This window comes from Scyliorhinus torazame, chromosome 11 (assembly GCF_047496885.1).
Source record: "Scyliorhinus torazame isolate Kashiwa2021f chromosome 11, sScyTor2.1, whole genome shotgun sequence".
In the NCBI taxonomy this organism is placed as follows: Eukaryota; Metazoa; Chordata; class Chondrichthyes; order Carcharhiniformes; family Scyliorhinidae; genus Scyliorhinus; species Scyliorhinus torazame.
In genome coordinates, this window is record NC_092717.1 from 175188393 (window position 1) to 175399395 (window position 211003).

At 45.6% G+C, this 211003-nt stretch overlaps 2 protein-coding genes across 7 annotated transcripts in view; one reads left to right on the plus strand and one right to left on the minus strand.

Moving 5' to 3' along the window:
• Window positions 1–1584: 1584 nt before the first annotated feature.
• virma (vir like m6A methyltransferase associated) lies at window positions 1585–144310 on the minus strand. Of its 4 annotated transcripts, none has more exons than XM_072468045.1 (26): window positions 144227–144310; window positions 118607–118719; window positions 117394–117480; window positions 109943–109991; window positions 108202–108421; window positions 101465–101590; window positions 96583–96834; window positions 94721–95870; window positions 78623–79114; window positions 77202–77356; window positions 72688–72770; window positions 68511–68613; window positions 64431–64975; window positions 59803–60038; window positions 59292–59544; window positions 55398–55615; window positions 46232–46364; window positions 29673–29825; window positions 27305–27465; window positions 24115–24211; window positions 15736–15902; window positions 13966–14288; window positions 10519–10578; window positions 5569–5631; window positions 4993–5127; window positions 1585–1967 (listed from the first exon to the last, which is right to left on the minus strand). In XM_072468045.1, exons 1-26 carry the CDS (start codon window positions 144284–144286, stop codon window positions 1831–1833), a joined length of 5571 nt encoding a protein of 1856 aa, XP_072324146.1. In that variant the 5' UTR covers window positions 144287–144310; the 3' UTR covers window positions 1585–1830. The 4 variants fall into 4 exon arrangements, with proteins under 4 accessions (XP_072324146.1, XP_072324147.1, XP_072324145.1 ...); XM_072468046.1 differs by having other exon boundaries at window positions 101471–101590; window positions 118607–118722; window positions 144227–144305; XM_072468044.1 differs by having other exon boundaries at window positions 118607–118722; window positions 144227–144305.
• A 39412-nt stretch (window positions 144311–183722) lies between these two features.
• The window catches only part of LOC140385664 (epithelial splicing regulatory protein 1-like), a 169756-nt gene continuing 142475 nt past the window's right edge, over window positions 183723–211003 (plus strand). Inside the window, exons 1-7 of one of the 3 annotated variants that reach the window (XM_072468049.1) lie at window positions 183723–184019; window positions 184186–184314; window positions 185764–185877; window positions 186173–186287; window positions 195727–195825; window positions 195906–195960; window positions 203421–203531. In XM_072468049.1, the coding sequence (XP_072324150.1) occupies window positions 183888–184019; window positions 184186–184314; window positions 185764–185877; window positions 186173–186287; window positions 195727–195825; window positions 195906–195960; window positions 203421–203531 (755 nt within the window). In that variant the 5' untranslated portion in view covers window positions 183723–183887. The remainder of the gene's footprint in view (window positions 184020–184185; window positions 184315–185763; window positions 185878–186172; window positions 186288–195726; window positions 195826–195905; window positions 195961–203420; window positions 203532–211003) is intronic. The other 2 variants (XM_072468048.1, XM_072468050.1) reach the window with 2 other exon arrangements.

Sequence of the window (211003 nt, forward strand, 5' to 3'; positions counted from 1 at the left end):
GCAGTGGGTTAGCACTGCGGCCTCACGGCGCCGAGGTCCCAGGTTCGATCCCTGCCCCTCCGCCATCTCCACGCACGTGGCAGGCGCCACACCAGCTCCAACCGACTGATTCTCTCTTTTTCGACCGGTTCTGGCCCTCAGCTCCATACATGAGGGGGTCAATCTCTTCCCCTCACTCCCCTGCACCTATATTCCATCTCACATCCACCAGTGAACTGGGGGAATGGTAAAAAAAAAAACGCCACGCGCGGGAGCCACCAAACGTGCGATCACTCACTCCATGGTCGCCCCCGGAAGTGACATTTGTGTGACTGACGTTGCGTTCCATTCCCTTCACGCAGTCAGGTTCAACCACCTGAAAACCCAAACAGCAAATTTGGCTTTGTTATCCAGGCATATTATTAAAAAAAAAAAAAATTTAGAGTGCCCAATTATTTTTTCCCCAATTAAGGGGCAATTTAGTGTGGCCAATTCACCTAACTGGCACATCTTTGGGTTGTGGGGTGAAACCCATGCAGACATGGGGAGAATATGCAAACTCCACACGGACAGTGACCCAGGCCGGGATTCAAACCCGGGTCCTCGTCGCTGCAGTCCCAGTGCTATCTACGGCACCACATGCCGCCCCATCCAGGCATATTATGGGGGAACTGGATTACTGCCCATTTTGTATGAGCCAATCATCAATTATTCAGGTGCTATACTTGGGAAAATTACCATTTGTTTTCATTGCCCTGAAAATAATAAATAATAGCATAATACTTTCTGGACTGATACTGATGTTAATGCCTTAGCATCCTGAAAAACCTAAAATGTAGAACACAAAGATCCAGACTAGCTGTGCAAGCTGTCAAAATGTTTGATGGTCTAATGCAAGATAATGGTTTCTGTAGAGGAGCTGGAGAATGGTATAAAATGGAGGGGGCGGGTGGCATGAGTAACAAAGAACTCTAACTGTGGCACATTAAACTGGCATAATGAAGTAGGTCTTGGAAGTGTTAAACAAAGCAAGTGTAGGCCACCAGGCAAAACACTACCTATCTGCAGTATATCATTGGCATACGGTTAGTCTTTAGAGAATGGGGAATAAAGAGTGCAAAATGAGTGTATTGGTTAGACCTGTAATTTTATATTCAGCTGATCTAATACTTATTTTAGAATGTTATCAGCACATTCTCAGGTTACTGGGATTAAAATATCAAAAAGAATTGCATGTATTTGACTTTATTCTATTTGGTTTAAAAATTATATTTCTGCACTGATATCTACTTTAGAAAAGTGCTTGAATGGAATAGTTTAAATAGGAGTTCTAGACCTGTTCAGTCATCGATAACCTTGAGCACTTTTCTTGATATAAATGATCTTCATTTATAAATCTGAACCGCTCTGCAATTTAGTCTCTCATAAAATTTAGCAAACCAGTATAAATTAGTTATGAGAAAGCAGGATTGAGAGTTAGTCCATAACTATATGGCACAACGTATTGAATGGAAGATGGCATGCTGTCACAATCTTGACAAAATGTTGTGTGGCACCTATCATTCAGTTAGTGATCGCAATTATGAAAATGAAATCAAAAAGCACTTGCCTTTTTTAATGATCCATTTTATTAAAATTTCAATACTGCTATAAAAGGACAACATCTTCCAAATTTCTTCAACGAAAATATCCACTTTTCTTGAAACTGAATCTCACAACCAGAAATTACTGGAGTCAAATATTGGTCCTTCAGTGCCACAAACTCCACTAGAATCTTTCACACAACTTCATCCTCTTGAGGGCAATTTTATTTTACTTGTTCACAGAAAGAAAACGTGCAAAAATCTCCCTTTAGCGTGTAAAGGATCGCACGTGTCTACCCCTTCCACCACTTCCTCCACTGAACTTTCCCCTTGAGCCACCTCCTCCCCATGATGGTCCAGCTCCTCGACCTCTTGACGTACGGTCACGGGGACTCTGGCGGTATCCTGAAATACGAGACACAAAACAGCAAAATATTTGTCAAGTTTTGATAGAAAAGCCAATCTCATGTACTAAAAATTGTAATATTCCCCAGATATTAAAATGTATGCGAAAATGCTTTTCAAACACACTAATGCGTAATCCAGCTGTAGTTTCAATAAATTATAACAATATCCTTAAGGAGTCCACTTTCCAATGAATAAAAAACAAAATACTGCACATGCTAGAGATCTGAAATAAAAGCAGAAAATGCTGGAAATGCTCAGCATATCTGGCAGCATCTGTGGAGAGAGAAACTGAGCGAATGATTCAGATCAATGATTTTTACTAGAAATGTTTTCATCTAGAGACAGTGGGAGACAGAATGTTTCCTGGTCCGATGCGTCCACCTCAGGAGAGAATGCCTACAAAAGGTAGCCATGATGTGGAGATGCCGGCGGTGGACTGGGGTGAGCACAGTAAGAAGTCTTACAACACCAGGTTAAAGTCCAACAGGTTTGTTTCAAATCACTAACTCATGTGATTCACCCGAGGAAGGAGCAGTGCTCCGAAAGCGAGTGATTTGAAACAAACCTTGGACTTGAATCTGATGTTGTAAAACTTCTTACTGTTGAAAAGGTAGGGTTTTGATTCTGGGGAGTAGGTGCTAATTGGAGTAGGGCTTGTCACCCCCAGAAACAGCTCAAAGTCATCCACAGAAGTTGCAAAGTGCCGAAATCCCAGACCAGTAAAGTGGGCTATGTGCCAATGATAAAAACAGAAAGGTCCTCTAGCCCTCACACACCACCTGCCCCCCCCACCCCCTGCCCCCCCCCCCACACATAGCCAATCCATGTTAACCCAAGTCCCTCTACCCATCTCTTTCCCCTCATACTCTCCATGCCAACCTGTCCTTCCACCCACCTCCAATAGCCCCTCATAGCCTCCATGCCAACCATTGCACTCCATGCCCATTCAGTGCTATACAGAACCAGTGAACCCTACAGTAAAAATGGCATGTGTGGAAAAGCTTTAACTAACACTATTCATTCATAACTTTAATAAAAACTGTTTCTATTGCAGTCCTATAAGCATATCAATTATCCAGACCTTCAAAGTATCAACAGCTGAAATTACAAGCATTGGCACCTTAACCTTGTGTAAATGAACATTGTGAATTTGACAAAATAGATCTCAGTGAAAGGACTGTCAATCAAGCAGTGTGTTCCCTTGGGTGCAGCTGTTTCAGCAATCTAATGAATGTCTGGGCTCCAAGCCTCGTAATGCTTTTTTGGCATGTGGGCACAGGTTGGCATGGATGGCATGAAGACCATGGGGGGGTGGGTAGAAGGACATAGGTCAGCATCAAAAGGTTCCCTCATCCAGACGATGGTGCATGACACGTCTGAGGAGCCTTGAACCACGAGTTAGAAATTACAGGGAGCCAAGCGAGGCCTACCCTTGTAATGGAGTCAACCAGGTTGAAGTGCAGGATGTGGGCTCACATCCTTATCCCATGCTGATGAAAACTGGGGGGCTGGGAATCCTGGAATTGGGTCTTGCCCATCATTTTGTAGGCCCACAGAGTCTCCCCAACTCTGCCAAAATCCAGCCCATTAACTGTTTTTCTCTCCCCATGGATGCTGCTGGACCAGAGTGTTTTCAGTCGTTTTTGTTTTTGTTCCATTGCCCAGTGAGAAAGATTCCCGTATCAGCTTCCCCTAACAGGCGCCTGAATGTGGCGACTAGGGACTTTTCACAGTAACTTCATTTGAAGCCTACTTGTGACAATAAGCAATTTTCATTTCATTGAGGATCATATCGCCCTTTATCCTAATGTAACTGCAGTCTTATATTATGCACTGCTGGTTGTCTCCTCCAGTCAACCTTAAAAAATATCCATCTGGGCTAGAAGTATGAATATTCCAATCAAAGCAGGTTATGGATATTGCTCTTTAACACATGATAAATAGTATAAGGGACTTTCCTGTCACTTTTCCTCTTTTAGAGAATATAAGATAGATTCAAAGAAGAATCAAGTTAAATAAAACACAAAAGGCACCAAGTGTAACTATTAGACTCACACTTTTCGACTTCTAATTAGGAAGTCTGATGCTAGGGCAGCACAGTGGAGCGATGGTTAGCACTGCTGCGCCAAGGACCTGGGTTGGATCCTGGCCCAGGTTCACTGTCTGTGGGGAGTTTGCACATTTGCTCGTGTCTGCATGGGTCTCACCCCCACAACCCAAAAAGACGAGGAGGATTGGCTATTCTAAATTGCCCCTTAATTGGAAAAAAATAATTGGTAACTCGAAAAAGGAAGTCTGATGCTGTGGTGTAGTATCACTAACTAGCACTGCAACAGTTATCTGATGGTGGGGTGGCAGAAACCTTCAGAACCAAACAGGCAACTTTAATCCTATAATACTAAAAGGTTGTATTTGCAGATACTGCATTGGCACATCCTTACATTTTAAAAAACGTTTCCCTGGACCAAATTATGGGCATCCAAAACAGCATTATCCTGTTAGGCGAGGTAAACAGATCATTGGTTCTAACTATTTTTTAAATTGCTGTTTTCCCAGTTTTCACTCCCATTGACATGATTCACAAGGTGTTTTCCTGTGAAATCTCTCTGATCATCAAGCAGAAATACACAGACATTATTGATTAAACACCTTTACAATTGCTAAATAAGATAATAACTATTCTTCTGAGCTTTTACCTCATGTTAAAATATTTTATTACTTGATACTGTCCACTCAATATTTTAGTGGTGTCTGTCATCACACATTAGCCACTCTTCTAAACCGATCGCTATCTCCTTTATATCTTTATAAGATCTTTTAATAAGAAATATACCAGATTACATTTACTGTTTAAAAAAAAGGACATCAACCCTCTACTGAGCAAAAGGTATCCAACTTAAAATCTGTGTTATTTGCCTACCCCATCTACCTCTGTCCATTCGATTCTTATATATTATATATATCCATCTTAAAACTATAAAGTAAGCAATAAGAACTGCAGATAGATTTTGAGTAGCCTTACCTGTTGAAGGCTGTCTTGATGGCAGCCCTTTGTTAAAGTTGCTTTGACCACCTCGGTTTTCACTGTATGTTCCACGGGGACTATTCTGGACACTCCAGCTTGAGCCACGTCCTCCTTCACGACGGCTGTAATTTCCTACAGTAAAAATACATTTCTTCAAAAAACACTCCAGAAATAACTAATAAACACATAATGCATTAGAAGAATAAACACAAATTACAGCTGAAAAGAGTTGCCTCAATCTCTAATATATTTAAATATTTTGTAAGGAATATACCTTCACCATGCAATCATTAAACACAGACATAGCGAGCTTCCCAAGGAGTGGGGAAATGGCACATGTTTAGAAGGTCAAGAAAGCCACACGAAGACAAACAGCTATGCACAGAGGAGTGGGAGAATGATTTACAAGCCAAACCATAGCATGCTTCCCACTACTATCCTGGGTAAGTAGAGTTGCAGTGGGCATCCTTCCCAACAAGAGGATGCCATCTTTTCTGTTGCATATCCTTGAGTTTTGTTAACCGTTAAATACTGTGCAAACAGATATAAATATGAAATGTAGTATTGTAGTACCCCATTCATCCAGACTGTTTGCTGCATAAAAAGGGCTTGAAATACCACCGCACAAATGAAATTCTGTAGAAATGAAAGGGACTTTAAAAAAATTGTTTATTCATCAAAAAGCACAATTGTGACACTGTTAAAATTAAATTCACAAAATAATCTGCAGATGAAACATTTAGCTGCAGTGAAACTTATTCTTATAGCAAGATGGCCAGTTTTGGTTCTGACATTTTACAGCCAAATGCATGAGATTTAAAATGTATCTGTAGCTGACTGGGAATTGATTCATTTATGGGACACATGCAAGTTCACATATTTGTACTTATGTAATTTTGTCACTAAAATAACTGGAAGTAAGTGACTTTGAATGTTATATTTTCATGTAGTCATATGCATTGTTTTTGCTTTTTGATAAAACAAAATTAAAGCTGCTCACTTAATTTGTTAATCATTTCAACATCTTGAATGTACATCTATATTAATCATTTTATAAAAAGGTGAAATTTAAACTCAAAATGAGAATTGAGAAACAGAGTAAATCATCATTAAGAAATACACAGTCAACAAAAGGTACTGTGTAGACTTAAAAGTTTGACAACTTGGCAGTATTATTTAAATACATCCACTAGCCTAAATAACAGCAAAAATATTTAAGTGCTCTAACATTTACAACATCATCCCAATTTTCTCCCTTCCTCTCATGAAGGCACCAACTCATCAAAGTGGCCACCTTCAAGTCTGAGCATTGACTGCAAGTTTTAAAGGCCTATTTAACAGCAAGTAGCTACATAGCCAGCCCGATCTTGTTCTCAACTGATGTTTACACATATTTATGCTCTTGCAGAGATCACTGAAAGCAATGAGGAACAAAAAAAAAAGTGATTTTAACTCCCTCCTCTTTAGCTCAGAGGCATTCAAGTCACTTGTTGTAACCAGTATGATTACCTCAATCTACATATAACGTAAATCAAACACAGGATTTTGTGGTCTTAATGTCTTCACTCACAACACCATCAGCAGAGCTACAGGTACTTAATATTTTCCATAGCATTTAAATTTTTAAGTACATTTGTTTGTCTCAGTTGACAATGCTGTTAATAATAAATTCTTTCTAATGTTTAGGGTTGAGATACTACAGCCTTTGTTAGACTATTTTGGAGTGAGAGAGAGAAAAGTTATAGAAAATAAGCTAAAGGTAAAGAATGGGTAATAATCGCAAGTGTTAGCAATTCTGACAAAGTCAAAGAAATCAATTTTCAAGAAGTTAGTTAACTGAGCTGGTTAAAGGCAGTTAATAATATGTGCATCAAATGAATAGGGTAAATGCTTTTGTAGGCCAGTGTTCGGAAGCAAATGAAAGCTGGCTGAAAAACTAAGGATGGGATAATGTGTTTAGATAATTCTATGGAACAGGTAAAGGTTCAACATTTAAATTATACCCTGGATCATTTCCATAGTCAGGTGAGGATGATGAATGAAAAATTGTGTTAGAAAGAAATGCAGCATCACAATGCACATTATGGAAAATATAATTTCAAGATGGTTTTAATTGCTATTCATAAAAACAGCATTTCAGTCATTTTGAGGGATATGAGAGAGACAGGAAACCAATCATATACAGAAGAAAACTGAATGATTCACTGAAAGAAATTATTAGTTTAGGCATAATATTCCTCATTATTAAAGAGGAAAACATTATCTTATTCTTTAGCCATCCCCCAGTAGTATATATTAGGAGGGTTTGGTCTCTGGCTCCTTAAATGTTGAGGGTTCCCGTCTCTACCACCCTTTCAGGCAGTGAGTTCTAGATACCCACTACCCTCTGGGTGAAAACATTTTCCCTCAAATTCCCTACAAATATATGCCCCTTCATTATTGACCCTTCTACTAAGGGAAAAGGTTCTTCACACCTACCCTATCTATGTTCCTCATAATTTTGTACACCTCATTGAGTTCCCTCCAGCCCAGGCAACATCATGGTAAACCTCCTCTGCACCTTTCTAGTGCAATCACCCAGAACTCTAGCTGTTGCCTAACAAGCTGTTTATACAGCTCCATCATAACCTCCCTGCTTTTATATTCTATGCCTTGGCTAATAAAGACAAGTAATCCATATGCCTTGTTAACCATCTTATCTACCTGTCGTGCTGCCTTCAGGGATCTTTGGACACGCACCCCAAGGTCCCTCTGAACTTCCAATCGTTCTACCATTCATTGTGTATTCCCTTGCCTCGTTAGTTCTCCCAAAATGCATCACCCCACACTTTTCAGGGTTAAATTCTTTTTCCACTGTTCTGTCCATCTGATTAAACTGTCTATATCATAGTGTAATCTCAGGCTTTTCTCCTCGCTATTTACTACCACATCACCAAAGTTCGTGTCATCTGTGAGCGTATTGCTCATACCTCCCCACATCCAGATCTGGATTATTATTTTTTTTTTAATTTTTAGAGTACCCAATTAATTTTTTCCAATTAAGGGGCAATTTAGTGTGGCCAATCCACCTACCCGGCACATCTTTTTCGGTTGTGGGGGCGAAACCCACGCAAACACGGGGAGAATGTGCAAACTCCAAACGGACAGTGACCCAGAGCCAGGATCGAACCTGGGATCTTGGCGCCATGAGGCACAGGTCTGGATTATTAATGTACACTACAAACAGCAAGGGACCCAGCATCAATCCCTGCAGTACACCAATGGACATAGGCTTCCAGTCACAGAAAAAAACACTTTCAACCAACACCCGACCCTCTGCCTCCTACCAGTAAAACAATTTTGGATCCAATTTGCCAAATTGCCCTGGATCCTATGGGTTCTTACCTTCTAGAGCGGTCTCCCATTAGTGACCTTGTTAAAATCCTTACTGAAAACCATATAGACTTCATCAACTGCACTGCCCTCATCTAGAGTCATCTCCTCGAAAAATTCAATCAAATTTGTTATGAAGAGGACTGTAGCTTTAAAATGACCGAGTAGGTAAATGTACCAATGATTGAATACAAAAAGCAACAAGTTCCAAATTTGCTTCCTTGCCTGCACAGAATTAGCTAGAGACTGTGAATGACCTCAATCCTCTGATTGGTATATTAGAGCGGTCTCCCATTAGTGACCTTGTTAAAATCCTTACTGAAAACCATATAGACTTCATCAACTGCACTGCCCTCATCTACAGAGTCATCTCCTCGAAAAATTCAATCAAATTTGTTATGAAGAGGACTGTAGCTTTAAAATGACCGAGTAGGTAAATGTACCAATGATTGAATACAAAAAGCAACAAGTTCCAAATTTGCTTCCTTGCCTGCACAGAATTAGCTAGAGACTGTGAATGACCTCAATCCTCTGATTGGTATATTAGATATATTAGGAAAGTGCCTGTGTGGTTATTATTTAACGACAGACTGGGCTTGTCGACCACACACCCAGGGAAGAGAGGTCATATAGGATGAACGACCACTTGGGCAAGGTGGTGGATGGCTGCTGGCATAAATGAATCAAGGACAAAATGGGAAGGAAGTTGAAAATATTTTTTTTTTTTTTTTTTCAAACAAAAGGCCAGACTGCAGTTGGTGAGGAAACATTATGGAAGCATGCCAGGAAATACTGATAGTTCAAAGAACATAGAAAAACAAATACAATTTAAATTTTCAAGAAAGAACAGAGAGAAGATCTCAGAAACTCCAAGTCAAGCAAGCTGAAAATTAGTTTAAAGAAAGTGTTAACGAAAATTATATAGGATGTATTATAGTATTATTTTGTAAAATTGAGGGGATTGGCAGAAATAGCACATTTGGGAGTATTCTGCACTGTTAATTAGATTCAATGCACTGGTTAACCTTAAGTCAAAAATAAACTAAGGGATCTAATTTGGTTCTCCCTAGTCACAATATTTTGGATAATAATGAATTTAGGCCCGGAATAGTGAAGCAAACAGTTAACTGAACTGAATAACTTTACTCATTATATATTGCTAACCAATCCGATGAATACTTGGAAGATCAAAAATAACTTTAAAATTGAACATCAGTAAAAATCTTTTCAATTTAAGAAGAATGCATTTGTATTGCATTTGGATCATGTCAGGAGGATCATCGGAAGCATGGATTCTCAACGCAAGAAGTAAAATTTGAGGGCAATTTCATAAGACTTGCACCTTTCTCACTACACCAGATTTAGTTCTTCATTGTTTAATATGTAAAATCCACAACAGCTGATACTACATTTGTACAGGTGAACAAGCCAACATACCCGTCTACCTTTTAATTCAGAACTAAAGGCTTTAGAGCAGATTTAGAGTTAAATTGCATTTTAGGATTAAAGTCATTGGTTTCCAGAATAACCAGCTATTGGGATAGTAGGCTGAAATGTATTTATAAATTTTAGCTTTAAAATAAAATTGTTTTTTAAAAAAATGCCAATTTATCACAGTGTCAACTTGCAGTATCCTGTTCTATTCAGATTGTGTAACTTTAACAATGAAATCAGAGGAAAGATGCTTCTACTGGAACTGTAATGTATAGTCAGCTGATGCCCATTAATTACTTTACGTGTGGTAAAGTTCTGTGCTTGATTAAATGGTGTACAGAACATTATCATAGCCTTATTCTTAGAAGAATATACCTAACTGTACCACAGTAAGTTTCATTTCCCACACTGGTCATCCTTGGAGCCTCTCTGATTAAGATTGCCAGTTTATAGTCAAATTTAATCCCATTAATATGGGATGGATTCAAGCCCCTTTGTGCCAATAACTATCATGGATGGAATATGGTGTATGAGTAATCACATCCAAAATCCATTACAAGAAGGGATACTTACTGCCCAAATATTATTTCAGATCAATTCAACTGTGATCAAGTTCACAATGATTATAACAGATTATACTTTGTAAATTCTTTCTACTTTTTATGTAGATTAATATACAATTGTTTTACACAAAAACAGAGACACTAAATTACTTACGATTTCTGGTGCTAGGATGCAGGAGTCCTACAGCATGACCTGGAAGAAAAGTTAGATCTTCTACAAAGAGAAAAAGAAAAAGGTTGATAAAAAGAACCACCAACTATCTGGTTGCTATTTCTGACTTATTCCTCCCTTGTATTACACGCAATCACTATATCACATTTTTTTGAAACACAATATTTAAAATTCCCAGAGCACAGAGTACAATGAATATTTATTCTTTTTTTTTAAATTTAAATTCCAAATAAGGGGCAATTTAGCATGGCCAATCCACCTACTCTGCACATCTTTGGCTTGAGACCCACACAGACACGGGGAGAATGTGCAAACTCCACACGGACAGTGACCTGGGGCCGGGGTGGAACCTGGGACCTCGACGTCATGTGTCAGCAGTGCTGACCAGTGCACCACCGTGCCACCCAAATATTTATTCTTCATGGGTTGAGTTCTCTTTCCCAGGTCCAATTCCACCGTCAAGAGGGAATCTTGGGTTTGGAACTAAAAAACACCAGTGCTGGGATCCAGATGATAATTTCTGAGGAGACAGCGGAGCCCTGTCAAAATAAGAACGAAAAACACACTCTCGAGATTGGAGGGTCAATAGGAGGCTGCAAGCACTGAAAGATCTGCAACAGCATTGTCAGATTTAGGAGCTGCCAATGCAGGTAGGGGACCATGAGTTATAATCTCTGGATTATTAGTTAAACCAGATACAAATTGACAAATCGATTATTGGATTCGGGAGGTGAACCCCTGGTTGAAGGAATGTGGGAAGGCGGCATTCCATTTCATGGGGAACTGGCAACAGTACTAGGACAGGAAGGAACTGTACCATTGGGACGGGCTCTCCACCAGAATCGGGCTGAGACTAGATTCCAAGAAGTGTTAAACAGGGCAGTCACAAGCACTTCACCCAGTAAATGGGAGGGGATGTGTAGAAGAGTCAGGAGGAAAAGGTTAAAATCAGGTCAGCCATGGCCTTACTGAATGACAGGGCAGGCTCAAAGGGCGGAGTGGTCTACTCCTACTCCCAATTCATGTATTTGTTTACCAATGGTTTGTCTCAGCCTCAAGAAGTGGACAGGAAAGTGGCATGGAATGGAATTTGTGCCAGAGGCTACAAGTAATGCTTCAATCTTCCCAATGTCACCCAAGGCTGGAGGTCATGCAAGCAGTCTGACAACACAAAGGTCATAAAGGATCTAAAGTGACAATTGCGAGGAAGACCACAGTATTACCAGCTTATATATGGAGCCTGGGGTCATGACTTTCGATGATGTTTCTAAGAGGTAGAATGCAGATGAGAAATGGGAATGGGAAGTGAAATCAGCGCAGGCAATTCTTTGGCTATAATTAGATAGGTGAGAGGGGAATAAGGTGACGGCAGTCCTACCCAGCTGGACTAGAGTCATTGGATGAGAATGGCATGGTCAATCATATTAAAGCTTTCAGACAGGTTGAGAATTAGGCGGAATAGTGCACCGTGGTCAAAGAGGATATAACTTATGATTTGGTTAGTGCCATTACAGTGTCGTGGAAAGAGTGGAATCCTAATTGGAAAGGTTCAAACGTTGAGCTCTGGAAAAGATGGACATAGATTTGGGAGGCGACAACACGTTTGGAGAGGAAAGAAGAATTGGAGATGGAGCAGTAGATTGCAAGGATGGAGGAATTAAGAATGTTTTTTGAGGAAAAGAGTGATGGCAGATTGGAAAGGAAGGGGAACAATGTACAAAGACAGAGGACTATTTATTTTGGTTCAGAGTTGGAAGAAAAATATTACCATGATTTTTGCATATTGGTAAAGCTGTCTACAATAGATACTTTTTTAGTGCACATTTGCAACCAATGAAAAAACTGCTTTGTTCAACAAGTGAATACAAGTATGATGAATGCATGCTAACTAGGACCAATGAGGAAACCCAAATTCTGGAACATTTCTCTCCAACTCCCTCAGGCAATGGAAACAGATCCAGGTGATCACGTTGGTCATGTGTTCATCAGCTGTTAAGTTACTTACCTTCATCATGCAATTTTGCCTCAACCAAGGGCCTGACCCAGCTCCCTCTCTAAGGCTTACAGAGAGTCAGCGTACTCCACAAAGCATTCCAGAGTCTTACAACACTTCGGGAAACAAAATGTTTCCCGAACATTTAGCCTCTCCCTACTTTTTCATAGTTTAAATACAGGTCCCTGGCTCTCCACAATCTGTCAAACTGAAATAATCTATCAATAAGCACAAACAAGCAGTTTCATTATTTCATATACCTATATCAGGTCGCCTCCAAGTCTTTGCTTCTCTAAATTAAATTGATGGCGCTTTTTAAGCCTGAGTAAATATGGTTCTTTGAGCTAGAAATCATTCTTCTAACTCTCCTCTCAACCTTTTTGCAAGACATAAATATCACCCACCATGAGGAGTCCAAAACTGGGCTCAGTATGTCAGATGTGGTTTGACCAACGATCTGTAGAATGACAGAATTGTGTCCTTTAATTTATCCTGATGGATTCTAATAATATAACCCAGTTTACTTTGCCTACAGCATCTCTGTAATGCTTGCAACGCCTCCGTGATCTATGGGCAATAGCACCTCGGTATTTCTCTCTTAACGCCTTTCAGTTTCATTCCTTGTAAATGGTAAATATGTTATATATTAGTCCTACTACATGCATGACACCACAATTATCCAATTTAAATGTAATTTGCCATAGTTTGGTCCATTCCTTGAGCCCATCTAAATCTCTGCATTAGATTGTACCCTTTGATTCCTTTAACCATTGAATACATTTTAGTATTATTTGAAAACTACATAACATTGTCCAGATCATTAACAAAAACAGTAAACAGAAACTGGTCTAACACCACTAGTACCTGCCTCCAGAGTGATCCACAACTGTTGACGACAAATTTTTAGCTGTAGAATTGGAGCCAATTCCTAATTCAGATTCCCACTTTTACCACAAGATTCTATCTCATAAAGCATCTTACTGAAGTTACTTCATCAAAGGCTTTCTGGAAATCCGGGTAGGTACTGGAAACCAGAAAGCCCTCAATCACTAAGCTGGTGAGTTCCTCAAAATTCTTAAATCAAGTTTATAAGAAACAACATTCTTTTCTCAAAGCCATGTTGCGCATTTCAAATGGCCTCCTCTTTCCCTGTGGTCATAAAGGACATCTCTTTGGATCCCTTCCAGCATCTTATCAATGATGGATGCAAGGGCCTATAGTTTCCTGGATCAGATTTATCCTCTTTTATTTCTAGAATTGGAATTTTAGAAGTCATGCTGCAATCTAAGGCAACTATCCCTTACTTTATTGAGCTCTTGAAAATAGTTCTTGCTGTAAATTAATTAAATTTAAAAACGTAAACAACCAGATTACTTGAGTTTGCTCAGTATCATATTAAATGACATGGGAATTGTGATTAGCAAACGTTAACAAACCTTTGGGAGCAGGTGGAGAAAAGAAACGATTCTGACTGTGAAAGACACCTCGTCCTCGATTTCCAGAAAATCCACCACGAGGAGCTTTCTGAGGTCCTTTATTTGTCCTTTTTGCTGGGGGTGGGCCAGAGGAAGGAACGTCTTTGCATTCTGCTGCTACAAAATCATCTACGTGCATTGAAGGCGGTCTGCTGGTATTTTGCTTCCGTTGCCGAAATATATCATGAGGTCTACAATTTGACCCAAATCCCCCTCTGCCTCGACCTCGGGGAGGCGGCACTATGTGGGCTCGTTTAGCAGGCTCAATATATTCAGATTTTCCACTAAAATAAAGTTCAGAAATAAATCATAGAAAATTGTAAAATGATTATGAATGCTGTTACACATACCATCACTTAAAATTGCAAATATAACTTAGTATGCCATAGCTATATTTTCAGCAAATGATTATATTCAATGTTAAAGTTAAGATGATTAACATAAATTTCTATCAAAGTTTAATTTCCATAACAACTTCATCTTTCAGAATTATCCTCCAGTGGCCTTCCATCCACTGGATACATTTTAATTTTAGATCAAATTAGAACCTACAAAAAATGTTTTATATATTTTTAACCTCCTGAAAACAGATGATAATAGCACTGGGGAATGGAATGTCTTCTGATTTTAATCACCTAGTGACCACATCAGATAACTGTGAAAATAATCTGTCCAGACTCTTCCTCTTACTATTTCATGATGCGGAGATGCCGGCGTTGGACTGGGGTGAGCACAGGAAGAAGTTTTACAACACCAGGTTAAAGTCCAACAGGTTTGTTTCGATGTCACTAGCTTTCGGAGCACTGCTCCTTCCTCAGGTGAATGAAGAGGTATGTTCCAGAAACATATATATAGACAGATTCAAAGATGCCAGACTTACTATTTCAGTCAGACATTTGCATTTAATAGGCCAAAAAATCTGCAGCTTCTCTGAATTATATTGTGATTAGTACCAAGTTTGAGCCAATTGCATGTTATGGCCCACACTCGCGAGAAACTCAATTGCGACTGCTCAAATCCATTTTATATAGGACCTTTACACTTCCAGTCAACAAATCTACAAGACAATCACCACATCACTATTGACTGCATTTAAACTCGAGCTCTGCAAATGAAAGAGCACTTTTAAAAAATATAAATATGCTATGGGTGCAGTAGGTTGATTTTAATCCAACCAATTTACCCCTAAAGTGCAACTTTGCTTCACCCTTTCCTTCTACCCAATTCTTGCAACCATTCAACAAATACAATAGATTCTTCCAATGCTGTTTGCACTGACTCTGGAGTTTGTGCAATTATGGCCACGGGATATATCTCATTTAATTTGTTTCACTTCATAATTTTAAAGCAACGAGGGGCTTTTCACAGTAACTTCATCCTTGTGACAAGAGTCAACCAATAGGACAGATTGTGATGCATTCTAAGTTCTGCATTTTTGATACAATGAATTTGATTTTTAAAATGGAGATTTCTGCCCAAAATAGCCAGTGGAATAAAAAAACATTTAAAGATTTTAAAAGGTGTATGTGAAAAGAGAGATGTGTAATGTAACTGGTACAACGGTAAGCAGAAGTAGAGAGCAAGTTAGAATCAACTATCATTGCACTTCAAAATATGTTTTATATTCATAAGTTATATGCGGAATTCTCTAGATCTAGAAAATAATAAAACTATTTTTTAGTTTCTTTACCTTGTGGTTTAAAGAAATAGTTTCAGCTTTTGACATCTCACCTTGAAGTAATGAAGGTTTCATGCTTGTGTTTTCCTAGTTTAAAGCCTTTTGCTACCTTGGCGACACCAGGAGATGACGGCTCTGACAGGAATGACCTTTCCAGTTCTGCCTTCAGGTCCATCTCACAACAGTACTTCTCAGCTAGGTCAATCAAGTCAACCTTGACCTGAAAAAAACATTCCAGCAAACCGATTAATGCATGGCACCTAATCATGACTTATAGAAGAGTACACAAGAATTTAAGTTTCAGTATCACTGTCATTGCATCACAGGAGGAGGCCATTCAGCCCACAGAGTCCATGCAGTATTTAGCTTTCTTCTCTTCCTTTCCTCAAAGACATGGAATTGACGTCCCCTGGGCATACTTTCCCCACTTCACTCAAGTCATGTCTGTGAGTCTAGTCAGTGAAAACATTGGGTGACTTGGACCACAAAACTTGTCACAGCCAATCATCCAGTTCACCATCACGAACACATACACACTTTTGAGGATAAGCACTTATGGCTGATGTTTTTTAAATTTCCCATCTCTTCAACCAGAAACACAAAGTTAACTGCATTTAGTATTGGAGAACCCTTCCTCCAACTATCCAATACCAAATACTAAAAGATTTCAACACATTTATAAAATAATGAATGTCAGCACGGAATGAAGAGAAAAAAAATTATTTCTTAGGTTGGAAAAAACTAAATGAACAAATGGAAAATGTCTGGAAGGTGTTAGTGAGCATTTTCTACTAACAGGCTGGGTGAAACTTGAAGCATTTAGAAGGACTGGCCACAGTCTCGGAGGGAAGAACTGCCTTTAGTTTCAGAGAACAACGACATCTTTGCTTCGTCATACACTAAATACTTCTGCTATGAGATTGTGCGTGATGGTTGCGAGCGTACCAATACTGAAACAGTACATTTCTTTACATAGCATGTTACCACTAATGTATCAACTAGGCCCGGTGGTCAACATAGAACAGATGACAGATTGAAAAAATGAAAAGCTGAATTTAAAAACAAAATGTTAGCTTGAAACAAAATGCAATTTATATTCTAGGTAAGAAATCAAAAGAATTCAAGATCTATCACTACTTCTGGCGGAACTAGTCAGTACCACGAATTTGAACCTACACCTGGAGAGTGTGAATTTCAATCCAGCACAGACATTTTAAGAGATAGGGGGCGGGATTCTCCGAGTCAAAATCGCACTCGGCGCGGGGAATGGGAGTCAAACCCGGGATTGGTCCGACGCCGCTGCCGCGATTCTCCAGTCCCCGGAGAATCGCCGCCAATCGGGCGTGCGCAGTCGACGGGCGCCGGTCGGAGGCCATTGAAAGAGGCCCCCGAGGCTATTCTCCAAGTTCCCGCCAGCGTGATTCTCTCATGGTTCCATCCGCCAACACTCAATGTGGTGCTGCAGACTCAGTCCGCAGCCGCCCCGGTGGGGGTGGATCATCACCGGAGGGGGAGCGGGGGGGGGGGGGGTTTGGAGCCCTCCAGGACAGCCAGGCTATCGATCAGGGGCCACCGATCCTAGGGCGCACGCAATTTGGGGTGGGGGGGCCTATCTTCTTGGTGCCGACCCATACCATGTCGCGCGGGGCGGCCGAAACAGGCCGCCGCCGTGCGCATGCGCGGACCCCCAACCGGAGGTGCAAGGCCCCGTATCAGCAGCCGGAGCTGCAAGGAGCAGTCTGGGGCCCTGCTAGACCCCTCCAGGTAGGAGAATCACACTGGACGTTCTGCAGGTAAGTCCAGAGTGCTTCATTTTTTCATGGGTGTGGGGACATAGCCCCATTATTGGAGTATCCTGCCCAGGAGATTTCCAAGAGCAAGTTAAATTAAATAAAATTGGTTTGGCAGTTTGGTTAATACCAGGCATAAATATAAAATGTAATAGTTCCCATAAACTAGCAGTGCCTTTCGAATCATTGAGAGAGAGCATAACTGGTATATTAATAGAAATTGAACACTGCTGGGATGTTGTTATGCAGCACATTATAGGGGAGAGAAATTTTAATTCTACAATGAATATATACTTTACTTACTGGACATGCCAAGAGTGAAAAATGTTCAATTTCTCAGCATTGCCAAGTATGTATATGCATGTCCATGTGCACTCTTTTTGTCTCCAGTTGTCAAGTATTTTACATAGTTTTTTTATTCTTTTTGGAATATGAGAGTTGGTTATGCCCTTGAGAAGATTGTGATGACCCATCTCCATGAACCACTGCAGTCTATCGGATATAGGTACAATCAGAGTGCCGATGGGGCAGGACATACTGACAGATAATGATGGAGGAGTCTAGGATACTGTCAAACCTGGCACTCATGGACTTCCGGTGGTGGCCATGGAGGAGTAGGCCGCACATTCGATAGCTCCCGCCTGAATCGGACTTTCGGACTTTTTTTCCTGGATTTTTGTGGACTTTATGAAGTAAATCGGCGGAGTTAGCCTCAGTAAGGAGGATTTCCCCCCGGTGTATGGATAGCTGGACCAGAAGTGGCCGTGTGAAACGAATTAGTCCCGATAGACGGAAGCGAGGGGAGCTGGCAGTTCGGCGAAGCATGGCAGACGGCTAGGACCAGGGAGCGGCGGCTCACTGGCCGAAGGAGCAACAGATGGAGTTTTTCAAGAGTTGCTGTGCCGAGCTAAAAAGGGATACGCTTGACCCGATGAAAGCATCGATCGACAAAATGGTCGCGACTCAGGCAGGCCAGGGGAAAGCGATCCAGGAGATCGAATTAAAACGCTCCAACCAAGAGGACGAGATAACTGTACTGGAACACAAGGTGGAGGTGCTAGAGGACCGCCACAAGCAGATGCAGGAGAAGCTGGAGAGCAGAACCAGAAGGCAGAATTTAAGAATCGTTGGCCTTCCTGAAGGTATCGATGGATCAGATGCGGGAGCGTATGTGGCAAGTATGCTGGAGTCGTTGATGGGAGCGTGGGCTTTCCCTCGATCCCTGGGAGCTGGATGGAGCCCACAGAGCCCTCGCAAGGAAACCCAAGGCGAACGACCCGCCAAGGGCCACGGTGGTCCGTTTCCACCGATTTTCAGACAAGGAGTGCGTCCTGCGATGGGCCAAGAAGGAACGGAACAGCAAGTGGGAGAATAGTGAGGTGCGCATCTATCAGGACCCGGGTGCGGAGCTGGCCAAGAGACTTGCAGGGGTCAACCGGGTAAAGACAACCCTCTTTAAGAAGGGGGTCAAGTTTGGGGTGTTATACCCAGCGAGACTGTGGGTAACACACGAGGACCGACACTATTATTTTGAGTCGCCAGATGATGTTTGGACATTTATTAAAGAGAAGACGTTGGACTCAAGTTAAGAGACACTTAATGCTTCGAAGATGGGAGGAGGCGGCGGTCTGTACTTGTGTTCTGTTTTAAATAAGATTGTGGTTAGTCATGTGCGAGAGCGCGGATTGGGGGACAGTTGAAGGGCGCTTTGTTTAGAAGGTGGTTGATACGGGGGGGATCCTGAACCCTTCAGGGGACTGGGTTCTGTTTTAAGTGAGTGTATATGTTTGGCTTTATGGTTATGCTAATGGATTTTGGAGAGCTGATGTTTACTTACTGGGAAATGTGATCTTGTAAATAGGTTTTTTCTATGTGGGGAGAGGGGCCCGAACAATAGGGCGAAAGTCTGACCGGCACGAGGGGCGGGGGATATCGGGATCAGCACAGATCAGCTGACTCTCGGGAGCGTGGTGGGGGGTGACCCCCGTCCAGGCTGATTACTTGGAACGTGAGAGGTCTGAATGGGCCAGTGAAGAGAGCACGTGTGTTCGTGCATTTAAAGGGACTAAAGGCAGACGTGGCAATGCTCCAGGAGACACATCTGAAGGTCACAGACCAGATGAGATTAAGGAAGGGCTGGATGGGTCAGGTGTTCCACTCAGGGCTGGACTCGAAGACCAGGGGGGTAGCAATTCTGATCAGCAAGCGAGTGGCATTTGAGGCTGGGAAAATAGTGGCTGATGAAGGGGGTATGTATATCATGGTGAGTGGGAAGCTGGAGGGGGTCCGAGTGGTGCTCATGAACGTCTACGCCCCAAACTGGGACGATGTGGATTTTATGAGGCATGTGTTAGGCAGAATCCCGGACCTGGAGTCACATAACTTGGTCCTGGGAGGGGACTTCAATACGGTCATTGAACCCGAATTGGATCGCTCAAAATCCAGGACAGGGAAGAGGCCGGCGGCGGCAAGGGAGCTGAAGGGCTTTATGGAACAGATGGGGGGCGTAGACCCCTGGAGGTTTACACGGCCGAGGATAAAGGAGTTTTCCATCTTCTCCCACGTCCACACAGTTTATTCCCGTATTGATTTTTTTGTTCTGGGCAGGGCGTTGATCCCAAAGGTGACGGGGACGGAATACTCGGCGATTACAGTTTCAGATCATGCCCCGCACTGGGTAGATTTGCGGCTTGGGGAGGAGAGATGGCAGTGTCCGCTGTGGAGACTGGACGTGGGGTTGTTAGCGGACGAGGTGGTTTGCGGGCGGGTGAATAAGAGTATCCAGAACTATTTGGAAACAAAGGACACGGGAGAGGTATCGGCAGCGACGATCTGGGAAGCCCGAAGGCAGTTATTAGAGGGGAACTTATACTGATCCTGTCCCATAGAGAAAAGAGGGAAAGGCCGGAGAGGGAGAGATTGGTGGAGGAGATACTCCAGGTGGATAGGAAATATGCGGAGGCCCCGGACACGGGACTCCTGAGGGAGCAGCGCAAGCTTCAGGCGGAGTTTGAATTGTTGAACACAGGGAAAGCGGTAGAACAGTTGAGGAAGGCTAGGGGTGCGGTGTATGAATATGGGGAGAAGGCGAGCAGGATGCTGGCACACCAGCTTAGGAAGAGAGAGGTGGCCAGGGAGATTGTGGGAGTAAACAATAAGGAGGGCAACTTGGTCTCAGACCCGGAGGGGGTGAATGAAGTTTTTAAGGAATTCTACAGCAAACTATAGGAGTCGGAACCCCCGGCAGGTGCGGAAGGGATGAGGCAATTTCCGGACCAGTTGAGGTTCCAGAGGGTGGAGGAGGGTCTGGTGGAGGGGCTGGGAGCACCGATCGAGATAGAAGAATTTGTTAAGGGGCTGGAGGGCATGCAGTCAGGCAAAGCTCCAGGGCCGGATGGCTTCCTGGTGGAATTTTTAAAAAGATTTCAGAGGTGTTGAGCCCACTATTGATGAGGACCTTTAATGAGGCGAGAGAGAAGAGAATCCTCCACTCTACAATGTCACAGGCCTCGATCTCACTCATTGTGAAACGGGATAATGACCATGAACAATGTGGGTCTTACAGGTCAATCTCGTTGCTAAGTGTGGATGCCAGGCTAAGATCTTGGCCACGAGGATAGAGGATTGTGTCCCGGGGGTGATAGGGGAAGACCAGACTGGATTTGTTAAGGGCAGGCAACTTAATGCTAATGTGCGGAGGCTTTTAAATATTGTTATGATGCCCTCGGAAGGGGAGGAAACAGAGGTTGCGGCAGAGATGGATGCAGAGATCGGGTGTAGTGGGAGTACCTGTGGGAGGCACTAGTTAGGTTTGGTGAGGGCTTTATCCAGTGGGTACAATTGCTGTACCAGGCGCCTGTGGCAAGCGTGCCCACGAACCGGCTTAGATCGGAGTATTTTTAATTGCACCGGGATACGAGGCAACTTTCCCCGTTATTATTTGCTCTAGCCATTGAGCCCCTGGTCATCGCGCTGAGAGCTTCAAGGAACAGGCAGGGGCTGGTCCGGTGGGGGAGGAAGAGAGAGAGCATCGGGTCTCGCTCTACATGGGTGATCTCCTCCTGTATATTTCGGACCCACTGGAGGGGATGGGGGAGGTCATTCAGATCTTAAGGGAATTTGGCAGTTTTCTCGGGGTATAAATTGAACGTGGGGAAGAGCGAGCTGTTTGTGATCCAGGCGAAAGGACAGGAGAAGAGACTGAGGGAGCTGCCGCTGAGGAGGGTAGAGAAGAGCTTTCGTTACCTGGGTATACAGGTGGCCCGGAAGTGGGATTTGTTGCATAAGCTTAATCTGACCCGGCAGGTGGAACAAATGGAAGGGGACTTTAAAAGATGGGACATGCTCCCGCTGTCACTGGCGGGGAGGGTACAGACCGTGAAAATGACAGTCCTCCCCAGGTTCTTATTTGTATTTCAGTGCCTTCCCATCTTCATCCCCAAGGCCTTTTTCAAGCGGGTTCATAAGATCATCTCGGGATTTGTGTGGGCGAACAAGACCCCGCGAGTGAAGAGAGAGCTGCTGGAACGCAGTCAGGGGGAGGGTGGGTTGGCACTGCCGAACCTTTGTAACTACTACAGGGTGACCAACATTGCCATGATCAGGAGGTGGGTATTGAGGGGGAGGAGGGGTCATGCAAAGGCACCAGTTTGGGAGCGCTGGTAGCGGCGCCTCTGCTGTTCTCGCCGGCCCGTTACTCCACAAGACCGGTGGTGGTGGCGACACTGAAGATCTGGGGGCAGTGGAGGAGACACAAGAGGGTGGAGGGAGCGTCGGTCTGGACCCCGGTATGTAATAACCACAGGTTCCAGCCGGGTAGGATGGACGGCAGGTTCCAGAGCTGGCAGAGGGCTGGTATTAGAAGGATGGGTGACCTGTTTATAGATGGGGGCTTTCCCAGCCTGCAGGCGCTGGAGGACAAGTTTAAATTACTGCCAGGGAACGGCTTTAGGTATTTACAAGTGCGAACCTGCCTGAGGAAGCAGGTGGTGGCCTTCCTGCTGCTGCCACCAAGGGGGATACAAGACAGAGTAGTGTCCAGTACCTGGGTAGGGGAGGGGAAGGTGTTGGATATCTACCAGGAGCTGTTGGAGGCGGAGGAAACCCCAGTGGAGGAGCTTAAAGGCAAGTGGGAGTAGGAGTTAGAAGGGAAGTTAGAGCCGGGACTATGGGCGGAAGCCCTAAGTAGGGTCAATTCCTCCTCATCATGTGCCAGGCTCAGTCTAATACAGTTTAAAGTGGTTCACTGGGCACACATGACGGTGGGGAGGATGAGCAAGTTTTTCGTGGTGGAAGACAGATGTTGAGGTGTGCGGGGAGCCCAGCAAACCACGTCCATATGTTTTGCGCATGCCCGAAGCTTGAGGAGTTCTGGCAGGGGATTGCCAGGGCAATGTCCAAGGTGCTTGGAACACGGGTGGTGCCGAGTCCAGAGGTGGCGATCTTTGGAGTGTCGGAAGACCCGGGAGTTCAGGGAGTGAAAGGAGCCGACGTCCTGGCCTTTGCCTCCCTGGTTGCCCGGAGACGGATCCTGTTGTTGTGGAGGGACTTGAAGCCCCCGAGGGTAGAGACCTGGGTCAGTGACATGGCTGGGTTTCTCAGCCTTGAGAAAATAAAGTTTGCCTTAAGAGGATCAACGTTAGGGTTCACCCAGAGGTGGTAGTCGTTCGGCGACTTTCTTGGGGAAATTTAATTTAAAATGTCGGCAGTAGCAGCTTTCCGAGGGGGGGGGGGGGTGATTAATGTTGTGTTTGTTTGTTTTTTGTTATTTTCGGTGGTCAGTGAAGACAGAGCCGTTCGGGGAAATATCTATTTTTGCACTATGTTGATGTTTAACGCCTATTGTTCTTTTTCTGTTTTTGTTATAAAATTTTACAAATATTTCAATAAAAATATATTTTTTTTAAAAACCTGGCACATCATAACTTGCAGCCAATGGCACAAATTTGGCACAAGCTGTTAGTAGGGAGGGCTTTCTAGAGTTGATTGGACTGTACCATTGCTGTTTCCGGTGCCTAGGTCAATGCGGGTGGTCTATCTGGCAATATTCCTTTCTTACTCCTCTGTCATGGTTTGCTACGACTGAGTAGCTTGGAAGGCCATTTCTGAGGGCAGTTAAGAGTCAACCACATTATTTGGGTCTCAAATGGTAGGTCGGCTAGACCAGGCAAAGTGAGCAGGTTTACTTCCCGAAAGGAAGTAGTGAACCAAAAAGGTTTTCACGACAATCCAATAAATTCACAGTAACCATTACAGTGACTAGCTTTTAACTCAAAGATTTATTAACAACTGAATTAAAATTCCACCAATTGCTGTTTATATTTTATATAGGACAAGAGCAGCAGGTACCTGGGAACCCCACCACCTGGAGGTTCCCCTCCAAGTCACTCACCACCCTGACTTGGAAATATATCGCCGTTCCTTCACTGTCGCTGGGGCAACATCCTGGAACTCTCTCCCTAACAGCACAGTGGGTGTACCAGCACTTCAAGGACTGCAGCGGTTCAAGAAGGCAACTCACCACCACCTTCTGAAGGGCAACTAGGGATGGGCAATAAATGCTGCCTAACCAGCGATACCCACATCCCACAAATGAATAAAAAATATATACATATATATATACTTTTCAATTTTTGTACTTACCATATCCAGGTCTGTGTCAAGCTCCTCGGTTTGGAAGGGAGAAAGCCATAATGTCTTTAGTTGGTCATCCAGAACATCTGCCAACACATATGCAGTCCTAGGATAAGAAAACAAATTTTTTTTTTGTCTGTCCAGTCTGGAAATTCAAACTCTGGCTAATGAACAAATCTTTTACCGTTTTAAAGTACAAAGAATATTCCTTTCTCAGAATATGAAAATGCTCAAGGGTTATTTTAAATACCACTCGCAAGATCAGTTATACTGCACCGTTTGATATTATAATGGTTCCACTACATATTCCATTTGTTTCATATAATTCAGGTGTGAAGTCACCTGAACCTGAATGAAGCAAGCAGCGAGAGGCACAAAGCAAAGTTTAAAATGTTTATGGATCATTTGGGAATGTCTTAATAGAAACTAGGAGCAGGAGTAGATCATACGGCCTTGCTCTGCCATTCAATATAATCATTTCACAGACTTCATTGAGTTGGCACGAGTCTGCACTGGCATTTAGAAAGAGCACCCCACTTGAGCACACGCCTCCACCACATCCCAGTAACCCCACCTAACCTTTTGGACACTAAGGGACAATTTAGCACAGCCAATCCACCTAATCTGCACATCTTTGACTGGAGGAGGAAACCGGAGCACCCTGGCGAAACCCACGCAGACATGGGGAGAACGTGCAATCTCCACACAGACACCAGAGACTGGAGTTGAATCTGGAACCCTGGAGCTGTGAGGCAGCAGTGCTAACCACTGTGTATCATGGTTGATCTTTAGTCTCACTGCCTGCTTCCTGCTTTCTCCCATACCCCTTGATGCCATTAATATCCTTTTTTTAAATCTCTCTCTTTCTTGAATACAGTGACTTGGCCTCCACAGTCTTTTGTGGTAGAGAATTCCACAGATTCACTACCCTTTAAGTGAAGTAAGGTTTCCTCATCTGAGTCCTAAATGGTCTACCCTGTAACCTGAGGCTCTGTCTCCTGGTACTCGATTCCACAACCTGGGAAAACGCTTCCCTGCATCTAGTCTGTCCAGAGTCCATCTAGTTTTAAACTCTAGTGAATACCGGCCCATACGAAGCAATCTCTCCCCATAGGACAGTCCCGCCGACCCCAATATCAGCCGAGTGAACCTCCGCTGCCCTCCCTCTAAGGCAAGTATATCCTTTCTTAGGTAGGGAAATCAAAACTGCACGCAAGACTCCAGGTGTGGTCTCACCAAGGCCCTGTATAACTCCTCTTGCAGTGAAGGCCAATATACCATTTGCCTTCCTAATTGCTTGCTGCGTCTGCCTTTCCACTTTCATTGACTGGTGTACAAGGCCACCCAGACCCGGCTGCACATCCACATGTCCCAATATATCACCATTTAAATAATATTCTTCCTTTTTGTTTTTCACTCCAAAGTGTATAAGTTCACATTGAGCCACTGCATCTGCCGTGTGTTTATGCACTCACTCAACTTGTGTAAATCACCTTGAAGCCTCCTTGCAATCTCCTCCTAACTCTCAATGCCGCCCAGTTTTGTGTCGCCAACAAGCTTGCAAATGTTACAGGGCACCACTGCTGCCTCACAGCACCTAAGACCCGCGTTCAATTCCGGCCTCGGATGACTGTCTGTGTGGAGTTTGCACTTTCTCCTCGTGTCTGTAAAGGTTTCCTCCGGGAGATCTAGTTTCCTCCCACAGTCCAAAGATGTACATGTTAGGTGAATTGGTTATGCTAAATAGCCCCTTAAGTGTCCAAAAGGTTAGGTAGGGTTACGCGGACGTGGTGGAGGCGTGGGTGCTCTTTCCAAGGGCCAATGCAAACTCGATGGGCCGAATGACCTCCTTCTGCACTGTAAATTCTATGATTCTATAAGTTACATTTGCTTCCCTTATCTAGGGCATTTATATATATTGTGAACACCTGGGGCCTATCATTGATCCCTGTGGAACCCACTACCATCGGGGAAGACCCATTTACACCTACTCTGTTTCTTGTCTGTCAACTAATTCTCGATCCATGCTAATACCCCTGTCGTATGTGGTTTAATTCTGCCAACTCAGTACGGTGGCGTAGTGGGTAGCACTGCAGTCTCACGGTGCCGAGGTCCCAGGTTCGATTCCGGCTTGGGTCACTGTCTGTGCAGAGTCTGCACATCCTCCCCGTGTGTGCGTGGGTTTCCTCCGGGTGCTCCGGTTTCCTCCCACAGTCCAAAGATGTGCAGGTTAGGCGGATTGGCCCGGATAAATTCCCCCTAGTGTCCAAAAAGGTTAGCTGGGGCTACTGGGTTACAGGGACGGGGTGGAAGTGTGGGCTTAAGTAGGATGCTCTTTCCAAGGGCTGGTGCAGACTTGATGGGCCGAATGGCCTCCTTCTGCACTATAAATTCTATGATTCTTGAGGACATGGCCTGAGAATATACTTGTAATGTTTATTTTGTATCTCATGTCATGTGACAGTGCCTTTAAGAAATGGATGTTTAAGCAATGTACCTTGAAGAAATGCAGTGATGTCAGAGTGTGGGTGGAGCTGGGCTTTAGATCAGTCATTTTGAAGTTTCAGTTTGAGAGAGCAGCTGCAAAGTGCCTGGCTGGTTTGCTGAGAGCTGCAGGAAGGAAAAGAACTGAATCTGCCGTGATCTCTGCCATGAAAGGCAATCTGTGGATCATTTGGGTGATTTAAACTCATAATAGTAAAGCCTTTAACCTGATGTGTTTCTGTTTAAAGGTGTTAAGTCTCTTGGATGTTGAAAGGAATAACTGAAGGATTATTTAGTGTTGTATTATTTTCGGGGTTATCTTTGAAGTAAGGGGTGTTAAGAGATCCAAAGTTTATTTTAAAGGTTAAGTTGAGTTCATGAAATAAACATTGTTTTGTTTTAAAAACCCACGTGTCCATAATTGTAATCCGACACCTGGAGAACAAGCCTTGTGCTCGGAAAAGCAACAATACATTAAAGGGGGAGGTTGGTTGAACTCCATGATACATTTTGGGGTTCTGAAAACACCTCATAATTAGGTTTCAAAATAGCTTCAGCTTTAAGAATTGGACCCAATTGCTTATCTTTAAGTCACCACTGTCCTAGCAAAAAGTAATTGTTTCTTTAAACAATGCAAAAAAATTTGGTGGCCCTCTTAATAAAAGATCAATTGAATCTGCAAATATAGATAGGTTCAACGGTATAGGTTCAGTACCTGTTGTTAAACTGGATTGGAAGAGACTCTGAGACAGGAAGGACAGGCTCCACATCCTGCGCAGTGACCGGCAATACATCTGGAGATGTTTCCAACATCTGTCTCAATCCAACAACATTTTCTAATAGAGAGTCAAAACTATCATCCTCTTTACACAGTTCCTATGCCAAAAAGGAAGTTTTTAAAAAAAACAAAAACAAATCTGCCATGTTGCCACATACACTTATAAGAAGACAGCTTTAAAATGTTTTAAATTCAAGACTAATTTTAGGATATAGATTAAACATTTTTGTTGCACATTCACAATAAACAATTAAAATATAGCCATTTCTAGACTGTAATGCTATGCTAATTTTTCAACTGTCCTCAAGTCTACTATTTAAAAAATATCAGCTGAAACGTTTTAATTCCTAAACACACATTCAATTTCTGACTCAATGCTATTCAAACCTGACAGGAGAACATGGAAGTGCAAAGTAGAAGATGCCTAGTAAATACCTAGTAGAAGAATATAACAATATTTTCAGCCAGCACTGAAGTCAGGATAACATCCGACTTGATGCATTTCACATCACCAAATGTCAACCTCAACCTAGAAGTTTTGAGTAACACAGGAATCGGAAATTTGTGTGCGACGGCTATAAATTTATAATGGATACATATCTGGTGATAGCAAGGTAAAAGTTACGAAAGATTTACCTATGGCAAGTCTCACTCAAACAACACCGGTCTGTCTTTCCTTTTGCAGTGTTTCTTCCAAAATAAATTCCGAAGTCAGAAGGTTAATGCAGAGGTAGGCCATTTGGGAGAGAACTCCAAACAGCAGCAGCAAAATACTTATTTTTCTAAATAAGCATGTGCCCAAATTGACAAATGAATTTGTAATTAATAAAATTTAAGAATCATCATAGGTTAGTAACCTTAAAAGATTATTAGAAGAGCTTTAGTGTTCTAGGCCACAAACGCATCTGCCAGAATGTTCTGTTAATTGGGATATTCTATACAAGTGAAGAAGTGAACTCACCAGGTGACTGGTATATTCTGGGCACTGAATTAAGTGGGAACAAATTATAAATATATATTTTCTCTTGATCGGGAACTAGCGCATTTTGCAAAATTTGTGATTTGTTGCAACTATAAACAGGATATTTTAATTACCCCCTCCCAGTCACTTAACAATTCCTACATTCTTATAATGATGTCAGAGTGGAATGTCATAATCCAAGACAAGTGATGTTAAATTCTCACAATAAATGTTTATACAGCAGTTTATAACGTGGTACACAGCATATTGAAAAATGTTAATATATAGACCATAAGACGTTGGAGCAGAATTAGGTCATTCGGCCCATCGAGTCTGCTCCATAATTCAATCATGGCTGATAATCCCGAAAGACATACTTGTCCTGCCTTCACCCCATTACTCCTGATTGATCCAGGACCTATCTGTCTCTGTCCACCCCCTGCCCGCACTTTGTCTTTTGGCCCCACCTCCATTCTCCTTCCCCCACCGCATCTTATTTTAGGTGTTTCTTTGGGGGCTCCTTTTCTTCTGGCCTTGCTCTTGGCCCCCTGATATCGATGTTCTACAGCCTCCCCTGCCCCTCTCTCTCTGGCCTCCTTTCTCCACCCCCCCGCCACCCTCCTCCCCCAACCCCTGCCCTCCCCTCCCATCCCTGTCTGTTCACTGTAGTCTCTCCACGTTCACTTTTTCTAGGCCTCAACCACTCCTCATATGACAAGTCTTTCATTCTGGGGATCATTTTTGTGAACCTCCTCTGGACCCTCACTAATACCAGCACATTCATCCTTCGATACGGGACCTGATGCCGCTCACAATATTCCAAATGGGGTCTGACCAGAACCGTATACAGCCTCAACAGTACATCCCTGCTCTTGTAGTCTAGCCCTCGCGACATGAATGCTAACGTTGCATTTGCCTTCCTAACTGCCAACAGAACCTGCATGTCAATCTTAGAGAATCCTGAACTTGGACTCCTATGTCCCTTTGTGCTTCTGATTTCCGAAGCCTTTTCCCATTTAGAAAATAGTCTATGCCTCTATTCTTCCTAGCAAAGTGCATAACCTCACACTTTTCTACATTGTATTCCATCTGCCTCTCCTAGCCTGTCCAGGTCTTCCTGCAGCCTCTCTGCTTCCTCAACACGACCTGTCCCTCTGTGTATCTTTGTATCATCTACAAACTTAGCAAAATGCCCTCCGTTCTTTCTTTCAGATCATTAATGCAAATCGCAAATAGCTGCTGTACGACTGTAAAAAGAATTTGCATTTTGTGAAAAGTGTAAACGAAAACAGCTAAATCACTGTGAACCACCCTACGGTATCTTTTTGTTGTAAAAGCTCATACCGTTACAACTTTATCCAGTTCAAACAGCAAATGATCATCAGTAGATTCCTTCCACTTTAATAGCTGCTTCACTTCTGCAGCACTGAGTGCTAAAGAGCGGGGAGTCTGAAGCCCATCTACCTCCATAGGAGCACCTTCATCTCCACAACTGGCCTGCGGAACAATAAATTACACACTACAACCGTTAAATCTCATGTCATCAAAAATGGATTTAATAAGCTAGTATACTAAATATAATGAAGATGATATGTAAAAATGATCAAGGGCAATGATAAAATTCAGCTTTTTAAAAACAATTTGTTCCAATCATTCAAGTCTTTCTTCCAGATTACATGACTTTTATTTTATTTAAATATAAATTTAGAGTACCCAATTCTTTTTTTCCCCAAATTAAAGAGAAATTTAGCGTGGCCAATTAATAATAATAATAATTGCTTATTGTCACAAGTAGGCTTCAATGAAGTTACTGTGAAAAGCCCCTAGTCACCACATTCCGGCACCTGTTCGGGGAGGCCGATACGGGAATTGAACCTGCGCTGCTGCCTTGTTCTGCATTACAAGGCAGCTGTTTAGCCCACTGTGCTAAACCAGCCCCTGTACATTCACCTACCCTGCACATATTTTTGGGTTGTGGGGGTGAGACCCACACAGACACGCGGAGAATGTGCAAACTCCACATGGACAGTGACCTGGGGCCAGGACCGATCCTGGGTCCTCGGCGCCATGTGCCAGCAGTGCTGACCACTGCGCCACTGTGCCACCCTCTGAAATGTTGATGTTATATTAATTTTATTCTTTTTTGACGTGGCTGTGGAGCTGAGAGAAAAAAAATGAGCTAAAGTGCCATCACGGGTAGGAGAGTATTTAACAGTATAACATGTTTACATGACTTTTATTTCGAACAATATGCATTTCTAAAACACAAACAACATTTAACATGGATACTGCAAAAACAGATAGTATTTGTTGGACAGATCAGACGTTTTCCTTCCCCTAAAACAATTAACCAAAGTTGGCTTTGATTCTGGTATAGAATACCGATGGTAGTATTCAAGGGAATGACAAAACGTCTGAAATTCCGAAAGCACTGATATTGTCCCTGGTCAATCTGTTGCAACACTTAGTTAATAAACTAATTTGTCTCGAAACATGTGATAATTGTGGGAGCTGTGCAGACAGGAATTTGTCTTCTTCTGTATACGATGCAAGTCTAAATGTGTTCCACATGTGCTTGAACATTTTTAATGAAATCATTTTCTTTGTTGCATTGTTATATTTTATCAGAATTATATTTAATTCACTAAGTAGAACACAGCAAGTGAAGGGGCCATTGCCAAGACAAGTGATCTGACTTTGCAAAAATACAAATTTCTGAATTGCAAGAAACAACATTATCTTATAGAAACTTGTGAATCAATTGAAAGGGATTTGTTCTATAGGAATTGAAGACTATTACACCCTGTTAAATGATGCAGAATCTGTATAATCATATCGATTTAACATGAATAAATTATGCAATGCTGCCAAGAGAACTTTTGAAGCACATAACCAAATGGTTAAACTGAGGAAACTAAGGAAATTCGGCATGTCCACATTGACTCTTACCAATTTTTACAGATGCACCGTAGAAAGCATCCTATCGGGCTGCATCACAGCCTGGTATGGCAACTGCTCGGCCCAAGACCAGAACAAACTTCAGAGAGTCATGAACATAGCCCAGTCTATCTTGCAAACCCACCTCCCATCCATTGACTCGGTCTACACCTCCCGCTGCCTTGGGAAAGCGGGCAGCATAATCAAAGACCTCTCCCACCGGGTTATTCTCTCTTCCAACCTCTTCCCTCGGGCAGAAGATACAAAAGTCTGAGAACATGCACCAACAGATTCAAAAACAGCTTCTTCCCCTCTGCTACCAGACTTCTGAATGGACCTCCTATGGACTGAACTGATCTCTCCATGCATCTTCTCTACTGTTGTAGCACTATACTCCATATGCTTCACCCGATGTCTGTCTATATGTTAACATAGTGTATTTATCGTATGTCCCATGTTTTTCATGAATGGAACGATTTGCCTGGACTGTACGCAGAATAATACCTTTCACTGTACCACGGTACACGTGACAATAAATCTAAATCTAGTCGAGAAAAGCCTTCCTAATAATTGGACCAGTACAAAAGTACTTTGTTTGGAATTTTTAGGAGAACTAGCCTTAGACTGGTTGTGCAGATTAGTAATAAAAAACAATCTTTTGTTCAAGTTATATGTAACATTATAGTCAAAACCAAAAGAAGTTACGTTTAGATTGCACTTTGCAATTAAAGGCTTAAATTTGTTGTACAATGTGAAAGCACAGGCATTGCATTCAAGGTCTGACAGTCCATTTGAAGAAGAGTAGTGGCTTGAGAATGGACAATGTGAGCCATAGAGACATCATGGTTTTGGAGTAACATTAGTATAAAAAATGGAAGCCAACTGATATGACATGGTTTTGGAAAAAGCTACAAAATAGCCTGCGCATTTTTAAAAAGAATATAATTGAATATGAAACAACTGAACGGTCTTTCTAGGAGTAAATTCATTATTATAGGTAGTTGCAACACTACGGGTGTCAATGCACAGCACCTGACACAAAACCATTGCTGGATACAAACAAAATGGTTGTTGTTTCCAAAATGTAAAAACAAGCTGCAGGTTAATAAAAAGCTCCACTTTGATGTAGACTTTACTTTGTGTAAATATAGAGGTGTAAATTATATGGTGAAACTGATAAAGGTTTTATTAAAACTACAATCATAAAACAGACAAGTGGTTAATTCACTGGCAACATCCATTAATTCCAAGGGCACACTGCAATGTCGCTGTTGCAGCACAAGGAAATCATTTCAACCCACCATTACTAATCCTGCGCTTTATATGAAACAAATATTCCTATTCTCATTCTGTTTTCAAAGTGCTGGTGAGAAATGGCACTCTTGAACTTTACAGCAACCTGCCCATCTAAACAAGTGAAGCGTGCACAAACATTCACACACGTATACATCGCTTGATCAGTAGTTAAATATTACTTTCAAAAAGTTTTAATTTGTATCTTTGGAAAAATTGTGTTCATTATGGTGAGGCATGTTAGTCTAGAGAATGGAATACATTTTTACTTTTGGCATTACACATGATCAATAAACAATTCACAAGTTAGATGACTAGCAATGCTCCAGTGTCGTTTATTTACCACAAGCCAGTCCCAACTCCAAATTGTAAATAACAATGTTCAATTTATATTCGTAAACCCTAAATCATGTGGAACAGTAATAATTATAATTTCATAATTATAATCGAGTTACATCTCCCAGTTATTTCAATTAATTATTTTGGCCTGACACCAGATTGAAATAAGAGTAATACTCCTGAGAGAGTCTCACTGTGTTTCACTTTGGAGACAATTCAGGCCTTCATATCGGATTTACACTAGACAACTTTAGCATCAGAACATTGCAGAAACAGTTCTGTGTCGATGCTAATGTCATAATGTTAATGCAAATCAAAATGACAAGGAAAAACAAAATAGAGAACAAGACAAGACGCAACCCTTTAACCAACTCTAATATTCAAAAGACACACTGGACTCAGATTGCTGCCACAATTATAGTTTGCCCCATTTTTTTGTCCTAAAAGTTTAGGAACAGAACCCCGAACAGTGCTTATGAAATACAGTTATTGGGTCACTGAGGAATGAGGACTACCCATCTTGATCTCTGTTCGCATTACAGTGCAAAATACTTGATAAAGTATCAGGTATTTTAAAATCAAAATAAATTTTAAACAACAACTTCTTTGACAAAATGAAATATCCGTAGGTACTTCATTGGAGAATTTCCCCCCAAAATTTGATACCAAGCAATGTCAGCAGATATTAAGGCAGACAACAAGGGTTGGTTAAAGAGGAACCACATAATTCCTGCAGTGCAATAGGTCGTCATTAGGCCCTTCGAGTCTGCACGGACCCTCTGAAAGAGCACCCTACCTAGGCCCACTCCCCCACTCTATCCCCATAACCCCACCTAAACTGCACATCTCTGGACACTAAAGGGGTAATTCTGCATGGTCAATCCACCTAACCTGCACATCTTTGGACTGTAGGAAGAAACCCATGCAGACACAGGGAAAAGTACAAACTCCACATAGACAGTCACCCAAGACTGGAATTCAACCCAGGTCCCTGATGCCGTAATGAATCAGTGCTATCCCACAGTTTTAAGGAGCCCCAACAGAAGTTTTAAGTAGCGCTTTAAAGGAAAAGAAAGTGGTGGAGAGGTTTGGCTTGGAACAATTCTTAAGTGTAGGACCCAAGTAGCTGAAGGCAGGGCTGCCAATGCAAGACTTGGAGGAGCTAAAGTATTTGAGGATTGTAGGGTTGGAAGAAATTACAGGGTTAAGGAGGTACAAGGCTACAGAAGGATTTGTAAACAAGGATGATAATTTGAAAATTAAGGCATTGGTTTAACATAAGCCAGTCTAAGTCAGCAAGCACAGGCGTACCAAGTGAATGTGACGGTGCAAGTTAGGATACAGGTAGCAGAGTTTTAAGTTCATGGAGTGTGGAAGATGGGAGGTCAACAGGGTGTGCCAGAAGAGTCTAACAGTAGCAATGGCACGAGATGACCATTTCAGAAGCAGAGCAGTTGAGGCAAGGAAGGAAACTGGCTATGGACTTGATGAAACTAAATACTTGCAGGGCTATGGGAATAGAGTTAGGACTGGGACTGGGTGAAATGTTCCAGAGAGCGAGCATGAACTAATAGGCCAAATGGTTTCTCCTGTTGTATAATGACTTCTGATGTGGAAATTGGCATCTCCAGGGGAGAAGTGTGCAGTCAATGTCTAAGAAACAGTCCATGACGGGGACCAAAGAAATGGCTGCAATATTCCCAATATTTAATTGGATGACATTTCTGTTCATCCAGGACTGGATGTCAGGGGAACAGTCCGTCAATTTTGAGACAGTGGCGAGGACAAGAGAAATGACAATGAGATAGAGCTGGGAGTCATCAGTGTGCACTGAAGAGAATGTTGTTAAGGTGCAGCATATAAAGGAGAAATAGGAGAGGGCAGAAAAATCCATGGGGGACTCTAGAGGTAAGAGTGCAGGAGTGAGAAGAGGTGTAGTTGCGAATGATTATCTAGACTAGACAACTAGATCAATAAGAATGGAACCAGGTGAGTACAGAGCTGGACAATAGAGGAAAGGCAGTGGAAGAGGATATGTGGTGAACCATTATCCAAGGCTGTAATGACTTAGACCAGGCCTTTGAGATTGGCCAATTGGAATACGAGTTCCCGGATTAGTGGGCCAATCAGGGAACCTCTTCGTTGTATATAACAGGGAATGCCAGATCCTCTGCACTTCCAGTGTAGATAGCAAGCTGAGTACACATGGTCGTACTGCTGTTGGTTTTGTTAATAAAAGGGATTCTGGTGAAGGGACGTCTGCCTCCGTGGACTTATTACAAAGGCCAAGAAGAATGGGGAAAGACAGCTTAACTTTGTCACAGCAACACAGTGACTTTGATAAAATACGTTTTGGCACCGTGTCAGGCAGAAACCCAATTGGAGGGATTCAAATTTGCAGTTCAGGGAAAGATGCACTAATTTGGAAAGTGACAGCTTATTTAAGGACTTGGGAGGAAAGTAAAGTTAAAGATGGAAGAAAGAGGGATTTTTTTTTGAAGAGAGGGGTTATGACCAATATTCCCTCTATACTAAGTGCCTGTGGAGCCATTAAGCAATGCAGAAGTTATGATGCAGACCGTCCACAAATCGCCCCCTTTTTATACGTGTGCAGGGCTGCGCAAAAAGTTAAATGTAATCTGCTCTGCAATCAACATGCTGCTCACAATGAAAGAAAAATAGAGGAGATGCTGATGATGACAGCAGGTTAGGAGAGGGGCAGAGTACCTCAGGAGAGAGAATGGTTAACAAAATCAGCTAACATGATGCCAAAAGGGAATTGGGCCGTCTGCAGTTTCGGGGAAATATTGCCACGGGAGGTAGTAACATAATGGTATTGTCACAGTAGCACAAGTGATATTGTCAGGGCAGCACAAGTGGATAGCTCCACAGCGCCAGGGTCCCAGGTTCGATTCCCCGCTGGGTAACTGTGCGGAGTCTGCACGCTCTCCCCGTGTCTGCGTGGGTTTCTTCCGGGTGCTCCGGTTTCCTCCCACAGTCCAAAGACGTGCAGGTTAGGTGGATTGGCCATGATAAATTGCCCTTGGTGTCCAAAAAGGTTAAGAGGGGTTATTCGGTTACAGGGATAGGGTGGAAGTGAGAGCTTAAGTCGGTTGGCTCGATAGGCCGAATGGCCTCCTTCTGCACTGTATGTTCTATGTTCTATGTCACTGGTCTAGTAATCAAGAGACCAAGGTTTGAATCCCACCATGGTAGATAGTAGAATTTGAATTCAATAAAAATCTGGAAATAAAAGTCGACTGATGGCCATTAAACTATTGTAGATGTTGTTAAAACTAATGTCCTTTAGAGAAGTAAATCTGCTGACCTCACCTGATCTGGCCTGCAAGTGACTCCAGACCCACAGCAATGTGGTTGACACTTAAATTTGCTCTGAAATTATCTAGCAAACCACTCAGTTGTATCAAACTGCTACAAAGTCAATAAAAAGGAAAGAAACCGATCTACCACCGACCATCAGCCTAGGCACTGGAAATGACAATGGCAGTGTGGACACTGCAAAGTTCTCCTGGGGGATTGTGCCAAAATTGGGAGAGCTGTCTCACAGAGGAGTCCAGCAACAAACTGACATAGCCATACTCAAGAGTCATACCTTACAGATACACAACCACAATCTGTAACCTCAAGGCCTGGCATATTCCCCACTGTACCATTACCACCAAGCCATGGAATCATCCTTGTTGCAATGAATATAGAAGGGCATGCCAGAAGCAGCACTCGGCATACTAAAAATGAGGTGCCAACCTGGTGAAGCTACAGTACAGGACTACTTGTGTGCCAAACAGCATAAGCAGCAAGTAATAGAAAGAGCTAAGTGCTCCCACAACCAACAGATCAGATCTTAGCTCTGCAATCCTGCCACTTCCAGTCGTGAATGATTTGATTTGATTTATTGTCACGTGTACTGAAATACAGTGAAAAGTATTTTTCCGCGGCCGAGGAACGTACACAGTACGTACATAGTAAACACAAGAATAATCAACAGGGAACATTGACAAATGGTACATCGACAAAACAGTGATTGGTTACACTGCGGAACAAGGGGCCAATCAAAGCAAATACATGAGCAAGAGCAGCATAGGGCGTGTGAGTAGTGTTCTTACAGGGAATAGGTCAGTCCTAGGGGAAGTCGTTGAGGAGTCTTGTAGCTGTGGGGAAGAAGCTGTTCCTATGTCTGGATGTGCGAGTCTTCAGACTTCTGTACCTTCTGCCTGATAGAAGGGTCAGGAAGGCAATGCCTGGGTGGGAGGGGCCTCTGATAATGCTGTCTGCCTTCCTGAGGCAGCGAGAGGTGTATACAGAATCAATGTGGAGGTGGCAAGTTTGTGTGATGCGTTGGGCCGAGTTCACCACAGTCAGCAGTTCCTTGCGATCTTGGACTGAGCAGTTGCCATACCAGGCTGTGATGCAGGTAGATAGGATGCTCTCTATCGCACATCTGTAGAAGGTGGAACTCATTGGAGGAGGCTCCACAAATATCCCCATCCTCAATGATGGAAGAGCCCAGCATATCAGTGCAAAGGATAAGGTTGAAGCATTTGCAACAATCTTCAGTCAGAAGTGTCGATTGAATTATCCATCTCAGCCTCTTCCAGAGATCCCCAGCAAAGATTTGATTCACGACATGTGATATCAAGAAATGGTTGAAGGCACTGAATAGAGTCACAGAGGTCCACAGCACAGAAAAGACCCTTCAGCCCATCGTGTCTGTGCCAGTCAAAAACAACCACCTGAGTATTCTAATCCCATTTTCCACACTTGGCCTACAGCCTTGAATGCCTTGGCATTGCAAATAAACATCGAAATACTTCTAAAATGATATGAGGGTCTCTCCCTCCACCACCCTTCCAGGCAGAGAGTTCCAGGCTCCCAACACCATCTGGGTGAAAAGGCTTTTCCTCGTGTCCCCTTACTTTACCTTCTGCCCCTTACTTTAAATATGCTGCCTGGTCATTAATCCCTCCACCAAGGGGAAAAGTTTCTTCCCGTCTATCTATGCCCCTCATAATTCTATCCATCTCAATCATGTCCGTCCCCCCACTCAGTCTCATCTGCTCCAAGAAAAGCAGCCCCAGTCAATCGCATCTCTCTTTATAACTGGGCGGCATGGTAGCACAGTGGTTAGCACTGCTGCTTCACAGCACCAGGGACCCGGATTCAATTTCCAGCTTGGGTCACTGTCTGTGCGGAGTCTGCACGTTCTCCGTGACCATGTGGGTTTCCTCCGGGCGCTCCGATTTCCTCCAACAAGTCCCGAAAGACGTGCTGTTAGGTCATTTGGACATTATGAATTCTCGACCAGTGTAGCCGAATAGGCCCCGGAATGTGGCGACTGGGGGCTTTTCACAGTAACTTAATTGCAGTGTTAACGTAAGCCTACTTGTGACACCAATAAAGATTATTATTATTATTCCCCCTTTTCACCCCTTCTCCCCCCCATAACAAGCAACTGCTCAAACATGGACACGAATAGTCCCCACCTTGTCTCAAAACCATCCACTGAACCCCTCAGTTCAAACTTAATTGTCTTCAACTGGAGGAAGCCGTATAGATCCCCTAGCCAGGCCATCACCCCCGGCGGCATTGTCGACCGCCGTTCCAGTAAAATTCTTCGTCGGGCAATCAGACAGGCAAAGGCCACAACGTCAGCCTTCCTCCCAATATCCCAGAAATCGCCACTACCGGTTCCGGCTGGACCTCCACCCCCACAATCCTTGCTAGCGTCCCGAACATGCCTTCCCAGTATCTCTCTAGCTTCTCACAGCCCCAGAACATATGCACGTGGTTCGTTGGTCCTTGCCCACACTTCTCGCACTCATCTGCCACTCCCTAAAAGAACCCATTCATTCTCGCCCGATTAATATGCATCCTGTGTACCACCTTAAATTGTATCAAATGCATCCTCGCACACGAGGAGAGCGAATTCACCCTACGCAGTGCCTAACTCCACACTTCCCAACCGTATCCGTTCCAAAAAAGCATATGTTGGTAGCCTGGGAAACCCATTCCACATCTTCCGTGCAAAGTCCCTTACTTGTAAATACCTAGATTCACCTCCCTTTGGAGGCTCTACCCTCTCCCTCAGCTCCTCTTTGCTTGCGAACCTCTCTTCCAAATACAAATCCCTCGCCCTTACCAGCCCCACCTCTCTCCACTTTCTGTAGATACCGTTCGTCTCCCCCGGTTTAAACCCGTGGTTCTCACACAACGGCGTTAACACCAACATCCCCTTTATCCTAAAATGTCTCCTCAGCTGGTTCCACAGCTTTTTGTTGACTGTACCACCGTGCTCTCAGTATACCTCCTCAGTGCCAGTGGTAGCGCCGCCGTCACCTTGGCCCTCAGGCTGGACCCCCGACAGGACTCTTCCTCCATCCTAACCGCTCTACTTCCCACCACTGCCTCACTATCTCCACATTCGCTGCCCAATAGTAATGCAGCAAGTTCGGTAACGCCAACCCCGCCTTTCTGCCTCTGCAGCAGGGCCCTCTTCACCCTTGGCACCTGCCCGCCCATACAAACTCTGAAATAACTGTATCCAATTTCTGAAAAAAGGACTTTGGAATAAGAATCAGGAGCATCTGAAATATAAATAAGAACCTTGGAAGGACATTCATTTTCACCATTTGACCCCCTCCCTGCCAGCGTCAGGTGCAGTGTATCCAACCTCCTAAAGTCCTCACCTATCTCCTCCACCAATCTTGTTAACTTCCACTTATGTAGCGTTGCCCACTCTCCCATCACCTGGATCCCCAAATACCTAAACTACCCTGAATGGCAAATCCCCTAAATTGGCTCTCCGACCCGACACATTCACCGGGAACACCTCAGTTTTCCCCATGTTCAACTTATAACACGATAAAGCCCCAGACCTCTCTAATAGGTTCATAATCCTCCCCATACTCTCCAGTGGGTTAACAAGTCGTCTGCAGACTTCCGGTTGCGGCGATGCGGAGCTAAGCCGCACGAGTCTGCTATTATGGACTTTCGGGCTCTCTAGAGGAGCCCGAACGGGAAATTTTTGAAGACGCTCCGTGTGGGAAGAGAAGAGGGAGGTCCCCCTTCATTGTTTATGGACCGGACCAGAAGCGAAACAGCCAAAAAAACGGCATTGGAGCAGCGGGAGAAGCGAGGGAAGAAAGACAAAATGGCGGCGGCCGGGGATAAAGTGGAATGCGGGCCGGAGCTGCAAGAGTTCATCAAGCGCTGCTTCGAGGAGCTGTGGAAGGAGATGCTGGCGCCTATGCTGTCGGCGATTGAAGGACTAGGGATGACCCAGAAGGCCCACGAGGTAAAGATCCAGGAGGTGCAGAAAAAAGTCAATGAGAACGAGGACGAGATCTTGGGCCTGGCGGAGAGAGTGGAGGAGCACGAGGCGCTGCACAAAAGGTGGGCGGGAAGATTCGAAGACCTGGAGAACAGGTCGAGGAGAAAGAATCTTCGGATCCTGGGTCTCCCTGAAGGAGTGGAGGGGGCCGATGCCGGGGCATATGCGAGCACGATGCTCGAGTCGATGATGGGAGCGGAGGCCCCTTTGAGGCCTTTGGAGCTGGATGGGGCACACCGGGTGCTGGCGAGGAGGCCCAAGGCTAACGAGCTGCCAAGGCCGATTGTGGTGAGGTTTCACCGTTTCACGGACAGAGAGAGGGTCTTGAAATGGGCCCAGAAAGAGCGGAGCAGCAGGTGGGACAATGCGGAGATCCAAATATACCCCGACTGGAGCACGGAGGTTGCAAAGAGGAGAGCGGGTTTCAACCGGGCCAAGGCGGTGCTGCACCGGAAAGGAGCGAGATTCGGAATGCTGCAGCCAGCGCGATTGTGGGTCACATACAAGGATCAACACCATTATTTCAAAACGCCTGAAGAGGCGTGGACCTTTATTCAAACCGAAAAGTTAGACTCAAACTGAGGGTTTGTGAGGGTTGGGGGGGGTGGTGTTTGATGTTTGTTGTATATAGGGTGTTAATCACGCGCAGGAAATGTTACATGGGCTGGGGGAGAGAGGGGGATGGCGGTGGGGGAAAAGAGACAAGGCCGCGACAGGAGCCGCGCCAGAGGGGGCGGGGTAGGCTTAGGAAAGCGCGGGTTTTTTTTTCCCACGCCAGGGAAGAAAGGCGGGAGGGGGAATGGAGGAACGCACACTGATTGGGAAATTCCCACACGGGGGGGGGTCAATGGGACGGCGGGGGAAGCCGGGGTCAGCTGACTTACGGGAGTGTTATGGGGGGAGCAAAAAAGCTAGACATGGGTCTAGCGGGGGGGGTTGCTGCTGCACTGGCCGAAGGGGAATGGGACACAGAAGAGGTGGTCGGGGCGGGGGTCTCCCGTCTGGGGGACTGGAGGGTGAGGGCGGCGCGGGCAAGGGACTGGCCTAGAAAAGGAGATGGCTAATCGGCGGATGGACAACGGAGGGCGATATGTGATGGTGAGCGGTAAGTTGCAGGGGACGGGGGTGGTATTGGTAAATGTATACGCACCGAACTGGGATGATGCCAGATTCATGAAGCGCATGTTGGGGCGCATTCCGGACCTGGAGGTAGGAAGCTTGATAATGGGTGGGGATTTTAATATGGTGTTGGACCCAGCACTGGGTCGCTCCAGATCTAGGACTGGAAAGAGGCCGGCGGCGGCCAAGGTGCTTAGGGGGTTTATGGATCAGATGGGGGGAGTGGACCCGTGGAGGTTTGCCAGGCCGCAGGCCAGGGAATTTACTTTTTTCTCCCACGTGCACAAAGCCTATTCCCGGATAGATTTTTTTGTTCTGGGCAGGGCGCTGATCCCGAAAGTGGAGGGAACGGAGTATTCGGCCACAGCCATTTCAGATCACGCCCCGCATTGGATGGAACTGGAGTTGCGAGAGGAGAGGGACCAATGCCCGCTGTGGCGGTTGGATGTGGGACTGCTGGCAGATGAGGTGGTGTGTGGAAGGGTGAGAGGGTGTATCAAAAGGTACTTGGAGGTCAACGACAACGGGGAGGTGCGGGTGGGGGTGGTATGGGAGGGGCTGAAGGCGGTGATCAGGGGAGAGCTAATCTTCATCAGGGCTCACAGGGAGAAGATAGAAGGCATGGAAAGGGAGAGGCTAGTGGGGGAGATTTTAAGAGTGGACAGGAGATATGCAGAGGGATTACTTAGGGAAAGGCAACGTCTCCAGACGGAGTTTGACCTGTTGACCACAGGGAAGGCAGATGCTCAGTGGAGGAAAGCGCAGGGGGCGACCTACGTGTATGGGAAGAAGGCGAGTCGGATGCTGGCACACCAGCTCCGTAAGAGGATGGCAGCGAGGGAAATAGGTGGAGTTAAGGATGGAAGGGGAGCTACGGTGCGGAGTGCGACGAAAATAAATGAGGCATTCAAGGCCTTCTATGAGGAGCTGTACAGATCCCAGCCCCCAGCGGGGGAAAGAGGGGAGGAGACGATTCCTAGACCGACTGAGATTCCCGAGGGTGGAGGAGCAAGAGGTGGCTGGGTTGGGGGCACCAATTGGGTTGGAGGAGCTGAGCAAAGGTCTGGGGAATATGCAGGCAGGGAAGGCCCCGGGGCCGGACGGGTTCCCGGTGGAGTTCTACAGGAAGTACATAGACCTGTTGGCCCCGCTGCTAGTGAGGACTTTTAATGAGGCAAGGGAGGGAGGGACCCTGCCCCCGACAATGTCTGAGGCGACGATTTCTTTGATCCTAAAGCGGGACAAGGACCCACTGCAATGTGGATCGTACAGGCCGATCTCGCTCCTCAACGTGGATGCTAAGTTGCTGGCAAGTGCTGGCTACGAGGATCGAGGACTGTGTCCCGGGGGTGATTCACGAGGACCAGACGGGATTTGTAAAGGGCAGGCAACTAAACACCAATGTGCGGCGGCTCTTAAATGTGATAATGATGCCATTGGTGGAGGGAGAGGCGGAGATAGTGGCAGCTATGGACGCGGAGAAGGCCTTTGACCAAGTAGAGTGGGAGTACCTCTGGGAAGTGCTGCGTAGGTTTGGGTTCGGGGGAGGGTTTATTAGCTGGGTTAAGCTCCTTTACAGAGCCCCGGTGGCGAGTGTGGTTACGAATCGGCGGAGGTCGGAGTATTTTCGTCTGTACCGTGGGACGAGACAGGGGTGCCCCCTGTCCCCCCTGTTGTTTGCATTAGCAATTGAACCCTTGGCCATATCATTAAGGGAGCCTAGGAAATGGAGGGGGGTGGTCCGCGGGGGAGAGGAGCACGAGTGTCGCTTTATGCAGATGACCTGTTGCTGTATGTGGCGGATCCAGTGGAGGGGATGGTGGAGGTCATGCAGACTCTAAGGGAGTTTGGGGATTTTTCGGGCTATAAGCTTAATGTAGGGAAGAGTAAGCTTTTTGTAGTACAGGCAGGGGACCAAGAAAGGGGGATAGGCGATCTACCGCTGAGGAGGGCGGAGGGGAGTTTTCGGTACCTGGGGATCCAGATAGCCAGGAGTTGGGGGCCCGACAAAAACTGAATCTGACGAGACTGGTGGAGCAGATGGAGGAGGTCTTCAAAAGATGGGACATGTTACCGCTCTCGCTAGCGGGTAGAGTGCAGTCGGTCAAAATGGTGGTCCTTCCAAGGTTTTTCTTTGTGTTTCAGTGCCTTCCCATCGTGATCACCAAGGCCTTTTTTAAGAGGGTAGGCAGGAGCATTATGGGGTTTGTGTGGGCGAATAAGACCCCGAGGGTAAGGAGGGGGTTTTTGGAGCGCAGTAGGGACCGAGGAGGGTTGGCGCTACCAAATATGGGGAGCTACTACTGGGCAGCAAATGTGGCGATGATCCGTAAGTGGGTGATGGAGGGAGAGGGGGCGGCATTGAAGAGGTTGGAGATGGCATCCTGCAAAGGAACGAGTCTGGGGGCGCTGGTGACGGCACCGCTGCCGCTCTCGCTGTCAAGGTACACCAAGAGCCCGGTGGTGGCGGCAACGCTAAAGATCTGGGGCCAGTGGAGATGACACAGGGGTGAGATGGGAGCCTCGGTGTGGTCCCCAATCAGGGGTAACCACCGGTTTGTCCCGGGGAGGATGGACGGGGGGTTTCAGAGCTGGCATCGGGCGGAGGTTAGAAGAATGGGGGACCTGTTCATTGAAGGGACGTTTGCGAGCCTAGGGGCACTGGAGGAGAAGTTTGGGATACCCCCGGGAAATGCTTTCAGATACATGCAGGTGAGGGCGTTTGTGAGGCGGCAGGTGAGGGAATTCCCGTTGCTCCCAGCACAGGAAATTCAAGACAGGGTGATCTCGGGCGTATGGGTGGGAGAGGGCAAGGTTTCGGCAATATACCAGGAGATGAAAGAAGAGGGGGAGGCGTTGGTAGAGGAGCTGAAGGGTAAATGGGAGGAGGAGCTGGGGGAGGAGATTGAGGAGGGGCTATGGGCTGATGCCCTAGGGAGGGTTAATTCCTCCTCCTCGTGTGCCAGGCTTAGCCTGATACAATTTAAGGTGGTTCACAGAGCGCACATGACGGGGGCGAGGCTGAGTAGGTAGAGGACAGATGTGAGAGGTGCTCAGGAAGTCCGGCGAACCATGTCCATATGTTTTGGTCATGCCCGGCACTGGAGGGGTTCTGGAGGGGAGTAGCGGGAACAATATCTAAGGTGGTGAAAGCCCGGGTCTAGCCAAGCTGGGGGCTAGCAATATTTGGAGCAGTGGATGAGCCGGGAGTGCAGGAGACGAAATAGGCCGGTATTCTGGCCTTTGCGTCCCCAGTAGCCCGGCGAAGGATCTTGCTAATGTGGAAGGAGGCGAAGCTCCCCAGCGTGGAGGCCTGGATAAATGACATGGCTGGGTTCATTAAGCTGGAGAGGATAAAGTTTGCCTTGAGAGGGTCTGCGCAGGGGTTCTACAGGCGGTGGCAACCGTTCCTAGACTATCTCGCGGAGCGTTAGATGAAGGTCGGTCAGCAGCAGCAGCAACCCGGGGGGGGGTGAAAAATTGTGTTAAAAAACTTCAATAAATATATATTTTTAAAAAACAAGTCGTCTGCATACAGCGACACCCGGTGCTCCAAATTCCCTCCCACTCTACTGACCCGCTAAGGACCATCGCCAAGGGCTCTGTCGCCACTGCAAACACTTTAATTTTAAATATATAATTTATTTGTAGTGCCTCATTCACCGATGCAACCCGAAGCTCCTGGAGTTCATTACATTCGTCTGTACGCTCGCCACTTACAACAGACGCACCCATGCCACAAACCGCAACTCGAACCCAAACCTTCCCAGGTCCTCAAACAGGTATTGCCACTCCACCCGATTAAATGCCTTCTCCACGTCCATAGACACCATTATCTCGGGTACCTGTTCACTCCTCCACGTCCATAGATACCATTACCTTGGGTACCCGTCCACTCGACGGGGTCATGATCACATTCAGTAATCGCCTTATATTGCTCGAGAGTTGCTTGCCCTATACGAAGCCCCTTTGGTCCTCTGCAACCACCCCTGGAACGCATCCTTCCATCCTCCCCGCCTCTAGCTTAGCCAGCACTTTTACGTCTGTATTTACAGTGATATGGGCCTGTACGATCCACATTCGAACGAGTCCTTCCCTTTCTTTGGGATAAGCGTAATTGTTGCCTGTGTCATCATCTCCGACAGCCTCCCCTTCTCCAGTGCCTCGCTAAATGCCCCCAATAAGTGTGGTGCCAATTCCGCCGCAAACTCGTTATAAAATTCGGCTGGGTACTCGTCTGGCCCCGGGGCCTTCACCGACTTCATTCCTCTTATACTCTCCATTACCTTCTCAAGGGCAATGTGGAATGGGCAATAAATGCTGGCCTAGCCAGCAAAGCCCAAACCCTGTATGTGAAGAACAAGGACTGGAGGTAGCTTTTATGGACAAGCTCAGCTCGGAGGTCAGGAGACAAGGTAGGAGAGAAACCGGAGAAAGATTCAAAAGTCGGACATTCTGCATAATGTAATATGAATCAACGCACACTAGTTTCTGCTTCTGAAATATAATCTTACAGTAATTCTGACACAACACAAGATCACATAGGTTAGGAGGAGGAGGCCATGTGGCCTCTCGAGCGGCTCTGCCATTCAATGAGATGATGGATGATTTTATTGTGGCCGAAATTCCACTTTCATATTTGCCCCGCAAACCCTAAGGCACTTTAACATGTAAAAGGCTTAAAGAATGTCAAAAATCCAGTTACTGAGGTTTCAAGACAACCTAATTTTCATAGTTTATTTTACCAACCACTGTCCAAAAATGGTGAGAATCATAACAATTTGTAAAGACATTTGACATTAAATGCTGCAAATAAAGATGTCTTTAAAACTGATGAATTAGTCAAACAAAATACATCATCACTTACCAAATTATCTGTGTTTATGATCTGACGCAAAAAATCTAACAACGAGGAAGCCAGCTCAGCCATTTCTTTGTTGAAATTATGAACGACACGTTTCAGCAGACTATGGAGAGCGTTATTGTTTTGTCTCAGAGCGCTAGTCAGAGAAAAAATAAAGACTAACTTTAGAAACAAAATCAAATATTCTCATAATTCATCATTGCAAATTGACTTATAGGCGCAACCAAAATCATTACTTTTGGGTAACAATTTAAAGTATAACCTTTTATTGCATTCAGCCACGAAAGATCCACTTTATTTATGGTAGGTGTGTGACTAAACTACAAATCATTGCCTATTTTTGTGGAGGGGAGGCAGTGTAAGAGAACAGGAAATGCTCCGAATGTTGCTTATTTGGATATTCAAATAGCATTTGGTAAAACCACCTAAAAGCCACTGGCTGTTGGGATAAAGAGACAGTTGGGGGAGTAAAAGAAAAAAAAAAGCTTCTCAGAATGGAACATTTGTTGTGAGATGCCATGGAGGTTGTGTTGAAGCCGTTGTTACGTGAAACTCTTGGGGACATCCCCATAAATAATATTGACTTTAAGAGCTCAGGGAACAATAACAAAATTTGTATAGGGCAACAAATGTAAGGGGTGAGGTGTGGCAAAACCTAACAAGAGTATGGAAAGACTGCAAAAGGACCCAAGTAGGAGAGTAGGATGACAGACAGTCGGGAATTTAATATGAAACCACACCTGAAGCAATGAGATTTTTGTGGGAATAGAGAAGCAAAGGACTTGCTTCTATGCGTGCAGATGTACAGGTCATTAAAGGTTGGAGCACATAAGAAAGGCTATTGTAAAAAGACAAACTTGGTTTTGTACCAAGAGACACAGAATATTAAAGCAGGAAGATAATATTGAACTTGAACTAAGCTTTAAGTTTTCTGTACAATTTTGGGACAGTTGGCATAGGAATTATAGAAAGGAATGAATTTGCATGTACATGATGCTTTTTTGGGATGTCCCCAAGAGCTTCCAGGCCAATTAACTATGTCACCAATTTTATGATCAATTTTCACACAGCAAGATTTGGCAAACAAAAATGAGATAAAATGACATGGGAATCTGTTTTTGGTGGTACTGATAGAGGGAAGAACACAGAACAGGTGAAGCTCGTTTCCAGCCTTCTCTGTCACTCAGTGAGATCACAGCTGATCTGTAATTTAACTCGATTCATCCAAGTTTTCTCCATATCGCTTGCGTCCCTTAACTAGGTTGAAAGTCTGAATGGAATGTTGAGCTATAGCACTCACAAACTAAAACTAAATGCAAGTAGGATGCTCACAACCTTCATTCAAGCTTAAATGCATTAAACTAAACTGCAGCAAACAAAAAAGGACTTGGCCATGGAAATGCAGTCACAGTGTGCAAGGAGGGATCCAGACTGAGAATTCTTTGACAGTTTGCTGACGGCAGTTTCGAAAAGGAAAGGAGAGTAACAGAGGAGGAGCTATTTCCAATCTGAGCCAGTATGAGGATCAGTAAGGAAAAGTTGAGTAATCAGCAGTTCAACAGGATCACGGTCAAGGGAGCAAAAGTCAGGAATTGTGGAAAGGTTATGGCAAACCTCGAGAAATATACAGTTCCTTGCAAAGGTAAAGAAAAGCTTTAAAAGAGATTTGCTTGGAGATTCAGAGGAAAGAAAAGAATGCAGCAAAGGCATCTGACTGGATGGTGTCAAAAAGTACTTGTTGCCAACTTTGCGTCTGCTGCGCAGGAGAGAGATGGCGTTTAACCAGCTGGGAGGTAGTGAAGAAAATAAAGAGCAAAACCAACAGCCACTGCTATGGAGCAAAAATACAAGCAGTAATCAGCAATCAGAAGAGCAGAGATGCCACCAATTGAGGAAAAGGGGAGCAGCGAGGGAAATAGGGGGAGTGAGGGATGAGGAGGGAGAGATGGAGCGGGGAGCGGAGAGAGTGAATGGAGTGTTCAAGGCATTCTATGAAAGATTATATGAAGCTCAGCCCCCAGATGGGAAGGAGAGAATGATGTGTTTTCTGGACCAGCTGGAATTTCCTAAGGTGGAGGAGCAGGAGAGGGTGGGACTGGGAGCACAGATCGAAATGGAGGAAGTAGTGAAAGGAATTAGGAGCATGCAGGCGGGGAAGGCCCCGGGACCGGATGGATTCCCAGTTGAATTTTACAGGAAATATGTGGACTTGCTCACCCCGCTACTGATGAGAACCTTTAATGAGGCGAGGGAAAGTGGACAGCTGCCCCCGACTATGTCAGAGGCAACAATATCGCTTCTCCTAAAGAAGGAAAAAGACCCGCTGCAATGCAGGTCCTATAGGCCTATTTCCCTCCTGAACGTGGACGCTAAGATTCTGGCCAAGGTAATGGCAATGAGGATAGAGGATTGTGTCCCGGGGGTGGTCCATGACGACCAAACTGGGTTTGTGAAGGGGAGACAGCTGAATACGAATATACGGAGGCTGCTAGGGGTAATGGTGATGCCCCCACCAGAGGGGGAAGCGGAGATAGTGGTGGCGATGGATGCCGAGAAAGCATTTGATAGAGTGGAGTGGGATTATTTGTGGGAAGTGTTGAGGAGATTTGGCTTTGGAGATGAGTATATTAGATGGGTACAGCTGCTGTATAGGGCCCCGATGGCGAGCGTGGTCACGAATGGACGGGGGTCTGCGTATTTTTGGCTCCATAGAGGGACGAGGCAGGGATGTCCTCTGTCCCCATTATTGTTTGCACTGGCGATTGAGCCCCTGGCAATAGCATTGAGGGGTTCCAGGAAGTGGAGGGGAGTACTCAGGGGAGGAGAAGAACACCGGGTATCTCTGTATGCGGACGATTTGTTGTTGTATGTGGCGGACCCGGCGGAGGGGATGCCAGAGATAATGCGGATACTTGGGGAGTTTGGAGAATTTTCAGGATATAAACTGAACATGGGGAGAAGTGAGTTGTTTGTGGTGCATCCAGGGGAGCAGAGCAGAGAAATAGAGGACCTACCGCTGAGGAAGGTAACAAGGGACTTTCGCTACTTGGGGATCCAGATAGCCAAGAATTGGGGTACATTGCATAGGTTAAATTTAACGCGGTTGGTGGAACAGATGGAGGAGGACTTCAAGAGATGGGACATGGTATCCCTGTCACTGGCAGGGAGGGTGCAGGCGGTTAAAATGGTGGTCCTCCCGAGATTCCTCTTTGTGTTTCAGTGCCTCCCGGTGGTGATCATGAAGGCTTTTTTCAAAAGGATTGAGAAGAGTATCATGAGTTTTGTGTGGGCCGGGAAGACCCCGAGAGTGAGGAAGGGATTTCTGCAGCGTAGTAGGGATAGGGGGGGCTGGCACTACCGAGCCTAAGTGAGTACGACTGGGCCGCCAATATCTCAATGGTATGTAAGTGGATGGGAGAAGAGGAGGGAGCAGCGTGGAAGAGATTGGAGAGGGCGTCCTGCAGGGGGACTAGCCTACAAGCTATGGTGACGGCGCCGTTGCCGTTCTCACCGAAGAAATACACCACAAGCCCGGTGGTGGTGGCTACTCTGAAAATTTGGGGGCAGTGGAGACGGCATAGGGGAAAGACGGGAGCCTCGGTGTGGTCCCCGATAAGAAATAACCATAGGTTTGCTCCGGGGAGAATGGATGGGGGATTTGGAACATGGCAAAGAGCAGGAGTAACACAATTGAGAGATCTGTTTGTAGATGGGACGTTTGCAAGTCTGGGAGCGCTGATCGAAAAATATGGGTTGCCCCAAGGGAATGCATTCCGGTATATGCAACTGAGGGCTTTTGCGAGGCAACAGGTGAGGGAATTCCCGCAGCTCCCGACGCAGGAGGTGCAGGACAGAGTGATCTCAAAGACATGGGTGGGGGACGGTAAGATATCAGACATATATAGGGAAATGAGGGACGAGGGGGAGATTATGGTAGATGAGCTGAAAGGGAAATGGGAAGAAGAGCTGGGGGAGGAGATTGAGGAGGGGCTGTGGGCTGATGCCCTAAGTAGGGTAAACTCATCGTCCTCGTGTGCCAGGCTAAGCCTGATACAATTTAAGGCCTATTTCCGCATATGACTGGAGCATGGCTCAGTAAATTTTTTTGGAGTAGAGGATAGGTGTGCGAGATGCTCGAGAAGCCCAGCGAATCACACCCACATGTTCTGGTCATGTCCGGCACTACAGGGGTTTTGGGTGGGGGTGACAAAGGTGCTTTTGAAGGTGGTGGGGGTCCAGGTCGAACCAAGCTGGGGGTTGGCTATATTCGAGGTTGCAGAAGAGCCGGGAGTGCAGGAGGCGAAAGAGGCTGATGTTTTGGCCTTTGCGTCCCTAGTAGCCCGGCGCAGGATACTGTTGATGTGGAAGGAAGCCAAGCCCCCGGGTGTGGAGACATGGATAAATGACATGGCAGGGTTTATAAAGCTGGAACGGATTAAGTTTGTCCTAAGGGGATCGGCTCAAGGGTTCACCAGGCGGTGGCAACCGTTCGTCGAATGCCTCACAGAAAGATAGAGGGAATGGAAAAGAAGAAGACAGCAGCAACAATCCCGGGGGGGGGGGGGGGGGGGGGGGGGGGGGGTGGGTGTGAGAAACCAGAAGGACTCTCAGGGATGTTAGTATATAAGTATAATATGTATAGGTTGTTGTTATAGGTAATTGTATACTGGACTGCTGAATTGTATTTTTGGAGAGTATTTATTTGGGACAAGGCAGTTGCCATTTAGTTTTGTTTTTTAATTTTGATGTTGTTTATATATTATTTATTTTTTGTTTAAAAAACTGGCCATTGCTATCTATATTGTTTTATTACTGTGTAAAAGATACACAATGTACTGTTATGGTTGGCCAAAAATTTTGAATAAAATATATTTTTTAAAAAAAGAAGAGCAGAGATGATTGTAGGTGCACAAGGTTAAGTGGCAATCAAATCAGAAGTGATGTAAATTCAGAGAAGCCGTGGTCACAATAGTACCAGTAAAATTGAAAATGTCAATCAAGGCTTCAACTGTTGGAGAGAGATTGTAAATTAGAATTTAGGTCAGCAGATGACAGCTTCATCTTATATCCTGTTCAGGAGACAGAAAAAGATCATTTAAAACCTCAAAAATCATGGAGACTTCAGAAAATTAAATGTTTTTGAACAGAAAAGGAATGCCTCAGAAAAGAAAGAAAACATTGTTTCTTGGAAGCAGATTTATGATGGCGGTGATGTGTGATGAGGTTAAAGAAGGTAACAATGCCAAGAATGTTGACAAAAAGATTTAAGGTACTTCTACTGAAGTAAAAGGTATCAGCTATCTGTTAGCGTTAGGATAATAAAGGCAGTTTTAAGGGATTTATATTTGATTTTGCAAACATTAGAAATAAGGTATAATTTTAAGTGAGATTAATTTAATGTTTCTGTGCCTCAGAAGGTAAAGCCTATAGTTAGATTCATGCTGGGCAAAGGTGTTTTTATGTGTGGCAGTTAGTTTCAATTCCAACTGTGATTCTGTTCTTCTTAAAGAAAGCTACGACATGAACAGTAAATAAATCAGCAGTGGTTGCATAGCAACTGGAGCCTTGTAAGGTAGCAAGTTTAAAAATTTTAGTTTAGCGAATTAGCTAGAGATACGTAGTGAGAGATAAGGTAGCTCTCATATACCACTGGAAGCAGAAGGCTAAAGAAGGAACATCTCTCTGTCATGCTAGAAGAAAAAACATACTATGGGATAATGGTTAAGAAAATAGATGCCAGAAACATGGCCGGGATTCTCCGACCCCCCGCCAGGTGGGAGAATCGGCGGGTGGCGGAGTGAATCCCGCCCCGCCGCCAGAGAATTTTCAGGCGGGGATCGCGCTGCGCCAGTCAGGGGTCGCTGGCAGCACCCCAGCCAATTCTCCAGGCCCCGATGGGCCGAGCGCCCCCCCCCCCCCCCCGTTTTCGGCCAGTCCTGCCGCCGTGAAATAGACACGGTCCATACCGGCGGGACCTTTCTTGGAGGGCGGCTTGCAAAATCCTCGGGGGACGCGCAGGGGGATCCGGCCCTGAGGTGGGGGGGCACGGTGGCCTGGCCCGCGATCGGGGCCCACCGATCTGCGGGCGGGCCTGTGCTGTGGAGGCACTCTTTCCCTCCGCACCGGCTTGTGTATGGCTCCGCGATGGCCGGCGCGGAGAGGAAACCCCCTCCGCATGCGCAGGAAACATGCCAGCGGTTCTGCGTATGTGCCAGACCACGCAGGCGCTCCTGCGCATGCACCAACTCGCGCCAGCCGGCGGAGGCCCTTCGGCGCTGGTTGGCGCGGCACCAACCCCTCGGGATTCCACAACCTCCGGGCGGCCCAATGCCGGAGTGGTTCACGCCGCTCCTTGGCGCCGGTATTGGCCGCCCGGCCGATTCCGGGAGAATCCCGGACCATATGTGCAGACAAAATAAATCGTAAAGGGAGTGATGTATATCTTGGGACTGGATTCGTTGTTAAAAGTGGAGCGGAAGCTTTGTTTAAAAGAGTCATTTGTAAAACCTGGATTGGATTTCAAATGCAAACTGCCAAGGGAAAGCATTATTATGAGAAGATTTTAAAGCATGTTTTGGGAGCAGATGTTGGAAACTCTCACGTGACAATCATCTGGGGGGGATTCGGAGGAGAAATCCACAGACACTAACTTGGGTTCAGTTGAGTGACTTTTTGACCACAGCCAATCTGTGTGCTTAAATGGACTTTGTGTTACTGGGATCATTGTATCTGAAGATATACTTCGTAATCCGTGTTACTATTTAAATGTGTGTATTTGTTAAGCTAAGGGGGGATTTTTTTCTTTCTTATAAATTTAGAGTACCCAATTATGTTTTTCCAATTAAGGGGCAATTTAGCGTGGCCAATCCACCTACCCTGCACATCTTTCGGTTGTGGGGGTGAAACCCAAACAGACACGGGGAGAATGTGTAAACTCCACACGGACAGAGACGCAGGGCCGAGTTTCGAACCCGGGTCCTCAGCGCCGTAGGCAGCAGTGCTAACAACTGTGCCACCATGCTGCCCGAGCTAAGGGGGGATTAAATGAGTATTGTATAATATTGCAACTTTTCATGTTTAATATATTTTTTTCTTGTTGTCAAAATTAATTAGTGGTTCCGTGTCTCGGTTCCTCCATGTTTAATTTTTTTAAAACAAGTTATGGTGCGGTATTCTCAGTTTCCCGATGACTATTTCATAATCAGCGATTGGGCGGAGAATCCATTTTTACGATCGAATCGGGGGTGGCGCCTGTTTTACACAGGTTGCACATGTTCCGCCCCCTCCAAAACGGCGGCATTGTGGCGTGCGCTGCATGTTATCGGGACGGTCTCAAGACGTCACTGGAGGCCCTCCCCGATGGGCCAAGTTCCCGATCGCGCGGGACAAGTGTGGTCTCAGCAGTCAGGAACCCAGCATGGCGGCTGCAGACCGTGTCCAGCACCACCACAGTCAGGCGGGAGTGGTGCTGCTGGCCGGGGGGGGGGGGGGGGGCTTCGGCGATGGCTGGGAGACTGGTGGAGGAAAGCCAGCGGGTGTGCAGAGGGGCACTATCTGGCAGGTCGGGTCCACGCATGTCCTGCACCATTTGTACGGCACAAAAGCTGCGGGTCGATGCCATGCGCAAGCGCAGCCACAGACCGGGCAATTCTCCAGCAGTTTATTTCGTGGCAGCCAGGCGTTTTACGTGGCGCGGCTGCTAGCTCCTCACTGGTCAGAGGATTGGTGCTGGAGCGGCCCCGATGTTTACCATGTAAAATGCCATGGATCCTCCGGACATAGCTTCAAAATCGGAGAATCCAGCCCATGGTCTTTTTTGTCATTCTGGAATCTTCCCTTACAGTTTTAACGTCAACTGAGATCATAACAGTTAGATTTTCAAAAATATAAGAAACTGTGCCATGTAAGAATTGAAAGGCACAAAGATTTTCACTGCTGCTTCGAATGGTGGGGATGAGCTGAAGTTGTAGTGCCTTCAGTCACTATGCAATGAAAGAACTGGGAATCATGAGTTCGTAAAACAGGAATCTGAATAAAGAGTGGCATTGTTAGCACAAAAAAAAACTTTGATGATGAGTGCAGAAGTTGATTAACATGAAACAAGAACTGATTGGGTGAGGAAGCAGCTATTAAAAGATCTTCTAAATTAATGGAACAAAGAACAAAGAAGAGTAAGATTTGCCATCAACTTTGGCAGAAATGGTGTTTTCAAAAGAAACATCCATCCATGTACATAATTTGGTAGGTCATACAAGGGCAGCATGTTTGGAAGTACATTACCAGACCCTGGAGAAATCTTTGGCACCACCAACAGATGATTCAGCAAACTGTTGAAGTGCAGAGTCCAGAAGTGTGGAACAACCAACATTTCAACAATGGAACAACCATACCAAATCTATATTGGTGATCAGAAGTTAAGCCATGATTTTCAAGGTAACAAACAATTTGAAAGCAGTTGATGTAATCTTAGAAAATACACATTTGATTAAGGAATATGTTAATATTTTTCTATTTGACCAATCGCTCCAAAAGATTATTATAGTCTTTTAAACTGCACCACGCATGTTTTGGCTTCAAGCAACACATTTCACTGCTATAGCAAAGCCTTGACCTGATTCATGACTAATTTAACATTTAGATGCTCCCTATAATCTGCCTAGTTGTGGTCTAGGACTGTGCAAACCTGACAGATTTCAGATTGCCCAAAAAGCATTCTACAAGATACCAGGTATGCGACCGGTAACCTGAAATTTAAATATGTAAATCATTGAAAAAGTGTCCCATGACCCAACATGGAATTCAGCGGGGCTTTTTTGTAACTGTTTGGATGGCACAGTGAAAAATGAAATGAAAATCGCTTATTGTCACAAGTAGGCTTCAAATGAAGTTACTGTGAAAAGCCTCTAGTCGCCACATTCAGACACCTGTTCGGGGAGGCTGATACGGGAATATGAGATGAGATAACGTCCACACTCTTCATTATGCCCCACAAGATCAGCAGATGATAATTTTAATGGTGAGTTATGCACATCCCCAATTTTTCAATCTGAACAAAATTACTAATTTCCGTGGTAGTTTACGTGGATCAGATCCCCAGTATATCATTCTTCTGCTTAACAGTCTAAAAAGGTTTCAAGTAAAAGCTTTGAAACTGTTTTAGTACCATTACCTCTTCAAATAGTAAAACCCATATTCATGTTCTGTTAAAAACATCATGGTCCTGAGACATGTAAGCACTGTGGTATAAGTGGTCTCTTTGTTAGCTAGTGCTTGCAAGAAACTGTCACATATTTGTGACAGAAGTTCTCCATTTGGCAGGGAATTAGATAGCTGCTCCAAGTCAGAACCAGGTCCCTCACTTGAGTTAGTCAAGATCAACGAAATGTCCTGCAAGGGTGAAAAGGAAACAATATTGAAAATGCCATATACTAATCTTTGTTTCAAGTTGCATTGTGGAACATAATTTATCATGTCTCATTGAGTGAAAAGCAATTACTAATCATTCTCATTGGTGAGTAAACTAATAACTACAACTTACAAAATAATTAAATTTATGTTAGAAAATCCTATTTTTGTCTCAAAAGTAGAACTAGACTTCAATGTTTTTTTGTTATGTAGGAACCAGCATTCAAAAACAGGGAGGACTGGATCTCGCTCAAAAGATTAGCAGCTGGTCAAAGATAAAACTGGATTCATCAATCAAGTGAGTCTTCTCCAAGCAGAACATCTTCTTGTTTGATTTGCACAACTAATAATTTATGAACAATTTTATATTTTGCGAAACAGTCTCATGGGGAAATGGAGATGGTTTTTTCTTTCACCTTCCCTCCTGGATTAACATTCTGCTTCAATGCAGATCTATAAATTTGACAAGGAGGCAGAGTTGTCTAAAAGCTTGCTGTCTGATCAGTGAAATAATTTCATGTAATCCATTTGAAAACCAATAGAAAGAACTCTTTAATTTATTTACAAAGGTCTTTCAGTAGTTTATGAATTTGTATTTATACAAATAAGTGTACATTCTCAACGCTATTCTTATACAAGTTCTTGCTCACACTACAAATTCTTCTAAAATACTGCATATATTCAAAAAGATGACAATTTACAAGCTACATGCAGTAAAATTACTTCAACGGAATGGGAAGAGCTAGATAACCAGGATATCTTTTAGTCTTTGCATGAATTTTGTGTTCATAAAGATGAGCGATGATTCTGCTGGGATAGTATTTTTTTCAGGTACTCAATGCTAGGATCAAGGAATCGCAGGCCAGTTGTAGTGTAAAATTTCCTCTACTCTGACCCCAAATTGTGCTTCTATCCGACATTAGAAAAGAATCTCAGTGCAATATTTTTATATTTTCCTTACAAAGCATCTTGTGGTTTCTTAATGATTGCTAGTTGGTGATAAATTAGGAGCAGCTTTATGCTTGGGGCCCAAATCACTACAATTCAGGACTCTTACAGCAAGATGACAGCAGAGACATGGATACCACCAGTCTGGGCAGGGCTGGAGTAAAGTCAGGTACAAAAGAAAAAAAGGGCAGTGGTTAACCAAAAATGCCTAGTTTCTTTATATTGGAGTCTGACTATATTGAAAACAGCCCACTGATCCTGCTGCAGGGTTACAGGGCCATATCAGTTATAAGATCGTAAGACCATAAAACATAGGAGCAGAATTAGGCCACTCGGCCATAAGACGTAGGAGCAGAATTAGGCCACTCGGTCCATCGAGTCTGCTCCACCATTCAATCATGGCTGATATGTTTCAGATATATTTCAGATAACTGTTCAGTCTTACTTTAGGCTGAGAACAGAAACTCAGCTGGCTTCATGTATAAACATTCTATTTTCACAGCACAACAATAAATACTGTTCTAACAAAAGCTCTATGGAAAATATATTAATTGAAACTTGGCATTATGTGTTCCCCTGTACCAGAATAGAGTGCATATTGCTATATATTGTTGGAAATAACAATTAATTAACATTTTTATTGGAAAATATTACCATTTTGTCCTGCAGCTATTCTAGAGATGTCGCTATGCTTGGAGAACTATCGTGAGAAGATTAATTCACACTTGTTTTCACTAGATTAAAACTGATACAGATCAATAAACCTAAGTTGGCATTTGAAATTCACTTCTAAAATAATATTCTTGATTTGTAGACTTTCTGCTTTATCAGAATAGTTGTGTCAATTTACAGAACTGCGGTTTCAAACCAATGTGTTCGCAAACTACACCGTATACGTCGAGATGGCCTTGACATCTATCATTATGAAGCGCTTTGCGAGCTTGGTCATGAGACACATCAACTCCATACTCCCAGACTGCCTTGATCCACTGCAATTCGCATACCGCCACAACCGGTCCACAGCAGAAGCCATCTCCATGGCCCTACACTCAACCCTGGAGCATCTCGACAACAAAGATTCCTACGTCAGAATCCTATTCATTGGCTACAGTTCTGCCTTCAACACCATAATCCCAGCCAAGCTCATATCATAACTCTGAAACCTAGGATTTGGCTCCTCCCTCTGCAACTGGATCCTCGACTTCCTGGGCTTTGGACCAGTGAGGAGAAACAACACCTCCTCCACGATAGTTCTCAATACCGGGGCCCCGCAAGGCTGCGTACTTAGCCCCTTACTATACTCTCTATGCACACAAGATTGGATGGCTTCAACTCTACCTTCAATTTTGCTGATGACACCACCATAGTGGATCGTATCTCGAACAACGATGAGTCAGCGTATAGGAGGGAGGTAGAGAACCTAGTGACGTGGTGTAAAGACAACAATCTCCCCCTCAATGTCAGCAAAACTAAGGAGTTGGTCATTGACTTCAGGAAGCGAAGTATTGTACACAGGCCCTGTCTGCATCAATGGTTCTGAGGTGGAGATGGTTGACAGCTTCAAATTTCTAGATGTGCACATCACCAACAATCTGTCCTGGTCCACTCACGTTGATGCTACAACCAAGAAAGCACAACAGCATCTACACTTCTTCAGGAAACTAAGGAAATTTGGCATGTCACATTGACTCTTACCAATTTTTACAGATGCACCATAGAAAGTATTCTATCTGGTTGCATCACAGCCTGGTATGGCAACTGCTTGGCCCAAGACCGTAAGAAACAACAGAGAGTTGTGAACACCGCCCAGTCCATCACACAAAACCGCCTCCCATCCACTGACTCCATCTACACCTCCTGCTGCCTTGGGAAAGTGAGCAGCATAATCAAAGACCTCTCCCACCTGCGTTATTCTCTCTTCCAACCTCTTCCATTAGGCAGGAGATACAAAAGTGTGAGAACACGCACTAAAAGGTTCAAAAACAGCTTCTTTCCCACTGTTACCAGACTCCTGAATGACCCTCTTATGGACTGAACTGATCTCGCCACACAGTGCTACACTTTGTATGCTTCACCCAATGTCTGTGTCAATGTATTTACGTTGTGTATGATCTATGTCCGATGTATTTTCATGCATGGAACGATCTCTCTGGAATGTACGCAGAACAATACTTTTCACTGTGCCTCAGTACACGTGACAATAAATCAAATCAAATCTAGTGTTTACATTTAGGGATTTTTATCTTGCAAAACTCCAGGCCAGAAATATTTTGCCCACTTCACCAGACTTAGTTTGCCCATTTCAATAAAGCTGCTCTTAAGAATAACACCCCCAGATTATTTGAAATATGAAATTATATTTGAAATAAAGAGTACCAAGCATAATTAACAGAAGAAGTGTGCCCATTATTCAGATTTCACTTTTTAAACTCTCTCTCCTTTATGCTACTCAAGGGATTCAATGAGGAATGCAGAATATAAAAGTATTTTTACAAGAATGTGTGTCTGGTATTTGATTCTGTCAGCAGTTGGGAATACTGCCTTGTCACTGTTACAGGCTCAGCAATGTGAAGGCAAAGATCTGTATTAGTTTCAAGGCAATTGGGTTACTTTGTTAACATTGAGAGGAGAGTTTTGTTTCTGTAAATGTATAAGATTAATCAAAAAATGAGATGAGGCAAAGGTTAGCTTTTTAAATAAAAAGCATTACCTGGTCACAGAGGGACTGCACAAAAGAAGCAACATATTCAGCACAATGTTGGTGATGTACATTGTCGACCACTGTTTGTAGCAATTCCAGCATCACCTGAAATACCTCCGCAAATCTTTCATCACCTTTGCTGGTTCCACTTAAAAGATGCAAAAGGGCAGCCTTGCAAGCTCCATGTGAAGCTAAAGAATCCAACAGTGCAAGCAGACGTGAAGTCTGGGCAGTGAAGAGCCTCTCTTTCCCTTCTAAAGGACTGTGAGATAGAAATTATTTGAATGATGCAACAATGAATTTCTTACTTGAATAAAAAGAGGCTTCCTGTTCACACAAATAGAATCATTTAAAATTAAATTTCTTACAAGTTATATTTCATCTTCCAAATCAAACTTGACTGTTGTAAAAAAAAAGCTAATACAATAAAAATGTTTTTAGCAACTCTCATAAAACAGAGCCTGAAACCTGGCAGCACTATAAACAGGTAAAACGGCCCAGAGCACAAAATTATTATTACCTGCTCAATTCTTCTACAATCAGATCCAATTCTGTTCTGAGGATAAGGAGAGCTGTGGGAGAAGCCAGATCACACAGTTGTACGCACACACGCCTGAGTATCTGTTGCAGGGGTTGGCAGGTGGATCCAAAGCTGGAACGCACTATTTCTTGCAGAAACCTTGCTTGTATTTGAAGGTGAATGCTCCACAGTTTTCGGGTGTTCAGTGCAATAGCTATACCTTCTGCTGAAATCGGCTGTCAAACAATGCAACATTTATGTGGTCATACACAGCATATAATAATATTAGTTACACTTGCAATGATACACCTATAAGGGATAGTATATCCTAAAGGTGTAGACACCTTCGTAACAGCTTTAGAAATTAACAAACCTTTGTTTACGGGCATTTATCACACATCTGATCACTTTTATGATTGAGTGCAAAATATGCCTCATCAATGAAACATTGTAGATAATGTTACCCTTGCAATTACAGTTTTTAAAGAGTAGTTGAAATCTCATTTTACTCAGTCTCATGAGCCAAACGTTCTTGGGCGAGAGTTATAATACTGTTTTCTGCTAAAGTTATTCTTGGAAAATAAGGTTCCTCCTGTGGCCTAGTGGTATAGGCCACTGAACTGGTAAACCACAAACCTAGAACAATGCTCTGGGGTTCTCAGCTCGAATCCCACCAAAGTAAATGGTACAGATCATCCTGTGTCAGGCCTGGGTGAGCTGAAAAATTTAGAGCATTGTTAGACTGGAGGAGGTTCCAAAGTAAAAGCTTGGCAAGGTTATAGAGGCATTTGAAAATAAGATTGGAAATGTTAAACTTGAGACTTTGCAGGACCCACAGCCAATGTAGGTCAGTGAGAACAATGTTAATTGCGTATCAATTGTGGTTAACTATATGCAGATGGAGGGCACTGATTTAGCTGTGAACTGAGCACATATAAAGAGACACTTATTGACACTGTGGTGTGGTCGGGTTTGGAGGAATATATTTGGAAGATTTCACTTTGGAAATGAAACTAAACTAAGTATAGATTGACTCTGGTTTCATCTCTCACCGATTGTATCGCTCAAAGTGGTGACGGAGGATTTGGATTTGGCACAAGTTAGAATACGAGCATTAAGTGTTTCTTTATGTGTTTATGTTTATGAGGGTGGAGGATGGGCAGCTATCCAGGTATTTGTTTAAAACATCAAAATAACACAAACACAGTCCCCACCATTTATAGTGGGCATATTGGTGTCAACGTGATTTTTTTTTGACAACCAAATATGGTGGATATCGTAAACCAAGGACCATTTGATTCAATACTCATCTCCTTCCAAAGCCTGAGCAAGAAAGGTCTTCAAACTCCTGGAGTAATGCATCTTCCCCTGCAAAGATGTAGGCAAAAAGAGATGCAGCCAATCTAGAAATCCTGGGGTTTCATAAATTTGATAGAATTTACTGTGCAGAGGGAGGCCATTCGGCCCATCGGGTCTGCACTGGCTCTTGGAAAGAGCACCCTACCCAAGGTCCATATCTCCACCCTATCCCCATAACCCAGTAACCCCACCCAACACGAAGTGCAATTTTGGACACTTATGGGCAATTTAGCATGGCCAATCCACCTAACCTGCACATCTTTGGACTGTGGGAGGAAACCGGAGCACCCGGAGGAAACCCACACACGGGGAGAATGTGCAGACTCCGCACAGACAGTGACCCAAGCCGGGAATTGAACCTGGGACCCTGGAGCTGTGAAGCAATTGTGCTATCCACAATGCGTGCTGCCCAATTGTGGGGGAGGGGGTGCAAACTGCGTGTCTGAGTACAAGCAGTTCCAATTATGCAGTCATCTTGATTGAGCAGTCATTTTCCTTTCTTGTCCTCAAATAATGAATTTGTGAAAGGTTTACCAAGAACTCTGGAAGGACTTAAAATGTACTTACATTAATATCAGAAATTAATCATTAAGGTTCATGAATTACCAGGAATGAATGGTTATAGTTATGACAAAAAGCTTGAATGTGCAGGGATTTTTCAACTTCAATGGAGCCAATTAAAGGCAGGACAATCTAAAAAAGATTTTAACAATTTAAAAAAACACAAAAAGTTTCCATGAGCAATAATTGAGGAACACACTGATGAAATGGTTTTTGAAACTGTGTCTGGCTAGACAGAAACCAGGACAAATTTTCTGGAGAAGGAGTTTCTTAATTGGTTTTTTTTCGGTGACATTGGACTTCTGACAAATGAGCCTGTGCCTTTGTTTACTAAGGAAATAGAAGCTAATTGGGTTTCAGCCTGTGGTCAGAACCAAGTACTATCAGAAGTTCTGTTTCTGTTTAGCAGAAAGAATAGACACAGGGATGCTTCGTAAAGCAGTGTGTGAGCTAGTTGAAACGAGTGAGACATAAAAGACTCTGCGAGTCGTCCAAGCATGCTAAAAAGTTGGGTGTTTTTTTTAAACATAAATTTAGAGTACCCAATTTTTCCTTTTACAATTAAGGGGCAATTTATTGAGCCAATCCACCTACACTGCACATCTTTGGGTTGTGGCAGCGAGTAACGCCCACATCGCATGAATAAATAGGAAGAAAAAACATTTCACTAGGAGAACGAGGAGTGCAGTTAGAAAACTGTTTTCTAACTGGTTATTAGAACATCTAACACTTCATCAAAGTGGCTATGGAGCCAGACTATGCTGGATGAAGAAGCAGAGAGCAAGCTGAAGCAGAAGGTTTAGACAGATGCTATCCCTTGGTAAGACACCCTGGAAACTTTGTTACAACTATTAACATTTGATTTGAACTTTCAAGTATCACCTTAGAATACTAAATTTTTTAAGACTTATAAAAACACTACTGCAACTAATTTTAAAATATCCAATTTAACAAGATAGTGCTTCAACTTGCCTTTCAATCAAGATATCATTGCTTTCAACATTTTGGTTCAGGTAAGAGAAAAATCCCTGAACTCGGTTGAATACACTGTTATTCATCAGCAGTGATAGAGGTGCTGTGGACCAAAGTCCAGAAACAGGTCATCATGTTTCTACATCAGTAAAATAATGTATCCAATCCGAAAACCAGCCATAGTATGGTCAACTTTAAAAATGTAATTTAGTGATAATGTGTATTTATTGGACGAATGGTCAATGTGAAGGTTATTATAAAATACAGACTTAGGCTGGCCAGGGATCGAATCATGGACTTGCCCAACAATTTGGGGCAGGTATTCATTGAATAAAGTTACTGATAAAACAGTTTTCTGATGATTCATATCTTCTTATTTTTTGTCCCTGCAGAACATTTGTCGATACACATGCCCTCCAGCAATGATTTCATCACTAGATATCAACAAAGTCGGGCTGCACCGTGGTGCAGTGGTTAGCACTGCTGCCTATGGCGCTCAGGACCTGGGTTCGATCCTGGCCCCAGGTCGCTGTGTGTGTGTGTGGAGTTTGCACATTCTCCTAGTGTCTTTGTGGGTATCACCCCGAGAAACCAGAAAATATGCAGGTTAGGTGGATTGGCCACGTTAAATTGCCCCTTAATTGGAAAAGATAATTGGGTACTCTAATGGGCGGCAGGGTAGCACTGTTGCTTCACAGCTCCAGGGTCCCAGGTTCGATTCCGGCTTGGGTCACTGTCTGTGTGGAGTCTGCATGTTCTCCCTGTGCCTGCGTGGGTTTCCTCCCAAAGTCCCGAAATACGTGCTGTTAGGTGAATTGGACATTCTGAATTCTCCCTCGGAGTACCCGAACAGGCGTTGAAATGTGGCAACTAGGGGTTTTTCACAGTAACTTCATTGCAGTGTTAATGTAAGTCTACTTGTGACAATAAAGATTTTTTAAAAAAAATGTTTTTTTAAGTAGATATCAACAAAGTAATCTATTAAGAATGCATCATTCATTTACTCACGACAAGTTCCTTTAAGAGACCTTCCACTATATGATCCACTAAATTAAGATTCAAAGCTAAATATGTATTCACTCTCCAATAAATTAACAAGTATTAGATTTACAGAAGAATAAATATGTATTTGCCTTCGAGTATTGGTAATACAGTAGCACACTTAAAATTTCAGACATGGTCTCAATATTAAATTCTATAAAATTAATAAAAGGATCACCAAGAGACTGCAATTACTTTCATTTCTCTCCCTAACCACTGTGATCTTTCTTCAGTCAGAAGACAGTAACTGTCTGTCCTGCAGCTTCTGCATGGCCGTCACCATTTGATTCTACTTCAGCTTGTTAAGAATGGCTCAGTCTTCTCCTTCTTGCCAGACATCAACTATTTGCAAGACAACCAATCACCACTCACTGAGGGCCACAAAGGTTAATGACAGAGTAACAGGATACCAAGGTAGTGTTCTACTTATTTGGAAATTGCAATGACTTAAAATTTATTTTAATTATTAGATTTGAGGCTGTACTCGTCAACATGTCTCAATGTTTCAGATATTGACTCTATTTTACATTAGTCTTTGATGGTTTTTTAGTGAACTCGGCTTTGGAATATTTTCTATCCAGGCAGATTGTTTCTCATGTAAAATTGTAACCTACAGACACAATGCTCCGTGTGCCACTGGCAGGGCTTCAATAATCACAGTCTATTTGAGGGCAAGTTTAGAGACAGAATCTCACCTGTGTGGTTTGCATGGGCAGTGGAAAAGGCAAGAGTTCTGAAAGCAGCAACATTCCAGAGAAAAATCCTTCTGGTGTTTTCAGGACAAAGGAAAGGACTTCCTTTAACATTAATGACCACGTGTTGTTTGCCAAAGATTCCTCAGAATAAGTAACTTGCTCGTTGACTCCTTGAGTAAAAGTAAGTAGAATATCAACTATATCATTTTGAATCTTTTGTTCTTCATCATCCAGTCGCCCGGACAGAGGTATAGAGCAAAGGACCATGTGGAGAGTAACCAGCACTGTAGGAACTCGCACATCCTTAAATTCAAAAGACCCTCCTCTCAGAAGTTCTGTCAGCATAGACTTTAAAAGGGAAAGAGTGCATCTTGTGATGGAAAGGATCATAATCCTCTGCAATGTAGTTCCCATATTTGCATGCAATCTCCAGGGTAATATTAAGACACTGTTTAATTTTTGCAGAATTCGAATAAATATGTCCATTCCTTCTGCAGAAAACAATTGAATAACTGCAAGATTCCACTTCAGATCTTTCTGCTGACCTAGTGAAAGAAATACAACAATATTTAAGGAAAAATCTAAATCAGATTCACATCTTTTTAGAAATAAAAAATATGGCCACGGTCCATTACCTCAAAACATTGAAATTCCAATCTATTTTAGGAACGATAGGTTAAAATGCCAAATTTTTTATGACAGGTAGTTTACCAAACTGTAAAGCTGTAGTAATACCAGACATGTTTAATTACTGACAAGGATAAATCCCCCACTACAAAATTTCTGTTAGTTTGCCAGTTCCAGATCTGAAAATGTTGAAAACCAACTTTCTTTGAAGTTAGCAGTGAGGTTTGATAATTGGATGAGTATCATTTGTATTGACAATGGCAAACTAGAACTGTGAAATTTATTTTTCACAATGAGGAACAAAGCAGAGGACGTTCAAGCTAGAAAATTAAGATGTGGAGATGCCGGCGTTGGACTGGGGCGAGCACAGTAAGACGTCTTACAACACCAGGTTAAAGTCCAACAGGTTTGTTTCAAATCACTAGCTTTCGGAGCGCTGCTCCTTCCTCAGGTGAATGAAGAGGTATGTTCCAGAAACATATATATATATATATATATATATATATAGACAAAGTCAAAGATGCAAGACAATGCTTTAAATGCGAGCATTTTCAGGTAATTAAGATTTTACAGATCCAGAGATAGGGGTAACCCCAGGTTAAAGAGGTATGAATTGTCTCAAGCCAGGACAGTTGGTAGGATTTTGCAAGCGCAGGCCAGATGATGGGGGATGAATATAATGCAACATGAATCCAAGGTCTGGGTTGAGGCCATGAGGCCATACTCATGTGTGCGGAACTTGGCTATAAGTTTCAACTCGGCGATTTTGCGTTGTCAGCTTGAGACAATTAACACCTCTTTAACCTGGGGTTACCCCTATCTCTGGATCTGTAAAGTCATAATTACCTGCAAATGCTCGCATTCAAAGCATTGTCTTGCATCTTTGACTTTGTCTATAAATATGTTTCTGGAACATACCTCTTCATTCACCTGAGGAAGGAGCAGTGCTCCAAAAGCTAGTGATTTGAAACCAACCTGTTGAACTTTAACCTGATGTTGTAAGACTTCTTACGAGAAAATTAAGGATTGAGAATTTACTGTCAAAATAACAACGAGCCTAATGATGTTCTCTGCTACTTATGTACAAATGCTACTGCAAATTCAGACAAATTCATGCACAGTTAAATTCAAAAATTGATGTCAGAGATAGACTAAAAGAAACTCATTGAATAACATGAGGCTCCTGTATTTACATTGTAAATATAAAATAAACCCTCCACACAAAATCTTGTCTACTTCAGTCAAAGTCCCTGGGGGGATTTTCTGGCAAATCTCACCAGCTGGATCTTCCAGTCCCACCGATGGCGAACCCCCAATGCGGGTTTCCTGGCAGCACGGGGTGGATTCAATGGGAAATACCATCGACAGCGGCATGATCAGTGCTGGGACCGCAATTGTTTACGATATACATGAATAACCGAGGAAGAAAGTGAATGTTCTATAACCAAATTTGCAGGCGACACAAAAATAGGTGGAACGGCAAGTTGTGAGGGGGATACAAACAGTTTGCAGAGAGATATTGGTAGGTTAAGTAAGTGGGCAAAATGTTGGTAAATGGGGTGGGAAATGGAGTATAATGTTGGAAACGTTCATTTTGGAAGGGAGAATAAAAGAACAAAATATTATTTTAATGGAGAAAAACCGCAGAAAGCTCCAACACAAAGGGACATGGGGGTACTTGTGCATGAAACACAGAAAGCTTGCACACAGGTGCAGCAGGTAATTAGGAAGGCTAATGGAATGTTGGCTCTTATTTCAAGGGGGTTAGCATACAAGAGTAGGGAAGCCTTGCTGCAACTGTACAAGGTATTAGTGAGGCCGCATCTGGAATACTATGAGCAGTTTTGGTCCCTTTATTTAAGGCAAGATATTATTTCATTGAAGATTGTTCAAAGAAGGTTCACCAGGATGATCCCCTGTATGGAGGGATTGTCTTGGGAGCAAAGTTTAAACAGGTTGGGACTCTACCCATTGGAATCTCATTGAAACATATAGGATTCTTAAGGGCCTTGACAGGGTAACTGCTGAGAGGATTTTCCTCTCATGGCACAGTCTAGGATTAGAGGGCATAGTCTAAGAATAAAGGGTTCCCATTTAAGACTGAGATGAGGACAAATTTCTTCTCTCTGTAGGTTGAGTGTCTTTCAAACTCCTTGCCACAGAGAGTTGTAGGGGCATGGTCCTACAGTGCAGGAGGTCATATGGCCTATCGAGTCTGCATCGACCCTCTGAAAGAGCACCTTACCTAAGCCCACTCCCCGCCCTAACCCCATAAACCCACCTAATCTGTATATCCCTGGACACTAAGAGGCAATTTAGCATGTCCAATCCAGCTAATCTGCACACCTTTGGACTGAGGGAGGAAACCGAAGAACCGAGAGGAAACCCACACCGATACAGGGAAAATGTGCAAACTCCATACAGTCATCCAAGGCTGGAATCGAACCCTGGCGCTGTGAGGCAGGAGTGCTAACCATTGCACTACCGTGCCACCTCCTTGTGTCCTTTTGTATATTTAAGGCCAAAATAGATAGATTCTTGATCAGTAAGGAATCAAAGGTTATGGGGAAAGGGCAGGAAGGTAACGTGAGGAATGTCAAATCTTCCATGAATCTATTGAATAGTGGAACAGGTTCAAAGGGCTGAACGCCCTATTCCTGTTCCTATTTCTATTTCTTATGGTTTTATCCTGCCACTGACCGACAGCGGGCCGCTTCCCAGTGCCAAGAAACACGCCGTGGGGTACATAAAATTCTACCCCCACCCTTTTTAAACATGATCATTGTTGGTCAACTACCTGACATTGAAAATTAACTCACTCCTGGTTTTAATTATTGTTGGGAGATTTTAACAATGCAACACGTTTAATTATTGCATTATTTTCTTTCTCTTTTCACGCTCAATCTTTCTTTTCTACTTTTCTTTCTAAATCGGATTTGACATTGAATTCACTCATTCAAATTTGTACTTCCTTCTCAGTACTTGTGCTGCTAATTCACAATTCCTCAACCTGTTTGGTTAAGGAAATACAGTTGCTCAGTCTGTTAACACATCCCATTTCCCTCACTGCAACTTTCTTAGCTCACATATGCAGCAACTTATCTCACAAAAAATGGAAAAACCCAAATTTAAACAGACAAGTCTAACTAAAGCGGATGCCATTAGATGCCCTCCGACAACAAATTATGTTGCATTATCCTTTGAATCACTTTACCATCACTTCCGGCATAATAGTAAATGCTTGGTTTACGAACATACGAATTGGGAGCAGGAATAGGCCACTATGGTTTATTTTGGTTTTAATTCTCATCTTTGATCCACATTACATTTTTAAATAAAAGAAATTTAAAAAGATTTCCAAAAGACAACTGTAAGGTTATCTGTTGGAACAAAGGAGTAGTTACCCAAAAATAATTACTATTCTATCAATACTATCACATTTATATATCGTACCTTCAAGAGGAGGAGCTGGGCATGCAATATGGCAAAGGACACGCAATGCAGTAGTCAGTCCAGCACCTTCCTGAGTCATCTGAATGGTTAAATTATCCAGATTCTAAAAGCACAAAATAAAACCATATTGTCATTGAAATGTTCAAATCCAAATAATCGTAGTCTGAACTGGTAGGCTACTGAAACAGTCTTTTGCAAACCTCATCTTTATGCCAACAACTTTTTTTAAAGTACCAATACATGCAATATGATATATGTGTTAACTATCTTGCATATCTCTGAATTTGTGGATTTTTAAAGAAACACTTCGGTCAGGCAATTTGGAGTTTAAAAACCAATAATATTTAAGCCCACTGCTTTATTTAAATGATTTTGAACTTAAAACTATTAGGCCGAAGTAAAAACACCAGTATCCACTTTCTCTTATCAAGGAAAATACTTCATAAAAAATAAATCTACAGTACTCCTTTCTAGTTCATCAGACTAGCAGTATTTCCAAGGAAGATTTCACCTTCCTGGGCCTACTGATTGTGTTTGTTCTTTTGTTCATTCGTATTGATGCTGCAAAAAAAAGTGATATTGCAGCAATAAAACTGCTTAATCTATAGAACAGTTACTACTGTAATGTTAAACACAACATAAATTTAGAATACCCAATTCTTTTTCTCCAATTAAGGGCAATTTATTGTGGCCAACCCAGCTACTCTACACATCTCTGGGTTGTGGGGGCGAGACTCATGCAGACACGGGGAGAATGTGCAAACTCCACACAGACAGTGACCCGGGTCGAACCGTGAGGCTGCAGTGCTAACCACTGCACCACCCCCCAACTAACAGATACTTAAAACACAATTATGTTGAAATGAAAAATTGTAACATTGCCTTTAGCTCATCATTTCCTCCATTTTATTCCATGTTTGTACTTCAACTTGCTTTGTAATCTTAAAGTATAATAAGCTTTCACTTACCTTTGTTTTCCTGCCTTCCTACACATACACCTATTTTACATGTCTAACTGGCTGAAGGTTGGTTTGGTTTTAACTATGTGAAAGCCCACTATCTATCGATGAGAAAATCATATCCCAATGCAGGAGTGTAAGCATTTGCTAAAAGCCTTTTACCAGACAGATCATTCACAATTTTACATTAACATGATATTTTATTTTTCCTCGCAGGTTGCTTCCTTCAACCAAGAGTAGGAAGAAACTCATTAACCTGACAGTTCAAAAACAGACCTGAATATAGGCTGTAGCCACGTAAAATGGCTGCGTCCCGATTAATTTGGCCAAAACCCGACTTAAAATGGCTAACCGGAAAGGCTGCTGGGAAAAGCAGGTAACAAGACAGAAACGGACAGCTGCAGACAGAATAGCATATTCGGCTCTGGGGAAGTTGGCCCAGATCGATACTCAGGGCTACTAACAGCCCATCCACCCAGACATCTGCAGTCTAATCAGCTATCCCCGGGAACAATTGCAACATATTAGCAATTGAATACCGGGCCAGACCTGTCGGCGCCTGCAGTGGCCGAAACAAAGGCAGGTGAAGACCACCCCCCAATCGGGGAATCGCCTCGCAATTGGACGTATCGACCCCAGTGATTGGGAACAGGTCCAATCACTTGGGACTCAGGGTCAAGGGCCGCCCCGGGAGGCGGGAAGCCCCTGGGCCCTATAAAGTGAGGGGCCAAGTTCAGATCGCTCTCTCGCCCTTCTTCGCCTGCTCGAGACCTCTGCAAGAACAGCAACCGGCAACCGTAAGTTTGAGTCCAGCAATCGCTATCTGATAAAGACTCCTAGCCATCGACCTGTAGCAGCCTTTTGAATCCTGCGGGCCAGATCCGATTGGATAAGCCATTCGTTTCCCTGACCTAGTGGGCTCTTCCTAAAGTTAAGTATTGGCCAGTAGTGATAGGTTTATTATATAGATAGTAGGATTATTGTGTAAACATTACTTGTTGTATATAATAAATGACCGTTGATTTCAATCTGACTAAACGGTGTGCTGACTTATTAATCATAACTTGAACTTGAACCACGTGGCGGTATCAGAAAGATACCTGGCGACTCGTGAGCAAACGTGACGTAAGCAGAGCTAATAAACTAAGGCTAAAAAGAGCAATAAGGCCTCATGGCACAGCATGGCAAGGAGGCAGACAGGTGACACACAATATTCCTGCCATCCTTTCAGCCACACTAGTGCTGAAACCACCGCACAGGCCTTGTTTTGTGATAAATAATACACATGCACGGTCATTCCACTCAAAAGAAAATTGTAATTTCTTGCATTTTAAAACCAACTATAAATGTACATTTCAAACCAAACATCATAGCTCCTCAAAAGGTATTTTTAAAAATTGAAATAAAACTAACTGTTGGAGAGTCAAAGCTATTTTATAGTCTAGTGTCACTCATTAGGAACATTATGTACTTAAATTCTTTACAACACATATCTACAATAATCTGAACAAGCAATCCATTGTGCATTGTAATGCATACCTAGATCATGGTTCATATTAATATTTTAGAGGTAATGTTTAATTCTGGGAAGATTGTTGCTGTGAAAACAAGGTAACTAAAGTGCAGGGCTTCATAAATTTTGAGTACACCAAAATGAATTTAGTTCAGAAGATTGCCCATGGTTGTTTAAGAGTCAAAATAGAAGAGGTGGAGCCAGAAAACAGCAGGTGGGCTTACTTGATTGAAGAATTGGAGATGTGATGTCTACGCTGCTTGCAAAGAAGTGCAGTCCAGAGAGATGTTTTGTTTTGGGAGTAAAGATTAATTAATTTCAAAGAATTCAGTGAACTCTGAAAGGCTATGTTGTCACAGAAATGGGTGGAGCTTAAGACAATTGTCTGGTTTCAATTTATCTGACTGTTAGGGGCTGGATTAGCACACTGGGCTAAATCGCTGGCTTTTAAAGCAGACCAAGGCAGGTCAGCAGCACGGTTCAATTCCCGTACCAGCCTCCCTGAACAGGTGCCGGAATGTGTCGACTAGGGGCTTTTCACGGTAACTTCATTTGAAGCCTACTTGTGACAATAAGCGATTTTCATTTCATTTCTACAGCCGGGCAGGAGGATACCAAAAGTGTTCTGTTGTTGCCAGGCTCCAGATAACTAAGAGGCCCTTGGGGCCTTTCGATGAAAAGGTGGCAGAATGTTTCTGGTTCTATGCCAGAGAAGATTAGGGGCTCAGAAGCAGCCCGAGGAGCCATTTATAGCTTAGTATTGTTGAGAAACTGAATTTTGCAGAAATCCGTGCAGTGTCAGCTGAGGGAGTATAGAGGTCTGCGAAAGAGTTAAAACTGCGCTCGTAATTAGAGGCAGGAGTGCAGTTTGTGAATCCCGTAGAACATCATCTCAGGAGAAGAGATTGAACCATGAGGAAGTGAGCAGTCATGGAGACAATCCCAGTCGAGGCAGCTTTTGATGAGATTCAAAGGCTAGATCTTTGAAAGTGAAAAGTTCAAATCCCTCATGAAGGAGACCGAATTTTCAAGATACTGTGACTCAGAGTGAGCATTGAGATCTGGATGGGTTGCTGAGAAATATGTATGATATGCCTTGGCCGCATCCGCCATTTAATGTCCAGTGTGAAATCAGTTTGCCTATTAATTTATATTTACCTCATGTTGATTCTAAATTTTATAGAGTACAGGATATATTGTAGATTGATTTACTTGTTAAGACTTTGGATAATAAAGTTTGTTTTCCTGGTTTAAAGCAGTGGAATTTTGTAGCTTTATTCTCCTAGAGGGTAACTTGGGATTTCAAATGTTGTCTACTTTAAACAGTAATAAAGCTGCCCTTGTTCTTTGAGTAGGATGATTATTCTTTCAGTGCCTTTCACTATACAATGCTCAAGTTGTAAAGTAAATTGGTTCACCTGAAAAAAAAGTATCCCTAAACCTGTAAGCAAATCAAATGTAATACACCTGACTCAAAACCAAAAATCAGACCATAACCCTACAAATCCGCAAGAGCATCTGTCCTCAGACAATTGATCTAATCAGCTCTTGTTCCCATGACAATACATTTTGTTTATTTGAATCAAGAGAAAAATGGAAATTTCACAGAAATACCACAATCTTAAAAGCAGAATCTGAAATTTTAATACTTTACCCTATTTTTAAAGAACACAAAATATCAACAGACACCTAATATTTCACTCACCTGTTTAATATATTCAAGAAGGCTTGGAATACAATTAATTTCAAACTTTAGATTCTTCAACGGCTCCAGCCATTTACCTAATTCTAAAAATTAATGAAGAAAAATGAAATTAATGGGTACCATAATTCATCACGTTCACTCTATAATCAGATACCTGAACAGGACATTTATAAAAGAAGTACATTTTGAAAGCTGCCATTTGGTGTTAATGTTTTTCAAATCTGAAATGGAAAAGGATATTTAAAGAAGGATGTTTGACAGAATTGGTGTGGCTGTGGCGTAAAGACCTGAAGACCAGCTCTTTTGTGCTGGGAAGCTGGAAAAGCTGTGAATTGCAGGCAGCCATCCTTTTTGTTTTGGAATTTCAAATCAGAGCGGAAGCACTTGAGAGGTCGTGCAGTATATCTTTATTGAAGTGACAACAATTCCTTGATTTTGGTAAAACCTAAAAGGGGCCTGATACCAAGAAGGTAGTTTGTGTACTTTTCATCAAACAGGTTTTTTAGGGGGGTTTGTTCTCCAAAACTGTTTTAACCATGTAATTGTAATATTGTGTACATAGGTTTTTTTTCATTTTAAAAAATCTTTTAATTTTTACAATTCCAAAGATGTTACTGGAGGTCTATGCTTTTTAGGTCAGTAGCTCTTCCTCCTCACTTTCTCAATTTAAAAAAGACTCATTCATGATCAGTAAGACAAACTTCACTCTGGGAGTCCAGCCTGCTTAGCAATAACATCTGCTGTGATCGTAACACAAAACATCAAAATATTTCAAATTTTTATGTTTAGTTCTGGTGCATTTAACTGTTTTGAAAAGATACAAACCAATGATTAAGCCCAATACAATTGTTAAGATATCACAGTTTCACAAGAACTGTTACAGTACAGGAGGCTATTCATTCCATCCTGTCTACATTAGCTCTTCGAAATACAGCCAATATCATTCCCCTGTTATCTCCCCATATCCCTGCACCTTCTTTCTTTTCAGGTTATAATTTGATGACTGAATATTCCCCAGTAATGAAAGAAATGCAGTCTTTCTGTCTTATATACATATATGCACAAGGCTAGGATTTGGTTAATAAGAACATAAGAACTAGGAGCAGGAGTGCCCTTCGAGCCTGCTCCGCCATTCAATGAGATCATGGCTGATCTTTTGTGGACTCAGCTTCACTTTCCCGCCCGAACACCATAATCCTTTATTCTTCAAAAAACTATCTATCTTTATCTTCAAAATATTTAATGAAGAAGCCTTAACTGCTTCATTGGGCAGGGAATTCCATAGATTCACAACCCTTTGGGGGAAGAAGTTCCTCCTAAGCTCAGTACTAAATCTACTTCCTCTTATTTTGAGGCTATGTCACCGAGTTCTGCTTTCACCCGTCAATGGAAACAACCTGCCCGCATATATCCTATCTATTCCCTTCATAATTTTATATGTTTTGACATTACGGTTTTCATTTTACTTGTAAATAGTTTGTGGATTTATACTATAACAAGAAACAATGAACGAGTTAAAGTTTCTTATTCCCAAGATGCATTCGGGTTTAATGTGTCAGGGTACAATTTAGCTGACCATGCTGTTTAGCTTCTGCTAAAAAGTGCAACATGCATCATTTTGCACCTGCTGACTATCATCGGTCATCACGAGGGGCGCACGGTAGCACAGTGGTTAGCAGTTGCTTCACAGCTCCAGGGACCCAGGTTCGATTCCCGGCTTGGGTCACTGTGCAATCTGCACTTTCTCCCTGTGTCTGCGTGGGTTTCCTCTGGGTGCTCCGGTTTCTTCCCACAGTCCAAAGATGTGCAGGTTAGGTGGATTGGCCATGCTAAATTGCCTTTAGTAACCAAAAAGGTTAGGTGGGGTTACTGGGTTACGGGAATAGGGTGGAGGCGTGGGCTTGAGTAGGGTGCTCTTGCCAAGGGCTGGTACAGCCTCGATGGGCTGAGTGGCCTCCTTCTGCACTGTAAATTCTATGATTCTATCACATTGTGAAACAAAATAGCCAGGACAGTTTTGAGATAGAAAGAGACATAAGCTAGGATGGAAAACACGATGGCAGCAGGTGTTTTTAGAAAATATCTCATTTTTGGGTTCACAATAATCTTGTCAGGTCATAATGCTTTCCACGCACCCTGCCACGTGCTTTATGGCGGTGGTCTACCATTGGCCAGAGGTGGGATCTTCTGGCCCCGCCGTCATCTAGAAGATTTCCCATTGAATAACCTTCTATCACCACCCTGCCACCAGTAACCCCGTGATGGGGGTGTGCTGTCGATACCACTGGCACAAATGGCTGGAAAATTCCAGCCAGTGTGTGTATGCCTGTGTGCGTTCTATAAAGATATTAAGATTTCCTTGATCTCAAGAGAGAGTCTGAGTTGAAAGGATCAGGTTGTGTTTCTACTCAGGGGAAAATGAGGTAATTGCATTTACTTCTCCAAATGTCTACAATTTAAAGACACTGTTTATGTCTAAGGTTGGTTGGTTTGTCAGGCTCCAATTTTCTTACAATACTGACATCCTGTTATATTTCAAGAAGTAACCAAAAGAGCCTGGCTGAAATGTATCTGACTGTGAGGCGCAGTCTGCCTTAAAATTAACAACTCACACTTGCAGAAAAGATCATTAACTGTCATGTGTAGTGCAACTGCTGACCAAGGGCACAAGTAAACTTAATTGCCCATATTTTGCATCAGCTAACTCAGCAGACAACATCTATTGAAACTGGGAACTTCATTCATTCGGATGTTTTTGAGAACTCGCTTTAACCTTGGACATGCACCATAATCTTCTTCTATCCAGATTGGTTTCCTACTCCTTTTTCATTGATTTACTGATTTGCTTCTTCCATTTTGTTTTGTTTTGTTCTCCCCCTGTTCTTGTTGGAGATTGTCCGCCACCCAACAACACATTTGAGACGAACCATCTTCAGTGCGATTTCATCCTTTTCCTACATCCTCCCCGTGTGTGCGTGGGTTTCCTCCGGGTGCTCCGGTTTCCTCCCAGTCCAAAGATGTGCAGGTTAGGTGGATTGGCCATGATAAATTGCCTAGTGTTAGGTGGGGTTGCTGGGTTGTGGGGAATGGGTGGAGGTGTTGGCCTTGGGTGGGGTGCTCTTTCCGGGAGCCGGTGCAGACTCGATGGGCCGAGTGGCCTCCTTCTGCACTGTAAATTCTATGATAATCTATGATAAATGTAGGAGACCTGTGAGGGGAATACTAAGTGGGAAGCGACTTGGGGATTCCGGGATATGTGAGGACAGGAGGTAGAATAAGGGAAATGCAGGAAATAGATTACTGAGAATAGATGGGAACAGTGGCAGTGTTTGGCAGAAATGGTTGGGAGTTTGGAGTGTGGCAGCACTGGTGTGTTGGTGATAGGGTGTGTAAGCATTTGAGAAAGAGGTTTTTGCAAGTCTAAGGACTGAGAAAAGGCTCAAGGAGCACCAATGGTACTGTGTAAGGGATGTCAACGCAATGGAAATTGGATCATGTGTTTTAAGAGCAACAGACAAGGTTTCAGGTCATTGGGGGAGAGAGTACCTACAATATTGAGACCAATTACAGCTGACAAAAAAGATGAACCAATCAATTAATTGATCAGAAATCTCCTACATAAGGCTTTAGACAGACATCAAGGTTTGGGAGATGTGTTAACATCTTTGCTTACTGTGATCAGATGCATTTTTTCAGGGCATGAACATTCAGCTCCTCAAACATACATGCAGCATTTTTCAATTGCGGTTTCTTTTTTAAAAAGACTTTGAGATATCCTTCGATCTCAAACACAACTATGAATCAATATCTTTTCCCCCCTAAATGCTCAAACACTGGCTGAAATATATTTAATCGAAATCACAGTGTAGGAGGAGGCCATTCGGCCATCGAGTCTGCACCAGCCCTTAGGAAAGAGCACCCTACCCAAGCCCACACCCCTACCCCCACCCCCATCCAATCCCCGTAACCCCACCCAATCTTTTTGAACACTAAGGGCAATTTAGCATGGCCAATCCACCTAACCTGCACATCTTTGGACTATGGGAGGAAACCGGAGCACCCGGAGGAAACCTACGCAGGCACGGGGAGAATGTGCCAACTCCACACAGACGATGACCAAAGCCGGGAATCGAACCTGGGACCCTGGAGCTGTGAAGCAAGTGTGCTAACCACTATGCTACCGTGCTGCCCCTTTCAAAAGCATAGAATGAATATATATTTAATCTAATCGTTCATAAGAAATCCAGGGAGGGTACATAAATAACAGGTTCTTAAAAATGACTCAGTTCATTTTCCGAATCCCTTGATTTTCAGTACCAAGCAAAGTCATAGAACCTTCTCCAAGCTCCTATGAATGTTAACCACAAGAACATTTTGGAATAAGTTGATTTTTATTCATTGTCATCTTAGTGACAGCATGGCCAAGACATGCCAATTAAGTTGTAAGCACAAATCTACATCTGACCACCCTGTGATACATGCAGACATATTAAAAATAACTAAAGTTACTCCACCTTGTAGTTTGGGATTGGTGTCATCAGCCTTGCAGAGTCTCTGTAATCCAGCAGAATGCTGTTCCATCATTTGTCCATCATGAGTAGACTGTATTGTTAGCAAAATAAGCATGCAGGCATAATTGCATGCAACAGATTTTCTGGACTTTGTGTCCCTGGAATTTAAAAATTAAGTGCATCATATTACATAACAAACAAAACATGCATAATTTGTAATCAATGTCATTAACGTTCACAAATTTTACATCCATTCCGCCAAGGAACGCTGCACTTTGATGTGTGGAGGCAGCAATATTCTGCCACCACCGAGTTAGAGACAGTGAATGAGGATGCCGTCCATCAATGGTTGCAGAGAGTCGATGAAGAATAATTAGAGGCAGAAAGTCATGGTAAAGTCACATGAATGTTATTTTTGACTCTAACTATGCTACAGGTATATGCAGTGTCTCAAGCAAGGAGTAATAAGAGAGATGGGAGTATTCTCGGACCAGAACCAAAGAAAATGTTGAAGACTGGATAGTGGTTAGAGTGAACGAAGTGATTGAGTGAGGACTTTTTGAAGGAAGGATAAAAGCAATCTTGAGACAGATAGGCATAGTGCTGGGGAAAGGGACAAAGTTACCAAGCAGAGTAATACACAACATATCTGATAATCTTAGACCAGAAAATGGAATGAGTAGAAGCACAGCTGCAGTATGTTCAAGCCTTTACTGTAAAATGGAACACAAAAGTCTATAGCCCACACTCTCCTGATCTGTTTTATATGTGGGATAGTGCAAATTAGCATGCATCCCATTTCCCAATAAAATAGTACCAGATAAAACACATGATGCAATTGCAAAACTTTAACAGTATTTTATGCATTTATAGGCATATCAGATTTTAAACATGGGTTTGAAGAAACTACAATGTTTCCAAAGATAGTTTTTAAATGGTTTCAATTTCACCACTGACAAAATCTAACATTTTTGTCTGCAAAATATGCAAACATTTTGATTTCTATGAGATCAATATTAGTGTTCTGCATAAATATTTAAAAAACAAGGCTTATATTACTTAATAAACATTTTCATCTCTCTCTCACACTCCAACCTGACAATATAAATTTGTAACTACATCATCATGATGTTTGTCCTCATTTGCAATGAGAAATGTTTAGAGTTTTCTCTGTAAAAATAGAGTTTTTCCTCTTTAGAAACAGCAACATATACCAACGAAAACAAAATGACAGGAAAACTATTCAGTGTATGTATTATAATGAACACAACTTTTTTACCTCAAAAATAAATTCAAACAGATCAACAACAAAGAAGAACACTTCCAAACAAACATGCAAGGCAATCCCAGTCACAGAGCAATTCACTGCATTCATTTGTGCTATATAAGCTAACATAATGATCCATTAAAATAAGATACGTTACCCCAAGAGCTCTTTGGAATAGTATTCCACAAGGGTAATGAGACTAGAAAGATTTTTGTCCAGCTGAAGCACATGAGACACAGCATTTCGTCCGATTGGGTTGAATGTAATCAGATAGAGGCTATGAAGAGTTCCTAATACGTCTGCACGGTCTGTTTCCTCAACTGTTAAACCTCGATTTAAGTAATCAAAAAGTTCAGAAACATATTGCAATGCCTGTAATGAATACAACAGCCATATAGACAATGCATCATCATTGCTACTATCAGACTGGATACCCTCCTCTTGGTCTTGATCAGAAGTTTGAGACAAAGCTCTTATCAACAGATTTGTCGCTTCATGTTCTGCACTGAGGAATAAAAGACCAGTTTGTATCTGAATGAGGAACTTAATCAGGTCTTTAATAGACTGTAACAGGTTAGGATGTGCGTTGGTTGCAGGAATAGACAGAAGCAGGGTGAGTGATTCCAGAAAATGGCAGCTGTTAAGATACCTGCAGGGGAAAAAGAATCAAATAGACGTTATTCCAATTTTATGCATTTTGAAATAAATTTTGGCTTCCCGGCATCTAAACTCTATGGTAAATCAATTATATATGATGAGCACATTGAGCTGAACAATAAGTTCACCAATTGACCTCAAGCAATAATTTTAACATATTGATCATATTTATACAGTTGAAAATGTGATAAATTTAGGCTGGAGGACCTTCAATCGAGTTTGAACGAACAGAATTATTTGGTTTCATGCTTTCAAACACTGAAATTGAATTATTTTATATTTTACCAACACTTCATTCAATGCATGCAGTTAACTGGATTAAAATGCATTTGAAGGGCAGCACGGTAGCCTTGTGGATAGCACAATTGCTTCACAGCTCCAGGGTCCCAGGTCCGATTCCGGCTTGGGTCACTGTCTGTGCGGAGTCTGCACATCCTCCCCGTGTGTGCGTGGGTTTCCTCCGGGTGCTCCGGTTTCCTCCCACAGTCCAAAGATGTGCGGGTTAGGTGGATTGGCCATGATAAATTGCCCTTAGTGTCCAAAATTGTCCTTAGTGTTGGGTGGGGTTACTGGGTTGTGGGGATGGGGCGGAGGTGTTGACCTTGGGTAGGGTGCTCTTTCCAAGAGCCGGTGCAGACTCGATGGGCCGAATGGCCTCCTTCTGCACTGTAAATTCTGTGAAATCTATGAATTTTGTAGCTCTGTCTGGTGCTGGGAATGTGCATTGTGGTGTAAACTAAGTAAAGTCGCCATAGTTCCAGATGACCATAGGTTGCTTTCCCCTTTGAGGGGGAGAGCTGACTGGTGGTGGTTTAACCTGAGGGTCACCACACCTCAGGTGACGGCAAGGTTGAGAAGGCAGGGCCTTCTTGAATAACCTCAGTAGACATGGAATTGAACCTGCATCGCAAACCAGCTGTCCAGGCAACTGAACTAAACCGGCCTCCAAGTCAAAGTGGAGAATGTGGCCATCTATCGCACCACCTCTCACATGCTAAGCGAGTGCTCTAGCATTTGAGTTCATTCCCCCAAGCTGCATTGTGCTGTATTAAGTGTGTGGTTAGATTTTGTTTAAACAATAATTATAAAGCAATATGGCAGCAGTCACTCCCCTGTCGCCAAGGTTATCTATACAGTTGATAGAGTGGATGTGTTAGTAGAGAGGAGCTGGTGTTGAGACACCTAAAAGTAAAAGGTTAAAAATTAAATACAGTAATATAGGAAACAAGAATAATAAGGAGGCCAAGTTATATTTCATAGCTCACTAAATATCTCTGGCATGATGTGGTAGTAGAATTACTGGAGTAAAATGAGTGGTTTTGAGTCATGTTAAATGGTGCTGGTTTTATAAGTGAAATGTAACATTATTTGGGGTAAAACTTGTTGGTACGAGAGAATTAGGTTGTATTGCTAAGTGAAGAACAGAAAAACTAACCAATAGAGATTGAAATTAAGACTTGTTTAAACTAGAAATAAAGGCGGAAGGGAAACAAACTAAGGACCGTAAATTGGGTAGTGATTTTAAAAACCCAGATGAAACAGAAAATAAATTTAAGCATAGTAAACAAAGAGGAATTTTATTAAAAACAAGGATAAAAGTGATAAACGTGCCATCAGTTGAATGTTAGAAGCCATTCGAATATAAACTGGATTTGTAGGCATTTGTAGTGGAAGAAAATTATGGCATAGTTATTGCGAAATCGTGGCTCACTCTAGAATTCAATACATATTTGTTCATGAAAATAGAGATGATAGCAGATAAGCAGAGATTGCCTAATGAATTAATTAGGAAATTATGAACATTTTAATTATATCTCTTGTGCAGGGTTGGTGGATTGACCTAAATTGCCCCTTAATTGGAAAATCTAAAAAAAAATTGTATCTCAAGGAGAAGTTTTTTAAAAAACCATCCAGATGCATAAAATGAGTAAAACGCGGGAATGTCAAAGAAATCGGCTACAAACCTTCAGGGCAAGTGAAGAGAAATAGTATTTACATAAGGAGTGAGAAGGGTGTATTCAGCCAACAGGTTTCAGTACAACCAGAGATCATTTTAAAAATTGTTTCTTAATACAAATTTAGAGTACTCAGTTTTTTCCCCCAATTAAGGGACAACTTAGTGTGGCCAATCCACCTACCCTGCATATCTTTGGGTTGTGGGGGTGAGACACACGCGGACATGGGGAGAATGTGCAAATTCCACATGGATAGTGACCAAGGGCTGGGTGTTAAGTGGGAAAGTATTGCTGAAAGTAATTTATTATGGCAAATTATATTTTCATATACAAGTTAGCAACATAGAGCAGAAAACTAAGTATCAACCGAAAATAAATCACAAAATGTATTAACAAAAGCAATCCAAAATGGAAATGGGAAGGAAAATCTCATAAAACCTCTACATCATGACAGGAAGAATGGCAAAGCTAAAAACACTGGATACTCGGAATTAAAAAAGCAGCACCACTGATAACCAAAATTGCTTCTGTACACTAACAGGACTTCTTTATTAACCATTTGGATTATGTTATCATAAAGATGAAACTGATGTAGCAATACTGCAAATAGTAGAACTAATGATTAACCTTAAACAGAATCACCAGGATGGGAAAAGAGTTTATTGAGGCTTTAAACTGCACTGGTCAGAACTCATTTGGATTATTCGGTACAGTTTTGATCATCAGGCTTCAACATAGATGATCATGCACTGCAGAGGATGCAGAAATGGCAACAAGAATGATTTGGTGCAAAAGAAATAAGCCATGAGCGAAGATTACAAAAACTTCAAATCCATAGTTCAAAAACATTACTAAGGAAAGGCCCCAACAGGACACCAAGTATATAGAGTAACAACTGTTTTAAATAAAATGAACCCAGAGTGTATTTAATTATGGGACAAGAGGAAGAGTAGGCCATTCAGCCCATCAAGCCTGAATGGCTGATCATTCATTGCAATGTTTTTTTTCCCCCACACAATTCCCGCATCTCTTTGTATCTTCCAGGGTTCTAAAAGAGATAGCTAAGGAGATTGTGGAGGCATTTGTGGTGATCTTTCAGGAATCACTGGAGGCAGGAAGGGTCCCGGAGGACTGGAAAGTGGCTAATGTAACACCCCTGTATAAGAAGGGAGGGAGGCGGAAGACGGGAAATTATAGGCCGGGTAGGCTGACTTCGGTCATTGGTAAGATTATAGAGTCCATTATTAAAGATGAGATCGCGGAATACTTGGAAGTGGATGATAAAATAGGATTGAGTCAGCACGGCTTTGTCAAAGGGAGGTCGTGTCTGACAAATCTGTTAGAGTTCTTTGAGGAGGTAACAAGGAAGTTAGACAAAGGAGAACCAGTGGACGTGATTTATTTAGATTTGCAGAAGGCCTTTGACAAGGTGCCGCATAGGACACTGTTAAATAAGTTAAGAGTCCATGATGTTACGGATAAGATCCTGGCATGGATAGAGAATTGGCTGACTGGCAGAAGGCAGAGAGTGAGGATAAAGGGGTATTTTTCAGGATGGCAGCCGGTGACTAGTGGTGTGCCTCATGGGTCGGTGCTGGGACCACAACTTTTCACAATGTACATTAATGATCTGGAAGAAGGAACTGAAGGCACTGAATTAAAAGCTAGTCTCAGTAATAGTGATGAAACCAATGTTAATTGTCGTTAAAAACCCATCTGCTTCACTAAGTAAGGTTTTCACGCAGAGAATGGTGGGTGACTGAACCTCTGCCAGAGGATGTGGTGGAAGCGGGCACATTAGCAACATTTAAGAGGCATCTGGATGGATACATGAATAGGAAGGAAATAGAAGGATATGGACCGAGTAAGGGCAGAAGGTGCTTATGCCAAAATTGGGAAAGCTGCCCCAGAGACTACTCAAGCAACAGCCTGATATTGCCATGCTCACAGAATCATATCTTACAGACAGTGTCCCAGATACCACCATCATTCCTGATATGTCCTGTCCCACTGGCGGGCCAGACCCACCAGAGGTGGAGGCACAGTGGTATACAGTCAGGAGGGAGTTAACCTGGGCAAATTTCAACATTCACTCTGGACCCCATGAAATCTCGTGGCATCAGGTCAAACACAGGAAAGAAAACCTCCTGCTGGTTACCACTGACTACTCCTCCTCCAGTACTCCTCCATTTGGAACACCACTTGGAGGAAGCACTGCGGGTTACTAGGACACAATGTATTCTGAAAGTACTCTGGGTGGGGGATTTCAAACACCAAGATTGTCTGGCTAGCATCACTTCTGACCGAGCTAGCCATGCCCTAAAGGACATTGCTGCTCAACTCGATCTGCAGCAGATGACGAGAGTAATAAGAGTAAAAAGCTTACTTGACCTTGTCCTCATCAATCTATCTGTCTCAGATGCATCTGTCCATGACTGTATTGGTAGGAATGACCAATGGACAGTCCTTGTGGAGATGAAGTCCGAATTTCACATTAAGGATACCCTTCATCATGCCGTGTGGTACTACCAAAAAGCTAAATTTCAACACATCTATCAATCCAAATCTGGGCATCAATGAGGTGCTACGGACCATCAGCAGCAAAATAATTATATACAACCACAATCTGTAACCTCATAGCCCAGCATATCCTCCACTCTACCATGACCAGCAAGCAGCGAGATGAAACCTGGTTCAATGAAGAATGCAGGAGGACATGCCAGGAGCTGCACCAGGCCCACTTAACAATGAAGTGTCCACCTGCTGAAGCTACAACACAACAGAAGCAGCATGTGATAGACAGAGCAAAGTGAACCCACACCTCGTGAACAGATCTAAGCTCTGCTGTCCTGCCATATCAATCATGAATGGTGGTGGGCAGTGAAACAAACTAATTGGAGAAGGTGGCTTTACAAATATTCCCATCCTCAACCATTGGGGAGCCCAGCACATCAGTGCAAAAGACAAGGTTGAAATAGTTGGCACAATCTTCAGCCAGAAGTATGAAGTGGATGATCTATCTTGGCCTCCTCCTGAAGTCCATAACATCACAGATGCAAGCCTTCAGCCAATTCAATTCACTCCACGTGATACCAAGGAACGGCTGATGATATTGAATACTGCAAAGACTGTGGGTCCTGACAATAATTTGCTAATTGTACTAAAGCCTTGTGCTCCAGAACTAACTAAGACTCAAATCAACCTGTTCCAATACAGCTATATCTTTGGAATCTAGCAATGTGGAAAATTATCCAGATATATTTCTGCAAAGTGCAGAATAAATCCAACCCGGCCAATTGCCACCCCATCAGTCTACATTTGACCTTCAGCAAAATGGTTGAAGGGGTTGTGGACAGAGCTATCAAGCAGCACTTACACAGAAATAATCTGCTCACTTACTCTCAGCTTCTGACCTCATTACAGCCTTTGTTCAAACATGGAAAGAGCTGAACTTAAGAGATGAGTTGACAGTGCCAGCCCTTGACATCAAGATGCCATTTGACCAAGTATGACATGCCACTTATCAGCCTAAGCCTCAACATTGTTCAGTTCGTGCTGCATATGGGTATACTCCGTATCAGTATCTGAGGAGTTGCACTGCGGCAACTTACCCAAGGTTCCTTTGACAGCACATCCAAACCTTCAGCCTCTATCACCTGGTAGAACAAGGGCAGCAGATACATGGGAATACCACCATCTGTATCAAGGAGCCCACACCATAAAGTCAGAAGTGGGATATTTGCTGACGATTGTACAACTTTTAGAACTATTTGCAGCTCAAATTCTGAAACAGAGCATGGCCTTATGCAGCACAACCGTGACAACACTGAGGCTTAGATTGATAGGTTGCATGTAACATTGGCGCCACACAAGTGCCAGGCAATGGCCATCTCCAACAAGAGAGAATCTAACCAACTTCTGCTTGACATTCAATGGCACTACCATCACTGAAACGCCCACTATCAACATCCTGGGGGCTACCATTAACCAGAAATCAAACTGGACCAGCCAGACAGATACTCTGGCTACAAGAGCAGGTCAGAGGCTGGGAGTTCTGCGGAGAGTAACTCACTTCCCGACTCCCCAAAGCCTGTCCACCACAAGTCAGGAGTGTGATAGAATATTCTACTGGCCTGGGTGAGTGCAGCTCCAACAAATCAAAAAGCCCAGCACCATCTAGGGCAAAGTACCCCTTTGTGTGGCACCCTATTCATCACCTTCAACATGCACTCCCTTTACTACCTCATTTAAAAGATGCACTGCAGCAACTTACCAAAGCTCCTTCCAAATCTTCAGTCTCTGTCACCTCGAAGAACAAGGATAGCAAACACATGGGAACACCACCTCCTTCGAGCCACACACCATCCTGAGTTGGAACTGGATCACTGTTCCTTCACTGTCCCTGGGTTAAAGTCCTGCAACTGCTTCCCTAAAATAACCTTGGAGGTGCCTACACTACATGAGTGCAGCAGTTGAAGCGGTAGAGGAGTGTGTGCCACACAATGGGAGGAGTCGAAGGGGAGGTGGGAGTGGCCGGGGTCAGCTGGAGTCAGCTGACTTGCGGAAGTGCAATGGGGGGAGTAAACCAGCTAGGATGGGTCCTAGCCTGGGGGGGGGGGGGAGAGAGAGAGAGAGAGAGACGGGGGGGGGGGGGGGGGGAGAGACGGGGGTATGCCGCTGTGGGGAACGGGCCGGGTGTGGGGTGCGGGCGCGTGGCTGGCCGAGGAGGGGTCATGGCTAGTTGGCGGGGGAGGGGGGCGGGTAGCCCCCTGTTCCGGCTGATAACCTGGAATGTAAGGGGACTGAATGGGCCGGTTAAGCGGGCCCGCGTGTTCGCGCACCTGAAGGGGCTCAAGGCAGATGTGGTTATGCTCCAGGAGACACACCTGAAGGTGGCAGACCAGGTAAGACTGAGGAAAGGGTGGGTAGGTCAGGTGTTTCACTCGGGGCTAGATGCCAAAAATCGAGGGGTTGCGATCTTGGTGGGAAAGAAGGTGTCATTCGAGGCGTCGAGCATTGTGGCAGATAATGGCGGTAGGTACATAATAGTAAGTGGTAAGTTGCAGGGAGAGAGGGTGGTACTGGTCAATGTGTATGCTCCGAACTGGAACGATGCGGGTTTTATGCGGCGTATGTTGGGTCGGATCTCAGACTCGGAAGTGGGGGGCCTGATAATGGGGGGAGACTTTAACAGGATGTTGGATCCGGCACTGGATCGCTCCAGGTCTAGGACGGGTAGGAAGCCGGTGGTGGCTAGAGTGCTGAGGGGATTTATCGACCAAATGGGAGGGGTGGACCCTTGGAGATTTGCAAGGCCGGGGGCTAGGGAATTTTCATTCTTCTCACATGTCCATAAGGCTTATTCTCGAATCGACTTTTACATTTTGAGTAGGGCACTGATAGCGAGAGTAGAGGATACCGAGTATTCGGCAATAGCGATTTTGGACCACGCCCCGCATTGGGTGGGCTTGGAGATGGGGGAGGAGAGGGACCAGCGCCCACTGTGGCGCTTGGAGGTGGGGCTGTTGGCGGACGAGGTGAGCGAGCGGGTCCGAGGAAGTATAGAGAGGTACTTGGAGACCAACGACAATGAGGAGGTCCGAGTGGGGATGGTATGGGAGGCACTGAAGGCGGTGGTGAGAGGAGAGCTGATCTCCATTAGGGCCCACAAGGAGCGGTGGGAGAGGGAGAGGCTGGTGAGGGAGATGGTGACCACCAGGAAGGCGGAGATGCAGTGGAGGAAGGCCCAGGGGGTGGTCTACGAGTATGGGGAAAAGGCAAGCCGGATGCTGGCGCATCAGCTTCGGAAGCGGGACGCAGCTAGGGAGATCGGGGGAGTTAAGGACAGGGGAGGGAGCGTGGTGCGGAGTGTGGTTGGCATCAATGGGGTCTTCAGGGACCTTTACGAGGAACTGTACCGATCCGTGCCCCCACGGGAGGGAGGGAGGGATGGGCCATTTCCTGGACCAATTGAGGTTTCCAAAGGTGGAAGAGGGACTGGTGGTGGTACTGGGGGCCCCAATTGGGCTGGAGGAGCTGATCAAAGGGATAGGAAGCATGCAGGCGGGGAAGGCACCGGGGCCGGATGGTTTCCCGGTCGAGTTCTATAAAAAATATATGGACCTGTTGGGCCCGCTGTTAGTTGGGACCTTTAATGAGGCAAGGGAGGGGAGGGGCTTTACCCCCGACGTGTCCCGGGCACTGATCTCCTTGATCCTGAAGCGGGACAAGGATCCCCTGCAATGTGGGTCTTACAGACCGATTTCCTTGCTAAATGTAGATGCCAAGCTGCTGGCGAAGGTCTTAGCCACGAGGATTGAGGATTGTGTGCCGCAGATCATCCATGAAGACCAGATGGGGTTTGTGAAGGGGAGACAGTTGAACGCGAATGTGCGGAGGCTTTTGAACGTTATCATGATGCCGGCGAGGGAGAGGGAGGCGGAGATAGTGGTGGCGATGGACGCTGAGAAAGCCTTCGATAGGGTAGAGTGGTGGTACCTGTGGGAGGTGCTGAAGAGGTTCGGGTTTGGGGAGGGGTTTGTCAGGTGGGTTAGGCTGTTGTATGAGGTCCCGATGGCGAGTGTGGCCACAAATAGGAGGAGGTCAGAGTACTTTCGGTTGCACCGAGGGACGAGTCAGGGGCGTCCCCTGTCCCCCCTGCTCTTCGCACTGGCGATTGAACCCCTGGCTATGGCACTGAGAGAGTCGAGGAACTGGAGGGGGTTGGTGCGGGGTGGGGAGGAGCATAGGGTGTTGCTTTATGCGGACAACCTGCTGCAGTATGTGGCGGACGCGGTGGGAGGAATGCCAGAGGTAATGAGGATCCTTAGGGAATTCGGGGGCTTTTCGGGGTACAAGTTCAATATGGGGAAGAGCGAGCTGTTCGTAGTTCAGCTAGGGGACCAGGAGAGGGGGATTGGCGAGCTCCCACTAAAAAGGGCGGAGAGGAGCTTCAGATATTTGGGGGTCCAGGTGGACAGGAGCTGGGGGGCCCTGCATAGGCTTAACTTTACAAGGCTGGTGGAGCAAATGGAGGAGGAGTTCAAGAGGTGGGACGCGCTGCTGCTGTCCTTGGCGGGTAGGGTGCAGTCAATCAAAACGACGGTGCTCCCAAGGTTTTTGTTCCTGTTCCAGTGCCTCCCCGTGTTTATCCCGAAGGCTTTTTTCAGGCGGGTTAGCAGGAGTATAATGGGGTTTGTGTGTGCGTGGGGGACTCCGAGGGTGAGAAGGGTGTTCCTGGAGCGGAGTAGAGATAGGGGAGGCTGGCGCTGCCCAAACTCTGTGGGTACTACTGGACCGCCAATGCGACGATGGTGCGCAAGTGGGTGATGGAGGGGGAGGGGGCTGCATGGAAGAGGCTGGAGACGGCGTCCTGTGTGGGTACGAGTCTGGGGATGCTGGCAACGGCGCCGCTGCCGCTCCCTCCAAGGAGGTATACCACGAGCCCGGTGATGGTGGCGGCCCTCAAAATTTGGGGGCAGTGGAGGCGGCATAGGGGGTAAGTTGGGGCCTCGACGTGGACCCCATTAAGGGGGAACCACCGGTTCGCCCCAGGAAGAACAGGTGGAGGATATTCGGGGTGGCACAGGGCAGGGATACGAAAGTTGGGGGACCGGTTTGTGGACGGGAAGTTCGCGAACTTGGGTGAGCTGGAGAAGTACGGGCTCCCCCCGGGGAACACCTTCAGGTACTTACAGGTAAGGGCGTTTGCCAGACGGCAGGTGGTGGAATTCCCACGGCTACTGCCACACACAGTACAGGACAGGGTGCTCTCGGGGGGGTGGGGGGGCGCTCTCGGGGGGGGGGGGGGGGGGGGGGGGGGGGAGATCTCGGAAACTTACCAGGTGATGCAGGAGACATACATTGGTCAATGGCAGCAGCAGCTCGGGGGGGGGGGGGGGGTTACTTTATTTTTGTTTATGTTATTTACACTGGAGGGTCTGAGGCGGTGTATACACCTGTTGTGTTGAGTCGGAGTGTTAATGTTAATTTGTTATTTATGTACAAAGGGGGGGGGGGGGTTTGGGGGGGTTGCTTCTTTTTAGATTGTGTTTTGTCCTTAACCCTGTTGGTTTCTTTTTTCTTTCTCATTTTGTTATTGATATTTTATGAAAACCTTTCATAAAAATTTTTTTTTTTTTTTTAAAATGACTGCAGCAGTTCAAGAAGGTGGCTCACCACCACCTCCTCAAGGGCAATTAGGGATGGGCAATAAATGCTGACCTAGCCAGTGAAGCCCACATCCTGTGAAAGAATAAGAAAAAGAACTTACAGAGAAAGAACCGTTAACAATATCAGATATCTTGGGGATGAGGAAGGAATGTTGGGTGGTCAGCAGTTTAGATGGAATTGGGTTCAGAAAGCAGTGGTGGGTGGTGTAGTTGAGAAAGAGCATGAGAAGAGAGAGGAGAGAAACGAGAAGAAGATACAAGTGCAGGGTTGGGAAAGGGGAACTTTGGCCATTTCCTTGATCCTATCTGTGCCAGTTCTTTGAAAGAGCTACCTAATTAGTCCCACTTCCCTGCTTTTTCCCCATTAACTATACAATTTTAAAAAACTTTCAAGCATATAGCCAATTCCTTTTAAAAGCTACCATTGAATCTGCTTCCACTAACTTTTCAGGGTGTGCATTCCAAATCATAAAAACTCACTATGTAAGAGAAACTTTGATTTTCCCCCAGATTCTTTTTAATATATACTAGAAAAGTGTTTTCATTCGGAAGCTGATAAACATTGAAAACAACTTCCCAGTTGTATAATGGAATAGCAGATAACTAGAGTCTTCAAAATTCGATTGGATTCCCAGGTATACAAGAAAAAAAGGCTGAATTGGTTTCTCTCAGCATTATATTTGTTTTTTATGCTCTTAAATTTTTAAAACTATCAAACCAATTTTGCATCCAAATAATGACAGCAGCTTATTAACCAGAACACCACTGACTGAGTCTGGAGGCTTCCTTTCTGGCCATTTCTGTGCACCAAACTCTAATTATCCACAATGCTGAGGAAGTCGTGGATAGCACGTTTAGCGAGTTGGTTACACCGCAGATAAAGAATACTGAGGGAAATAGAAAATGGGTGACCATCAGACAGAGGAAGAGTAGGAAGGCGATGCAGGTGTCCCCTGCGGTCATCTCCCTGCAAAACAGGTATACCGTTTTGGATACTGTTGAGGGAGATGGCTCACCAGGGGAAGCCAGCAGTAGCCAGGTTCATGGCACCATGGCTGGCTCTGCTGCGCAGGAGGGCAAGAAAAAGGCAGGCGTTTCTGTGGACACAAACGAGACTTCAGGAAGGTATGTTGCCTCCCGGCTGCAAGGGTTCTGGGTGTCTCAGAGCGGCTGCAGGACATTGTAAAGGGGGGAGGTAACCAGCCAACTGTTGTGGTGCATCTAGACACCAACGATATAGGTAAAAAACGGGATGAGGTCCTACGTGCTGAATTTAGGAGATAAACTAAAAAGTAGGACCTCAAAGCTGGTAATCTCGGGATTGCTACCAGTGCCATGTGCTAGTCAGAGTAGGAATGACAGGATAGATAGGATGAATGCGTGGCTTGAGAGATGGTACAGGAGGGAGGGATTTAGATTTTTGGGACATTGGAACCGGTTCTGGGGGCGGTGGGAATATTACAAATCGGACGGTCTACACCTGGGCAGGACTGGAACCAATGTCCTAGAGGGGTTGTTTGCCAGCGCTGTTGGGGAGGGTTTAAACTAATGTGGCAGGGGAATGGGAACCAATGCAGGAAGTCAGAGAGTAGTAAAGAGAGGATAGAAACAAAAGTCAGTCAGAAGAAAAGTGGACGGCAGAGAAACGGATTACTTCAATGCAAGCAGCCTAACGGGCAAGGCAGATGAACTCAGGGCATGGATAGGTACATGGGACTGGGATACTATTGCTATTACTGAAACCTGGCTAAAGGAGGGGCAGGATTGGCAGCTCAATGTTCCAGGGTACAGATGCTATGGGAAAGATAGAACAGGAGGTAAGAGAGGAGGGGTGAGTTGTGTTCTCGATTAGGGACAGTATCACAGCAGTACAGACAGAGGATAGAGCTGGTTTAGCTCAGTGGGCTAGACGGCTAGTTTGTGATGCGGGACAAGGCCAGCAGTACGGGTTCAATTCCCGTACCAACTGAGAATTCTGAATTCTCCCTCGTTGTACCAGAACAGGCGCCGGAATGTGGCGACTAGGGGCTTTTCACAGTAACTTCTTTACAGTGTTAATGTAAGCCTACTTGTGACAATAAAAGGTTATTTATTATTATTTATAAACAAGTGTTCGCCCACTGAGTTTATATGGGCAGAACTGAAAAATAAGAACGGTGAGATTACTTTGGTAGCACTGTACTATAGGCCCCCAAATAGGCAGCGGGATATTGAGGAGCAAATATGTAAAGAGATTACAGATGGCTGCCAGAAAAATAGGGTGGCAATAGTTGTGGACTTTTAACTTTCCCAACAATAACTGGAACAGCCATAGCACTAGTGGTTTGGATGGAGAGAAATTTGTCGAGTGTATTCAAGAAGAATTCCTCATTCAATATGTAGATGGCCCGACCAGGGAGGGGGTGAAACTTGACCTCCTCTTGGGGAATAAGGAAGGGTAGGTGACGGAGGTGTTAGTGAGGGATCACTTTGGGACCAGTGACCATAATTCCATTAGTTTTAAGGTAGCTATGGAGAATGATAGTTCTGGCCCAAAAGTTAAAATTTTAAATTGGGGCAAGGCCAATTTCAAGGGTATTAGGCGGGAGCTTTCAAATGTTAATTAAGAGTGCATATTTGCAGGTAAGGGGACAGCTGGTAAGTGGGAATCTTTCAAAAAGGTGTTAACTAGGGTTCAAGGTGAGCACATTCCTCTTCGAGTGAAGGAGCTTGTTGAAGGAGGGAACCCTGGAAGACTCGGGATATTGAGGCCATGGTCAAAAGGAAGAAGGAGGCATATGACATGGATAGGCAGCTGGGATCAAGTGGATCCCTTGAATAGTATAGGGCTTGTCGGGAGTAGAGTTAAGAGAGAAATCAGGATGGCAAAAAAGGGACATGAGATTGTCTTGGCAGATAAGGCAAAGGAAAATCCAAAGAGCTTTTACAGATACATCAAGGGTAAAAGGGTGACTAGGGAGAGGGTAGGGCCTCTTAAGGATAAACAAGGTCATCTATCAAGGTCACGTGCAGATCCACAATAGAAAGGAGAGGTCCTAAATAAATATTTCTCCTGAGTATTTACTGTTGAGAAAGGCACGAATGTTAAGAGAAATTGGGGAAATAAAAAGTGATGTCTTGAGGAGTGTACATATTACAGAGAAGGAGGTGCTGCAGGTATTAAAGCACATCAAGATAGATAAATCCCCGGGACCTGATGAAAAGTATCCCACGACATTGTGGGAGGCTAGGGAGGAAATTGCCGGCCTCCTTGCTGAGATATATGAATCACCAGTAGCGACAGGAGAGGTGCCTGAAGATTGGAAGGTAGCTAATGTTGTGCCCTTGTTTAGGAAGGGGTGTAGGGATAAGCCTGGGAACTACAGACCGGTTAGCCTCACTTCTATAGTGGGTAAACTGTTAGAAGGTATTCTGAGGGACAGGATCTACAGGCATTTAGACAGGCAAGGGCTAATTAGGGGAAGTCAGCATGGCTTTGTAAGGGGAAAGTCATATCTCACCAATTTGATTGAGTGTTTTGAAGGAGTAACCAAGAGGTAGATGAGGGCAGTGCAGTCAATGTTGTCGACATGGACTTTAGCAAGGCCTTTGACAAGGTACCACATGGCAGGTTGTTGCAAAAGGTTAAATCTCATGGAAACCAGGGTGTGATAGCCAATTGGATACAAAATTGGCTTGCCGACCGAAGCCAAAAAGTGGTTGTGGAGGGTTGTTTTTCAAACTGGAGGCCTGTGACCAGCGGTGTGCCTCAGGGATCGGTGCTGGGTCCACAGTTATGTTATATATATTAATGATTTGGATGAGAATATAGGAGGCATGGTTAGTAAGTTTGCAGATAACACCAAGATTGGTGGCATAGTGGATAGTGAAGAAGGTTATATAAGATTGCAAAAGGAACTTGATCAATTGGGCCAGTGGGCCGATGAATGGCAGATGGAGTTTAATTTGGATAAATGTGAGTTGATGCATTTTGGTAGATCAAATCAAGGCAGGACCTACTCAGTTAATTGTAGGGAGTTGGGGAGAGTTACAGAACAAAGAGATCTAGGGGTACAGGTTCATAGCTCCTTGAAGGTGGAGTCACAGGTGGACAGGATGGTGAAGAAGGCATTCCGCATGCTAGGTTTTATTGGTCAGAATATTGAATACAGGAGTTGGGACATCTTGTTGAAGTTGTACAAGACATTAGCAGACGACACATGGAATACTGTGTTCAGTTCTGGTCACCCTATTATTGGAAGGATATTGTTAAACTGGAAAGAGTGAAGAGATTTACGAGGATGCTACCAGGACTTAATGGTCTGAGCTACAAGGAGAGGCTGGATAGGCTGGGACTTTTTTCCCCCGAGAGCATAGGAGGCTTAGGGGTGATCTTATAGAGGTTTATCAAATAATGAGGGGCATAGATAAGGTAGATAGTCAACATATTTTCCCAAGGAAGATGAGTCTAGAACTAGAAGGGGTAGGTTTAAGGCGAGAGGGAGAGATACAAAATAGACCAGAGGGGAAATTTCTTCACACAAAGGGTGGTGAGCATCTGGAATGAGCTGCCAGAGGCAGTGGTAGAGGTGGGTACAATTTCTTCCTCTAGAAAAGTTAGACAGTTACATGGGCAGGGTGGGTATAGTGGGATATGGGCCAAATGCAGGCAAGTGGGACTAGCTTAGTGATAGAAACTGGGTGGCATGGTCAAGCTGGGCCAAAGGACCTGTTTCCATGCTGTAAACATCTATGACTTTATTAGTTAGAAGAACCCAGCCGAGAGCAAGTAAAGCCTATGCCATGGTGTTTATAAAAGCTATACTTATGTAACATTGATGTAAAATCAAATAGAAATCTTATTTACCATTTGTTGGTCAATCACAAAAGAATAAAATAATATTGTACCACACTAACAAGCAGACTATTCTGATGTTGTAGAATTAGAAACAATGCAATCATGTAATTGATCACTTTACCATAATTAAACATTACTCCATACAGATTATTTCCCATAAATCTGTAAAGCGGCAAAAGAGCAATCAAATATTTGGACAGTATATACAAGATGCCTCAAAGTGCTTCACACAAAGCAACTATAAAGCAGCTTCTTCAATAGCACCTGACAAACCACAACCTCCACCACTGAGGGCAAGGACAGCAGGTACGTCAGAACATCATCAGCTGCAAGTTCTTCTTTAAGTCACCCACCAACCTGACTTGAAAACATAGCATTGTTCTTTCATTCTCACTGGATCAAAATCCTAAAATTCCCAACTGAACAGCACTGTGAGAGTCCCTGCATCACATGGACTGCAAAGTTCAACGTGGCAGCGCACTTCTCAAGCGTATTTAGGGATGGTCAATAAATACTGGCCTTGCCAGCATCACTGATATCCCATTGATGAATAAATAGAATCATACATTTGTATCCAGGGCCAGGAAGCATTGTTTTTAATAAAGATATATAATTTATAGAGAGAAAATACTTACCTTAACAAAGCAGGTGCAGGATCATCCCTTTCTGGAGGGCCTGTGATGCGAGCTGCTGTTGGAAATGACTTAACAGGTGGCTGGATCATTGAATAGGGTGCAGCCTCCAACAAATGCAGAAGTTCATCGAGAATGCTTACAAGCTTTTCCACTTCCACTTCACTTATATTAGAAGCTTCTAACAAATGGTCCAAATCTGAAGGAGTCGCAAGATCTACTTCTTCATTATCTTTACTGCCTTTCTCCCGTCCAGGATGAACATCCTGGTCTGCCTCATTGATATGTGAGGGGACAGGAGTACTCTCTGCAAGGTGGGCAGCCAACCTTTCCAAATCTGATAAGATCTCATAAAAATGGCATTTTTGTACGATAGCACTGCCTGCCGTCACAACTCTTACAGTTTGGTCAGTCAGTATAAGTTCCACTAATCTTTGATATCCACTTTTTTCTTGCTCCTCTGTCTTATTGTTCAAGAATTTTTCCATTCCCTCTGTGACACTAACAACACTATCTAAAGCTTTGAGTGTGTTTAGTTTTAATGAAGATGACATATGTTCTGCAAACAACAGAACAAAGAGTTTATCGATAATACCTGCATCTGAAAGGGCTGAAACTCCTTCAGACCCACATTCAGCCAAAGATGAGACAAGTTTTGTCCCAGCTTTTAGCTGTCTGACATTCAGTGCTATTGGTTGTGTTATAGCTGTGTAAAGGCTTAAAGCATCCATGGTCCAGTCGACCAGTTGTTTCAGATGGTCCTGATTACTTTCAAATAGCTGAACATAACTCAGACCCTTAACCAGTAAACTTGGTACCTCTTCCAAAGCCATTACCCATTTGGCACCTCTGTCATCTTTGTATAGTTCAAGTAGTTCCTTTAACTTAACCGCAGCATCTATGTTTGCTACACCTACTTTTTCTTGGTCAAGTTCCTTTAATCTAGCTACTTCATTCTCATATTTAGTCCTATAGGGAGGATTAAAGTATAAAAGAGGTCCTATCTCTCTGTCATAAGGGTCATATGCCATGGTAGGCACGGATGCTAAATCTTCAGCGGTATACTCAATGTCGAAGCCTAGTTTATAATTTTCACGTTCCATGTCTGCAATTCCATCTTCATCGCTGGATATTTGCTCATAGCCATCATCTTCTACAAAATAAAAACAAAAACAGTTATACAGGAGTTCAAATCTCACTATGGCAGCTTGAGAACTTCAAACTCAGTTAAAAATAAACAAATCTGCAAAACTGATATCATTAAAAGTGGCCATTAAGCTCTCAGATAAAAAAAACAAAATTTAGTCACGGAGGTCCTTTTGGAAGGACCTGCATTCCTTACCCAGTCTGATTATATATGTACTAAAGAAAAAACACTCCTTTTCATATAATTTGAGGTATTTGTAAGGAAAATACATCCGTCAAAGATAACCACATTTTTCGAACTACCCAAAGGCATATTTGACACGTCCGGGAATCATCATAACCCATTGTGATTTACTAGAGATGAATGCAGGCAGATTCATTCAGAGGAAGCTGCCTGGTACAAACTGTAGTGCAACATCCTGTTCCCTTTTATATTTTATCTACCCTGGACTGTAATTGCCAACTCCCCTCTTTGTCTTTTCTTCTCCCAAATTTGCCTGGATATATATGTTAACTTTAGTTCTTAAAGTTGTGTCTAGATTTTTCTTTCGTATTAGTGTTATAAAACTCATTCTACAATTTACTTACATAATCTTCCATTAAATTTGGAACAATTATGCTTAATTAATGATTTATTTGGTCATTTTCTAATCCTTCTCAGTCTTACAAAACATTGACTTGTACAATTTTGTAGTTTTTACAAACAAGACTGCACATACCATCAACTTCTTCTCCTGGCTCCTCTTCTATTTCATCTTCTTCTTCTTCGATGCTTTCCACAGTGTGACCATCTTCATCTTCTTCTTCTACTTCTGCATCTTCCTCCTCATCTTCCTCTTCCTCCTCTGGAGGCTCTTCCTCGTCCTCACCATCAGTAAACTGTGCCTCCTGGTGATTGGAAGAACGATCTGGAGAAATGGGCTCAAAATAATCCTCTCTGCGTTCGCTTTCATCCACTTTATCCACACCCACTGAAATAAGAAATCATTGAATTTAGCCATTATTGGTACCTTAAATCTTGGTCTTGTTCAAAACTTACTATTTCACCAATACTAAAATGTTTGTTACATACCTTCCTAGAATTAGTTTAACATTATTTGCATGGTAAAGAAGAAATCCGGTTGTAAACATTTATTTAGCTATTGCTACAGATGCACATGAACATTACCTACTGACATCAATTTAAAGTGCATTTTTTCTTTGGCAGCTAAACAGGTACAGCAAGTAATTAGGAAAGCTAATAGAATGTTATCATTACGGAGAGGGTAATTTAATGCTAAAGTAGGGAGGTTATGCTTCAGTTGTTAGGGCACTAGCGAGATCACATCTGGAGTATTATGTTGGTCACCTTATTGAAGGAAGGATGTAAGTGCGTTGGAGACAGTTCAGAGAAGGTTTACCAGACTAATACCTGGAATGGGTGGGTTGTCTTATGGGGAAAGATTGGACAAGCTAGGCTTGCATCTGCTGGTGTTTAGAAGAGTAAGAGGTAACTTGATTAAAACATACAAGATGCTGAGAGGTCTTGACAGGGTGGATGTGGAGATGTTTTCGTTTGTGGGAGAGTCTAGCACAAATTAAAAATAGGGGTCGCCCATTTAAAACAGAAATGAGGCAAAATTCTTTCATTCAAAAGGCTCAAAACTATTTGGAACTCTTTTTCTGAAAAGGTGGTGGAAGCAGAGTCTTTGAACACCTTTTAATGTAGAGGTGGAGAGTTTCTTGGACATCGGGGGTCGGCATTGCAGATTTGAAGTTACTATCAGATCAGCCACAATCTTATTCAATGGCGAAGTAGGTTTGAGGGGCTGAATGGCCTTATTCATATGTTTGTGCATTTAGGATGGCTGCATATTCAACAAATCCACTACTTAAATTAGAAGCCCAATATAGATTCAGTGAACAAAAAGAAAATTCAGAACACGGTAAGATACTCCCCAGATTCCGATGAGAGGAGGACGACCTGATCTCTATAGGCTCAGTCTGGCATTTCACTTGTTCAGTTACAAAAAGCTCTCCCAGCACAAATGGAAGAATGTTTGGACAATTATCATCTTAAACAGGATCATGTCTAAAATAATGACTGTAACACAAGCTTTACATTCAACACCTACCTACACAACATTTGGAGCAGATGGTCGGACTGCAGTAAATATTTGCAGTCAAAAGCAAAGGAAGGAAAGTTCACTTTTAGATGTTTTAAGGTTTCCTAAGGCTGTAACCAGGTTTGAAATCACTCAAGGCAGGAGAATCCAATCTGAAAACCGAGGCTTGGAAATCCAGCTGTCACAACTCACGCAACTCCATTCCACTTATGCTTTTATGCTTCTTCAACACCAGTTTATCCTTTTTTAACTCTGTGGATCTGGAAGCTCACAAGGGGTCATTGTACTGCTGCTGCTTAATTTGAAGTTAAATCCAAACCAGAGAAACCGATTTGATCAAGATCCCAGCCACAAAATTACTTATTTCCCTTACTCTTGGGGGTCTGAAGAGGGTGACAACCTGGAATATTGTCCAAATGTAGAACTGAATTGTAAAGCACTGAATCCATTTGGTCTATTGCATCGATGACAGCTCTCTTCAAGAGCTACCCTCTCTTTCCGAATACCCTTAAAACAAAACAAATATTTTCCCACTTTGCTTTTAAAAATTGCCCTCAATTCTTCATCCACCATTTCTGGGAGAGCATCCCATGTCCTATAAATCCTCTGTTCGAAAGAAAAAGTTCAGAGCCAAATTCCCCCATTGTTTAATTTTAGTTATGATCTTAAATCCATGTCCTCTATTAACATTGTGGAAATACCCTCTCACTATTTGCACTGAAAAACTCAGCTTTCCTTTATCTGATCAAAGTGCTTATTTTTCATGTAAGATTCTGGATAATGAGTATTAACAATGTCCTGCTACATGATGCCAGGCAGCTGAATCTGATCCTATTCTCTTCTACGTCTTTACTTTGTATCTTCACATGGGTAAAAGTAAATTACTGCAGATGCTGGAATCTGAAACCAAAGAGAAAATGCTGGAGAATCTCAGCAGATCTGGCAGCATCTGTAGGGAGAGAAAATGTTTCGAGTCCAGGTGACCCTTTGTCATAAGAACATAAGAACTAGGAACAGGAGTAGGCCATCTGGCCCCTCGAGCCTGCTCCGCCATTTACTGAGATCATGGCTGATCTTTGTGGACTCAGCTCCACTCTCCGGCCCGTACACCATATCCCCGAATCCCTTTATTCTTTAGAAAGGCATCTATCTTTTTCTTAAAAGCGTTTAAAGAAGGAGCCTCAACTGCTTCACTGGGCAAGGAATTCCAGAGATTCACAACCCTTTGGGTGAAGAAGTTCCTCCTACACTCCGTCCTTAATCTACCTCCCCACCTTATTTTGAGGCTATGCCCCCTAGTTCTGCTTTCCCCGACCAGTGGAAACAACCTGCCCGCATCTATCCTATCTATTCCCTTCATAATTTTATATGTCTCAATAAGATCCCTTCCTTCTAAACTCCAATGAGTACAGTCCCAGTCTACTCAACCTCTCGTCATAATCTAATCCCCTCAACTCTGGGATCAACCTAGTGAATCTCCTCTGCAATCCCTCCAATGCCAATATGTCCTTTCTCAGGTAAGGAGACCAAAACTGAACACAATACTCCAGATGCGGCCTCACCAACACCTTATACAATTGCAGCATAACCTCACTAGTCTTGAACTCCATCCCTCTAGCAATGAAAGACAAAACTCGATTAGCCTTCTTAATCACCTGTTGCACCTGCACACCAACTTTTTGCGACTTGTGCACCAACACACCCAGGTCCCTCTGCACAGCAGCATGTTTTAACATCTTACCGTTTAAATAATAATCCATTCTGCTGTTATTCCTCCCAAAATGGATAGCCTCACACTTGGCAACATTGAATTCCATCTGCCACACCCTAGCCCATTCACGTAACCTATCCAAATCCTTCTGCAGACTTCCGGTATCCTCTGCCCTTTTTGCTTTACCACTCATCTTAGTGTCGTCTGCAAACTTTGACACATTGCACTTGGTCCCCAACTCTAAATCGTCTATGTAAATTGTGAACAACTGCGGGCCCAACACTGATCCCTGAAACCCAAGGGGAAAGAGTGCTAGTGGCAGTCCCCAAAAAAATGGCAATCCGGGGTCTGCCATTAGCACTCTTGGCACTCCCCTTGGTTTCTGTGGCTATGAGCACTCTGTTCCCTTGGTTTCTGTGGCTATGAGTCATCTTCCATTCTCTCCCCGCAGTATAAATATTTTAGCTTTGATAAAGGGTCATCTGGACTCAAAATCTGGACTCTTTTCTCTCCATACAGATGCTGCCAGACTGCTGAGATCTTACAGCATTTTCTCTTAAATCCAAGACTGGGACTTGAACCAAAGCTTCTGCTCAGGTAGGTGCGCTACCTACTGAGCCACAAGACCTCCTGCCCTTTTACTACTAATCACATGCCACATATAAAGCATATTTCTGGTGGGGTGACTAATACCACCTCGCAGTCAAGAACACCACTTTAAATCATGTTATAACATTTCCACAACCATCTCACCCACTCCAACACTTGTTCACAGTGCAAACCAGCAGTCAGTAATGAGAACATCTTGGTTTGTACAACCAAGTTTCACAATGGGTACTGAATTATGCAGGAAGAAACTGAAATCCACAATAAACCATGATACAATTCGCTAGGTCCATAATACAGCTAAGTTGAAAAACTATATTCCTATCAGTTGCAGAAAAGCTTTGAACTCCAAAATTTGATTCATTTCAGCTTCAGGGTCTGGAAATCTAGAGCAGATTTTTTTTCTTCTAGCCCCCAACACGAGGGTCAAATGTGGGGAACAGTCACCCAGGTTTGACAATTAATGGCCAGAGGCCAGGCTTACTGTCCAATTAAAAGACAGCTGGCCAGCCCTTGAAACTGAAAGGGCAATAGGACACACAACAGCACTAAAGAAGGAGACTGTCTTTTGAGGTAGAACAAAGAGAGCACCTCAAGATGGATGCACCCTCGCTTGAATTTTAAACTTTAAAATAATAAAATGCCCTCAGTAGCCAATCCACATTGCAGAAGATGAACAGGGAGGTTTTAGTAACCAAAGGCGAGTAAGAGAAGAGTGGACATGAGAAACTAGCTTTGTTACGAAGTTATAGTATGTACAATACTCTCCAGATCCCAACCAGATCGGAGGTGTCGGTTCCAAAACTGGCCGACCTTTATATTACAGGTTACTGGAGTGTCCATGGGCTCCCTTCCTCTCAGCAAGGAGCTCGTTCGCAACGAGGTTCAGGGGAGGCTAATTGCTGCTACCGCAGAGGTCTCGTACAGGTTATAACAGCGGTCTATGGCTACCGCTGAAATAAGGCAGGTGGGGAGCCAGCCTGGGGAGTTGGGCACCAGCTGTAGCCCTGGGATGGTGTTGGGAAACCAGCATGCCAACTGGCAGCATAAATCTTTGCACCTACCCACTCCTGTGCTTACCCCCCAAATGGGCACTAAAAATCCTTCCCCTAATTCCCAACACATCTTCGATTAGAATTTGAACTTGTACGGCAAGAACAAAGGCAGAACAAAACTTGCGTTTACAGGTCTGAGGCAGTGTCTCTTCTTCATCATCATCAGGTGGAGGAGGACCTGGAGGCGTTCGAGGTCCCCTTGGCTGTGGTCTTGGAGGGTTTTCATTGTATTGCTCCTCTTTGTCCCAATCTAAAAAGACAAACGTTTTGGAAAAGCACATTTTAAAAATAGAAATATTTAGACACTTAAACACTCAATGGCTTCAAATAACCAGTTTCTAAAACAATTATTCGTGAACAATTGTAAAGCTGAAAACAGCCGAGGCTGCAAATAAAACATGTGCCATTGTAACTGAATGCAGTAAACATATCGTAAAGTCTACACTTCTTTTAAATAAATATTAATGAGAATCGTCTATCTTTTTTCATGAGTGGTGAAACAGGGAAAACGGAAACTGCAGCTAGCATATGTGCAAGTTATGAGAGGAAAAATTGAACTTCAAGCGGACAGTTTAAGTCTGCCAAATTGAATATTATTCATTAATGTACATACAAACATATGAGTTAGGAGCAGAAGTCATCCACTGGACCCCGTGAGCCCGCTCCGCCATTCAATAAGATTATGGCTGATCTGTTTGTAATCTCAACTCCCCATTCCTACCTACCCTGATAACCTTGCTTATTAAGATTCTAGCAAGCTCCGCCTTAAAAGTATTCAAAGGCTCTGCTTCCACCACCTTTTGAGGAAGAGAGTTCCAAAGACTCATGACCCTCTGGCAGAAAAATAAATTCTCATCCCCATCTTAAATGGGTGACCCCTACATAGAACATAGAACATTACAGCGCAGTACAGGCCCTTCGGCCCTCGATGTTGTGCCGACCGCGAAACCACTCTAAAGCCCATCTACACTATTCCCTTATCATCCATATGTTTATCCAATGACCATTTAAATGCCCCTAATGTTAGCGAGTCCACTACTGTTGCAGGCAGGGCATTCCACACCTTTACTACTCTCTGAGTAAAGAACCTACCTCTGACATCTGTCCTATATCTATCTCCCCTCAATTTAAAGCTATGTCCCATCGTGCTAGACATCACCATCCGAGGAAAAAGGCTCTCACTGTCCACCCTATCTAATCCTCTGATCATCTTGTATGCCTCAATTAAGTCACCTCTTAACCTTCTAGTCTTAGATTCTCACAAAAGAGCAACACTCTCTCCATATCGGCTCTGTCAGGACACCTCAGGATCTTGTATGTTTCAATCAAGTCGCTTCTTCATAAGTTCATAAAATATCGGAGCAGAATTAGGCCATTCGGCCCATCGAGTCTGCTCCGCCATTCTATCATGGCTGATATGTTCCTCACCTGCTACCTGCAATGTTACAGGCCAAGAGCTGGATTACAAAATCAGTCAGAACCTAGGAGCGGGAGCAGGAGTAGGCAATTTAGCCTACCGAGCCTAAACACCATCAATGTGATTATGGCGGATCCCATCCTGGCCTCAACTTCACCATCCTGCCCATTCTCCGTAACCCTTCAACCCATTACCAACTAAAAATCTGTCTAATTCCTCCTTATATTTGCTCACTGTCCTTGCATCCACTGCACTCTGGGGAACGAATTTCACAACCCTTTAGAAGAAATAGTTTTTCCTCAAATCTGTTTTAAATTTGCTACCTCTTATTCTTACTCTTCTAAACTCCAGCAGGTGCAAGCCTAGCCTGCCCTGCCTTTCCTCACAAGATAACCCTTCCATTCCAGGTATTAGCCTGGTAAATCTCCTCTGAACTGCCTCCAACGCATAATAAACAATAATATTTGATTAGCCTTCATAATTACTTTGAACATTCTCCCCATGTGTGGAAGCGTCTCACCCACACAACCCAAAGATGTGCAGGGTAGGTGGATTGGCCACGCTAGTTTGCCCCTTAATTGGAAACATTATTTTTTTTAAAAGCTTTCCTAATTACTTGCTGTAAGTGCATACCAACTTTTTGCAATTCATGCACGAGGTCATTCGGATTCTTGTGCATCTCAGAGCTCTGCAATTTTGCACCATTTAGATAATATGCTTCTTTTTATATTCTTTCACATTTCCCCACAATATAGTCCATTTGCCAGACCTTTGCCCTCTCAGCTATCCAAATCTGTTTTTTGTAGCCTCCTTATTTCCTCTTCACAACTTGCTTTCCTATCTATTTTTGTATAATCAGCAAATTTAGCATCCTTACCGTCGGTCCTTCTGTCCAAGTCATTTATATAAATTGTAAAAATTGAGGCCCGGCACTGATCCATGTGGCACACTACTCATCACATCTGGCCAACCAGAAAATGACCCATTTATAACTACTCTGTTTCTTGTTAGTTAGCCAGTCATCCATGCCAATATTTTACACCCTGCACCATGAGCTTTTATTTTTCACAACAACCTTTGGTGTGGCACCTTACCAAATGCCTACTGGAAATTGAATTTTAGTGCCCCTTTATCCACAGCATGTTACTTCTTCAAAGAACTACAATAAATTAGTTAAACAGGATTTCCCTCTCAGAAACCAGGCTTACTGCCTGATTATCTTGAATTTACCTACATGCCCTGTTACAATGTGCTTGATTATAACTTCTCACATTTTCGCTATGACAAATGTTATGCTAAGTGGCCTGTAGTTTCCTGCTTTCTGTCCCCCTTCTTTTTTGAATAAAGGAGTTACATTCGCTATTTCCCAATCTAATTGAACCTTCCCTGAATCCAGGGATTTTGAAAAATTAAAACCAATGCACTAGCCACTTCTTTTAAGACCCAAGGATGCAATCCATCAGGACCCAGGGACTTGTCAGCCGTCAGCAGTAATCATTTCCTGAATGAAACTCCACTCCACATATCATGTCCATTCCTTTCAACCAACAAGTCACAAAGCCAAACTCTCTTTAACCCATGTACTTTTTGCAAAACACATTTGTATAAAAAGAAAGGAAACACCATGTACCCTGCATTGGCTCTTTTTAGCCAGAATAATTCTGTTGCATTCAGATCACACGATGAGAAGCAATATCTAATATCAGATCCAGAAGAATGGTTAAAATCTTGCTTTATTCATCCTTTGATTTGAAAGGATAAATAAATTCCTAATAAAGCCTTATATTTGCTAAATCTTCTCCTCGAATTCGGAGGGGGTTCTTTCAGAGAAAAAGGCAGGTGGGGGATTGGCGCGGCCAAATCTATTGTTTTATTATTGAGTGGCCAATGCGGAGAAGGTGTTGGGGTGGTGTGGCAAGCAGAAGGCTACCTGAGTGCAGATGGATGCGGGGGCGTGCAGAGGGTTCAGCTTTGAGGCGTGGCGACAGAGTGTCGGCCATTCGCGTCGCAAAATATTCCTCAAACCCGGTGGTTGTTTCCACTTTGAAGATATGGAGACAACATTTTAAGCTGAGGGCAGTGTCAAGATGGGCCTCTATCTGCAGGAATCATTTGTTTGAGCTGGCGAGATTAGATGCCACATTTGGGGGGTGGAAAGGGAAGGGGTTGGAGAGGGTAAGAGATTTGTTTCTGGAGGAGCAGTTTGCCACCTTGGAGGTGTTGAAGGAGGAAGCAGGACTGGTGGGAGGCAGACATGTTTAGGTACTTCCAGGTACGGGATCCTGTTTGTAGGACATTCCCAGTGGTGCCACCGTTCACTTCATTGGAGAGGATTCTTTCCTGCGCAGGGTCAGATAAGGGCAGTACATCTGGAAAATATGGATGGGTCTTGGGGGCAGGTCCTGATAGAAGAGGTGACAGCCAGGTGGGAGGAGGAGTTTGCACCCATTTTTGAGGAGGTATGGGGCTGGATTCTCTGGCCCGCCGTGCCACATTTCTATTTCACACCGCCGGCAGGATGCTCCGTTGCGGCGGCTGGTCAATGGGTTTCCCATTGTGGGGCAGCCCGTCAGGAAACCCCCGGGCTGCTGGCAAAACGGAGCATCCCACCGTCGGAGAATCCAGCCCATGAAGTGAGTTTCTCCAAAGGATGAATGCTACGTCATCCTGCACGAGGTTGAGTTGGTGCTCTGGGCGCACCTCACCAAGGTGCAGGGGTTGAAGGTGGGTGCAAGTGGTGTTTGAGAGGGCCTGCAAACCACACGGCAATGTTCTGGTCCTGACTTTCTTTAGCACCACATCGGCAATCCTAAATATGGATTTAGAGCCCTGTCCACTAGTGGCTATATTTGGGGTCTCAGATCGGCCGGAGCAGAGGACGGGTGCAGGGGCAGATGTCCTAACATTTGCCTTGTTGATTGCTCGGAGGCGAATTCTGTTGAGCTGAAGACTGACGGCGTCACCTAGTGTCTCTGCGTGGCTAGGTGACTTGATGGAGTTTCTGTACCTCGCGAAGGTCAAATTTACAGTGAGTGAGGGCGGCACGTGCACAGTGGTTAGCACTGCAGCGTACAGCGCTGAGGACCCAGGTTCAAATCCCGGCCCTGGGGCACTGTCTGTGTGGAGTTTGCACATTCTCCCCGTGTCTGTGTGGGCTTCACCCCACAACCCAAAGATGTGTAGGTTAGGTAGATTGGCCACGCTAAATTGCCCCTTAATTGGAAAAAAAATTGGGTACTCTAAATTAATATTTAATTATTATTTTTTTTTTTTACAGTGAGTGGGTCGATTGTAGGGTTCTATCGTAGTTGGTGGCCATTCATTTTTAACTTTAAGGAATTGGTCACTGTTAGCTGTTAATGGGTTGGTTGTTGTATATTTCTGTTTTGGGGAGTTACCGTTACTGCTGTTGTCTGTAATTTTTGATATTGGTGTTGGGTTTGCTTTGGTTATATATTTTTGATATTAAAAAAACGAAAAATTCAATAAAAAATATTTTCAAAAAAAATGTTAAATCTTTATTTGAACCCATAACAGTTGTAGAAAAAAATAACAAATAGTATAAATTAAAATAGACACAACTTTCTTCCCTAAAACTTTACATTGACACAAACACAGCCTATAAGATCTCTGTCCCAGTGTCAAATCTCTTTCACTTATATTTTTTTCTTCTTTCTTTCATGGGGCGTCCATATTGCTGGCATGGTCAGCATTTACTGCCCACCCTTAATTGCCTGTGAACTGAGTGGCTTAGACCATTTTAGAGGGCAGTTAAAAGTCAACCACATTGCTATGGGTCCAGTTCAATAAGGATAGCAGACTTCCTTCCCTAAAGGGTATGAGAAAATTTGATGTTTTTTTTACAACAAGCGATGCTAGTTTTATGGTCAACATTACAGAGACTAAGTGTCGATTCCAGATTTATTAATTGAATTTAAATTTCACCAGCTGCCATGTCCCCAAAATATAGCCGGGGTCTCTGGGGCATTACCACTATGCTATCATCTCCCGACCGTCTCCTCGCCTGCAACATTAACATGGACTCGTGAATAAGCCCTTCAACTGGGTGCACCTTTAAAACGGAAGATTTGATTTTCACATATGCCACCTTGGGACATAGAAGTAAAGTTTTACTCCTTTATGGGGAGATCGTGCAATGGGTCAAATCACAGTTATTTCAGTTCTGGGATTTGAATCAACACTGATGTAATGAAGTTTTCCTCTCCATATAGGTGAAGTGTGGAATTAAATCTGGTAGCTTAGATCAGCTGTTCATCCGTGAGAACCACTATACAAATCAAAGCACTAATAAGCAGTCCTATTTGAGAGAAAAGGATACCTAATATAACAAATGAAAATGTCACAATGGTTGGGGGGGGGGGGGGGATCTTCTGAGTTGGGATTAAAGCACTTTGTTGATACCTTTTCCTTTTTTATTTAATTTACAGTATCCAGTTATTTTCTTTCCCCAATTAAGGGGCAATTTAGCGTGGCCAATCCACCTACCCTGCACATCTTTGGGTTGTGGGACAGAGACCCACGCAGACACGGGGAGAATGTGCAAACTGCACACAGCCAGTGACCCGGGGCCGGGATCGAACCCGTGTCCTCAGCACCATAGGCAGCCATGCTAACCACTGCGCTACCCTGTTGGTACCTTTCCTACACATCTGCAAATGTGTATCTTCAGCAGTAATCATTGAAACGTTATCAGAAATATAAATCCTGGGCAGCACGGTGGCGCAATGGTGAGCACTGCAGCCTCACGGCGCCAATGTCCCAGGTTCGATCCCAGCTCTGGGTCACTGTCCGTGTGGAGTTTGCACATTCTCCCCGTGTTTGTGCAGGTAGGTGGATTGGTCATGCTAAATTGCCCCGAAATTGGAAAAAAAAAGAATTGAGTACTCTTACATTTATAAAAGAAAAAAAAAAACAAAAAGAAAAAAATAAGATAAATCCTGGGCAGCAGGGTGGAGCAGTGGTTAGTACTGCTGCCTATGGCGCTGAGGACCTGGGTTCGATCCAGGCCCCGGGTCACTGTCTGTGTGCAGTTTGCACATTCTCCCTGTGTCTGCGTGGCTTCGCCCCCACAACCCAAAGATGTACAGGGTAGGTGGATTGGCCACACTAAAAAACTGCCGCTTAATTGGAAAAACATAATTGGGTACCTTTTATTTATTTTTTTACAAAAAGAATTATAAATCCTGGCAGATTTTTCTTTCTTCTGCACAGCTCAGAGACACTAAAACCATTGACTGCATCCCTTCTCATTGCCACTACAGCCGAGATTAGTTAACTCACTGTGAACCACAAATCAAAATTGAGCTATGCATGAAATTGCCTCCCACACTCACACCATGCATCCACCTACTAAGCCATCAGCAGACTTGTTAGTATCAATGTTAAAATGCCGCATCCTTCTGTGCTTCAATATCATCTCTTACCATGTTTTATGTTCCTTTTAAGAGATGATTGTTGCTGCTGTAGTTGATGTTGCTGCTGTTGAAGTTGTTGTTGCTGCTGCTGTTGTTGTGGTGGAGGGGGAGGAGGTGGAGGTGGAGGTGGAGAATCTCGGTCATGGCTTATCACTCTGTCTACAGTTCCATAAATTGCCACGGTCAGACAGTTGTACCAACCTCTCAGGACAATTCCATCTGTATTGACCTGTTGAAAGTAATTAAGGAAACAATGTTGAAAATTGAATTGAGATGAACAGCTATAAACTTCAGAATCACCCAAGCCTGAGCCAAGGTGCAGCACACCTCTTATTCTAAACCTAAATCGAAAAACACAATACTGTGCATGCTGGAAATCTGAAATTAAAACAGAAAAAGATGGATGTACCCAGCAGGAGGATGAAACAAAGTTAATGTTTCAGGTCAATAACTTGAAAGGTTAAGAACATAATAGATTTTGAGTAAGGGATGGGTGTGTCAAGGTCAAAAAGATCTGTGATAGATTGAAAAGTGACAGAAGTGTGCAAACCAGGACCAAGGAAAGAAACAAAGAAACAAAAAGAGGCACCTCGAGCAGATGTGCTGTTGACTGGAATTTAAAATGGAGCAGAGATTATAGTCTGAAATTGTTGAACTCCATGTTCAACCTGGAAAGCTGTAAAAAGTACGTAATTGAATGAAGAGGTGCTGTTCCTCAAGCATACATTGAGCTTCACTGGAACAGTGCAGTCGGCAGAGGATGTAAATGTCAGTGGAAAGTAAGGTGGCAAATTGAAATGACAGGCCACTAGAAGCTCAAGGTCACACTTGTGGACTGAATGGAAATGCCGCCCCCAATGTAGAGACGACCACATAATCTGTTCAAAATGTTTCTTTTCTCGCCCCCATCACCATTCTCTTTGGCACTATCATTCACTCTCTCCTGACTTTCATGCTATCACAGGCCTTTCTTTTGTCCTTGTTCCATCTGTAGATCCATAGAATCTCTACAGTGCAGGAGGCAGTCAGTCGGCCCTTCGAGTCTGCACTGACACTTTAAAATAGAACCCTACCAGACTACCCTGCCCTATTCCCTTAACACCATTGGTGCTCTCCATCTGTTGATCAAAACCTATTACATCTTTAACTTTTCCACGTTCTAATGAAAGGATATCAACATAAAATATTCCTCTCCACAGAAGCTGCCATAACCTACAAAGTATTTGTAGCATTTTCTGCTTTTAGTTTTCTTCTAAACAGGTTTTAAACACAATTATGGCTCCAGCTACAAAATTTGATGACTGATTTGAAGCTTAACATGCTTTGCCAACTTTTTGTTATCCACACGACAAGCATTTTGGAACAACTAAATGAACACCACATTTAAACTTTGATGATATACAGGTAAAATGGCAAGCAATGTAATTATTAGTGGTTCCGAATTAAAATTGATGCATTGGAAGGGGAAATTTGACTGGTTCTGTACAAATATATCTCCTTCAGTTAACTGAAAGAAATCTGAATTGTCTAAAAATAAAAGTGAGAACAAATCATGGAGCAATCAGGTAACCAATTTAGGAGTCATGGCAGATCACTGCTGCATCCGTTCACTGACAATGCACATAATTTAAAGTAGAAGAAAGACAAATTACTAACTAAAGGGAAGATCAACAAGACAAACTGCATGCAGATTATAAAAGCACTTGGACACCATAAAACACAGTGAGCAATGCAAAAAAAAAAAACTTACCTTATTGTTTGGTCTAAAAATAATCGATGCATTTTCATCATAATCAAAGCTAAGGAAAAATAAAAATCAAAGAACATTTCTTTAAAATATTGCTTCATTTAACTGCATACCCAAGACGCATCAACAAAACAATCCCATTGATGAAATTTCTTTAATACACAATCAATTGAACAAAACAGCTTGACATTTTGCTTATTTTTGAATTATCAATGGTCAGTTTGAAAGTTCAAACATTTGTCTCCACAATGTTTATTGGTCCTTTTATTAATCACTCACAAAATGCAAGTCATTTGTTTTGTAAAAATCCGAAATAATTACTTCTGACACTTGAGATGGCAAATAAGCCGTTTGTAGCGACCTAGTAAGGCACAGATTCACTCGCTAGTCTGTAGTTAGTATATCTCAGCTAGGCAACAGAAAGGATTTGAATTTATTTCACATCTACCGAGGTACAGCAGAGCTGCCAACCTTTCCCAATAGAAATCAATATTCCAGATACCAAAAATCAGTAGTTTGGCAGTAAGGTTTTCTTCCAAAGGAAAAATGCCCATCAATCTGAAGTATAGTTTTACACCTTTATTGCACAAATCTAAAACACAAACGAAAATGCAAATCCAATGCTTCGTACCTGTACATCATCATAAGTGGGTGTTTTCAAATTAAGTTTCAAACATTCAGTAAATCTAATGAAAAATGTGAACAAACATTTGCCTTTTTACATGAAGTTCAAAATTGTCCTGAACGTTTGATTATCTTAATTGAATTGTTACAAGAAACTGTATCTAGACAAAGGAACCAAGTGCATTTCTTTCTTTCAAAAAATTTTTTCATGAAGTAGCACTATCAGATTTGTTGTTCAAATTCGGGTTTATGATAGTAAAGGTAAAAGAGCACAAAGAAAAGAATGGTCACAAAAAGTAGAAAGCAGAAGGTGGTTAAATAGATGCATAATCAATTTAAGGCAGTTCACCGGGCACACATGACGGTGGCCCGGATTAGCAAGTTTTTGGGGGTAGAGGATGTGGTGATATGAATCACTGTAAATACACAAGGGGTTAATGTAGATACACTAGGACTGAGTAAACACTAGAGGGAGCACCAGAGACATCATGAAATGCAGACATACAGTTAATGAACACATAGAATAGGACACGACCAATGGGCAGTCAAGACACCCAGAGGTGACACTACCACAAGGGGGCAACCCATATAAAAGGGCAGGGCACACATGCTCTTTCTCTTTCCACAGGAGACACGGGGGCAGATCGGAAGCATCACACCCACCGCATGGCTGAGAGCAGTTTGATTAGTTAGACTGAGTTACTATAGCAAGATTAGCAGGAGAGTCGAACTAAAGTAGGAGAATTGTTAACTGTTCAATAAATGTGTCAAACCTATCTCCAAGTCTGAACCTTCCTTTGTCAGAGTATACATCAAGGAAGCAGCTTATGCTACATGAAGAAGCATAACACAACATGGTTCCAGGAGTGCCCTGTTGAATCTATATAGTTCAACTAAAGATCTGTGACTACCAGCAACAGCACCCAGGCAAGATGTTCGAGATTCCGGTTCCACAGCAGCTCAGGTACCACGGCAATCTCAGTGCAAACTGGCGTGCGTTCAGGCAGAGATTTGAGATCTACCTGGTAGCGTCCGACCTAGATGGCGTGGCGGATGCAGAGAAAATAAAGTTTCTGCTCACCATTGCGGGTGCAAGTGTAGCAGAAATCTTCAAGACCTTCAAGTACTCCAAAGGGCAAGACAAGAGAGACTTCCAGGCAGTCCTGGACAGGTTTCAAACATACTGCGAGAAACACACAAGAGAGAACGGTAAAAGAGGCGCCAATACTCACCACGAGGCGAAGGTAGGCCTGCAAATGCAGAAAACGACAGTTTTGATTGGCAGCCATCTTGAGAAAGGAGCCGCACATGCGCAGTTCCCCAGAAGACAAGAACCGGCAAAACAGAGGCTTGCGCATGCGCGGGAAGCCGCAGAAACCTGCAACAAGCAGTTAGCACCGCCCTAAGAGATGATTTAGTCCTTGAAGACTACGACTCAGGCGTTGATTACTTCTTTGGACATCGCGAGCACAATGACAGCTCAGACACAGAAAGTGATGATATGGTCCTTGAAGATTACGACTCGGTAGATGATTTCCTCATTGGACGTGGTGACCTCAGTACCAAATCCGAACCGCAACGAGATGTGTTGTACAGTGAAGAATCCGACACAGACATGGACGAGTTCTTCGGATTTCGGATCCTCAGCCCAGCACAGACGGCATCCTAACCCAGAAGTACAGGATTCTGCTGCGGCCTGACACCAAGGGACAGAGAGCGGTACAAGCCCACAGAGAGCAGCCTGCGCCAAGAGTCAGAGAGCGGTGCAAGCCCACAGAGAGCGGCCTGACGCCAAGAGACAGAGAGAGGTACAAGCCCACAGAGAGCGGCCTGATGCCACACCAGTGGTCCACGCACCACGAACAGTGCCCAACACACCACGAAGAGTCCCAGACTCCACACAGAGAGTGGTCCACGCACCACAAAGAGTCCCCGACTCCGCACAGAAAGTGATGACAGACTGCACAGCGAGACCACTGCACGTCTCCATACAGAGAACACAGAAAGACTCCACAGCGAGACCACTGCACTACTCCGTTGAGAGCGCACAGATCGACTCCACAGCGAGACTACTGAAATGACTCCGGATGGGGAGTGTCAAGAAACCAAAGCTGATTCAGGTGAACCAGAAAGGACTCCAGATGGGGAGCAATGACAAGCCAAAGATGATTCCAGTGAACCGGACATGACTCCAGATGGGAGGGGCCGAGGAATCAGAGACGGCACGCTCAATGTAACAGCAGATGCCACAAAGGACTCTGACACAAGTAACTTTATGAAAGACTCGATTTCTCCACTTCGTGTGGTCATTGAGCGCAACAAACACAATAACAAAACCAACAACAAAGACAACAACAAGAAGCGTACCAAAGGCACCAACGTCAACAACAAGCACGACGAAAACAACACTGGAGCGACATGGTACAACTCTGCAAATACAGGAAAATGTAACAGCACAGCTCCTAACACTGGCAAGAGTACAGCCACACCATAGCATGACAGCAAATCTCACCGATCCAAGTTTGCTCCACTGCAAACCAGCTTTCAAGGCAGATGAGTTTGCTACACTATGAACAAGCAAACCAGCTTACGACACAGATTACATACTGCATCGCTACGACAAGCATAGAAAAAACAAAGAGAGTCCAAATCAGGCAACAAAGTGATTTAACCACTTCTTGGTTCCTTAAGCACAGGGACACTGACAGCATTCACTTGGAAATGACAACATCAACATCGACACTTCAATGACAACACAAGAAAGCCACTCGACCATATCAATTCATGAACTTTGGATTCATACATATTATTTGGTATTGTATAATCATCACGGTCATCATCATTTGTACATGTCATCACTTATCTACCTATTTTGTTCAATTTTCTTCCACATTGTACAGAAAATACATAACACAAAAAAAGGGGGGGATGTGGTGATATGCATCACTGTAAATACACAAGGGGTTAATGTAGATACACTAGGACTGAGTAAACACTAGAGGGAGCACCAGAGACATCATGACATGCAGACATGCAGCTAATGAACACATAGAATAGGACACGACCAATGGGCAGTCAAGACACCCAGAGGTGACACTACCACAAGGGGGCAACCCATATAAAAGGACAGGGCACACATGCTCTTTCTCTTTCCACAGGCGACACAGGGGCAGATCGGAAGCATCACACCCACTGCATGGCTTAGAGCAGACTGGTTAGTTATACTGAGATACTATAGCAAGATTAGCAGGAGAGTCGAACTCAAGTAGGAGAATTGTTAACTGTTCAATAAATGCGTTAAACCTATCTCCAAGTCTGAACCTTCCTTTGTCAGAGTATACATCAAGGAAGCAGCTTATGCTACATGAAGAAGCATAACACAACAGAAGACAGGTGTGCGAGGTGTATGGGGGGGGGGGTGCAGCACAGCAGCAAATCATGTCCATATATTTTGGGCATACCCGAAGCTTAGCGGATTCTGGCAGGGTTTTGCGGATGTCATGTCCAGGGCATTAAAAACATGGGTGGTGCCGAGTCCAGAGGTGCCGATCTTTGGAGTGTCGGACGATCCGGAAGTCCAGGGGGTGAGAGAGGCTGATGTCTTGGTCTTTGCCTCCCTGGTAGCCTGGAGACGGATATTGCTAGCGTGGAGCGTCTTGAAGCCCCCAAAATCAGAGAAGTGGGTTAGCGACATGGCTGGGTTTCTCAGTCTTGAGAAAATCAAGTTCACCCTAAGATGGTCAACGCTAGGGTTCGTCCGGAGGTAGCAGCCATTTATCGACTTCTTCGGGGAAAATTAACTGTCAGCCGAGGCAATAATCTAAGAGGGGAGGGGGGCAGTTCGGCTATTTTCTGTTAAGGGTAGGAGGGACTTGTTACAGATGGAAATTATGTATGTACCACATTCATATTTGGATTTGCTTTCTTTTCTGTTGTTGTTATTGTTATTAGAAAATTACAAAGACTTTAATAAAATGTTGTTTTTTTAAAAAAAATAGATGCATGATGATTCAGGTTTACTTTTTCAGCATTTTTGTTTCATGCTCACAGCAAAAAGCGCGGATTCCACAAGTAACACAAGGATTTATGAACTGAATTCTGCTGAAACTTAATAATGTGCAATGTATAGTAGCTGCACGCCATCACTATAGAAAGAGTGAAGTGGAATTAAAATTTCAGATCAATGATCTTTCAACAATTCTGAAATGTCAACTCTGCTTCTCTCCCCATTGATGCTGCCTGACCAGAGTATTTCTCGCCCTTTCTTTTCTTTAAATACATAACAGTGCTCTACAAAGATCAATGATAGAGCTAGTGTGCGTCTACTTACTGTAATCTACCCTCCCTCGACGTGATTGTTTTATCAGAATAAAATCCAGGCACCTTGATGCCTCAGAGAATTGCGCAGTCTCACACATGAGGTATCAAGTACATATTGGTTTCCTTTGCGACAGAACCCCATGCAGAGGCCCCGCCCCTCTCCTCTCTGCGTACTAGTGTGTGGGGTGGAGGGGAGGCAGGGCCTCTGCACGAGGCCCTGTCACCAAGGAAACCAATTAACCTGTTTCGGGAGGCAGCTTTTCTCTATCCCAATGAGAGAAAGCGTACTTCTGCATTCAAACGGATTTTCAGTATAAAATACAGAAAATCCGTACTAGTTGGCAATTCTGGTAGCGTGAGAAGTATTGTTCTGCATAAAATCCAGACAGATCGTTCCATACATGAAAAACATGGGACATACTATAAATACAGAATTTGAATATATAAACATAGACATCGGGTGAAGCATACAGTGTAGTGCTACTCAGTAGAGAACATGTGTGGAGAGATCAGTTCAGTCCATATGAGGATCATTCGGGAGTCTGGTAACAGCGGGCAAGAAGATGTTTTTGAATCTGTTAATGCGTGTTCTCAGACTTTTGTATCTCCTGCCCGATGGAAGAAGTTGGAAGAGAGAATTACCCGGGTGGGAGGGTTTTTGATTAAGCTGTCCATTTTCCTAAGGCAGTGGGAGGTGGCGGGAGGTGTAGACAGTCAATGGATGGGAGGTGATGGACTGGGCTGTGTTCACAACTCTCTGTAGTTTCTTACGATCTTGAGCTGAGCAGTTGCCATACCAGGCTGTGATGCAGCCAGATAGGATGCTTTCTATGGTGGATCTGTAAAACTTGGTAGAGTCAATGTGGACTTGACAAATTTCCTTAGTTTCCGGAGGAAGTATAGACGCTGTTGAGCTTTCTTGGCTGTAGCATCACATGGGTGGACCGGGACAGATTGTTGATGACGTGCACACGTAGGAATTTGAAGCTGTCAACCATCTCCACCTCAGCACCATTGATGCAGACAGGGGCTGTGTATGATACTTTGCTTCCTGAAGTCAATGACCAGCTCCTTAGTTTTGCTGACGTTGAGGGAGAGATTGTTGTCATTACAACACGCCACTAGGTTCTCACTCTCTCTCTCTCCCTCCTGTACTCTGATTCATCATTGTTCGAGATCCGAACCCACTGCGGTCGTGTCACCAGCAAACTCGTAGATGGAGTTGGAGCCACATTTTGCCACACAATCATGTTTGTACAGGGTGTATAGTAGGGGGCTAAGTATGTACCGCTGCGGGAAGTACACGGCAAGTGGATTGTTGTAACAGTCACTGTTCTTAGCTATTCGATCATGGTGAAAGTTTAAATCGGTTGTCTGGAGTGATGTCATAGCAACATGTACAGGTTCATTTTCTTCTTCCTCGCACACTGCTGCACTTTACAGTGCTACTTATCCCCACTGATAGATAGTGAGAAGACACCATTTGGAGGTTAAGCCATTATGACAAATGTAATGTGAGTCAGGACTGCAGGAGGTGATGAATTGAATGAGGATGGCTGGATGTACTTGGCTGCACGTCACTTGAATGCCACAGGTGACTGAAATACAACAGGCAGAGATAAAAAGCCAAAAAAAACACTGTTCCAACAAGAGAGTTCTAGAATTACACTGCTCTCTTTTGTTTAATACATTTTTAACAGGTTATATAATTTAAGTGAGTCATTGGGAATCATAAAAATGTGGTAACATTATTTACAGGTGGGTTATTTATGGATCATGTAATTGAGTTTCACTGTATCTCATTGTCAAATCTTTCAAGAAATCTAATAGTGCACTTTTTTTGCGGCAGGAAGATCTGTCTCTGTTGCTCTGTAATTGGGAAGACAAACACCTTGGAGTAAAAAGACCCCATCTACAGTCAAGGACTGCAGCGGTTCAAGAAGGCAACCTTCTGAAGGGCAACTAGGGATTGGGCAATAAATGCTGGCCTAACCAGCGACACCCACATCACATAAATTTATACATATATATGTATATATTTTATACTTTCGAATTAAAAGTGCAAAATAACCAGTGATTCTTGAATAGATGCAAATTTCATTCTTTGTGAAAGACATGGCTTCACCTTGCCTACCAATAGAAGCTCATCAGATCACGTACCTATAAAAACAGATCCCTGTTGTAGCACAAATTTGCAAGCCAAACCATAGACTGGAGTCCATCTGATCTTAAACTGGATGGAATGCAATTATGCAATTGTGAAAGGGAAAGGAGATTTTAAAAATCAGTTATCCGCAAATAAAGTTTGGTTCAGATAATGGTTCAATCATGTTTGATGGACACAGTTTAAAGCATAGATAAATGATGAGTAAAAGAATGTTCAAGGCGATCAGTGTTTAATTCAGGCTAGGTTCATAATGAAAGGCAAAAAAAAAACCAACTGTAGAAACAATCTTTCACAGTGCTGAATGTAACATTTCAGTCAGGGCTTACGCTTTGACAAGTCATACCTTCCTAATCGGTCAAAAACAGGTGCACTTGGTTTGCTGACATTGTTGAAAAACAGGTCTAGCTGAAATGTATGTGGTGATGTCTCCCTGCATAAAATGAAACAATTACATTGGTCAGATAAAACCCTCTACATTCTAAGCTAGGGAGTTTACAGTACAAGCATAAACACATAATATATACAGATATAAAATATTATTTTTATTTGTTCTTTGGAATGTGGGCATCGCTGGCTGGGCCAGCATTTGTTACCCATCCCTAATTGCCCTTGAACTGAGTGGCTTGCTAGGCCATTTCAATGGTGGGCAGTTAAGAGTCAACCGGTTCGCAATGTGGGTCTGGAATCACATGTAGACCAGACCGGGTAAGGACGACAGGTTTCCTTCCCTGAAGGACATTAGTGAACCAAATAGGTTTTTACAACAATCGGCAATGGTCTCGTGGTCATCATTAGACTTTTAATTCCAGATTTTTATTTTATTCAAATTTCACCATCTAATAATAATAATCGCTTCAATGAAGTTACTGTGAAAAGCCCCTAGTCGCCACATTCCGGCGCCTGTTCGGCGAGGCTGGTACGGGAATTGAACCGTGCTGCTGGCCTGGTTCTGCACAACAAGCAAGCTGTTTAGACCACTGTGCTGAACCATCTGTTTTGTGAGGGCCACGAAGAATCCAGCACGAGTTTCAAGGATACAAGAAATAACATTTATTTACAATAACATATATATACATAACAGCAGCAACCTCACTTGCTGCTTACTCCTTCCTGCTAGTTCTAAACTGGCCAGCTTTATTTATACAGTGAGTCTGCTAATGATTTCTCCGCCCCCCCTCATTGGGGAAGCTCATACTCCCACAGGATTGTGGGATTGTCATTAGTCCCCAGCCAATGGTAAGCAGGCAGTTTACAACAATCTGCTAAGGTGGGGTTCATGCCCGGGGCCCCAGAGCATTACTCTGGAATTACTAGTCCAGCGACAATACCATTACACCACCACCTTCCTACACACACAAACACGTGTGCACTGTTTGCATGTGCATATATACATATATATATTAATTCAGAAGTAAACATTTTAAGCAAATCAAAGCAATAATGCGATCAAATATTACAAGCCACCATGTTATTTTAGATGCAAACAACCTGTCAATAACACTGAGACTTAAATTGCTTTCAAGAAAACACAGATATTACCCTTCCCCCACACTTACCCATATGCCCTGCTGTCAGGCAAGCTATTGTGAGCTTTGACTCCAGGAGGAATGACGCGAACTTCATTTATGTAAACCACACAAGGAAAGCGAACTACATCCACATGAGTATTCTGCTATAAGGTACAGAACAAAAAACATTTAAGTATGGTTTTTGAATTTGGATACAAATTCTAAAATTTAACACAAGTACATTTTCTTAGTTTCATACTGGGGAGTGTGTAATCATAGAATCATAGAATTTACAGTGCAGAAGGAGGCCATTCGGCCCATCGGGTCTGCTCCACTATTCAGCCATGGCTGATGTGTTTCTTACCCCATTTTCCTGCCTTCTCCTCTGTAAAACCTGATCCCTTTATTAATCAAGAACCTATCTATCGCTGTCTTAAAGACACTCCGTATTAGGCCTCCAGATCCTTCTGCAGCAAAGAGTTCCACAGATTCACCACCCTCTGGCTGAAGAAATTCCTCCTCATCTCTGTTTTAAAGGATCGTCCCTTCAGTCTGAGGCTCTCTCTTCGGGCTCTAGTTTTTCCTACAAGTGGAAACTTCCTTTCCACATCCACTCTATCTAGGCCTTTCAGTATTCTGTAAGTTTCAATGAGATCCGCCTCATCCTTCAAAACTCCATGGAGTACACCCGTTCCTCATATGACAAGGCCTTCATTCCCAGGATCATTTTTGTGAACCTACTCTGGACGCCTCCAAGGCCAGCACATCCTTCCTTAGATACAGGGCCCAAAACTGCTCACAATATTCCAAATGGGGTCTGAACAGAGCCTTTTACAGCCTCAGCAGTACATCCCTGATCTTGTATTCTAGCCCTCTTGACATGAATGCTAACATTGCATTTGCCTTCCTAACTGCCAACTGAACCTGCATGTTAACCTTAAGAGAATTCTGAATGAGGACCCATATGCCCCTTTGTGTTTCAGATTCCCAAAGCCTTTCCCCATCTAGGAAATAGTCTATGCCTCTATTCTTCCAACCAAAGTACATAACCTCACATTTTTCCACACTGTATTCCATCTGCCACTTCTTTGCCCACTCTCCCAGCCTGTCCAAGTCCTTCTGCAGCCTCCCCGATTCCTCAATACCTGTCCCTCAACAGATCTTTGCATCATCTGCATCTGTAAACTTAGCAACAATGCCCTCAGTTCCTTCTTCCAGATCGTTAATGTATAATTGTGAATAGTCGTGGTTCCGACACTGACCCCTGTAGAACACTACTCGTCACCGGCTGCCATCCTGAAAAAGGCCCCTTCATCCCGACTCTCTGCCTTCGGCTAATCAGCCAATCCTCTATCCATGCCAGTACCTTGCCCCTATCACCATGGGCTCTTACATTATTTAGCAGCCTCCTGTATACACTTTGTGAATGGAAATTCAAATATATCAAGTCCACAGGCTCTCCTTTGTCTAACTTCCTCGTTACCTCCTCAAAGAATTCTAACCAACTGTAATCTTTCACAGGATATAGCATCGCTGATTAGGCCAACAGTTATTTCCCATCCCGAAATGCCCTTCAGGTGGTAGTGAACTGCCCTTCTGGAACTGCTGCAGTCCATGTGGCTTTGGCATACCCATATTGTTACGAGGAAAGAAGTTCCAGAATTTTGGCCCAGCTACAGTAAGGAAGGCCTTTATAGTTTCATGTCAGGGTGGTGTGTAACTTGAAGGGAAACTTTCAGGTGATGCTGTTCCCATGCATCTGCTGCCTTTGGCCTAGGTGGTCGAGGTCATGGGTTCGGAAGGTGCTGTTCAAGGAGCCTTGCGGAGTTGCTGGAGTGCGTCTTGTAGATGGTACAAACTTGGCCATGCTGCACCAGTGCTGGAGGGAGTGAATGTTTAAAAAGTGATGGATGGGGTGTAAACCAAACAAGATGCTTTGTTCTGGAAGGTGTTGAGCTACTTGAGTGCTGTCGGAGTTGCATTCACGTAGGCAATTGGAGAGTACTCCATCGCACCCCTGACTTGTGCCTTGCAAATGGTGGACGGGCTTTGGAGGTGAGTTACTCGCTGCACAATTCCAGCCTCTGGCGTGCACTTTTAGCTACAGTAAGTATATGGCTAGTCCAGTCAGTTTTGGGGAAACTGTAAACCCCCAGGATGTTGATAATGGAGGATTCAGCGGTAGTAATGCCACTGAATGTCATGGGGAGATGGTTAAATTCGCTCGTGCTGGAATGGTCAATGCCTCCACTTGTGTGGCACCAATGTTACCTGACACTTGTTGGATTGGATTTTGTTTATTGTCACGTGTACCGAGGTACAGTGAAAAGTATTTTTGAGAGCAGCTCAACAGATCATTAAGTACATGAAAAGAAAAGAAAATACATAATAGGGCAACACAATATACACAATGTAACTACATAGACACCGGCATCAGGTGAAGCATACAGGGGTGTAGTGTTAATGAGGTCAGTCCATAAGAGGGTCATTTAGGAATCTGGTAACAGCGGGGAAGTAGCTTTTTTTGAGTCTGTTCGTGCGTGTTCTCAGACTTTTGTATCTCCTGCCTGATGCAAGAAGTTGGAAGAGTGAGTAAACCGGGTGGGAGGGGTCTTTGATTATGCTGCCCACTTTCCCCAGGAAGTGGGAGGTGTAGTTGGAGTCAATGGATGGGAGGCAGGTTTGTGGGATGGACTGGGCAGTATTCACGACTCCCTGAAGTTTCTTGCGGTCTTGGGCCGAGCAGTTGCCATACCAGGCTGTGATGCAGCCAGATAGGATGCTTTCTATGGTGCATCTGTAAAAGTTGGTAAGAATTAATGTGGACATGCCAAATTTCCTTAGTTTCCTGAGGAAGTATAGGCGCTGTTGTGCTTTCTTGGTGGAAGTGTCAGCGTGGGTGGACCAGGACAGAGTTTTGGAGATGTGTACCCCTAGGAATTTGAAACTGCTAACCATCTCCACCTCGGCCCCGTTGATGCTGACAGGAGTGTGTACAGTACTTTTCTTCCTGAAGTCAATGACCAGCTCTTTAGTTTTGCTGGCATTGAGGGATAGATTGTTGTTGCTGCACCACTCCACTAGGTTCTCTATCGCCCTCCTGTATTCTGACTCATCGTTATTCGAAATCTGGCCCACTATGGTCGTTTCGTCAGCAAATTTGTGGATGGAGTTGGAACCACATTTTGCCATGCAGTCGTGTATGTACAGGGAGTATAATAGGGAACTAAGTACGCAGCCTTCCAATTAAGGGGCAATTTAGCGTGGCCAATCCACCTACCCTGCACATCTTTTTGGGTTGTGGGGGCGAAACCCACGCAAACACGGGGAGAATGTGCAGAGTCCACACGAACAGTGACCCAGAGCCGGGATCGAACTTGGGGCCTCGGCGCTGTGAGGCTGCAGTGCTAACCACTGTGCTGCCCTTCAGCACATTATCTGGAAGCAGAAGATAACGGAGCTTTTCCTGCCCTCGCCCAATATCCTGCCCACAAGGGATGCTGGACAAAAAGAATGCTTGACAATTCTCACCCCACCTAACCCAAGGGCACTAATGCCAAACCTGCCATTAGGTCAAAATGGGCGGCACGGTAGCACAGTGGTTGGCTGTCTGTGTGGAGTTTGTACATTCTCCCAGTGTCTGCGTCGGTCTCACCCCCACAACCCAAAAAGATGTGCAGAATAGGTGGATTGGCTGTGCTAAATTGCCCATCAATTGGGAAAAAAAATAATTGGGTACTCTAACTTTATTTTAAAAACTTCCCCCTGGTATTAAAGACTATTGTGGAGGAGGTGTTGTTGTTTATTCTTATTGATCAGCCAAGTATTCTTACTTGTCAGCCCAAACCGGAATATTGTCCCGGTCTTGCTGCATATCGACATGGACTGCTTCAGCATCAGAGAAGTTGAGAATGGTGTTGACCATCCCCACTTCACACCTTATGATGTTGGAAAGGTCATTGATAAAGCAGTTGTAGACTGTCCAGGCCAAGGTCACACATGAAGAATGATCACTTAGGTAACAGGCTGTACTGTCATAACATGTCGTTAGCATTAGGAGAGCAAAGGGGCAAATATTAAAGTGCACATATGTAACATTCAATAACAAAAATTCCACCAGCCTCACATTTCTTTCAAGTGGGAGAAGCAACAGCCTACTCCAATACTACTTCTTTTTGCTTTTCCTCTCATTTTCCTTTCCCTTCTAAATCTTCAGCTCCTTGTTAGGTTTCAGAGGCTCTGGGTGTCTTCAGCTACCTCATCAATTTCACCATTTTCCATAAGCATGTCAGCACACTTTTTAAAAATAAATTTAGGATACCCAATTCATATTTTTCCAATTAAGGGGCAATTTAGCGTGGCCAATCCACCTACCCTGCACATCCTTTTGGGTTGTGGGGGCAAAACCCACGCAAACACGGGGAGAATGTGCAAACTCCACACGAACAGTGACCCAAAGCCGGGATCGAACTTGGGGCCTCGGCGCTGTGAGGCCGCAGTGCTAACCATTGTGCCACTGTGCTGCCCTTCAGCACATTATCTGGAAGCAGAAGATAACGGAGCTTTTCCTGCCCTCGCCCAATATCCTGCCCACAAGGGATGCTGGACAAAAAGAATGCTTGACAATTCTCACCCCACCTAACCCAAGGGCACTAATGCCAAACCTGCCATTAGGTCAAAATGGGCGGCACGGTAGTACAGTGGTTGGCTGTCTGTGTGGAGTTTGTGCATTCTCCCAGTGTCTGCGTCGGTCTCACCCCCACAACCCAAAAAGATGTGCAGAGTAGGTGGATTGGCTGTGCTAAATTGCCCATTAATTGGGGAAAAAAAATAATTGGGTACTCTAACTTTATTTTAAAAACTTCCCCCACTGCTGCGCAGACACACACATGAAAATGTGCCGTTATACGTGGATGAATGGGCTCGGGAAAAATAGGAAATTTGGAGCTAAAAGTAATTCAGTTAGCAGGATCAAACAAAATGAATACAAAAATCTAAGCATTTGAACTTTAATGTTTAGAATATAAAATACTACAAAAATGTTGCAAAACAAAAATATATTAGGTCACACCAATCTGCAGAATATAAAGCAATTTAAAAATTAAAATTCATACTTAATTAAAATCAATCAACCCCAACACCTCATCCCACATGTACATGCAGGAGATGCAACACCTGCCATTTTACCTCTCCTCACTGTCTCAGCCCCAAAGATTCCTTTTAGGGAAGCACTTATTTGCATGTACTCCTTTCAACTTAGTCCACATATTTGCTGCTCATTATGTGATCCCTGTTATTCTACTGGACCAAACACAGCTTGAGTGACCACTGTTCAGTCCGCAAACATGATTCCGAGCTTCTGCTGGTCTGTCATTTTAATTCTCCACCTTGTTCTCAGAGAGTTTATTAATCTCTTGCAGGACAGACCACCTGTTTTACACGCCTACCTTCAGTTCTACCCTTAGTCCCAGTCCTACTTTACTAACATTCATGCTGTTCCTCCTTTGAGTTCAAATGGAACTTTAATTTCCTTTGTTAAGGCGACCTCAAAGAAAATAGTTTTCTGCTTTTCACTGAGTCTTATCTCTGCATACTTAATAGTGACAGCAATTCAAAAGGTGGCACGGTAACACTGTTGCTTCACAGTGCCAGGGTCCCAGGTTCGATTCCCGGCTTGGGTCACTGTCTGTGGGGAGTCTGCACGTTCTCAGTGTCTGCTGTTAGATGTCCCTTAAATGTCACTATCGTCCGTGCTTCCACCACCTCCTCCGGCAGCGAGTTCCAGGCACCCACTACCCTCGGTGTAAAAAACTTGCCTCGTACATCTACTCTAACCTTGCCCCTCGCACCTTAAACCAATGCCCCCTAGTAATTGCCCCCTCTACCCTGGGGAAAAGCCTCTGACTATCCACTCTGTCTATGCCCCTCATAATATTGTAGACCTCCATCAGGTCACCCCTCAACCTCCGGTAGGTTAATGTAAACCTACTTGTGACAATAGATTCATAGAATTTACAGTGCAGAAGGAGGCCACACAGCCCATCGAGTCTGCACCGGCTCTTGGAAAGAGCACCCTACTTAAACCCACACCTCCACCCTATCCCCGTAAACCAGCAACCCCACCTTAACAGAAGGGCAATTTACTATGGCCAATCCACTTAACCTGCACGTCTTTGGACTGTGGAAGGAAACCGGAGCACATGGAGGAAACCCACGCAGACAACATGCAGACTCCGCACAGACAGTCACCCAAGCCGGGAATTGAACCTGGGACCCTGGAGCTGTGAAGCAACTGTGCTAACTACTGTGTTGCCGTGCCATAAAGATCATTATTATTATAATAGACATCTCTGTCTTGGTCTTGTGCACGATTCCAGTGAAGATCAATGTAAGCATGAGGAACAGAGCCTCATCTTTTGGCAAGGTACTTTATAGCCTTTCGGATTCAACACAGAAGTCAAAATTTCAGACCATAAATTCTGTCCCCCAATTTTGTTTCCTTCTCTTTTCAGTTTCCAGAAAGCAGTTGAACAGCTTTGATCTTTCAAATAACACATTCATCACCGCATGCGCACACACAACAGATATCCCTGGCTAATAAAATCAAAGCTTTTTTAAACCTTCACTTGGCTTCCAACCAAGAGAGGTGTGGGGTAGTGACAGCCAAAGATCAATATGAATACAACTAAGTATTAACTCAAGAGCACTGCAAGCACTCACAATTAAAACAAGCGTTTTCCATACTCCGTCATATTCTCCAGAAGAGTGCATTTGGCCCATCACGTAGTGCCCATGCTTTAGAACAGTTATCTAATTAGTCTCAAGCCCTACTATTTTCCACACAGCCCTGCATGTTCTGTTATAAAACAATCAAGAGTGCGTGTGCTGTCCACTGTTCAGTATTAAGCCCATAAATAATCCCATAAAATTACATATTGTATGAAAAACTTTTCCAAATAAAACAGTTGGTCGACAACAGAAAGATCCCAGCTCTATATTAAACATGCAAAAATCACCATCTTGACCACAGTATGCTGGTATAAATACTTTTACTTCACTGTCCCTATGAAAGTGTCCCCCTTAGCACCCTTCCCCTTCCCACCACCTTCCCTCACCACCCCAAGTATCATTTGAAATATCATTTGAAATAAACTATCAGCATGCGGCTTGGAATTTGGGTTTGATGGTAAAAGCCTGTGAAATTCAAGGAAATTAAAAGTCCCAAATTGGACTTGTCAGTCTGATGTTGATATTCATATATAGAAATGTCAGGGCAGCACGGTGGCGCAGTGGTTAGCACTGGTACAGCGGCACTGAGGACCCGGGTTTGAATCCCGGCCTTGGGCCACTATTTGTGTGGGGTTTGCACATTCCCCCAGTGTCTGCATGGGTTTCACCCCCACAACCCAAAGATGTGCAGGGTAGGCGGATTGGACATGCTAAATTGTACCTTATAATAATTGGGTATTCTAAATTTATAAGAAAAATATATAGAAATGTTATTTTCAAATAAATACTCAAGAATAATATTCTTGTAGAGCACTTTCGCAAGCTCAAGTTAGCAAGAACTCGATAGCTCATGTCAATTATTCAGCAATAAATGAGTAAATGTGTCCCAATGATAATTTGCATTCACTACCATCAAGTGAAGAGACACCAAGTTGCAAAAAATCTTATACCCAAAACATGAATCTGTCTATTTTTTTTTTAAATAAACGTTTGATTGAGGTATTTTATTTGGCATTTTAACAGCAACAGAATCAACAATATAAATAACAAGAGAAGTATATACATAGTGCAAATTCCACCACCCTCTCCCACAGGTCTTGCCATTACTTACCCCCCCCAACCTACGCTAGCCTAACCCCCCCTTTCTGCTGATGATAAGTTCTCTGCGAGGAAGTCGACAAATGGTTGCCATCTCCGGGCGAACCCCAGCTGAGACCCTCTCATGGCGAACTTAATTTTCTCCAGGCAGAGGAAGTCTTGGGGCAGCACGGTAGCATTGTGGATAGCACAATTGCTTCACAGCTCCAGGGTCCCAGGTTCGATTCCGGCTTGGGCCACTGTCTGTGCGGAGTCTGCATGTCCTCCCCGTGTGCGCGTGGGTTTCCTCCGGGTGCTCCGGTTTCCTCCCACAGTCCAAAGATGTGCAGGTTAGGTGGATTGGCCATGATAAATTGCCCTTAGTGTCTAAAATTGCCCTTAGTGTTATGTGGGATTGCTGGTTTGTGGGGATAGGGCGGTGGTGATGACCTTGGGTAGGGTGCTCTTTCCAAGAGCCGGTGCAGACTCGATGGGCCGAATGGCCTCCTTCTGCATGTAAATTCTATGATAATCTATGAAAGCCTGCCATCTCTGAAAGCCAGGTCTCCGATTTTGGGGGTTTTGAGTCCCTCCACGCCAGCAATATATGTTTCTGGGCTACCAGGGAAGCAAAGGCCAGAACATCTGCCTCTTTTTCCTTCTGAATTCCCAGGTCCTGCGATACCCCAAAAATCATTACCACCCTTATATTCAATACCGTGTACGTGGCTTCGGCAAACCCCTGCCGAAATCCCCTCAGTTTTGGACATGCCCAGAACATGGTTCGCTGCCCACCATTCCCCCCGCCCCCCCCGCACACCTGTCCTCTACCCCAAAGAATCTACTCATCCAGGCCACTGTCATCTGAGCCCGGTGAACAACCTTAAATTGGATCAGGCTGAGCCTGGCACATGTTGCAGTAGCATTGACCCTTCCTAACGCGTCCGCCCAAAGGCCCTCCTCCATCTCTCCCCCCCCAGCTCCTCCTCCCACTTTCGCTTCAGCTCCTCGGTCTGCGTCTCCTCCGAACCCATAAGCTCTTTATATATGTCCGAGACGCTCCCCTCCCCTGTCCATCCTCTAGAGACCACCCTATCCTGAATCCCCCTTAGCGGCAGGAGTGGGAAGGTTGGTACCTGCCTCTGCAAAAATTCCCGTACCTGTAAATATCGGAGTTCATTCCCTTCAGCCAGTGCAAACTTCTCCTCCAGTGCCCTCATACTGGGGAAGCTATCTTCCGAGAACAAGTCCCCCATCCTCTCTATCCCCGCTCTCCGCCAAATACGGAACCCCCCATCCATCCTCCCTGGGACAAACCGGTGATTATCGCAGATTAGGGATCACACCGATGCCCCCTCTGCTCCCACATGCCTCCTCCACTGCCCCCAGACTCTCAGGGCCGCCACCACCACTGGACTGGTGGAGTATCGCACCGGCGGGAACGGCAGGTGCGCCGTCACCAGTGCCCCTAAACTTGTGCCCTTACACGAAGTCGCCTCCATGCGCACACACGCCGGCTCCCCCCCACCAGCCACATCCTCACCATGGCTATGTTAGCCGCCTAGTAATAATTACTAAAATTCGGCAGCGCCAGTCCACCATCTCCCCGATTCCGCTCGAGCGTTGCCCTCTTCACCCGCGGGGGCTTACCCCCTCCCACACAAAGCCCACAATAATCGTATTAATCTGCTTAACAAAGGACCGCGGGATGATGATTGGGAGGCACTGGAAAACGAAAAGAAACTCAGGAGGACTGTCATTTTTACCGACTGCACCCTACCCGCCAGAGACAACGGAGGCGCGTCCCAACTCCGGAAATCCTCCTTCATCTGGTCCACCAACCGGGCCAAGTTCAATTTGTGTAGCGTGTCCCAATCCCTCCCCACCTGAATACCCAAGTACCTAAAACTGTTCCCTACCACTCTGAACGGCAGTACCCCTAGTCGCCTCTCCTGACCTCTCGTCTGAACCACAAACAACTAAGCATGTACCCCAAAAACCGGCCGAATTCCCCTAGGATTCCCATAATTTCCCCCATCCCCTCCATTGGGTCTGAGACATACAGCAGCAAGTCATCCGCATACAACAAGACTCTGTGCTCCAGCCACCCCCACCCCCCACCCCCACACCGAACCAACCCCTTCCAGCCCCTTGAGGACCTCAGAGCAATTGCCAGCGGCTCTATCGCCAGCGCAAACAGCAGTCGGGAGAGGGGACAACCCTGTCTCGTCACCCGGTGTAGTCTGAAATAATCCGAAGTCGTCCTATTTGTCTGTACACTAGCTACCCGAGCCCGGTACAGCAGCCAAACCCAGTCCACAAAGCCCCTCCCAAACCCGAACCGCTCCAGCACCTCCCATAAATAATTCCACTTACCCGGTCGAACGCTTTTTTCGCGTCTATCGCAACCACCACTTCAACTTCCCTGCCTTCCGGAGGCATCATAATCACACTGAGCAACCTTCTTACATTGGCCCCCAGCTGCCTACCCTGAACAAACCCTGTCCGGTACAGTCCTCAAACCTAGAGGCCAGAATTTTGGGATCCACGTTTAACAAGGATATCGGCCTATAAGAACCGCACAGCTCCGGGTCCTTGTCACTTTTCAAAATGAGCGAGATCATGGCCTGTGACATTGTCTGGGGTAAAACGTCTCTTTCCTTGACCTCGTTAAAGACTTTCAGCAGTACCGGCCCAATATTCGGGAGAACTTTTTATAGAACTCGACTGGGTACCCGTCCAGCCCCGGGGCCTTCCCCGACTACATGGCCTTCAAGCCCTCCACTATCTCCTCCAGCCCGACCGGGGCCCCCAGCCTTTCTACCAGCTCCCAATCCACTTTTGGGAAAGTCAGCCCATCCAAGAAGTGCCTCATCCCCTCCAGCTCCCCAGGGGGTTCTGATCTATACAACCTACTATAAAAGTCCCGAAAGGTCTTGCTCACCCCCTCCGAGTCCCCAACTAAGTTCCCATCCCAGTCAACCACTTTCCCTATTTCCCTAGCCGCCTCCCTCTTTCTGAGCTGCTGTGCAAGCATCCTACTGGCCTTTTCCCTGTGCTCGTAGATCGCTCCCTTCACCTTCCTGAGCTGCTCCACTGCCCTTCCTGTAGTTAACAAATCAAATTTGGTCTGCAGCCACCAGCGTTCCCTCAATCGCCCTGCCTTTGGAGCCTCCGCATATCTCCTATCCACTCGTAGGATCTCTCTCACCAGTCAGTCCGTTTCTGCCCTTTCCGTCCTGTCCCTGTGAGCCCGGATCGAGATCAGCTGTCCTCTCACCACTGCCTTCAGTGCTTCCCAGGCCGCCGCTGCTGAGACCTCCCCAGTGTCGTTTACCTGCAGGTAGTTCAGCATGCACTTCCTCAACCTCTCGCAGACCGCTTTGTCTGACGAATGTGATATAAAATAGTTACTTTAGAGTTACTAGTTAATGTAATGTAGAAATAAGCCACTTTGATTTTTGCAGTTAGGGACAAAGGAATTTGAGACCGCATGGAAAAAGCAGGAAGAGGTGTGTCTATGAGGGTGATGCTTCATTGATAGGGGCCAGAGAAAGGGATTGGAAGTGAGCCAATCAGAATAGATCGAACAGGTCAGGAGGGACCTAGGCTGACCTATGTCCGTCGAGTATGTGAAACTTGATACCATTTGAATTGATTTTGCAGAGATCTCTTTGTCTTTTAGTTAGTCGTTTTCTGGAATGAAAGAGGCTGGATGTCTCTTACATTTCTGTAAGATGATTAAGCTTGCAAGCTAAATAAATAACTTCTGTTTACGTGCGAATCCGTCTCAACTTTTATTGAGGCCAGACTGACAGAGAAAGAAATTTGGAGATCAACATTTGGTGCCGAAAACCGGGATTTCTCTGGGCGATCCTGTTCCAACTGCGAAATCAGAATTAGACTGATTATGAACAGAAGGACGGGAACAAAGGGCCCTCAATGTAGAAATGGAAAACGACCAGCATTGATTGTTCCCCTCTTCTTATCGTCTGATTAGTCTGGTCACTCGCGGTTGGCACAGAAAGACCGCCTCGACGAAATCACAGGTCAGTCTGGGGATTAGCACTTTAATTGATGGGATTTCATATTGTTGTTTCGGCTTGGGTTAGGGTTTTGGGCTGATGGGACTTTAAATAATAAAGGTTCAGTCTATTATCGGGGTTCAGAGGCTGATGTGACTTTAAATAATAAAGGTTCAGTCTATTATCGGGGTTCAGAGGCTGATGTGACTTAAATAATAAAGGTTCAGTCTATTATTAGGGTTCAGAGGCTGATGGGACTTTAAATAATAAAGGTTCAGTCTATTATATGGGTTCAGGGGCTGATGGGACTTCAATAGATGGGGGTTCAGTCCAGTATAACTGTTTTTAAATCTGAAGATGGTTCAACTCTATGTGTGAGTGTTTTAAATATATAGTTGATTAAGCTAAAATTGTCTCCTTGGACTGTAAAGTTCCGAGGTCTAGTTGAGATTGTGAGGTTGAAGCAGAAGTCTCTCAAAGGGTTAACAGCAGCAGGCGGAGTTGAAAACAGACAGTGCTTCTCACTCAGGCCTTGAGATAACAGTCTGCAGTGTAATCGGATACCTTTCCTTTGAGTCAGTGAACACCAGCAAAGTTACGTTTTGAATTAATTAAAGGAAACCAGTGGGTTTCTCCACCTCTTTGATAAAAGTTATTATTTTCGAAAGCAATTGATTGAAATTGCCAGAATCTTAAATTTTACTTACTTGAAATAAGGTTTATCTCATTTTATCTGGAGATTAATAGAAACTTAAAGAAGATCATGGACACCATTTTAAAAAGTGTCAATCTGAAGATGATAATTGATTTTGCTAATACTTATGATAGTTGATTTTGCTAATACTTATGTGTATGTAACAGAAAAAAAAAACTTGTTAAAAGAAAAAATTGTTAAGATAAAGAAATAATTAAGTTGTAAATGTTATACAAGTTTGTGTTAAGCAAATTGTAAATTTAGTTCTGAGTTGAGATCAGAGCTAAGCTTGCAAGTTGCAGTAATTCAATTTGAATTTTCAAACATTAAGTTTTAAAAAAAAAGAGAGCAAATAGAGAAAAGGAGGACACAGATCTTGAATGCGTTGAATAGCACATTTCAGGGGCCCATGAATCTTTCTGTTATCTTAGACCTAAAACCTGGGAAGATTGGTGAGCCATAGGAATGTCTGGGGCGTTTTAATGAAATCTACCGGGGGCAGTCAGGCGATTTGCTGTATCAAAATGGTCAGAATTCCCCTCAATACTGTGCTATGTTAATGCATTGCCTACCACCTTCTGTGGTTACTGCTGTGAAATGTAATAACATGAATTGGACGGAGAACGACCCTTCCCAGATGGCAAGGGCAGTCAGATTTTACTGGAAGGAGGGTGTAGGCCAAGAAGGAGGCTCAGTTACAAAGGTTAAGACTGAGTATGTAATGAAAAAGGATGATCTGCGATCCCAACAAGCGGCAGAAATGGTAGTTTACCAGCAGGAGCTCCAATATAGTGACTTTGGGTGGGTGGATCAGCGAAGAGGAGGATGAGACAACAGTGCTATATTTCTATCACCCCCCAGTGGTGGACGTTAGACATTGAACAGCAACTATCACTGCATCACGTTACCCTGGCCTATGACAGAACTGGACGAAACAGGGAGTTGGAGGACAAATACCGGCCATTACTTGAGACCGAATGGCCAGTCAAGGTTACAGCCACAGTCACGGGAAAAGAAGGTACAGCCGATTTTGTTACAATATCACCACATTTATGGCCACAGTCAGCTTCGGTAAGCCCTCATATTACACGTCAGGTCCATGACCAGTACCATGCCAGGGATATGGGGCGAATGGTCAGCATCTTACCGCAGCTCGTCAGAATAGGTATGAGATATACCTTTTGAACAATCCACGTCTGACATTTAAATACTGTACCACTATCAATCCAGCCTGTTTTCTTAGTGGTCCCCCTGTCCATGAAGACGCACCTGGCCACGACTGTTTAGCCTTGATTCAGGAAACTACCACAATAAGGGGCGATTTGAGTGACATTTCGTCAGAACAACCTGACATGATTATGTGTGGTCAAATATCCCACCGGGGTTTAGTTAATGACCTACTGCAGGCCCTCCTTCTGCCAGCGCAGATTTCCGTTATTAAATGTGCTGCCCACACGAATGGTACAACCCCAGTTGACGTTGGTAATGAACGAGCAGATTGTGCAGCGCGCACAGCCGCACAAATTCAGCAAGTGATGGTGCCTAAAATGTTAAGTCAGACTAAACGATCTACTATGAATGTGTCTGCTTCTGACAAGCCAATGCCAACCATCCAAGACGTCATAAGGTTACAGGAGGACGCTCCTGAGAGTGATAAACAAATGTGGAAACGGTTAGGTTGTACATATGATTCTGTTTCCTCTTTATGGACCACGCCTGCACATCAGACTTGTATGTCTGATGTACTGGCTTTATGGGTCATCGAATGTGTACACTTTGCAACTCATTGTGGGGCTCGGGGGACTAGTGATTTGTTGCTGGACACTTGGTGGCACCCTAAAATGCAGGGGTTGGCCCAAAGTATCAGTAATCGGTGTTTGATTTGTCAGCAATATAACACCGGAAAAGGTATCCCTTGTGGGAAGGGGCAAACCCCGTTGCCCAGTGGTCCCTTTGAGACGCTCCAAATGGATTACATTGAGTTGGAAAGGTGTCAATGTTATAAATATGTTTTGGTCATTGTGGATGTGTTCAGCAGATGGGTTGAGGCGTATCCGACTATCTATAGTAAAGCTGCTACTGTGGTTAAAGTCTTGATGAGGGAAATCATTCCCCGGTACGGTATACCAGCTCAGTTAAGTTCTGATAATGGGCCTCATTTTATTGGACAAATTAACAAGGAGTTTTGCTCCCAGTTGGGCATACGCCAGCAGTTACACTGTGCTTATAGACCGCAGGCGGCCGGGGTGGTTGAGAGACACAATCAGACCCTCAAAACTAAATTGGCTAAATTAAGAGCAGACACGGGACTGACATGGCTTAAGTTGCTCCCCGTTGCCCTCTTCCAGCAGCGGGTTACACCTGCGGGACCAGCCCGGCTCTCTCCCGCCGAGATTCTCTATGGCAGGCCTCTTAGAACTCCCTGGAGCCTGCAGGTTCCCAGACGGGTTCAGTTTCATCAGATGACTGAAGAAATGACCACCTATGTTCTAGCCCTTACGCAAGTGCTCAAGGAACTCCATGGCCAAGTCCGCGCGGCTCACGAGCCATTGCCCAGTACCTAGCTCACTTTCAGTCCAGCCCGGTAGTTATGTAATGGTCAAAAATTGGACTAGGAAGGGGTCGGAGCCGCGATGGGACGGGCCCTTCCAAGTTCTCCTTACCACCCCCACAGCAGTTAAAGTGGAGGGGCGAAGTGCTTGGGTCCACCTACATCACTGTAAATTGAGTCCATCTCCACTACTGTAAAAGGTCGGATACTAACCTGCCTCCCTTCTCCAGTGCTATTTTACAGGTGTGGAGCATGATGGAGTGGCTACGCATCGTCTGTCTGATATTTGGCCTCACTTCGCTTGGCGTGTTATTGGCGATGGACATGGAAAAGGGGAATATTATGTATCTGTGTAGCCCCAACCAATCTACAAGGATACATCACCTATGCACAGGTGATGTTCTTCACTGCCCCCATATACGAGGACATGGTATCGACTCATGGAAGGTCATCAAAGTTAAGGAGAATGCGGGAGTCATGAAGCAGCTGCACCGGCTCCGGCGATGGGAAGGGAACATTATATGGACATTGCCTTGTTTTTGGAATACATGTAAATTTGATTTTGGATGTGTTAAAAGTGGTACAATAAAGGTAACATCAGGCTGTCAGAAGAGTGTAGGAAGAGACCATGAGAAAGAGAAAGGGACTAGAGAGAGGACGGGGCGTGTGAGAAGGGAAGTACAGCTAGAACGTAGGTTACCGGGAGATGCACTTAAGTTAATTAAAGGCCAAACTGAGGAAAACCCGGGTAGTATGAATCTCTTCTACCAGATTTACCACCGTCTGTATGGCCAGGGACGGGTTGTCTGCTACCCAAACCCCGCAGCGGTGTCTAGGTTATTTTCTGTTTCACCGCTTTGGGGCACTCCCCAAACGGTGGTTCATTGTCAGCGTTCCGAGCCATTGCCCGAGCAAGTCACTCTTCCTTACGATCCGGATTCAGCACCACCGGCTATTTTCCTTCTCCTTCCTCGGGGTAATCCCCACTCACAGTACGATAGGCTGCGACGGTGGAGGGCGTACATACCTAGCCACTTCACTCCCAATAGGGATTCCCGGTCGTACGAGAATTGCTTCAGCAGTGAAGGGTACGGCTGTTTGCTGGTAGAGGTGGACACAAATATAACATGTCTGTTTCCCACCTGTACGGACAGGAGGTGCCATATCACCCAGGCGTCTGGCCAATGCGTTTGTTATAGCACCACTTGCGTTCCATTGAACGCTGGCCTCCAGCTCCTTTGTGGCTGGGCTAATGTCTCTCATATCACTGTCGGGAATAGGGCTTTCCGCATTGCTGGGCGGCCCGAATGGGCATTTCAAAATTGGATAAACTGGGCTACTGGGAGGTCCTTACGCAACCGATATGCTGATTGTGATGCTAGTCTCCACACGGAACAAGGATACTACTTTTTATTTAATGGTACGGCGACCAACGTTTTGTCACCCCATTTCCCCGCCGAATTGCTATAGGGACTCTAGTCCCTACCACAGTCCCCTGCCCTTCGGCGTGGAAGCTGCATAATCAGTTAGCACGCCGGGCAGTCTCTGCTGAATTTTGCGAGAACTGGAAAAAACCTCAGGTTCTTGCACCCAACCGGGGCCACTCAGCCGGGTGGGGCATTCTGAGCGTATTGACACTGGGAGGTGTGGGGGGTTCCTTAGCTGTTAGTGATCGGAATTATTTTATTTGCGGCCTTACCATTTTGGGAAATGAAACCTTGGGAGCCCTCGGGGCAATAACTAAGGAGTTGTCTCAGCTACGGTTGTTTGCAATGCAGAACCGGTATGCTCTTGACTATCTTCTGGCCCGTGAGGGTGGGGTATGCGCCATAGTACAGGGCAAGTGTATTATGGGGATTCAGGACTTGACTGCTAACATTACTAAATTTATGGATCGCATACGGGATCACTTGGACGGGATGCAGGATCCTGACTCTTGGGGTAACTGGGGATTTGGAGGATGGAAGGACTGGTTGATAAATATGGCCATGTATCTAGTGGTAGCTATCGGCTGCATCTTTGTGGGCCTGGCCATCCTTAAATGTGTGATGGGTAGAATGCTGGGTGCACTGGATCAGATCACCGCCCCAATCACCGGGAAAAAAATTTAACTGTTAAAATCCATGAGGGTGAAGCAGATGAAGGGGGGCTAAGACAGGAATTGGAAATGCAGCGACGAATCTTTTTAGATGAGGAACCGTAGCTATAGATTGGATAGTTCGGTTATCATGGAATGATAAAAGGAGGGAATGACGAATGTGATATAAAATAGTTACTTTAGAGTTACTAGTTAATGTAATGTAGAAATAAGCCACTTTGATTTTTGCAGTTAGGGACAAAGGAATTTGAGACCGCATGGAAAAAGCAGGAAGAGGTGTGTCTATGAGGGTGATGCTTCATTGATAGGGGCCAGAGAAAGGGATTGGAAGTGAGCCAATCAGAATAGACCGAACAGGTCAGGAGGGACCTAGGCTGACCTATGTCCGTCGAGTATGTGAAACTTGATACCATTTGAATTGATTTTGCAGAGATCTCTTTGTCTTTTAGTCAGTCGTTTTCTGGAATGAAAGAGGCTGGATGTCTCTTACATTTCTGTAAGATGATTAAGCTTGCAAGCTAAATAAATAACTTCTGTTTACGTGCGAATCCGTCTCAACTTTTATTGAGGCCAGACTGACAGAGAAAGAAATTTGGAGATCAACATGTCTGCCAACAGCCCCACATCCAGTCTCCATTGCGGGCGCTGCTTACTATCCATACTGACCTGCAGGTCCACCCAGTGCTGAGCATGGTCCGAGATCGTAATCGCCGAATAACACGTGTCAACCACCCCCACCAACAGGGCCCTGCCCACAACAAAGAAATCTATCCGGGAATACACCTTGTGAACGTGGGAGAAGAAAAAAAATTCCTTGGCTCTCGGCTGCCTAAATCTCCATGGACCCAGACCCCCCCCCCCCCCCCCCCATCTGCTTCATGAACCCTTTTCAGCTCCGTTGCCATTGCTGGCCTGGCACGTTGCCCGTTCTCGAACATGACCGGTCCAGGCCTGGATCAATAACCGTGTTGAAATCCCTAACCATAATCAGCCTGTGTGAATCCAGGTCCGGAACCTTCCCCAGTACCCTCTTTATAAAATCCCCATCGTCCCAATTTGGCGCATATACCTTGACCAGCACTATCGTCATCCCCTGCAACCTGCATGATAACTCTACCTCCCACATCCGAGACTATCCTCCCTGCCTCAAACGCCACCCGCTTGTTGATCAAAATCGCAGTCCCCCTTGTCTTTGAGTCCAGCCCCGAGTGGAAAACCTGACTAACCCAACCTTTCCTCAACCTGACCTGATCCACTACTTTAAGATGTGTCTACCGCAGCATCACCACGTCCGCCTTCAGTCTCCTCAGGTGTGCAAACACACGTGCCCTCTTCAACGGCCCATTTTGCCCACGGACATTCCAGGTGACCAGCCTAGTTGGGGGGCAAAGTGCCCCCCCCCCACCCCGCCGCCGGTCAGCTATCACCTTTCTTGGGCCCACTTCTAGCCCATGCGCACACCTCCTCCGGCCCACCCCGGGGCGGCCCCCACCCCCGACCCCCTCAGTGACCTTCCATCGAAGTCCCTCCCACGTCAGCAGAACTTATTTCCCCCCACCATAGCAACACTACTCTAAATCCCAACCCCGCCAATAAACTAAGCATATGCACACCCCCCACTGTGCTTCCGTGAGCTGGCTCACCCAGCTAGCCTGGTGACCCCGCCTCTGGCGCCAAGAAGTCTCCCACCCATTGTTCCCTCGCTCCCCTCCCCCAGCTCCTGTAAACAAGTTCCCTCATCCAACAATACCCAAACAAACAGCCCGCAGCAAGAAAACACAAAAAACAAAAAGCACCACCCACTGAAACCCAGACAGGCACGTCTCCATCCCACCAAAGTGCACAACAGTATAAACACCCAAGATAAAACACAAAAGGAACGTTACCAACATCTACCCCAAAGAAAAGAACCAAAAACAAATATTGACTCTTCCCGCCCCCTCCTTCTTCCCTCTCCCCTAAACAGAGCTCCAAAAAGAAGGCTGATACAAAGCAATACGAGAAAACATACCCAATTTAACAACAGAAAGGGAAAAAAAACCGAAACCTCACCAACATTCCAAGGGGGAAGAGAAGAAAAACAAATAAAGCAAAAAAAAAAAAACCCAGAGAAAAACAGGAAAAGAAAAAGGGCCCAATATAGGCCAACATATTGTCACTGAGTCCAAAAGTTCTCAAGCTCACACCAGTCCTTTTCTTTTTGCATAGTCCAACGCCTCATCGGGCGACTCAAAATAATGATGTTGGTCTTTGTGCGTAACCCACAGGCGCGCCGGGTACAGACCAAACTTCACATGCTTCTTAAAGAAATTTGCCTCGATTTGATTGAAGCCTGCCCTCTTCCTCGCCACCTCCATGCTCAGGTCCTGGTACACCCGCAGGATGCTATTCTCCCACTTGCAACTCCGCGTGCGCTTGGCTCACCGTAGAATACATTCCTTGTCCAGGAACCTGTGGAATCTCACCACCATTGCCCTCGGAGGGTCCCCCGCCTGCATCTTCCTGGCAAGCGCCCGGTACGCCCTGTGTACCTCCAGCGGTCGGGGGAATGCCCCCTCCCCAGCAGCTTTTCGAACATACCCGCCATGCATGCTCCAGCATCTGCTCCCTCAGCTCCCTCCGGAAGCCTGACAATTCTTAGGTTCTGTTGGCGGGACTGGTTCTCAAGGTCTTCCACCTTCTCCAAGAGTCTTTTCTGCTGTTCTCGAAGCATCCTCACCTCCAGCTCCACAGCTGTTTGGTGCTCCTCTTGTACAGCAGCGCCTTCTCCACCTTCTGAATCGCCCGGTCCTGGGCGTCCAGTCTGCTCTCCAGGCGATCAATTGACTCCTTGATCGGGTCCAGGCATTCCCGCTTCTGTCTGGCGAAGCCATCCTGAATAGACTGCATCACTGGGTCCGTTGCACGCTGCGCTGCCACCCCAGGGGTCCGTCCCTTGGCCATACTGTCTCCCGTTACAGCTCGCTACTGGCTTCTTGTTTCTGCCCTTTCGCACACTTCTGATCCTTTTTTCCATAAACCAATGCGAGGAAACAGTGCCCAGCTGCCTCAACCTACAAATCTTCCAATTAAAACCGGAAAAAAGTCCGGGGGAAAAGTCCAAAAGTCCAACCAGAGCGGGAGCCACCAAATGTGCGACTTACATCTGCATAGCCGCCACCGGAAGTCCCTGTCTTCTATTTTTTAAAGAATCACAGAATTGCTACAGTGCAGGAGGTCATCGTTCAGCCTATCATGTCTGCATAAACAATTTACTTAGTGACGTTCCCCCACCTTCTTCCCATAATCCTAATTCTTCCTTTTTCCTTTTATTTACATTATCAGTTGTACATTTTCATAGCTCTTGAAGACATTGCTTGTAAGTTAAAAGCGTAAACCCCTGCAATGTAGGACTGAAGTAAGCAATGTTTCAGTTTATGGATTCTGTGGTTAACTAAGGACTTAATGGTATTCCATGTAATGACTTATGGATCTGAATCTTCTAAAGAGATCCAACCACAGACAGTGTGAAACCTTCATGGCACGGTAGCACAGTGGTTAGCACCGTTGTTTCACAGCACCAGGGACATGGGTTCCCTTCCTGGCTTGGGTTACTGTCTGTGCGAAGCTGCACGTTCTCCCAGTGTCTGCGTGGGTTTCCTCCGGGTGCTTCAGTTTCCTCCCACAGTCAAAAGATGTGCAGGTTAGGTGGAGTGGCGATGTTAAATTGCCCCTTTGTGTCCAAAAAGGTTAGGTGGGGCGACTGAGTTACAGGGATAGGGTGGAGGTGTGGGCTTAAGTGGGGTGCTCTTTCCAAGGGCCAGTGCAGACACGATGGGCCGAATGGCCTCCTTCTCCACGGTAAATTCTATGATCCACCTTTTGGGCCTGCTACTGGAAAATGGTTGGGGTGAAGCAGAACAGGAGCTTAGGGATAGAGTACAGCGCAGCCCCAAGCAATGTTCTACCCACGCTGATGCACAAAAAAAAAAAATCACAGATGTGGACATTTTTAATTTTCTTCTTTCCTTATTCTTTGAAGTGACCTATAACCATTGGTCAATGTAGATAACTATCTCAGCTGCTTAAAACAATGCTAACAGCAGCAAAATCAGCTCACTGATGTCAAAACAACAAAGAACAAAGAAATGTACAGCACAGGAACAGGCCCTTCGGCCCTCCAAGCCCGTGCCGACCATACTGCCCGACTAAACTACAATCTTCTACACTTCCTGGGTCCGTATCCTTCTATTCCCATCCTATTCATATATTTGTCAAGATGCCCCTTAAATGTCCCTATCGTCCCTGCCTCCACTACCTCCTCCGGTAGTGAGTTCCAGGCACCCACTACCCTCTGCGTAAAAAACTTGCCTCGTACATCTACTCTAAACTTTGCCCCTCTCACCTTAAACCTATGCCCCCTAGTAATTGACCCCTCTACCCTGGGGAAAAGCCTCTGACTATCCACTCTGTCTATGCCCCTCATAATTTTGTATACCTCTATCAGGTCGCCCCTCAACCTCCTTCGTTCCAGTGAGAACAAACCGAGTTTATTCAATCGCTCCTCATAGCTTATGCCCTCCATACCAGGCAACATTCTGGTAAATCTCTTCTGCACCCTCTCTAAAGCCTCCACATCCTTCTGGTAGTGTGGCGACCAGAATTGAACACTATACTCCAAGTGTGGCCTAACTAAGGTTCTATACAGCTGCAACATGACTTGCCAATTCTTATACTCAATGCCCCGGCCAATGAAGGCAAGCATGCCGTATGCCTTCTTGACTACCTTCTCCACCTGTGTAGCCCCTTTCAGTGATCTGTGGACCTGTACTCCTAGATCTCTTTGACTTTCAATACTCTTGAGGGTTCTACCATTCACTGTATATTCCCTACCTGCATTAGCCCTTCCAAAATGCATTACCTCACATTTGTCCAGGTTAAACTCCATCTGCCATCTCTCCGCCCAAGTCTCCAGACAATCTAAATCCTGCTGTATCCTCAGACAGTCCTCATCGCTATCCGCAATTCCACCAACCTTTGTGTCGTCTGCAAACTTACTAATCAGACCAGTTACATTTTCCTCCAAATCATTTATATATACTACAAAGAGCAAAGGTCCCAGCACTGATCCCTGTGGAACACCACTGGTCACAGCCCTCCAATTAGAAAAGCATCCCTCCATTGCTACCCTCTGCCTTCTATGGCCTAGCCAGTTCTGTATCCACCTTGCCAGTTCACCCCTGATCCCGTGTGACTTCACCTTTTGTACTAGTCTACCATGAGGGACCTTGTCAAAGGCCTTACTGAAGTCCATATAGACAACATCTACTGCCCTACCTGCATCAATCATCTTAGTGACCTCCTCGAAAAACACTATCAAGTTAGTGAGACACGACCTCCCCTTCACAAAACCGTGCTGCCTCTCACTAATACGTCCATTTGCTTCCAAATGGGAGTAGATCCTGTCTCGAAGAATTCTCTCGAATTCTTCTTACAAAAGACTTTGCAGACTCCATCAGGTCAAGATTACAGAAGTCGAAAGGGAACATCAGTTCTGTACTTCAACCTTCAAAAGCAAAAACGTAGATTATATAAGATCAAGATTGTGGCTATTTGAACATAAATCTGCTTACTGGGAAAACACACTCAAGCTTCCCAAAGATTCTAGGTAGTGAACATAATGGTATTCATCCAGTCCAAGAAAGTCTAAGTTCAAACACTGCCCTGAGCTAATTTAACCAATTTTAACCACAACTTTCAACAGATATATAATTTTCCTCAGCACCCCTGGCCAAATAGGATTTCCAATCAACTTCCAAACCGTAGCTGAAATATATATTCTTGGAGCGACGTCAAAATCAGGCTCACTTCTAATGTCAAAAGCAAAAGTGGTTGCTGAAATAAAAGCAAAAAATGCTGGAAATACTCAGCAGGTTAATGTTTCAGGTCAATGACCTTGCATTGGAAGAGAAACGTCAACAACCTGAAACATTAACTCTTTCTCTCCACAGATGTTGCCTGACCTGCTGAGCATTTCTTGCTTTCATTTCACTTCATTCCCCTCCTCAATAGCAGCCCGCCAATCTGTCTTAGCTCCCAGAAAACAAAGCTACTTGGACAAGGATCTGAAGAAACAACAGCATCATGAATTTCAATTTAAATCAACATCTTCAGCAGAAACAAAAACTGAGATAAAAATGAAGGTAGCTTATAAGGCAACAACAGTTTGAAAATTATACCTGGGCTATTCTTTCTATTACAATCTACCAATTAACTATACAACTAATCATTTTATTTTCCTGCATCAGGTTATGAAAATTAAATCTAATTCTCACTGCAAGTGAAGCCATGTTGTACAATATAACTTCAGTTCAAATATGCAGTTTGTTCATGAAAGCCAATCATTTTTGAGGTGCTATATCTATAACCAGGCAAATTCAATTAAAAAACACTGAAATAAATGACACCACCAGCACTGTACAGAACAATCAACCACAGAAACAGCAGCAGAGTATAATATTACTTAAAATTGATACACTACATTCCCCAGCTGTAATTTCCAGGATAGGGTGTGTTACAAGCCTCTCATACATCAGTGAGGTTACAGAGAATTTGTAAACATTTCCAGATAAATTCTAAACCAGACATAACCCAGATAGCTGGACTATTCGGAGGCATGAGTTCAAAACTATTAAGATTTAAATTCAATTAACAAGTAGGTCTAGGATACAAAACTAACCTCATTAATAACGGTGACAAGTATTGGATTGTCATAAAAACCTCATTCACTCATGTCCTTTGGGGAAGAAAATCTGCTGGTTTCACCCAGTTTGGATGTGACTCCTGGTCCACAACAATGTGCTGACTCTTAACCGCTCTCTGAAAAGGCTTGACAATCCACTTAATTGTGCCAAACTGCTACAGAAAAGTTTGCTTAGGGGCAGCACGGTGGCACAATAGCACTGCTGCCTCACGCCACTGAGGACCCAGGTTAGATCCTGGCTCCAGGTCACCAAAAAAAAATAAAAGTTTGTTTAAATGATCATCATTTACAGTTAGGACAATGGTACAATTCATTTTTATTCTCCGTAACCTCACTGATGTATATTGGATTGGATCGGTTTATTGTCACATGTACCGAGGTACAGTGAAAAGTATTTTTCTGCGAGCAGCTCAACAGATCATTAAGTACATGAGAAGAAAAGGGAATAAAAGAAAATACATAATAGGGCAACACAACATATACAATGTAACTACATAAGCACCGACATCAGATGAAGCATACAGGGTGTAGTGTTAATGAAGTCAGTCCATAAGAGGGTCATTTAGGAGTCTGGTGACAGTGGGGAAGAAGCTGTTTTTGAGTCTGTTCGTGCGTGTTCTCAGACTTCTGTATCTCCTGCCCGATGGAAGAAGTTGGAAGAGTGAGTAAGCCAGGTGGAAGGGATCTTTGATTATACTGCCCGCTTCCCCAGGCACGATGTAGAACAGGCTTGTTACCGTGGGCAGCATGGTAGCATAGCGGTTAGCACTATGGCTTCACAGCACCAGGGTCGCAGGTTAGATTCCTGACTTGGGTCACTGTCTGTACTGAGTCTGCACGATCTCCCCTTGTCTGCGTGGGTACTCTGGTTTCCTCCCACAAGTCCAGAAAGACATGCTATTAGGTAATTGTTTTACATTCTGAATTCTCCCCGAGTACCCGAACAGGTGCCGGAATGGGGCAACTAGGGTCTTTTCACAGTAAATTCATTGCAGTGTTAATGTAAGCATCCTTGTGACAATGAAGATTATCCTAAAAAATATAGGCAGCTAAGGATGACTCAGTTACACCTCAGACAATTGTAACCATCAGCAGTCCTGACCTATAAAGGTAGTCTCCTTCAATTTTTCATTTTGCCCCTTAAAGTCCTACCCGTATAGAATTCAGATCGGCAAAAATTGCTTACAATGTTTTATATTGTCTGGCATGTTGACGGATGTCCCTGTCAAAAACAGCTTCATCTATCGAACGGTTTGCAACCTGCGCGTCTCACTCCCGTTCATCACCAATCATCACAAGTAGTTCTACACAAGAGCTGGGAGTTGCCTCAAATCTGGTGGAAACTACTTTACTTTAAAATCCCGACACTATTTCCAGATCAACTCTTGATTCTGGCTCCACTTTTCAACACGGCGGGAAAAGGGGGCAATGACTACTCTTTCACCTGAAACAAAACATAAACATGCCACGCGGGAAGAGGTGGTCGGGAAGACACCAGCAAGCGGAAACTGCAGCTTCTGCTGCGCGGCCCCAATGTCGGACAGGAGCCCCCAAAGGGCGGGCGGGGGGACTCTGCGCTCGGTGTGCGATCACAGCCCAATCCCCGCATCACCTCCTGTTAAAGGCCCGGCCCAGCCCAAACAGAAGCCCTGTCGCGATTGACAGTGGCAACTGCGGCAGTGAAAGCCAAGTAGGCCTCGGAGGGGAAGCGGCTCCCGATGAGTGACTAAAGCGACGGATCCAGGACTTTACCTCGGAGTTGGGATGTTTGAACGTGTCTAAAAACAGCAGCTCTGCCGCTGTGTCCGCCATGACCCTTCGGCGCGTCACTTCCGCCCAGCCACTTCCGGCTGACGTGGGGGGCGGGGCTGTTGTTCGGTGTCTTCATTTTGTTCCGTTAAAACACTCGCAGGGATTGCGTTTAGCTCTTTATGGGCAGCGGCTTTTACAACCATTTTTTCAAAAACGCGTCGTTGGTAATGAAGGAGAGTCCGTGGGCTTGTCTGAACGAGACGATTCACAAGCGAGTGTGTCTTCAAATTTGAAACAGAGATTCTGTTGAGGAAAGAAACGGGAGCGTCCTTCTCCACACCTTCTCAGCGCTGGACCAGACAAGGGGGCCCAGATTAAAGTCAGCAACTACTGGGCCTCTCGGGAACCTTTATGAATCCAAACAAAAATGGAGCAGGTGGTCCCTCTATCCCTAATACTCAGTTTTTGGTCCTTTCTTAAACCATAATACCACATTTTGGGGCATTTTCACCATATCTTACAGGTTATCCATGATGGTCTGCCGAGAGTACAATGTCATCTGTGAAAGAAGTGTAACATTACTCCAACAATGTCCATAATGAGACAATAAAAAAACATCCCGCTAACCTTGGCTTGCTGGGCCATTTCAGAAGGTTAAGAGTCAACCACATTTCTGTGGGTCTGGAGTAAAATATAGTAGGCCAGACCAGGTAAGGACAGCAGATTTCCTTCCCTGAAGGGAATTTAGTGAACCAGAGGGGCATTCTTTTAAATCACAATTGATGAATGAAATGAAATGAAAATCGCTTATTGTCACAAGTAGGCTTCAAATGAAGTTACTGCGAAAAGCCCCTAGTCGCCACATTCCAGTGCCTGTTCGGGGAGGCTGTTACGGGAATTGAACCGTGCTGCTGGCCTGCCTTAGTCTGCTTTCAAAGCCAGCGATTTAGCCCTGTGCTAAACAGCCCCTGTTGATACTTCTATGGACATTATTACTGTGACTAGATTTATGGTAGCACAGTGGTTAGTACTGTTGCTTCATAGCGCCAGGGACCTGGGTTCGATTTCTGGCTTGCGTCACTGTGCAGAGGCTGCACGTGGCTTCGTGGGTTTTCTCCGGGTACTCCGGTTTCTTCCCACAAGTCTTGAAAGATGTGCTTCTTAGGTGAATTGGACATTCTGAATTCAGTGGGAGGGAGGGACTGGAGAGTTTTAGGGACATGTTTGTAGAGGGAAACTTCACCAGTTTTGAGAAATTGTTGGATAAATTCCAACTCGCGAAGACTAATGTATTTAGGTTTTTTCAGTTCTGCAATTTTTTTCACAAAGAGATTCCTTCCTCACTTGGTACCCTTGCAGTCTCCAATGGATTGGGCCCTTTCACTGGCTGAGTTGGGGGAGAGGCGATATCGGATATTTATGGTCGGATCTTGTCGATGGAGCAAGTTCCGTTGGATGAGGTAACGAGGAAATGGGAGAGGGAGTTGGGTCCGGTTTTTGATGGGGGGTTGTGGAGTGAGGCTCTTCGCAGTCAACTCCATAGAATCCCTACAGTGCAGAAGGAGGCCATTCGGCCCATGGAATCTGCACCGACCCTTTGAACGACCACCCTACCTAGGCCCAATCCTCTGCCCTGTTCCTGTAACCACACCCTAAGAGGTCATTTAGCCTAGCCAATCCACCGAACCTGGATTGTGGGAGGATACCGGAGCACCCAGAGGAAACCCACGCAGACACGGGGAGAATGCAAACTCCACACAGTTGGTCACCGATGGTCAGAATCAAACTTGGGTCCCTGGTGCTGTGAGACAGCAATGCTAACCAGTGTGCCACCATGTTGCCCTCCACCTCCAGAATCTGCCTGATTCAGTTCAAGGTGATGCATAGCGCACATCTGACCAGGGAACAGATGAGTGTTTTTTTTCCAAGTGCGAATGTTGTTTTCAGGGGACAGCGAATCATACACACATGTTCTGGTCATTTCCTAAACTGGTAAGCTTTTGGCTCTCTTTCAACACCATGTCAGGGATTGTTAACATTGAACTGGAGGCGTGCCCATTTTTGGGGTCTTGGACACTCCGGAGCTGCAGATGGGGGTGTAGATGGATGCTCTCACCTTTGCCTCATTTTTTTAAAAAATAAATATTTTATTGAAAATTTTTGGTCAACCAACACAGTACATTGTGCATCCTTCACACAATATTATAACAACACAAATAACAATGACCTATTTTATAAACAAAAAATGAATAAATAATAAATAACAAAAATGAAAACTAACCCTAATTGGCAACTGCCTTATCACAAGTAACACTCTCCAAAAATATAATTTAACAGTCCAATATATAATTATCTGTCGCAACGACCTATACATCTTATACAGTATATATTAACAACCCTGAGAGTCCTTCTGGTCCCCCCTCCCCCTTCTCTCTCCCCCCCCCCCCCCCCCCCCCCCCCCCGATCCTGGGTTGCTGCTGCTGCCTTTTTTTTCCATTCCATCTATCTTTCTGCGAGGTATTCAACGAACGGTTGCCACCGCCTGGTGAACCCTTGAGCCGACCCCCTTAGAACGAACTTAATCCGCTCTAGCTTTATAAACCCTGCCATGTCATTTATCCAGGTCTCCACCCCCGGGGGCTTGGCTTCTTTCCACATTAACAATATCCTGCGCCAGGCTACTAGGGACGCAAAGGCCAAAACATCGGCCTCTCTCGCCTCCTGCACTCCCGGCTCTTGTGCAACCCCAAATATAGCCAACCCCCAGCTTGGTTCGACCCGGACCCCCACTACTTTTGAAAGCACCTTTGTCACCCCCATCCAAAACCCCTGTAGTGCCGGGCATGACCAAAACATATGGGTATGATTCGCTGGGCTTCTCGAGCACCTCGCACACCTATCCTCCACCCCAAAAAATTTACTGAGCCGTGCTCCAGTCATATGCGCCCTGTGTAATACCTTAAACTGAATCAGGCTTAGCCTGGCACACGAGGACGACGAGTTTACCCTGCTTAGGGCATCTGCCCACAGCCCCTCCTCGATCTCCTCCCCCAGCTCTTCTTCCCATTTCCCTTTTAGTTCATCTACCATAGTCTCCCCCTCGTCCCTCATTTCCCTATATATATCTGACACCTTACCATCCCCCACCCATGTCTTTGAGATCACTCTGTCCTGCACCTCTTGTGTCGGGAGCTGCGGGAATTCCCTCACCTGTTGCCTCGCAAAAGCCCTCAGTTGCATATACCTGAATGCATTCCCTTGGGGCAACCCATATTTCTCGGTCAGCGCTCCCAGACCCGCAAACTTCCCATCCACAAACAGATCTTTCAGTTGCGTTATTCCTGCTCTTTGCCACATTCCATATCCCCCATCCATTCCCCCCGGGGCAAACCTATGGTTGTTTCTTATCGGGGACCCCCCCAAGGCTTCAGTCTTTCCCCTATGCCGTCTCCACTGTCCCCAAATCTTCAGTGTAGCCACCACCACCGGGCTTGTGGTGTAGTTCCTCGGTGAGAACGGCAATGGGGCTGTCACCATAGCCTGTAGGCTAGTCCCCCTACAGGACGCCCTCTCTAATCTCTTCCACGCCGCTCCCTCCTCCTCTCCCATCCACTTACTCACCATTGAAATATTAGCGGCCCAATAATACTCACTTAGGCTCGGTAGTGCCAGCCCCCCCCTATCCCTGCTACGCTGTAAGAATCCCTTCCTCACTCTCGGGGTCTTCCCGGCCCACACAAAGCTCATGATGCTCTTTTCAATCCTTTTAAAAAAAGCCTTCGTGATCACCACCGGGAGGCACTGAAACACAAAGAGGAATCTCGGGAGGACCACCATCTTAACCGCCTGCACCCTCCCTGCCAGTGACAGGGATACCATATCCCATCTCTTGAAATCCTCCTCCATTTGTTCCACCAACCGCGTTAAATTTAACAGATGCAATGTGCCCCAATTCTTGGCTATCTGGATCCCCAGGTAACGAAAGTCCCTTGTTACCTTTCTCAACGGTAGGTACTCTGCTCCCCTGGATGCACCACAAACAACTCACTTTTCCCCATGTTCAATTTATACCCTGAAAAATCCCCAAACTCCCCAAGTATCCGCATTATTTCTGGCATCCCCTCCGCCGGGTCTGCCACGTATAGTAGCAAATCGTCCGCATACAAAGATACCCGGTGTTCTTCTCCTCCTCTAAGTACTCCCCTCCACTTCTTGGAACCCCTCAACGCTATCGCCAGGGGCTCAATCGCCAGTGCAAACAATAATGGGGACAGAGGGCATCCCTGCCTTGTCCCTCTATGGAGCCGAAAATATGCAGATCCCCGTCCATTCGTGACCACGATCGCCATCGGGGCCCTATACAACAGCTGCACCCATCTAACATACCCCTCTCCAAAACCAAATCTCCTCAACACCTCCCACAAATAATCCCACTCCACTCTATCAAATGCTTTCTCGGCATCCATCGCCACTACTATCTCCGTTTCCCCCTCTGGTGGGGCCATCATAATTACCCCTAACAGCCTCCATATATTCGTGTTCAGCTGTCTCCCCTTCACAAACCCAGTTTGGTCCTCGTGGACCACCCCCGGGACACATTCCTCTATTCTCATTGCCATTACCTTGGCCAGGATCTTGGCATCTACATTTAGGAGGGAAATAGGTCTATAGGACCCGCATTGTAGCGGGTCCTTTTCCTTCTTTAAGAGAAGCGATATCGTTGCTTCAGACATAGTCGGGGGCAGTTGTCCCCTTTCCTTTGCCTCATTAAAGGTCCTCGTCAATACCGGGGCGAGCAAGTCCACATATTTTCTATAGAATTCGGCTGGGAATCCATCCGGTCCCGGGGCCTTTCCCGCCTGCATGCTCCTAATTCCTTTCACCACTTCTTCTACCTCGATCTGTGCTCCCAGTCCCACCCTTTCCTGCTCTTCCACCTTGGGAAATTCCAGCCGATCCAAGAAGCCCATCATTCTCTCCCTCCCATCCGGGGGTTGAGCTTCATATAATTTTTTATAAAATGTCTTGAACACTCCATTCACTCCGCTCCCCGCTCCATCTCTCCTTCCTCGTCCCTCACTCCCCCTATTTCCCTCGCTGCTCCCCTTTTCCTCAATTGGTGTGCCAGCAACCTGCTCGCCTTCTCCCCATATTCGTACTGTACACCCTGTGCCTTCCTCCATTGTGCCTCTGCAGTGCCCGTAGTCAGCAAGTCAAATTCTACATGTAGCCTTTGCCTTTCCCTGTACAGTCCCTCCTCCGGTGCTTCATCATATTGTCTGTCCACCCTCAAAAGTTCTTGCAGCAACCGCTCCCGTTCCTTACTCTCCTGCTTCCCTTTATGTGCCCTTATTGATATCAGCTCCCCTCTAACCACCGCCTTCAGCGCCTCCCAGACCACTCCCACCTGGACCTCCCCATTATCATTGAGTTCCAAGTACTTTTCAATGCACCCCCTCACCCTTAGACACACCCCCTCATCTGCCATTAGTCCCATGTCCATTCTCCAGGGTGGGCGCCCTCCTGTTTCCTCCCCTATCTCCAAGTCCACCCAGTGTGGAGCGTGATCCGAAATGGCTATAGCCGTATACTCCGTTCCCCTCGCCTTCGGGATCAACGCCCTTCCCAGCACAAAAAAGTCTATTCGCGAGTAGACTTTATGGACATAGGAGAAAAACGAGAACTCCTTACTCCTAGGTCTGCTAAATCTCCACGGGTCTACACCTCCCATCTGCTCCATAAAATCTTTAAGTACCTTGGCTGCTGCCGGCCTCCTTCCAGTCCTGGACTTCGACCTATCCAGCCCTGGTTCCAACACCGTATTAAAATCTCCCCCCATTATCAGCTTTCCCATCTCTAGGTCCGGAATGCGTCCTAGCATCCGCCTCATAAAATTGGCATCATCCCAGTTCGGGGCATATACGTTTACCAAAACCACCGTCTCCCCCTGTAGTTTGCCACTCACCATTACGTATCTGCCCCCGTTATCCGCCACGATAGTCTTTGCCTCGAACATTACCCGCTTCCCCACTAATATAGCCACCCCCCTGTTTTTCGCATCTAGCCCCGAATGGAACACCTGCCCCACCCATCCTTTGCGTAGCCTAACCTGGTCTATCAGTTTCAGGTGCGTTTCCTGTAACATAACCACATCTGCCTTAAGTTTCTTAAGGTGTGCGAGTACCCGTGCCCTCTTTATCGGCCCGTTCAGCCCTCTCACGTTCCACGTGATCAGCCGGGTTGGGGGGCTTCCTACCCCCCCCCCCCCTTGTCGATTAGCCATCCCCTTTTTCCAGCTCCTCACCCGGTTCCCACGCAGCTGTATCTCCCCCAGGCGGTGCCCCCCCGCCCATCCCCTCCCATACCAGCTCCCCCCTCTCCCCAGCAGCAGCAACCCAGTAATTCCCCCCTCCCACCCCCCCGCTAGATCCCCCGCTAGCGTAATTACCCCCCCCATGTTGCTCCCAGAAGTCAGCAAACTCTGGCCGACCTCGGCTTCCCCCCGTGACCTCGGCTTGCACCGTGCGACGCCCCCTCCTTCCTGCTTCTTTATTCCCGCCATGATTATCATAGCGTGGGAACCAAGCCCGCGCTTCTCCCTTGGCCCCGCCCCCAATGGCCAACGCCCCATCTCCTCCACCTCCCCTCCTCCCCCCATCACCACCTGTGGAAGAGAGAAAAGTTACCATATCGCAGGATTAGTACATAAAACTCCTCTTTCCCCCCTTTTTAACCCCCCTCTTCGCCCCCCACATTCGCCCCACCACTTTGTTCAAACGTTCTATTTAATAACCCGCTCATTCCAGTTTTTCTTCCACAATAAAAGTCCACACTTCATCCGCCGTCTCAAAGTAGTGGTGCCTCCCTCGATATGTGACCCACAGTCTTGCCGGTTGCAGCATTCCAAATTTTATCTTCTTTTTATGAAGCACCGCCTTGGCCCGATTAAAGCTCGCCCTCCTTCTCGCCACCTCCGCACTCCAGTCTTGATAAACGCGGATCACCGCGTTCTCCCATTTACTGCTCCGAGTTTTCTTTGCCCATCTAAGGACCATTTCTCTATCCTTAAAACGGAGGAATCTCACCACTATGGCTCTGGGAATTTCTCCTGCTCTCGGTCCTCGCGCCATCACTCGGTATGCTCCCTCCACCTCCAACGGACCCGCCGGGGCCTCCGCTCCCATTAACGAGTGCAGCATCGTGCTCACATATGCCCCAACGTCCGCTCCCTCCGCACCTTCAGGAAGACCAAGAATCCTCAGCTTGTTCCTCCTTGCGTTGTTCTCCAGTGCCTCCAACCTTTCCACACATTGTTTCTGATGTGCCTCATGCATCTCCGTCTTCACCACCAGGCCCTGTATGTCGTCCTCATTCTCGGCTGCCTTTGCCTTCACGACCCAAAGCTCCCGCTCCTGGGTCTTTTGTTCCTCCTTTAGCCCTTCGATCGCATGTAGTATCGGGGCCAACAGCTCTTTCTTCATTTCCTTTTTGAGCTCTTCCACACAGCATTTCAAGAACTCTTGTTGTTCAGGGCCCCATGTTAAACTGCCACCTTCCGACGCTATCTTGGTTTTTGCTTGCCTTCCTTGCCGCTGTTCTAAAGGATCCACTTAAATCCGGCCACTTTCTCCTCCTTTTTTCATCCGTATCCAGGGGGGATTCCCTTCTGGTTTACCGCACAGTGTTTTTAGCCGTCAAAATTGCCATTGGGGCTCCTATCAAGAGCCCAAAAGTCCGTTTCACCGGGAGCTGCCGAAACGTGCGACTCAGCTGGTCATCGCCGCACCCGGAAGTCCACCTTTGCCTCATTGATAGCCTGGAGGTGAGTTCTGCTTGGGTGGAGACCCCGGTTCCGCCCGGTGCTTCGTCTTGGTTGAGTGACCTTATGGATTTTTTATACTTGGAGAAGGTCAAGAACATCATTTATTTTTTACAAATTTAGAGTACCCAATTATTTTTTTCCAATTAAGGGGCAATTTAGTGTGGCCAATCCACCTAACCTGCACATCTTTGGGTTGTGGGGGTGAGACCTATGCAGACACGGGGAAAATGTGCAAACTCCACACAGACAGTGACCCGGAGCTGGGATCGAACATGGGTCCTCAGCGCCGTAGGCAGCAGTGCTAACAACTGCGCCACCGTGCCGCCCAAGGTCAACAACATCATGAGGGCGGCAGCAGAAGGGTTCTACTCGAGGTGACAGCCTTTCATTTCCTATTTCAGGGAGGTTTTAAAAAATATTTTAATTTAAATTTTTCATTTTATATAATACAGAATAACAAGAATTAACACAAATCATAGAATTATAGAATTTACAGTGCAGAAGGAGGCCATTCGGCCCATCGAGTCTGCACCGGCTCTTGGAAAGAGCATCCTACCCAAGGTCAACACCCCCACCCTATCCCCATAACCCAGTAACCCCACCCAACACTAAGGGCAATTTTGGACACTAAGGGCAATTTATCATGGCCAATCCACCTAACGTGCACATCTTTGGACTGTGGGAGGAAACCGGAGCACCCAGAGGAAACCCACGCATACACGGGGAGGATGTGCAGACTTAAAATACATACTTAAAACAAAATCCTCACACAACCTAATCCCTTCCCTTCTTCCCCCTCCACCCCTTAACAGCTAACGGTGACCAATTCCTTAAAATAGACCAGAAACAGCTGCCATCTTTGGTAAAACCCCTCGATTGCACCCCTCACAGTGTACTTGACTTTCTTATGGCATAGGAACTCCATCAAGTCTCCCAGCCACACCGAGGCACTCAGTGGAAAAGCCGATCTCCACCCCAGCAGTACCTCCGAGCAATCAGTGAAGCAAAGGCCAGCAGGTTGGCCTGTCTGTGGCTCCGGCGAATCTGACACCCCAAATATGGCCACTAATGGACAGGGCTCCTGAATCACCGACATGGTGCTAAAGAAGGAGACCCAGCAACCTTAGGACAACCTTAGGACCACACAAGCTTAGGACAAGACCAGAACAATGTGTGCATGGTTAACCAGACTTCTCGAGCAGCATTCGCACCTGTCCTCCATCCGTACAAAGGAACAACTCATTATGGACTTGGTCAGGTATGCCCTGAAAACTACTTTAAGTTGGATTAAACCAAGCCTCGCGCAAAGGACATGGAGTTTACCCTGCGAAGGGTTTCACTCCACATCTCATTGTCAAATATGGGTCCCAACTCCTCCTCCCACCAAACCTTAACCCCCTCCATTGACTCAGAATCCTCCAACATAATCAGTTTCTCAATGCTGGAAGTGCTCCCTTCCTCCGACCCCGTGAGAGAAAGAACTCTCTCCATTAGTGATGTTTGCGGTGCCGAAGCTTGTGGGTTTCCTTCAGCATTCAGTGTCTCCCTCTGTGACACTGCGATCCAGTCCTCCATCTCCACAACTGCTCATTCTCTTCCTATGGCATATTCCCTTGCAATTGCAGAAAGTACAAAGCCTGCCCCTACCTCCTCATTGTTCAAGGCCCAAACACTCAGGTGAAGCTACATTTCACTTGCAACTCCTTCAATTTGGTCTACTGTATTCACTGCTCCCAATGACTACACTGTCATAACAAATACTCTGGAGGACATTCAGCTGCTTGTTGATCACTTTGCCTCAGAACATTTTGGCCTGACAATAATTCTGAAGAAAACAGAGATCTTGTATCATCCTGTCCCTCGTCATGTTGTTCAAGACTCCACAGTCACTCATAACGACATACCTCTCCATTCAGTACAGATGTTTTAGTATCTTGGGAGTATCCTCTCCAATAACACTACGCTGGATGAGAAAATCAACCATCACCGGGCCAAAGCAAACTCAGCGTTTGGTATGCTAACTCACAGACTTTGGAAAGAGCATTGCTCAGGAACTTGCCTGAGAATGAAGATCAAAGTCTATTAAGCTGTGGTTCTTACATCTTTTATGGGTGTGAGACTTGGACAACCTACCGGCATCACATAAAGCAAGTAGAACGATTCCATCTTTGCTGTCTGAAATCTATTTGTGACATCAGATGGCAGGATAAAATCCCCAACAACCAAGTTGTTTTGCAAAGTGCTGCATTTCTGACAAAGAGAGCATGCCCATCAGAGATCAGCTTCACTGGGTCAGTGATGTGGTTTGAATGGAGGGTTCCCACATAGCAAAAACAGAATTCTATAGGCAGCAGAGCATGGGAACCCACACTACAGTTCATCCCATTTTTAGATATAAAGACAGTTTGAAAGCCAACATCACAGCTTGCAAGCTGGATCCCAATTCATGGGAAAAAAACAACCTTGGAGACAAACCCAAATGGAGAAGTCTATGATGAAGCAGTTTCAGCATTTGAGCAGAACAGAGTCAAGTGCCTTCAGGATTGCAAACATGACACAAAAACCAGCGTCTCCATCCATCCCCCCAACTGACTTCATATTTAATGAGACTTGCTAAACTTCACACGAGATGACATCAACCTAGACTGTAAATGTTTATTTTCTTCCCTGCTGAACACTCATCCGTCAAAGCTTCAGGAGAGTTCATCATCATGCTCTGATCTAATCTTAAGTAAAGTTGCATTCTGAAGGAGTTGTTAGTGCTTAGGGGGAATCCTGCTTGTGCGGTCATTTGCATCCTCGATAGCAACCTTTTCCTTCTATCGGACTGCTGGATCAGAGTAAAGTCTCAAACTGAAGGAACAGGTTGGTGCTTGAGGTTGGGAAAGCCCAAGTCAGAATATTGTGCTGGTACAGGCGGCACGGTGGCGCAGTGGTTAGCATTGCTGCCCCAGGGCGCTGAGGACCCAGGTTTGATCCCGGCCCCAGATCACTGTCCGTGTAGAGTTTGCACATTCTCCCCATGTCTGCATGGGTCTCAACCCCACAGCCCAAAATGATGTGCAGTGTTGGCCACGCTTAATTGCCCCTTAGTTTCAAAAAAAAAGAATTGGGTACTCTGAATTTTAAAAAAAGAGGTAAAGAAAATAATAATAAAAATGAAAGGATCTTCGATGCACTAGGATGGCTTCCGGTCTTTTTTCATTCCGGTACTTCTTCCTTCTAGGCTTGAGATGTTTTTTCTCTGGCAAGGTTGTCTACTTTCTCTGTAGATTCACGATTAGTTCAAGTTTACAGCAAATATGTGCCAGACATTCATTGGTTTTAGAACAATAAAGCAGTTCTTTACTTCAGAAGCGAGAGAGAGACTGTATCTTATACTTCCAAGGTCAGCCAATTCCCTCAAAAAGCATCACGTCACCTCCGAGCCCCCAACGGGGTCGTGGGGATGACAGAGTTCCTAAACGGACTGGAACTACCAGTTGTGAGGGAAGACAGAAGAGGGGAGCTGGAAGCACCAACAGATCTGGGAGAAATCATGGAGAGCATCAGCTCCAAGCAGGCGGAGAAAGCACCGGAACCTGATGGGTTCCCGGCGGACTTCTACAAAGAATTTGCACCAGTCCTGGCCCCACACCGAAGGGACATGTTCACGGACTCACTGACAAGGGACACCCTAACCCCCACGCTAGCGCAGGCCACAATTTCACTGATACCCAAAAAAGATAAAGACCTGACGGAATGTGGATCATACAGATCCATTTCACTGCTGAATGTTGACGCGAAAGTACTCGCAAAGGTCCTGGCCAAAAGGCTGGAGGGCTGCATACCAGAGGTGGTCGCAGAGGACCAGATGAGCTTTGTCAAGGGTAGGCAGCTCACAGCAAACATCAGGCAGCTGCTGAACGTAATGATGACCCCCCCCCCCCCCCCCCGCCCCCCCCCCACCCCCGGGGAGAGAGCACCAGAGGTGATCGTCTCCCTAGATGCAGAAAAGGCCTTCGCCAAAGTCGAATGGAACTACCTCCTCGAGGTACTGGAACGGTTTGGACTAGGAGCGGGGTTCACCGCCTGGGTGAGGCTCCTATACAACTCTCCCAAAGCGAGTGTTTGAACTAACATCACCAGCTCTGAATGCTTCCAGCGACAGAGAGGAACAAGACATGGCTGCCCCCTGTCCCCACTCTTGTTCGCGCTAGCAATCGAATCCCTGGCAAAGCCCTGCACGACGCAAAAAGCTGGAAGGGAATCCGGAGAGGAGACAGAGAACACAGAGTTTCACTCTATGCAGATGACCTGCTCCTCTATGTCTCGAAGCCACAGGAGGGACTGAAGGCAATACTGCAAATCCTGAAAGAGTTTGGAACCTTTTCGGGATACAAACGTAACCTGCGCAAAAGCTAGGCATTCCCAGTGAACCCAAATGTGGGAGGGGCAGAGCTGGAGGGGCACCCATTCAAAACAGCCCAGAACAAATTCCGTTTCCTGGGGATCCAGATAGCCAGAGACTGGACACAGATCCTCAAGTGGAACCTGACCAGCCTGGTGGAGGAAGAAAAGACCTTCAAAGGTGGGGCTCACTCCCACTCTCCCTGGCAGGGAGAGTGCAGACGATCAAGGTGAGCGTATTGCCAAGGTTCCTCTTCCTGTTTAGATCCAGACCGATCTTCATCCCCAAGGCCTTTTTCCAAAATGTAGACAGTCTAATCATGGCGTTTGTGTGTGGGGGGTAAGAACCCAAAAATTCCCAAACCGACACTGCAAAGAAGGAAAATCAAAGGGGACTTGGCTTTACCAAACCTACAGTACTACCACTGGGCAGCAACGGCAGAAAGAATGAGGGGATGGGTATAAGGACCCGGCGCAAACTGGGTACAAATGTAAGAGGCCTGTAAAGGAACGGCTCTCCAGGCCCTGGCTACAGCAGCATTCCCATCCCCCTCAACAAGACACACAACGAGCCCAGTGGTAGCGGCCACGCTGAAAAAGTGGACCCAGCTGAGACAACACTTCAGGATAGCTAAAATGGCCCCCATCTGCGGCAATCACAGATTCCCCTCAGCCATGCTAGATACCACCTTCAAAAGATGGAGGTGGGACAGGGGCACACTGACGGTCGGGGACTTCTACGTAGGGCACAGACTGGAGACACTGGACGAACTGACATGGAAACTAGCAACAGGACAGGAAATTAGACACCACCAAATAAAACACTTCCTCTGCAAAGAGACAGTAGGGTGCCACGGGGCCCCAGAAACCACACTACTGGAGGACATGATAGGCACAAGCAGCGAGAAGGAGGGCTATGTGGGAAATTATTCGGACAATTACTGGACAGAGCCCGAGCACCACTGGACACACATGGGAGGACGAACTGGGGACAGAGGTAGGGTGGGGACTCTGGAGCGAAGAACTGAGCAGGGCTAACTCCACCTCCTCCTGCGCAAGGCTAAGCTTAATGCAGCTCAAATGGTGCACAGTGGCGCACCTGACCAAAACCTGAATGAGCAGGTTCTTCCCGCAGGTGGAGGATAAATGTGAACAGTGCCAGAGGGGCCCAGCCAACCACACCCACATGTTTTGGGCTTGTCCCAAACTTGCTGGGTTCGGTACAACCTTCTCCGAGGCAATGTCCAAGGTTGTGGGGGTGAGGGTGAAGCCATGCCCGATAGTGGCAATCTTCGGGGTATTGGAGCAGCCAGAACTACACATGGGGAAGGTGGCTAACGCCCTTGCTTTCGCTTCCCTAATCGCACGGCGGAGAATCCTGCTCGGCTGGCGATCAGCAGCACCACCCACAGCTGCAGACTGGCTCGCTGACCTTTCGGAATTTCTCCACCTGGAGAAGAATAAGGATGCCATCCGAGGGTCAGAAGATGGCTTCCTGGATACTTGGGAGCAGTTTGTCAGCTTGTTCCAAAACCTGTTTCAGGCCAGCAACGAGGAGTAAGTTAAGAATAAAAAAACGATAGATGGGGAACCAAAGGTCTGCGCAACCCAGGGCGGGTGGGGGGAGACAGAAGGAAGGTGGGGAAACCACAAGAGAAGAGGAGGGAGGGGGTAACCCCTACCCCCTTTTCCTGAAAATAAAAGCAAAACACAGCTGAAGCTGGGGGTGTGGGGAACTATAGACCGATCCAGAGGGCGGTGAAATGCATATAGGGTCAATTAAACAAAGGTCAAAATAAACCTCTCTGTACAATAAAGTAAATTAGCGCGGGTAAGAAAATTGTGATGTACATATACAATTGTTTATAAATATGAGAAATGCCAATAAAAAGATTTTTTCAAAAAACATCACGCAGGAACCAATCACTGACTATTGTCAGGAAGAACACTGCCCCTGGCCAACCCACTGGTTGGCAACCAACAAATCGAACCAAATTCCTCCACAACTATTTCCTAAGATTCACACGCCGCCGATGAGTCTGTTTCTCCTCTCCAAAATAAAAAACCTAGGAACACAATATTCTGACAAGCAGGCTGCTTCAGCTTCAGTCCTCTGCTTAAAGACACATTCCAAATATGGGTCTACAAACCAAAAATAATAAAAGAAAAGAAAATGGGAACAAAGGAAATAAGCAGGAAGGACTCTTCTGGTACTCAAACTAGTTAAGTACTCAAACTATCTCTTTAAAGGCAGCCCATTGTCCATTCAGTTTTGCCTGCCAGTCTGTGATTCTAATTTACCGAGGCCAGATCTGTTCTCACCCTCCACTGATTATTTATTTTTATTTTGAATTTCTCCTTATTTTTTCTATTGCAAACCTAAATCTTAATATACCATGGTCACTAGCCTATAAATGTTCCCTTACTGATACTTTTTTTTAAATTTCCAATTGAGGGGCAATTTTAGCATGGCCAATCCACCTACCATGCACATCTTTGTGTTCTGGGGGTGAGACCAACGCAGACACGGGGAGAATGTGCAAACTCCACACGGACAGTCACCTGGGGTCAGGATCGAACCTTGGTCCTCGGTGCCGTGAGGCAGCAGTGCTAACCACTGCGCCACCATGCCACCCTCCCTTACTGACGCTTGATCTTGTCATACCTCATTCTCCAAAACCAGATCCAACAGTGCCTCCTTCCTTGTTGGATGGGGAACATAACGATCTACAAAATTCTCTGGAACACACGTCAGAAATTCTTTCCCCTCCCTGCCCGCTGCGCTCTGACCCAGATTTTCACCTTGAGAGAGAGACTCTCTGTTGTGACGAATATTCCTGAAATGGCCAGAAATTCTAAGTTCTGCTCCCAACCTCAGCATTTCTCATCTTCGCAGGGGAGGGCCTGGAGTCAGGCCAAGCTTTGTGCATGTGGAATTCGTGGAGGCAGCTGGTAATTTAAATCACCAGGTGCCTGCACTGAAGTGGGATTTTGGAAAACAGGAATATGGAATCTAGAGTGTACAGATTAGAACAGGTAAGAGGAGGTCTGAACCTTTTGGACAGCCAGACACTTTTGATAGGGTCTCGAGGCCCCTATGAGAGAGGTATAGCACCCTTTGGAATTGTTAAAAGTGAACACAATTATACAACTGTCAAGAAATTGCTAAAGAGCTTTCCAGTTGTCAAGGGACTGTCTAACTGGCAAGGAATTGTTAAATAGCTGCCCAGTTGTCAAAGTTAACCAGGAACTGTCAAAACCATCCAAGTAACATCAAAGCTGTTTGGCAAGTGTTAAATCAGTCAAGGAACTGTTCAACAATACGAGGTGAATTCACAGCAGCAAGGTAGCACATTGGGTAGCACTGTTGTTTCACAGCTCCAGGGTCCCAGGTTCGATTCCCGGTTTGGGTCACTGTCTGTGTGGAGTCTGCACGTTCTCCCTGTGTCTGCGTGGGTTTCCTCCGTTGCTCTGGTTTCCTCTCACAAGTCCCGAAAGAAGTGCTGTTAGGTAATTTGGACATTCTGAATTCTCCCTCTGTTTACCCGAACAGGCGCTGGAATGTGGCGACGCGGGGCTTTTCACAGTAACTTCATTGCAGTGTTAATGTCTGCCTACTTGTGACAATAAAGAGTATTATTATTATGAAGGTGGTGAGGGCAAAGAGTGGTAGCGGGGGTATGAGTTGGCACTAAGTTCGCACAGGGTGTATGGGGTAGGTAAATGAAGGTCTAGAACATATCCAATAAAGCATTGAAGGGACAAAAAGACCCACGGTTGAAAGAGACAATACCAGAGCAGACTACAGATGGTCGCGGACCATGACAACAGAATGAACTGCATGAGTGGATATGTTTAGTGCAGAGAAAAGGGACTTGAGAAGCAGTCAAAAGGCTTTTTTTTGAAAATGCCAACCAACACATTACCCAAACCACAACAGCAGGTGGCAGTGCAGAACAAGCTGTGAATGAAGGAAAGCGATCTGATGTAACACAAAAGAAACAGCTGCAAAAAGAAAAGGAAGCTATTCCACAGGAAAATGTATAAAACCTGAGTTGGAAGAATTCAACCAGAAGTACAGCCAGGCACCACAGCAGACAGAAAAGGTATCCTGGAATTGCTGCCCTGATAAACCTTTGAAAAATCAATACGTATCCCTGGGAGGATTTAAAAATCATGTTGAATACTATTTAAGAAAAAGTTGCTTTGAAACTATCAGTAAGGGAGGCAGTGGCATAGTGTTATTGTCATTGGATTAACAATTGTGTGATCCATTATTATACTACGGGCTCTCTGAATCCCACCATGGCAGATCGTGGAATTTGAATTCAATAAAACTCGAATGATGACCATGAACCATTGTCATTAAAAAAAGCACCTGATTCACTAATTTCATTTAGGGAAGGAAATCTACCTTCCTCACCCTACTCGGCCCTACATTTGATTCCAAATCCACAGCAATGTGGTTGACTCTTAAATGCCCTTTGAAATGGTCTAGCAAGCCACTCAGTTCAAGGGCAATTAGGGATGGGCAATAAATGTTGGCCTAGCCAGTGACAACCAAATCCCGTAAATTAATTTTAAAAAGTGACAAATCAATGCACTGAAGCGCAGAGTGAGAGGTCACAAGAAAATAAAAGAGGTCACAGGAAAATAAACAGTTGAGAAAACAGCTAATTATCCTTGAAGATCAATTGCAAAAAGAGTACATAACTTTTTAGCAGCATGAAGAAATGTAGACTGCCTTAATTACCAAAATTGAAGAACACCAGAACAAAGTCAAGGTGACTATAGAATTTCAAGAAAAGTCAAGACAAAGCATTTGAGCTTCACAAAGAAAAGGAAAACCTGAGCTGTGGTTAGCAGTGTTACCTATGGGCGCTGAGGATCCAGGTTCAGTCTCGGCCCCGGGTCACTATCTGTGTGGAGTTTGTGGTGAATGTATTATGCCAATAATCCACCATTGTATTTGTATCTGTGCTGTTGCCCTTGTATTTGTATCTGTGCTATGCTGTTGCCCTTGTGGGCTCCTCCTATGGGCCATTGAATGGCATTACCCATAGGGGAACATGTTGGGGCCTGTATGGGCACCGCCCATGGCTCCTCCCCTTGAAGGGAGGTATAAAGAGCAGTCGACCTGTAGGTGGTTCTCAGTATTGGATCAGTCGCAGGCAGGCACTGTTCTAAGTTAATTAAAACCACAGTTTACTTCTACTCACGTCTCGAGTGAATTGATGGTCGCATCAGAGTTTACACATTCTCCCCATGTCTGCATGAGTCTCACCTCCAAAACCCAAAGATGTGAAGGTTAGGTGGATTGGCCACGCTAAATTGGTCCTTAATTTAAAATAATAATCATAATAATCTTTATTATTGTCACAAATAGGCTTACATTAACACTGCAATGAAGTTACTATGAAAATCCTCTGTGGAAAAAAAATAATTGGGTACTCTAAATTTTTTTTAAAAGGAAAGCCTGTTTAAGGACCTTCATGTGCCACAAGGATTCCTCAGGTCAAAATGTGTTCCTCTGGAAAACTACAAAGAGAAGCAAAATTAATTTAATGTCACTATGAACGAACTGAAGGACCAGTTGTCCCAGAGAGCTCCGCAATATTCTGTATTCCAGGAGGAAACAAAGAGGTTCAAGAAAGAGACTGAAGATCTGAAGAAAAGAGAAGGCATTGAAAGGGAAAGCTGTCGAACTTTCCAAGTTACGAGTGGATAATAAAGCCAACAATAACAGAAGTGAAACAAATGTAAGATATTGCCAGAGAGAGACCTGGCTAACAGTGAAACCAAAGCATAGAACGTAGAACATACAGTGCAGGAGGCCATTCGGCCCATCGTGTCTGCACCGACCCACTTAAGCCCTCACTTCCACCCTATCCCCCTAACCCAATAACCCCTTCTAACCTTTTTTGGGGCACTAAGGGCAATTTAGCATGGCCAATCCACCTAACCTGCACATCTTTGGACTGTGGGAGGAAACCGGAGCACCCGGAGGAAACCCACGCAGACACGGGGAGAACGTGCAGACTCCGCACAGACAGTGACCCAGCAGGGAATCGAACCTGGGACCACTTGTGCTACCGTGCTGCCCTGAACCATTGTATTAACATAGAACATTACAGCGCAGTAGAACATAGAACAATACAGCGCAGTACAGGCCCTTCGGCCCACGATGTTGCATCGAAACAGAAGCCATCTAACCTACACTATGCCATTATCATCCATATGTTTATCCAATAAACTTTTAAATGCCCTCAATGTTGGCGAGTTCACTACTGTAGCAGGTAGGGCATTCCACGGCCTCACTACTCTTTGCGTAAAGAACCTACCTCTGACCTCTGTCCTATATCTATTACCCCTCAGTTTAAAGCTATGTCCCCTCGTGCCAGCCATTTCCATCCGCGGGAGAAGGCTCTCACTGTCCACCCTATCCAACCCCCTGATCATTTTGTATGCCTCTATTAAGTCTCCTCTTAACCTTCTTCTCTCCAACGAAAACAACCTCAAGTCCATCAGCCTTTCCTCATAAGATTTTCCCTCCATACCAGGCAACATCCTGGTAAATCTCCTCTGCACCCGCTCCAAAGCCTCCACGTCCTTCCTATAATGCGGTGACCAGAACTGTACGCAATACTCCAAATGCGGCCGTACCAGAGTTCTGTACAGCAAGGTGGCAAGGTGGATACAGAACTGGCTAGGCCATAGAAGGCAGAGGGTAGCAATGGAGGGATGCTTTTCTAATTGGAGGGCTGTGACCAGTGGTGTTCCACAGGGATCAGTGCTGGGACCTTTGCTCTTTGTAGTATATATAAATGATTTGGAGGAAAATGTAACTGGTCTGATTAGTAAGTTTGCAGACGACACAAAGGTTGGTGGAATTGCGGATAGCGATGAGGACTGTCGGAGGATACAGCAGGATTTAGATTGTCTGGAGACTTGGGCGGAGAGATGGCAGATGGAGTTTAATCCGGACAAATGTGAGGTAATGCATTTTGGAAGGTCTAATGCAGGTAGGGAATATATAGTGAATGGTAGAACCCTCAAGAGTATTGAAAGTCAAAGAGATCTAGGAGTACAGGTCCACAGGTCATTGAAAGGGGCAACACAGGTGGAGAAGGTAGTCAAGAAGGCATACGGCATGCTTGCCTTCATTGGCCGGGGCATTGAGTATAAGAATTGGCAAGTCATGTTGCAGCTGTATAGAACCTTAGTTAGGCCACACTTGGAGTATAATGTTCAATTCTGGTCACCACACTACCAGAAGGATGTGGAGTCTTTAGAGAGGGTGCAGAAGAGATTTACCAGAATGTTGCCTGGTATGGAGGGCATAAGCTATGAGGAGCGGTTGAATAAACTCGGTTTGTTCTCACTGGAACGAAGGAGGTTGAGGGGCGACCTGATAGAGGTATACAAAATTATGAGGGGCATAGACAGAGTGGATAGTCAGAGGCTTTTCCCCAGGGTAGAGGGGTCAATTACTAGGGGGCATAGGTTTAAGGTGAGAGGGGCAAGGTTTAGAGTAGATGTACGAGGCAAGTTTTTTACGCAGAGGGTAGTGGGTACCTGGAACTCGCTACCGGAGGAGGTAGTGGAAGCAGGGACGATAGGGACATTTAAGGGGCATCTTGACAAATATATGAATAGGATGGGAATAGAAGGATACGGACCCAGGAAGTGTAGAAGATTGTAGTTTAGTCGGGCAGTATGGTCGGCACGGGCTTGGAGGGCCGAAGGGCCTGTTCCTGTGCTGTACATTTCTTTGTTCTTTGTTTGTTCTAGCTGCAACATGACCTCCTGACTCCGGAACTCAATCCCTCTACCAATAAAGGCCAACACTCCATAGGCCTTCTTCACAACCCTATCAACCTGGGTGGCAACTTTCAGGGATCTATGTACATGGACACCTAGATCCCTCTGCTCATCCACACTTTCAAGAACTTTACCATTAGCCAAATATTCCGCATTCCTGTTATTCCTTCCAAAGTGAATCACCCCACACTTCTCTACATTAAACTCCATTTGCCACCTCTCAGCCCTTTGGCCCTCGATGTTGCGCCGACCTGTGAAACCAATCTAAAGCCCGTCTGCACTATTCCCTTATCATCCATATGTTTATCCAATGACCATTTAAATGCCCTTAGTGTTGGCGAGTCCACTACTGTTGCAGGCAGGGCATTCCACCCCCTTACTACTCCCTGAGTAAAGAACCTACTTCTAACATCTGTCCTATATCTATCTCCCCTCAATTTAAAGCTATGTCTCCTCGTGCTAGCCATCACCATCCATTGTATTGGTTGCATATCTTCTGTCTCCTTCCAGACTCTATTGCACAGTCTACTATCATGTGACTCTCTACATCATACTATGGGTGTTACTGTTCTTCAGTCCCACATTAACCTTTACTCTACCTGAACACCCTGATTCTACACCTTCCCCGCTGGGCCACTGTCTGTGCGGAGTCTGCACGTTCTCCCCGTGTCTGCATAGGTTTCCTCCGGGTGCTCCAGTTTCCTCCCACAGTCCAAAGACATGCAGGTTAGGTGGATTGGCCTTGATAAATTGCCCTTAGTGACCAAAAAGGTTAGGAGGGGTTATTGGGTTACAGGGATAGGGGGGAGTGAGGGCTTAAGTGGGTCGGTGCAGACTCGATGGGCCAAATGGCCTCCTTCTGCACTGTATGTTCTAACGCTCCAGACCTCTCAGTGAGACACCAATAACCTTTCAATAGTCCCTTGCCCTTTTTTGATCTATATTAATGATGTTGTTGCGTTGGGCACAGTGGACACAATTTCAAATTTTGTAAAATGCACAAGATTAGAGGAGGATAATGACATTCTTCAGGGGTACGCAGACTAGTTTAATGGGCAGACACATGGCAGATGAAAATTAATCCAGAGAAGTATTAAGTGATTCATTTTCGAAAGAAGAATGAGGTAAGGTAAAGTGAACTAAATGATACCATTTTAAAAGGGATTCAGCAGCAGAGAGGACTGGGTGTTCTCATATAAACTCCCGGAATACATCGTTATATACTTCCCTCCAGTCTGAAAAATAACCAATTCCCGTGTTCAAGTTGCCACTGCTCCTTTAATCTTTTTTTAACTTTGCTAACAAGTCTATTGTGTTCATCAAATGGCTTTTGAAAGTACGTGTATATATTTCACATTTCTTTCAGCTACAGTATTTTGTTTTCATTCACAATGTGAACTATATATTTCTATCATGCACTTAAATTGGCCAACTCCCGATTCAAAATGGCGAACGGCAAAGGCTGATGGGAAAGTCAGCCAACAAGACAAAAAACAGCAGCTGCAGGTTTGCTGTGTATTTACCTCTGCAAAAACCAGACAACATCGATACCAGCGACCATCAGCATAACAAAGCAACAGCCATCTGCATACTGATGAGCAATCCCCGGGAACAATAAGTAACATTTTGACACACAAAGCAAAGCCAGACTCCTCGGCGCCAGCAGGAGCCAAAACAAAGAAGATGAACGAGCATCTCAAGACCACCCATCGATCAGGGAACCGCTCCAGTATTGGAGAAAATCGAACCAAGCGATTGGGACAAAGTCCAATCACTTGGGACCAGGTACAGGGTCCGCCCGAAAGGCGGGAAGCCCCTGGGGACTATAAGAGTTGAGCCCCAAGTTCAAATCGCTCTCGCTCTTCACCGCTCTCTTCTTGCTGCCCGGGTCACCCAGCAAAAGGAACCAACATTGACCATGACCGGTTCAGTGACTCCAGCGATCATCGGAATCGTAAGTCTTAATTCAACGCTCGCTACGAGATAGGCGCTCCTAGCTACCAATCCATACCAACTTCGAATCAGACTCAGAACCCGAACAAAAGGCCGTTTGTTCCCCTGACCTGGTGGGCCAGTCCGAAAGTTAAGTATCGGCCTGTTAGTTGTAGAAGTAGCTTAGACGTAGAATTTGTGCATGAGTAGCGATTACTGTGTATAATAAATGTGCTTTGATTTAAATCTTACTAATCGGTGTATTGGATTATTGATCATTACTCGGACTTGAACCTCGTGGCGGTATCATAAAGATACCTGGCGACTCAAGAGCAAAGGTAATAAAACAGAGCAATTGAACCAAGGAGAAAATCAGCAACAGCATGGAATCCAAATTGTCCTCACCATCATTCCCCATCTTGAGGACAGACACTGTAACAGTGCTCAGGAATATGCGTCAAGCAGAATCTCCTTTACCAGCCTCAACAGGGCAGGACCAAAGTGATGCAATAGTTCCTGGCATTGCTTACAGGATTATTGTCATCTCTTTTCTCACTTACACTTTCAGAATTCAGTGTGAATACCATTTATACCATTGCCCTATCATTTTCCAGGTGGCATAATGTGGAGCCTATTTCATCCAATTGAAATGGCTCACTGAAGCCTTGCATCTGTGTAGCACACTCTATTTGTTATTCTAACCTCACGCTGTTGTATCCTTGCTACATCCTGCCAAGTCAGATGGTAACTTAGTGTTGTAGTCACCACTGTTGTATACATCACATGCAAGTTGTAATATGGTAAGGCTCCTGTGCTACAGGTACGGGGGTAGATCCCTGCCTGCTGGCTCCGTCCAGTATGCAGAGAATAAATGTGTGTGCTCACCGAGCTGCAGCCATTTCGGCAGCAGCTGCAGGAGGCTACACATCTCTGCTTTGAAGCCTCGATTACACTCTACTCTTGTCTCTTCGTAATTGATAGTGCATCAATTTATTAAGCAGAGATTTTACAACGATGTACCTCCGCATCAAGCCGTATCGCCTGCAGCTGCACCCTCAAGCAGACAACGCCAAGTAGGCCTTCGCACATTAGCTAGCTTGCTTTGAAGCCTACATCGGATCTGCGACAGAACCACCCGCAGAGGCACAGAAGCTCCAGATCCTGTATACGCGGCTGAGCTTCGATATCTTTCCCCTCATCCGGGACGCGCCTACCTACGCTGAGGCCATGGCGCTACTGAAAGAGAACTACACTCAGCAGACCAACAAGCTCTACGCCAGGCACCTCCTGTCCACGCGGCATCAACTTCCCGGTGAGTCTGTGGAAGATTTCTGGCGTGCCCTGCACGCCCTGGCGAGGGACTGCGATTGCCAGGCCGTTTCGGCTGTTGAACATTCCAAACTCCTAATTAGGGATGCTTACGTTACGGGCACAGGGTCGACGTACATCCGCCAGCGCCTCTTAGAAGGGGCTACCCTCGACCTTGCGGCGACCAAGAAACTCACGATCTCACTAACGGTCACCTCCCGTAATGTACAAGCGTACGCCCCCGACCGCACGGTGCCCCCTCCTGGACATCGTGGACCCCACCAGCGAACACCCCATCGTGGACCCCACCAGTGACCGCCCCAGCCAACCCCAAGCCTGCGCCGTGCGGCAGCCAGCCAACCCCGGGGGACCCAAGTGCTACTTCTGCAGACAGACAAAGCACCCCCGGCAGCGCTGTCCGGCGTGGAGCGCACTCTGCAAGGTCTGCGGGAAGAAAGGACATTTTGCTGCTGTGTGCCAGGCCCGCTTGATTGCCGCTGTAACCAGGCCCATTGTTCCTGCACCCCCCACGTGCGACCCGTGGGCGCCGCCATTTTCGCCCCCGCAACCCACGTGTAGCCCGTGGGCGCCGCCATCTTCCTCGCCTCAGACCACATGTGGCCACGTGCACCTCAGGACCCGCCTCAGGACCCCTGCTCATCGGGCACCTCATCGGGCCGCTCTTCCCCGCCTCAGGACCCCTGCTCGTCGGGCACCTCATCGGACGGCTCATCACCTGCCGACCAGCCAGGGGCCTTCCAACACCAGCTACAGCTCGCCTCCATCACGACCGACCAGTCCCGGCCGCACAAACTCGCAACCGCTTCGACGACAGTAAAGGTCGATGGGCACAAGACATCATGCCTTCTTGACTCCGGGAGCACAGCGAGCTTCATCTACCCCGATACGGTAAGGCGCTGCTCCCTCGCGGTACACCCCATTAACCAGAGAATCTCCCTGGCCTCCGGATCCCACTCCGTGGTGATCCAGGGGCACTGCACCGCCACCCTCACCATCCAGGGCGTAGAGTTCAGCGACTTCCTGCTCTACGTCCTCCCCAAACTCTGTGCTGCCTTGCTACTCGGCCTGGACTTCCAGTGCAACCTCCAAAGTCTAACCTTGAAATTCGGCGGGCCCCTACCACCCCTTACTGTATGCGGTCTCACGACCCTTAAGGTCGACCAGCCTTCTCTGTTTGCAAACCTCACCCCGGATTGCAAACCCATCGCCACCAGGAGCAGACGGTACAGTTCCCAGGACAGGACCTTCATCAGATCCGAGGTCCAGCGGCTGCTGCGGAACGGCATTATCGAGGCCCGAAACAGCCCCTGGAGAGCCCAAGTGGTAGCTGTGAAAACTGGGGAGAAAAACAGGATGGTCGTTGACTACAGTCAGACCATCAATCGGTAAATGCAGCTCGAAGCGTACCCCCTCCCACGCATATCTGACATGGTCAATCAGATTGCACAGTACCGGGTCTTCTCGACAGTGGACCTGAAATCTGCCTACCACCAGCTCCCCATTCGCAAGGCGGACCGCCCGTACACCGCGTTTGAAGCGGACAGCCGCCTTTTCCACTTCCTTAGGGTTCCCTTTGGCGTCACTAATGGGGTCTCGGTCTTCCAACGGGAGATGGACCGAATGGTTGACCGGTACGGACTGCAGGCCACCTTCCCGTACCTGGATAACATCACCATCTGCGGCCATGACCAGCAGGACCATGACGCTAATCTTTCCAAATTCCTCCACACCGCCAAACTCCTCAACCTAACGTACAATAAGGAGAAGTGTGTGTTCAGCACCAACCGCTTAGCCATCCTCGGCTATGTGGTGCAAAATGGAGTTCTAGGGCCCGACCCCACCCCCTCATGGAACTCCCCCTCATGGAACTCCCCCTCCCCCACTGCCCCAAGACCCTCAAACAATGCCTGGGGTTCTTCTCATACTCCGCCCAGTGGGTCCCTAACTATGCGGACAAGGCACACCCACTCATTCACACCACCGTTTTCCCCCTGACGGACGAGGCTCACCAGGCCTTCAACCGTATCAAGGCCGACATCGCCAAGGCCGCGATGCACACGGTCGACGAGACGCTCCCCTTCCAAGTCGAGAGTGATGCATCAGATGTCGCTCTGGCCACCACCCTCAACCAGTCAGGCAGGCACGTGGCATTCTTTTCACGCACCCTCCATGCCTCCAAAATTCGGCACTCCTCCGTCGAGAAGGAGGCCCAAGCCATCGGAGAAGCTGTGCGGCATTGGAGGCATTACCTGGCCGACAGTAGATTCAGTCTCCTCACTGACCAACGGTCGGTTGCATTCATGTTCAATAACACACAGCGGGGCAAGATCAAAAATGATAAAATCTTGAGGTGGAGGATCGAGCTCTCCACCTACAATTACAAAATTTGTATTGCCCCGGTAAGCTCAACGAGCCTCCCGATGCCCTATCCCGAGGTACATGTGCCAGCGCACAAGTGGACCAACTCCGGACCCTACACAACACTCTGTCACCCAGGGGTCACCCGGTTTCTTCACTTCATAAAGGCCCGCAACCTGCCCTACTCCATTGCGGAGGTCAGGGCTATCACCAGAGACTGCCAGGTCTGCACTTCTATCGGCCAGACCGTGCACATCTAGTGAAGGCCTCCCGCCCCTTTGAATGCCTCAGCATGGATTTCAAAGGGCCCCTCTCCTCCACCGACCGAAATACGTACTTCCTTAACGTGGTCGACGAATACTCCAGATTCCCCTTCGCCGTCCCATGCCCCGATATGACATCTGCCACCGTCATCAAAGCACTCAACACCATCTTCGGCCTGTTCGTTTTCCCCGCCTACATCCACAGCGACCGGGGATCCTCCTTTATGAGTGATGAGGTGCGTCAGTACCTGCTCAGCAAGGGCATCGCCTCGAGCAGGACGACCAGCTACAACTCCCTGGGAAACGGGCAGGTGGACAGGGAGAATAGGACGGTCTGGAAGGCCGTCCAGCTGGCCCTACAGTCCAAAAATCTCCCGGTCTCCCGCTGGCAGGAGGTCCTCCCCGACGCCCTTCACTCCATCCGATCGCTACTTTGCACGGCGACTAATGCAACCCCCATGAACGTCTCCTTGCCTTCCCCAAGAAGTCCACCTCCGGGGTTTTGCTCCCAATGTGGCTGGCAGCTCCAGGATCCATTCTCCTCCGCAAGCATGTGCGGCTCCACAAGGAGGACCCGTTGGTCGAGAGGGTACAGCTACTCCATGCAAATCCACAGTACGCCTACGTGGCGTACCCCGACGGCCGCCAAGACACAGTCTCCCTCAGGGACCTGGCACCAGCTGGGTCCCCACGCCCCATCTGCCCCGGCGCCACCCTTCCTTCCCCCAGCGCACCTCTCCACAGACCCCGTTCCAGGACAATCCGTCCTCCCCTTGGTCCCACCCGGGGATGAAGATGAGGTCTACACGCACCCGGAGTCACCGGCGACCGAGCCGACACCTGCATCGCCACCGGGACTGCGGCGCTCACAACGGAGGATCAAGGCACCCGATCGGCTGAATTTGTGAACTTTCCCCAAAATGTTAACCTTAAAATGCATGTAAATAGTTTTCTACCACTCCCGCTGGACTCTTTTTTAACAGGGGGTGAATGTGGTAGTCACCACTGTTGTATATATCACATACAAGATGTAATACGGTAAGGCTCCTGTACTACAGGTACGGGGGTAGATCCCTGCCTGCTGGCTCCACCCAGTAGGCGGAGTGTAAATGTGTGTGCTCATCAAGCTGCAACCATTTCGACAGCAGCTGCAGGAGGCTACACATCTCTGCTTTGAAGCCTCGATTACACTCTACTCTCGTCTCATCATAATTGATAGTGCATCACTTAGTGTAATGCTATTTACAAACACTGAAGATACTGTATCCCATGAATTTATTGGAGAGGGCAACATGGTGGTGCAGTGGTTAGCACTGCTGCCTCACGGCGCCGAAGATCTGGGTTCGATCCCGGTCCCGGGTCACTGTCTGTGTGAAGTTTGCATATTCTCCCCATGTCTACGTGTGTCACATCCCCACAACTCAAAGATGTGCAGGGTAGGTGAATTGGCCACGCTAAATTGCCTCTTAATTGGAAAAAAAATAATTCCATAGATTCACGACCCTTCGAGAGATGTAATTTCTTCTTACCTCTCTTATAAACTGCTACCGTTATCCTAAAACTATGACCTCTCAGGCTAGATTACCCCACAAGAGGAAGCATCTGCTCTCTGTCCACTTTGTCAGTACCTTTTATCATCTCATGTACCTCAATTAGATCTCCTCTCATTCTTCTAATTTCTCATCATAAGACAAACCCCTCATCTCTGGAATCAATCTAGTAAACCTCGTCTGAACTGCCCGTAATGCAACTACATCACTCAAAAAAGGGGACCAAAACTGTACACAGTACTCCAGGTGCTACCTCACCAATGCCTTATAAAGTTGCAGCTCTTGTTTCTTCTAGAGAGGCTCCAAGTACCACATTAAAGGCTGTTTGCTTGTATTGAGGCATTGATCCTTCGCTGAACTTTGCACAAAAATCCTTCATCCAGCCCCATCCCCAACTCTTCCTCCCACTTGCCATTAATCCCTTACATGGACTCCTTATCCACCTCCATAATCTTTCTGTAGATCGCTGAGATGACCCCCCTCTCCAACCCCCCACCGCCGGGCGACATGGTAGCACAGTGGTTAACCCGCTGCTTCACAGCGCCAGGGACCCGGGTTCGATTTCCCAGCTTGGGTCACTGCCTGTGCGGAGTCTGCATTTTCTCCCCGTGTCTGCATGGGTTTCCTCCAGGTGCTCCGGTTTCCTTCCACAAGTCCCGAAGGAAGTGCTTGTTAGGTGAATTGGACATTCTGAATTCTCCCTCAGTGTAACCGACAGGCGACAGAGTGTGGCCACTAGGGGATTTTCACAGTAACTTCATTGCAATGTTAATGTAAGACTATTTGTGACACTAATAAAGATTATTATTATTATTTCTTCCAACAACGAGAGGATGTGCCACCGGCGAGCTCAGGGAAACCTTTCTTGCAAAATTCCGCACCTGCATATACCTGAAACCCTCCTCACGCTGGAGTCCATACTTCACCTCCAACTCCTCCAAACTTGCAAATCGTCCCTCTAGAAACAAATCCTTCATCTCTTTTACTCCTTTCTCCTCCCATCCCCGGAACCTTGCCATCCTTCCTGGCTCCAACCCGTGATTCCCTCTTATCGGCATCACTTTCGACTCTACCCTCAACCTGAAGTGCTGCCGAAATTGCCTCTAAATCGTCAGCGTGGCTACCACTACAGGATTGCCCGAATACCTCCCTGGGGCAAATGGTAGTGATGCCTTGCCAGCGCCCGCTACCCTGACCCTTTACAAGAACCCGCCTTCATCTGCACCCACGGAGCCTCCGTCTCCTTACTCCAGCCCCGCACCTTTTCCACATTCGCAGCCCAGTAATAATACAACAAATTTGGAAGGGCCAATCCCCGACTGCTGCCCCCTTTGGAGCACCACCTTCCTTATCCTCGCTACCTTCCCTGCCCACACAAATGACAGGGCCACCTATCCACCCCTTGAAAGAATTACCTTGGCAAAAAAAACTGTAGTTACTGGAACAAAAACAGAAACCTGTGGCAAACAGCTAATGTGGTACCATTATTCAAGAAGTGTAATAGGGATAAACCAGGATATTACAGGCCAGTCAGTCTAAGCAGTGGTAGGGAAAGAGAATTGGACCGGAAATAAAGGTTCTGAATTGGGGAAAGCCAATTTTAATAGGACAAGACAGGGTCTGGTCAAAGTCGACTGGGAGTAGCTTTACAGAATTAACCTCGACTTGGGGAGACAAGGATTAATCAAGGATAGTTAGCACGGCTTTGTCAAAGGGAGATTCTGTAATACAAACTTGATTTAATTTTTTGAGAAGATGATTAGGTATGCAATTGAGAGTAGTGCAGTTGTTGTCGTCTTCATGAACTTCAGTCAGGCTTTTGACAAAGTCTTGCATGGGAGACTCTCAAGAAGGTAAAACCCCATGGGATCCATGGCAAATTGGATCCAAAATTGGCTCAGTGACAGGAGACATGTTTTTGTGACTGGAAGCCTGTATCCAGTGGTGTTCTGAAGATCAGAGGAACCTTGGTGCATGTCCATAAGCTCCTTGAGACAGAGGCTCTGTGGGTGCAGATGAAGACAGCAGGACAAGAAGGTAAGATGGTTGAGAAGGCATATGGGATACTTGTCTTTATTAGCCAAGGCATAGAATATAAAAGCAGGGAGGTTATGATGGAGTTGTATAAACCGCTGATTAGGCTGGAGTACTCTGTGCAGTTCTGGTCACCGCACTGTAGGAAGGGAGTGATTGCACGAGAGTGGGTATAGAGGGGATTCAGCCAGACGTTACCTCAGCTGGAGCTTTTCAGCTACCAAGCGAGACTGGATAGGCTGGGATTGTTTTCCTTGGAGCAGAGAAGGCTGAGGTGGAACCTGATTGAGGTGTATACAATTGTGAGAGGCATAGATAGGGTGGATAGGAAGGAACTTTTCCCCTCAGCAGAAGGGTCAATAGCAAGGGGTATAGATTTAAGTTCAGGGGCAGGAGGTTTAGAGGGGATATGAGGAAAAACCTTTTCACCCAGAGGGTGGTGGGAATCTGGAACTCACTGCCTGAAAGGGTGGTAGAGGCTGGAAACCTCACAACATTTAAGAAGTATTTAGATGAGCACTTGAAATGCCACAGCATACAAGGCTATGGGCCAATGCTGGAAAATGGAATTGGAGTAGACAGGTGCTTGATGGCCATGATGAGCCAAAGGGCCAAAGTAAAAACTCTGTGACTCTCAGTGAGCATTGGAATTGTTGATTGAAGATAACAAAAGCATGGCTGAGGGTTTCTATTTGTGCAACATGCTAGGCCTGGTCTCTTGCAAAGAGAAACTGTAGCCAGACCAGAGTTTTCAGTAAAAGTATTTTACAAGATGTCCAAGATGTGTTACCAGTCATAGAGTCATAGATATTTACTGCATGAAAACAGGCCCTTTGGTCCACATCCCGCTATTCCCAGCTTTCCCATTTAACTGTTTAAATGCTTTCGAAAAGATAACATTATACCTACCTCTACTACTGCCTTTGGCAGCTCGTTCCAGACACTCACCAACCCTGTGTGTGAAAAAATTGCCCCTCTGAACCTTTTAGTATCTCTCCCCTCGTACCTGGGCCCTCTTGTTTTAAACTCGCTTACCTTTGGGAAAAGATGTTGACTATCTACCTTATCTATTATTTTATAGACCTCTATAAGATCAACCCTAAGCCTCCTATGAGCTGCAGGGAGAAAAGTCACAATCTACCCAGCCTCTCCTTATATCTCAAACCATCAAGTTCCAGTGGCATTCTGGTAAATATTTTCTGCACTCTTTCTAGTTTAATAATATCCTTTCTATAATAGGATGACCAGAACTGTTACTGAGAAGACAAATCTCTAAGACTTGCCCGCCTGTTGTCTCTAGCACATGACTAACAGATGCCAGTCATACTTCATCATCTACATCATACTTTAGCATATCCATTTTGTTAATCTTTTATACTACAATATACTGTACAGTATCCTGGCAACTTTTAAAAAATACATTTTGAGTACCCAATTGTGGTAATACCAGGTATTGCGGTACCTGAGAGGTGGATGACCATTGGCTAGACCCAGGGGTCTACCATTGGCTGATGTACATAGCTCCGCCCTGAGAGGTGGAGTATAAGAACCAATGCCGTCCCAGCAGCCTTCACTTTCTGTATCGAAGCTGCTGGGGAACAGTTCTAGCAGATTAAAGCCTATTAGTTATGACTCACCTTGTCTCGAAAGTAACTGATTGCGCATCACCAATTCTTTGTTTTCAATTAAGAGACAATTTAGCGTGGCCAATTAACCTACCCGGCATATTTATTTTTTGGGTTGTGGGATTGAGACCCACGCAGGCATGGGTAGAATGTGTAAACTCCACACGGACAGTGACCCAGGGCTGGGGTTGAACCGGGGTCCTCGCCGTCATGAGGCAGCAGTGCTAACCACTGCACCATCATGCTGTCCACTGTCTACTTTTTAACAGCAGTGTTAACTATGTCCAATGATTTACATCACCGTATTTTGGAACTACTTCCATGACATTGCTTTCTCTTTTTAAAAATTTAGAGTACCCATGGTGTACCGTCAATTACCACGAGACGAGAATGGTGAAACAATCAAGGCTTTATTGCACAAGGTGTTGTGCCTCCTGCAGCTGGAACCAGAATGGAATCAGCGCAGGAGAGCATACACTTTTATACACCGCCTGCTGGGCAGAGCTAGCAGGCAGGGATTTACCGTCGTACCTGTATTATATGGGCAGTGCAGTAATACATACAATATACCACTAGTGGTGTCTACCACATTCACCCCCTGTTAAAACGAAGTCCGGCGGGAGTGACGAAAACATTACAAATTAAGTCTGTCGGGGGCTATGACCCTCCGCTGCGATCGCCTCTGCCCTGGTGGTGAAGTGGGCGCCGACGTGGTCACCTGCGATTCCGGGAGCATGTTGTCCTCGTCTTCGTCACCCCTGAGTGAATCCAGTGGGACGACGGATCCCGTGGAGTGGTGGCTGCGGCGAGTTTCGCTGGTGGGAGGGGGGGTGGCGCCGGGGTGAATGAGGCAACCGGGGGGGGGGGGCTATGTCAGGTTGGGGGTTGTGGGTGGGGACCCAGCGGGTGCCAGGTCCCGGAGGGAGACTGTGTCTTGGTGCCCGTCGGGGTGTGCCATGTAGGCGTGCTGCGGGTATGCATGTAGGAGGTGGACTTTCTCGACCAAGAGGTCTGATTTATGGCTCCGCACATGCTTCCGGAGGAGGACGGGTCTAGGAACTGTCAGCCATGTTGGGAGTGCAACCCCGGAGGTGGACTTCCAAGGGAAGGCAAATACACGTTCGTGAGGGGTCTCATTAGTGGCGGTGCAGAGGAGCGACCGGATGGAGTGGAGCTCGTCGGGGAGGACATCCTGCCAGCGGGAGACCGGGAGGTTTTTAGACCGCAGGGCCAGCAGAACGTCCTTCCAGACCGTCCCGTTCTCCCTCTGGCAGATGTACCGTCAATTACCACGAGACGAGAATGGTGAAACAATCGAGGCTTGATTGCACAAGATGTTGTGCCTCCCGCAGCTGGAACCAGAATGGAATCAGCGCAGGAGAGCCTACACTTTTATATGCCGCCTGCTAGGCGGAGCCAGCAGGCAGGGATTTACCGTCGTACCTGTAATATACAGTGCCATAATACATACAATATACCACTAGTGGTGTCTACCACAGCCCAATTATTATTTTTTTCCCAATTAAGGGGCAATTTAGTGTGGCCAATTCACCTAACCTGCACATCTTTGGGTTGTGGGGGTGAAATCCACGCAGACATGGGGAGAATGTGCAAACTCCACACGGACAGTGACCCACGGCTGGGATTCAAACCAGGGTCCTCAGCGCCGCAGTCCCAGTGCTAACCACTGCACCACATGCCGCCCTGACATTGCTTTCTTAAACAAAATACAGTACTTGGCCCCAGGTCACTGTTTGTGTTGAGTTTGCACATTCACCCCTTGTTTGCGTGCGTCTCACCCCCACAACCTAAAAGATGTGCAGGCTAGCTGGATTGGCCATGCAAATTTGCCCCTTAATTGGAAAAAAAAAAGAATTGGTTACACTAAAAAAAATGTTTTGGGATCAGATATCTCCTTTCCGCCCCTTGCCCTCCTCCAGAGTCCCTCGGCTCAAAGTTAAGTCTCTGTGGAGCCTTCGCCATTCCTCCAGACCGTGTTTTTGCGCCAAAGACCTGAGAGTGGGTTCTGGGGTGGGTCAGAATATCTTGAGGCGCTCACAAATTGTAATAATCAAAGACCTGTGGTCTGGTGGGTATAAGTGCGATGAGGGCTCTCTTGTTTCTTTGGACAGTAGCAGAAGGTGGCTGGACAAGGGCTCCATTCTGTGAGAATGAGGCCTGCTGCCTTGTGGTCATAGATCCAAGCGCACAGGTTTGGAGTTAAGGGTGGAAGGACTTAGCCCTGTGGCAAGTATTATACCACTACTGTTTTTCCTGGAGACTCAACTCTTGTGGGCAGCAGGAGCAACATTAGGATGAATATTCATAGGCAACAGAGAAACATGGCTTTTTAGACATTGACCCATGAGCAATTCAGCCGGAGAGAATCCATTAGCCCGGGACACGGTTCATTAATGCACCAGGTCTAAAGGCCAATCCGGATTCTTGGACATCGGATTCTTGATGGTCCTGACTGCTCATTCAGCCTCCCCATTGGCTTGAAGGTGAAGAAGGGAGCTGGTAATGTGGGTAATCCCATTGTCAGCAGTGGACTTCCAGAAGAGGTCATTTGAAAGTTGGAGACCATTATTGTTATAAGCCTGGCGGAGGTCACTGCGTTAGGACAGTTGTCAATGGCAGCAGCCCAAGCTTGTTGGGATGCAACTCGCTGTGCCATCTCTGGTTGGACTGGCAAAGGGTTTGCCGAATTTACCTGCATGGTCCAGGGGGTCCTGGCCAGGTTCCGTCCATGTTTCAGGAGGGGCTAGGCACCATCAGAGGGGCCGTAGCATCCATCAGCATTGACCAGATGGCCTGCCCGGCCTACCCTGTATGCATTACGGTCAAAAGTGGACGCAGAGTTGGACCGTCTCGAAGGTTTGAAGATAATATAATCTGTCCAATTCTATAACTGGGCGACACCAGTCATGTCGGTGATGAAGCCCGATACTCCGTCTGCTTCTGTGGGGATTATAAGATGACGGTAAACCGCATCTCCCATTTGGATCACTACCTGGGTTATCGTGTGGATCGCCATGGGTTACACCCCATGGAAAAGAAAGCACAGGCCATCCGACAGGCCCCGGTACCCAATGGGCAGACGGGACCCGTTTCTGGGTCTGGTAAATTACTACAGCAAGTTAATTGCGGACTTCACACCATCTTGGCTCTCCTTCACCGTCTGTTAAAGAAAGGTCAGCTCGTGGTATATTGTCTGTTAAAGAAAGGTCAGGCTCAGGAGATGGCTTTTGCGTCGCTGAAGAATCAGGTGTCCTCCTCCCGTCTACTGACCCACTTTGACCTAACCAAACCGCTGTTACTGACATGCGACGCTTCTCCCTTCAGGGTCGGAGCTGTCCTCACCCACTGGATGGGAGACGGATCAAAGCGCCCCATTGCTTTCGCATTTCAGAAGTCAGCAGACGAGGAGATTGGTTTGGCCGTGGTATTTGGGGTGGAAAAATAAGCCTCGGGCATCCTTTTACCGTCTTCGCTGATCACAAGCCCCTGTTGGGGTTGTTTAAGGAGGACCGAGCGATTTCCCCCAATCACCTCTGCCAGGATCCAACAATGAGCACAACTGTTAGCGGTGTATGTACATGTCCATGATTCCACACGTCGATGCGTTGAGCCACCTCCCTCTCCCCACCAGGCCACCTGCACATGATTTGGCCTTTGAGTTGATCACTGCGCTCCATTTCATGGATTCCTTGCCGGTCACGGCTTCCCGCATCCATGGTTGGACGCAAATAGACCCACAGTTGTCCCGGGTGCAGCCCATAATCCAGTATGGGGCCCAACACCATGCCTTGTCGGGGACTTGAAGGCGTACCCTAACAAGATACCCGAATTAAGCATCAGTGACGGTGCCATTCTGTGGGGAACATGCGTGGTGATTCCAGAGTGCGAGCGTGCATCAGTCCTACAGGACTTCCACAATGGGCACCTTGGAGTGTCAAAGATGAAGATATTAGCCTGCAGCTATGTATGGTGGCCAGGCATTAACATGGATGTAATGAAGGTGGCCCAGCGTTGTACTCAATGTCAGGAAAACCAGAAGCTGCCACTGGCGATGCCGCTCCACCCATGGGAATGGCAGGGCCGTCCTTGGTCCTGCCTCCATATCGATTTTGCAGGACCGTTCCAGGGACACTGTTCCTCATCATCATAGACGCCCACTCAAAGTGGATGGAGGTCCATAAAATGGAAATTACCAAAGCTCAGGCCACCATCCACGTGGAGAGGATGTTTCCACTTGTAGGAAAAACTAGAAACAGAGGACACAATCTCAGACTAAAGGGATGATCCTTTAAAACAGAGATGAGGAGGAATTTCTTCATCCAGAGAGTGGTGAATCTGTGGAACTCTTTGCCAAATCACTGAGTGTCTTTAAGACAGAGATAGATAGGTTCTTGATTAATAAGGGGACCAGGGGTTATGGGGAGAAGGCAGGAGAATGGGGCTGAGAAAAATGGTTGAATGGCGAAGCAGACTCGATGGGCCGAGTGGTCTAATTCTGCTTCTATGTCTTGTGGTCTTATCTGCACATTTTTATTTGGTATGCAAATGCCTGAATAAAATATTTTTTTTTAAAAAGGAAAATTGTCTGTAAGGTATGAGTCGATGAGTACGAATATTGTCGGCTGTTGTTTGACTAGTTTGTGAGACAGCTCTCCCAATTTTGACACCTCCTTCGTAAGGAGGACTTTGCTGAGTCACCAGGACTGGGTGTGCCACTGTTATTTCCAGTGCCTACGTCAATGCTGGTTGGTCAGTCTGGTTTTATTCCTTTTAGACTGTAGCGGTTTGTCACAACTGAGTGGCTTGCTCAGCCATTTCAGAGGCCATTTAAGAGTCAACTACATGTAGGACAGACCAGGTAAGGATAACAAATACAAGGGATTAGTGATGCAGATGGGATTTTATGACAATGGCTTACGACCATTAGACTACCTTTTAATTCCAGATGTATGAATTGAACTTCATTTCCACCAGCTGCCATGGTGGGATTTGAACTCAAGTCCCCTGAGCATCAGCCTGGGCCTTCGAATTTTTTAATTTTATAATTTTTATTTTTTTAAATTAAGGGGCAATTTAGTGTGGCCAATCTACCTACCCTGCACATCTTTGGGTTTGGAAGTGATACCCATGCAGACACGGGGAGAATGTGCAAACTCCACACAGACAGTGACCTGGGGCCGTGATCGAACTCGGGTCCTCGGTGCCATGATTCTGCAGTGCTAACCACTGTGCCACCATGCCGCCCATCCTGGGCCTTTGAATTATTAATCCAGTGACATTACCACTACACTGTTGCCTCCCCATGTCATTCAGGGTGAGGCCTGCTTCCTGATGAGCCTTGGGGACTTCCTTTACCCTATGGTTTTGCTCTTGTAGAGCAGTGGATTAGAATGCCATCATTATGGCAAATAACATCTTCTTTGCCCTCAAAAGTTGTGGACATGGTGCGTTGGAATATCTCAGGGGCAGACACAATGCCAAAAGGGAGGCAATCAATCACCAGCAGGCTGGTTCATCATCTGAATCCGGATATCTGTCTCAATGACAAATATCCGGCCTAAAGTTTCAGGTTGTGACCTTTCATCAGAACTTCAAGAAATGAGAGATGCTCCAGATTCCAAGTACAGAACCAGAGAAAGGATGAGAAAAAAAAACATCAAGATCTGCCATCGGTGGGAGGCAGGAGAGATTTAATAGCAAAAGGAGTAAAGGTGATAGACCAAAGAGAGTGGTAGTGGAACAAGTAAAGGAGCAAAAGATGCATCAGGGTTGTGCGAATGGCAGAGCAGTGAACAGCTGCCAGCCAGAAATAAAAAGATAGAAAAAAAAGAGACAAACCCAAACTGGGAAAGAAAAAGGAAACAAATTGGAGACGGAGGTTACGACCTGATCTTGTTGATTTCAATGTTGAGTCCAGAAATCTGTGAAGTGCCTAATGGAAAGATGAGGTGCTGTTCCTCCAGCTTCATCAGAACGCTGCAGGAGACTGACTGAGGACAGAGAGGTCAGAATTAAGAGCAAGGTGGAGAATTAAAAGGTCAAGCAATCAAAAGTTCAGGATTATGCTTGTGGACTGAACAGAGGTGTTCTGCCAAGTGGTCAGCTAATTTGTGTCTGGTCTCCCATGTAGGAGGCACCACATCCAGAGTAGCAGATATAATATATTGAAATGAAATGAAAATCGCTTATTGTCACACGTAGGCTTCAATGAAGTTACTGTGAAAAGCCCCTAGTCGCCACATTCCGGCACCTGTTCAGGGAGGCTGTTACGGGAATTGAACCGTGCTGCTGGCCTGCCTTGGTCTGCTTTCAAAACCAGCGATTTAGCCCTGTGCTAAACCAGCCCCTAAATATATTAAATTGAAAGAAATACAAGTAAATCTTTCAGTTGGAATAGTGGGGCCTTCCACAGTTAGGAGAGAAAAAAAGGTTTGCATTTATATGGTGTCTTTCACAACTCATGAGATCCTCCCCCAAATATGTTTTTTACAGCCTATTGAATATTTTGAAGTGTAGTTACTGTTGTAATGTGGGAAAGCCACACACAGTGAGCTCCCACACAAAAGATGGTCATGACCAGGTAACCTGATCTGAGATGTTGATATTGGGGTAAATGTTGACCCGGACACGGAGGATAACGCCCCTCCTCTTCTTCAAAATAATCTCATGGAATTGTTCAGGTCCATCGGAAAAGGTCGATGGGGTTCTGCTTTCGCATCTTACTTTGAAAGTCTGACAATGCAAACATCCTCGGGTACTGTACTGGACTGCCAGCCTCATTGTTTAGCTGGTTTAGCACAGGGCTAAATCGCTGGCTTTGAAAGCAGACCAAGGCAGGCCAGCAGCATGGTTCAATTCCCGTACCGGCCTTCCCGAACAGGTGCCGGAATGTGGCGACTAGGGGCTTTTCACAATAACTTCATTTGAAGCCGACTCGTGACAATAAGCAATTTTCATTTCATTTCGTTGTGCTTGAGGCCTGCAGTGGGATACTGGAAAAATGTTATTTGTATTGTCCTTTCTTTAAATTATTTTGTAAATTTCTGTTAATTAAATGAGGACAACCAGCAAAACCAGGCATTGTTGCCAGGCAAAAGTCGACTGTTCAAAATAGCATGTTTTTTCCCGAACCAAAATAGAGCGTGGAAAATTAAATACACATTTCATAATCCGTCAAATCCCCCCCCCCCCTTTTACTATTCCTTTATCTGCAGAGTGTGCCCAGCTATCGCATATTTTGAAGTTGCAAGTAATGGTTTTGCGGCTATACTCGATAGTTCTGTGCAATACAGAAGCTCTTATTAATTTATCATTGGTTGGTGGTCCAGCCAGCGACGCCCACATCCCAGAAATGAATTTTTAAAAATTGCATTGAGAAGCTTTGGAGATGGCCAAAGTCTCCGGGACGATTCTCCGGGAAGTTGCGTAGTCGTGGAGTTGGATCTGTTCCAAATTTGGGTCTTTGAAACGAACGATTCCCCCCCTCCCCTCCCCGCCCATGACTTCCGGTTGGGAAGGAATTAACAGGAGTTTTTAAAAAAGCACCGAGCTTACTGACATGACTAGTCCCCGACATTCAAATCAATGTTTCGAGCTTTCTTGTCTGTTGGCAGTCTGTGATTTTGATGAATTAATAGCTGCCGGTCTCTTCCTGACCTTGAGGCGGTGGGTAAAGGTGTCCAACAAACACACCTTTCCCACCGGCTCCAGTGAGAGGGGGAAGCAGCTGCTCAGAAGTCTCCCAGTTACCTGCCAGCATCATCATGCTAGTCATAGATAGATTCACCTTGATTTGAGGGTCCCTTCAGTCTCTGAATTGTCTCTCGAGCCTTTACCCTCATCCAATTCACATTTCAAAACAACTCCAGGAGCTTGGCTTCATGCAACAAGCTCCAGGTTGGATCGATCCCATGATAAGACCCAGTTCCATTTAAAAGGGTGCTCCCAAATTGTTTAGTGTAACAACATGAGTTCAAACGAAAACAGTGATCAAACTGAGTGAACTCGGGCTCTTTAATACGTGTTTGATTTTAGATCTGAAATGTTACGATCTATTCGTTTGTCCCCTCGTGCAATGAGGTGAACTCGAAGGGTGAATTCATCTCATTTACCCCGTGCTAATTGGGCTTGAATTTTCAAATCTCCCCAGTGCAGCAGGCTTGCTGCTGTGCTCGGTCACAGTGCCACGTACCTGCACCAAAGCAGCCAATGGCTCTTGTTGTGAGGGGAGCCAGGTATTTTTTTTTTCAACTCACGTGGTTGTGGGCAGGTAAATGCAAAAGAAAATGAGCTCATTAAAGGAGGACCAGCTCATTTGCATAGGCTCTCACGCAAGCCCAAAAAAAAGCAAAGCGCCCTCCTTCCTAGTTTGGGCTGCCCCTTGGTTTACACGGTTGTAGGTGTCTAGGGTGGTTTTCTCCTCTCTGCTTTACTTTTCACTGCGGGGAGGTGAGCGCTTTATTCGGGGGGGTCACTTTCCGGGGGTTTGTTTTCGTTTCTGTCTTTTTCCCCGGGAGCATGACGGCGTCTCTTGATTATTTGGTGCTTTTATTTGGGGCAACAGCCGGGGCACATGGGAGGAAGCTGGGATCTGATGAGAAGGAGCTGGTGCTTTTGTTGTGGCAAGTGGTGGATTTGGCAAACGAGAAGGTACGAAGTAATTCTGTTCTTTCCACTTGTTATGAGAAGTTGTTTGGGTAGGGTCGTTGTTATATTGCGGGGGAGACCATCTGCTCCCTCCTGTCGGGAAGTTTCAAACAATTCGTCCCAGATCTCCCTTCAATTATTTCTGTAACTTTTTGTTTTCTTAATTTAGGCCGGGAAAGTGCACAAAGTATTTGTAAAACCGAATAATTTGGAACTAACAGAGCAATACACCGAACACACTGGCATCACGGTGGAAACCCTGAGCACTGCAGAACCTCTGGATCAAGTTCTCGAACAGGTGAATGCACTCCCTTCAATTTACCCAGTCTCTGTTGTTAGGAGGTGGAATTCGATTTGACTGGAACTTTTTCACTTTTTCTCTCTTGCCGCTTGGACGATTTCTGTTTTTTTTAAAAAATCACTTTTGGGTTCTATTTCGTAAATAGTTTTGAATTTAGGAAACTTCATTTTGTGTGTGTGGGGGTGGGTCAGGTCTTTCGGATCGACCTCCAAATACAGGACCACAAACAACTCTTATAACGATGTCTATATATTGAACTCAAATCTATGGTTCAAATCAAAGTCGCGCGATGGTTAACAAAAACTAAATTTGTCTGAAAAAGGACACATTGGATCTAATTGTGAAGTTGCCAGCACCAGGCAAAAGCAACCTGTTTAATTGTCTCTGCAGCATTAACCAGACCGAATACTTTGAATCTGTTGAATTGTGAGCGTTTGCCCGACCTGTCTCCCCACAACACAGCTGAATTACACTGTTAGCCTGTATTATCAACACCATTACAAACGGCTTCAGAGGCCTCGAGCAAAGCAACTATGCAAATTCCAGTGAGCACATGGGAAACTGTACCTGCCCTTTGCTGATGTTCCTGGCAACAAGATGTCAATTTACTCTAAATCGACGCGGCACATTAAACAGATTAGGGGGTCACAAGATTCCATAGAAATGATACAACACAGAAGGGGGCCATTCGGCCCATCTGATCCATGCCGACCCAAAGACCCCCGGTGCCTTTTCTAATAACCCATCATCCTGTACCCGGCCCATAATCCTGCAGTTTACAGCACTCAAAAGTGCAGATCCAGGCACTGTTTAAGATAGTTTAGGGTCTTTGCCTCCACCACCAACTAAGGCAGCGAATTCCAGACACCCACTACCCTCATGTTGCCTCCTGGTGTCCCCTCTAATCCTGATCAGCTCGGATCTATGACCCCTGGTTTTTGAACTCTGCCAAGGGAAACCGGTTCCGCCTGTCTACTCCACCCCTCCCAATTTTGTATACCTCAATCGGGTCACTCCCCTCAGCTTCCTAAACATGGATTTAACATATGTAATACTGTTTAGAACGTCGCTTTGTTTTATGAATCATTGAGTAGAAGTGATTTAGCACACTACCAGTGTAAAAATCGCCACGCTATATTGACGTTTTAAATAATACATGGGTATGCTGAAATCAAAAGCGATGTCCCTTTAGGGAACCGATTAAAATGACACCGCTTTCCACTGTAAATTTTGATTCGGTGTCATATTTTGCTTTATAATACTCGGTGAAGGGCCTTGGGACGTTTTGTTACGGCGCATGTAAATATAAGTTGTAATGAAGTTATACATTTAACGTTGGTTCCACGCGGAATGGGGAGGCCAAAGGGTGTCCATTTCATAATTTTTATCTCACTTTTTGAGATTAACGAATTCACGGGCTATTGATCATCTATTGTTGTCACACAGTTCAATCGTTCTGTAAACAACGAGTTGAATATTGGAGTGGGCGCTTCATTCTGCCTTTGTACAGGCAGTCAACTGCTCATACGTCAAGTCTTCCACCCTGAATCTTCTAACAAGGTGTGTACTAAATTACATTTATAAATAAGGCTTTTAAATTGAAATAGATGATTCGAAGGACTGTTTTAAATGTGTCATAATTTGAACAAGTATCTTTTTTATCTGTGGGTTAAATTTAGAGCCCCAAAATCTACAACGTCGAATGTTTATAAACTAGCACCCTGCAGCCAGTTGCTCCAAGTGATTTTGCTACACTCCAGACTGGTTTGATAGACTGCTGGCAATTCATTGTTGTTAACCTCTGTTTTCAAACAAATGGCTGTGATTTACATTTCATTCTTGCTTCCCCTGACAGAATGTCATGTTACCAGAATGCTTCTATTCCTTTTTTGATCTGCAAAAAGAGTTTAAGAAATGCTGCCCAGATGCCCCTGACCTCCACGAACTCGATCTCAGTATTATGGCCGAGCGTATCCTTTGCCAAATCTTTTTTCTTCTTGCCCTCGGAGAAGGCAGTGGTTTGAGTATTTTCCCCAGGTGAATGTCCCCAGTGTCTGCTTGTGTTTATCATTTGCCATCCAACAATGCCGTGCAGTTCATATTTTTTTTAACTAAAATACTGTCTGCAGTAAAAGCTGTGATTCTGGACATGTCAAAATTCTGTATTGCTGGAAACACTTAAAGGGATCAGGTGTTTGGCAAACTTTTATTGCTTTGTTTACAAACAAAGAATGCAATCATGTGAAGCAACACTTCACTGATGGTTTACTATGGGTGATGTGAGCTGAGAAAAATAACCCCCTGATCTCCTGGGCTGACTTGCCCAAATCAGTCTTCATTTCTTAATGTTTTCACATTTTTACGTTACACATTTCAGCTCGTACGTTAACTTAAAAATATCAAAACCGCACATAGTATCAAGCAAAACAACCTAGGGAAGAGTGAATTTACAAGAGAGATAAACCAAAGAATGAGAGGGAAAAGCTTAATTGCAATGTTAATGTAAGCCTACTTGTGACAATAAAGATTATTATTATTAATAAAACTCAAACAAGGATCACTATGAATATTTAGATCTACATGATTCCCCCACCCCCTGTGGCTGTGGACACCATTTGGCCAATCTGCCTCAGTTGCCCTTCCCAGTGTTGGCCATAGTGTGTATTACCAGGTGCATTGATGCTCCCTCTGGCTTTGCACTTGCCCTTGGGGCCCGTCACCTGCGGCTATGCCCCATGTATCTCGCGGGCTTTTTTATAGGCTTTTGCACCCCCCTGCACTCTTCACTTCCCCTGAAAACATTAAGTGATGTGTGTTTCCTCTAAGGCAATGTAGAATGTTAAGAAAGAGAATCCATGATAATGTGCTAATGAACATACATGTACAATTTTGAGGGCAACAAAAAACATTATTGGGTGTCATATGTTTCAGCTGAGTAATTTTTCAAGATTTTGTTTTTATTAATTACCCAAATTGAGACTATAACAAATATCCAACAAGTAAGCAAGCAAATAAAGAACCAATTTAGAACTCTTAAAGGATCCGTGATGGCCGTATGCAGTGAAGCACCAAGTCTGGCAGACCAACTTGATTCTCTGCTTTGTGCTGAAGCATCTAACTTCAGCCAGTTCAATACAGCCAGACATGTACTGCAATGGCCCAAACACCCTTGGGTCCTGGAGGAGAGAAATCAGCAAAGGTTACTCTACTGAACTCAACTGCCTTAAACCTGTGGTTACCCAAAATTCTGCCTGTGTCCTAACTCGTGCTGTGTCCCATTCACCCATGACCCTTGTGTTTGCCAACCCACACTGGCTCCTGGTTAAGCAGCGCTTTAATTTTTTTTTAAAAATCATCTTGTTTCCAAATACCCCCTCATGACCTTGCCACTCACTATCTCAATAATTCTTCCATCCCCACAACTCTGTTTTAAGGTATGAGGCTCTCTATTTCTGCCTTCTTGAGCATCCCTTATTTTAATTGCTCCATCACTGGTGGCTGTATGTTCAGCAAGGTCTAGGTCCTAAGCTCTGGAATGCCCTCCCTTATCCTCTCCACCAGCCAACCTCGTGTATCACCTTGAAGATGCTGCTTAAAGTCACCTTTTTTGGTCAGGTTTTGGTCATGTGCCTGATTATTTCTTTGTGACTTGATATCATATTTTGGTTTCATACGCTCCTATGAAATGCTTTTGCATGTTTTTATTGCGTTAATTGCATTCTACAAATACAAGTTGTTGAATGGGCGGCACGGTAGCACAGTGGTTAGCACTGTTGCTTCACAGCGCCAAGGTCTCTGGTTCGATTCCCACTTGGGGCACTCTGTGTGGAATCTGCACATTCTCCCGTGTCTGCGTGGGTTTCCTCCGGGCACTCCGGTTTCCTCCCACAAGTCTGGAAGGACGTGCTTGTTAGGTGAATTGGACATTCTGAATTCTCCCTCGGTGTACCCGAACAGGCACCAGAGTGTGGCTACTAGGGCATTTTCACAATAACTTCATTGCAGTGTTAATGTAAGCCTACTTGTGACAATAATGAAGATTATCAAAAATGACTTGTGGTAGAAAATGTACTTGCATCTACATTGGCTGAAGATAGAATGCGGTTTGGCGATGGTATTTCTATAGTCTAGCCTTAAACATGAAGACTGAACATGTGAAGATGTCCTCCGTGATTTGAAGACATCATCTTGGGTTGCTGCATCTTGACCTCCACTCTGAATTTTCTGATGTGAACCAGGGTTTCTGTAATTATTCTTGTTTTCCTTGGCTGGAGAGGTGGCAAATCAGCTGGAGTTCCCACTGCTATGCAGTGATCCTTGCTGGAAATTTGAATTATGTGCCTATTGTGTCGAGACCAGGATCATCAATGATGCTGTCCACTATCAAATCTGTTGAACCTTGCTGTCTAAATTCATACAAGGTTGATCACTGCAGTAAAGCAGTGGAAGAGAGATCAGCACTTGTGGAACTGTAGCCTAGGAGAGTCAACAGCTTCAGGCAAAGAGTAGAAAACTATTTTTGTAACGCAGAAGACGAGATCTGATGTGTAAAGTAACTTGATGCTGAGGTGTTTCCAAAGGTCAGAGTGGCCAGCTCTCATGAAAGCAACTATATCCCATTGCAAGTTAGCAAATAAAGCAAAAAAAGTAAATTATTCATAATTTTCCATCCGTATGCAAATATGATTGACTTCTGCTTCGCACCTTCATACATTAAAAGATGGGTAAGAGAATAGGGGTGTGCACCCATGATTTGATCAGAGCAGCACTAGTAGGATTCAGTTTTACATTTTCAGTGTTCCTTTGTTTAATTCTTTTCTGACGACAAATAACTCTGATTAGGATATGCTTCACAGATGGCACCATCCAAGATTACAGTTCTATAGATACATTGCAAGTTAGAAGTTGTAATGAGCATGAGCCAGGGCAGAGTTTCAGCAAGCTGTTTGATTGTGGCAGCATAACATCGTTCTCATTTAATGTCAGCATATTCTCATTTCAGCAACCAGGTATCACTGGATTAGAAGCAGGAATATTGACTATTGACCTACTCTCCCCAGTCAGGGGAGATGCCGACAAAATGTACTGCACACCGCAGCTGAGCTCCGTTTAACCTGGCACAAATGATGGATCTGGTTTAAGTGGTTCAATGCCACATCATGCAGTACATTTCTCACAGAAACACATGTAATAGGAACAGGCGTTGACTTTATGGGCCATCAAGCCTGCTTCACATTTCCAAGTGATCATGGTTCATCTTGCGCTTCATGGTTGATCTTGCGCTTCAGCTCCATTTCCTGCCTGTTCCCTATATCCTTTGATTCCCTGGACCACTAAATCTATCTCTCCCAACCTTAAATGTACTTAAAGGATCATCCACTAAGTCATTGGGTCAGATATGAACAACCACTTGGAAATCAACATTGGTTTTGAAAGTTCTGTGGAGAGATCCTCAAGTAGAATCTGTTTCGCTTTGTACCACACATCTGAATGTGGGAGCGGTTGATGTGAGGTTAATCTTCAGATATCCTTGGGTGGCTGAGTTTTCGTCTTGGGGATTTACGCAACTTTTTTGCAGTTAACCATTTAGTAGATCTTTCGGCTAGCTACTCGCAATGAACTTGGCTACCGATCAACATAAATTTTTCACCAAGGGATTGACTTAAATTTGTCCAGATAATAAGGGGCATTCATCCCATGTTAGCATACATGAGATTTCAGCCTGTTGGCCTTTTTTAATGTTCACATGTCAGTCCTGCTGTGATTTTTTTTTTTTTTTTTCTTTTTTTTTTTTCTCTCGTTTTATTGCAAAACAAAATTGTTGCTGAAGCCAAAAGTTATGCATTTTTCTGGATTCTTCAAACAAACTAACGTTTGAATGTTCACAGTCCTTTTGGATTTGGATTTGTTTGTTGTCACGAGTACTGAGGTACAGTGAAAAGTATTTTTCTGTGTGCAGCTCAAACAGATCATTTAGTACATGAAAAGAAAGTACATAATAGGGCAACACAAGGTACATAATGTAAATACATAGACATCGGGTGGAGCATACAGGAGTGCAGTAATAATCAGGTCAGACCATTCTGTTTGGTGGGTAAATAATAGTTTCCTACTCTTCCATGTATTTCAATGCCGGGTCTGTCGGTGAGATACCAGTGGAGATCAGTTTCTAGCGAAACTGGACAACTCGGAACGCAGTCTTGATGACCAATGCTGGCCCCACTATGTCGTTGTTTTGGAAATTCCAGAATTGAATAATCTTTTATTAGTGTCACAAGTAGGCTTACATAAGAGGGTCGTTTAGGAGTCTGCTAACTGCGGGGAAGAAGCTGTTTTTGAATCTGTTTGTGCGTGTTCTCAGACTTTTGTATCTCCTGCCCGATGGAAGAGTGAGTAAGCTGGGTGAGAGGGTCTTTGGTTATGCTGCCCACTTTCCCAAGGCAGCGGGAGGTGTAGATAGAGTCAATGGATGGGAGGCAGGTTCGTGTGATGGACTAGGCAGTGTTTCCGACTCTGAAGTTTCTTGCAGTCTTGGGTCGAGCAGTTGCCATACCAGGCTGTGATGCAGCCCGATAGGATGCTTCCTGTGGTGCACCTGTAAAAGTTGGTTAGAGTCAGTACAGACATGCCAAATATCCTTAGTTTCCTGAGGAAATATAGGCTCTGTTGTGCTTTCTTGGTGGTAGTGTCGACGTGGGTGGACAAGGACAGATATTTGGTGATGTGCACACCTTGGAATTTGAAGCTGTCAAACCAACTCCACCTCGGCATCATTGACCAGCTCTTTAGTTTTGCTGGCATTATGGGAGAGATTGTTGTCGTTATACCACTCCACTAGGTTCTCTATCTCCCTCTTGTATTCTGACTCATTGTTCGAGATCCAACTGCTGGTTGTGTCGTCAGCAAACTTGTAGATGGAGTTGGAACCAAATTTTGCAACGCAGTCGTGTGTATAGGCAGTATAGTAGGGGGCTAACTACGCCGCCTTGCTGGGCCCCAGTATTGAGGACTAGCGTGGAGGAGGCGTTGTTTATTCTTACTGATGTGGTCTGGGGGTCAGGAAGTCAAGGATTCAGTTGCAGAGCGAGGAGCCAAGTCCTAGGTTTTGAAGCTTTGATATGAGCTTGGCTGAGATTATGGTGTTGAAGGCAGAGCTGTAGTCAATAAATAGGAGTCTGATGTAGGAGTCCTTGTTGTCGAGATGCTCCAGGGATGAGTGTAGGGCCAGGAAGAAATGGCGTCTGCTGTGGACCAGTTGTGGTAGTATGTGAATTGCAGTGGATCTAGGCATCCTGGGAGTATGGAGGTGATGTGCTTCATGACCAACCACTCGAAGCACTTCCATTACGACTGAAGTCAAGGTGACTGGACGGTAGTCATTGAGATATGTTGTTTGGTTCTTCTTTGGCACGTGTGTATGATGGTGGTCTTCTTGAAGCAGGTGAGGACCTCGAATCGGAGTAGGAAGTGGTTGAAGATGTCGGCAAACACATCTGCCAGCTGGTCTGCACAGAGTCTGAGTGCATGACCTGGGACCCCATCCAGACCCATCGCCTTCTGAGGGTTCACTTTCAGGAAGGCCGATCTGACTTCAGAAGCTGTGATGGTGGGGATGGGTGTGTCCGGTGCTGATGGGGTAGTCGACAGCAGATTTATGGTTTCCTGCTCGAACCGAGTATAGAATGTATTGAGTTCATTGGGAGGGGTACGCTGCTGCTGGAGACACTGCTCAGCTACGCTTTGTAGCCCGTTATGTTGTTTAGGCCTTGCCACAACCGCCGAGAGTCGAACGCTGGTCTCTGACTCTAGCTTGGCCTCTCTGATATTGTCTCTTGGTGTCCCGTATGGCTTTGCAGGTTTCCTGTATATGTCCGGGTTGCCTGATTTTTTTTTTTTTTTTAATTTTTATTTTTTGCTTATAAATTACCCAATTCTTTTTTCCTTCCAATTAAGGGGCAATTTAGTGTGGCCAATCCACCTAACCTGCACATCTTTGGGGTGGGGGAGGAGAAACCCACACAGACACTGGGAGAATGTGCAAACTCCACATGGACTCCACACAGTGCCAGGATTCGAACCCGGGTCCTCAGCGCCACAGTCCCAGTGCTAACCACTGCACCACCATGCTGCCCCTTGGGTTGCCTGATTTGAACGCATCAGACCTATCCTTCAGTAGGGAGTCAATTTCCCGATAAACCATGGTTTCCGGTTGGGCAACGTACATACTGCTTTCTTTGGCACGCAGTCGTCCACACATTTGCTGATGAAGTCTGTGATGATGGTTGCATATCCATTTAGGTTGGTCGCTGAGTTCTTAAATATGGACCAGTCCACTGTCTCCAAGCAGTCATGGAGGAGTTCTTCTGTTTCCTCGGACCAGCAGTGCACGTCCTTCTTAGCCGGATTCTCCCGCTTAATTTTTTGCTTGTATGCCGGGAGAAGGAGCACCATCTTATGGTCTGATTTTCCAAAGTGTGGTTGGGGAATGGAATGGTAGGCGGCCTTGATTCTTGCGTAACAGTGGTCAAGTGTGTTGTCGCCCCTGGTGGGACAGAAGATGTGCTGGTGGAATTTTGGCAGTACACTCTTGAGGTTGGCCTTGTTGAAGTCTCTGGCCGCAATGAACAAGGCATTTGGATGTTCTGTTTTGTTGTTGTTTATAACTATACGGTTTGTCCAGCGCCGCCTCCACTTCTGCCTGGGGTGGGATGTAGACCGCTGTGATGATGGCTGAGTGAACTCACGTGGAAGGTAGTATGGGCGGCACTTTGCAATCAGGTATTCGGGTCCGGGGAGCACTAGCCAGGGTCACCAAATCCAAGCACCAGGAGGAGTTGATGAGGAGGCAAACCCCTCCATCCTTTGCTTTGCTTGATGGCGCAGTGTGGTCCGCCTGGTGAATTGAGAAGTCTTCAGGTTGTATGGCACAGTCAACTTTTGATGCACTTCAAAATTAAAACTCTTGAATTATGCAGTTACGTTTTACTAATATGAATCAGTGAACCAATTCATCTCTGTGGTACTCCCAAATAGATTTGACTTCATCTGAAGAAGTATGTTTTTCTAGGAAAGTGACATGTTCCTGTTGTGGAGATCACCATAATGTATTTGCGAGCAAGTACCAACATGGCTTGGTTATGGGGAGTGGTACGCAAATAAACACACATCCTTTCTTTGCCTAAAGCTTAATGACCCCGACATTTTTGTTTGTTTACAAACAGGACAATGATGTAAATCTATTTCTACACAATAGGATCAATTGTGGAGTATGTCAGATATGAAACTACATACTGCTTTCCCATCTCCACAAAGGGGGAAAACAATGCTTATTCAAAGAGAGGTACCCTTGAAGAGAAATTGTGGGATAACCACAAGACTGCACTACACAAGATGTTTCACCCCCCTGAACTCCTTTTTCCCCCCCCCCCCCCACTTTTTTTCTTGCCTGAAGGTTGGTGATATATACTCAAATAATGGTGTCACAAGTTGGCAATTTTCTGTTGGCTCATAAAAGTAGTTGTTGATGAGTAATCGTAGGCTGCAGATGTTGGCATGCAAGAGGGGTGTTCGTTGTTTTCAATGTTGCTCACACTTGAAGTCCAAGCGCTTGCTATAAGGATCAATAATAATTGGAACAGGAATTATGACTTTCTTTTTTTCTCGGAGCATTTATGCCATCAACTCTTTTGTGGCCTGAGCAATTGCAATACTGATTTAAAAACTGGTATCTTTCATCGCTTCTCGGCCTTTTGGCTCAGATCATTTTAATTTTCCCCGAGAAAGTCGACGAACGGCTGCCACCTCCGAGAGAACCCCAGCATTGACCCTCTCAAGGCAAACTTTATTTTCTCCAGCTTGAGAAACCCAGCCATGTCACTGACCCAAGTCTCCACACTCGGGGGCTTCGAGTCCCTCCACGTTAAAAGGATCCGTCTCCGGGCTACCAGGGAGACAAAGGCCAAAACGACGGCCTCTTTCACTCCCTGAACTCCCGGGTCTTCTGACGCTCCCAAAGATCGCCATCTCTGGACTCTGCACCACCCGCGTACCTAGCACTTTGGACATTGCCTTGGCAAACCCCTGGCAGAACCCTCTAAGTTTCGGGCATGCTCAAAACATGTGGACATGGTTTGCTGGGCTCCCCGCACACCCCTCACATCTGTCTTCTACCCTGAAAAACTTGCTCATCCTCGCCGCCGTCCTGTGTGCCCAGTGCACCACTTTAAACTGTATTAGACTGAGCCTGGCACATGATGAGGAGGAATTAACCCTGCTTAGGGTGTCCGCCCACAGACCCGCCTCTAACTCACCACCTAACTCCTCCTCCCACTTGCCCTTCAGCTCCTCCACCGGGGTTTCCTCCGCCTCCAACAGCTCCTGATAAGACATCCGACACCTTCCCCTCCCCCACCCAGATACCAGAGACTACTCTGTCCTGTATCCCCCTGTGGCAGCATCAGCGGGAAAGCCAACACCTGTTTCCTCAAAGTCCCGCACTTGCAAATATCTGGAACTGTTCCCTGGCAGCAGCTTGAACTTGTCCTCCAGCGCCTTCAGACTGTGAAAACTCCCGTCTATGAATAGATCTCCCATCCGTCTAATTCCTGCTGTCTGCCAGCTCCGGAACCCGCCATCTATCCTGCCCGGTGCAAACCTGTGGTTATTGCAAATCGGAGTCCAGACCGATGCACACTCCACCTTCTTGTACCTCCTCCATTGCCCCCAGACCCTCAATGCCGCCACTACCACCGGGCTAGTGGAGTAACGGGCCGGCGAGAACGGCAGAGGTGCCGTTACCAGTACTCCCAAACTGGTGCATGACGCCGCCCCCATCCATTCCCATGCTGACCTCTTTCCCCCCCCCCCCCCCCCCCCCACCACTTCCTAATCATCGCTATATTCGCCGCCCAAGTTGCAGAAGTTCGGCAGCGCCAAACCCCCCCCCCCCCTGTCCAACAACATTTTCTTCACTCGCGGGGTTTTATTCGCCCATACAAAGCCCAAAAATAATCTTATTCACCTGCTTAAAAAAGGCCTTAGGGTTAAAGATGGGAAGGCACTGGAAGACAAACAAAGATCTGGGGAGGACCGTCATTTTCACTGTCTGTACCCTCCCCGCCAGCGAAAGCGGGAGCATATCCCATCTTTTAAAGTCCCCTTCCGTTTGCTCTACCAGTTGGGTTAGGTTGAGCCTGTGTAATGCCTCCCATTTATGAGCCATACTGTAGATCAGATTGATCGTACAAAAATCCATAATTGTTTTTTCTCATTACAACCTTGATTTGTTTTAAATTTAAACTTGACATTAACATTCCCATGTCCAATAGTATGAAACAAATATTACATTATTGCACTATTGGTATACAATTATCATCTTTGAACACATATTTCCTTGATGAGTTTCTGCAGATCTACATCTTGAAGACAAATCAGCCACCTACCAGTTTGGTGTTTCAGATATTATGACTGTGAATGACATTATATTAACCATTATATCTGAACCTCACAGTAAGTAACATCAGTTCAGTAGGCTTCTGGTTGTTTTACTGTGAATGAGTTGAGTTTGTAATACTTTATAATTTGTTTAGATCACAGGTTTACAGATCCTGAAAAGGTGAATCACAAGTTTGAAACTGGGACCTGGTAAGTTTTCAGAATAAAAATGTCATAAGCTCGGAGCCATTCAATAATAATGGGAATGATATTCAATTGCCATTTTTCTCCCCACCCGAACAAGACTGTTAACAAAAATCAGAACACTTGTAATTGGCGACAACCTATTGACAGGGGTAGGGAATTAGAAAGTAGAAGAGGAAGAGGAAAGCTAACATGCATGTATTCCAATTGGCAGTGTGTGTCTAGTGGTGTCCTCCAGGGGTCTGGACCGTGGCTCAGCTTTTCATTATATTTCTAATTTACTTTGATCAAATATAGGACCTTCTCGCCAAGTTCAGTAGTTTTTAGATGGGGGTGGGGGGCGGTTCTAATATATAAAAACAGAAGAAAGATGAGCAGGAGTAGACCAAAGCACCATTTGAGTCTGCTTGGCCATTCAAAAGATCATGACTGATCTTCGGCTTCTGTGTAGCATAGTGGTTAGCACAATTGCTTCACTGCTCCAGGGTCCCTGGTTCAATTTCCGGCTTGGGTCACTGTCTGTTCAGAGTCTGCATGTTCTCCCTGTGCCTGCGTAGGTTTCCTCCGGGTGCTCTGGTTTCCTCCCACAGTTCAAAGATGTGCAGGTTAGGTGGATTGGCCACGCTAAATTGCCCTTAGTGACCAAATAGGTTAGGTGGGGTTACTGGGTTATGGGGACAGGTTGGAAGTCTGGGCATAAGTGGGGTGCTCTTTGCAAGGGCCGGTGCAGACTCGATGGGTATAATGACCTGCTTCTGCACTGTAGACTCTATGATTCTTCAAATCCACTGTCACCCCACTCCGCTTATCCCTTGATTCCCCAAGACCAAAGATCTGTCAATAATCGCTTACTGTCACAAGTGGGCTTCAATGAAGTTATTGTGAAAAAGCCCCTAGTCGCCACATTCCGGTGCCTGTTTGGGGAGGCACCGGAATGTGCCCATACTCTTCCCACTGATTTCCCATTTGCCACCCTTCAACGACCTTATAATCATCCAAATCTCCGTTTGCTTGTATTCTATCCTGTTCCAAGTTCTGGCACAAGGTTTGGTGTTCGAGTCCCACTCTGGGGCTCAGGACAAAAAAGGCTGAAACTCCCAACAGGGTGCTGAGGAAGTGCTGCACTGTCACTGATGTAATCTTTCAGATGGGGCATTGGCTCTGGTGAATATAAAATACTCAATAGCACTATTTCAAAGAAGAGCAGTGTTTTGGTCAATGATTATCATTCAATCAACATAACAAACATGTTATATGATCATCATTACATTGTTTGTGGGAGTTCATCATCCACATATTGATTGCCACATTTCCTACACTACAACAGCACTTCAAAAAGTACTTCAATGGTTGCAAAGTGCTTTGAGAAGACCAGTGGTCATGAAAAGTGCTATATGAATACAAGCTTCCCAATGTGGAGAAGGTACGGAGCTGGGTCAGAGGGGTTGACACTCAGTGGGTCAGACTGGAGGAGAATTTGGTTAGAGGGTCAGGATTGAAGGCACTGGCAATAGTGCCGCTCCCGAAGGCCCCGGGGAAATATTCAGGGAGTCCAGTAGTAATAGCTTTGTTGAGAATTTGGAGGGAGTTCGCCAGCACTTCGGGTTGGGGGCAGGGTCAAGGGAACTATAGATTTGAGCCAGGGAAATGGGATGCAAATTTTCGGAGATGGAAGGGGAAAGGAATTAGGACACAAAGATTTGTTTCTTTTTAAAAAAAAAAAAAAAATTTTATTAAAGGTTTTCATAAAATATCAATAACAAAATGAGAAAGAAAAAAGAACCCAACAGGGGTAAGTACAAAACACAATCTTAAAAAAAGCAACCCTCCAAACCCCCCCCCGTACCTAAATAATTAATTGGCATTAACACCCCGACTTAAGACAACAGGTGTATACACCCCCTCAGACCCTTCCAGTGTAAATAACATAAACAAAAATAAAGTAAACCCCCCCCCCGCAAACCCCCCGAGCTGCTGCTGCCATTGACCAATGTTTAGCGTTCTGCCAGAAAGTCTAAGAACGGTTGCCACCGCCTAAAGAACCCTTGTACCGATCCTCTCAAGGCGGATTTCACCCTCTCCAATTTAATGAACCCTGCCATAGCGCTGATCCAGGATTCCACGCTTGGGGGCCTCGTATCTTTACCCTGAAGGAGAATCCTCCGCCGGGCTACCAGGGACGCAAAGGCCAGAATCGCCTCCTGCTCTCCCAGCTTCTCTGCCACCCCAAATATTGCGAGCCCCCAGCCCGGTCTGACCCTGGTTCCTACCACCCTCGACACCGTCCTCGCTACGCCCTTCCAAAATTCCTCCAGCGCTGGGCATGCCCAGAACATATGGGTATGATTTGCTGGGCTCCCTGAGCACCTAACACACCTGTCCTCACCCCCCCCCCCCCAAAGAACCTGCTCATCCTTGTCCCGGTCATGTGTGCCCTGTGCAGCACCTTAAACTGTATGAGGCTGAGCCTCGCGCATGAAGAGGAAGAGTTCACTCTCCCTAGGGCATCTGCCCACGTCCCCTCTTCGATCTCCTCTCCCAACTCCTCCTCCCACTTACCTTTCAACTCCACCACCGAGGCCTCCTCCTCCTCCTCCTGCATCACCTGGTAAGTTTCCGAGATCTTCCCCAATCCCACCCACCCCCCCCCGAGAGCACCCTGTCCTGTACTGTGTGTGGCAGTAGCCATGGGAATTCCACCACCTGCCGTCTGGCAAACGCCCTTACCTATAAGTACCTGAAGGTGTTCCCCGGGGGGAGCCCGTACCTCTCCTCCAGCTCACCCAAGCTCGCGAACTAAAAGATTTGTTTCTTGGGGGTCGGTTTGCAGGTTTTTAAAAAAATAAATAAATTTAGAATACCCAATTAATTTTTTCCAATTAAGGGACAATTTAGAGTAGCCAGTCAACCTACTCTGCACATCTTTAGGTTGTGGGGGCGAAACCCACGTAAACACTAGGAGAATGTGCAAACTCCACACGGACAGTGAGCCAGGATCAAACCTGGGACCTCTGTGCCGTGAGGCAGCAATGCTAACCACTGTGCCACCTTGCTGCCTCAGTTTGCAGGATTGTGGGAGCTGGAGCAGGGGCAAATATTTAGATACATGCAGGTTTGAGACTTTGCCAGAAATGAGATACAGAGCTTCCCGGTAGAGCCGGCCCCCACATTGCTGGAGGAGGCTCTTGACGACGGGGGGCACTGGAGAAGGGGGTAGAGTCGGCGGTTTACGGGGCTATTTTGGAAGAGGAGAAGGCACCGATGGATGGGATGAAGGCAAAGTGGGAGGAAGAGAGGGTATGGAGGAGGGTTTCTGGTGTGAGGTGCTTCAGAGGGTGAACGCCTGCACCTCGTGTGCGTGGTTGGGGCTGGTACAGCTGAAGGCGGTATATAGAGCACACCTCACGAGGGCGAGGATGAGCCGGCTTTTTGAGGGGGTAAAGATGTGTGTGAATGTTGTGGCCGGGGCGGGGGGGGGTGGGGTGTGCGGCTCCCGTAAACCATGTTCATATGTTCTGGTCCTGTCCAAAGCTGGAGGATTACTGGAAGGAGATTTTTGGGGTAATCTCTAAAATTGTGCATGTGAACCTGGACCCGGGCCCTCAGGAGGCCATATTCAGGGTGTCAGACCTGCTGGGGTTGGAAACTGGTGCGGAAGCAGATGTTGTAGCCTTCACCTCGTTGATTGCCCAAAGGCAGATCCTGTTGGGATGGAGAGCAACCTCTCCACCCTGTGCCCTGGCGTGGCGGGGAGACCTGCTGGAATTCTTGACTCTTGAGAAGTCAAATTTGGACTTAGTGTCTATTTTCACTTACTGCTCCAAAAAATGTCTTGGATTGGTTTTCTATGTGCAAGCTGATCTTCTAGTAAACATATTGAATGTATATAGTGCACCTGTTGCTCGTTTTAGCCTTAGTTTACTTATTCTTATTCTGTCACCTTTGCTCATGAGTCGCCAGGTATCTTTCTGATACCGCCACGTGGTTCAAGTCCAAGTAATGATTAATAATGCAACACACCGCTCAGTAAGAGTTAAATCAACACTCATTTATTATATACAGCAATTAATACTTGTACAATAATTCTACTTCTAAACTACTACCTACCACTAAAAGGCCAATACCTAACTTTGGAAATGACCCACCAGGTCAGGGAAACGAATGGTCTTTCGAATTGGTTCTGAGCCTGCGGGATTCAAAAGCTGGTACAAGTCAATAGTCAGGAGTGCCTATCTGGTAGCGATCGCTGGAGTAAAACTTGCGTTCTCTTGTAGAAGGGTCTCGAAGGTTGCGGGCAGGAGAAGAAGGGTCGTTTTGAACTTGGCCACTGTTCTTATAGTCTCCAGGGGCTTCCCGCCTCTCTGGGCGGACCTTGTACCTGGTTCCAAGTGATTGGACTTGGTCCCAATCACTTGGTTCGATATTCTCCAATACTGGAGCGATTCCTTGATCGGGGGGTGGTCGTTTACCTCTCTTTGTGTCAGCTCCTTCTGGCTCCGAAAGGCCTGGGTCGGCTTTGAGTTGCTAATTTGTAGCAATTGTTCCCGGGGATGGCTGATTAAAATGCAGATGGCTGGGTTGTTGTGATGTTGATGGCTGCAGGTATCGGTCTGGGCTTATTTCCCCAGAGGCGAATCCACTGTTTTACCTGCAGCTGTCTGTTTGAGTCCTGTTGGCTGATTTTCCCATCAGCCTCTTCCGTTCGCCATTTTAAATTGGGGTTTGACCATTCTAATTGGGAGTCAGAACAGCATCCGGTGTCGGTGGGCGGGAGGCGGCCGCACAATGGAGAGCCCCCACTCGGGAACTGCAATTTCGGGGCTTTAAGCCCGGTCCCAGGGTCCGCGGAGGCGGCAGAAGAAGGGAGAAGGCACGGAGGAGGCACTGAGAAGACACAGGAGGAAAAAAAGAACAAAGAAAAATGTCGAGGGTGAGCAGAAAAACGGGCGAAAAAAAACAGCTGGAGGTCCGTCGGGGAGTGGAAAGGTCACCGCGGGGTCACCAGGAAAAATGGAGGCTGGAGCTCCAGGGAAGGCCGCACTGCTTACGGCTGAAGAAATAACCAAGGTGATGGCTGCGGAATTTGAAAAGCAGTTGGCGCAGATTGCGAAATGCGTGGAGATAGTGAGGAAGGAGATGAGGGAGGCTTTGAGTGTGCTGGTGGAGGAGGCGGTTTCCCCGGTGAGGACGGAGGTGGGGAGCGCAGTGGCGGAGGTGAGAGCAAGGGGAGGCGCTGAAGGAAGTGGAGGAGACGTTATTGCAGCACGGTGATCAACTTGCCTCGATGGGGAAAGAGATGCGGAAGGTGATGGATACTAACCAGGATCTGCGAGGAAAAATGGAAGACCTGGAAAATAGATAAGGCGACCGAACTTGAGGATTGTGGGGCTGCCCGAAGGAGTTGAAGGACCGAAGCCAATTGAGTATTTTGCCGCGATGCTGGCAAAACTACTGGGGGAGGGGGAGGACCCCTCCCGATATGAACTGGATCGGGCTCATCGGTCGTGGATGCCTGTACCAAAGGCGAGTGAGCCGCCAAGGGCAGTTTTTCTGTGCTTCCGTAAGTACAGGGTGAAGGAGAAGGTCCTGAGCTGGGCCAAGCAGAAGCGGGTGGTGCAGTGGGCTGGAGCTGGTATACGTGTATACCAGGACCTTACGGTGGAGCTGGCAAGGAGGTGGGCTGCCTTCAACCGGTTGAAGAGGGCACTGTACATTAGCAAGGTGCGGTGCGGCATTGTATATCCAGCGAAGCTGAGGGTGACTTACAAGCTCAGGGACTTTTATTTTGGAACGGCGGAAGCAGCGGAGGAGTTTGTGAAAGCAGAAGGACTGTGGCAGAACTGACAAACTGAGGAATGGCCATGTGCCGATGTAACCTCATGACTGTATTTTCTTCTTTTTTGTATCACTGCGCGCGGGTGTAGAGATTAAAGGAGCCAAGGTGGTATATATTTGGACGAGGGAAGGGATGGGACTTTCACTCGAAATGAGAGTTCTTTGGGGTGTAGGTGGATAGGCGGGGTTTGTGTGCTAAAAGGGGATGTTTGGGCCGGGCAAGTGGGAAAGGGACCCGAGCGGAGGAAAAGGGGATCTTTCCTGGGGCCGGGCAAGTGGGAAAGGGACCCGAGCGGGGGCCTCCACGCTGGCCGGTGTGTGCCGCCAGTGAACGGGAGTGAGGTGGGGGGGAGGGGCTGCGGCCATCGGAGCCTGGCAGAACAGGGTCCGAGTGGTCTAGCCGGGTGGAAAGTTGGGGGGAAGGAACCGAGGGTGGGGGGAGGAGTTTTACAAGAGGCAGTGGACGGGAGGAGCTGGAGGCCTGGGGTGGGGGGGTGGGAGCTGTGTAAGATTAAGGGTGACTACGGGTAATCCCTGATTTATTTTTGTCATTTGTTTATGTAAACATGCGGTTTGAGGTTTGGGGGTTGGTGGGTAGATGGGATCGTTGGGGTTATTATGGGGACTGACATATCTTGCTGATTATTGTTTATTGTTGATGGATGTAAATGTGGGAGAAAATGTGAAAATGGAGGAGAATTTAAAAAAAATTTAAATTATAAAAAAAAAACACTAATTGGGAGTCAGACATTTTACATGGCTACATTCCCTAAGGGTTGGTTTGTAATTATTTAAGTGGATGATCAGATGGACAAGATGTACCAGTCAGATGTAAATGCTTGCTGCTCATGTCACTAAAATAATATTAATTGTCACCTTGCTGTTCTCCTACCCATACTCCTGAGAAAGTAGTGTAGAGGAAAATGAAATGATTGTCAGTTAATTGGGCTCAAGCGCCTCAAAGTATAGTTTGAATATTAGAATACAGACATGGGCATGTTTATTTAAAATGGATTTTAAAAGCCTTAATTAAAATGATTCAAGATGGGATTTGCCTGTTATATGCTAACGCTTGACAACTCCATTTCAAGAGTAAATTTTTCTTTTCAATTTCTCAACCTAAGCAACCAGAATTCATGAATTTGACGATTATAATTATTTCCCTTCCCTTTTGAAATCAATAACACAACAGCAGCTGTTCTCACTCAATGTGAATTATTAATTTATGGTGGAAAAAATAAAGCTATTTATCTTGCCTGGTAGCTATTTATTTAATGCAGAATCTATTCCAACCTAGATCAAGCATGAGAGATCATTAATACAAAAGCATAATACTGCAAATGCTAAAATCAGAAACCAAAAACAGGAAATAATGGAAATACTAGTGTTCAGCAGGCAGGAAGCATCTGTGGAGCAAGAAAGAAGTGAACATTAACTTTTATTTCCATGGATGCTGCCTGGCCTGGTTATTTCTAGTATTTCTTATTGCATAAGAGATGATTGGCTAATTTCGAGGACCTAATATTGACTCGGTGCTGGTTGATTGGATAATGAGGCTTTAAAATCTTTCTTTGAGTTTTTAAAAAAATTTACAAATATTTAATTGTTTTCTTATCTTTTCTTACTAACAGCAGCAAGATGGAGATCGTTGACGATAATACAATCATCAGAGCGAGGGGGCTACCTTGGCAATCATCTGACCAAGATATTGCTAGATTCTTCAGGGGTCTCAACATAGCTAAGTTAGTATTTAACAGGAAAAACATTTTATGATAACATACACAATCATGGAATTTCCAAATAATTATTATGTGATTATTGTTTTTAAAAATGTCTTTGTGATTTTGTTCAGCTGTTTATCTTTTCCCTGTTAAGTTTCATTTCCTCCTCCCTTATTAGGTGGGGAGGCACACACACACTTGTTTCAACAACACCAATTCCATAATATTTAGTTCGGTGAGAGCTCGATAGCTTTTCAACAGGAGTTGAAAGGTATAAGAGGAAGAAAGAGATTGCAGTTGTCTTTTCTGGTCCAATGATCCTAAAGGTACAGGGTACTTGGAGCATAGACGACTCCTTTGATTTTTAGGGCTTCCCTTTGTCAAGAAAATATTTCTAGGTTCGACTCAGCACCTCTATGTCAAAAGGTAGATCCTGGCATTTTCAAAAATTGTGATGTGAATTTGTATAATTCCAGTTTGCCTCTCTTTCGCCCATCATACATTTGTCTTAGTAATACTTTGTAAATCTGCTCCTCTACATCCTTGCCACTATTTTGTACCCTCTCTAATAACATCAAGTAGCAAAATACTCACTCATTATTTTTATTTTGCCTCCAAATAAAGTCTTTGACTTCTCACTCTCTTTCGAGCACAAATATTTACCTTTCCTATCTTGCTGAATATCTTGTGTCCGGGCATTAACCATTTGAATCTAACCTATTTTTAACTCTGGTCACAGTTATAACCACTAAGTTCTATTCACAAGTGCTTTTTCATGCTCGCAGCTCACAAATTGTGTTAACTATTCTTCATACGTTTTCACAGTCTACTACAAACATAACGTAGACCTCTATTTTTGTACTTTCTGATTCCACCTAATTGTGTCTGATTTATAACACCAATGGAAATGTGGAGCTTGTTCAAGGAACAGCTACTGCGTGTCCTTGATAAATATGTACCTGTCAGGCAGGGAGGAGGTGGTCGAGCAAGGGAACCGTGGTTTACTAAAGCAGTCGAAACACTTGTCAAGAGGAAGAAGGAGGCTTATGTAAAGATGAGACATGAAGGTTCAATTAGGGCACTCGAGAGTTACAAGTTAGCTAGGAAGGACCTAAAGAGAGAGCTAAGAGAAGCCAGGAGGGGACATGAGAAGCCTTTGGCAGGTAGGATCAAGGGGAACCCTAAAGCTTTCTATAGATATGTCAGGAATAAAAGAATGACTAGGGTAAGAGTAGGGCCAGTCAAGGACAGTCGTGGGAAGTTGTGCTTGGAGACCGAGGAGATAGGAGAGGCGCTAAATGAATATATTTTGTCCGTATTCACACAGGAAAAAGACAATGTTGTCGAGGAGAATACTGAGATTCAGGTTAGTAGACTAGAAGGGCTTGAGGTTCATAAGGAGGAGGTGTTATCTATTTTCACCCTTTCCAGAATTGTTAAGTCCCCTGGGCCGGATGGGATTTATCATCGGATTCTCTGGGAAGCTAGGGAGGAGATTGCTGAGCCTTTGGCTTTGATCTTTAAGTCATCTTTGTCAACAGGAATAGTGCCAGAAGACTGGAGGATAGCAAATGTTGTCCACTTGTTCAAGAAGGAGAGTAGAGACAACCCCGGTAACTACAGACCAGTGAGCCTTACTTCTGTTGTGGGCAAAATCTTGGAAAGGTTTTATAAGAGATAGGGGTGTATAATCATCTGGAAAGGAATAATTTGATTAGACCTAGCCAACACGGTTTTGTGAAGGGTAGGTCGTGCCTCACGAACATTATTGAGTTCTTTGAGAAGGTGACTAAACAGGGGGATGAGGGTAAAGCAGTTGATGTGGTGTATATGGATTTCAGTAAAGCGTTTGATAAGGTTCCCTATGGTAGGCTACTGCAGAAAATACAGAAGCATGGGATTCAGGGAGATTTAGCAGTTTGGATCAGAAATTAGCTAGCTGGAAGAAGACAAAGGGTGGTGGTTGATGGGAAGTGTTCAGACTGGAGTCCAGTTACTAGTGGTGTACACAAGGATCTGTTTTGGGGCCACCTGGAGGAGGGCGTAGAAGGATGGGTGAGTAAATTTGCAGATGACACTAAAGTCGGTGGAGTTGTGGACAGTGCGGAAGGATGTTACAAGTTACAGAGGGACATAGATAAGCTGCAGCGCTGGGCTGAGAGGTGGCAAATGGAGTTTAATGCAGAAAAGTGTGAGGTGATTCATTTTGGAAGGAATAACAGGAAGACTGAGTACTGGGCTAATGGTAAGATTCTTGGCAGTGTGGATGAGCAGAGAGATCTCGGTGTCCATGTACATAGATCTCTGAAAGTTGCCACTCAGGTTGAGAGGGTTGTTAAGAAGGCGTACGGTGTGTTAGCTTTTATTGGTAGAGGGATTGAATTTCGGAGCCATGAGGTCATGTTGCAGCTGTACAAAACTCTGGTGCGGCCGCATTTGGAGTATTGCGTGCAATTCTGGTCGCCGCATTATAGGAAGGATGTGGAAGCATTGGAAAGGGTGCAGAGGAGATCTCAGAATGTTGCCTGGTGTGGAGGGAAGATCTTATGAGGAAAGGCTGAGGGACTTGAGGCTGTTTTCGTTAGAGAGAAGAAGGTTAAGAGGTGACTTAATTGAGGCATACAAGATGATCAGAGGACTGTATAGGGTGGACAGTGAGAGCCTTTTTCCTCAGATGGTGATGTCTAGCACGAGGGGACATAGTTTTAAATTGAGGGGAGATAGATATAAGACAGATGTCAGAGGTAGGTTCTTTACTCCGGTAGTAAGGGTGTGGAATGCCCTGCCTGCAACAGTAGCGGACTCGCCAACACTAAGGGTATTCAAATGGTCATTGGATAGACATATGGACGATAAGGGAATAGTGTAGATGGCTTTAGAGTGGTTCACAGGTCGGCGCAACATCGAGGGCCGAAGGGCCTGTACTGCGCTGTAATGTTCTATGTTCTAATTGTTTCTCCCTGTCTTCCCTGTACCTTGTTTTAATACTATGGATGGAATTCTCCCAAGCTCCCACCAGCGGGTTCGATGGTGGGCATGGAGGGAGAATATGGCAGAAGGCCAGAAATCAAATTTTCAGACCAGCGTAAATTTAGAATCAAATCTTTTGCTGTTTCCTGCCATGGTGGGTCAAGAAACCCGCCAAAGGCTGGTGTGAGCCGAATTTGTATCCTGTTAATATCTTCCCCAATGCCCAATTCTCCACTATGCTGGCGGAAAGCTCACCGGCGTCAAAGCACTTTTGGAACAACATAATAATAATAACCTTTTTATTGTCACAAGTCTGAAGTTACTGTGAAAAGCCCTAGTCGCCACATTCCAGCGCCTGTTCAGGTAAGCTGGTACGGGAATTGAACCTGAGCTGCTGTCTAGCCCCACTGAGCTAAACCAGCCCTGTGTGCAGATGTCGGGATCTACCATTTTTATAGGTGACTGCTCCGATCACAGACATCCGAGGGAGGACGAGAGGATGATGCTGGAGGCCTGCAGCTACCGGAACCTGGAAAACGCATCGCATTGAATGGTGGGTGGATCTTCATGTATATGGCGCCAGCACAAAGCAGCTCTCTGGAATTGGGTGCTCTTCATGCATCAGCCTCCACCTCCACGATGTTGAAGTGACTTCAGAACCTCCGTGCTCCTAGCATGGCCTAGAATACAAGACCAGAGATGTACTTCTGAGGCTGTATAAGGCTCTGGTCAGACCCCATTTGGAGTAATGTGAGCAGTTTTGGGCCCCATATCTAAGGAAGGATGTGCTGGCCTTGGAAAGGGTCCAGAGGAGGTTCACAAGGAATGATCCCTGGAATGAAGAACTTGTCGTATGAGGAACGTTTGAGGACTCTGGGCCCGTACTCGTTGGAGTTTAGAAGGATGAGAGGGGATCTTATTGAAACTTACAAGATACTGCGAGGCCTGGATAGAGTGGACGTGGAGAGGATGTTTCCACTTGTAGGAAAATCTAGAACCAGAGGACACGATCTCAGACTAAAGGGACGATTCTTTAAACCGAGATGAGGCCAGAGAGTGGTGAATCTGTGGAACTCCTTGCTGCAGAAGGCTGTGGAGGCCAAATCACTGAGTGTCTTTAAGACAGAGATAGATAGGTTCTTGATTAATAAGGGGATCAAGGGTTATGGGGATGAGAAAATATCAGCCATGATTGAATGGCGGAGCAGACTCGATGGGCCAAGTGGCCTAATTCTGCTTCCATGTCTTATGGTCTTCACTGAGTTTTTCAATGTGCTTCAGAAAGCCAGACTCCTTGCCAACCGCAGGTAGGTATGTGGTGCGAAGGGGGCTGGGTGAGCAGTGGAACGTTTGTGGTGGCGTGAGTTGATGAGGCTGGGAGGAGCGGAATCAAAGACATTGGAGACGCAGGGAGTGAGGAGAGTTGGGAGAAGGGTGGGGTGGTGGAGGGGAAAAAGATGCTGCAGGGCAAGGTACTGTTGGGACAAAGAACTGAGGAGGGAGTCTGGAGGGGGATAAGGGTGGATGGAGGTGGGATTCATGGTGATGGGGTTGGGTTTTAGGCAGTGGGGGGGGGGGGGGTTGCAGAATGCCATGGTGTCTGGGAGAAGATGCAGTGATGGCAGAGAGAGATGGCCTGTGAGAGAAGGTGTAGTGAAAGAGGGGGTGTAAGGAATGGTGAATGAATGGGGGTAGACAAAGGGGTTAAGGGATGATGCCGCAATGAGTGTAGATGGAGTGAGGAAGTGAGTCTGGACTGCTGGCGGAAGAGGTGAGGGAACGAGTCTGGAACATTGAAGGCAGAGAGGATAAGGACTGGAGCGAGAGGATGGAGTGTAGGGCTATGTTGAAGCAGAGGGTAAGGACAGTGTGATGGTGAATGCTGGACTGGTGGGGTGGGGAGAGAAGGAAGAATGTCGGGAGAGGCAATCCAGGCCATGAATGTCCATGATGCCAGAACCAAAGGTAATGTCCATGCACTATTCAGCAGACATGTGCTGCATGGGAGTAAGTGAGCGGAGATGCTGGTCAGTGGAGATGGCTAACTGAAAGAGAATCCCAGCAGCAGCATTGGAAAAGCTCAGAACAGTCAGATGAGTGGGATGGTCGGAGGATCCGCATGCATGAGGCAGTGCTTGCATGAGGCTGCGAAAGGCCCTTCCACAGAAACCACCCTCTCCAGAATCAGTGTGTGTGGCTGCATGCAGCTAAACGGGGGGAGGTGGAGGAGGAGGGGGGGGAGGTGGAGAGATGGGGAGGGGGGGGAGGTGGAGGAGATGGGGAGGGGGGGGGAGGTGGAGGAGATGGGGAGGGGGGGGAGGTGGAGGAGATGGGGAGGGGGGAGGTGGAGGAGATGGGGAGGGGGGGAGGTGGAGGAGAGGGGGGGAGGTGGAGGTGGAGGAGAGGGGGGGAGGTGGAGGTGGAGGAGAGGGGGGGAGGTGGAGGTGAGGAGAGGGGGAGGTGGAGGTGGAGGAGAGGGGGAGGTGGAGGTGGAGGAGAGGGGGGGAGGTGGAGGTGGAGGAGAGGGGGGAGGTGGAGGTGGAGGAGAGGGGGGAGGTGGAGGAGAGGGGGGGAGGTGGAGGTGGAGGAGAGGGGGGGAGGTGGAGGTGGAGGAGAGGGGGGGAGGTGGAGGTGGAGGTGGAGGAGAGGGGGGGAGGTGGAGGTGGAGGAGAGGGGGGGAGGTGGAGGAGAGGGGGGAGGTGGAGGAGAGGGGGGGGAGGTGGAGAGAGGGGGGGAGGTGGAGGTGGAGGAGAGGGGGAGGTGGAGGTGGAGGAGAGGGGCGGTGGAGGTGAGGAGAGGGGGGGGAGGTGGAGGTGGAGGAGAGGGGGGGGAGGTGGAGGTGGAGGAGAGGGGGGGGAGGTGGAGGTGGAGGAGAGGGGGGGAGGTGGAGGTGAGGAGAGGGGGGGGAGGTGGAGGTGGAGGAGAGGGGGGGAGGTGGAGGTGGAGGAGAGGGGGAGGTGGAGGTGGAGGAGAGGGGGGAGGTGGAGGTGGAGGAGAGGGGGGGAGGTGGAGGTGGAGGAGAGGGGGGGGAGGTGAGGTGGAGGAGAGGGGGGGAGGTGGAGGTGGAGGAGAGGGGGGGAGGTGGAGGTGGAGGAGAGGGGGGGAGGTGGAGGTGGAGGAGAGGGGGGGAGGTGGAGGTGGAGGAGAGGGTGGAGGTGGAGGAGAGGGGAGGAGGTGGAGGAGAGGGGGGAGGTGGAGGTGGAGGAGAGGGGGGGAGGTGGAGGTGGAGGAGAGGGGGGGAGGTGGAGGTGGAGGAGAGGGGGGGAGGTGGAGGTGGAGGAGAGGGGGGGAGGTGGAGGTGGAGGAGAGGGGGAGGTGGAGGTGGAGGAGAGGGGGGGAGGTGGAGGTGGAGGAGAGGGGGGGAGGTGGAGGTGGAGGAGAGGGGGGGAGGTGGAGGTGGAGGAGAGGGGGGGGAGGTGGAGGTGGAGGAGAGGGGGGGAGGTGGAGGTGGAGGAGAGGGGGGGAGGTGGAGGTGGAGGAGAGGGGGGGAGGTGGAGGTGGAGGAGAGGGGGGGAGGTGGAGGTGGAGGAGAGGGGGGGAGGTGGAGGTGGAGGAGAGGGGGGGAGGTGGAGGTGGAGGAGAGGGGGGGAGGTGGAGGTGGAGGAGAGGGGGGAGGTGGAGGTGGAGGAGAGGGGGGGAGGTGGAGGTGGAGGAGAGGGGGGGAGGTGGAGGTGGAGGAGAGGGGGGAGGTGGAGGTGGAGGAGAGGGGGGGAGGTGGAGGTGGAGGGGGGGGGAGGTGGAGGTGGAGGAGAGGGGGGGAGGGTGGGAGGTGGAGGTGAGGGGGAGGTGGAGGTGGAGGAGAGGGGGGGAGGTGGAGGTGGAGGAGGAGGGGGGGGAGGTGGAGGAGAGGGGGGAGGGGGAGGTGGAGGAGAGGGGGAGGTGGGAGGTGGAGGAGAGGGAGGTGGGGGGAGGTGGAGGTGGAGGAGAGGGGGGAGGGGGAGGTGGAGGGGAGGAGAGGAGGGGGGGAGGTGGAGGTGGAGGTGGAGGAGAGGAGGGGAGGTGGAGGAGGGGGGGCAAGAGGAGAGGGAGGGGGTGGGGTTCAGGCTGCACAAAGCCTATATAATGGTGCTGAAAGATGAGATGGGGGGGCAGGAGGAGAGGGGGGGGTGGAGGAGGAGAGGGGGGGAGGTGGAGGAGAGGGGGGGGAGGTGGAGGAGAGGGGGGAGGTGGAGGAGAGGGGGGGGAGGTAGAGGAGGAGAGGGGGGGAGGTAGAGGAGGAGAGGGGGGAGGTGGAGGAGGAGAGGGGGGGAGGTGGAGGAGGAGAGGGGGGAGGTGGAGGAGGAGAGGGGGAGGTGGAGGAGGAGAGGGGGGGAGGTGGAGGAGGAGAGGGGGGGAGGTGCAGGAGGAGAGGGGGGGAGGTGGAGGAGGAGGGGGGGGAGGTGAGGAGGAGAGGGGGGAGGTGGAGGAGGAGAGGGGGGGAGGTGGAGGAGGAGGGGGGGGGGAGGTGGAGGAGGAGGGGGGGAGGTGGAGGGAGGAGAGGGGGGGAGGTGGAGGAGGAGAGGGGGGGGGAGGGGTGGGAGAGG

Coding starts and splice junctions, on each gene's coding strand:
- virma (XM_072468044.1), bottom strand. CDS start 144,286: ATGGCGGACACAGCGGCAGAGCTGCTGTTTTTAGACACGTTCAAACAT. Junction 15,903..24,114: donor TTGACACAGACCTGGATATG/GTAAGTACAAAA, acceptor TGTTTTTTTCAG/GTCAAGGTTGACTTGATTGA. Junction 10,579..13,965: donor TTCTCCACCTGCTCCCAAAG/GTTTGTTAACGT, acceptor TTCTCTTTGTAG/AAGATCTAACTTTTCTTCCA.